Raw genomic sequence first — 204,252 nt, forward strand, 5'->3', positions numbered from 1 at the left:
ATTCACTAAACTACAGTTTTTTTATGAATTAGGAAATCCTAAATACTTTATTCAATAGTTTAAAAATCTAAAGTGTTGGTTGGTGTTGTGATCATTTCAGACTAGATCTTTTCCACAATTATTTTGAACTTTACGTTTTAGGTTCTTTTGATGTGGTAATTAACAGATTCTATTCTTTTCCATCAAAATAATATTTTAATTTAAATGCTATCTTTTTGTGTAGGTAGCTTTCTGTATTGACCACAACTAAAATTAGACTCAATACATATGGAAGTTTTTCTAGTTGATATTTTTAGCATGTGTTTGTAACTAAAAGTATATATTATTCATCTTTATGACCAAGTCCTTTGACTTGTTGTTTCAGATTGGGACGTTATTAGTTATCCAATAATAAAAATAGATATGTATTAATAAAGAATTTATATATAGGGTTTAAAGTGGACCATCATTTCCACTAAGATAAGTCTGGACATTGATGCAAACATGATAATACAACACTATTAAATCCATGTTGAATCGAAAATGAATTTGACACATTGTTCTTTGTTTGTAATTTTTACTTTTCCTAAATAGTTGTCAACAATGCAAATAGGTTATTTCATATCCAAAAATAAATTCATTAATATTAAAATACTTAAAATTACGTAACTCCATGCTATTGACTCGCCAGAAAAGTTAAGCTAGAAATGTTTTAATGAATTTAGACAGTTTCCAATTCTTCATATCCAAATCTCAGAAAATCTCTCCAGAAGTTTAACATTCCAACTTACATCCACTAAACAGTAATGTTGGTGACATACATAGAAGATTATTTATAATTTAATATTTAAGTGTCCTGTTAAGTAATTGAAATAACCTTTCGTCCATTAACTTAAAATTAATTTTAGACACATATTCTCCAAATATCTCATCATAAGGATAATTCACAAAATGTCTTAAATATCCAAAGATAGTAACTCATCCAACCAAATCTACAAAATTCGAGCAATAGTAGGATATTAAATTTGGTAAGAATGCATTACATATTTATTCTTTATAAACTAAATGATAATACATACCGATTGGATAAGTGTTGTCAACATATTTTGGAGAACTCGTTTGAATGGAAACCGATCAAACATTATATCTTCAGTAAGTGTTAAACCATAAAATAATTGACTGCGTTCGACTAAATTGATGTGAAAATTGTGGGGAGTATTCTTTCTCGATCCATCGCAAGGTCTAGCTTCAAATCGTCGGAATATTTTCCATTTATTTCATCAAAAAGCTGAAATAGTGCTTGTCCAGTTAATGATGAGGAAGTACTAATTCAATTCTACAACCTTAATTTAAAGGGAAAGTAAACAAAATTTCTTATACAATAACCAAAGAAAAAATTAAATAAATATTACATAGAACTTACATTTGGGTCAGCAAAAATAAGATGCTTCTCTTTTAGATTTAGCGGGCTTGTTGTTTGCCATACTCTTAATACCTTTTCTCAAACTTCGACATTAGTTGATTTTTCAGTAAGTTCAGAAATTAGGGTGTTAATGTTTGCCATGAAGTTAGACTTTCGATTTTCCTCTGACTTTTCTTGAACAAGTGAGAACTTTTTGGAGAATTATAAGATCTGATGTTTAAATTGTTTTTTGAAATGTTTTAACTTTTCATCGGATATTAAAGAGACATCAAAGGATGTTATAAGCGAGTATCAATCTTCAGATCATTAGGCTAACATACTTAAATGGTGATAATCAATAAATTTAATAATTTGTTAGGGTTGTCTTTCAATAAAAATATATTTATTTATTAATTATAGTGTTGAATATAAAAAATAAATGCATAGTATATGTAATGTTAAAAAAATGATTTTTACATAAAATGAAAACCAAATCTTACTTAACTGTATCAATTTTTTTTAAAAAAATAATAATTTGCCGATAACATATTCAGTTTTTTAATATCCTAAACGATAATATATATGATGTTTGGTTCAAAAAAATATTTTTTATATTAGCCTAAAACAATATTACATTTCCTAATATTTATATATGAAAATATATTAATTCATCTACCATCACTATTAAAATAATTTTATATTTTTACAATATTCAGCATCCAAAGTTTTCCATTACTTAATAATTATATTATTTACATAATAAAATATATGTCAAATTACTTTATTAACCTATTAATGTAATGTTCATGACTAATGCTCGTATGAATATGATGCTCTTAGTCAAATATAGTAAATGTGATCTATTATATATTATTATATAGTAAAAAAATATTTGATTTATGAATATCCAAGCTTTATAATTTTATTTAAACTATCTTAAAATATTTTATAAATTTACATAGTTATTAGTAAATCATATTTGAGACTCAAGTCCGGTTTTTTGGTATAAGATTATTAATAATTTTTAGTCAAATAGATGGTAAATGTTTTTATAAGCTCTTCCTAACTGCTTAATACCTTAAAATAAAATAAAAAGTAACAAAACGGGTTGATTTTCTTCTACCATATAACACTCGTATTTTACCTAACGAAACTAAAAATATTAAATATTAAATTATGTAATAATTTCTGCTAAACCAATATGCAAGAAATTAAAGGTTAAAATTAATTCATTGCCGAAGTAAAAGAAAATAGTGAAATATGTTGACAGAAAAAGGGTAATTTTTTTTCAGAATCTTGTTTAGGAAATTAAATTAAATTTCATTAGTAAGAAAATTTGATATAGACTAATATAACAAGAACAATGAAGAAATGGTGTTGACTAATGACCAACATCATTAATAATTAAGAAATGCTATTGACAAATGACTAAACTAATTAATAATAATTTATTGCATCTGTATATTTTCTTGACTGGAATTTATTGTTTTTTTGGTAATCAATTTATTTTTTTCATTTAAGAAAAAGAGCTTCATATTCCCTTTATTCTACTTCGAAATTTTCTTCAGTCAGATTTTTTGCGATACAGATTCATCCTTTGGTGTGAATGATCATGGCTGTCCCGGAAAATGCTGATCTGAAGGTGGACTCTTCTGATCAAAATCTAGACAACAACACTGCTTCATTAGCAGCTACGATGATGCCGCCATCTCCTGATGATCAGAACCCTGAATCCAACTCTTCTGTTGAGACACCAAACTCAACAAAGGGAAGTGAAGGGGCTCTCAAGAGTGAGATAAGTCATATAGATGTTAAGTTTTCTAAACTAAATCCGATGGCTAAGGAGTATGTTCCACAGCCCCTTGCTCCAACAATCCCTGTGTTTGTGGAGAATAGCTTATGGTTTACCAACAGTTTCGCAATGCAAGCTTTCTCTGCTGAGGACAATGACCTTTTCGATACAAGGGTATGTATTATGTATATCATTTTTTACATTATTCTCTGAGTTATGGTCTATATGTGCTGGATTTATTATGTTTCATGAAAATGTCTTGTCAATGTTTACATCTTGTGAATTATATAACATTTTTTTGTTTATCATTTCTTAGATTGATGAGAAATGTAATATGAAAATCATGATCTGTGTTTGCAATGCTGGATCTAGAATTAATTTAGAGGACCATAAATATTTAATTCAATGTTAATAAAAAAATTCTGATAATTTGGAGAACATGTGACCTATATATAATAGTTTTTAGAAAATAGGGGTCAAAGCGAATGTTTTATCCAGCTATACTTATAAGTTATAACCAACATGTGACCTATATATAATAGTTTTGTCCTTTTAATGCAGAGAATGAACTTTGGCCAATGGAAGCGAAGGATGAGCAAGAAAACAAGCCTGGCTCAGAAGGAAGAAGTAATCAGGAGAACTGTCCATGTCTTAGACATTGATCAACAGGTCTAAAATGAGAATTGTTATCTTCAAGAACCCAATTTCTCAGAAGGAAGTGTAATAAAACTAACAAAAGCCCTCTTTTGTCTTTTTGTAGGCTACTGAAGAGCAACTTGCTGGTCTCTTTCAATCATGTGGCCAGGTACTTGAGTAATGCGTCTTTTAGCCACTTTTTTTTGATATCATCTTCAAACCCAAGTCTCATACAGTTTCTTGTTCATTTTTGGGGTCTTAAGGTTGTTGATTGTCGTATATGCGGTGACAATAAATCTATTCTCCGTATTGCCTTCATTGAATTCACTGATGAAGGTACTTCTACTCTTAACTGTTTTATCACTTTAAAATGTTCTTCTTTTGTTTACTAATCAGTGAGGTAATGTCTCAGAGGGAGCTAGGTCTGCTGTAAGCCTATCAGGAACTCTGTTTGGTTCTTATCCTATAAAGGTTCGTCTTTCAAAAACAGCTATTGCACCTGTGGACCCGAGTCTTCTTCCAAAGGTTAGTTAAGTTATATAATCATATCTCAACCAGTCTTAGGTTTGACTCTTCCTCTTATTATTCCTGAGATTGCATAATCTTGCTTTCAGTCTCAGGATGAGCGTGAGAAATGTGCAAAGACTGTTTACTGTACTAATATCGACAAGAAGGTAATCTTGATTTTCATTTTCCTAATCACTTTCCTCAGATGGAACTGGAAAATGAACCTTTTCTATTCATCATAATTAGTTTTCATTTTTATATTACATGCAGGTCACTCAGATGGAACTGGAAGATTTCTTTAAAACAGCATGTGGGGAGGTACATATTTGGTTATGGCTAGGCAGATTAGATTGTTTATACTTCGTACTATGTTGTGTTTTTGGATTTTACGTCATATTTATTTTCTTGTAGATTCAGCATGTGAGGCTTATTGGATACTGTCATCACCAAACCTTTATTGCTTTTGTTGAATTTAAGCGGGTGATTTTCTCTTGCCTTTTTTCTCCGTACATTAATTTTCATTATCACGTTAGTAACTGCATGAACTTGATTCAAAAGTTAAATCATTTTATGATACTAAAATTTTCAAGTTGAACTTAATTAATTTGACAGACGTGTTAGTCTTTTGAATGCTGTACGGACTAGATATATATTATCGTCATAAATGTGATATACACACTGCAATAATGTGCATGGTCCACTATATATGTTGAATTTTGGTTTGGCCTGATGAGGCAATTTTTAACCCTAATCACCTTTATGTAAAAATAATAAAGTGGTAAATGATTAATTTTGAATGTTTCAGGTGGAAAGTGCAGTTTCTGCTCTTAATTGCAGCGGTATTGTCTTGGGCGGTCTCCCTTTACGGTACGCGTTACAACAGTTTCACTATTCTTTTTAATTATACTGTGGCCTCTTGATTTTTCTCGTGTTTAGTTTTTCATCAATCTATTATAACCATATGCGGTTAGCTCGTTTAGTTTTGGAAGCAGAATGTTGCATGCTAGTTGTAGATATAAATAGTTTGGTGGATTTTGTAACATTTTCTCTTGTTAAGACGCCTCAGTTCTTAAGTTATTTTCTTTTGATTCAAGTGTAAGAATGTTGGTGTTCTTTAAGGTTAGCAAGACATAATAAACTCATCACTGTGAGATTAATATTTTGCTTTTCTTCTATATGTGTGAAGGGTAAGCCAGTCAAAAACACCAGTGAGGCTAGACCAACCTGATTTAAACTAATGTTAACTGCAAACCGATTCAAAGAGCTCATCAATTCAAAGGAGAGAAAGAGCTACAAATGTCATTTTAAAGATACTCAGAAGCGTTTTATGTTCGTATAATTAACGATCCTTTTGTGACTTAACCTCCCAGACTTTCTTCTTCTTCCAAATTGCTGGGTTTATTTTTTTTATATATTGCATGGATCATTTTAAGACTCTTTTTGGGGAAATCTTTTATTTTGCTCTATCTTTTGTCTGAATCTCCATGCATAGTCATCTGGTAAGCTTAGTCAGTGTTTTATTTGTTTTAAACTCTTGTCAAATTGTTTCATTAATCTTTCTTATTGTTTCTGTTAGATTTTAGGAGAGTCTTTGCTTTGTGAAAGAATATTTATTTTCTATGTTATTTAGGTTTGATCTGCTTTTTTTTTAGTTTATAATCATATCATTGTCTGAAAGAATCTAGTTAGCTTGCCAAGATATAGGCGACCGTCATGGTCAAACAAAACCATCTACTAAAAAGGCCCTATATCTTGATATACTATATACACAAAGCCTACAATTTGTTTTATAAATTAGGAAATCCTAAATACTTTATTCAATAGTTTAAAAATCTAAAGTGTTGGTTGGTGTTGTGATCATTTCAGACACTCTTTTCCACAATTATTTTGAACTTTACTTGTTAGGTTCTTTTGATGTGGTAATTTACAGATTCTATTCTTTTTCATCACAATAATATTTAAATTTAAATGCTATCTTTTGTGTAGGTAGCTTTCTGTATAGACCACAACCTTAATTAGACTCATTACATATGGAATTTCTCTAGTTGATATTTTTAGCATGTGTTTGTAACTAAAAGTATATATTATCCATCTATATGACCAAAGTTCTGTGACTTGCTTGTTTCTGATTGGGACGTTATTAGTTATCCAATGTTAAAAATAGATATGTATTAGTAAAGAATTTATATATAGGGTTTAAAGTGGACCATCATTTCCACTAAGATAAGTCTGGACATTGATGCAAACATGATAATACAACACTATTAAATCCATGTTGAATCGAAAATGAATTTGACACATTGTTCTTCGTTTGTAATTTTTACTTTTCCTAAATAGTTGTCAACAATGCAAATAGGTTATTTCATATCCAAAAATAAATTCATTAATATTAAAATACTTAAAATTACGTAACTCCATGTTATTGACTCGCCAGAAAAGTTAAGCTAGAAATGTTTTAATGAATTTAGACAGTTTCCAATTCTTCATATCCAAATCTCGGAAAATCTCTCCAGAAATTTAACATTCCAACTTACATCCACTAAACAGTAATGTTGGTGACATACATAGAAGATTATTTATAATTTAATATTTAAGTGTCCTGTTAAGTAATTGAAATAACCTTTCGTCCATCAACTTCAAATTAATTTTAGACACATATTCTCCAAATATCTCATCATAAGGATAATTCACAAAATGTCTTAAATATCCAAAGATAGTAACTCATCCAACCAAATCTACAAAATTCGAGCAATAGTAGGATATTAAATTTGGTAAGAATGCATTACATATTTATTCTTTATAAACTAAATGATAATACATACCGATTGGAAAAGTGTTCTCAACATATTTTGGAGAACTCGTTTGAATGGAAACCGATCAAACATTGGATCTTCAGTAAGTGTTAAACCATAAAAATAATTGACTGCGTTCGACTAAATTGATGGGAAAATTGTGGGGAGTATTCTTTCTCGATCCATCGCAAGGTCTAGCTTCAAATCGTCGGAATATTTTCCATTAATCTTCATCAAAAAGCTGAAATAGTGCTTGTCCAGTTAATGATGAGGAAGTATTAATTCAATTCTACAACCTTAATTTAAAGGGAAAGTAAACAAAATTTCTTTACAATAAACCAAAAAAAATATTAAATAAATATTACATAGAACTTATATTTGGGTCAGCAAAAATAAGATGCTTCTCTTTTAGATTTAGCGGGATTGTTGTTTGCCATACTCTTAATACCTTTTCTCAAACACACACATTAGTTGATTTTTCAGTAAGCTCAGAAATTAGAGTGATAATGTTTGCCATGAAGTTAAGTTTGGCTTTCGATTTTCCTCTGATTTTTCTTAGACTAGTGAATTTTTTTTGGAGAATTATAAGATTTGATGTTTAGATTGTTCTTTTGAAATGTTTTAACTTTTCATCGGATATTAAAGAGACATCAAAGGATGTTATAAGTGAGTATCAATCTTCAGATCATTAGGCTAACATACTTAAATGGTGATAATCAATAAATTTAATAATTTGTTAGGGTTGTCTTTCAATAAAAATATATTTATTTATTAATTATAGTGTTGAATATAAAAAATAAATGCATAGTATATGTAATGTTAAAAAAATGATTTTTACATAAAATGAAAACCAAATTTACTTAACTGTATCAATTTTTTTTTAAAAAAAAATAATTTGCCTATAACATATTCAGTTTTTTAATATCCTAAACGATAATATATATGATGTTTGGTTCAAAAAAATATTTTTTATATTAGCCTAAAACAATATTACATTTCCTAATATTTATATATGAAAATATATTAATTCATCTACCATCACTATTAAAATAATTTTATATTTTTACAATATTCAGCATCCAAAGTTTTCCATTACTTAATAATTATATTATTTACATAATAAAATATATGTCAAATTACTTTATTAACCTATTAATGTAATGTTCATGACTAATGCTCGTATGAATATGATGCTCTTAGTCAAATATAGTAAATGTGATCTATTATATATTATTATATAGTAAAAAAATATTTGATTTATGAATATCCAAGTTTTATAATTTTATTTGAACTATCTTAAAATATTTTATAAATTTACGTAGTTATTAGTAAATCATATTTGAGACTCAAGTCCGGTTTTTTGGTATAAGATTATTAATAATTTTTAGTCAAATAGATGGTAAATTTTTTTATAAGCTCTTCCTAACTGCTTAATACCTTAAAATAAAATAAAAAGTTACAAAACGGGTTGATTTTCTTCTACCATATAACACTCGTATTTTACCTAACGAAACTAAAAATATTAAATATTAAATTATGTAATAATTTCTTCTAAACCAATATGCAAGAAATTAAAGGTTAAAATTAATTCATTGCCGAAGTAAAAGAAAATAGTGAAATATGTTGACAGAAAAAGGGTAATTTTTTTTCAGAATCTTGTTTAGGAAATTAAATTAAATTTCATTAGTAAGAAAATTTGATATAGACTAATATAACAAGAACAATGAAGAAATGGTGTTGACTAATGACCAACATCATTAATAATTAAGAAATGCTATTGACAAATGACTAAACTAATTAATAATAATTTATTGCATCTGTATATTTTCTTGACTGGAATTTATTGTTTTTTTTGGTAATCAATTTATTTTTTTCATTTAAGAAAAAGAGCTTCATATTCCCTTTATTCTACTTCGAAATTTTCTTCAGTCAGATTTTTTGCGATACAGATTCATCCTTTGGTGTGAATGATCATGGCTGTCCCGGAAAATGCTGATCTGAAGGTGGACTCTTCTGATCAAAATCTAGACAACAACACTGCTTCATTAGCAGCTACGATGATGCCGCCATCTCCTGATGATCAGAACCCTGAATCCAACTTTTCTGTTGAGACACCAAACTCAACAAAGGGAAGTGAAGGGGCTCTCAAGAGTGAGATAAGTCATATAGATGTTAAGTTTTCTAAACTAAATCCGATGGCTAAGGAGTATGTTCCACAGCCCCTTGCTCCAACAATCCCTGTGTTTGTGGAGAATAGCTTATGGTTTACCAACAGTTTCGCAATGCAAGCTTTCTCTGCTGAGGACAATGACCTTTTCGATACAAGGGTATGTATTATGTATATCATTTTTTACATTATTCTCTGAGTTATGGTCTATATGTGCTGGATTTATTATGTTTCATGAAAATGTCTTGTCAATGTTTACATCTTGTGAATTATATAACATTTTTTTGTTTATCATTTCTTAGATTGATGAGAAATGTAATATGAAAATCATGATCTGTGTTTGCAATGCTGGATCTAGAATTAATTTAGAGGACCATAAATATTTAATTCAATGTTAATAAAAAAATTCTGATAATTTGGAGAACATGTGACCTATATATAATAGTTTTTAGAAAATAGGGGTCAAAGCGAATGTTTTATCCAGCTATACTTATAAGTTATAACCAACATGTGACCTATATATAATAGTTTTGTCCTTTTAATGCAGAGAATGAACTTTGGCCAATGGAAGCGAAGGATGAGCAAGAAAACAAGCCTGGCTCAGAAGGAAGAAGTAATCAGGAGAACTGTCCATGTCTTAGACATTGATCAACAGGTCTAAAATGAGAATTGTTATCTTCAAGAACCCAATTTCTCAGAAGGAAGTGTAATAAAACTAACAAAAGCCCTCTTTTGTCTTTTTGTAGGCTACTGAAGAGCAACTTGCTGGTCTCTTTCAATCATGTGGCCAGGTACTTGAGTAATGCGTCTTTTAGCCACTTTTTTTTGATATCATCTTCAAACCCAAGTCTCATACAGTTTCTTGTTCATTTTTGGGGTCTTAAGGTTGTTGATTGTCGTATATGCGGTGACAATAAATCTATTCTCCGTATTGCCTTCATTGAATTCACTGATGAAGGTACTTCTACTCTTAACTGTTTTATCACTTTAAAATGTTCTTCTTTTGTTTACTAATCAGTGAGGTAATGTCTCAGAGGGAGCTAGGTCTGCTGTAAGCCTATCAGGAACTCTGTTTGGTTCTTATCCTATAAAGGTTCGTCTTTCAAAAACAGCTATTGCACCTGTGGACCCGAGTCTTCTTCCAAAGGTTAGTTAAGTTATATAATCATATCTCAACCAGTCTTAGGTTTGACTCTTCCTCTTATTATTCCTGAGATTGCATAATCTTGCTTTCAGTCTCAGGATGAGCGTGAGAAATGTGCAAAGACTGTTTACTGTACTAATATCGACAAGAAGGTAATCTTGATTTTCATTTTCCTAATCACTTTCCTCAGATGGAACTGGAAAATGAACCTTTTCTATTCATCATAATTAGTTTTCATTTTTATATTACATGCAGGTCACTCAGATGGAACTGGAAGATTTCTTTAAAACAGCATGTGGGGAGGTACATATTTGGTTATGGCTAGGCAGATTAGATTGTTTATACTTCGTACTATGTTGTGTTTTTGGATTTTACGTCATATTTATTTTCTTGTAGATTCAGCATGTGAGGCTTATTGGATACTGTCATCACCAAACCTTTATTGCTTTTGTTGAATTTAAGCGGGTGATTTTCTCTTGCCTTTTTTCTCCGTACATTAATTTTCATTATCACGTTAGTAACTGCATGAACTTGATTCAAAAGTTAAATCATTTTATGATACTAAAATTTTCAAGTTGAACTTAATTAATTTGACAGACGTGTTAGTCTTTTGAATGCTGTACGGACTAGATATATATTATCGTCATAAATGTGATATACACACTGCAATAATGTGCATGGTCCACTATATATGTTGAATTTTGGTTTGGCCTGATGAGGCAATTTTTAACCCTAATCACCTTTATGTAAAAATAATAAAGTGGTAAATGATTAATTTTGAATGTTTCAGGTGGAAAGTGCAGTTTCTGCTCTTAATTGCAGCGGTATTGTCTTGGGCGGTCTCCCTTTACGGTACGCGTTACAACAGTTTCACTATTCTTTTTAATTATACTGTGGCCTCTTGATTTTTCTCGTGTTTAGTTTTTCATCAATCTATTATAACCATATGCGGTTAGCTCGTTTAGTTTTGGAAGCAGAATGTTGCATGCTAGTTGTAGATATAAATAGTTTGGTGGATTTTGTAACATTTTCTCTTGTTAAGACGCCTCAGTTCTTAAGTTATTTTCTTTTGATTCAAGTGTAAGAATGTTGGTGTTCTTTAAGGTTAGCAAGACATAATAAACTCATCACTGTGAGATTAATATTTTGCTTTTCTTCTATATGTGTGAAGGGTAAGCCAGTCAAAAACACCAGTGAGGCTAGACCAACCTGATTTAAACTAATGTTAACTGCAAACCGATTCAAAGAGCTCATCAATTCAAAGGAGAGAAAGAGCTACAAATGTCATTTTAAAGATACTCAGAAGCGTTTTATGTTCGTATAATTAACGATCCTTTTGTGACTTAACCTCCCAGACTTTCTTCTTCTTCCAAATTGCTGGGTTTATTTTTTTTATATATTGCATGGATCATTTTAAGACTCTTTTTGGGGAAATCTTTTATTTTGCTCTATCTTTTGTCTGAATCTCCATGCATAGTCATCTGGTAAGCTTAGTCAGTGTTTTATTTGTTTTAAACTCTTGTCAAATTGTTTCATTAATCTTTCTTATTGTTTCTGTTAGATTTTAGGAGAGTCTTTGCTTTGTGAAAGAATATTTATTTTCTATGTTATTTAGGTTTGATCTGCTTTTTTTTTAGTTTATAATCATATCATTGTCTGAAAGAATCTAGTTAGCTTGCCAAGATATAGGCGACCGTCATGGTCAAACAAAACCATCTACTAAAAAGGCCCTATATCTTGATATACTATATACACAAAGCCTACAATTTGTTTTATAAATTAGGAAATCCTAAATACTTTATTCAATAGTTTAAAAATCTAAAGTGTTGGTTGGTGTTGTGATCATTTCAGACACTCTTTTCCACAATTATTTTGAACTTTACTTGTTAGGTTCTTTTGATGTGGTAATTTACAGATTCTATTCTTTTTCATCACAATAATATTTAAATTTAAATGCTATCTTTTGTGTAGGTAGCTTTCTGTATAGACCACAACCTTAATTAGACTCATTACATATGGAATTTCTCTAGTTGATATTTTTAGCATGTGTTTGTAACTAAAAGTATATATTATCCATCTATATGACCAAAGTTCTGTGACTTGCTTGTTTCTGATTGGGACGTTATTAGTTATCCAATGTTAAAAATAGATATGTATTAGTAAAGAATTTATATATAGGGTTTAAAGTGGACCATCATTTCCACTAAGATAAGTCTGGACATTGATGCAAACATGATAATACAACACTATTAAATCCATGTTGAATCGAAAATGAATTTGACACATTGTTCTTCGTTTGTAATTTTTACTTTTCCTAAATAGTTGTCAACAATGCAAATAGGTTATTTCATATCCAAAAATAAATTCATTAATATTAAAATACTTAAAATTACGTAACTCCATGTTATTGACTCGCCAGAAAAGTTAAGCTAGAAATGTTTTAATGAATTTAGACAGTTTCCAATTCTTCATATCCAAATCTCGGAAAATCTCTCCAGAAATTTAACATTCCAACTTACATCCACTAAACAGTAATGTTGGTGACATACATAGAAGATTATTTATAATTTAATATTTAAGTGTCCTGTTAAGTAATTGAAATAACCTTTCGTCCATCAACTTCAAATTAATTTTAGACACATATTCTCCAAATATCTCATCATAAGGATAATTCACAAAATGTCTTAAATATCCAAAGATAGTAACTCATCCAACCAAATCTACAAAATTCGAGCAATAGTAGGATATTAAATTTGGTAAGAATGCATTACATATTTATTCTTTATAAACTAAATGATAATACATACCGATTGGAAAAGTGTTCTCAACATATTTTGGAGAACTCGTTTGAATGGAAACCGATCAAACATTGGATCTTCAGTAAGTGTTAAACCATAAAAATAATTGACTGCGTTCGACTAAATTGATGGGAAAATTGTGGGGAGTATTCTTTCTCGATCCATCGCAAGGTCTAGCTTCAAATCGTCGGAATATTTTCCATTAATCTTCATCAAAAAGCTGAAATAGTGCTTGTCCAGTTAATGATGAGGAAGTATTAATTCAATTCTACAACCTTAATTTAAAGGGAAAGTAAACAAAATTTCTTTACAATAAACCAAAAAAAATATTAAATAAATATTACATAGAACTTATATTTGGGTCAGCAAAAATAAGATGCTTCTCTTTTAGATTTAGCGGGATTGTTGTTTGCCATACTCTTAATACCTTTTCTCAAACACACACATTAGTTGATTTTTCAGTAAGCTCAGAAATTAGAGTGATAATGTTTGCCATGAAGTTAAGTTTGGCTTTCGATTTTCCTCTGATTTTTCTTAGACTAGTGAATTTTTTTTGGAGAATTATAAGATTTGATGTTTAGATTGTTCTTTTGAAATGTTTTAACTTTTCATCGGATATTAAAGAGACATCAAAGGATGTTATAAGTGAGTATCAATCTTCAGATCATTAGGCTAACATACTTAAATGGTGATAATCAATAAATTTAATAATTTGTTAGGGTTGTCTTTCAATAAAAATATATTTATTTATTAATTATAGTGTTGAATATAAAAAATAAATGCATAGTATATGTAATGTTAAAAAAATGATTTTTACATAAAATGAAAACCAAATCTTACTTAACTGTATCAATTTTTTTAAAAAAAAAATAATTTGCCTATAACATATTCAGTTTTTTAATATCCTAAACGATAATATATATGATGTTTGGTTCAAAAAAATATTTTTTATATTGGCCTAAAACAATATTACATTTCCTAATATTTATATATGAAAATATATTAATTCATCTACCATCACTATTAAAATAATTTTATATTTTTACAATATTCAGCATCCAAAGTTTTCCATTACTTAATAATTATATTATTTACATAATAAAATATATGTCAAATTACTTTATTAACCTATTAATGTAATGTTCATGACTAATGCTCGTATGAATATGATGCTCTTAGTCAAATATAGTAAATGTGATCTATTATATATTATTATATAGTAAAAAAATATTTGATTTATGAATATCCAAGTTTTATAATTTTATTTGAACTATCTTAAAATATTTTATAAATTTACGTAGTTATTAGTAAATCATATTTGAGACTCAAGTCCGGTTTTTTGGTATAAGATTATTAATAATTTTTAGTCAAATAGATGGTAAATTTTTTTATAAGCTCTTCCTAACTGCTTAATACCTTAAAATAAAATAAAAAGTTACAAAACGGGTTGATTTTCTTCTACCATATAACACTCGTATTTTACCTAACGAAACTAAAAATATTAAATATTAAATTATGTAATAATTTCTTCTAAACCAATATGCAAGAAATTAAAGGTTAAAATTAATTCATTGCCGAAGTAAAAGAAAATAGTGAAATATGTTGACAGAAAAAGGGTAATTTTTTTTCAGAATCTTGTTTAGGAAATTAAATTAAATTTCATTAGTAAGAAAATTTGATATAGACTAATATAACAAGAACAATGAAGAAATGGTGTTGACTAATGACCAACATCATTAATAATTAAGAAATGCTATTGACAAATGACTAAACTAATTAATAATAATTTATTGCATCTGTATATTTTCTTGACTGGAATTTATTGTTTTTTTTGGTAATCAATTTATTTTTTTCATTTAAGAAAAAGAGCTTCATATTCCCTTTATTCTACTTCGAAATTTTCTTCAGTCAGATTTTTTGCGATACAGATTCATCCTTTGGTGTGAATGATCATGGCTGTCCCGGAAAATGCTGATCTGAAGGTGGACTCTTCTGATCAAAATCTAGACAACAACACTGCTTCATTAGCAGCTACGATGATGCCGCCATCTCCTGATGATCAGAACCCTGAATCCAACTTTTCTGTTGAGACACCAAACTCAACAAAGGGAAGTGAAGGGGCTCTCAAGAGTGAGATAAGTCATATAGATGTTAAGTTTTCTAAACTAAATCCGATGGCTAAGGAGTATGTTCCACAGCCCCTTGCTCCAACAATCCCTGTGTTTGTGGAGAATAGCTTATGGTTTACCAACAGTTTCGCAATGCAAGCTTTCTCTGCTGAGGACAATGACCTTTTCGATACAAGGGTATGTATTATGTATATCATTTTTTACATTATTCTCTGAGTTATGGTCTATATGTGCTGGATTTATTATGTTTCATGAAAATGTCTTGTCAATGTTTACATCTTGTGAATTATATAACATTTTTTTGTTTATCATTTCTTAGATTGATGAGAAATGTAATATGAAAATCATGATCTGTGTTTGCAATGCTGGATCTAGAATTAATTTAGAGGACCATAAATATTTAATTCAATGTTAATAAAAAAATTCTGATAATTTGGAGAACATGTGACCTATATATAATAGTTTTTAGAAAATAGGGGTCAAAGCGAATGTTTTATCCAGCTATACTTATAAGTTATAACCAACATGTGACCTATATATAATAGTTTTGTCCTTTTAATGCAGAGAATGAACTTTGGCCAATGGAAGCGAAGGATGAGCAAGAAAACAAGCCTGGCTCAGAAGGAAGAAGTAATCAGGAGAACTGTCCATGTCTTAGACATTGATCAACAGGTCTAAAATGAGAATTGTTATCTTCAAGAACCCAATTTCTCAGAAGGAAGTGTAATAAAACTAACAAAAGCCCTCTTTTGTCTTTTTGTAGGCTACTGAAGAGCAACTTGCTGGTCTCTTTCAATCATGTGGCCAGGTACTTGAGTAATGCGTCTTTTAGCCACTTTTTTTTGATATCATCTTCAAACCCAAGTCTCATACAGTTTCTTGTTCATTTTTGGGGTCTTAAGGTTGTTGATTGTCGTATATGCGGTGACAATAAATCTATTCTCCGTATTGCCTTCATTGAATTCACTGATGAAGGTACTTCTACTCTTAACTGTTTTATCACTTTAAAATGTTCTTCTTTTGTTTACTAATCAGTGAGGTAATGTCTCAGAGGGAGCTAGGTCTGCTGTAAGCCTATCAGGAACTCTGTTTGGTTCTTATCCTATAAAGGTTCGTCTTTCAAAAACAGCTATTGCACCTGTGGACCCGAGTCTTCTTCCAAAGGTTAGTTAAGTTATATAATCATATCTCAACCAGTCTTAGGTTTGACTCTTCCTCTTATTATTCCTGAGATTGCATAATCTTGCTTTCAGTCTCAGGATGAGCGTGAGAAATGTGCAAAGACTGTTTACTGTACTAATATCGACAAGAAGGTAATCTTGATTTTCATTTTCCTAATCACTTTCCTCAGATGGAACTGGAAAATGAACCTTTTCTATTCATCATAATTAGTTTTCATTTTTATATTACATGCAGGTCACTCAGATGGAACTGGAAGATTTCTTTAAAACAGCATGTGGGGAGGTACATATTTGGTTATGGCTAGGCAGATTAGATTGTTTATACTTCGTACTATGTTGTGTTTTTGGATTTTACGTCATATTTATTTTCTTGTAGATTCAGCATGTGAGGCTTATTGGATACTGTCATCACCAAACCTTTATTGCTTTTGTTGAATTTAAGCGGGTGATTTTCTCTTGCCTTTTTTCTCCGTACATTAATTTTCATTATCACGTTAGTAACTGCATGAACTTGATTCAAAAGTTAAATCATTTTATGATACTAAAATTTTCAAGTTGAACTTAATTAATTTGACAGACGTGTTAGTCTTTTGAATGCTGTACGGACTAGATATATATTATCGTCATAAATGTGATATACACACTGCAATAATGTGCATGGTCCACTATATATGTTGAATTTTGGTTTGGCCTGATGAGGCAATTTTTAACCCTAATCACCTTTATGTAAAAATAATAAAGTGGTAAATGATTAATTTTGAATGTTTCAGGTGGAAAGTGCAGTTTCTGCTCTTAATTGCAGCGGTATTGTCTTGGGCGGTCTCCCTTTACGGTACGCGTTACAACAGTTTCACTATTCTTTTTAATTATACTGTGGCCTCTTGATTTTTCTCGTGTTTAGTTTTTCATCAATCTATTATAACCATATGCGGTTAGCTCGTTTAGTTTTGGAAGCAGAATGTTGCATGCTAGTTGTAGATATAAATAGTTTGGTGGATTTTGTAACATTTTCTCTTGTTAAGACGCCTCAGTTCTTAAGTTATTTTCTTTTGATTCAAGTGTAAGAATGTTGGTGTTCTTTAAGGTTAGCAAGACATAATAAACTCATCACTGTGAGATTAATATTTTGCTTTTCTTCTATATGTGTGAAGGGTAAGCCAGTCAAAAACACCAGTGAGGCTAGACCAACCTGATTTAAACTAATGTTAACTGCAAACCGATTCAAAGAGCTCATCAATTCAAAGGAGAGAAAGAGCTACAAATGTCATTTTAAAGATACTCAGAAGCGTTTTATGTTCGTATAATTAACGATCCTTTTGTGACTTAACCTCCCAGACTTTCTTCTTCTTCCAAATTGCTGGGTTTATTTTTTTTATATATTGCATGGATCATTTTAAGACTCTTTTTGGGGAAATCTTTTATTTTGCTCTATCTTTTGTCTGAATCTCCATGCATAGTCATCTGGTAAGCTTAGTCAGTGTTTTATTTGTTTTAAACTCTTGTCAAATTGTTTCATTAATCTTTCTTATTGTTTCTGTTAGATTTTAGGAGAGTCTTTGCTTTGTGAAAGAATATTTATTTTCTATGTTATTTAGGTTTGATCTGCTTTTTTTTTAGTTTATAATCATATCATTGTCTGAAAGAATCTAGTTAGCTTGCCAAGATATAGGCGACCGTCATGGTCAAACAAAACCATCTACTAAAAAGGCCCTATATCTTGATATACTATATACACAAAGCCTACAATTTGTTTTATAAATTAGGAAATCCTAAATACTTTATTCAATAGTTTAAAAATCTAAAGTGTTGGTTGGTGTTGTGATCATTTCAGACACTCTTTTCCACAATTATTTTGAACTTTACTTGTTAGGTTCTTTTGATGTGGTAATTTACAGATTCTATTCTTTTTCATCACAATAATATTTAAATTTAAATGCTATCTTTTGTGTAGGTAGCTTTCTGTATAGACCACAACCTTAATTAGACTCATTACATATGGAATTTCTCTAGTTGATATTTTTAGCATGTGTTTGTAACTAAAAGTATATATTATCCATCTATATGACCAAAGTTCTGTGACTTGCTTGTTTCTGATTGGGACGTTATTAGTTATCCAATGTTAAAAATAGATATGTATTAGTAAAGAATTTATATATAGGGTTTAAAGTGGACCATCATTTCCACTAAGATAAGTCTGGACATTGATGCAAACATGATAATACAACACTATTAAATCCATGTTGAATCGAAAATGAATTTGACACATTGTTCTTCGTTTGTAATTTTTACTTTTCCTAAATAGTTGTCAACAATGCAAATAGGTTATTTCATATCCAAAAATAAATTCATTAATATTAAAATACTTAAAATTACGTAACTCCATGTTATTGACTCGCCAGAAAAGTTAAGCTAGAAATGTTTTAATGAATTTAGACAGTTTCCAATTCTTCATATCCAAATCTCGGAAAATCTCTCCAGAAATTTAACATTCCAACTTACATCCACTAAACAGTAATGTTGGTGACATACATAGAAGATTATTTATAATTTAATATTTAAGTGTCCTGTTAAGTAATTGAAATAACCTTTCGTCCATCAACTTCAAATTAATTTTAGACACATATTCTCCAAATATCTCATCATAAGGATAATTCACAAAATGTCTTAAATATCCAAAGATAGTAACTCATCCAACCAAATCTACAAAATTCGAGCAATAGTAGGATATTAAATTTGGTAAGAATGCATTACATATTTATTCTTTATAAACTAAATGATAATACATACCGATTGGAAAAGTGTTCTCAACATATTTTGGAGAACTCGTTTGAATGGAAACCGATCAAACATTGGATCTTCAGTAAGTGTTAAACCATAAAAATAATTGACTGCGTTCGACTAAATTGATGGGAAAATTGTGGGGAGTATTCTTTCTCGATCCATCGCAAGGTCTAGCTTCAAATCGTCGGAATATTTTCCATTAATCTTCATCAAAAAGCTGAAATAGTGCTTGTCCAGTTAATGATGAGGAAGTATTAATTCAATTCTACAACCTTAATTTAAAGGGAAAGTAAACAAAATTTCTTTACAATAAACCAAAAAAAATATTAAATAAATATTACATAGAACTTATATTTGGGTCAGCAAAAATAAGATGCTTCTCTTTTAGATTTAGCGGGATTGTTGTTTGCCATACTCTTAATACCTTTTCTCAAACACACACATTAGTTGATTTTTCAGTAAGCTCAGAAATTAGAGTGATAATGTTTGCCATGAAGTTAAGTTTGGCTTTCGATTTTCCTCTGATTTTTCTTAGACTAGTGAATTTTTTTTGGAGAATTATAAGATTTGATGTTTAGATTGTTCTTTTGAAATGTTTTAACTTTTCATCGGATATTAAAGAGACATCAAAGGATGTTATAAGTGAGTATCAATCTTCAGATCATTAGGCTAACATACTTAAATGGTGATAATCAATAAATTTAATAATTTGTTAGGGTTGTCTTTCAATAAAAATATATTTATTTATTAATTATAGTGTTGAATATAAAAAATAAATGCATAGTATATGTAATGTTAAAAAAATGATTTTTACATAAAATGAAAACCAAATTTTACTTAACTGTATCAATTTTTTAAAAAAAAAAAAATAATTTGCCTATAACATATTCAGTTTTTTAATATCCTAAACGATAATATATATGATGTTTGGTTCAAAAAAATATTTTTTATATTGGCCTAAAACAATATTACATTTCCTAATATTTATATATGAAAATATATTAATTCATCTACCATCACTATTAAAATAATTTTATATTTTTACAATATTCAGCATCCAAAGTTTTCCATTACTTAATAATTATATTATTTACATAATAAAATATATGTCAAATTACTTTATTAACCTATTAATGTAATGTTCATGACTAATGCTCGTATGAATATGATGCTCTTAGTCAAATATAGTAAATGTGATCTATTATATATTATTATATAGTAAAAAAATATTTGATTTATGAATATCCAAGTTTTATAATTTTATTTGAACTATCTTAAAATATTTTATAAATTTACGTAGTTATTAGTAAATCATATTTGAGACTCAAGTCCGGTTTTTTGGTATAAGATTATTAATAATTTTTAGTCAAATAGATGGTAAATTTTTTTATAAGCTCTTCCTAACTGCTTAATACCTTAAAATAAAATAAAAAGTTACAAAACGGGTTGATTTTCTTCTACCATATAACACTCGTATTTTACCTAACGAAACTAAAAATATTAAATATTAAATTATGTAATAATTTCTTCTAAACCAATATGCAAGAAATTAAAGGTTAAAATTAATTCATTGCCGAAGTAAAAGAAAATAGTGAAATATGTTGACAGAAAAAGGGTAATTTTTTTTCAGAATCTTGTTTAGGAAATTAAATTAAATTTCATTAGTAAGAAAATTTGATATAGACTAATATAACAAGAACAATGAAGAAATGGTGTTGACTAATGACCAACATCATTAATAATTAAGAAATGCTATTGACAAATGACTAAACTAATTAATAATAATTTATTGCATCTGTATATTTTCTTGACTGGAATTTATTGTTTTTTTTGGTAATCAATTTATTTTTTTCATTTAAGAAAAAGAGCTTCATATTCCCTTTATTCTACTTCGAAATTTTCTTCAGTCAGATTTTTTGCGATACAGATTCATCCTTTGGTGTGAATGATCATGGCTGTCCCGGAAAATGCTGATCTGAAGGTGGACTCTTCTGATCAAAATCTAGACAACAACACTGCTTCATTAGCAGCTACGATGATGCCGCCATCTCCTGATGATCAGAACCCTGAATCCAACTTTTCTGTTGAGACACCAAACTCAACAAAGGGAAGTGAAGGGGCTCTCAAGAGTGAGATAAGTCATATAGATGTTAAGTTTTCTAAACTAAATCCGATGGCTAAGGAGTATGTTCCACAGCCCCTTGCTCCAACAATCCCTGTGTTTGTGGAGAATAGCTTATGGTTTACCAACAGTTTCGCAATGCAAGCTTTCTCTGCTGAGGACAATGACCTTTTCGATACAAGGGTATGTATTATGTATATCATTTTTTACATTATTCTCTGAGTTATGGTCTATATGTGCTGGATTTATTATGTTTCATGAAAATGTCTTGTCAATGTTTACATCTTGTGAATTATATAACATTTTTTTGTTTATCATTTCTTAGATTGATGAGAAATGTAATATGAAAATCATGATCTGTGTTTGCAATGCTGGATCTAGAATTAATTTAGAGGACCATAAATATTTAATTCAATGTTAATAAAAAAATTCTGATAATTTGGAGAACATGTGACCTATATATAATAGTTTTTAGAAAATAGGGGTCAAAGCGAATGTTTTATCCAGCTATACTTATAAGTTATAACCAACATGTGACCTATATATAATAGTTTTGTCCTTTTAATGCAGAGAATGAACTTTGGCCAATGGAAGCGAAGGATGAGCAAGAAAACAAGCCTGGCTCAGAAGGAAGAAGTAATCAGGAGAACTGTCCATGTCTTAGACATTGATCAACAGGTCTAAAATGAGAATTGTTATCTTCAAGAACCCAATTTCTCAGAAGGAAGTGTAATAAAACTAACAAAAGCCCTCTTTTGTCTTTTTGTAGGCTACTGAAGAGCAACTTGCTGGTCTCTTTCAATCATGTGGCCAGGTACTTGAGTAATGCGTCTTTTAGCCACTTTTTTTTGATATCATCTTCAAACCCAAGTCTCATACAGTTTCTTGTTCATTTTTGGGGTCTTAAGGTTGTTGATTGTCGTATATGCGGTGACAATAAATCTATTCTCCGTATTGCCTTCATTGAATTCACTGATGAAGGTACTTCTACTCTTAACTGTTTTATCACTTTAAAATGTTCTTCTTTTGTTTACTAATCAGTGAGGTAATGTCTCAGAGGGAGCTAGGTCTGCTGTAAGCCTATCAGGAACTCTGTTTGGTTCTTATCCTATAAAGGTTCGTCTTTCAAAAACAGCTATTGCACCTGTGGACCCGAGTCTTCTTCCAAAGGTTAGTTAAGTTATATAATCATATCTCAACCAGTCTTAGGTTTGACTCTTCCTCTTATTATTCCTGAGATTGCATAATCTTGCTTTCAGTCTCAGGATGAGCGTGAGAAATGTGCAAAGACTGTTTACTGTACTAATATCGACAAGAAGGTAATCTTGATTTTCATTTTCCTAATCACTTTCCTCAGATGGAACTGGAAAATGAACCTTTTCTATTCATCATAATTAGTTTTCATTTTTATATTACATGCAGGTCACTCAGATGGAACTGGAAGATTTCTTTAAAACAGCATGTGGGGAGGTACATATTTGGTTATGGCTAGGCAGATTAGATTGTTTATACTTCGTACTATGTTGTGTTTTTGGATTTTACGTCATATTTATTTTCTTGTAGATTCAGCATGTGAGGCTTATTGGATACTGTCATCACCAAACCTTTATTGCTTTTGTTGAATTTAAGCGGGTGATTTTCTCTTGCCTTTTTTCTCCGTACATTAATTTTCATTATCACGTTAGTAACTGCATGAACTTGATTCAAAAGTTAAATCATTTTATGATACTAAAATTTTCAAGTTGAACTTAATTAATTTGACAGACGTGTTAGTCTTTTGAATGCTGTACGGACTAGATATATATTATCGTCATAAATGTGATATACACACTGCAATAATGTGCATGGTCCACTATATATGTTGAATTTTGGTTTGGCCTGATGAGGCAATTTTTAACCCTAATCACCTTTATGTAAAAATAATAAAGTGGTAAATGATTAATTTTGAATGTTTCAGGTGGAAAGTGCAGTTTCTGCTCTTAATTGCAGCGGTATTGTCTTGGGCGGTCTCCCTTTACGGTACGCGTTACAACAGTTTCACTATTCTTTTTAATTTCACTGTGGCCTCTTGATTTTTCTCGTTTTTAGTTTTTCATCAATCTATTATAACCATATGCGGTTAGCTCGTTTAGTTTTGGAAGCAGAATGTTGCATGCTAGTTGTAGATATAAATAGTTTGGTGGATTTTGTAACATTTTCTCTTGTTAAGACGCCTCAGTTCTTAAGTTATTTTCTTTTGATTCAAGTGTAAGAATGTTGGTGTTCTTTAAGGTTAGCAAGACATAATAAACTCATCACTGTGAGATTAATATTTTGCTTTTCTTCTATATGTGTGAAGGGTAAGCCAGTCAAAAACACCAGTGAGGCTAGACCAACCTGATTTAAACTAATGTTAACTGCAAACCGATTCAAAGAGCTCATCAATTCAAAGGAGAGAAAGAGCTACAAATGTCATTTTAAAGATACTCAGAAGCGTTTTATGTTCGTATAATTAACGATCCTTTTGTGACTTAACCTCCCAGACTTTCTTCTTCTTCCAAATTGCTGGGTTTATTTTTTTTATATATTGCATGGATCATTTTAAGACTCTTTTTGGGGAAATCTTTTATTTTGCTCTATCTTTTGTCTGAATCTCCATGCATAGTCATCTGGTAAGCTTAGTCAGTGTTTTATTTGTTTTAAACTCTTGTCAAATTGTTTCATTAATCTTTCTTATTGTTTCTGTTAGATTTTAGGAGAGTCTTTGCTTTGTGAAAGAATATTTATTTTCTATGTTATTTAGGTTTGATCTGCTTTTTTTTTAGTTTATAATCATATCATTGTCTGAAAGAATCTAGTTAGCTTGCCAAGATATAGGCGACCGTCATGGTCAAACAAAACCATCTACTAAAAAGGCCCTATATCTTGATATACTATATACACAAAGCCTACAATTTGTTTTATAAATTAGGAAATCCTAAATACTTTATTCAATAGTTTAAAAATCTAAAGTGTTGGTTGGTGTTGTGATCATTTCAGACACTCTTTTCCACAATTATTTTGAACTTTACTTGTTAGGTTCTTTTGATGTGGTAATTTACAGATTCTATTCTTTTTCATCACAATAATATTTAAATTTAAATGCTATCTTTTGTGTAGGTAGCTTTCTGTATAGACCACAACCTTAATTAGACTCATTACATATGGAATTTCTCTAGTTGATATTTTTAGCATGTGTTTGTAACTAAAAGTATATATTATCCATCTATATGACCAAAGTTCTGTGACTTGCTTGTTTCTGATTGGGACGTTATTAGTTATCCAATGTTAAAAATAGATATGTATTAGTAAAGAATTTATATATAGGGTTTAAAGTGGACCATCATTTCCACTAAGATAAGTCTGGACATTGATGCAAACATGATAATACAACACTATTAAATCCATGTTGAATCGAAAATGAATTTGACACATTGTTCTTCGTTTGTAATTTTTACTTTTCCTAAATAGTTGTCAACAATGCAAATAGGTTATTTCATATCCAAAAATAAATTCATTAATATTAAATACTTAAAATTACTTAACTCCATGTTATTGACTCGCCAGAAAAGTTAAGCTAGAAATGTTTTAATGAATTTAGACAGTTTCCAATTCTTCATATCCAAATCTCGGAAAATCTCTCCAGAAGTTTAACATTCCAACTTACATCCACTAAACAGTAATGTTGGTGACATACATAGAAGATTATTTATAATTTAATATTTAAGTGTCCTGTTAAGTAATTGAAATAACCTTTCGTCCATCATCTTAAAATTAATTTTAGACACATATTCTCCAAATATCTCATCATAAGGATAATTCACAAAATGTCTTAAATATCCAAAGATAGTAACTCATCCAACCAAATCTACAAAATTCGAGCAATAGTAGGATATTAAATTTGGTAAGAATGCATTACATATTTATTCTTTATAAACTAAATGATAATACATACCGATTGGAAAAGTGTTCTCAACATATTTTGGAGAACTCGTTTGAATGGAAACCGATCAAACATTGGATCTTCAGTAAGTGTTAAACCATAAAAATAATTGACTGCGTTCGACTAAATTGATGGGAAAATTGTGGGGAGTATTCTTTCTCGATCCATCGCAAGGTCTAGCTTCAAATCGTCGGAATATTTTCCATTAATCTTCATCAAAAAGCTGAAATAGTGCTTGTCCAGTTAATGATGAGGAAGTATTAATTCAATTCTACAACCTTAATTTAAAGGGAAAGTAAACAAAATTTCTTTACAATAAACCAAAAAAAATATTAAATAAATATTACATAGAACTTATATTTGGGTCAGCAAAAATAAGATGCTTCTCTTTTAGATTTAGCGGGATTGTTGTTTGCCATACTCTTAATACCTTTTCTCAAACACACACATTAGTTGATTTTTCAGTAAGCTCAGAAATTAGGGTGTTAATGTTTGCCATGAAGTTAAGTTTGGCTTTCGATTTTCCTCTGACTTTTCTTAGACTAGTGAATTTTTTTTGGAGAATTATAAGATTTAATGTTTAGATTGTTCTTTTGAAATGTTTTAACTTTTCATCGGATATTAAAGAGACATCAAAGGATATTATAAGCGAGTATCAATCTTCAGATCATTAGGCTAACATACTTAAATGGTGATAATCAATAAATTTAATATAATTTAATAATTTGTTAGGGTTGTCGTTCAATAAAAATATATTTATTAATTATAGTGTTGAATATAAAAAAATAAATGCATAATATATGTAATGTTAAAAAGATGATTTTTTACATATAATGAAATCAAAATCTTACTTAACTATATCAAATTTTTTAAAAAATTGCCTAGAATATATTCAGTTTTTGTTATATTCTAAACGATAATATAGTATATGATGTTTGGTTCAAATAAAATATATTTTATATTGGCCTTTAAAATTATTAAATTTTCTAATATATATATGCAAATATATTAATTCATCTACCATCACAATAGAAATAATTTTATATTTCTACAATATTCAGTATCCAAAGTTTTGCACTACTTAATAATTATATTATTTACATAATAAAATATATGTCAAATTACTTTATTAACCTATTAATGTAATGTACATGACTCATGCTCGTACGAATATGATGCTTTTAGTAAAATATAGTAATTGTGATCAATTATATATTATTATAAATTAAAAAATATTTGATTTATGAATATCCAAGCTGTATAATTTTATTTGAACTATGTTTAAATAGTTTATAAATTTTATCTCTATAAATTTACATAGTTATTAGTAAATCATATTTGAGACTTAAATCCGGTTTTTTGGTATAAGATTATTACTAATTTTTTAGTCAAATCGATGATAAATGTTTTTATAATTTCTTCCTAACTGCTTAATAGCTGAAAATATAATAAAAAGTAATAAAATGGGTTGATTTTCTTCTACAATATAACACTTGTATTTTAGCTAAACGAAACTAAAAATATTAAATATTAAATATTAAATTATGTAATAATTTCTTCTAAACCAATATGAAAAAAGGTTACAATTAATTTATTGCCGAAGTAAAAGGAAATAGTGAAATATGTTGGCAGAAAAAGGGTAAATATTTTTCAGAATCTTGTTTAGGAAATTAAATTAAATTTGATTAGTAATAAAATTTGATATAGACTATAACAAGAACAATGAAGAAATGGTGTTGACTAATGACCAACATAATTAATAATTAAGAAATGGTACTGACAAATGACCAAACTAATTAATAATAATTTATTACATCTGTATATTTTCTTGACTGGAATTTATTGTTTTTCTTTTTGGTAATCAAATTATTATTTTTTATTTAAGAAAAAAGCTTCATATTTCCTTTATTCTATTTCAAACTTTTCTTCAGTCAGATTTGTTGCGATACAGATTCATCCTTTGGTGTCTGGAAAATGCTGATCTGAAGGTGGACTCTTCTGATCAAAATCTAGACAACAACACTGCTTCATTAGCAGCTACGATGAGGCCGCCATCTCCTGATGATCAGAACCCTGAATCCAACTCTTCTGTTGAGACACCAAACTCAACAAAGGGCAGTGAAGGGGCTCTCAAGAGTGAGATAAGTCATACGGATGTTAAGTTAATTTTCTAAACTAAATCCGATGGCTAAGGAGTATGTTCCACAGCCACTTGCTCCAACCCTCCCTGTGTTTATGGAGAATAGCTTATGGTTTACCAACAGTTTCGCAATCACTACAAGAAAACATAATCTTAACGAGGGCGGTTTTCCTCGTGAGTTCGTCGTAAAAGAGGTTTTACGACGAATTAGCGAGGAACCACGTTTGCTCGTTACTCATCTGTCGTAACACATATTTCTTCGCTAATTCGTCGTAACGTAGCGAGGAATATATTTCGTCGTAAAGACGAAGTAGATCATTTCGTCGTAAAGACCACGTCAACATTCCACGTAAGGAGGTCGCTATATTTCCTCGTAAATACCTCGAAACAAGTTCCTCGTAAACTACAGGTAAATACCTTGAAAGTTTTTCCTCGTAAAATACTCGTTTATCTTTCCTCGTTATTTCCTCGTAAATGTTTTCTCGTAAAATACTCGTTTATTATTTCTCGTTATTTCCTCGTAAGGTTTCCACGTAAATAGGTCGTACCTTAGCTACGAATTTACTTCGTTTTTATTATTTTACAGAATTTAAAAATATAATTAAAAAATAACTAAAATTATTTAATTTATTAATAAAATTAAAATTTAAAATAAAAATAAATCATTATGAAAATATTTTATATATAAATAAGTTTTGAATTTATAATACAACAACCGGAAAAAAAAACTAAGGGTCGTTCATCGCCTGGTAGAATTCATCACTCCTCCTCGTAACATCCGCCTCATTATGTACGTCGGATGACTCGCCTCGAATGGGATGTTGTTGTCGCATGTTCCTCAACATGGACTCCCATTCTGGATTTGTGGCCGCTATAACGTCCAAGAAGCCCTCGACTCCATCCATACGAGATTTTGTTACGCAGCTGAGCGGACTCTCTACGCAGCTCAGTGACTTCATCATCCCGTCGCTGACCATAAAACGATGTCGCTCTCGGAACATCGTTGACGGAACCAATCCCCAACGTCCGTCCCTTTTTTTTAGGGACAACCTTAAAAACAAAAAATAAATATTGTTAGTAAAAATTTAAAGTTATATTAAATGAATAATAAAAAATTAAAATTTTTGAAAATTTACCTCCTCGTAAATCTTATTCACTTCAAGTGTGGATAAGGTGACGGGTAATCCGTCGGTAGACTGCTGGGTCAGCTGAGTCTGGCGGTCTTCAACCCGAGCAACCACGTCGTTGTAGATTTGCTCGGACTTGCCATTTACAAATACGCCCGCCTTGTTCTTGTGGGTCCTCTCGTAAAGTTCCATAAGAGACGGGAGATGTCTCGTCTCTTTGGCCTAAAAAACATTTAAGAAAGTTAGAATAAAAATATATATATTAAAAAATTTATTTAATAAAATATTTAATTACCATTTCCAAACGGACACCGGCGTGGGGTTTTTGGCCCGTAGTGTGAAGCATCGGCCCGTTTCCGTGCTCATCGACCGTGTTACGGGAGTTAGAGCAAGCCTGGGCGATTCTAATGGAATCAGGAAGGCGCCAATAACGGATGAGGCCATCCCACACATCCGTGGTGAGCTCAGCGGGTTTGCCACGCTCATACCCCTTCACGATCCAGTCACCCTTCCAGTTGGAGACCGTGTCCAACAAGCGAACTTTCGCCTTCGCGTTAAACTTCTTCCTCACCCTCTCAGTGATCCCAAAGGCCCAATTAAATTTTTAAAATTAACATCAACAGTATATTTCCCAACATTATCCACCTAATGAACACTAAATAACATAAAATCCGTAAACCTATCTAAATTCCCTATACTAACCACCTAATCTATCCTAAACTAACCAAATTAGAGAGGAATTAGAGAGACTTACCATTGCTACGAAATGGAGAGGAGGTGGAGAGGAAGTAAAGAGGAAAGAAAGAGTGAGCGCTCGGGGGTATATATAAGATTACATATCGTCGCAAATTCGTCGTAAAATTACGACGAAATAGCGAGCAGTTACAAAGGCCCGTGTTTTTCAATACGAGGAAATTACGAGGAATCGCAAAGGCCCGTGTTTTTATATACGAGGTATTAACGACGATTTTGCTTACGTGGAATTAACGAGCCTTGCTTTCCTATAAATATACCCACAACTCTCATTCTCAAACCACACACAAACTCCCAAATCACATCCTATCTGAAATCACATTCCTGAGTAAAATCCTATTCAAATTATAAATATTTGAAAAAAATAGGAAAAGGATAAGATATTAGAATTCATGTGGGCGAGACTTACGTATTATAATTGCTGGAAGTCTTGCCACATGTTAATCTGGTATTTTTATCCTTTTCCCTTTTTTTTCTAGTTTTTACACTACGAGGTATTTACGACGATTTCTGCTTACGTAGAATTAACGAGTGTTATGTTTAAATCCTTTTACAAGGTATTTACGACAATTTCATCCAACGTGGTCTTTACGACGATTTCTGCTTACGTGTTTAAATCCCTAAAATCCGAAACCTCCAAACCCCAAACCCCAAACCCCAAACCCCAAACCTCAAACCCCGAAACCTCCAAACCCCAAACCCCAAACCCCAAAACTGAAACCCCAAACCCCAAACCTCAAACCTCGAAACCTCTAAACCCCAAACCCAAAACCCAAAACCCCAAACCCCATATTCCAAACCCCAAACTCCATATTCCTTATTTTCATATATTTCAAACTCCATCTTTATTTTTAAATTTCGTCGTTATTTCCTCGTTGGCTTACGAGGTATTTACGACGATTTCTGCCTACGTGGAATTTACGACGATTTCTTATACGGGGTCTTTACGACGATTTCTGCCTACGTGGAATTTATGACGATTTCTTGTACGTGGTCTTTACGACGATTTGTGCTTACGTGGAATTAACGAGTATTATGTTTAAATCCCTAAAATCCGAAACCTCCAAACCCCAAACCCCAAACCCCAAACCTGAAACCCCAAACCCCAAACCTCAAACCCCGAAACCTCCAAACCCCAAACCACAAACCCCAAAACTGAAACCCCAAACCCCAAACCTCAAACCCCGAAACCTCTAAACCCCAAACCCGAAACCCGAAACCCCAAACCCCATATTCCAAACCCCAAACTCCATATTCCTTATTTTCATATATTCCAAACTCCATCTTTATTTTTAAATTTCGTCGTTATTTCCTCGTTGGCTTACGAGGTATTTACGACGATTTCTGCCTACGTGGAATTTACGATGATTTCTTATACGTGGTCTTTACGACGATTTCTGCCTACGTGGAATTTACGACGATTTCTTATACGTGGTCTTTACGACGATTTGTGCTTACGTGGAATTAACGAGCATGCGTTCTTTATTTTAATATTTCGTCATTATTTCCTCGTTGGCTTACGTGGAATTAACGAGTGTTATGTTTAAATCTCTAGAATCCGAAACCCCAAACCCCATATTCCTTATTTTCTACTTCATATATTCCAAACCCCATCTTTATTTCTATTCCAAACCACAATTCCCACATTTGCTTATTCATAAAACAAACTCCCACATTACCTTATTCATAAAACAAACCCCACATTATCTTATCCATAAAACAAACTCCCTCATCTTATTCATAAAACAAATACATCAATCGGATACATCGACATTCTCGTCATCACTAGAAACATCATCATTTTCATTAAACTCGTCTTCAACAGCTTCGTCTGTGGCATCATCGGTAAGATCTTCGTACTCGTGATTATGCGGATCAATGAGAAGGATGTCATCAATTTCTTGTTCAGGTTCCTCGACTTCATTTATCTGTTCTTCTTGCAATGGTGGTTCTTCTCCACTGATGATTCGTCCTCGAGGTGTAACTTTGATCACTGCTAACCAATTTATACCTGAATCTCTCATCCGAGGGTATGGAAGGAAGCTAACTTGGTGGATTCAAAATTTCCTCGCTAAATACACGTAAACTATTTCCTCGTAAATAACACGCAAAGTTTACGTCGTATTTACGAGGAAATTGTTTTTCCTCGTAAAATACTCGTTAAATTACATCCACTTTACGACGAAACACTTTTGTCGTTACGTTACGAGGAAATAACGATGACTTTAGTTTTCCACGTAAGTTCCTCGTAAAATCGACGTAAATTTACGAGGATTGTTTTTCCTCGTTAAATTTCCTCGCTAAGTATGTGTTTTCTTGTAGTGAATGCGAGCTTTCTCTGCTGAGGACAATGACCTTTTCGATACAAGGGTATGTATTATGTATATCATTTTTTACATTATTCTCTGAGTTAAGGTCTATATGTGCTGGATTTATTATGTTTCATGAAAATGTCTTGTCAATGTTTACATCTTGTGAATTATATAACATTTTTTTGTTTATCATTTCTTAGATTGATGAGAAATGTGATATGAAAATCATGATCTGTGTTTGCAATGCTGGATCTAGAATTAATTTAGATGAACATAAATATTTAATTCAATGTTAATAAAAAAATTCTGAAATTTGGAGAACATGTGACCTATATAATAGTTTTTAGAAGATAGGGGTCAAAGCGAATGTTTTATCCAGCTATACTTATATGTTATAACCAACATGTGACCTATATATAATAGTTTTGTCCTTTTAATGCAGAGAATGAACTTTGGCCAATGGAAGCGAAGGATGAGCAAGAAAACAAGCCTGGCTCAGAAGGAAGAAGTAATCAGGAGAACTGTCCATGTCTTAGACATTGATCAACAGGTCTAAAATGAGAATTGTTATCTTCAAGAACCCAATTTCTCAGAAGGAAGTGTAATAAAACTAACAAAAGCCCTCTTTTGTCTTTTTGTAGGCTACTGAAGAGCAACTTGCTGGTCTCTTTCAATCATGTGGCAAGGTACTTGAGTAATGCGTCTTTTAGCCACTTTGTTTTGATATTATCTTCAAACTCAAGTCTCATACAGTTTCTTGTTCATTTTTGAGGTCTAAAAAGGTTGTTGATTGTCGTATATGCGGTGGCAATAAATCTATTCTCCGTCTTGCCTTCATTGAATTCACTGATGCGGTGACTTCACTCTTAACTGTTTTATCACTTAAAAATGTTCTTCTTCTTTTTTACTAATCAGTGAAGTAATGTCTCAGAGGGAGCTAGGTCTGCTGTAAGCCTATCAGAAACTCTGTTTTGTTCTTATCCTATAAAGGTTCGTCTTTCAAAAACAGCTATTGCACCTGTGGACCCGAGTCTTCTTCCAAAGGTTAGTTAAGTTATATAATCATATCTAAACCAGTCTTAGGTTTGACTCTTCCTCTTATTATTCCTGAGATTGCATAATGTTGCTTCAGTCTCAGGATGAGCGTGAGAAATGTGCAAAGACTGTTTACTGTACTAATATCGACAAGAAGGTAATCTTGATTTTCATTTTTCTAATCACTTATTCCTCAGATGGAACTGGAAATTGAACCTTTTCTATTCATCTTAATTAGTTTTCGTTTTTGTATTACATGCAGCTCACTCAGATGGAACTGGAAGATTTCTTTAAAACAGCATGTGGGGAGGTACATATTTTTATGTTATGGCTAGGCAGATTGTTTATATTTTATACTATATATGTTGTGTTTTTCGATTTTAAATCATATTTATTTTCTTGTAGATTCAACATGTGAGGCTTGTTGGAGACTGTCATCACCAAACCTGCATTGCTTTTGTTGAATTTACGCTGGTGATTTTCTCTTGCCTGTTTTTTTTCCTTACATGAATTTTCATTATCACGTTGGTAACTGCATGAACTTGATTCAAAAGTTAAATCATTTTATGATACTTAAAAAAGTTTCAAGTTAAGCTTAATTGATTTTACATACGTGATAGTCTTTTGAAGTTGTACTCATTCTCGGACTAGATATATATTATCGTCATAAATGTGATGTACCACTGCAACAATGTGCATGGTCCACTATATATATTGAATTTTTGTTTGGCCTGATGAGGCAATGTTTGACCCTAATCACCTTTATGTAGAAATAATAATGTGCTATATGATAATTTTGAATGTTTCAGGTGGAAAGTGCAGTTTCTGCTCTTAATTGTAGCGGTATTGTCGTGGGCGGTCTCCCTTTAAGGTAGGGTTACAACGGTTTCAATATTCTTTTTTTTTTATATACTGTGGCCCTTGATTCTTCTCGTGTTTAGTTTTTCATCAATCGATTATAACCATTTGCGATTAGCTCGTTTAGTTTTGGATGCAGAATGTTGCATGCTAGTTGTAGATATAAATAGTTTGGTGGATTTTGTAATATTTTCTCTTGTTAAGACGCCTCAAATCTTTAGTTATTTTCGTTTGATTCAAGTGTAAGTATGTTGGTGTTCTTTAAGGTTAGCAAGACATAATAAAATCATCACTGTGTCTGTGAGATTAATATTTTGCTTTTCTTCTATATGTCTGAAGGGTGAGCCTGTCAAAGACACCAGTGAGGCTAGACCAACCTGATTTAAACTAATGGTAACTGCAAACCGATCAAAGAGCTCATCAATTCAAGGAGAGAAAGAGCGATCAAATGTCATTTTAAAGATACTCAGAAGCGTTTTATGTTCGTATAATTAACAATCCTTTTTGTTACTTAACCACCTCCCAGACTTTCTCCTTCTTCTACTTGCGTTATGAACCAAATTGTTCGTTTTTATATTCATGGATCATTTTAAGACTCTTTTTGGGGAATCTTATATTTTGCTCTATCTTATGTCTGAATCTCCATGCATAGACATCTGGTAAGAGTACTCAGTGTGTTTAAAATCTTGTCAAATTGTTTCATTGATCTTTCTTTTTGTTTTTGTTAGATTTTTGGAAAGTCTTTGCTTTGTGAAAGAATATTTACTTTCTATGTTATTTAGGTTTGATCTGCTTTTTCTTTTAGTTTATAATCATATCGTAGTCTGAACGAATCTAGTTAGCCTATCAAGATATAGACGACCATTCCCTTATGGTCAAACAAAATCATCTACTAAAAAGGCACAATATCTTGATACTATATGTTCTTTAAACCTCCAATTTGTTTGATAGATTAAAAATAGTACTAAATACCTTGAAATTGTTTAAAATTTGGTTGGTGTTGTGATCACTTCAGACACTCTTTTCCATAATTGTTTTGAACTATACTTGTTAGGTTATTTTGATGTGGCAATTTACAGATTATATTCTTTTCCATTAAAGTTAATGCTATATTTTTGTGTAGGTAGCTTTCTGATAAAATTGATTAAACTTTGAATTATAGATCAAACTTTTCAATTCAATTGTCTGAGTTGGTTTGATTTCTTTGAATTATAAATCCTTGGCAAAAACTACACGACCAAGTGTGAAACCACAACTAAAAGTAGACACAATACATATGGAAGTTTCTTTAGTTGATATTTTTAGCATGTGTTTGTAACTAAAAGTATAAATTATTCATCTATATGACCAAGTCCTGTGACTTGTTTGTTTCAGATTGGGACGTTATTAATCTAGTATAAGAAATAACATATTCAAACGTTGAAGAGTTTAGCGGAAAGATAAACGTCAACTTATCAGACCATTGTCAGCTTGCCGGTCAAGATAGTGGAGAATACGTATACGTCAACATAGTGGTATATTTCTTGCGGCGTAAGACAAGCTCCCTTCACAACCGGATCACTGCATCGACCATAGTCAAAAATCAAACCGGACCGTACGTCTAGTAGACGATTCATGAAGGCAACGAATTTAATTTTTTTCTGGTTAGTTATGATTTGAGTTAGCCACTTGAGCTCAACCAATTGAACCAATAGCCATAAACGTCGTCAGAACTTTTTTAAGTTAACCGGCAACCATTTGCTACCAATATACAGTATCAGGTCGGTTAGGTATTGAAATCTTACCAACTTGTATCAAGACGGTTTGAACCGGTTTATAATAAAGATGAAAAGTGTCTTTTTGTTGTCTTTTTCACTAGGCGGTGTAAAGAATAGTCAAGTTGGTAACCGTATTGTGTTAAAAAAAAAAAAGTTGGTAACCGTATTAACTCGTTCTCGCGTTTCCCTGACAAATGGCTGAGACTTTTTTTCTGTTTAATATGTTCGGTGACTGGCTGTGACAGATCAGAACCACCGTCTTCGTCTTTTCAATTTTTATTTGTTGTAAAACTAATTGGAAAACTCGGTAGTCTAAAAGTCTCTTAAGCTATGTTTAGGTAGAAGCGTTTATGTAAGAAAATTAGTCAAACTAGTGTCCAAAAGCTAGTTATTCACCGACACATGCCCATTTCAAATTATTGATAAGCATTGTTCAAATGCGTTATTAAATGTATATCTAACATGCTAAGAGTTTAAAAAAAAACTATAGTTAATCTGTAGTAAAAGGTTTACTAAGTATTTAAGTTGAGTTATTATTGTATTTCTCCATTTACACATGTTAAGAAACCGATATGAATGAACAATTATGATTAAAAATAATTTCTACTTTGAGACTGAAAACATGATCTGGAAATAGGTTATCAATCCCATACATAACATATGGTTTTATTGATTATTTAATAATCGAACAACTTCTTCTTTAATCATTGGGAATCAATAAATACAACATTGACTATTATCATTAGATAATCATTTTCTAAAAAGTATTTTTTGGAATCAAATTTATAAAATAAGATGGGTTGGATACACATCTTAAAACTATTAAATAAAGTCTGGTCTTATATTTAATCACCCAAAAAAAAAGTACTTAAACAAAAAAAAAATATTTGTAATGTTTTAATTATCAAAAATAAAATTTATCATTATAAAGCTGGTGTTTTGTGACCATTATCCCAATAGCCATTAGACGACACACTAAGAAGTGAAATTAACAGAGAAGTAAAAGTGATTTAATGACAAAACGCGTTCTTGGTTGTTGTAGTAGTAATAAAGTGGTCATGTGTTTACCTTCGCCTTCTCCCTTTATATAATTCAAAAACATTTTGTTTTGTTTTCTTTGATTTAAAAAAAAAACAATTTTTTTTATATCGACCTTACTGTTCAACTTCGGCTCCTCACCGTCCGATTCTTTGACTCTGACCGATCAGTCAATCCGACGGCCATGGGTCTCTGCTACAGCCGGAACATCTCCTCCGTCAAAGACGACGAGATCCCCGTCGAACAACCGTCGCAAACCCCCCGGCGCGCTTCGATCCCTCAGTCTCCCATCCCCTCCGAAGTCAACTCCTACGCCAACAGCCCGTTCCAGAGCCCCTTACCGGCGGGTGTAGCTCCGTCGCCGGCGAGAACTCCGGGAAGAAAGTTCAAATGGCCGTTTCCGCCGCCGTCCCCCGCGAAGCCGATCATGGCGGCTCTGAGACGGCGAAGAGGCGCGCCGCCGCGGCCCAGAGACGAGCCGATCCCGGAGGACAGCGAGGACGTTGACAGCGTCGGAGGGGAGAGGCTGGACAAGAACTTCGGGTTCGGGAAGAACGTGGAAGGGAAGTACGAGTTGGGGAAGGAGGTGGGGCGAGGGCATTTTGGTCATACTTGCTGGGCTAAGGCCAAGAAAGGGAAGATGAAGGGGCAGACGGTGGCTGTCAAGATCATCTCTAAAGCTAAGGTCTTTACTCTCTCTCTTGGTAGGTTTCAAATTGTAATGATGTGGTACCGACCAATGTAGGGACTCTTGTTCATTATGTCGGAATCTCGAAAGATCTGGTTTTTAGTACCAAGATTGCTCCTTTAGATAATATAAAGATGATGACTCTTTTCAGATGACATCGGCTTTGTCCATTGAAGATGTTCGTAGAGAAGTGAAGTTGCTGAAAGCTTTATCTGGGCATAAGCATATGGTTAAGTTCTATGATGTGTATGAGGACAATGATAACGTCTATGTAGTTATGGAGTAAGTGCTTCATTCATAATCTTATTTACTATAGACATGGAACTTTCATTCTTTTTTTGAGTGGCAGTTAAGATGATAGTTGAAACTAGTTTATTCAATGTTCTAAAACAATTAAACATTTTTCTATAAGGATTTATCGGTCTAGGCGGCACCTAATCCTTTATAAAGCGTCAGATTGCCGTTTTTTTGAACATTGAGTTTATTAAATGAGTTGAATTCAGATATTCAATCTTCTCTTCAAATTTGCTTTTAGGTTGTGTGAAGGAGGAGAGTTATTGGACAGAATCTTGGCGAGGTAGCTCCCTTAGTTTACCTTTCTTAGTATTGTTTTTGTGTTCTTCCTTTTGGTTATGAGATCAAAATCTTGTGTTTTTGCCTTTACTGCAGAGGTGGTAGATACCCTGAAGTCGACGCCAAACGTATTCTTGTACAGATTCTATCCGCAACAGCATTTTTTCATCTCCAAGGTGTTGTGCACCGTGACCTGAAGCCAGAGGTACACAGTCTACACTCTATAAGTTGCTTACATTTCAATCAATGCCATCTTGTCCCTCTTCTTTGCTATTTGTAAACACACACATTCAACCTCTATAAGTTGCTTAGATTCAATCAACTGTAATAAACAAATGGTGCATTTGTGTATCCAGAACTTTCTCTTCACCAGCAGAAACGAGGATGCAGTACTCAAGGTCATAGACTTTGGCTTGTCTGATTTCATTAGATACGGTAATTATTACTCCCTCCGTTCCATATTAATATGTATCATTGTAGATTAAAACTTTCGTAACAAAATAAGTGTATGATTTCAATGCAATTTATATCATTAATTTATCTCTTTTGCCCTTATATAAATTAAAATATAACTTTTTTTTCTTAATTAGCTTGAAAATTTTTAGAACAACATCTAATTTGAAACAAAGGGAGTACATGATTCTGCATATTGTATGCAAGTTTGACTTTGACATTAATGTGAGTTAATCTTTTGTATTTGTAGATCAACGGCTCAATGATGTGGTGGGAAGCGCATACTACGTTGCACCAGAAGTACTCCACAGGTCTTACAGCACTGAAGCAGATATGTGGAGCATTGGTGTCATAAGTTACATACTACTATGCGGAAGCAGACCTTTCTACGGAAGAACTGAATCTGCAATATTCCGTTGTGTGCTTAGAGCAAACCCTAATTTCGAGGATATGCCTTGGCCTTCTATATCTCCTACTGGTAAAGACTTTGTGAAAAGGCTTCTGAACAAGGACCATAGGAAACGAATGACTGCTGCTCAAGCTCTAGGTTAGTATCTTCTTGAAATGGAAACAAGAACATGGTTGTATTAAGTAGGTTTTGCTTTGCTTCATTATATGATCTGTGTTTTTGCAGCTCATCCGTGGTTACGTGATGAAAACCCTGGTTTGCTTCTTGATTTCTCGGTTTACAAGTTGGTCAGGTCTTATATTCGTGCCTCGCCTTTCAGAAGATCAGCACTTAAGGTAGTTTCTTGATACCCCCTCTTATTAGTATCAAGTGCATTTCCTCTTTTCTCATTTGAAAACATATGTTTCTGATGGCTGTCTGTTTCTTATCTTGATCTTCTTCCTTTTTTACTTAGGCTCTCGCCAAAGCTATACCTGATGAGGAGCTTGTGTTCCTTAAGGCGCAGTTCATGCTCTTAGACCCTAAAGATGGAGGGCTATCTCTTAACAACTTCACAACGGTCAGTGTGCCTTTCTTGATTTAGCTATAGCATATTGGTTCATACTTTGATTTTTGAATCTACATCTACTATGCTGATCCTTCGTTGAAAATCGATAAACCCTTCTCTAGCTTGGATGAGTCTTACAAGTTACAACTTACAAAAAAAACTTACAACTTACAAAAAAAAGTTACAACTTACAACCAAGCTGCATCTCTTTTTAATATACATTCAAACTAAAACCAAAGTCCTCTAAGAAAAGGAAATGAATAAATAGAATAAATAGTTTCCTAATTACAAACTAATTCATATCTTAGAGTGTAAACTGCAGGCTTTAACAAGATATGCTACTGATGCTATGATGGAATCAAAGCTTCCTGACATTTTAAACACAGTAAGACATCTCTGCTTATATATTTTTTATCTTTGCCTTTCAAGTTTATAGGTGTACCAATTATGAATCTAAGATAAGGTTTAATAGTGGTTGGTAGTCAGAAAATGTTTGTAGATATTGTGAGTAACATGAATAAACCGTTATCTTAAGATTAGTCTTTCTTTAGTATTTTTTTCATGACCATTATCATTGGTTTAGTATATTGCATACTCTTATGAATGTACCATTGTGCATTTGCTTTCTGCAATTTTCTTACCTTTTTTTTTCTTCTTTATGTGAAGATGCAACCACTGGCACAAAAGAAACTCGAGTTTGAAGAGTTCTGTGCGGCTGGGGTCAGCGTTTACCAACTGGAAGCTCTTGAAGAATGGGAACAGATTGCAACTTCTGCATTTGAGCACTTTGAACAAGAAGGAAACCGAGTCATATCCGTCCAAGAACTCGCTGGGGTATGGTCCTAAATCCTAATTCAACCTTCTTCTATTAGATTGGCTTAAAGCACCATCTTTTTGTTAAGATTAAAAGCATCTGTGTTTTTTTGTAGGAGATGAGCGTGGGACCAAATGCATATCCTCTGCTCAAGGATTGGATCCGGAGTTCAGATGGGAAGCTGAGTTTCTTGGGGTACGCTAAGTTCTTGCATGGTGTGACTGTACGAAGCTCGAGCTCAAGACCTAGGTGACACATTGTCATGACATGAGTCTTCTAACGTGTGAGTCAAGTCTTAAGACCTTTGGTTTAAAGATACAACATATAGTGGAAGGCAGGTGCTTCCTTTGTAAATTATTCTTTTGAGCATATTGATTTTAGAGGAACTAAACCCAAAAATGGGAAAAAAAATTATGTATTATAGAAGAAATTTAAGAGGTGTTGTTCTTGTATTTGTTTTCGGATTTTAGTTTGGTTTAGCATCATTGATTGTATATGCTATACTCGTTGGAGTTGTTAACAATTGTCTTTAGAAGCAATTCTAGCAGTCGTTGAAAGAGCTTTCTCAAGGCTTTGGGAGCTTCTCAAAGTTGTTTGGTGCATTCTGAAATGGTTAGGAAGCAAATCAGCTTTCTAAACTCCATCCTCTTATGCTCACACATTGAAGTGTGTTATAGACTTGTAGTAGTATTAGTAGAAAACCGGTTTCTTTCAGCTACAAAAACGTACAAAGCAACCGACTACGATTTATTAAAATGGTTAGCTATATCCATTACTTGATACATAACCAATTCTAGATATAGTCCGATGAAACATTCGTCTTAGTTTCCGAAACCGATTCTAGATATAGTTAATCATATACTCGGTTTATCAATATAAACCGACCGGTTCGGTCCAAGTTGGAGACCACACCTCTGAAACATAGATGTGTTTGGTCTGATTTTAGTCAAGGTTCCTCACTTTCCCTATAAAGAAGCAAAGCTCCCACCTTTTCATGGCTTCTTCTTGTTTCCTTCGTCAGATTCTCTTCTCCTCACTACCCACCAACCTCCCATCTCGATCAGATCCTCCCTCACCTCCCTTCCCTAAGAATCTATCTTGTTCAGCTCATTCCACTGCGTCGCTATCAATTTCATCGATCGGGAGATTAACTAATAGTCGGAGAAAGTTATCAGAGGTGAGGAGCATGGCTACAGAAAAAGGTAAAGAAGAGAAGAAGAGAGTGGAGATCTTTGACACGGAGGAGAACTTAGCGGTTGAGTTAGCCAAATACACAGCAGATCTCTCCGACAAGTACTGTAAGGAGAAAGGAGCTTTCACCGTCGTTGTCTCCGGCGGTTCCTTAATCAAATCTCTCCGGTAAGGGTTGTAAAGTCTCGATCTTTAAGGATGTTATGTCGAATCAAGAACATAGCTTTAATGTTAAATGCTGTCCGAATCTCAGGAAGCTAGTAGAGGTTGGTTCAATAGATTGGTCAAGGTGGCATTTTTTGCTGGGTGGACGAGAGAGTTGTCCCTAAGCATCATGAAGACAGCAACTACAAACTTGCTTACGATGCCTTCCTCTCCAAGGTTCCCATTCCTCCTGGAAACGTATACGCAATCAATGAATCTCCCTCGGCCGAGGCAGCAGCGGAGGATTACGAGACGTGTCTCAAGCATCTGGTCAAGACCGGTGTCCTCCGCGTGTCTGAATCAACCGGCTTTCCGAAGTTTGATCTCATGCTTCTTGGTATGGGACCTGATGGCCATGTGGCGTCACTGTTCCCAGGGCATGGTCTGTGTGATGAGGAGAAGAGATGGGTGGCTTCTGTTACTGACTCTCCAAAGCCGCCTTCTGAGAGAATCACCTTCACGTTTCCGGTTATTAACTCCTCTGCGTGTGTAGCTTTAGTGGTTTGCGGTTCTGGGAAGGCTGAAGCAGTGGAGGCTGCTTTGAAGAAGACTGGGGATGTGTACCTGCGGGTTGTGTTTCTGCTGAGGAGGAGCTTGTTTGGTTTCTTGATAAACCGGCTTGTTCCAAGCTGTAATGACCGGTGTTTTGAAACTTGTCAGTGTGGGTGGGCTAGTCCGGTTTGCTTTTTGGTTTGTTGGGTCTGGTTCTCTCCATTTGGTGTTCTGAGAGAGGCTGTGTTATAATAATAAAAAACAGAGAATAAGAGGGGGTTGAATGCAATGCAACCTAGTTAGTGGTTTCTGCAACAAAACAAAAGATATTTTTCTAAATTTAAACAATGTATCATCCAATATATAACTATTATTAAGTTTGGTACCAAAAAGAATAGTTGTTGGAACATTTGAGGGTACTACGATCACGAGAAAGTGACCTGTAACTCGTAAATCAAAAGAACAAAGTTAAATGAATCACTCACTCAGCTTCTATACTCCTCGACCAGGTGTAGTGTGGTAAAACCAGTCTGATTTTTACACGCGGTGAAGTTATGAGTTTTGTATGGGGCTGAGATTGGTGATACCACGTTAGCCCACTTTTGACCTGGTGGTTTGTAGCTAGGTCTCACGTGGTCGGACGTAGCCGGAGCTGAAGGTTTGGAATTACTTCAGAGGTAGGGGAACGAGAAAAAGATTGAGTAACTCAGATTTATCTCTTTTCGTCGTGAAATTATTAATATTATAATATATTATACTTGTCTTTTTGTAGTAATAATATATATAGGGAAATGTAACTGAGGCCTGTTTTCATGTAAATAACTAAATACCAATGGTTTTCTGTCCATTACAATATTTTTGGTACGTAATAGATTGGTATTAGAAAATATTGAATTAACATTTTCCAAACGTTTTTATATTTTTGTTCCAAACTGACTCGATTCTACTTCTTCTGACAATCTCCCAAGAAAAAGCAAAGCATATTTGGTTTGGTGAACATTGACAAATACCAAACTCTTATTAGATCTTTTATCCCTCTTCCTCCATTCTTGATTTTTGATTAATTAAAACTCTTAACCATGAATTACATGCGACGATCTTCCTCCTGTTCCTCGTTTATTTATCCTGCTAATATGATTACTATGGTTGCATTTCTTATCATCCTTTCGACAGGTATTTTTCAGTCAATCATCTTGTTTCTTTTTAATAATTATCGAATCGATAGTAACCAAAAGTATAAAAAGAAATAGCTTTCTTGAGAGATTTTTTTTTTTTTTTTTTGAGAGGGAACAATAAGATAGTATATATACTTATGTTCATATTTGAATAACGATTAGCAAACATTATTGGTCAGGATCAGGAGCTGACGCGAGCATTGGTGTAAACTTCGGTACACTCGCGAACAACCTCCCTCCGCCGCGTCAAGTGGCGGAGTTCCTCCTCCATTCCACCGTCATCAACCGCATCCGCCTCTTCGACGCCGATCCTCAAATTCTCCAAGCCTTCGCTCACACCGGTGTTGCCGTCACCGTCACCGTCTCCAACGACCAAATCCCACACCTCACAAACCTCTCCTTCGCCCAGCGATGGATCTCCGACCACATCCAACCTCACTTCCCCTCCACCAACATCATCCGCATCCTCGTCGGTAACGAAGTCATCTCCACCGGTAACCACCTCCTCATCAGAAACCTTGTCCCGGCGATGCAATCCCTCCACACCGCCCTCGTCTCCGCCTCTCTCCACCGTCGTATCCAAATCTCCACGCCGCACTCCCTAGGAATCCTCTCTCACACCACTCCTCCGTCTTCCGCTAGGTTCCGACAAGGCTACGACAAGCATGTCCTAAAGCCTCTCCTCAGCTTCCTCCGCACTATTGCCTCACCCTTCGTCGTGAATCCTTACCCGTTCTTCGGGTACTCACCCGAGACTCTCGACTTCGCTCTGTTTAGACCTAATCCAGGCTTGTTCGATCAAGACACGAAGCTTCATTACACAAACATGTTCGACGCTCAGCTTGATTCCGTCTACTCCGCCATGGAACGACTCGGATTTTCCGACGTCGCGATCGTGGTGGGAGAAATCGGATGGCCGTCTAAGGGAGACAGAGATCAGATCGGCGTAGACGTCGCCACCGCGGCGGAGTTTAACAGGAAAGTGATGGACCGTGTAAACTCCGGTACCGGAACGCCGCTGATGCCTAACCGGACTTTCGAGACGTACATTTTCGCGCTATTCAACGAAAATCTCAAACCGGGACCGATTAGCGAGCGTAACTTCGGTCTTTTCCGGTCCGATTTAACACCGGTTTACGACATCGGAATCCTCCGGCCGACGGTAATCGCCGCCGCGTTTCGCTGTGTTTCGAAAAACTGTATTTTGTTTACGAGTTTGGTTTTGGAAATTGACAGGCTAGAACATCGGATCCACCGGAGAACAACCGGCGATCACCGGTCGGAGGATCTTCGGGGAAGCGGTGGTGCGTTACAAAGTCTGGCGCGGAGACGGAGGCTTTACAGAGGAACATAGATTACGTATGTGGATTGGGCTTAGACTGTGAGCCCATTATCGAAGGTGGGCCTTGTTTTCTCCCCAACACAGTGGAAGCCCATTCAGCGTACGCTATGAACTTGTTCTACCAGACAATGGGGAGACACGAGTTCGACTGCGATTTCGATAAGACTGGAGAGATAACTTCAATTGATCCCAGTATGTTTTCTAAATTTTGATAGAATTAGTTAATTAGTTATATAATTTTTTAATGATTTTTTAATTTTTATACTTAATTTCTGCAGGCTATGGAGATTGTCAATATCAGGCTGAATTTGTATGAAAATACACAATGTAATTTGCAGAAATATTCGAGTTATGGTTCAAATCATAACAATACCAAGTACTATTAGAATAATCACACTTAACAAAATTCAGCTATCGTTTCTAGCTTCATACATTTGAGTCACATTTTTCAATTATTATTATAAACAATAATTTTTAAAAATTTGTTTCCCAAGTATCAATAAAAAAACTTCTTATAATGTATTAATAAAAGTTTAAAGTAGAGGAAAAAAAGGTAAATACTAAAATATCTTTTTGAAAAATAATGGATTGGATTTTGATATTTGCTGGTCAGAGTATCTAGTATTAAATTCTAGTTAGTTAGTGATAATCACTTTGACCATATAATAGGGCACTTGTCATCGATTAATTTTATAAATGTATTCATTGTTGAATCCGTTACCTTCGTAATTATGACTAGTATATCTGCATATATACAATATATGTATTCAAAGTCAAGGTGTTATAGAATCTGAACGCTGAAAAAAAGTTATAGAATCTGACTAAACGATGAAGCTAGTGATCCTAGTATCGTTCTTGCTCCTCCTCCCAATGTTTTCTTCAGGTACAAATCAACTAGCAGTGTTCTCAAACTAATGTATCATTTCACATTTCACATAGCTCACTCATGCATATAAGGTGTGCCTTACAAAACTATATATTATACGGTAGTTTTATAAACAAATATACATGCAATTCTCAGACAAATTTTGATGAAGATACGAATGCTAACATGCTTCATAATTTGGTAGGGCTCGTTGAGACTTCGCATCTGGATGACATCCACTACGAGGTATATCAAAAACCAAAAGATCATAGGAACTATATATATATATATCAATTACAAATATACATCAAAGCTAAAACTATATAATCTTTTATAAAGTTTGAATACATTTTTAAGTCGTTTCGTCTTTTTAATTTTTGTTACTTCTGGCTATACCAGCACAGTGTTAGATAATTCCAAGCTTATGGAAACTTAACATATTATTAGATGTTTAATATGTTAAGATAATTAAACACAATAAGGAAACCTAGAAATAGGAAAATGAAGTTTATATTTAGGTTAAGTTTGTGTTTTCCATATCCCACATGTTAAAGGGAATTGTCTTTCATATAAATATAGGTCTAATGGAGAGGTGTTCCATATGATCTGAGAGAAACATATTGAGAGCTTTAGTTTTTGAGTAGTTTCTAAAGCTAATAAGAAAAGTTGTTCTTATAACTCTTTGTATTTCTAAGAGATCTGAATTGGTATCAGAGCCAGGTTGGGCCGTTACCATCATTAAAGAGCCTCAAGTTGGAGACTCGAATCTAAGCTTAAGATGAAGCTTAGATCATGGCGACAGGAGGAGAGATCACGAAAGCAGATGGCCGACGTGACTACAGCTGCGCCTCGCATCAAAGACTTTGGATCTGCATCAGTCCATTGTTTGATGTTGTCATTGATAAACTTCCAGGTTTTGTCGATGAGGATGAAGGAGTTACTGCATGGAGATTTATGTGGGCGAATCGCACCACCAACGCCAGCAGATAATCATGAGGCATTCTATCGGTTCAAAAGATCTCACACCGATAGAGGAGGAGAGTTTGCCTCAGCTGTGTTCAACCTAGGTTGCACCGATAGAGGAGGAGAGGTTGTCTCAGCTATGTTCAATCTAGGATGCACCGATAGAGGAGGAGAGTTTGTCTCAGGCGAATTCAATATATTCTGTGAAGAGAATAGAGTTGAAGCTATGGCAGCCGAGGTGGATTCTATCACAAGAAACAAGACGTGTGAGCTTGTGGATAGATCGGCTGGTGTTAAACATACGTGGGTATGTGACACAAAGATAGAAGAGTGTAACACGACTCACGTAGGAGTGTGTGACACAAAGATGGAAGCGTGTAACACAACGAACATACCAATGGAGTCAAGGTTCTCAAAGGCTGAAGACGAACCAGAGATCAAATTGTTGGGTGTTGAGCAGAAGGCCGACATCCTTACCAGAGCTCACGTACGCAAGATGGCGGACGTGACCAGAGTTATCGTCGCAGTGAGCTTAAGCCACAAGACTCATCGCAACTTAAGTGAAGAGGTCAGGAGAAGGTTATACAAGAACCAGGCCGATTCTAAGAAGAAGCGGTACGGAAGCGAGGAGAGCATCCGGTCTAACCTTGAGAAAGATGTGAATCCAATGGGTGGATTCGCACACCAAGGTGTGGTGAAGGAGGATTACTTGATGATTATGTTCAAGCAAATGAGGAGCTTAATCGGAGTACAAGAAATTGATCACCCTAATTCAAGTTGGAATTAAGGGGGTGAATGTTGGATAATTCCAAGCTTGTGGAAACTTAACATATTATTAGATGTTTAATATGTTAAGATAAACACAATAAGGAAACCTAGAAATAGGAAAAGGAAGTTTCTATTTAGGTTAGGTTTGTGTTTTCCATATCCCACATGTTAAAGGGAATTGTCTTTCATATAAATATAGGTCTAATGGAGAGGTGTTCCATATGATATGAGAGAAACATATTGAGAGCTTTAGTTTTTGAGTAGTTTCTAAAGCTAATAAGAAAAGTTGTTCTTATAACTCTTTGTGTTTCTAAGAGATCTAACACAGCAGATATTATTTAACATTTTACCAAAAAGTTATAGAAGATATATAATAGTGTTTTTATTAACAATATTTGAACTAGATATGTATTTATTAACACTTCAATTTTGGGAGACAGACGAATGTTTCACTTGAATGTTTACTATTTTAGTCAAAAAAGAGTGTTCGTTCCTATGACTGCTCTTGCTCACAACTTTGTGTGTTATTCCAACATATATAAGTCCTGTTCGTTTGGTTGCCGCAGGTTTCGGCGTCGGCGGCAGCGGCAGCGTCAGCGGCGGCGGCAGCGTCAATGAAGATAGTTGTTGTTCGTTTCGCAGACGCTGACGCATACGCTGACGCTGCCGCATTCTATATCGCGACCGTAGATTTTATCGGCGTCAGCCGCAGGACGCGGCGTTCGGACGCGGCGTCAGACGCAGTTTCCTGCGTCAACGAAACGAACAAGAGTTGACGCAGAATGTTGACGCTGCCGCTGCCGCCGGTACCTGCGGCAACCAAACGAACAGCCCTATAGTTGAAAGAGATGGTAATCGCGCTTCTTCACGAATCTGAACTTGTTCTTTCCGAAGATTTGATCGAAGTGATGGTGGATAAGGTATTCTATCACTCCACAGCGTTGTCTAGTTGTTTTTTTTTAATATATATCAGTACTATATATCAACTTGATATTGAAAAATCTGATCTTAATAATAAAGAATTTGTAAGGAGATTATGTTATATTTGTAGGCGTTTATGGGAGCTGATCGTAAGAAGGACGGGAAAATTGAAATAGATGAATGGAAAGATTTTGTGTCCATGAATCCGTCGCTCATCAAGAACATGACTTTGCCGTATCTAAAGTGAGTTTGTATTTAATACTTACAACAACTTATTTATACTTAATAAGCTAGTTTATTAAACAATACACATTACCCATTAATCATATATGTACACAAACTTGAAGCAAAATAATAAACACGGTAAAATGACTAGTGTCAACCCAGCTTGAGATGAACTGACCGGTTTGATTGATGCATTGGACCAAATGAATTGATGATAATAATCTTGGTAAATGTAGGGACATAAAAGGGACGTTTCCAAGTTTTGTTTCATCTTGTGAAGACGAAGAATCGGAGTCGCAAAACCTCTATTTCTAAGTGAATTCCATGCAGATTGCAGATAAAGAAAGATAAAAGACCCAACTTCTAGACTTGTTCTTCTACTATAGTCAGTAAGATTTGGTACAAAATTGTAAAGAGGACTATAAGCTAGGTAGAGATGGCAATCATGGATCTGAACCGCGGGCCTGGCCCGTAAAGGACTGTCGCGGTACGGTATTGGGACGAGGTTTTCTAGGCCCGCAAGCGGGACGGGTCTTTGCGGGACTGGGTCTTTTGCGGGATGGACCGAAACGGGTCATGCGGGATTACATGGACCCGTAATTTTTTTTTTCATTTCTTATTTTACCTGAAAAAAACGAGAAAGAGAGTGAGAAAAAAGCGATTCTTGTGACTTTTCCCCCAAAAAACATAAGGAGTTCCGGCGATGATGCATGATTCGAGCTCCGGTGATGATGATTCGAGCTCCGTCGATGACGACTCCAGCTCCGGCGATGACGATTCGAGCTCTGGTGGTGTTTTGATTTAGTTTTCTCTTTTTATTACACACAACTATGAATTGATTTATTATAATGTGATATTTCTTGTTTAAGTTGATTGGTTTTGTTTTCAGTACTGTGAATTGTGTTTTTTTTAATTAAATTTGGTTACAATGGTGTTGTTTAGGAGAAAAGTTAGTTGTATATCACGTCACTTGTATAATTTGGTAAAGTGATTCACGAATTTTTTTGCAATCCAAATAATTAAAAAGAGAGATGGTTTGATGAAGACATACAACACTTGAGCTAAATTATTAGAAAGACAATAACTCAATCAAATTCAAACTCAACAAAAGCTTATGCTGATAACAAAAGAAGGTTTTTAACTCAAGAACACAAGCACAAACGGAGCTTTGTGGCATTGATTTTGATAAATCTTTAGTGAAGCTAAATGAGCTCTCTTCAACTCTTTTACACAACTCTTCTACTTAAACATTCATGTAAGAAACTGTAGTAGGCGGTTTGATAAGAAGGCGTCACGCGGGACAGCCCGCGAAGGCCTATATATTTTGCGGTACGGGTTTGGGCCGACATTTTGAAGACCGCAGCCCACGCGGGACAGGCCCGCTGTAACCCGCTCAACGACTAATCCGCTGCGGTATGGGATGGAACGTGATGGATAAACCTGTTTGACATCTCTAAAGCTAGGATTTGAAAGTTGCCCGTAATAAATCAATCTTGATAATGATGTATATTGTCTTGTGTATATATTTGCATACCTTGCTTGTTTAAATACTTTTATGTGGAACGATTGAATTTCCATTTTCATACAGAGGAACAATATTAAAATATAGTTTCTTATTATTTGCTTTAACGATGTACATACAATATATACAGGTTGTGGACAAAGCTAAGGCTCTAACTAACTGGTAACATTTTTTTTTTTCATTCATTCTGTGAATAAGAAGAATAAGAACAAAATGAATGAAATGAAAAAAAAATAAAAGGAAAATATAATTCCTTTCCTAATTTGGTCACTATTTAGAGCCTAAATGAAAAATTAGTCTCTAGTTCCTAAATTTTTTGGAAGAAAATTACATAGATATATTTTTTTGAGCAAACACACTTTCATTCCAACTTAAGGTCTACACTCCATTACATAGATATATGTAAGTCTTCAAATTTGTTAAAAAAAATTATTGAAATTTTTAGTAAATCGCATACATTTCAGCACCGGCCTGAATATATAATCTCAAGTTTAAGGAGGTAAAGTGTAATTTTATTTGAGTTAGTATGAAGCTTGGGTTTGAAGAAATGAACACTTTGCCTCGTGAACCAGAAGATTAAACTGATAAGGATTGTTAAATCCAGAAGTCTTAACAATAAGAAATCTAACCAATAGTGGAGAGTTGACGAAGCGACGAAGGTATGTGATGGGCCTGGCCCTGTGATCTAGGGTCCAAATATGATGCTAAGATTATGGTTAAACCGTCAAAATACACTAATCAACAAGAAGCGGTGATAATTTATCTATGAAGTTAATAATTGAAAAACACCTAAAACTAAACTAATTGACAAAAAAACAGAGGAAGCGTGTTGAATTCAGGTCATTACACGGAAGAGAGGAACCTGTCTCTCTCAAACTCCCAGATAGCAGTATCAGTTCCTATCTCCGGTTCGGTGTTTTATCCGTTCCTCATCCACTCTCTCTCTTTCTCTTACCAATCCTCTTCTCACCAACTTCAACTCTAATCTCATTCCGTATGGTTTCGATCTGTTGACCCTTTTTTTTTTATACATCAGTTATATATTTATTCTCTCTGTTCTTTCGCATGTTTATAGATTGGTTCCTGTTGGTTCTGATTTAACTAAGAGATTTATGTAAATTGTAGATGTATAAATAATCCTTTGAATCATTGATAGATTGTTGGCATTGAGGTCAAAGTCTCATTTTCTTGAGATCAAGAAAGCTTGATGTTCCTTAGATTCTAAGATGATGGTTTGTTTCTGCAGAGCTTGTTGTGAGAGTTGTTTTTTATGGCGGAAATGCTCGAAAAGGACGTTATTTTCAAGGTAGAAGATATTGTTCAGGCGCCTTTACCTGGCTACGTAGCTCCAACGGCAGTCAGCTTCAGCCCCGATGACTCTCTGATCACTTACCTGTTTAGCCCCGAAGAGAATCTCAACAGGAGAGTCTACGCATTTGATGTGAACAAAGGAGAATCTAGTCTTGTTTTTAGTCCTCCTGATGGTGGAGTCGACGAGAGCAACATCTCCCCTGAAGAGAAGCTGAGAAGGGAGAGGCTGCGGGAGCGTGGTTTAGGAGTGACTCGATACGAATGGGTCAAGACTAACTTGAAGATGAAATTCATTGTCGTGCCTTTACCTGCTGGGGTTGGTGTCATCGGTTCTTGAATGTATTTGTGACTTTTTTTTTTGTTTTGTTTGGGTAGAGTCTTTGAGATAATCTAACTCCACTTGTTGTGACCATGCTTAGGTGTATATGAAGGATCTTTGTTCATCACCAAATCCAGAGCTCATAGTTCCAAGCTCACCAACCTCTCCGATCATTGATCCTCGTCTATCTCCCAACGGCTTACTCCTTGCATACGTAAAAGACTCCGAGTTGCATGTCCTCAATCTGTTGAAAAACCAGACTCAACAGCTAACAAACGGTGCCAATGGAAGTACTCTGGTAAGTTAAAGCCAAATGTTCTTCTGGTCTCCTTAGTTTCATTTGTCCGTAAAACATGTACTTGGGCCCCTGGAACGAAACTAATATTACATGATGTGGTTTCGGGTCTGGGGGATTACGAGCTTCGGCCCGAACCTCTTGGTATTCAAAAAAAAACATGTACTTGGGAGAATAATTGTGATTTGTTTTTGTTGCTGCAGACTCATGGTCTAGCTGAGTACATAGCTCAGGAAGAGATGGACCGGAGGAACGGGTACTGGTGGTCATTAGACAGCAAGTTCATCGCCTACACAGAAGTTGACTCCTCGCAGATACCGTTGTTCAGAATAATGCATCAGGGGAAAAGCTCGGTAGGCGCAGATGCGCAAGAAGACCACGCTTACCCTTTCGCAGGAGCTCTCAACTCCACGGTCCGTCTCGGCGTAGTTTCTTCATCCGGTGGCGGCAAAACGACCTGGATGGATCTAGTCTGCGGAGGGAGAGCCAATAATGAAGACGAGTATCTCGGTAGAGTCAACTGGATGCCAGGGAGCGTCCTCACGGCTCAGGTTCTGAACAGGTCGCAGAGAAAACTCAAAATCATGAGCTTTGATGTAAAGACTGGTCAAGGAAAGATACTGTTGACTGAAGAGTCTGATACGTGGGTGACTTTACATGACTGTTTTACCCCTCTAGAGTCGGGAGGATTCATTTGGGCTAGCGAGAGGACTGGTTTTAGACATTTGTATCTTTATGACTCTGATGGGACTTGCCTTGGGGGCGTTACTAGCGGTGAATGGATGGTTGAGCAAATCGCAGGGGTAAATGAGTCCATGTCTTTGGTTTACTTCACTGCAACTCTCGATGGACCGCTTGAGACTAATCTTTACTGTGCAAAGCTGGAAGCTAAGGATGCGTCTCGGTCTCTGAGGCTTACTCATGGTAAAGGGAAACACATCGTTGTGCTAGATCACCAGATGAAGAACTTTGTCGACGTTCATGACTCGGTTGATTCGCCTCCGCGTGTCACTCTCTGCTCATTGGCCGATGGGACTGTGCTCAAGATACTATACGAGGAGACATCTCCGTTACCGATAGTGAAACGGCTTCAGCTTGAGGCTCCGGAGTTTGTTCAGATAGAAGCTAACGATGGGAAGACGACTCTGTATGGAGCTGTTTACAAACCAGACAGCTCCAAGTTCGGTTCTCCTCCTTATAAGACGATGATCAACGTCTACGGAGGTCCTAGTGTTCAGCTGGTTCAAGATTCTTGGATCAATACGGTCGACATGAGGACGCAGTACTTGAGAAGCAGAGGCGTCTTGGTTTGGAAGCTTGATAACAGAGGAACCGCGCGGCGCGGGCTCAAGTTCGAGTCTTGGATCAAACACAGCTGTGGAGACGTCGACGCGGAGGACCAAGTAACCGGAGCCAAGTGGCTTATCGAGCACGGTTTAGCTAAACCGGATCACATTGGAGTATACGGTTGGAGTTACGGCGGGTACCTCTCGGCTACGCTCTTGGCTAAGTACCCTGAGATTTTTAGATGCGCTGTTTCCGGTGCTCCTGTTACTTCTTGGGACGGGTACGACACGTTCTACACGGAGAAGTACATGGACCTTCCGGATGATGAAAGGTACGTGAAGAGCGCGGTGATGGAGCATGTGGGGAAGTTGAGGGATGAGCAGAAGCTGATGTTGGTGCACGGGATGATGGATGAGAATGTGCATTTTAGGCACACGGGTAGGCTTGTGAACGCGCTTGTGGAAGCCGGGAAGAGGTATGAGTTGTTGATATTTCCGGATGAGAGGCATATGCCGAGGAAGGTGAAGGACCGTGTTTATATGGAACAGAGGATTTGGGAGTTTATTGACAAGAGCTTGTGAAAGGTATAAGTTCCACAAACTACTTTTTTTGTTCTTCATGATGAAGCAATGATGTATATCATGCTTATTGGATCTGGTTATAAATTTCATTTTGTTATCATAATTCATACATTGTTTAATAATGGTTCAACGTTAATAATATTTCTTTTATGTCTTCTTTAAAGAAAAAATCTTTAAAACCTAATCCGATGGCCGGTTCTGAGCAAAAAAGAACTAATAAAATAGTCTATAATTTTTTTTTAATTAATATATATGTTTTGTAACTTTCAGACAACGAACTAATTTTTTTACTAAAACTTTATGGGTTCATAAATCTAAAGTCTGGTATCTAAATAAATGAATGATATATCTCATCTAAAGAAAAAGAAAGTTAGAAAACACCAAGGGCCTAAGCCTGAAGGCCCAATGGGTCTAATTTAATTGCTTGAACCGTAAGCAATTACGTCCGTTACGAAAACAGTAATCCTGCCGTGGAGAGGAGTTCACGACGTTTAGAGAAGGCATGAAACTTCCGTCAAAAAAAAAGTCAGCGAAGTCAAAGCCTATAAATAGACCCCCCACATTTCGCTGCTGTTCAAAGAATGACTCGTCGCTGTTTGTAATCTCTCTCCTCTTCTGGGAACGCGCTCGCTGAAATATTCTCGGGAAAATAATAAAGGTGGTTTCCAGATTCTCGGATAATCGGCGACGAGTAGATTTTAAACGATTTCGCTGACTCGGTTGATTCCTAGCTTTCACGGTTTTGATTCCGAGGTATGATCCATTTTTTAAAATTCCGATCCCTACGAAGAATCGATTTATTCGTTGTTATCTCCTCCGATCATGAATGATTAGTTGTATCTGTTCAATGATCACAGAAACTTAGATTCTCTGTGGCGGTTACATATTCTGGATGCTCGTTAAGATGATCGGAGATTTTTCATTAGTGATAAACTAGTATCAGTGTGAAGCCGTTGCTGTATGTTGATGATGGATTAAGATATCTAGAACTTGTCTATCAGATGTATAAGTGTGAGAATTAACCTTATAATTAAGTTTAAATTAGTCAGATAAAACTTTTATGACTTAGGCCAGGCTGTTTTGGCTTTCGATAAGAACGTTGACCTGAAACTTTATTTGTGGCCGTTGTTTAGTTATGCTTTTTGAGCTAATTTTAGCTAATGAAGATTTCTAATTATATAGGATTTAGACCAAAAGTTTTCAAAGGTTATATAGAGTCTGCTACGATAAAGGTTAAAGAGTCTTGTTCATCATCCATTACAATAGAGCAGAGGTTGTTGGCTTGAACCTTTCTTTCTTCTTTTTTTCCTTTCTGAAGGTTATTTGATAAAATTAGAGACTTGTTCATCATCCATACAAGAGAGGAGAAGTTAACATTAACGTTTTTTCTTTCTTTAAAGGTAAAATCTTTTGTGTTTGATCTGAACATTTTACATCTTGTTTAATCTGTGGTTAAATTGGAATAGTGATTCCTTTGGTCATTGTTCATTCAGGTTCTTTGCGGTAATGCGAATGAGAGGGTAACCTAAGGTGGTTCGCGATTGGTGTACGTTTAGTATGAATCCTTGAGAGATATTGCTTTGGCAAAGATGTGAATTTACAAAACCTTTGTTTAGAGTTCCTGAATCCGTGCAGGGAACTTGGTCTCTTTAAAGTATACACGGAACAAGATTATAAAGGTTGAGTTTCCAGCTCTTGAGGATTTAGAATAGAAGCTGTGTAGTTGGTATGTCATTTGCTAGTGTAGCTCTATGTCCAGCCCTGGAAGAAGTTGTCAACTTTCCAGGTTTTATCGGACGGTTCGGTTTGAGCTTAGACGACCCAATCCTGATATTCCTGAACATCGCCGAGTCTCTGAACCCGATGCGGGTCATGGAGTCGGATTCATTAGCGTCCGTGAAGCTAAGGTTTCAGAGTATCAAGGGATTTTTTGTGAAGAAGCAGAAGCTGCTCTATGATGGTCGAGAGCTAGCTCGAGATTATCTTCACCATGAACTCACATTAGATGGTGAAAACGGAGAGAATGTGATTCACTTGCTTATTAAAAAATCATCTAAAGTCATCGCAAAGCCTAAAGATTTCTCCGTGGAGCATGTTGTTGTTCACCATGAGATTGAACTGCCTTCACTGCTCAAGGAGCTTATAAGCTCCACTATAGAGGGCTTGGAGAAAGGAAACGCTCCCATCAAATCATCTGATGGATCAGGGGGAGCTTACTTCATGCAAGATCAATCCGGTCACAAATACGTATCCGTCTTCAAACCGATAGACGAGGAGCCAATGGCTGTGAACAATCCACACGGACTACCTCTCTCACTCGACGGGGAAGGTTTAAAGAAAGGAACACAAGTTGGTGAAGGAGCTTTCAGAGAAGTAGCAGCCTACTTATTAGACTATCCCATCACTGGACCACGAAGTTCTCCTCATGACCAACCAGGTTTCGCTGGAGTTCCACCAACAACAATGGTCAAATGCTTGCACAAAGACTTCAACCATCCCAATGGTTATAGTTTCTCTCAAGAGAACGCAAAGATTGGTTCGTTGCAGATGTTTGTGAGTAACGTTGGAACTTGTGAAGATATGGGATACGGAGTCTTCCCTGTTGACCAGGTTCACAAGCTCTCGGTTCTAGACATTAGGCTTGCTAATGCAGATCGTCACGGTGGTAACATTTTGGTTAGCCGAGATGGAAATGATGGTCAGATCGTGCTTACTCCTATCGACCACGGCTATTGCTTTCCAAATAAGGTAAGCGATTGATTACATTGGTTTCATTTATATATATATATATTGAGTATTTGGACTTAAACAAAATTTATTTGTCCAGTTTGAAGACTGCACATTCGAGTGGCTATACTGGCCTCAAGCAAAAGAGCCATACTCTTCAGAAACACTTGAATACATAAAACACTTGGACGCTGAGCAAGACATTGAACTTCTGAGGTTCCACGGTTGGGAGATTCCACCTTCATGCGCCCGTGTCTTCCGCATCTCCACCATGCTTCTCAAGAAAGGTGCTGAAAAGGGTCTCACGCCTTTTGCCATCGGAAGCATTATGTGCAGAGAAACACTCGAGAAAGAATCTGTGATCGAACAAATCATCTATGAGGCTGAAGCAATATGGTCCCCAGAGACAACAGAAGAGGAGTTTATCAGCACAGTCTCTGATATTATGGATCGCTACCTCGACCAGTATTCTCTGAACTGAAAATATCTTTATTGCATCCTCAGGATTTCGCTCATGACTCTTACGCAGATGTATATCCCTGTCCATAACAAGTAATAAGTGTATCAATGTCTTTGAACTAAACCTTGGCTTTTGGGAACAGTGGTTGGGTTTATAGAATGGTCATGCTTCTGTGTTTTGGGTTCAATAAGGTTCATGTGTTACTCATTTCAGCTATGGATGATGAACAAGCTCATTTACATATATACTAATATTATGGATGATGAACTTATATGTTATATTTATTTTGACTCGATTCTACTTTTGTTCCCTTCAAAAACTGAAAATTGAAAGACCAAATAAAATCAAATGATTTCATCCATTTGAAGCAACAAAGAGTGGAAGTCAATGATTAAACTGGTGTAAGAACATATTCACCATGGAACGTGTGATCCCACAATTGATAGATCCAATGAGCTCTCTTAAAATCAGGGGATTTGCTAGTGTTTATCGTCATATACGTTCCGATGAAGAATCCGAACACGAACTTCTGTGTTCTGTGCTTGAAATACCCAATGTATTCTGAAGGATTCACATACAAATAAGGTATCCGTGATGCTAATTTATAAACGAATTCTTAACCCTGTCAATAATTAAGATCTTTCATGATTCAAACAAGTAACCTCGAAGCCGAGCAACAATTTCTAATGTCAATAACATGCATGCATTCTTTGTATTCGGATTGTACAAGGCACTAAGGCAAGTCCGTAAGAAATCTTGGAAACTGGACTGAGACGCCAACACTTTAAACTAAGTCACAATTATTTTGGTCAACTAACACGGATATGGACCTATGTTTTAGGGTCCATTTGAATATCCGAAGAGAAGGTCTATCCGTGGGCTGAACCTCTCCTTGGAGATTAGTCTGGGCCTCTCTATGGACATGAGATACCTCAGGTTAATAAAAAAAAATGCATGCATTATAAAGGTATCATCTGGATTGTGACACACAAACAAAACAATGGTTGGTTCATTCAATTTTTCATCTGTACACCTAAAAAACAAGAGAGGAAGAGTAGAGAGAGAAAGGAGATCTAAGATTGGGTCCGGCGAGCTGTTGGCGCGTGAGCGTGCGTGCCGTCGCCGGAGCCCCTCGAACTACCGTAAAAGATGTTGGTCATTCGCTTCTCTTTCATCTCCTCTGACCTCCGCCTTGTCTGAGCTCTTGTTCAGGTCCCATCCGTGGCGGATCTGCTTCTGGAGTAAAAGTGCGGTCGTGTGGGGGTTTGGCGCGGTGAAACTAGTCGATGCTAGAGAGCGAATCATGAAGAACAATCTATAATACAATGAGGCTCTTGAACCGCCACGTCAGGGTAAGTGGATCACACTTTTAATAAATGCGAAAAAATGTCAAGACTAAGGCTCGAACCCGGGTTATTGAATTATAAACACCAACATTTATACCACTAAACTAAAGGTTACTTTGTAAATTGATGGCCGAAACTAATATATATTTATGAAGGTCGGAAACCTTTGCTTCTTCGGTTTTCTCTGTGGGACCCACACTTAATTTTTTTTATCTAATAATTTAATAAATACTTTATAATTCACGTTTTGAAATAGGTTTCGTTAAAAAAAAGGCTCAATAGACCTCTTTGGTCTGTAAGCGTTCTCTTCAATGGAAGTTTAAGGCTTTCAATTTTTAATCATCGGTTCATGACTCATCTAAGAAACACAGATTGGCTCTTTGAGTTCTATGAATCAGTTTATCTTCTTTAGTCTCTACATCTCTCTATCTTTAATAAATTCATAACAGTTCTTTTATTTTGCCTGATAAATCATGATTGTGTGGTTTTAATATTCTTTGGTCATCCTTAGCTTGCACCCTTTGATCTAACCAAGAAGAAGAAGAAGACATTTGTCGTTCAGGATGTCATCGAGGACTTAGCTGAGTCACACGGGAGACATACTATCCGTTGCCTGATTGTTCAAGAAGAGTTTATGTGCTGTGAAACATATTTGTTTCTTTTCATCAGTTGCTTTGTTTAATTTTTTTTCCTGCAAATAATGATGGCTTTGACAGTTCATTTACGGGAGCCAAGAAGAAGAAGTGTTTGACATTTTCTGTCTTCCTGATTTTTTTTTCCATTAATTAAATTTGGATTTTGAAGATTATGTGCCTCGCATTCTTTTTATTTTGATGGTTGTTAGGTTGAATGAAGATCATTGAATAAAAAAAATGTCGATGCTCCAAAAGATTTGGAGGGTACTTTATATTTCTTTCTCTGATAATTCTAGCGACATAAATTTGAACCTTACAGAGGGTATATTGCAGAGCATCCTAATGACGAGGAAGATGTGGAAGGAATTGATCTGCACCAGCAATGTTACCCGTGCGGTCCATCTTTGAGAGCCGTCAATTGTAAGTGTTTATCGTTTTGAAGTTGCACAGCACTAAAATGTAAAAAATTACTAATCACGATGACCTTACTAGCAGAGTTCTTTTGCACAGCTATTGTCAATGGAATATGGTGATATATTTCATGTTCCAATTGCTAACGCAAGCTCCAATGTTGATTCTCAGCTTTAACATGCCAAAATCACAATGCAGTGAGTGTTGTAAGGTAATTCAGTAGGCACAAATGTTCAGTTGAAAAAAAATTTAAACTGTATTTATGCATCAAATTTATCATCCGTAACAAATAATATGCTTTTTCTGTGCTAGGAACTGTTTGTAAATAAATGTCTCAGATGTATATGACTGCTGTGTTTGTTGCTTTTGACAGTGAAATCACTAAGCTTGCAATGTGTCAGGACATCAAAAGCATCTCAGCTGATGGTTAGCTTTACAATTTCGTTGGTTTCTTTTTCCTATTATGTTGGATGAATTATTTTAGCTAACAAATATCACAACAGAGCGCTGACAGTAACTCTAATAGATTTATATATACATTTAGAATTGGAAGTTTGGTTAGAACAGGAACATATACCTTTGTCACGCTATTGGACAGTTTTACGCCATTTCAAGAGAATTGATTTCTTATATTTCCCATAATCAGTAAGATTTTAACTGTATTGGCTACTTTGAATTCATACCTCATTCTCCATCTAACTTCTCGGTGCTACTATATAATGATCAAGTCATTTTCTGCACAAATAGGCAAGTGAGGATGTTAAGTTTGGTGCTTGGTTTATTGGGCTTGGCTATACAAAGTCTGTTGTAACTCTAAATTTTTTACCTCATTTAACATTGATTCTGGTTCTTGAGAGAATTGCAGATTGTGAATGAAAGGCACAAGCAGGGAACATATGTGTAGCTGCGTTCGACTCAACATGTAGCGGTATCTGCAGATCCGCTGATCCCATTGTGGAGGTTAACATGCAATGTGTTGACCTGGAAATCATTATTTGGAAGCTACATTTCGAGGACTTTCCTCAACATATAAATAGACCATAGACAGAGTTTGATATTTATAATACTCAGTGATCATGGAGTCTGCAGAAAACAGTCCTTTTGCATGTTCTATATGGAACCAAGAGATATATCCTTTGTATGATGATTGTATTATGATAGCTACTAACATAGGAGATTACTAGAGAAAGAGAAATGAGTATGAATCTCTTATATGTGTAGCTTTTGTAAACACATTTGGGTTTATTAACAGTTGTGACAAGCAATTATGTTTATAGTAAAGGAAACCTGTTGCAGCGTCAATAACAAATGCGTCTGTTTTTTGGTTGTTTGGGATTGAAATAGCTTATGGGTTTTCTAAATCAATATAATTGATTTGACTAAAGCTATCTTGGATGACAAAAAGAAGGATTGCAAGTTTAATTTCTACTTTAGATTTTAATTTCAACTAAATTATAATCAGCCTTTTATCCATATCATCTTAGTTATAAACGTAATGATTTGTTAGAATAAATAAACAGTTTCAACAATATTTAATATGTGATTTAATAAACAAAAGAACACGTAGAATTTTTAGGATTTAAAGAGATTGGAGACAATAGTTAATGAATATGAAAAGAATACGAAGCAGATGATGAAAAATGATTCGAGCAAATTAGTGGCAACACAGAGCTAAGCGAGATAAAAATATCAATCAATAAAGAATGAAAGAAGAATGAGCAAGGTTAAGTTATTACACAAGTTAAAACTAAGACAAATCAAACGACAGAACGTGAAAACAAATGTAAACAAGACAAGAGGAGAGGGTGAAGATAAAATGCATTGAAAAAATGAATGCTAGATTAGTAAGCAAGAGGCAAAAAGAGATTAAAATGCAAAAACTCTGCGTCTTGGCGCGGGTAACGATCCCTAGTAATAATAAGTGATATTCTAGTGTTCTAATCCGTCGTCTCTCCTAAAGTATTGGAGGCTCAATACAGTTTATTACACATAGGAGAAGTATATATACATACGTACAAAGTAGGGTAAAACGTATTCTACTGTATTTACATTATAGTCCTTATACTCTTTACTAACACGCCCCCTCAAGATGGCGGTAGTTGACGAACGCCAATGTTGATGCGCAAGTCTTGAAATCGCGTCCTAGGGAGAGGTTTCGTGAGACCATCTGCGAGCTGATCGTGAGTTGATAATCCAGAGCACCCTTGCTGTATCTGTCCTCGAACAAAGTGATAATTCAGAGCAAGATGTTTCATTCGGGAATGGAACACAGGATTGGCGCAGAGATAAGTGGCACCAATGTTATCACAGTATATCGTCGGTGTAGTCTTCGTGTGGATCCCTAGCTCGTGAAGAAGAGAGGTGATCCAGCGGAGTTCTGCTGCTGTATTAGCAACCGAACGATACTCTGCTTCTGTAGAAGATCGTGCAACTCCGTTTTGCTTCTTGGACGTCCATGAAATGGGTTGATTGCCAAGATTAATGATGTATGCATTTGTGGAGACATAATCATTGGAGTCGCCTGCCCAATCTGCGTCTAAGAAAGCATGGAGAACAGACTGGCGTTGTTTCTGGAGATAAATGCCGTGGCTTAGTGTTCCAGATAAATAGCGCAGAATGCGTTTGACCGCTTGCCAGTGATCAGTAGTAGGAATATGCATAAACTGAGAAAGTTTGTTGACAGCATAAGAGATATCCGGACGCGTAAGAGCGAGGTATTGAAGACTACCTACAATGCGCCGATATTCATGAGGATCAGCCAAAGGTGTCCAGACTTATTGGAGAGTTTTGGCGATGACGGGAGCGGCGTAGCAGCAGGCTTAGCATTAAGCATGTTAGCCTTGGTAAGAAGATCAGTAATATACTTCTGCTGCATAAGATGTAACCCTCGAGATGTTCTGATCGCTTCAATACCAAGAAAATAACCAAGATTACCCATGTCTTTGATGGAGAACTTCCGAGCAATAGCATCAATGATCTGTTGAACCAGAGTAGAGGAGCTTCCTGTAACAAGTATGTCGTCAACATACACCAATAAATAAACATAATCACCGTTATGCTTAAGAATAAAGAGAGAAGCATCTGTTAAAGAGTTTCTGAAGCCAATCATTGTTAGGAATGTCTTGAGCTTCGAGTACCAAGCTCTGGGAGCTTGTTTGAGGCCGTAGAGGGCTTTGCGAAGACGACACACATGTGATGGCTTGTTCGGATCATGGAGCCCAAGAGGTTGAGACATGAAGACTTCCTCATTCAGGTGACCTTGGAGAAAGGCCGTATTGACGTCAATTTGACGCACAGGCCAGTCGCAGTTCACTGCGAGTCCAAGAATGATACGAATAGTCGTAGACTTGATGACAGGACTGAATGTATCTGTGTAGTCAAGTCCAGGCTTTTGATGATACCCTTTAGCAACAATCCTTGCCTTGTACTTATCAATCGTACCATCAGGATGATACTTGATTGTAAATACCCAGTGGCAGCCAACAATATTATTGTTGCAGTTGCAGCTTCCAGATCCCAAGCATGGTTCTCATTGGTGGAGTTAAATTCGGAACTCATAGCTGCACGCCAATGCGCGTGTTTCATAGCTTGCTGCCAGGTTGTTGGGATCCAGTGAGGATCACAGTGGAGCTGAACGGAGTTGTTGTACTTGGTCGTTGGTTTGAGGATGTTTTTACGAGAGCGTGTGGTCATAGGATGACGCGGTGGAGCTGCAGCAGGCTGTGGCGGAGCAGAGACAGTGTCCGCGGGTGACGGGGAGGTCGGAGCAGTCGTTGCCTGTGGTGCAACTGTAACCGGTGCCGAAGGGACAGGTGCAGTCGGCGGAGATGGTGCAACATCATTTGCGGAGGACTGAGCTGATGTAGAAGTGGACGAGTGCGACTGCTGAGTTGTAGGTGGAGTTTCTGAGCGCGAAGGTACAGTGTTCGCAGCCGGCGGAGAAGAATGTATGAGTGGCGAAGTTGCAGGGATGAAGGTATGAGGTTGGAAGAGATTCGGCGGGTCGGTTGGAATAGGTTCAGGAGCTGGTTTTGGTTTAGTGAGAGAGTGATATGGGAACTGGGTTTCATTGAAAAGTACATGTCGAGTGGTATATACGGTTGGTTGTAGGATCTAAGCAATAATAGGCACTTTGGGTTAGAGAATAGCCGATAAAGACACATGGTAGGGATCGATTTTCTAGCTTGTTTTGGGCATATGGTCTCAGCCAGGGATAAGCCAGACAGCCAAAAGTGCGAAGCTTAGCATAGTTTGGGACTTGGTTGAAAAGCTTTTGGTAAGGGTATTGGTCGGCTAGGATTTTGGTAGGCATACAGTTAATAAGAAAAACCACAGTAGCAAATGCACAGGGCCAGAGAGTGAGAGGCATCTGCGCTTTGGATAAGAGAGAGAGGCCAGTCTCGACGATATGTCTGTGTTTCCTTTCAGAAAGACCGTTATGTTCAGGAGTATGGGGAGGTGTGGCTAGGTGAAAAATTCCTGAAGTGGCCAGGTAAGATCGGAGAGCGATATATTCGCCCCCATTGTCTGTGTAGAGAGTTTGAATTTTGGTTTGGAATCTGTTTTCAACAAGAGGCTTGAATAGGATGAATATATCTTTGACTTGGGATTTTGCAGTAAGAGGGTATAACCACGTATAACGTGTATAGTGGTCAACAAAGAGAAGATAATATTTGAAATTTTCTAAGGAAAGAACAGGGGATTGCCAAACATCTGAAAATATATATTGAAGAGGTTGAGAAGATTTGATTGAACTTGTTTGAAAGGGAAGCTTATGAATTATATTGAGAAGACAATCATTGCAAGGAGAAAAAGAAACAGAGTTTGAAAAACATGGTAAAGAAAGCTTAGAAACAATGGTATGAAGAATAGATGGTGAAGGGTGTCCGAGGCAAAGATGCCACTGAGCTAGGGTGGCATTTGTGTCTGGGTAAGTGGCGTGGGCAGTGGGTTTGGTTGACGCAGACATAGGCCACTCATACAATTCATTCTTCGTTCGGCCTTGAAGCAACTGGACCCCCGTGCTGAGATCCTTCACCTGAAAAGAAGCCGGAAAGAATTCCACAGAAACTTGATTAGCATTGCAAAGCCGGTAAACAGATATCAAGTTCTTATCAACAGCAGGTACACAAAGAATATATTTAAGTTTGAGAGATTTTGATGGAGTAGGGACAGAAGCTGAACCAATATGTGTGATCTGTAACCCCGAGCCATCTGCAATAGCGACTTCATCTCCGCCATGATATGGTTGATGCAGCGACAAGTTGTTCAAGTCAGATGTGAGGTGATGAGTAGCCCCACTGTCAAGCAACCAAGGAGCTGTGTTGTAGGGGAAAGAGCTGGCGAGGTTTGCTCTCGGCTGATAGTGCTGCAAGTTAGAGCTGCCTCCTTGTGATAACGCCAGCGCTTGTGTCTGCAGTTGTGAGCACCTCCGTGCGCTATGGCCAAAAACACCACATATCTGGCACTTTCCTTGGTAGCCCCGTGGAGTGTTTGTGTTGGAGGTGGGTTGAAAATGTTGCTGCTGCCAAGTTTGATGTCCACCACCACGGTATCCACCACGCTTGTAGTTCTGATGTCGAGAAGTGTTGTTGTTGTTGTTGCCAGTGCCCCTCGGGTTCGTGTAGTGAGCGGAGACAGGTGTAGGAAGCAGAGAAGCCTGCTTCGACTTGAGCTTAGTCTCGAAATTAATGAGTTTCTCGTGGAGCTCCGGGATGGAGGGTGCAGAATCACGACCTTCGACCTGATCAACCAAGGTCTTGTAATCATCAGGAAGACCCCCGAGAATTGCTTCAATCTGGTCTTCAAGATCCTCTGCTTTCGCCAAGAGAGCAAGTTGATCAAAGATGGCTGTTAGTCCTTGGACATACTCACTGATCGATTTGTCACCCTTCGTAGCAGCTTTGAGTTGTTGCTGGAGTTGTTTGTAATGACCTCGGCTAGGCTTAGCATATGTGTCCGATAGAGTACGCCAGATCTCAGCCGCCGTGTTCGTGGAGGAGGGGATCGGCTGCAGCGTTGTGGTTATAGCACCAAGGAGAGCACTATAAATCAAGCGATCTTGTCGCTTCCATAGGTTGTAGGCCGGATTCGTCGCAATGCCGGCATCTGTGGTGATTGTGGGGGAGGGGATGGCGATCGAACCATCAATATGACCAGAGAGATCATATCCATCGAGAAGAGTGTGGATCTGGCGACTCCACATCAGGAAATTCGAGGCTGTGAGCTTTGTTACATTGGACATGTTAACATTGACGATGGTGTTTGAGTTGTTGGTGATGGTGATGGTTTCAGATGAGTGTGATGTAGCCGACATGATGAAGTTTTGAGAAGAGGGAAGACGTAAAAAGGTTTAGGTCAGATCAAAGCTCTGATACCATAAAGTATTGGAGGCTCAATACAGTTTATTATACATAGGAGAAGTATATATACATACGTACAAAGTAATATCTCCTAGCTCAGATTCTACTCGGAAAATACTGCCAATCTGACCAGTTCCTAGACGTCAAAGCACCGAGCTCGGCATCTCATGGATGGCGAGGAGTATTGGCAGGACGGGAGGTTATTCGACAAGGCATAGGATGGACAATTGGGTCTGTATCAGAGATTAATATTTGGCAGGACCCTTGGCTCTCAACTACTGCACCATTGCGACCTACTGGCCCAGCGCCTTTTGAAAGTCGCAACATGAGAGTCTCTGATCTTCTGCTACCTCACTCCAAGGAGTGGAACTTACCCTTAATAAGGTCCCTACTACCTCAGCATGAGGATCAAATACTGGAAATTGTTCCTAGCTTCTTCCAGGACCAGGATAAGCTTGTGTGGCTATTTACAAAGTCGGGACAGTACTCTACAAAATCGGGATATGCTATGCTCGCTCAACCTCAACTCCCGATTCCTAATGAACTGAACTGGAACAGTTGTGCCTGGCAAGTTCGGACATCACCAAAAATGAAGTTTCTACTTTGGAAGATTGCGAACAAAGCTCTCTCGTCGGGGGTGAATCTTAAGGAGCATGGGATTGCAGTCAACGCAGCGTGTAAAAGATGGGGGGAACCGGAAACAGATATGCACATCTTTACAAGATGTTCCTTTGCGCAACGAGTCTGGGATTTAACTCCAATAAGCAATGCTCAGGCGCTGACACACTTAACCCTTGCAGCTCCTCTACTCACCAATGCTAAAACACTAGTTAACCTCCCCCCTACTGGCCTTCATTGCCCGTTGTACCCGTGGGTGCTCTGGTTTCTCTGGTCTGCTCGTAATAAGCTGGTATTTGAGGACATTGTCTTGAATGAGCAGGAAATCGTTTCACGGGCAACATGCGAAGCTCGGAAATGGCAGGAAGCTCAAGAACTTAAAAAGAAACCTCCACGACGCACTACCCCTGCTCGGCATCTAGCGACTCCTATCTCCCTTGAACGTGGAGTGAGCTGCTTTGTGGATGCTGCTTGGCAGGCTTCGTCTCAACAAGGTGGTTTCGGTTGGATCTTCAAGGATTCAACGGCACGTGTCATCAGTTCCAACTCATCAAACCGCTCTCCAGTCGCATCAGCTTTAATGGCTGAAGCCTTGGCGGTCAAAGCTGCTCTCTTAGATGCAGTCTCCTTGGGATTCAAATCGTTGAGTGTCCACTCTGATTCGAAGGTCCTTATGGAGCTTGATAGCTTAGCTAAATCTGCCGTAGGAGGCTAAACTCTGTTTTTATTTGAATTAGTAATGAATGGTTTGATCAAAAAAAAAAGTGATATTCTAGTGTAAAAGTTCTTTTAAATAATTTATGTGTAATAATAACTTTAAACATTTCTCAAATATCTCAAAGAGGTTGACCCACACATAAAATATTTCAAAGAGCTTTTACAACGTAACAAGCGTTTCAAACACACATGGAAACACAAAAACAAAATGAAAAGTTGAAGAAACCGAATAAGTAGTAGATAGATCATAGATGGTTCCCAAACATATACCAAGGAAAATCCTTAGAAAAGGGGTCAAGAGGAGGATATTGGATCCATGTCCAGACATAGTGTAGATGGTCTAATGCTGTGGGTTTCCCAATTTGCCCGAAGGGCTGGGTTTGGGTCCCACCATTGCGCAAGAGCATGAGCCTTCTTAAACTTATACCACCATTTCTTAAGCACATTATCTGTCTCAACAATAGGTTTATTCTTGTTTACCGTCATATCGGCTGACGAAAGAAGTTGAATAGGTTCTCCTATTTCTGCTCCGAAAACTAGACTCCTGATAGACATTCCAGCACCAAGAATCTCAAATTCACTTAATCCGAAATCAGCCATGACGTTTTTGTGTTTCAAAAGACCAATGTATTCTGCACAGACTATATCTGATGGGTTCACATATACGTAAGGTGTCCATGCTGCTATTCTTGGATCGTCTACTTGAGTCTGTAATAGTCAAATTAAGATAAAATATAAATAAAGGAAATTCTCAAGACAAGGTCACCAAAAAATATAATTTGGAGGTTTTATTTAATTAGTTTATGGTTTAACCAAGTTAATTCCCAATATTGTTTTGAGAAAGAAAAACCAGTAATCCTTAGTAGAGCAAAATTTTCAAGTTATTACATACTAAAAGTATTTCCAACCTTACTTTATTTTTATGTTAAAATGAAATTTGCTATATTCTTCTCCAATCTTTTTTATTTTATTTACAATACACTATTCAATTTTTATTATAGTAAGAAATATAGTTGAAATGAGATTCAATTCTACTATAGAATTACTTAATTTTGGAATAAAAAATAGAGTAACTGAAGGTGCTCTATGCTATTTACCGGGAGATCAAAGAGCACGGCTAAGGTCACTTTGAAGACACACTCGGCGAATCGAAACATGTCTTTAACCACATCAATACCAGGTAGTTTCTCTAGAGGAATAGACGAGATGGGCGGGCTGAATACGTAAGTGTCGAGAGGGAATCCACGTTTCGTCATGGTCTTCCCAGCCAACAACGCTATACCTGCTCCGAGAGAGTGTCCAGTGAGCCAGATAGATATTGTCTCGGTACTGTGTTTCTCGAGCACAGTTCCGATTGTTTGTATGGCATGTTTAAACCTAGTTCCGTTACTAAGGTTGTTGAACAAGCATCGAAGGTCTTCTTCCAAATCATTACGCCAAGTTTTGAATTTTAGCATCGTGCCGCGAAAGGCAATCACGTAACTCGGAGGCACTCCCGAATGAGGTATATTCTGGTCGTTTTTATACTTGAAAACGGCGCCGTATATGGAGTTATCACCTTCGTTGATCAAGCACTTGTCTAAAGAGAAACCAAAGGATTCCCACCAGGGGTTGGCTAGTGCTTTCCGTTTCTTTATCCTATCCTGTTGCATTGAGTAGACTCCCTGTACCAAACTTGATGTCACTGTGGTTCGATGGTTGGAGTTTAACCTATTAAAAACAAGGTAAGATTTAGATTCTAGTAAGCACAGGAAGTTGTTCCGGAAAAAAAAAAGTAAGCACATAAAGTTATTGTATTAGGTTTTAGTAAAAAACCATGGTCTATCGTAACGGTTTTCTTTAACCCATCTAAGTAATTTGGTAGGGGTGGGCACCGATCGAATATCTGGTTTTTAAAGATATTCATGATCCAATTTGTTTCGTCCGAATAATCAAGTATTCGAGTCGAGTCGATCTATACCCATCCGGATATTCGGTATCCCGAATATTCGAAAAATTTTAGATTTTTTTACCAGATATCCAATTTGATCCTAAAAAATAAAATCATAAATAATTAATCCAAAAATAAAATAATAATATTTTATTTCAAAAATAAAATGTTATTTACTTTATAAATTATAATAACTAATTTAATAATATAAGTAAATAAAAATACTGTAAAACATATATAAAATAAAATATTTGTATAACTTATATATATAATTCCTTAAATATATGTATACATATGCATATAACGGATCATATCGGATCTTCGTTCCTAAAAATATTAGTATTTGTGACTTGCTTCGTTTTTTACGGATACCGCATATTAGTATTTGCTTTGCTTCATAGAGTTACAGATATCTGAATCTTTCTGTTCGAATCAGAACCCTATAATTTCGTATTCTACGGTTAAAAAGAAAAAGCTAAGCAATATTCATTTTTGATGGATGTATACGATGAAGATGTAAGATGTCCGCCTTGAAATAGTCGCTGACGTAGTTGTTGAAGCAGACGTCATGTTGAGTGATGAAGACCATTTGGAGTCAAGGTGCTGAGCTGGAGTCGTGTAGACTTGGAGAGCAAGAGAGTATCTTGGAGATATGGAAAGATGAATAAACTTGAGGAGCAAGTTTATGACTTAAAGAAAGAGGAATAAGTGCATTCCAAGAAAAGGAAGTTGCACTTATTGTTATGGAAGATATCCATACATGTTGCCTTGGAGACTAGGGTGTCGGGAACATGGAGAATAACTATAAGATAGCTATGGGGTCGTCTGTATAGAGACAAAGACACAGAGGCTGATCTTATAAAGAGAGATACGCTCTTGGAAGTGTTCTTGGGTCGTACTGAAGTAGTGGCTGAAGTACTTGACGGGAGAGAAACATAAGTGGGTAGCTTAAGAATCCTTCAGTGTCGTGTGTTAGGGTGTTAACACTAGACGAGTAAAGCTGAATAAACAAGGTCTTGTAATAGATTGTTTAAAGGAGATTCTAATAAAGCTTGAGTGTTTGCTTGTATTGTTTTGTCTCTTGAGTTATCTTCTGCAGTACTATTGTAGTGTCATCTTGCACTTACAAGTGGTATCAGAGCGGCGCATCTAAGTTATCGGTGTTATCCTGAAGGTGAAGATGGACACGATTGTTTCTGTGCAGAAGGCGATCATATTGAATGCAGACCAGTATGGTCATTGGAAGGCTCGCATGAAGCAGATGATTCGAGGAATCAATGAAGATGTGTGGACAGCTGTGGAGATTGGTTGGGAGGAGCCTACCATAGTCACAGGAGATGGGAAGAAGCCTAAGCCAAAAGAGGATTGGTCAGAGGCAGAACGCAATGCATCTAAGTTTAATGCAAAGGCGTTGTCGGTGATTTTTGGAGCGGTTAAAGCAGAACAGTTCCAGCTGATTCAGGGGAGTACTTCGGCTAAAGAGGCGTGGGAGATCCTGCTGAATTCGTTTGTAGGAGATAAGAGTGTCAAGAGGACACGCCTAGATCATCTTGGGTCGCAGTTTGAGAATCTCAGGTGGTCTGATAATGATTCTGTGGCGAGTTTTAGTGCCAAACTCAGTGGTATGGCGAATGAAGCATTTGTACTTGGGAAGAAATACAAGGAGAAGAAGCTGGTAAAGAAGTTACTACGTTGTCTTCCTACGAAGTTTGAACCTCACAAGGCGGTCTTGAATATGACCACAAACACGGATGAGCTCAAGTTTGACAAGCTTGTGGGTATGCTGAAGGCAGAAGAGATGGAGACAAACAATAGTTCAGTCTCTACGACAGGCGGTGCATCAAGGAGTATAGCTCTTGTTGCTGATAAAGATGGAGATAGATCTCAGAATGTTGAAGATGCCATGGGGATGTTGGTAGGAATCTGGGTAAGATGATGAATTCCTCTGGTGGGAGGAATCAGTATGGTTGCCAAGGAAGTGATCGTGGCAATAGCAGAAGAAGAGAACGTCTTAGATGCTATGAGTGTGAAGGTGTTGGTCATATAAAGGCTGATTGTCCTGTAGCACAACGGGGAGAACTTAAAGTGTTTTGAGTGCAGAGGTGTTGTACACACACGTCGTGAATGTCCAAACTCAAAGAAGAAAAAATGTGTTGCATTGCAGTCGTCTGATTATTCAGAGTCTGAAGAAGATGGAAAGGTGATAAAGAACCTTGTTTCATTTGGTGCGCGCAAGGAGGAATCCAGTGAATCCTCGGATTCAGACGTTGATACATACTCTGAGGATTATCACGTGATGCTCAACAAGTGGTTGAATCTCAAGAATGAGAATTTGAGGTTGCAACACGATCTGGTGCAGAGCCGTGAGCAGTATGATGATCTTGCTGAAGAACTTGCTGCTGTACATGAGAAGAATGAGTCTTTGGAGAAAGAGGTTAGCAAGCTGAGAGAAGTTGCTACTGGTGAACAAGAGAGAGCAAGGATGCTAGAACGTGATTTGGTTGAGAATCGCAAACAGATCATGATGCTCAACAGTGGATCCAAGAACTTGGATAAGATACTCTCGATGGGACAACCAGCCAAGGTGAACTGGGGACTGAGATATCGAGGAGCTGCGAGTACTAAGGAAATACAACAGAAGGGGCTATCACATTTCGTGCATGGGAGCACATCAAAAAGTGGAGCCAGAGAAGCTTGTCAGGAAGTACGTTAGGACGTATGACGGGGAGTAAGGCAGGAAGTTCTACAGCGTGTAGCTGTGAGTAACAAGCCGAAAGTAGTACATAAGTGCAACAACATGAAGGTCAGACAAGAGGTTCTGAAGCATGGTTGTGCAGCTGGTACAAGGAAGGAGACTGACCGGTGCATCAACAACTATGTCAGGCCAAGCAAGAAGCAACATAGGATGTACTGTTGGTTATGTGGGAAGAGCAGGATCATGGCCAAGAAGGTGAACAAGACGTTCACTAAACCCAAGAGAGTTGAAGAGGTGTCCTTAGCCAAGAGTGGCTTACTTGATGAGATCAAGGATGAGACATCAGAAGATGTATGCAGCTCTGGTAGGAGTGATCTTGAGGTTGATTAAGACGAATCAAGTTTGGAGCAAGGACACGAGGTTGTTTGTGGCACAAAGGGGAAGGAGATTGAAGTGCGTCAGGAAGTGGTGCGAGATGATCTTCAGGGGTGTGATAGTGAAATCACTCCAAGACAATAGCAACGAGTGCAGAGGGCACTCGGTGTGGATGGGGAAGGGCTCATGGTCAAGAAGACGACACATGAAGGAAGCCATGTCCTCAACAGAAGCTGGTCGAAGGATAGTTCGACAGGTGCGGCAGGTCGTGATGCATTACTTGTTATTCCGCTCTAGCAGGGGCTGTTTCATGATTATACATGAAGAAACAGACGGGTGGGTCTGTAAGACTTGACATCTAAGCATCTGTTTTAACTTAGTATGCAATCAAGCAGGGGGAGAATGGTGATGTTCTGGTACAGAGAATGCATATCTCATGGGGGTGAAAAGCATGGTGTAGTGCACATCTCGTGGGGGAGAAAAGCACAATTGGTGTGGAAATTTCCAGGCGAGGAACGTGGTTGTAACGTGGTTGCTAAACCAGAAGATTGTTGTGCTTGATCGGCACACAAAGCTAAAAGGGGGAGATTGAAGATGTAAGATGTCCGCCCTGAGGTAGTCGCTGACGTAGTTGTTGAAGCAGACGTCGTGTTGAGTGATGAAGACCATGTGGAGTCAAGGTGCTGAGCTGGAGTCGTGTAGACTTGGAGAGTAAGAGAGTATCTTGGAGATATGGAAAGAGGAATAAACTTAAGGAGCAAGTTTATGACTTAAAGAAAGAGAAATAAGTGCATCCGAAGAAAAGGAAAGTTGCACTTATTGTTATGGAAGATGTCCATACATGTTGCCTTGGAGACTAGGGTTTCAGGAACATGGAGAATAACTATAAGATAGCTATGAGGTCTTCTGTATAGAGACAGAGATACAGAGGCTGATATTATAAAGAGAGATAAGCTCTTGGAAGTGTTCTTGGGTCGTACTGAAGTAGTGGCTGAAGTACTTGACGGGAGAGAAACATAAGTGGGTTGCTTAGGAATCCTTCAGTGTCGTGTGTTAGGGTGTTAACACTAGACGAGTAAAGCTGAATAAACAAGGTCTTGTAATAGATTGTTTAAAGGAGATTCTAATAAAGCTTGAGTGTTTGCTTGTATTGTTTTGTCTCTTGAGTTATCTTCTGCAGTACTATTGTAGTGACATCTTGCACTTACAAGTGGTATCAGAGCGGGGCACCTAAGTTATCAGTGTTATCCTTAAGGTGAAGATGGACACGATTGTTTCTGGGCAGAAGGCGATCATGTTGAATGCGGACCAGTATGGTCATTGGAAGGCTCGCATGAAGCATATGATTCGAGGAATCAATGAAGGTGTGTGGACAGCTGTGGAGATTGGTTAGGAGGAGCCTACCATAGTCACAAGAGATGGGAAGAAGCCTAAGCCAAAAGAGGATTGGTCAGAGGCAGAACGCAATGCATCTAAGTTTAATGCAAAGGCGTTGTCGGTGATTTTTGGAGAGCGGTTGAAGCAGAACAGTTCCAGCTGATTCAGGGGAGTACTTCGGCTAAAGAGGCGTGGGAGATCCTGCTGAATTCGTTTGTAGGAGATGAGAGTGTCAAGAGGACACGTCTAGATCATCTTGGGTCGCAGTTTGAGAATCTCAGGTGGTCTGATAATGATTCTGTGGCGAGCTTTAGTGCCAAACTCAGTGGTATGGCACATGAAGCATTTATACTTGGGAAGAAGTTCTAGGAGAAGAAGCTGGTAAAGAAGTTACTACGTTGTCTTCTTACGAAGTTTGGAGCTCACCAGGCGGTCTTGAATATGACCATAAACACGAATGAGCTCAAGTTTGACAAGCTTGTGGGTATGATGAAGGCAGAAGAGATGGAGACAAACAGTAGTTCAGTCTCTACGACTGGCGGTGCATCAAGGAGTATAGCTCTTGCTGCTGATAAAGATGGAGATAGATCTCCGAATGTCATATAAAGGTTGAGTGTCCCGCCAAAACCGGAAAAATGTATTCTCACCAAAACCGGAAAACACAATTTTCCCGCCAAAACCGGAAAAACGCCTTTTCCCGCCAAAACTAGAAAATGCATTTTCTCGCCAAAACCGGAAAAATGCATTTTCTCGCCAAAACCGGAAGACCCAATTTTCCCGCCAAAACCGGAAAAACGCATTTTCCCGCCAAAACAGAAAAACGCATTTTCTCGCCAAAACTGGAAAAACGCATTTTCCCGTCAAAATCAGAAAAACGCATTTTCCCGTCAATATCGGAAAAATGTATTTTCCTGCCAAAACCGGAAAAAACTATTTTCCCGCCAAAACCGGAAAAATGAATTTTCCCGCCAAAACCGCAAAAATGCTTTTCCCGCCAAAATCGCAAAAAAAACTTTTCTCGTCAAAAACACTTTCCCGCCAAAACCGCAAAACACACTTTTCCCGTCCAAACCGCAAAAATGTATTTTTCCGCCAAACCCATAAAAACGTATTTTTTCGCCAAAACCACAAAAATTCACTTTTCGCCAAAAACACATTTTTTCTCAAAAACCGCAAAAACGTATTTTCCGCCAAAACCGAAAATGCTATTTTTCCGCTGAAACGTAAAAATGTATATTTTAATCATTTTATTAACAAGTCCACCTGGATTCAAATGGAAGTAAAAAAAATGAAAAGTAAACGAACATAGTTGCATTCATATGATTCATCTGGATGCATGGACGAAATGAAAAACGAACAACAACCAGATAGAGTATCTGGATAAGACTTCTAGATGAACTATCTGGATGCATCTTCTAGATGTACAAACGAACATGGACTTAGTTACGTCGGGATTTCTTCAAGTCTATTCACTTGTTTAGCAGAATTAATAGCTTGGAACATATATCTATGTTATTTACGTTTGTTTGAGATTTTCTTTCTAGAAAATATCTTTTTAAATCATATGTTAGCTTTGATATTGATAATCATTGAAATATATAAATATGATATTTTTGTTTTGATATGGGTTGTTTGAGTTTATCTTTTCATTAGTTAATTTAAAATATATTCATATATATATATATATATATGTGTATCAAAGCCAAGAATCATACGTGAACAATAGAAAGTGGAGACGTGGGCAGCTTCTTTGGAAAAAAAAAGGTTAGAGTTTTATCTTTACTATTGTTTATGTTGCTTTTTCCACATAATCATGAATGGTTTTGTGATAAAACTTGCTTGAATTATACGGTTGCGTTGTTCTTCTTGGTTTTCTGTAATGTTTTATGTTTCTTTTAACAATTTGAGTAGATATCTCCTGCACTAAAATGGGAGATCAAGAAGGAAAAATTAAAAATCAATATATTTCTTGGTCGCCCGAAGAAACCAAAACATTGTTGCGCTTGTTGGTCGATGGCGTTAATCAGAATTGGACTGATGCGAGTGGTAAATTCAATAAACTTACCGTGGAACAAAGAATATTGCCGGAGCTAAACAAAATTTGTCGATCTAAGAAAACCTTTTCCCAATACAAAAACAAAACAAAGATTCTGAAGAAAAGACACAAGGGTTTTGTAGATCTTCTTCGTTTTAGTTCACGATTTGGTTGGGATAAGGACACGAAGAAATTTACTGCTCCAAATGAAGTATGGAATGAATACCTTCAGGTAGATAATTTGTTAAAAGTTATGATGCATGATTTGTTTATGCAAATATTTTTGTTTTGTATGATAACAACATTTTTATTCATAACAGGGACACAAGAAAGATACGTATTTACGTGATGATACGTTTGAAGATTTTGAAGACCAGAGAAGGTCTATGGACAAAATATTGCAAAAGGAAATAATATTGTGGGGTTAGGAGATACCACAGATTCTCGTACTTATATAGCAAGAGATAATGATGGTGTTGATGAGAATGATGAATTGATGATGATGCTGATGCTGATGGTGATGACGATGATGGTGAAGAACAAGCTTCATCTTTGAGACGTTCGAATGCGATCGAAAAGCTCCCAGTAAGAAAGAAAGCTAGAACAGACGTATATAATTAATGTGGAGAAAATTTCAGATGAAATAAGTGCTATCACTGGAACTACCAATCAGATTGTCAGTATGATTCAACAAAGGTGGCAAAAGGAAGCCGAAGAGAAAGAAGCTGAGGAAAAAGTTAATAAAGTATGGGGCGTAATTAAAGAAATTCCTGATTTAGAAGGAAATGAACGTTTTGATGCAATGAATTTAGTTCATCGGCTTGGTATGAAAGCTGGATTCATGAGTATGACTAGGGAGGAACGTTTTAGATGGATCAAACGTTCTGTACGTAAGCCATGAAATTTGTGGTTGAATAATTAGGTGCTTTTGATAGTTTTATTGGTGTTAGTTTAGTTTTCTTAATGGCTTTTATGCTTTTTCACGACGGTTTTAGTTTATTAATGGTGAAAATTATTATTAAAATATTTAAGAAAGATCTTACCAAATCCTATCAAATTCCCCTTTTAAATCTCCATCAAAATCTTCGAATTCAACAAAACTCTCTAAATTTCACTACATTTTAAAATCCTCAAAACCTTCCCAAACTCCAGCTCCAATAAGTCCCCCTAAATTTGTTTAGTGAAGTGCTCTAGCAATTTCCAAGTTGTAGGTTCAAGCCTTGAACATTACTATTTTGTTAATAGCTCTCCTGAAATAATTGCTATGGTATTTCTTTTTGAGAAATTAACTAGACTAACTAACATTCATCTAAAAATTACTAGAATAACTCATATTAAATTTTAATTACTAGAATAAAATGAGGTATAAGCAAAAGTACTAAAAGTCCATTACTAACTTGATTAACTACAAAACTGCCACATAAATAAATTAAAAAATTTGGAAAATATATGTTAAGTTTGAAAAAAAAAATCGACAAAAAAAGAAATAGAAACAAACCTTGGTTTTGACGGGTCTCTCTCTCACGACGACATCGACATACGACAGGAACTCCTCCGTCGACAACTCCTCTGTCACAGCCGCCGTCGACAACTCCTCTGTCACAGCCGCCGTCGACAACTTCTCCGTCACAGCCGCCGTCGACACCTCCTCCTCAAGTCGCCATCGTCTTTGATTTGTGTAGGAGATGAATCCCAATTTCAACTGTAAGTGCTAAATCAATTCAATTCCCAGTAGTTATTACACTTTTTTAACATATTATTTGATTGAGATGTTTAATTTCGAAAATCCTAAATCCCAATTTCAACATTCTTTCACTTTGAAATCTCAAGACTTTTTTTTTCTGTAATTAAAGTTTGGTTATGACAGACTGTTGATCGAAGATTGTTCCTAGAGAAGAAAGTAACTTGTTAAGGGCTTTATTTTTCAGGTATGGTTTCTTCTTCGGGTATGAGAAAGTATCGTCGTCGTTTGTATGAGGTTGGGAAAACCCCAGTTCAGAGTAGGAGCATGAACCATAGTTGTTATCTCTCCAACATTCAAACCGTGAGAGAAGAACTTGGGGAAGATGTTTGGTCTGAGTTGAGGGAATCAGCTATTGGAGTTATTGTGAAGCTGAAAGAGCTGCATTATATTTGGTCTGCGAAAGTTGTTCACCATTTCCTTGCCAATCAATTGGCAATCGAGAGCAGTCATGAGATTTGGTCTTTGATAGATGATTCTATGCCATTGCGTTTCTCTTTGTATGAGTTTGGAGAGATTACAGGTCTGAATTGTGATCCTTTCGACAAGCATGACGTTTGGGATGTGGATCATCAAGAGTTTTGGCTGGAGATGAACGTTCGGACATCAGATGGACCTACATTGCAAGAGTTGCAAGCCATATTCCCGATTTGCAGAAACTGGCCTCGAGAGAAGCGAGTGATGATTGGATTGTTGTGTCTGCTATCCATTGGCATATTTGGCATTTCAAGCAACAGCAGAACTCCTTTGCATTTTGCTAAATGGGTGATGGACACTGCAGCTTTCCAGCGATATCCATGGGGCCGTGTTGGATTTAGCAGCCTTGTCGAGTCCATTAAAGTACTCACATATGAAGCAAAGAAGAGTTACACGCTTCACGGCTGTGTTCATGCACTCTTAATATGGATTTATGAGTGTGTCCCTGGTTTAGGAGATATATATGGGAATAGGATTGAGGGAGCTGATGTTCCTCTTCTGTCATGGGGGGGATTTCGTACGCGTATAAACTTCTCAGATTTTTGTGCCCAAGAAAAAGAAAATATCCAAAGGTATAAACACAAGTAGTATTTTTTCCATTTAAATTTTGTGTCTTACTAATCTTGTATATTACTTTGCAGGTTCGTGTGAGGCATATGATTATGAAGCCAGTGGAGGATATATATCCGAAGTGGGACAATGATAAAATATATACTGATCTGGATAACATGATAAAAGACATCTTTAATGGTCAGCTAAATGAGAAGTTTTGGGATGCAATGCCCACTACCAAATGCCAGAAGAGAAAAAATGGTGTTGCCGCATCTGTTGTTCCAAACCAGAGGCCTTCTACTAAGCGAAGAAAAGACAAAGAACCTGCTGATGGAGGTGAAGCATCTGATATGGTATGTACAAAATGTTCTTGTAGTTAGTAATAGAAAAATGTTTTTTTTTATTTTGTTAATAACATGGTTTTGTTTTGTCTATGCATATGAAGGCTGCAGATCACAACGTCGCCATAAGTGGGTTAGCTGACTTGGTTAAAATCCTCACTGCCAAAATAGAAGGCATCGATGGTAGTGTAGCTGACAAGGTTACTAAAGCATTAGATGCTACTATTGACTCTAAGGTGGAAGCACGACTGCGAGTATATGAGTCTGACTTACGGAAGCAGATTGCAAAATTAGAGGCACAAATAAATGATAGTAAAAACAACGCTGATGTGAACATTGCTCCTGATGTCGCCACCTCCAAGGCGTATGAGGATGAGGATGAGGATGATGGTGCTTGTAGCAATGACTTGGTACGATTCTTTATCATTTGTTCTTGTTATTTTTATAAAAAAAATTTTTTTACTAATTATCACCGTCTATTACTCAGTCATGGATTGTTCAGAAGAAGATCAATTCACAAGATGGATTGCCAGTTGATTGTGTTTTGAAGAAGGAGAAAAAAGATAAGAAGACGATGGGTAGCACACAAAATCTTACGAACAAGGAGGTGATAAAGACTGAGAAGAAAGCTGGAATTCCACTAAGAAAGACTGACAATGGGTCATCTTTTTGCAGGAATTCTTCTGGTTCTTTGCTAGCTTCTTCAACCTCTTTTTTTCTTCAGTTTAAACTCTACACAGAGTCTAATGTTTTCGACTTTGTGAAGACACAAAAATCCATGAAATTACCTATCGTTTCTTACTTTCACAGGAGGGGTATCGAGGTTTTCCTTGACCAGGTTACGTTTTGGCAAAACGTATGTTAGCTCCAACTCGTGTTCTGCGAAATCAACTTCGTAATCCTCATATATGATTTTCACAAAATCTTCATATCTTGTTTCCTCGTTAGCTGCAAGTAATTTACTACCTTGATCATTATCCAGTTCAAATAACCATTTTTTTCTTTCAAATTTCCACTTTCCGCAGACAAGAATGATGTGATCCATGTTTCTCCAAGCAATAACGATTGCAACAAGTGTTTAAACTACCATAAAAAGAAACGACTTGAAATGGAAGAAAATAGGGATGAAAGAGATGACGACAACTACAAAATTTTCCCTAATTCTGAGTTTAATTAACCTAAAAACTAAACCGGATTCGGAATTATTAGTAAACCGGGTCGAAATTGAAATTGGTGTACATAAACCCAGATTTTCGTTAATAAATTTGCAGCAACATAAACAAAAAGTCTGCCATCACATAAACAAAAAGTCTGCCACTTCATAAACAAAAAGTCTGTCAACAATTTTGAATCGGCTATATAAATCTGCCTTAAGAAAATAAGTCGATCACAAAAAATAAATCTATCCAGATGAACATAAGTTGACCACATAAATCTACCATTTAAAAATAATCTGCTACCATATTCGATACACATATTCTTAAAATTCTGTTTTCTAATCAAATCTGACAATTAAATCTGCCGTGTGAACAAATCTGATATTTTTGAAAAAGTCTGCCATCACTTTAACGGTAGTTTTTTTTCTACACATATTTTATAAACAGACTTATTAGTCGATAGATTTATTTTTTTGAAAATAAATCTGCCGTCGATTAGATAATAAAGGCATTTTGGTAATGTTTTTTTTTTGTTAGAACTATGTGCAAGGGCAATTTCGACCAAAAAAATATTTTAATAATTTTCAAAAAATATGAGTCATTTTAGTAATAAAACAATTAATTTGTGTCATTTTAGTAAACTTCCCCTTCTTTTTCAACCAAAGTAAAAGCCTAAGTGCAACAGAAATACGTATACTACAAAACCATTTAGCAAATTTAGAGTGGACGATGAGAGAATTGAGAATGTGATGCAATATGACGACTTACGAGTTGTAGCACCGTTTTAAAAGTCATAAAAATGACAGATTGGTGTTGATCTTTAATAATTATTAGGAGACAACTGATGAGATCTATTTCGTAGTAGACAAGGAGATACAATGTATATACTGATATACATAATTTTCAAAAGATAATAAATTTGGAGAAGAATCTTCTAGATGAGTACTGCAGTTGTCGTCTTAATTATTGTGATAAAAGTTTTGTGGTGAGATGTATATTGACGTGTTCAGGGAGGGAAGCAGCCAAAAACGAACTTAAACTCCTCTTAGAAAATTGGGGCAAAACAAATTTGATGGACCACGGAAACGATGAGTGACATGGTAACATAATTCATTGGCCTTTACCTCTTATTTAAAGTCCTCGACCTTACGCAAGTAAAAACAGTTCCCACCTCAATCGTTTTTGTGGATGATGTGAGGTTCGTATTTTCTTTTAAGATGTTTGACACATGAGAGTTTTAAGATGAATACTCTATTTAAAGAAAATAATGTGTGGCTCTGTACAAGTTGGGACACAAATACGAAAATGACATGCATACCAATCAACAACTCTAGATTATGCCAAATAGACAAGTAATATCAATCTTGATTAATTATGATATTATCACATTCTAGTATGCAATATCACTCGACCCGAAATTAAATGATATCGGAGGTGAATGGGTTGACACTGAAGATCACCTTACTGGTAAACTTATGCACTTGCAAATCACTCACCCGACATCATCTTTACAGTTAATAAGCTTAGCAAATTACATTTGTATTTTACTCAAACAAATTTAAAATACAAATTCACGATTTTGCTATGTAGTTTGGAGTTTATGTCAAGAAGATTCTGCGTTTTTCTTGGCTCTTTGCTCATTTCTTGTAAGTAAAAAATCAAGTTATTGCCAAGAACTACACCAAATCTGAGTATCAAAATATTTCCTTTGTCTCTGATGAATTAGTATGACTTTCAATTTTCTGAATGCATTAGGTTTGCCTCTCACTAAGCATACGTACAGCTTTTTTGTTACAACATTGATGCAATACATTGTTTATTACTCAGTCTTTCATGAACGCTTTGAAAGTATTTATCATAGGTTCGAGAACACTATTAGTTGCAAGATTGTGTAAGTTGTTATTATGTGAAAACAAATCCGTAGTTGGTTTATGCTTTTGCTTAGTCTCTACATCATACACCGTTTCGAAGGGTAACAAGCAAGATGTATATTCAGTTATTCACCCTAAATCTTTTTTAACATCAAACGGTCATTGTATTACTCAATCTTGAGTGGTTTTGGGTAATCTTGAATAAAATATTCACTCTAAGGGTATTTCCAATTTCAATTATATTTTTAACTCTAAAATAGAGTTTGAAATAAAAATGATTCAATGGTATTATATTTTTCACTTTATAATAGAGTAAAAAATAAGTTTACTCTATATATAAAGTAATCTATTTATATTTTGTTCATTACTCTAAAATATAATAGCATTGAAGTAGATTACCACTCTATATACAGAGTTATTCTATTTTGAAAAAAATAAAGTGAACCATTGGAGATGGTCTAATTTAAAGAATAGCGTATAGTTTCATTTGTATAGTTTTTACCCTATGTTGAGTCCATTAGTAGTTGTACATTCGTATTTGTATAGTATAAACCAGTTTTAACCTTACTCGTCTGGTTTACGTTTTTGGTTTGCCTTGGTTAGGTCATTTATATAAACCAGCTTAACTGTACGTTTGGTTGATTATTAAAATGAAATTATTTACTCATAAGACCGTTACTCTGTTTATCGACGACGTTAATTATTGACACCAACTAATAACATCTTTGCTATTTAATTCATCATCAAACAGTTCCAGAAATATTAATAATTTTGAGTTGTGCATTGCCTACATTTAACACCATTATTTACTAGGGTGGCCAATATGTCTTATGTTTGTATCTGAACAAAAAATATCGTTTGTTCTTATCAACTTAAACAAGTCAGAAATCAGAGTTGACAATGAATCGTATGGACAACAGAAAATACCAATTTACTGCTTTTTAACTATTTTAAATTAACATGTGGTGCTGCCACTTCCGTCACGACTATAAAAACTGTTAATCCGCTCATCTCAGCTCTCTCATCTCATAAAACATATTGAGTAGTGAGGACTAATTAACAGATATGGATCTGGCTTTTACGCACGTTTGTTTGTGGACGCTACTCGCCTTTGTGGTGACTTGGACAGTGTTCTACGTCAACAACAGGAGGAAAAAGGTGGCGAAGTTAGCAGATGTGGCGACAGAGGTGAGAAGAGACGGTGGTGGTGCTGACGTCATCATCGTCGGAGCTGGTGTTGGAGGTTCAGCTCTCGCCTACGCTCTTGCAAAGGTATGTAAAATAGCGTCGCAGTTTTGTTTCCAAGAATTATATCAGCATCTCACTTTTTAGCCAAGTATATTCTTTTTACAATTTGTGCATGAATGATAATAACAATTTATACACTATATATCTAGCTAATTCAACTCCATATACTTAATATTTTCTCATGTAAATCAAAAATGGTTGAATAGAATTGTTTCTCGGAATAATTTTTCTATCGATTAAAACTTGGTTTAACTATATAGGCTAGTTAATTCAACTACAATATTTTGGGTTGGAATAAACATTCCTATATGTTGAACTTGTCTGAAGGATGGGCGTCGAGTACATGTGATAGAGAGGGACATGAGGGAACCAGTGAGAATGATGGGTGAATTTATGCAACCCGGTGGACGACTCCTGCTTTCTAAGCTTGGTCTTGAAGGTTTGTATCCGCTACAGTACTTTCATCTAAGACATATAGTGTTTTAGTTTCATTACTGAAAATTCGCGTGTTTCTATATCTAGATTGTTTGGAGGGAATAGATGAACAGATAGCCACAGGCTTAGCAGTTTATAAGGACGGACAAAAAGCACTCGTGTCTTTTCCAGAGGACAACGACTTTCCTTATGAACCTACTGGTCGAGCTTTTTTTAATGGCCGTTTTGTCCAGAGACTGCGCCAAAAGGCTTCTTCGCTCCCCAAGTATTTGTCTATACATTCACCACCTTTTTACTACCATGTTAAAAATATCATACTGAAAATGTAAATCAATTCAATCGAACGTGTAACGGTATGAGAATCATGAACCATTTAAGGGACTTATTTGTTTTGAGATGGGAAATATCATGATTTTGATACTATATGAGAATTAGCTAGGCTGACCAAAATAAGTATTTGTATGTAAGTGATAATCGAGTATATTAAAAAAAAACATGAATCCAAATAAGTTAGGTTATAATCCTTGACACAATGTATTTTTTGCTATAAAGTTAAAATTCGAGAAGCTTGGAGTCAATTATTAATTTGGAAATTTGTGATATATTAGGATATCGGTATTGAGAATCCTCTCTTAAGGGGGGCCTATTGGAAATACAATTTGTGTGGAGTTTGAAAATTCTAAGAATTAATAGATTTTTAAAAGTTAAGTAGATTTGATGAATTCTTACCCAAAGTATTGTATAAATTATCATTGATTATTATAGATTTTCATATATACTTTTCTTTCCAAACTTATCTTTCTATTATTTTTTAAAAAAAAAAAATTCTTTCATAAAATAGAACTATTTGAAAATTAAATAATAATTTTGGTTTTTTAATATTTTAATATTTTGATATTTTGATTTGTCTTGTTTGATTTTTTTTTTTAAAGTTTTTAAGATCAACCTATGAATTTTTTCATGATTTTATTTTAATATCAAATAGTTATATTTCATGAAAGATTTTTTTTAAATTGTTATTTTTAATAATTTCTTTTATCTTTAGTTTTCTTTTTACAATTATCTTTGACATGACAATAAAAATGTAAAAAAATCTTGTTGTCTTTGTGTTTTTGTGTTTTTGTTACATAGATTTTGAGAATACTATGACTATACGTGATATTTGTAAAGTTGAGTGTTATGAGTAAAACTAAAGAGAATTTATGTCCCAATAACAAAAGAGTTTGATAGAATTACAAAGTCAATAAAAACTAAACTTTTTGAATAACATAGGATTTCCACATAATTTAAAAGTCCACTAACCAATAACAAATGATTCTAATAAAATTTTAAAAATTCATAAATTAATAACAATGAAATCTCCAAATTTTAAAATTCATTCAAAATTTAACTCCCAATAACCTACCCCCCCCCCCCCCCCCTAAATCTTTCAAAATTAAAAATTTAAGAGATTCTTATAAAAAAACATTTCAAAGCCTATAACATGATTTTTTTTCTTTCAAAACACTCTTATTAAATAGCAATATAATTTGCTAGATATTAAAACTATTGATAATGATGGACTTACACTCTTATAACTATACCTATTGAATTCTTAATGATAAATTGATATTTTGAGGAATGGCTCGAACCAAACTTTAGAAGAAAAGTATTTGTTGGTCTAGAGTTGTTTGATCGCAGCAAAAATATAAATTAGCATTATTTTAAGCTTTTAGCAAATTTTCCTTCTAAATAATTGATTACTAGTCAGTTCCGCTAACTTGAAACTACTACTAAAGTTGACAATCGCAATGATTTTCCTTATACAACAATTACCAATCATTAATTGGCAGTGTACGACTTGAAGAAGGGACTGTAAAATCTTTGATAGAAGAAAAAGGAGTGATCAAAGGAGTGACATACAAGACTAGCGAAGGTGAGGAAACGACTGCATTTGCACCTCTCACTGTGGTATGCGACGGTTGCTATTCAAACCTTCGTCGGTCTGTTAACGACAACAATGTGAGCATACCTTGAATAGACGGAGAATTAATGCTATTCACTTTGATTTAAAACCGTTAGTTAATAAGCATCAATGTGCTATAATTTGATATAGGCGGAGGTTTTGTCGTACCAAGTTAGTTACGTCTCAAAGAATTGTCAGCTCGAAGATCCCGAAAAGTTAAAGTTGATCATGTCTAAACCCTCCTTCACCATGTTATATCAAATAAGCAGCACCGATGTTCGTTGTGCTATGGAGCTTTTTCCCGGCAATATTCCTTCTATTTCAAATGGTGAAATGGCTACTTTTTTGAAAGATACTATGGCTCCTCAGGTATGCATTGGGCGGGTTGAGCTTTGATCAATAAAAGTACTATATAATATATATATATAGTACGTAGACAAGTGATACATACTCACTTTAACATTCGCAAGCGGCCTATTGATTCATGCAGAATATGCATTTAACATTTGCTTACTATTATTTTTCAGGTACCTCCAGAATTCCGAAAGATATTTTTGAAAGGAATTGATGAGGGAGCACAAATAAAAGCGATGCCAACAAAGAGAATGGAAGCTACTTTGAGTGAGAAGCAAGGAGTGATTGTGTTGGGAGATGCATTCAACATGCGTCACCCAGCAGTTGCCTCTGGAATGATGGTTGTATTGTCTGACATTCTCATCCTACGCCGCCTTATCCAGCCATTGCGAAACCTCAGTGATGCAAACAAAATCTCAGAAGTTATTAAGTCATTTTATGTCATCCGAAAGGTGAGCATATGTCACATATTAATCTATGAGCATTCTAAAACCAAATACTATTTAAAGATAATTGTATAGTAACTATCATTTTTATTATTTTAAAGACTAGTTTCTCACCACTAATGAATAATGATGCTCTTGCAACCTCAAAATGTTTAAAAAGAATGCGTGATTTTTTTTTATGGTGAAGCCCATGTCAGCGACGGTAAACACACTAGGAAATGCATTTTCTCAAGTGCTAATTGCATCGACGGACGAAGCAAAAGAAGCGATGCGACAAGGCTGTTTTGATTACCTCTCTAGTGGCGGCTTTCGCACGTCAGGCATGATGGCTCTGCTCGGTGGCATGAACCCTCGCCCACTCTCTCTCATCTTTCATCTATGTGGTATTACTCTATCCTCCATTGGTCAACTGCTCTCTCCATTTCCATCTCCTCTTGGCATTTGGCATAGCCTCAGACTTTTTGGTGTAAGTCATTATCTCCCTCCCTGTGTTATTTATATTATTTTTTCTATGATATATTTTTGTATATAATTTACAATTGAATTTTGACATTTTCTTGTTGTTTATGTGTATCCCTAGTTGTCTATTAAAATGTTGGTTCCTCATCTTAAGGCTGAAGGAGTTAGCCAAATGCTGTCTCCAGCATACGCAGCCGCGTATCGCAAAAGCTATATGGCCGCAACCGCTCTCTAAGAGCACCTGCAACGCAGGATTTAAAATAATCCTTAACTGTTCAAAAATTAATAAAATAATTATGTGGGACCCGTGTTTTTAGGTTTTTGTGTCACCAAAGTTTCAAATAATCTTTGCTTAAGGATTCATTCTTATGCAATATCGTCACTGTTTGTGGGCTTCGAATGATCATCTCTTTTTTTCGGCTTAAAAAAAAAAAATAACAATAAAAAAATTCTAGTTACTATTTCTAAAAATTTATGCACAGGTTCACGGTTGCTGATGCACTTACATACTTGTACCAATATAATCGGTAATACTGAAAGAATACAACAAATAAGAAAATGGTACAATCTGTACCACCCTTTAAGGACACCAATCAGAGCACTGTAATGTGTAGCATGACTCGAACTGTAACCTAATTTCCAGAAACGATATGTTAAAAGAAAGTAAATACATCTCACATCTCACTATAGAACATTATACAAGTCAACTTTCGACTCATATCAATCATTTATCATACAATAATTATGTCCATGTTCTCCCTTAAGCATCGATGATAAGAACCGAGTATGATACTATGACATATTTGGAGCGCTAGTATTTTGTGGTTTTGCATCTGTTAAAATGTGTTGCTGTGTGTTTGTTTACTTCTACTAGTGTATCAACTGGAAAATACCCGTGGGTATATTCTAAATGTATTAAAAAAAAATTGTGATAAATAAAACGACTCTCCATGTGCGGCTTCCATTTGCTTACATGAAGTTTTGTCTTCATGTCCTGAAATAGAGTTAAGTTCCTAAGAGGAGAGAATCTACGAAAATACTAACGACTCAAAATTTGTCACACAATAGTGAATTTTATCTTTAGCGATAATTGTAATATTTTGATGAAATTTTGAAATAATCAATTCACATATATATTATTAATTAGAATCTTATTGTGAAACTGGCATTTATTTTACGTGTTTATCACAATATGTCATTGGATTTATTATTTTGCCTAGAGGCTTTCATTAATGGTATAATTTTCTTTCACAAATTGGTAATATACAATATTATAAGACATTTATTAAAACCATAGAATTAACACACCATCACACAACTTTTTATACCATTATATATATACCACTAACTAATCGTTAATTATAACTATATTAACATCATGATGTCAACCAACGCATTCTACCCTATGTGTGTTCATATGCCACCATCAAACAATTCACTGAAACCATATTCAGTTGGATCGTGTGTTGGACCAAGTTCAAGCAAATCTTAGAGATGAGATAGTGTAAAAAAGCAAAAATAATAATAAAACAATAATGGTCAGTTATTAATAATTAAGGGGAATCTATCTTAAATTAAATATGCCCAAGTTAAAAAATTTGTATACATATAATTTTTTTTTGTCGTCAATGAACATTTGATTTAGGATTGTGAGGCATTGTTACATGTTAGGACTGTGTGAAATTTCAACAAAAACGACTTAAGGGGTACAAAATTGATATTCACGAAACACTTGGACTTTTAGGTAGTGTTTAAGAATATAATATTTTAAATTGAGTTGAATTATAATTGATAAAATAATATAACCGGTTTTTGTAAGGCTACGTTGATGCTTGTCAAGCCACTACTTTAAATTGGGTCCCACTGTAGATGAGAAGACTATCCACGTGTATATTACCTGATCGATAACCACCAGCCTCGCCCTTGGGGAAATATCTTCTCCTCCACTATAAATACGCCACGTCATCTTCTCAACCTTTGTGGCCGTTGGATCTTCCTGAGATGCCAAACTTATACTTTATTTCCACTTTTTACTTTATTCTTCGAGTTTATTGCACATATAGCTTTTTATTGTCCCTTTTATCAACAAAAGAGACAATTTAAATTTGGATGATAATAGCACAAGTTGATGGTTTTGACTGGACGGTAAATATAGAGCAAGCATTTACTCTAAAATTTTTAAATCTAAATATTGCTTTTTAAGCGTCTATCTAGATTTTGTTGATTAAATAAAAAAATTCTAAAATTTACTTTTGAATTTGCAATAGAAATACAATTAACGATAATTTTTTTCATATTTCAATTTTTTTCACTTTTTCATTCACTTTGCATTATTCTAAAGTTTATTAATCATAACCAATATGAGATTTTAAGATCTAAATTTATATTTCTACTTATGCTTATTATAATCAAAACAAAACTGGAAGCTTTGTGAAACTAACATACTGAGATATTAAAAATAAACTAGAAAACCATTAGATAAATTATGCCAAAATAATTATTGACATATATGATAGAAATTCACTTGTATTTTGATTAGTAATAGACTATCACATACAAAAGAGTTCATATTACTTTTTGTATATTATCAAATAAATATTATATTTAGTGTTCAGAATAATTTAGTACAGGACCCTGATCCGCGCGCACCAGCGTGGATATGAATTTTCAGTTTTTAATTATTTATTTTATTAAATGATGTATTTGAAATATTCGTTCATATTATATTCATTAAGTAAATATTTTTTTTTGCATCTTAAACTATCTATTTTTTTACGAATGTGTGATATCATATAAAAAATATAAAAAAATGAGTATAGAGTTAATTAGATAATTTTAAAAATAGAAATTTTTCTTTCGTGTGCGATATCATATAAATAATGATCCGCCCAGTTAACAAAAAACATGATTATTTTATGTGAATTTTTTTTTATTTTGACCATTTCCTAAAAACTATATTAAATTTTACATATTTTAATTAGAATATTTTTAATATCTTTACCTTTTTAATTGAAATGCAACTCAATATATTTTTAACAATTATAACAAAATATTTAAAAAATATTTTAGAATTTGTTTGAAAAATATAAAAATTACATTTTAAATTAAAATTATCCTAAAATATGATAAGTTTTGATGTAAACGAAAACTCAAATTATGTCAAAAGTAACGATATTCAATGATAATAACAATTTTAATTGATTATTTTTTTAAAAAATACATTTACAAAAATATTGTTTGAAAGAAAATTCATTTATCTTTAAAATATAAAATGAAATATTATAATTAAATAATAAAAAATATAAATAAAAACCATAAATTTAGCAAATGACAACTGAGTTATATTATGCTAAAATTTTCTTTCTAACAATTTATCAAATGACAAATGAGTTATGAGCAAATAATACCATATAATTTTTAAAAAACAGCCATTCTTAAATATTTTTTGAATAAATAATTATTTTTAAATTTAATCAACTGAAAATAATATCCGTACAATTGTGTGAGTCAAATTCTAGTTTTATTGATGCATGTTATATATTAGTGCTGCATGTTTTAGGTAACATTTTAATGATGCACGTTTTAAAAAATCTCCATTATTAAAATTATACAAGTAAGGATAACTCATGAGTTTTTTTGGTTGATTAAATGACATTATGTCCAAATTTATTTAAGGATATTTCATTAAGGTAATTGAAAAAGACAAACAATAAAATAGGAAGTTTAAATTTATTTAAGCATATTTCATTAATGTAACTGAAAAAACAAGTAATAAATTATGCAGTTTTATTCATTTTAGGATATTTCATAAATGCAACTGAAAAAGACAAGAAAAAAAAAAGAATTTAATTAATGAAGTAATAATATTTTCAAATAGGTACTTTTCTTTTAATAATATAGATAGATGACACGAAACTAAAAAAAAGGTATAGATAGTATCCGCAGATTAGTTTGACAAGAGGGGGTTTATATTTGATTATATGAAAACTTTTGGGGTTAAAGAACAGATTCGAAAAACATACGGCGGCAAATTGTCAATAAACTGTGGACACAACGTAGAACTTTGAGAGACACATATTTTAATATTCGACTCCAAATTATAATTGTCTTTTCTATTTAAAAAAATCGATGAAGCAGAATCTCATAGGACGAAGGAAGAATCTCCGACACGGCGAAGGTACGCTTTCCGATAATCGAACATTAGTTTCTAAGTGAGCGAGATGCATTAGAAATGTTAAAACCTTTCCGTTCCCTTTCTCTGTGTAAAATTGCTGATCAGTGGCTTCCTCTCTTGTCTCTGTGTTGTTTGTGTTCGATTCTCACTCACTAAAGTTTCCAACTTTGCATGTGGGTTCTCTTAGATTCGAACTAATTCGAATTGGGTTTCTCTCCATATCTCTTATGATGTTGCTGTTTGATTTTGTGATGTCGAATTGCCTTCTCTGTGTACAGTTGTTGATCAGTGGCTTCCTCTCTTGTCTCTGTGTTGTTTGTGTTCGATGCCCACTAAAGTTTCCACCTTTGCATGTGGGTTCTCTCTGATTCGAACTAATTCGAATTGGGTTTATTGATTTAGATCAGTGATTATTATGGACTTTGTGACCTTTTAAATGAATATGAGGATGAGACAAGTTTATTTGCTGCAGCAAGAATTGACCACAAGTGAAGCTGCAAAGGATTTTAGATTGTGATGGGAGTTGTGTTTATTTCAAGCTCAGCTGCAAGATCTCCTCTCGGGTTAAGCACCGATCTTTTAACACACCGGTCCACACTCAAAAAGCTGCCATCCGTTGTTGCGTTCAAAGCAGATGAGTCCACCAACTCATCTTTGATCGTTCCTCCTGAACAAGAGAAGCAGAAGGAGAAGAGAGTTGTAACTAGGAGAAAGCCCCCTAAAGACCAAAACTCGGCTCCTTCGTGTTCCTTGGGAGTGGATTACAATGAAGCTGCTGCTAGACTAGAAAGCATTTACAAGCTTAGCCCTCCTGCAACATCCCTCGAGGAGGATGTTATCGATGCTTCTAAAGGGAAAGTTTCACGGAGGAGGAAGAGGAAAGAGAGTGACGGCGGCGAAGAGAAGAAAGTAGTTGTGAGGAGTAATGTGAAGAAGGAAAAGAGACTGAATCTTGATAAACGGATCGCGTTGAAGAGAAACATTCAAGAGAAACCAGTTATTGTCTCTGCGCAGAAGAAAGTAACAAAGAGGCAGCAAGAGGAGGAGAAGATCGAGAGGCTCGTGAGGGACTACTCAGCTTCTAATGATGTTGTCAGCTTGGACTGGAAGAAAATGAAGATGCCTCCTGTTCTTTCTTCCACAGAACATACTTGGTTGTTTAAGTTGATGCAACCTATGAAGGTACTCTTCTAACTTTGTTTAAATGTTCAAAAAGAATATATTGATATAACTTTTATATTCATACACTTATATTAGATATTTTAGTTTTTTTTTTGTGTCTAACTATAAAATTATTTTGATCTATAAAATTAGATATGGAAAAACAAATTAGACAAATTTATGGTTTTAGAATTTAAACTAATATTATTGTTTCTTTGTACCGAACAATTCTTCAGACGTTAAAAAAAAAAAACAAATTTAGATCAATTTGAACCGATTTAAAACGGTTTAAGCAGATTTAAATCGGATAAATCTTAACCGAGTTTTAGAACATTGTTAAATCTTAAGTATGGTTATTACAGATGCAATATAAGCTGACAATGTTTGGTTATAACATTGCAGGCTCTTCTTGAAGTGAAAGATGAACTGCAAAAGAGTCTGGGAAGAGAGCCTAGGGAAGCTGAAATAGCTGGAGAGATCAATATGAGCGTGGCTGAAGTGAAAATGAAAATCAAAGTTGGTAAAGCTGCAAGGAACAAACTTATTAAAGTGAGTCTCAAAAGATTTTAACTTTCTTACAAAAGCTAGTACTATATGGACATAACTCTTGTTCTCTTGCATTTGCAGCACAATCTCCGTCTTGTCCTGTTTGTCATGAACAAATACTTTCAAGATTTCACCAACGGACCAAAGTTCCAAGACCTCTGTCAAGCCGGTATGAGAGGGCTTATCACAGCTATTGACCGGTTTGAACCAAAAAGGAAGTTTCGTCTTTCCACTTATGGTTTGTTTTGGATTAGACACGCCATCATACGGTCTATGACAACCTCAAACTTCACTCGTGTCCCATTTGGACTTGAATCGGTACGTTACACACTCTTTTAGGTAGTACTAGATTGTTTTTGCAGGGACCTTACATGTTGATTCCATTCAGGTTAGAGTGGAGATCTATAAAGCAAAGATGGAGCTATTGTTCGAGCTGGGAAGACTACCTACAGACGAAGAGGTTGTTGAGAGACTCAAGATATCACCTGAGAGGTACCATGAAGTGTTGAGAGCCGCGAAACCGGTTTACTCGCTGAACACAAAACATTCGGTTACTCAAGAAGAGTTCATCAATGGAATCACAGATGTTGATGGTGTAGGAGCTGATAACAGGAGACAACCTGCTCTTCTCAGGCTAGCTCTTGACGATGTGGTAAGTTTCAACCCTTCATCTCCTTAGACAATCATCAGGAGTTAAATTAGTTTTGGCCTAATGTTTTTAAAACCGGTTCAAAAGTTAAACCGGATAATTATTTGGTTCACGGTTCAATATGGTTCGACCGGTTGAACCTGGTTCACAAATTTTATATATAAACTAATTTTAACATATAGATTTTAAAATAATCTTAGTCAATACGATATATAATTAGAATATGAATAAATATCAAATATAAAACATTATAAATATTAACTAGTGTCTTTGTTCTTTCTGTTCATGAATTTTTGATAATTCTGATGGTTTTTATCCGGTTCAGTAATTTTAAGACCCAACCCGGCTATGTGATTGGTTCATGGTTGAATTTTTTTTCTTTTCATGGTAGAACTTGGTCCGACCATTGGGTCAGTCCGATTCTAAAAACACTGGTTTTGGGTTAATAAGCATCATTGATCACGTTTTATTCTTCAGCTGGATTCATTGAAGCCTAAAGAGAGTCTTGTTATCCGACAAAGATACGGTCTTGATGGGAAAGGAGACAGGACACTAGGAGAGATAGCTGGAAATCTCAACATCTCCAGAGAAATGGTGAGGAAACATGAAGTCAAGGCCTTGATGAAGCTCAAGCATCAAGCTCGTGTTGATTACCTCCGTCAATACATCATCTGAAACCAAACCGAACTGAACCAGCCCACTCAACCATTTGAACGTGTACTTGGTATGGTTTCCTATTTCAAACCGTCTTATAACGTTGGTATAGTTTGTGTATATGTTAATCAGAGTTACTTATAGCTGCGTAAATTTGATCCGTGAATAGTAAATGTTGTATTATATCATTGTCCTAAACAGATACCAAAAAGTTATACATGTAAAGTCTGAGACTTGGTATACAATATTTACAAAACCGAACCGGTATTATCTGTTGTTTCCTTTTATTTGGAAGATATGTCGACCTAAGAGAGTGGAATCGACAGAACCGGTTTGTATAGTAATTTTATTCAAAAAAAATTGCAGGGAAAGCTGTGAAAGAAGCTCTAATTTTACCGGTTCTGAGATTGGTTAGATTGAAATTTGAATAGCTTAGAACCGGTTTTGAACATGCTGAAGATTCGTAGAAGAGTTTAGTCAACAGTAATTTGACACCGTTGATTTACAGAGCCTATACCACGCCAACGAACCGTAATACCTGTTGTTATACATGTAAAGTCTGAGACTTGGTATACACTATTTAAAAAAACCGAACCGGTATTACCTGTTGTTTCCCTTTATCTGGTAGATATTTTGACAGAACCGGTTTGTATAGTAGTTTTATTCAACAAAAATTTGCAGGAAAGCTGTGAAATAAGGTCTAATTTAATAAGTTCTGAGACCGGTACGATGAAATTTGAATAGCTTAGAACCGGGTTGAGCATGCTGAGAAGATTCGTAGAAGAGTTTAGTCGACAGTAATGTGACCGTTGATTTACAGAGTCTATAATACGGCAACGAACGAACGTTTTGGTCTTCGGCTCGTCAAATCGTAATAGTCATGCCGTATTCAAATTGATCATGAGTGGTTTTGAGGTCCATTTGATATAATATCCAAACACTATACATATAAAAAATGGAAGCTTGATATATATGTTTTTTTGTTCGAACGTGGAAGCTTGATATTATTCACAGTGTATTTTGTAATTACGAGTCACAGTAATTTCTTTTGTTATTTTTTATATATTAGATGAGAAATGTGCCTATAAATCAGTTTAATATATATACGTATTTGTTTCCTTAAGACTTTTTTTTCTACATAAAAGATTTATCAATGGATCACACTAGAATGGTCAAAAGCCAATATCATCACAAATTCTTAGTAGCAGTTTCATTGTTATTCTAATTATTCTCTGATGATGGTGATGTAGTTTAATGACCGTAATGTAAACGCGCCATGTATGTTTGTGTTTACGACTGCGCGGTAAGTAACGACTGTATTATTTGTTAGTTGAGTTAAAATTTGTATGTTCTGACGATGAGGTTTTACAAATAATAATTCATTAGTACTGGCAAGTTAGAAACAAGTTTTTCGGATCTTTCTTTCTAACTGATCTTGCAGAAGACGATGGTCCAATTAGAAAAGTCTTAAATGAATGTGATTGTGATTATAGGTTTGCTGATCGTGTTAACTGCGAATCTAGACGGTAAGAGCAGCTCCATCGGGGACTGTTTAGAGGGGTTCTATACCAAAAAAAAAAAAATGAAATGAAAAATGAAAGAAAGCGACAAAACCGGTTCTGTATTCGGTGGTTGTAGAAGCCGTAATAACCCCATACGTGGCAATATGATATTGGCTCGAGGAAAGGTTGTCTTTTCTCTTCACTCTCGCAATCGATCCGTCTCTCTCTTTTCTTCGATATTGTCGATGACTTCTCTCCATCGGGGATCGCCGATCTTGGCCGCTCGCAATCGAACCGTCTCTCTTGCAATCGATCCGTCTCTCTTGCAATCGATCCGTCTCTCGCAATCGATCCGTCTCTCTCGTTCTTGGCCGCTTCTCTTTGCCGCTCTCTCTTCGTCTCTCTCTTCGTCGATTTCTCTCTTCGTCGCTCTCTCTTCGTCTGTTTCTCTCTTCGTCGATTTCTCACTTCGTCGATTTCTCTCTTCGTCCGTTTCTGTCTTCGTCATCGATGCTGTCAAAGGGAGATGATGTTTGATCCGTTCCTCTCTTCGCCGTTCTTCTCCTCTGGAGCCGTCCATGCAATCATCGTGAAGGTTATGTCTCTTTAATTTTTTTGTTCCAGTGAATTGTAATCCTTCGATTAGAATCGAATATGTTGTTTCGATTATGAGTTTTGACTCAGTTCATCTCCTCTCTTTGTCTCTCTCATTACATGGAGAGAGGAAGAACATAGGTTTGTGCAACAGTCAAGAAGAGGGATGCGATTGTGCGTTAACAGTCAGGAAGAGAGATGTTGAGATAGAAAAGGTTTGTGTTTCTGCAAACACTGAAAAATGACTTTCATATATTCCATTCCTATGAAATTGTCTGGTTTTGTTTCTGTGGGATAATTGTCGCTTAAGATTAAATAATGTGCTTGCAGATGTAAAATCAGATGGCAGAGTTGAGAAAGAAGATGGATTTGTTCAGTCTCGGCTTAAAAAATTAATGAGATTCATTGAACACAAGGTATCTCTGCCTCTTCCCCACAACCTTCATTTTTACTTTACTTCTTATAGTGATGATCTATTTATTATACTCATTTGTACTCTACTTATTACACTTAATCCTTGCAGGAAGTAGATATACCAAAGGAGCAGCAAGAAACGTACCAAAGTCCATGAAAGAGGATCAAACATCATCAAAGCTTTTAATGCGTGTAAGTATACAATCCTTTAATGCTTGTTAGACATTGATTAGCTTGGAATTAAATTGTCTTTAGTATCATTGCACTTGTTAGTTTGCGTAGAAGGATTAAGCTTTAGGTAGAAACATTAACTTTCTTGATAAACAATAACTTTGTTGGTTGGTTTAGTTTTAGTTAGAACATTGATTGCCATTAAGACCGAGCAACTCTTCCTCTCTTATTTAATTTCGTGAAACCAAGCAAGGTTTCATATCTCCTTCTCCTAAGTTATTTCATTTAATTTCCTCCTCCTTCTCCTTTGTTATTTCATTTCATTTCTCCTCTTCCTTCTCCTTTCATATCTCCTACGCTATGGATCCATTTACTCCAGTTTGTAGCTTTCAAAACCTGTTGAATAGTCAACAACCAAACAACTCCTTCTCCTATGTCCCGCGTGAAGCTAGTGTAGACTTCTCTTCGTCTGATGCCTCTGTCTTCGGCACACAATGGGCCGAAGATGCAGACGAAGATGAACACACCGTAGAGCAAGACGTAAGTGGTCACCAACTGAAGACATTGTTCTCATCAGTGCCTGGTTGAACACATCCAAAGACCCTGTGGTGGGTAATGAGCAGAAAGCCATTGCTTTTTGGAAACGAATTGCGGTCTATGTTGCATCGAGTCCAAAGCTTGCGGGACTGCAAAAGAGGGAGCCTAGTAACTGTAAACAAAGGTGGAGGAAGATCAACGAGGGTGTGTGTAAGTTCGTAGGGTGTAATGAAGCTGCCACAAAACAAAAATCCAGTGGCCAGTCTGAGAATTATGTGTTAAAAATGGCTCATGAAATTTTTTTCAACGATAACAAGGTCAAGTTTACTCTCAAGCATGCCTGGTTGGAGCTTCGCCATGATCAAAAATGGTGTGGAGCTCCTTCTACTAAAGATAAGGTAAGTTCAAAAAGAAGAAAGTTGGATGACCATACTGCACAATCATCGGCCTCTGTGGCAGGAGAGGATGAACCAAGACCTGTTGGTGTCAAAGCCGCAAAGGCCAAAAGTAAAAGCAAGGCTATAGGGGTTGAAGAGGCAGGGGAGTTTCAGAGCTTATGGGATATAAGGCAAAAGGACTTTGTCCTGAAGGCTACGCTGAACAAGCATAAATTGCTTGATAGCCTCATTGCCAAGACAGAGGCTCTCACTGAACCAGAAATCGCACTGAAAAACAAACTAATAAATGAGATGTTGTCAAGTTAGAATGGCTCTATGCTTAATCTCGAGTCTGTAGCTTGTTGTTGTCTTGTTATGTATGATATTTCTCTTAATGGTTAATGCTTTCGGTTTCAGTCTTTGTTGTTGTTGTCTACATTGTTTCTGTCTTTAGGGTTAATGCATCTCGAGTCTGTATTATATGGGTATCGATGTATAATATTGGTTTCAGTTTATGATGTTACTCTACTCGCTTTTTATTATGTATAGCATCTCTGGTTTACCTTTCTCTGTATCTGTGATTAATGGTATGTTTGTGCTTAAGTTTTTGAAATAATTGCACTGAGACTTTTCGTGTGTTGCGTATACCTGGTATGTTTCAGTCACGTGTTGTGTTCTGTACTGAGACTTGTCTCGTGTTTTTGCAGGTGAAGCGAGAAGAGTTGTGTTTCCATGTGACAGAAGAAGCCAAGAAGAAACAGTTGTGTTTCCATGTGACGAAAAAGAAGACAAACGTGTGTTTCCATGTGACAGAAGAAGCCAAGCAGAAACAGTTGTGTTGCATGTGAAGTAGAAGAAGACAAACGTGTGGAATCGCAAGTTGTGTTTCATATTTTTTCTTTATAAATGTTGCCATTTCGCTTCCTGATTGCAAAAGAACAAGCAGTCTTTGTAAACCCTTTGCCATTTCTCTTCCAATACCAAACTGTCTTTATAAACAAACTGTCTTCCGATACCAAAATTTACAAACCCTTTGCCATTTGCTTTACCATTTTTTTTTTTTTTGTCTTATCATTGGTTTTACCTTACCGTTTTTTGTCTACATCATTTTCTCTAATGGCTTCTTCTTCTGATAATTTTGAAGCCATGATGGATGAAAGATTGGATCAAATTTTTGATCAACAATTCGAAAATCTTCTCATTCATAATGAAGATCGCCAAGAAGCACCAAGGTCCAAAAAGAAACGAGCCTACATAGAAAGACAACGAGAGCAAGGACACATGCAGCTATGGAACGATTATTTCAATGAAGATGCAACATATCCTTCTCACATGTTTCGACGCCGTTTTCGAATGAACAAGCTCTTGTTCATGCGTATTGTTGATCGTCTCTCCGCATAAATCCCATACTTTCAACAAAGAAGAGATGCTACTGGAAGGTTCGGTCACTCTCCTTTACAAAAAGCAACGGCAGCAATTCGTATCATGGCATATGGTTGCCCAGCTGATGCGGTCGACGAATATCTCTGACTTGGTGAGACCACCGCGCTTTTATGCTTGGAACATTTTGTTCAAGGAGTCATTAATTTATTTGGAGATGAGTATCTAAGAAGACCCACGCCAGAAGATCTTCAACGACTACTCGATATTGGAGAGATACGCGGATTTCCCGGCATGATAGGAAGCATTGATTGTATGCATTGGGAGTGGAAGAATTGTCCGACCGCATGGAAAGGTCAATATACACGTGGATCAGGAAAGCCAACAATTGTTTTAGAGGCTGTAGCTTCACAAGATCTCTGGATATGGCATGCGTTTTCGGACCTCCAGGTACATTAAATGATATCAATGTTCTTGATCGATCACCCGTTTTTGATGATATATTTCAAAGTCGAGCTCCAAAGGTGAATTACATTGTCAACGGACACGAGTACCATTTGGCTTACTATCTAACAGATGGTATTTATCCAAAATGAGCTACTTTTTTCCAATCTATTTCACTTCCACAAGGTCCGAAAGCATCTTTATTCGCTAAACAACAAGAATCGGTACGTAAAGATGTCGAGCGTGCTTTCGGGGTCTTGCAATCTCGATTTGCCATAGTAAAAAATCTTGCTCTTTTCTGGGATAAAATAAAGATTGGAAAGATAATGAGAGCATGTATCATTATGCATAATATGATAGTAGAAGACGAACGAGATGAGTACACTCAGTTTGATGGATCAGTTTTCCAACAACCGGAATCAAACCGAAGTTCACAAGTGGATTTCGACTTTTTAGCAGATATGCCTTCAAATCTTGGGAATATGATGAGCATTCGGAATCGAGTCCGTGATCCCAAAATACATTACCAATTGAAAGCTGATTTGGTTGAGAACATCTGGCAAAAATTTGGAACACCCGATTTTGACTAATCGGTTTTTTTCTTGTTTATGATTTGTATTTCTATTTTCAATATGTTTTTATGTCATTTTTATTAAAACCTTATATATACTTTTATTTTAAATCATTCTAATTGAAAAAAAATAAGAATCCTATGGGGTTCTCCCATTGAAGGAGAAAAAAAAAATTCCTCTGACCAAGGTTCTTAAGGAAACAAATCACATTTTTTACTCTTAAAAGAACCCATTAGGGTTCTCATGGATGGAGATGGTCTAAGTGCTTTATATTGTGTTGTAGTACTTTCATAATTTTTGCGATTTAGGAGTCCACTTCCAAGTCTCAGTCAATGGGAAAAGTTTAGGTAATCAAATATGGAATAGGTTCGACTTGTTTTTCTCTTTGTCATTTCTAGAGGTATTTCTATACATAGTGCTACATTACACTCTTACATAGTAACCATTTACAATATCTTGTATATTAATTGAGAAACATTACAACCTTTAAGTGTAGTCACGTGTTATCACCAGAATGAAATTCAGAATCTTTAGAAAATATGTTAGTCCAATTAAGTATATATTATAATTTTCATTAAATTAATCATAAAATTAATTAAAGTGTACAATTACTATTTTTTTTATTTCCTTAAATAAAAGCTACGAAATTACCAAATATGACTAATATATATATATATATATATATATATATGACAATTAATGATTCTAATAATAAAGATTTGATAACAATTTATACCCCATCCATTTTTTTGTTTAATTTTATATTATTAAAATAAATTAAACAATCAAATTAGCTATAAAATTAAAATATATATTTTTTCGTATATGTTATATTTTAAATTTTTAAAAACGACAAAATTACTAACACTATTAAAATTATTATGCTAAAAATTAATGATCAATGGTTTAACATCCCCTATATATTAATAGGGAAACATTTAAAAAGTTTAGAACCTGTAGTTTGTACTAATTAAGAAAGTATCATGCTGGGTTGTCACGTAACTGGAATGTTAATTTGTTTATGTGGCGGCTTGAAAATCAATTGATAATTTTGTTAGTCCAAAATTAAATTGCTAGAGAATGTTATATTATATAGTATGTCCATTATGGACCATTCATTTATCAAATTGAAATTTATTATATATTATTTCCTTAAATAAAACATACGTAAGTACCTAATGTGATTATGATATATATAGTAATTAATGATTTTAAATAATGAATATTTGCTAATATCTGTATATTTTCTATCATTTTTGTTTAATTTTTTATTATTAAAATAAATTACACAATTACATTAATCATATATTAAAAAATTTAGATTTTTTTTTGTATATGTTGTATTTTGAATTTTTCAAAACGAGTATAAATTAATAAAACTACTAAAAGTGGTACATAAACTTATGTGATCAATGTTTAATTTTTTTTATAATAAGATACAATGATAATAAAATCATATGAACAAATAATTTTATTTTAATAGGTGTTTATGTTAATATATATATATATATATAATTCATATCATTTAAATTTAATTATAAATCATATACTATAGATAAGATTGATTGTTTTGATTTATTTATTCTAAAATGATTGCGAATATACAAGAGCGGTCATTTGATTTATATATGCAAGCCAATTTATTAAATAATAGTAACTGATTTCTTAGTTATTAAATATATAATTATTATTTTATTATTTCATAATATGCACAAAAATATAAAATAAGTAATAAATATAAAATATTTATTCTGCACAAGGTGCAGATCTTAACCTAAATATGTATCTTTTTAATAATTTTGAATCTTAAATATTTTCTAAATCTCAGGCCAAAATAAAAGAAAAAAATGAGAATAAACTCAAAAATTAATATTTATATCGAGCAAATAACCAAAATGACACAAAAATGAGAAAAGTATCAAAGATAAATAGGATTGGCACGTGAACGTAAACTTCTCATAACCATAATTAACTTTTAAATTACTAAATCATGATATATAACCGAGCTGACATAGTTTCATTGTAACCAAATAGTAGACATGAGATTCTTCGGCCTAAACGTTAGGTTTTTATCTGATAAATAATTGTTTAACCTAAAATATTTTTAAAAATGAGAACAGTTCATTAGTAAACTAACAAATTTTTTTTTTAAAATATTGTTTAAGAGCCAAAAATATTAATTCGATCAATAATATAAATTTCATTTTCCATACGATATTTTTTAAATAATTTTCATATAAATTTACCTTGCGCAAGACACATGTATTATCCTAGTTTATTATTATATGAGTAACTAATTTAAATCAATTAATGAGTTTTGTGGAATAAGATACGATATATTAGATCTTCTTCTGGATTTCGAATGCAGGACTACCCTTGTAGTTAGTATTAGTAATGGACCTCATGGTCGTGTCACCATTTTTTTTCTGTCACCATTTAATTTCAAACATTACCTTAAATGGTAAAATTACGTAAGTTACTAAGCGGATGGGTTTCTATTACAGCAAAATTATTTTTAAAAAATAAATTATGTTCATGGTAATAATTAAGATTATGTGCCTAATATAAAACCAGATCGTAAGGCAAATCCAAAAACCAAAAAAGGATCGAGAAGCATAGAACTGGTCAGCAGGTTGGACTTTCCAAATTATTGACCAAAGACCAGTCACACCTCTCCATTACATTACTCCTACATCAGTTTTCCTCGTTCTTCAGTCAAAAAGTCAAACTCTATCTCTCTCACACAATCGTCTTTATATTCCCCTCTTTCAAATATATCTACAAGCCATGCACAATACACATATAACCTTTCATAATATTTTGTACCGCGTTTAATCCATATTTTTCACTTTTTTAACGTAATGGAGAGGAATAGTAATGGTAGAGAGTGGGAGAAGATGAAGAAAGAGCTCAACGAACTGATGACAGAAGGTAGAGACTATGCTCACCAGCTCAAGTCTCAGCTTGGCTCTACTTCATCTCAAGAATCACGTGAACATTTGGCCAAGAAGATTCTTGAATCTTACCACAAGTCTCTTACCATTATGAATTACTCCGGCGAACTCGACCAAGTCTCTCCCCATTCCCACGGTACAGGGAGCCCCAAGAGCGATGATTCTGATCATCAAGAACCACATATCATCCAAAGGTATATCCATATATATGTATAAACTATACATAATGTATGGTTTCATTTCTCAACATGTATTATGCGGATTTGAATTTGAAAAAGACATAACTAGGATACTATAGCTAGAGTAAACCGTTAATTACATGTCTTGTTCTAATGTGCTTTTTTATTTATATATTGTTTTTCATAAACTTACAATTGTTTGAAAATGTGAATTTTTAAATGACATCAAGTTCGAAGAAGTCAATGCTAAGGTGGACCCGAAAAGTCAGAATTGCCCCTGGAGTTGTGATTGACAGAGCGCTTGATGATGGGTTCAGTTGGAGAAAGTACGGCCAGAAGGATATCCTCGGAGCCAAGTTTCCCAGGTTAGTCTCGTAATTACCTCTGGAATTATTTTTTTTTTCCCGGCTTAGACTATCTTCAATCAATTTATATATATTTTTTAAAAAGAAATTATTATAAAAATGGTTTGACAGAAATATGATTCGTTATATATTTTTTAAGAAATATAAAAAATCAGTCATAAATGTAAAAAGACTTTCTATAAATAGAGTTTCCTCCATTTCTTTTAAAAAATATAGATATGGACTGGGGATGATCATTAGTCATTCGTTTAACATCCACGCGCAAATATCATGTCCAAAAATATGACAGAAACATTGTATAAAACAAGTACCAAACTTTCAATATCTTACGAGAAAAAGAAAATATATTTTTGGTACAGGGGATACCATAGATGCACGTATAGAAAAGCTCAAGGATGCGAAGCCACCAAACAAGTACAGAGATCCAACGAAGATCCGATGCTTTTTGAGATTATTTACCGAGGTATACATTCTTGCTCCCAAGCGTCAAATGTTGGTTCAATCATTCCGGTACAAGTTCTTGAACCAAACCAGACACAAGAACAAGAAAATCTTGAGATCGCGAAGGCAAGTCTAGACACTGGTCATCACAACTACAATCATCAAGCACATTTGCATCAAACTCTTAACTATCCTTTGCCCTCTACCCTAAATCTAGAGAGTAACAATGTGATGCTTCAAGAGAAGGATCACAACATTGGTTTCCTCGGATCTACGAGTTATAGTGATGCCAACTACAATTTTCTGGCTTCTCACGATGCTGGCTCTGCTTCTCACTCTACATCAAACTCTCCGTCCACCGTCGGTTTGGAGTCTCCGTTTGAAAACTTTGGTCCAAGTCATCCATTCGGAGGTTTTGGAGGGTTCTACTCTTAATTCATCACTAAAAGATGGAATGAAACTTTACATAATCTCTACATTAAAGATGAATAGTTATTCATAGTAGCTAATCAATATCCAATTCAGTAATCCTACTTAATTTCCCAATTAATCATCACGTGTTTTGTTTTTTTCGTTTTGTTTAAATAAGCTTTACAGTGGAACTGATAATTGTTTGAGTTTTAATCAGTTTTAATTATTAAATTTGATGTTATAAAGAATAACATTTTAAGTTTCTGAATATGGGAATGAAGAAAAAGTAAATCGATCGATGAAATATATTTCCAAAAGTTGAACGCACATCGACTTTATAGAAATGAACTTCAAAATTGTATACTCCAAAAATAAGAAAACCTCGTTAATTTCTCTACCACATATAAATCTTTTCTGGTCTCTATTTAATTATAATCAAAACGAGAAAATATAATTAAACTAAATAGAGACCAATATTAAAATGATAGAAGGATCAATGGATGAGATAAGTAAGGACCAATGCCACCAACATAAGGAGATATGCTATGCCTTGGTCTATTGTTGTTCCTGCAATATTGTGGTCCAAAATTAACCATCCGAGATAAATATAGTATTTGCAATATTTGTGGGAGAAACTGAAGAAAAGAGAGTTCTATAATTGTATATTTATTGTAGTTCATACGCGTTTTTTTCTACTTAAACCATTTTGAGAGCATAAATATTTTTGAGAACTTTAGTATATACATACTGTACAATTTTCAACTTACCATCGCTTGTCGGAGCTGGAGCAGGAGCTGCTGATTGAGCATGTGCCATTGACAACAAAATAGAGGAAACTACAGCTAGGATTGTAAGAACTCCGAAGAAAAGCCTTGAAACCGACATTTTGAAGTTTATGTTTCCTCCCTTTCCCTCTTCACCTTAATTACTTTGATATATAAGAAATTATATATTCAGCTATATAATATCTTTTTGCTGTTATCAAAGGTTCTCCCCTCTCTTAATTTCTAGAGAGGGAAGAACAAGGGAGAGATAAAAAGGAAGGAAAGGAAAAGTTAATGAGAACTCTAGGCAGAACGATGTAAAGAGGTAATGGGATTCATGGGAGCTTCTTTTGGCATTTTATTGAACAATTATTTTCTACTTTATGGACTACCCTCATCTCTCGGGAAAACTCATTTTTGCTCCACAATTATTGATGCTTAATTTTCATAATAAACCGTTTTTGGAATTGGAAACTCAAACTTGTGAATGTGAAAAAGCTTCTATTATTTGAATTACGTTGGAATACTAAAAATGTATCAACACTCACAAATTTTTGTTTGGTCCAGAAGAGAGGTGAGTCTGTTTTCCAGCTGATTGTGTCCTTACAATATTCACTAATTATTAGAATCCATTTGTTGTCGTTTTATATTTGTTTTCAGTAATGTCCTTGATTCGAGCTTATACTAATTTTCAAAGTTATAACTTCATGTCAGTGCGCAATGTAATAAAATATGACCGCCGGAAATATAAATCATATATAATCGAGTTTACACACTACCAATTATAGTTTTCGTTTTTATTGTACATGCAATGTATTACATACCTCCATAAAATTTTAGTCGTTTCAAGATTTAATTGAAGTCATATATCACGTTGTTTTCTTCAAAAAAAAAAAAAAATTCTCAATTCTTTCACAAGTTTTAGTATAATCGAAAATAGTTTAATTTAAAATTTGGTAATATTTTTAAAGGTAAAAAACTGGAACTGAAAATTAGGCTAAAATCCGTAAAAGTAAATTTCCACAATTTACTAATTATTATTCCCTCTCAATCTCTTCCAATATCTCAACCACCTTCGCTATCTCCGGTCTCTTCGCTGGAACCCTATTCGTACAAAGCTGCACTAAGTCTATCATCTGAAGCAACTTTGCTTCAATGTTGGGAGTCTTCACAAGCTCCAAATCAAACACTTCACCTGTCCATTGTTCTGCCAAAACCCTATTCATCCATACCACCAGTTCTATGTCCTCCTTTTTGTCATCCATACTCGACCTTCCACTAAGAGTTTCCAACATCAAGATTCCAAAACCATATATGTCTGATTCAGGCGTCGATCTCCTTGTGTCGTATGCTTCAGGGGCACGGTAACGTAGTTCCGTTCTGGCTGATGAATCTGCTCTGATGACCGGGTTGGTCAAGAGAGCTAAACCGGTTTCTGATATACATCCATATCTTTTGGAGTTCAAGAAGACATTAGAAGATTTGATGTTGCCATGTGCGAGCTTGTGTTGTGTGTGTAAGTGAGCTAATCCTTTTGCTAATCCGATCAGGAATCTCAACCGCGTTTCCCAGTCCAACGGAACGTGGTCCTCTTTGCCATTCTTGCCTGCCGAAAAAAAAAAAAAACACATTCTTTAGATGGAAGAAACCAACATGATCAATATCATCAAGTATTGGCACATTTACCCAAAACGAAGAACCGAACCAAAAAAAATGTTCGGCTCGGGTTTGAATACTATAAATTATCTAAACGGGTCTTATATTTTTCAAGTCAGAAAATTAAATAAGAACCGAGAACCAACACGTACCCGAATATTTTAAAATGGTTTATATATTTAAAAATATTAATTTAAATTAAGTAAATATCTTATATTTAAAATATAATTTATATATACACATGAAAATAGTTATACTATATAATTTTAAAATAATCAAATATCCTTAAAATACTATTATGATATTTATAAACACTAAACATACCATGAAGAAGAACAGAGAGACTTCCGGTAGGATAGTAATCATAGACCATAAGCTTCTCTTCCTTGGAACACACGTAAGCTCTCAAAGGAGCAACGTTCTCATGCCTAATGTTTCCAACGATCTCCATCTGATGTTTGAAATCCTTTCTCGATACCGACACATCCTTAAACCTCTTAACCGCGATGACCTTGGCATCTCCAAGAACAGCTTTGTAGGTCATCCCAAAAGTGCCTTTCCCTAGAAACTCAGCCGAAGATGTCAACAAGTCTTCCAAATTAAAAGCAAGATTGTTTCCTTCAAAGAATACTATTTTGTTAAATTCACTCTTCTCCTCCATATCTTCTATGTTCATCTCTTTTCTTGATTTAGAAACTTCCTTTTCACTTGGTAGGGTTTCTGGATTTGCCTTAGCCGGTGTAAGCGTCTCTGGTTTGGTTTCTTGTCTCTTCTTTCTCTTCACGTAGCAAATGATGATCAAAACCGCAATTACAAAGAATATCAAGAAGCAACCGGTTATTACTATCCCTAGTATAGCTGGCTCTGAGATGTAGATCCCGTGTTTGTCTTCTTCTTGTTCTTTCTCTTTCTGCGCCGGTGAACCAACCGGAGGAGAGGTGTCGTCGTAAGTTAAGTTGTTGCCGGAAAAAGATGAGTGTCCGAATCTTTTCAAAGACTTTGGTACTGATCCAGTGAGGTTGTTGTTGGATACGTTAAGTCTGCGTAGACCGGGGAGGTTAAGATCCGGAATCTCACCGGAGAATTCATTTTCAGCCAAGTTTAGCGACAAGAGTCCGGTCAGGTTTGCTAGACCCGAGGGGATGCTACCGTTAAATCGGTTACCAAAAAGGTCAAGAACGGTGAGGTTCATGCACGTGGTGTAGTCAGAGGGTAATGGACCGGAGAACTTGTTGTTGCTTAGGGTAATAGCTTTTAGTTTCTTGAGCTGCAAGAAATCAATTGGGAAAGGGCCACGTAAGCCGTTGGATCGGAGACTTAGAATCTCAAGCTCCGATAGACGGCTGATGGTTCCAGGAGGAAGAGTTCCGAGAAGACTCGCTCCTGGCAAGTGAAGGGCGGTGACACGTGTGTTGTCTCTGTTGCACGTGACGCCTGACCACGTGGCGCATATTGGGCTGCTTGCGTTCCACGCTAGAGACCGTGGGTGAGTGATGTTGTTGAGGAAGTCAAGAAGGGCTTGTCTGTCTCCGGCGAGGTCCCCGTTGACGGGAGAAAGCAGGGACGGTGATGCAAAGATGAGAAGTAACACAGAGTAGAAGATGGAAAGTCTTCTACTCATCTTATTATTTTACTTTTTAGTCAAAAATTTATGTGGTTACGTGATATAGACTTGGTTAAACCTGCATTAGTATTTTTACTTATGGAAGTTAGAGATGCAAAAAACGTTAATCAATTATATTATTTGATGAGGAATATAAATTCCAACCATTTTACAAAGACATTCCTACATTCCACAGTATCATTTTAACAACTATTTTTATCTGTCTAATCAGGTCCGTGAACTCAGCCTGACATGATTTCAAATAAAAAAACTACGCTTATTCATGGCTAAAATGACATTTTATTAAAAAAAAACTACGCTTATTCATGGCTAGCCAGATTAATACGCCAAGCAGATTCTTCAGACAAAACTGAAAATAAATAAACAACTTACAGTTTCAAAGACGGATCTTAACAAGTACTGCTGAAAAGACTTAGTTTGGAATTGAGAGGACAGAATGTAAAGATAGTTATGAGAGAGCAGAGACGAGAGAAAGAGAAAGAACACAGAGGTTTGGAATGCAAAACTGTTGGCAAGGGAAGCTACTTGAAGGAAGTCATAAAAGAAAACATGGTTTAGGAAAGTCAAACCGGTTATGAGTGAGTACACAATAATTGGTTAATTACATACCGGTAATACACAAACGCTAATAGACGTCTAATTTTGGCATATTCCCGGTTCAATGTGCTACAATCTTGCAGATAAAAGATTAGAAAGTTGATTTTTAAAAAATACAATTAGTTGGGGCGTGATGGTGACAGATTGGTGATGATGGGGCTGGAGGATTGTGATAACTTACCAATCAATAAAGGGAATATGTGCTGTTAATTAATTTATCTTTGTTATTTTGATTAACATAAACCCCCTCATATTTTCAGCTTTGCACCTTATTTCCCCCAATCTTTGTGAACCCAAACAATGCATATAATTTAAGTTATGTATTGAATTACATTATTCGCAATTCTTACAAGACAACAATTTCGACAAAAAATGTGTGTTTTAGTCATTTTTGGCGGATTTAAGAGAAAATTATTGATTTTCATATATATGCAAGTTTAACACATAAAGGTTTCTAAATATTGCCATGCTTTCCAATTAAAAATTAAGAGTAAAAAAAGAATTTTTTTTTAAGGTAAGGGACCTTTTCGTTATATAAGCCTATAGATATGCGTTTATTGGAAGTCTATATGCATGCACATGCACCTGCATGGATAACTTGTATTTCTAGTGATTAATAACCAATTAAATAATATTGTATGTGTATTTGGCAATGTAACTTCACATGATCTACGAGCATCTTATAATCATTGACGTAAAGTTCTGGCGTTGATTAATTATTGTTGATATATGTTACTATTATATGGTGTTTGGTGTGCATATATTATTTTCGTGACATGTGCAGCCAAGGAGCGATGACTACCTAGACAAACGGGGATTATCTTTGCGATATTAAATTTATTCTCTCCATTACGGTCCAAGTTTTTAGTTTTTTTTTAAAAATATATTTCCAATTGCTTAGTAATGACCATCTACTAGTCTTACTGTTTAAATAAGCTAAAACTTTATCTAGCTTATATACAACATTGAATAATCAAACCTCGAATGGAACGTGACAAGAGAGTGGTTGCTAGTATAGGTGATGTTCGAGATTTAAAAATCATTGTAAACTTCGCTACAACCTTCACCAACATTATTCATACAGTATGAATCATGATTACTGTATGAATAATGTTGGTGAAGGTTGTAGCGAAGTTTACAATGATTTTTAAATCTCGAACATCACCTATACTAGCAACCACTCTCTTGTTACTAAGTGCATTACTCCACGTAGATAGTTCACAACACCGTCTGTTTACAGCTTTTTGAATAATGCTTTGCACAATCCGAAAGTAAGCAGGTTGTCGATGTAAAAAAGTGATGAATTAACGACGAGGTTTTAATCAAAACCGTAATTTACAATGTATCTTTTTGTAACCTTTGACCGAATACCAGCTTTTTACTATTTGTTTTACACTTTTAGGGTTTCTAAAATCTCTATGGGATCGGAGTAGAACATAATAGAAAGTTAATTACAGCTATTTTATCGACCAGTTATTGGATTCAATTTAGTTACACCTTTGACCGAGTTAGATCATCTGGGGGCTGTCAGGTCACTAGTTAGAGCATCATTATCGTTAAACTCTTTAAAGGTTCTCTTATTTAATTTTTTTTATTGTTTTTAAAGTGTAAAAGTGAGTTAGGAGACTTATAAAGAGATTTGAACATTTATGTAGTTTATTGCAAGTCTCTTAATTATGGTTCTTAAAAAAAATTTATAAAACATTTTCAACACAAGTTTGTTTTTAGAGATCATAGTTGTTGTTACTCACCCATGTACACAAAATAATCTAGGAACACAGGTAAATGTATACATAAAAGTAGATGGAATCATCATTTGCTTATATATATATATTATAACTTTGTTTGTAGACATCATTACATATATTTAGCTTTTGAAGGTTATGTATATGTCACAACACGAGACAAACACACACAACATCTATCTATCTAGGGAAGCAAGAAATGGTACTTACAAGATGGGCAAGCACTTCACAATCACTCCCAGTATGGTACTTGTGAGACTTCAGACTTTCACTCTGCTATTGGGAACGCATCGATGCTCCTTAGAGCCTGTTTCACACCCATCCTAGCAGATTCCCTCAAATACCAATACTTGAAAAACTAAAATTCAAAGAACAACATCATTTGAATTACGGTGGTTACATAAATAAATAAAAAGGAGAGAAACCCATACGAGCAATCAAATAGATAGAAAACACATCAATGAAGTTAAAATTCAAATACTATTTTACATCATCTCTCTACTGAGTTTCATAGGAAATATGAAACATAAGATCATTCACTGGTATTCTTAGGACTAACCATAGCAGTTACAAGGATCTAGATTTAGTAGTACGGTACTGCTATCAAATCCGTGAAGAGCACCACATGACTTGACTCTTTCCTCACCAGCGGCGTCACGCAACTGCTCATGATTCTATCTTCCGAGAAGCTAACCTACACGTTTCCAAATTACAATGACTGATCATAAAGAGTTATTGATTCTATGTCAACGTGTAAGAAGAAGAAACATTCACTTTTACGGGAAGCCTCTCGATTCAGAGCAAATGTGTCTTTGATTCTCTCGACAGAAACGTCGGTGATCAATCCACACCGCATCGTTAAGCTTCTTGCTCCGTCCGTCGTCGTGGCAGAGCAAGAAACGCTGCTTTGTTTTAGCGGTTGGTAATCTCGAACAGCCTAGACGATTGATTGCTTACGGAACCATTCATCCTTCCTGTAAAAAACATTACAAAATTGATTACTTTACTGATCGATTCAATAATCAATTGGATGATTTTTGATTTCTCTACACCAATCTACACATATACTTTTGAGGATTTTTACTCCGAAGCAGTATATGAGATCATTGAGAGTGAGAAGACTACATCAATCTTTCTCTATCAAACTTCACAAGGGTGAGCCAATTCATATAAACAAAAAAAAGCACAAAACTTTCAGCATCAAATGATTGGACCAGAAACAGAGGATAACAGAGTAACCAATTACTATCTTCTTCGTTCTCATGAGCTAACTGAGAGAGAGAAATCAAATTGTAATGACTCAAACTCACCATCTCCACCTCTTTCCCCAACCCCACCATCTCCACCTTTTATTCCACCATCTCCACCTTCTTTCACACCATCTTCATCTTCTATAATTCACAAATTTAGAAAAAAAAAGAGAAAGAAAGAAAGAAAAAAAGAAAGAAGAAGAAGAGGAAGGGAGAAAGCTCGTCGCCGGAGCCACCACACGCCAGGACGTCGTCAAGCTCGTCACCACCATCATCCGCAACCAAAGATTTGGAACTTATTTGAGCAGTTGGAGTTCATAGATACCACTCCTCTTCCTTGCTAAGGTGAGTGTCTATTCCGAACTTCTCGTTCATAGCATAGGATCCCGAATAAATATAATTTATTTCTAATATGTTCTGTCTGCTTGAATCGAGTCTGTCATTGCTTGTTTAGTTATTAGGTTCTTTGCTTAAACCGGAACTAGGGTGGTAGATGGCTCAACATTGATTGATTCACTTGATATAATTCTTAGTTAGAGATATGTTTGAGGCGGCTACAGGAAGGTGTTCCTGTATGTCAGATTGTTTGAGAGGGTATGGCCAGATCCAGTCGACCGGCTGGACCGTATTCTGGAGAGGTCGATAAATCGTCCGAGGGCGGTGTTACCGAGCACTTAGGTCGGCGTGTTTCATTTGGCCTGTTAGTGGGCAGCGAGTACTTACCTCGCTAGGACCATTGTTTGTTGCTTGGGTACTTTAGGTACCGTGTTTGACATGTATTAGATTTAAATTATAATTATTCAAAATGTTATGTCCGTGTTCCCGGACTTCGGGATAGCATCCCATACCTCATTGGGCGATTCCCCTGTCGCTCACCCCTCACTCTTCCCCCCTTTTAGGTGAGATCGATGAACAGGAGTGATCTTATCGGACTTGGGCTTCTTGGTGCTATTTGGGCTTTTGGCTGTTTACCACTATCGGGCTTTGAACTTCTATCACTCTTATCGTTTTATCGCTTTTGGGCCTTTGGGCTTCTATCTATCGTTTATGTTTATTTCCCATTTCAGACTTTCGGTTTATGTCGTACTTTATATTTCGGATGTTATCGTTATCGGGCCTTTTGGCCTTATGCTATCGTATTGATTTTTATATTACGATGGAGATTATTATTATTATTTGAGTTGTATTATTATTTTATTTCCGTTTTTGTTTATTATTATATCTCGAAAGTGACGGGTGTCACATTTTGGTATCAGAGCGGGTTCCGTCCCGGCTCCGACCCGGGATGACGATTGTGGAGACCTTTGTTTATTCGGTTTTATTCGGTTTTATTCGGTTTACACGATTTTAGACGATTTCAAAGTATTTTCGGGGATTTGGGAATTTTGAAAATGAAAATAAATAGCACCATTCGGTTCAGTAACTTCTAATCAAATTGTCTTTTTATTGACGATGAGTTACTCATCGTCATCCGTTATCTAGCTAACAGGATTTCTGCCAGATGGATGATGATGTCACTGTTTAACGGATTTCTCAGGTGTGTATCAGTTTCGTCAGCAGTATTCAGAGATTGTCCGTATGTGGATGTGTGACGTTGTTGCCACCACCCAAACCTCAAACCATCGCTCCACGAGTTTTTGTTACTGGAGTTTATGTGGTATGAGATGTGAGCCATGAGTTGGCATGTGTTGTTCGTGTGTATGATATATTGACTGCCTTGGAGACATGGTTATTTTGTAAACTCGTGGGGTTCACTTTTGGATTTGGGGTGCGGCAGCTTGCGTTGTGTTGACATTGGAGTTACGCTTGGTAGGTTTGCCAGTTTTTGGCATTGTGGATCGTGTCAGAGATGTGTCAGTTCGGATAGCTGACATAGGACGTTGGGAGCTATTTATATTCATCGTGGTGACCTGTTGCCTCATTTATATTCGTCGTAGTGTATCAGTTATGCTTGGAAGGACGATTGGTTCAGAGACTCGTTAGAGATGGAGCTATGCTTTTTACGATGTCATCCTTGGGATGGATTGACTGTCATGACCTCGAGAAGTGTTGGATTTCCTGAGGGCAAGAGTTCCTATAACTGGAGCAAATGAAAGATTTTATTGCATACATGCTACATGCAGAGAAGTTATTGGATATGGGGAGTAATTGGATTTGGTGATCATCTCTATGGTCAGCATGAGCTGCAGGATCTTCCGGTTATTGCAGAGTATGAGGATATATTTGTGACCTTTGGAACGGCCACCACAAGACACATGAGACGCTCTTGCAATTTGTTTAGAGCAAACAACACCGGTTTCACAAGTTCTATTCCGATTAGCACCAGCAGAGATGACCAAGCTGAAAGAGCATGTTGAAGATTCATTAGACAAGGGTTGTATCAGACCGAGTACTTTACCGTGGGAAACATCATCATTGTTTGTAAGGAAGAAATATGAGAGTTTCAAGCTTTGTATCGACTACATAGACTTGAACATAGTAACCATCGTATTGATGAATTTTTGGATTAGCTGCATGCAGGATCATGGTTCTCGAAGGTTGTCTTGACATCAGGACATCATCAGATTGCTATAGTTGAGGAGTATGTACGGAATGTGGGTTTTCGTATACGCTCTGGATATTATGAGTTTTGGTGATATCATTTTGGATCGACGAATGCACCGATAGCATTTGAGAAGCTTATGAATGATGTCTTTCGTGAACACTTGGACAAGTGCGCGATTGTACTCATCAACGACCCCTTTGATTTATTTTTGTAATAGAGGGAGCATGTTGAGCGTTATTGGATTGTGTATTGATGCATAAGGATCAGTTCATTGCATATGCATCGCATCAGTTGAGACCTCACGGGACCCACTACCCTATACATGATTCGGAGTGGTTGCAGTGGTATTTACGTTATAGTTTTGGAAATCATAATTGTACGGGAAGGAAGTTCAGATTCTCTCGGATCATTAGAATATGAAATTCATCTTCGTTCATTAAAAACTTGTACTTGGACAGTGCAGTTGGATTGAGTTTGTAGCAGACTATAGTTGGGATATCGCCTACCATCTGGTAAGGACAACCAGGTGATAAATGCCTTGGGTAGGCGTGTGAACTGTATCTCAGGAACCAGGGAGGTTCATGAGTTTACTGGAAGATTTGCTAGTCTCAGATTGGGTGTCATTACTGTCAATGGAGAGACAAATGTCCTTGGGACTTTGGAGCAGACAGTTTTGCTATGGAGGATACGCAAGCACAAGTTAGCATTATGGATTTGGTTGAGCAGATCGAGATTGAGAGTATTGGATATCATACAGCTTTGAGCAGGATGTACTTGTACTGAAACTGAGTTTGTGTGTTGGACGATAAGCTGTTAAGAAAACGGATCTTACGGCAAACACATCACTCGTGTTTCTCTACCCATCGGGAACACCAAAGGGTACAAAGATATGAAGAGTTAACTATAATTGGTGTAATATGAAGAGAGTGTAACTACATTGCGTCGCGGTGTCAGACATGTCATATGACTATTACAGAGGATCAGTTATCTATCATGTTATTTTTGAGCTTTCTTTTGCCGGAGTGGAAATGAGGCATGGTGATTATGGACATTGTTATTGGATTTTAAATCACCATATGTGGAAAGGATGCCACATAGGTAGTCATGGATAGACCTACCAAGTCAGCCCATTTCCTATCAATTAAGAAGACAATCAGTGTTGAGCAGTTGGCGCAAACTTACATCAGCGTGATTATGAGGTTTCATGGAGTTCCTATCAGCATTGTATCGGATTGGGATAAGAGTTCGCGTATGCATTTCGGAGAGCCTTTGGGAAGGCGCTTGGGACAAAGGTCCATATGAATACGGCTTATACCCGTTGACAGATTCTCAGTCAGAGATGACTACTAAGAACTTAAAGGATATGTTCAGGAATTGCATCTTCCAGTGGGATAGAAGTTTGGAATGCATATACATCTAACAAAGTTGCCTACATCGACAGCAATCATTTGAGTAATGAGATATCGCTATAAGAGGTTCTTTATGGTAGGCCTTATCGTATACCACTTTGCCGGACCAAAGTGGGGGAGCGACATGAGTTAAAAGTATTAATGGTTCAAAAGACGGCTGAGCAAATGGAAATGCTCAATGACGGGATTTCGGAAGCCCATGACGTCAGAAGATTTATGCAGCTAAGCGCCGTAAATATTTGGAGCTACATATGGGCGACTTAATATACCTGAAAATAAGGACATTTCAGGAGGGACCTAAGACTCAGAAGATAAAGGAGCTTAAACCGAGGCACATGGGATTGTATCCTTCACTGGAATGGATTGGATTAGTTGCTTGCAGTTATTTTATCAGCAGTGTATCAACCTTTTATGACTTGGTTCATATGACAGCATTGCAAAAGTTGAGAAGGCGCTATAATTATTTTGCAGTAGACGTCAAGTGAGTTCATAAAGATTTTATGGACCTTATCATTTATTGAAGATTTTGGATCATCATGAGAAAACAGTTTGGGGAATGTCGACCGTGTTTGTCCGAGTTCGTTGGGAGGGAGATAAGACTCAGGAGGAGACCTAAAAGGCCGAGTGAGGATTAGTATTCGAGGTTCTGCTATGATGACATTGGGCACGTCAGCTTATGACATGAATTCAGGGACGAATTCCTTATAAGTGGGGGAGAATTGTAATGACCCAAACCCACCATCTCCACCTTCTTTCCCACCATCTTCATCTTCTATAATTCACAAATTTAGAAAAAAAAAAGAGAAAGAAAGAAAGAAAGAAAGAAAGAAAGAAAGAAAGAAAGAAGAAGAAGAGGAAGGGAGAAAGCTCACCTGAGCTCGTCGCCGGAGCCACCACACGCCAGGACGTCGTCAAGCTCGTCACCACCATCATCCGCAACCAAAGATTTGGAACCTATTTGAGCAGTTGGAGTTCATAGATACCACTCCTCTTCCTTGCTAAGGTGAGTGTCTATTCCGAACTTCTCGTTCACGGCATAGGATCCCGAATAAATATAATTTATTTCTAATATGTTATGTCTGCTTGAATCGAGTCTGTCATTGCTTGTTTAGTTATTAGGTTCTTTGCTTAAACCGGAACTAGGGTGGTAGATGGCTCAACATTGATTGATTCACTTGATATAATTCTTAGTTAGAGATATGTTTGAGGCGGCTACAGGAAGGTGTTCCTGTATGTCAGATTGTTTGAGAGGGTACGGCCAGATCCAGTCGACCGGCTGGACCGTATTCTGGAGAGGTCGATAAATCGTCTGAGGGCGGTGTTACCGAGCACTTAGGTCGGCGTGTTTCATTTGGCCTGTTAGTGGGCAGCGAGTACTTACATCGCTAGGACCATTGTTTGTTGCTTGGGTACTTTAGGTACCGTGTTTGACATGTATTAGATTTAAATTATAATTATTCAAAATGTTATGTCCGTGTTCCCGGACTTCGGGATAGCATCCCATACCTCATTGGGCGATTCTCCTGTCGCTCACCCCTCACTCTTCCCCCCTTTTAGGTGAGATCGATGAGCAGGAGTGATCTTATCGGACTTGGGCTTCTTGGTGCTATTTGGGCTTTTGGCTGTTTACCACTATCGGGCTTTGAACTTCTATCACTCTTATCGTTTTATCGCTTTTGGGCCTTTGGGCTTCTATCTATCGTTTATGTTTATTTCCCATTTCAGACTTTCGGTTTATGTCGTACTTTATATTTCGGATGTTATCGTTATCGGGCCTTTTGGTCTTATGCTATCGTATTGATTTTTATATTACGATGGAGATTATTATTATTATTTGAGTTGTATTATTATTTTATTTCTGTTTTTATTTATTATTATATCTCGAAAGTGACGGGTGTCACACAAAACCTCTTTGAGAAGAATGGATTCAGAAAACGGGCCGTGGCTTCGCCAGGTCTCGAGGAGAAAATGTGGCTGTCGTCTTTCTTGCTTTTCTTCTTCTTAGAGACGAAGACGCGTGGAGGAGTGACTCCATTTTGAAGGAAGCATGAGAGAAGTGAGATAGAAAAAAAAAGCTACAGGGGAAGGGAAGGAGAGGAGACCGTCTCTTGTGTACCCTAATTAAGAGACGGTTTTTATGATAATTGATATTTGTTTTTTTAATTAAGCTAAGAAACTCCTTAAGAGACTTTGATAAAAATGTTCTAAGTCATGTCTTATTGTACCTCGTATTTTATATTTGCGACAGTAGTTGGGCTCTGTTATTGAGGCCGAAGGGAGAAAATATTAAATGGCTGAGCTTTACCCGGTCCGGCCCCAATATGAACTGCATACTTTATCATTGGCTTTGAAACATATCAGTCAAATCAATGATTAGATTTTTGGTCAAAATAGTTGTTGGGAAGACTTTTTGAAAGTATACAAGGATTTTAATCTAAAGATTAGTAAATGCGTTTGTCTGGTCCACTGGCTGAGAACAGCATACTTTTCAAAGTTAAATTAGTAGATAATTATCGGTCTTAGACTCTTAGAGCATGATTATCGAAAAATTCTTAGGATGTAGTTCTTAGTAGAATATAAAAACCCGTCTCTTAACTTTTAACTAAAAAACTTAAGAACCGTCTCTTAAAACTTTTATTTAAGAACTGGTTCTTAGTTTTTTTAGTTAAAAATTAAAAAACGAATTCTTATATTCCGCTAAAAACTTCACCTTATTAATCCTCCAATAATCATGCTATTATGACTCTCATCTAGTCATCTCTCCTTCTACATTCTGTAGATATGTAAAGAAATAGTTACTGATTTTAGTGTGTTCCAAAAAAAAGGTTACTGATTTTAGTGGATTCGAATGAGAATCAAAGCTTGTAATATATAGGTAAAAATAAAGGTTAATGTCCTTTTATAGTAAAAATCAGATTATTTTTTTCTTAAAGAAGAAAAGGAGAAATACAAGAGAAAAAGTTATAATTCAATTCTAATGGTTTGAGTGCCAAAATTGTCTGACTCTATGGACAAATTGAAAGGTGCCACATGTCACTTAAAATTAGAGAACAAAGTCTACTCCACAAGATATAATGACGAGCACAACGTGAGCCAGAGTTATAGTGTTGTCGATTTATTCTCCATTAGAAATACCTTCTTTTTTTTTTTGTTCAACCTCCATTAGAAATACTATATTTTAGTTTTCTTTCCTTGTGTTATGGCCAATTCTTGTGCCAATAAAAGACAAACTTCTGAGTCATTTCTTTTTCGATTACATGAGTTACAAAATTTGTATAGTTGATTTGATAGCCGAGTTTTATAAATTTCATCTTTCTTTATTTCTTTATAAAATAACATATAGTGGTCAGAGATTCTAGATGGCTTCTTAATGTTTTGGGTTATATATGTATCTAGTTTGAGTCGTAAAGCGATATAATAGACAACCAATAAAAGTCAGTGTGTAAGAGAGACATTGTAAAATACAATAAAGGAAAATTAAAGGAAAGAAAAAACAAATACAAAAGTTTATATTCTTGAAAACTAGAGTCTTTTATAAAAGAAGTTAACCAATAACAAACAACACAAGCAAGAAGAAGACAAAACATCAAAAACAAGACCATGAGTAACATAAAATTTCCCAAACATGTTTTATACTTTGTCTTCTTGTTAATCTTCCTTCTTAGCAAATCCTCTGATGCATACGGAGGCATAGCCATCTACTGGGGCCAAAACGGCAACGAAGGTAATCTCTCGTCCACATGTGCCACCGGCAGGTATGCTTACGTCAACGTCGCCTTTCTTGTGAAATTCGGAAACGGCCAAACGCCTGAGCTCAACCTTGCCGGCCACTGCAACCCTGCTGCCAACACTTGCACCCATTTTGGCTCTCAGGTCAAAGATTGTCAGTCTCGTGGCATCAAGGTAATTGGTCCATGACATATATCGATTAGGTATATATATATATATATATATATCGATTTGGTCTAGATCCGACTTCTTGAAATGGAAAATGAATATAAATGATTCCTCCAAGTTTTACCTCAAATTTTGATCATATATTTTTTGTTACCTGACCAAGATTTATAGTCTAGAATAAAAAGATGTGTAGTCTAGTGTTTGTGTTACTATAATCACCTAGATTAAAAAAGTTTCAGAAATTTTTTTATTAATGTTGAAATCATATTTTTTATTAAATAAGGTTATGTTGTCTCTGGGTGGCGGAATCGGAAACTATTCGATTGGGTCGAGGGAGGACGCGAAAGTGGTTGCAAATTACCTGTGGAACAACTTTTTGGGAGGAAAGTCATCGTCACGTCCCTTGGGTGATGCTGTTCTTGATGGTATCGATTTCAATATCGAGCTTGGCTCCCCTCAATACTATGATGATCTCGCTCGGTAATAATAGGAAACGTTTCGAAACCATGTTTCATAATAAATTGAAAAACTTATGACGGAGATTATACTGAAAGGATGATTAATTAAGTTTTTCATATTTTCACTTTCTCCGAGAAAACCGTTTTCTTGCATATTTGTTGATTATTTTAGTTTGAAATATCAATTTAAACTTATTATTTTTATATTGGCCAGGTTTCTTTCTAAATATGGCGTCAGTGGAAGAAAAGTGTATCTAACAGGAGCTCCTCAGTGTCCATTTCCGGACAGATTAATGGGAAGTGCTCTTGATACCGAACTTTTCGACTACGTTTGGGTCCAATTCTACAACAATGCACCGTGTCAATACACTTCTGGTAACACCAAAAGCCTATTCGATTCGTGGAACACGTGGACCACTTCGGTCACTGCTCAAAAAATATTTCTAGGTCTCCCGGCGGCTCCTCAAGCGGCCGGAAGTGGGTATATTCCACCGGATATATTAATTTCTCAGATTCTTCCAACACTAAAGGAGTCTAAGAAGTATGGAGGTATAATGCTTTGGTCTAAATTTTGGGATGATCAAAATGGATATAGTTCATCCATATTGGCTAGTGTGTGAAATGAATCTAAATGGCCTTTGTATTTCTGCATTTTTCAGTTCCTAGTGTTTGGTTTATGAAAGAATTGTTGTGTGTGCGGTGCATGTTGGTATACTGATTTGCGGTATTTGTATCAACATTAATTACATGACTATTAACTCATCAAGCTCTAACAAAGTTGAGTTGACCTAAGGGTAAAGAGGTTAGGTCGTAACTACCGCCACTGGAATTCAATTCACGGTGGAAAAAACTATTTATAATGTTTAGGTTCACAACAAAAAAGTGAAATTAACTTTTTTTTTGCACCAAAAAAACTCATCAAGCTCTAACTCATGAAAGTAAGGACTGCATGTATTTTAGTACGCACGGATATTTACTACTCCTTCTGTTCCTTAGAATTATATATTCTAGATTTTTCACACATCTTAATAAAACACGTTAAATTTGCATAGCTTTTTGTGTTTATCTTTTTTCCATAATTTTAAGCCAATAAAAATTTAACTAGTGCAATTAAGTTTTTTGAAATTTGCAATTAGTTAATAAAATATGCATTGAAAATATAAAAGATGTATCTTTTTAAAACAAAATTTTTCTGTAAAATATGTAATTTTAAGGAACAGATGGAATAGTATTTTTCTTAGAAGAAACGGTTTCCACGCTATTAAATGTTTCGGCTCCACTTTGCCCGGTTCTAATTCTAGGCAATATCTAGGTAACAAGAGTTGGCACGTATAATATCCATTATCCGCTGCATACATTCTGCTCATCTGGTACTACATATTAATAGGTGGGGGTGGCATAGAGCGAATAGTACCATAAATTTTAGTTTTTGTGATTTACTTCGTAGTTTATGAATATTTTATTTTTCAATTTATTTTACTTCGGCAAAATACAGATATCCGGTTTTTCGAATATTAAAAAAATTAACAGATATTTATGAATATTTACAGTAAATATCTAGTCCACTTTATTTAATACAAACAAATCTAGAAAAATTATACAAGTCTGTTTTCCAAACACTACAAGAAAACATAATCTTAACGAGGGCGGTTTTCCTCGCTAATTCGTCGTAAAAGAGGCTTTACGACGAATTAGCGAGGAAACGCGTTTGCTCGTTACACGTCTGTCGTAACACATATTTCCTCGCTAATTCGTCGTAACTTAGCGAGGAATATATTTCGTCGTAAAGACGAAGTGGGACGATTCGTCGTAAAGACCACGTCAATATTCCACGTAAGGACGTCGCTATAATACCTCGTAAATACCTCGAAAATAGTTCCTCGTAATCTACACGTAAATACCTTGAAAGAGTTTCCTCGCAAAATACACGCAACAACCACGAAATGATTTCCTCGTAAAATGGTCGTAAACTTTTCCTCGTTATTTCCTCGTAAATGATTCATCGTAAAATACTCGTTAAATATTTCTCGTCATTTCCTCGTAAGGTTTCCACGTAAAGAGGTCGTACATTGGCTACGAATTTACTTCATTTTTATTATTTTACAGAATTTAAAAATATAATTAAAAATAATTAAAATTATTTAATTTAATAATAAATTAAAATTCAAAATAAAAATAAATCAATATGAAAATATTTTATATATAAATAAGTTTTGAATTTATATAATACAACAACCAAAAAAAAAAACTAAGGGTCGTTCATCGCCCGGTAGAAGATCACCCCTCCTCGTAACATCCGCCTCGTTATATACGCCGGATGACTCGCCTTGAATGGGATGTTGTTGTCGCATGTTCCTCAACATGGACTCCCATTCCGGATTTGTGGCCTCAATAACGTCCAAGAAGCCCTCGACTCCACCCATACGAGATTTTATCGCGGTCAACTCGTTACGCAGCTGAGCGGACTCTCTACGCAGCTCTGTGACTTCATCATCCCGTCGCTGACCATAAGACGATGTCGCTCTCGGAACATCGTTGACGGAACCAATACCCAACGTCCGTCCCTTTTTTAGGGACAACCTTAAAAACAAAAAATAAATATTGTAAGTAAAAATTTAAAGTTAAATTAAATGAATAATTAAAAATTAATTTTTTTGAAAATTTACCTTCTCGTAAATCTTATCCACTTCAAGTGTGGATAAGGTGACGGGTAATCCGTCGGTAGACTGCTGGGTCAGCTGAGTCTGGCGGTCATCAACCCGAGCAACTACGTCGCTGTAGATTTGCTCGGACTTGCCATCTACAAATACGCCCGCCTTGTTCTTGTGGGTCCTCTCGTAAAGTTCCATAAGAGACGGGAGATGTCCCGTCTCTTTGGCCTAAAAAACAATTAAGAAAGTTAGAATAAATTAATATATGTATTAAAAAAATTATTTAATAAAATATTTAATTACCATTTCCAAACGGACACCGGCGTGGGGTTTTTGGCCCGTAGTGTGAAGCATCGACCCGTTCCCGTGCTCATCGACCGTGTTACGGGAGTTAGAGCAAGCCTGGGCGATTCTAATGGAATCAGGAAGGCGCCAATAACGGATGAGGCCATCCCACACATCCGTGGTGAGCTCAGCGGGTTTGCCACGCGCATACCCCTTCACGATCCAGTCACCCTTCCAGTTGGAGACCGTGTCCAACAAGCGAACTTTCGCTTTCGCGTTAAACTTCTTCTTCACCCTCTCAGTGATCCCCAATGCCCAATTATATTTTTGCTGTTGGAAAAAATAAATTAACAATTAGTTTTTTAGAAAGTATATATATAAATCATGAAAAAATTAAAATATATATAATTAATTAATAGAAACTTACAGCGTAAATTTTGAACCACGTCTTTCTGACGTAGTGAGGCGTCTTACTCCAGTTTGGATGTGCCATGGAGAAGTAACCCTTGATCGTGTCGGTTACGTATGATGCAAGACATCCGTCAACCCCCCACCTGGAAAATACAAATTTAAAATATAAATTATTTTTTAATGTTATAAAAGAAATTAAACGAATTAAAAAAAAATTAATGCAACATACCACAACGTTCCGTCCGGTCGGTCTGGGTCGATGACTGGTAAACCTTCTCTGCCTGGCAGACTGAGAATGTCCTCTACAGTGTACTGCGAGTAAGGAGCATTTGGAGGCACCATCAGATCAGGATGAATATCGGCGACCATAGGAGGCACAGGAGGAGGCATCGGAGGAGGCACAGGAGGAGGCATCGGAGGAGGCACATGAGGAGCCGATGGTGCACTAGAAGAAGTAGACCCAGAGACTCTCTGAGTGTACTGAGTCTCGGGGACAGTCTCCTGGCCCGAAGAACTGGGAGCGGAAGAAGAGGCCGGGTCTAAACGACTACCCGGCTTACCGAAGATCTCTCTGTAATGGGCAATAAGTCTTCCTTTTCGAACCTGGGAAAAAAATGAAAATTTTAAAATTAACATCAACAATATATTTCCCAATATTATCCACTTAATCACCACTAAATAACATAAAATCCGCAAACCTATCTAAATTCCCTATACTAACCACCTAATCTATCCTAAACTAACCAAATTAGAGAGGAATCAGAGAGGCTTACCATTGCTACGAAATGGAGAGGAAGTAGAGAGGAAGTAGAGAGGAAAGAAAGAGTGAGCGCTCAGGTGTATATATAAGATTACATATCGTCGCAAATTCGTCGTAAGTTTACGACGAAATAGCGAGCAGTTACAAAGGCCCGTGTTGTTGTTTACGAGGAAATTGCGAGGAATCACAAAGGCCCGTGTTTTTGTTTACGAGGTATTAACGACGATTTTGCCTACGTGGAATTAACGTGTTTTATGTTTAAATCTTTTTACGTGGTCTTTACGACGATTTCTGGTTACGTGGTCTTTACGACGATTTATGCTTACGTGGTATTTACGACGATTTCATCCTACGTGGAATTCACGAGTGTTATGTTTAAATCCCTAGAATCCGAAACCCGAAACCCCATACCCGAAATCCCAAACCCCAATCCCCAATCCCGAAACCCGAAAGCCCAAACCCGAAACCCAAAACCCAAACCCCCATCTTTAATTTTCTACTTCATATATTCCAAGCCCCATATTTAATTTTAAGTTTCGTCGTTATTCCCAAACCCCAACCCCCAAACCCGAAACCCGAAAGCCCAAACCCGAAACCCGAAACCCAAACCCCCATCTTTAATTTTCTGCTTCATATATTCCAAACCCCATATTTAATTTTAAGTTTCGTCGTTAAATTATGGTTAAATCCCTAGAACCCCAAACCCGAAACACGAAACCCGAAACCCGAAATCAAAAACCCGAAACCCCAAACCCCGAACCCCTAAACCCGAAACCCCAAACTCGAAACCTCAAACCCGAAACCCGAAACCCGAAACCCGAAACCCGAAACCCCGAACCCCTAAACCCGAAACCCAAAACTCCGAACCCCTAAACCCCGAACCCCAAACCCCAAACCCCGAACCCCTAAACCCGAAACCCGAAACCAAAAACCCGAAACCCCAAATCCCAAACCCGAAACCCGAAACCCGAAACCCCAAACCCCAAACCCCAAACCCAATATTCCTTATTTTCTACTTCATATATTCCAAACCCCATCTTTATTTTTAGGTTTCGTCGTTATTTCCTCGTTGTCTTACGTTGTATTTACGACGATTTCATCCTACGTGGTTTTTACGACGAATTCATCGTACGTGGTATTTACGACGATTTTGTCCTACGTGGAATTAACGAGTCCCGCGTTCTGTATTTTTATATTTCCTCGTTATTTCCTCGTTGACCTACGAGTCCTTTACGACGATTTTTTGTTACGTGGAATTAACGAGTGTTATGTTTAAATCCCTTGAATCTGAAACCCCAAACCCCATATTCCTTATTTTCTACTTCATATACTCCAAACCCCATCTTTATTTCCATTCCAAACCACAATTCCCACATTTGCTTATTCATAAAACAAACTCCCGGCATTACCTTATTCATAAAACAAACCCCACATTATCTTATTCATAAAACAAACTCTCTCATCTTATTCATAAAACAAATACATCAATCGGATACATCGACATTCTCGTCATCACTAGAAACATCATCATTTTCATTAAACTCGTCTTCAACAGCTTCGTCTGTGGCATCATCGGTAAGATCTTCGTACTCGTGATTATGCGGATCAATGAGAAGGATGTCATCAATTTCTTGTTCAGGTTCCTCAACTTCATTTATTTGTTCTTCTTGCAATGGTGGTTCTTCTCCACTGATGATTCGTCCTCGAGGTGTAACTTTGATCACTGCTAACCAATTTATACCTGAATCTCTCATCTGAGGGTATGGAAGGAAGCTAACTTGATCTGCTTGTGAAGCTAAGATGAAAGGCTCGAATTTGTTGTACCTTCGTCCACCGTTGACATCAACTACACCGAATTTGTTAGACCGAACACCTCTGTTGACGACGGGGTCGAACCATTCACATTTGAAGAGGACGCATTTCAGCTTCAGTATCCCTGGAAATTCGACTTCAATAATCTCCGTCAAGATCCCGTAGAAATCTGTTTCCCCTTTCACACATATTCCATAGTTACTGGTCGCCCGCTGTCTACCATAGTCATATGTATGAAAAGTATAGCCTCGTGTGAAATACATATGTGATGTGGTGACCTTTACAAGTGGAGATTGAATTACTTCGTGTAACCACTTAGGATAATATGCATCGTCGTCGTCATAATCAACCTGCAAAAATAAAGAGAATGTTAATGAAATACAGATAATGTATGAAAAAAACGTTTTAGTTAATACCTGATTCCGCAACCACTTAATGAAGTGTTGATCTTTCCTTTTGTCTACGTCACTTGTGGATATACCAGGAAATGTTTCTTCGACTTGAGAAACAAATAGGCTGTAAAATCACATTTTATAGGAATGAATCTCTCGCAATTATACAATTAATTATACTTATATGTGTTTCGAAGTGTCAATATATGTTACCTTTCAAAATAACGCATCAATGGATCTTCGCAATTGAGTAGAATATAGGTGTGTGCACTATGAGCGTCTTCTTCACTCGACCACCAAACCTCTTTAGACTTCCCACTGAGTCGCCCAATCTAGCTAAACATGTCTGGAACAACAGCAACTGCATGTGTTGGCGCAACACCACCATCATCATATCTTCTTGGAGCTCTTCTCCGTGTACGTACTTTTGACGCAAAGTAGTACGATGTGAAGTGAGAAACTTCTTCCGTCAAACTTCCAGCAATTATAGAACCTTCAACTTTGGCGAGGTTCTTTGCTTTTCCCTTCAAATATTTCATGGCTCGCTCATACTGATACATCCATCCGTAATGTACAGGTCCACGAAGCAATGCCTCATATGGGAGGTGGACAGCTAGATGCTCCATGACGTCAATATTTCCTACAACCTCGATTTTATGTTGTCTTTTGTCTTCCCTGGGACATTCAATATTGTATTCATGATGTTCTCAAAGAAATTCTTCTCTATATGCATCACATCGAGGTTGTGGCGCAGAAGAAGATCCTTCCAATATGGCAACTCCCAAAATATACTCTTCTTGTGCCAGTTGTGATGAACACCGTAAGAATCTGGCATATTACGAGGGACATGCCAATTACCAACCCCAACGAACTGTTTCGTTAGCTCCGTAGTAGTCGATTTGCGCTTCAATTTGTTCTCCAGTTAGATATGGAGGAGGAGTGTCTCTCACAACCCTTTTGTGCCTAAACAAATTCTTGTTTCTTCGGTAAGGATGGCCAATGGGAAGAAATCGACGGTGACAATCAAACCAACTTGTCTTCCTACCATTCTTCAGTTGAAACGCATCTGTCGTTCCATTACAATATGGACAAGCTAATCTCCCATGTGTAGTCCATCCAGACAACATCTCATAGGCAGGGAAATCACTTATGGTCCACAAAAGCATCGCTCGCATCGTAAAATTTCTCTTCGTTGAACAGTCATACGTCATCACCCCTGTTGACCACAAATCCTTCAACTCTTTTATCAGTGGTTGTAGGAAAACATCCAGGGACCTTTTTGGATGGTTCGGACCAGGTATTAATATGGTCAAGAATAGTAACTCCCGTTGCATGCACATCTCCGGTGGCAGGTTGTATGGAGTAAGAAAGACTGGCCACAATGAATATTGTCTCCCTGACATTCCGAACGGACTAAATCCATCTGTGCATAATCCGAGATACACATTCCGGATATTGCTAGCGAAATCTGGATGTACTTTGTTGAAATGTTTCCAGGCTCTTGCATCTGATGGATGAGTCATCTCACCATCCGTCTGAGTATGCTCGGCATGCCATCTCATCTTTCCAGCAGTCTGCTCTGATTGATACAATCTTTTCAATCTGTCTCTAATTGGTAGGTACCACATCCTTTGGTACGGTACCCTATTACGTCCCCGCCCTTGCGGCTTGAATCGTGGCTTCTTGCAGAATCGACATTCTTCTAGCTTCTCATCATCTCCCCAATAGATCATGCAGTTGTCGATGCAAACATCTATCATCTCCGAAGGCAACCCAAGACTATAAACCAGTTTCTGAATCTCATAATAAGAATCAGCAGACACATTGTCTTCCGGCAAATACTCTTTAAACAAGTCCGCCCATTCGTTCATGCAACTTTCAGGTAGATTGTGATCAGTTTTAATATTCATCATTCTAGCAGCTAACGACAATTTAGAGAGACCTTCTCTACAACCACTGTAAAGTGGTTGATTCGCCGCGTTTAACATTTCGTAAAACTTTTTTGCATCTATATTAGGTTCTTCATCTTCATCATGAGCTACGAATGCATCAGCTACCATATCATGAACCCTATCATAATCTACCATCTCCTCATGATAGTAACTATGTTCATTATGCAAATGATGATCAACCGGTTCTTTTTCCTGAAAATTGCTATTACAACTACTAGCTTCATTCTGATCATAATTAAAACCTTCTCCATGTTGAAACCAGATATAGTAATTTGCCGTGAAACCTCTATTTATTAAATGCTTCCAAACATTTTCACGGTTTGCCAGTTTCGAATTGTTGCATTTCCGACAAGGACAGAACATCTTACCACTTTCTTGGGCGAGCGGTGTTGAATCTGCTTGATGCATAAATGTTTCCAGACCCGCAAGGTATTCTTTCGTCACTCTCCTGTTAGCATCTCTATGCATATACATCCACTTCCGCAACTCGTAAATAGTCCCGGAGCCAGCCATTTTTTTTCTTTCACGTTTTTTGTTGTTGGTGTGTTTATAGGAAAATTCGAATCTGGTAGTTGTAATTTTGCTATGAATTTACGACGAAAATTAATTAGGTGGGCAAAAAAAACGTGTAACACCTAAGAAGTTGGTGGATTCAAAAATTTCCTCGCTAAATACACGTAAACTATTCCCTCGTAAATACCACGCAAAGTTTACGTCGTATTTACGAGGATATAGTTTTTCCTCGTAAAATACTCGTAAAATTACATCCACTTTACGACGAAACAGTTTTGTCGTTACGTTACGAGGAAATAACGATGACTTTAGTTTTTCACGTAAATTCGTCGTAAACTCGACGCAAGTTTACGAGGATTGTTTTTCCTCGTTAATTTTCGTCGATAAGCATGTGTTTTCTTGTAGAGAAAAATATATTATACATAATTTAAAGCAAAAATAGTCAAAATATATGTTCTATAAATTTTAAAAATTAATTAATTATTTTTATAAAACATATTTTGTTTTTAAATTGTAGTTTTTATAGAGGTTTTATATCTATTTCTTAATTTAATATTTGTATATGTTATTTTATAAATGAAATTATTAAAATTTTATGTTAAAATAATTATTATATAAAATTATACACTTTCTATTTAGTTGTAGATATACTTCTATTTGTATAAAAAATAGAGCGGAGCAGTTATTCGACCTTGAAATTTTTAGTACTTGTGATTTGATTCGTTTTTAATGGATACTGATTTTTAATATTTGATTTGCTCCGAAGAGTTACGGATATCCGGATTTTCGAATCGAAACGAATAACTAATCGAATCAAATTTAACGGATAAAATGTTCAGCTTTACATATTAATGTGAATATTGGATAAAGAAAAATACTAGTCTCCTCTGTTTAGCTAGTTTAAAAATTGAACGGTTTAATCTGCAGTGCACTAGTTTGTTTAATCTGTTTCCAACATTAATCTTCCCTTCTGTAAAACATTTTCACATTATAAAATAAACATTTAACAGATAGTATAAAATCAAGCAGTAGTCCATTAATCGACTTAAACACTCGTTTAACATGTTCATAAATTTGCCTTTAGTCAAAAAAAAAATATGATCATAATTTTTTTTTCACATAAAATATTCAGAAAATGTGAAAATAGATATTACGAAAAGTAAAATAAATTGGCATGTTAGATAGTCTGTCATTAAGAAAATAGTACTGATTGTTTTTTTTTTTTTTTTTTACCTTTTTACCTTTTTTCTTGTGGAATCAAGTTTAAAAGTCTTATATTTTGTTAGTCACATTTTGAAAAACTTCAGTTTTCATTTTTTTTTTGAAATGATATTAACATTCTTATAAAAATCTTGTTCAGTTAAAAATTAGAAAATATATGTATTTTTAATATTGATTAAATCATCGTTTACATCAGCATATAATATTTATTTATATTACATATATGTATTAAAGGTCAAATGTATTGTATTCAAATACTGTCTAAAACCCTTTCCTACATCTCAGATTAGCACCTGACGCAAATCACGCACTACAAGAAAACATAATCTTAACGAGGGCGGTTTTACTCGTAAGTTCGTCGTAAAAGAGGCTTTACGACGAACTAGCGAGGAACCACGTTTGGTCGTTACTCATCTGTCGTAACACATATTTCCTCGCTAATTCGTCGTAAAGTAGCGAGGAATATATTTCGTCGTAAAGACGAAGTAGATCATTTCGTCGTAAAGATCACGTCAACATTCCACGTAAAGAGGTCGCTATATTTCCCCGTAAATACGTCGAAACAAGTTCCTCGTAAACTACACGTAAATACCTTGAAAGTGTTTCCTCGTAAAATACTCGTTTATCTTTCCTCGTTATTTCCTCGTAAATGTTTTCTCGTAAAATACTCGTTTATTATTTCTCGTCATATCCTCGTAAGGTTTCCACGTAAATAGGTCGTACTTTAGCTACGAATTTACTTCGTTTTTATTATTTTACAGAATTTAAAAATATAATTAAAAAATAATTAAAATTATTTAATTTATTAATAAAATTGAAATTTAAAATAAAAATAAATCAATATGAAAATATTTTAAATATAAATAAGTTTTGAATTTATAATACAACAACCGGAAAAAAAAACTAAGAGTCGTTCATCGCCTGGTAGAATTCATCACTCCTCCTCGTAACATCCGCCTCGTTATGTACGTCGTATGACTCGCCTCGAATGGGATGTTGTTGTCGCATGTTCCTCAACATGGACTCCCATTCCGGATTTGTGGCCGCTATAACGTCCAAGAAGCCTTCGACTCACCGAAGATCTCTCTGTAATGGGCAGTAAGTCTTCCTTTTCGAACCTGAGAAAAAAATTAAATTTTTAAAATTAACATCAACAGTATATTTCCCAACATTATCCACCTAATGAACACTAAATAACATAAAATCCGTAAACCTATCTAAATTCCCTATACTAACCACCTAATCTATCCTAAACTAACCAAATTAGAGAGGAATTAGAGAGACTTACCATTGCTACGAAATGGAGAGGAGGTGGAGAGGAAGTAGAGAGGAAAGAAAGAGTGAGCGCTCGGGGGTATATATAAGATTACATATCGTCGCAAATTCGTCGTAAGCTTACGACGAAATAGCGAGCAGTTACAAAGGTCCGTGTTTTTCAATACGAGGAAATTACGAGGAATCGCAAAGGCCCGTGTTTTTATATACGAGGTATTAACGACGATTTTGCTTACGTGGAATTAACGAGCCTTGCTTTCCTATAAATATACCCACAACTCTCATTCTCAAACCACACACAAACTCCCAAATCACACCCTATCTGAAATCACATTCCTCAGTAAAATCCTATTCAAATTATAAATATTTGAAAAAATAGGAAAATGATAAGATATTAGAATTCATGTGGGCGAGACTTACGTATTATAATTGCTGGAAGTCTTGCCACATGTTAATCTTGTATTTTTATCATTTTCCCTTTTTTCTAGTTTTTACACTACGAGGTATTTACGACGATTTCTACTTACGTGGAATTAACGAGTGTTATGTTTAAATCCTTTTACGTGGTATTTACGACGATTTCAACTTACGTGGAATTAAGGAGTGTTATGTTTAAATCCTTTTACGTGGTCTTTACGACGATTTGTGCTTACGTGGAATTAACGAGTATTATGTTTAAATCCCTAAAATCCGAAACCTCCAAACCCCAAACCCCAAACCCCAAACCCCAAACCCCAATCCCCAAACCCCAAACCCCAAACCTGAAACCCCAAACCCCAAACCTCAAACCACGAAACCTCCAAACCACAAACCCCAAACCCCAAACTCCAAACCCCAAACCCCAAACCCCAAACCTGAAACCCCAAACCCCAAACCTGAAACCCCAAACCCCAAACCTCAAACCCCGAAACCTCTAAACCTGAAACGCCAAACCCCAAACCCCATATTCCAAACCCTAAACTCCATATTCCTTATTTTCATATATTCCAAACTCCATCTTTATTTTTAAATTTTGTCGTTATTTCCTCGTTGGCTTACGAGGTATTTACGACGATTTCTGCCTACGTGGAATTTACGACGATTTTTTATACGTGGTCTTTACGACGATTTCTTATACGTGGTCTTTACGACGATTTGTGCTTACGTGGAATTAACGAGTATTATGTTTAAATCCCTAAAATCCGAAACCTCCAAACCCCAAACCCCAAACCTGAAACCCCAAACCCCAAACTTCAAACCCCGAAACCTCCAAACCCCAAACCCCAAACCCCAAACCCCAAACCCCAAACCCCAAACCCCAAACCTGAAACCCCAAACCCCAAACCTCAAACCCCGAAACCTCTAAACCCCAAACCCGAAACCCCAAACCCCAAACCCCAAACCCCAAACCCCATATTCCAAACCCAAAACTCCGTATTCCTTATTTTCATATATTCCAAACTCCATCTTTATTTTTAAATTTCGTCGTTATTTCGTCGTTATTTCCTCGTTGGCTTACGAGGTATTTACGACGATTTCTGCCTACGTGGGATTTACGACGATTTTTTATACGTGGTCTTTACGACGATTTCTACCTACGTGGAATTTACGACGATTTCTTATACGTGGTCTTTACGACGATTTGTGCTTACGTGGAATTAACGAGTCTGCGTTCTTTATTTTAATATTTCGTCGTTATTTCCTCGTTGGCTTACGTGGAATTAACGAGTGTTATGTTTAAGTCCCTAGAATCCGAAACCCCAAACCCCATATTCCTTATTTTCTACTTCATATATTCCAAACCCCATCTTTATTTCTATTCCAAACCACAATTCCCACATTTGCTTATTCATAAAACAAACTCCCACATTACCTTATTCATAAAACAAACCCCACATTATCTTATTCATAAAACAAACTCTCTCATCTTATTCATAAAACAAATACATCAATCGGATACATCGACATTTCTCGTCATCACTAGAATCATCATCATTTTCATTAAACTCGTCTTCAACAGCTTCGTCTGTGGCATCATCGGGAAGATCTTCGTACTCGTGATTATGCGGATCAATGAGAAGGATGTCATCAATTTCTTGTTCAGGTTCCTCGACTTCATTTATCTGTTCTTCTTGCAATTGTGGTTCTTCTCCACTGATGATTCGTCCTCGAGGTGTAACTTTGATCACTGCTAACAATTTATACCTGAATCTCTCATCCGAGGGTATGGAAATAAGCTAACTTGGTCTGCTTGTGAAGCTAAGATGAAAGGCTCGAATTTGTTGTACCTTCGTCCACCGTTGACATCAACTACACCGAATTTGTTAGGCCGAACACCTCTGTTGACGACGGGGTCGAACCATTCACATTTGAAGAGGACGCATTTCAACTTCAGTATCCCTGGAAATTTGACTTCAATAATCTCCGTCAAGATCCCGTAGAAATCTGTTTCCCCTTTCACACATATTCTATAGTTACTGGTCGCCCGCTGTCTACCATACTCATATGTATGAAAAGTATAACCTCGTGTGAAATACATCTGTGATGTGGTGACCTTTACAAGTGGAGATTGAATTACTTCGTGTAACCACTTAGGATAATCTGCATCTGTGATGTGGTGACCTTAAAAAAAAAAACGTGTAACACCTACAAAGTTGGTGGATTCAAAATTTCCTCGCTAAATACACGTAAACTATCTCCTCGTAAATAACACGCAAAGTTTACGTCGTATTTACGAGGAAATAGTTTTTCCTCGTAAAATACTCGTTAAATTACATCCACTTTACGACGAAACACTTTTGTCGTTACGTTACGAGGAAATAACGATGACTTTAGTTTTCCACGTAAGTTCCTCGTAAAATCGACGTAAATTTACGAGGATTGTTTTTCCTCGTTAAATTTCCTCGCTAAGCATGTGTTTTCTTGTAGTGACGGCTTAGACCATTCTTACATTGACTTTCTAATAAATGATAAGGAAATGGTATTTTGTGTTATAAAATAACTTATAATTTTAGAAATTTAAATAAGAGCGAATTTTTATACCCGCGGAAAGAAGATAACACTGATATATGATAAATATGCGAAAGAGAATACTTATTATAAAGACGGAGAAGAGAGATGAGGTGCGAGTTACAAATGATCAAAATCGATCGTTTATATAGAAAATAAATTCACTGTGCAAATAGTGCAGCGAGCCCGTATCTTTTATATTTTCAACACTTTCGGTTCTCTTTCATAATACTTTGTGAATTTTAAGTGGTTAAATAAATAGAAGTACCATGCTTAACGAAGGCAAAAGACACTCTAGCTTCTTATAAAAACCATCGGAACTTTCTCTAGTAGTATATACCACTGTCAAAATAGCCTTGAAACGGTCAAATCCTGTTCCATTTTTATACTGATTTCGATTAGAGAATACGCCTAGACATGATAAATTTAATTATATTATGTATTGTATATACAATATTTAAACAACATAATAAAGTATAAAAGAGATTATTAGTGTGATTAAGTAACTAATACGGCATGCGAAATAAAAAGACATCCAACTACAACATAATTGTTGGAGTAGAAAACAACGTTTAAATTTTAAAGCAAAGTTTGGAGCAAAATATAAGTTACTAATTGAGGTTTTAGTATCTTAAACCACGTTGATATGGAAAATACAAAAAGATAAAAATCGTTTTGGATTATAAAGTAACCATTTACACACATTCATGAAAAATGAAAAATCAAATTTTTGGCTTTGTTGACGCTTAAGAAAGGACAAGTTTTCAGCAATGCGCTGGCTGCCGACGCTGATCGGTCCGTACAGCTGGATTTTGGTATCAGCAGTGTTTTCGTATAATACCTATACGGAAGCTTATTTGTAAATACACAACAAAAGCAAGCCAAATGTTTCATTATGAATTATTCTTTGCCGGCCAGTTTGTCTCTCACAAGACGCTGATTACAATTTTCAAAACATACAGTGATAAATATACATAATTCAGTGGTTATAGGATCTAATTAGTGATAAATAGACATAATTCAGTGGTTATGTGATCTAATCAGTGATAAAATGCCTTTTTGTTGTATTTTTCATTAAATGGTAAGAGGTATTTTATTACATTTTTTTAGGTGTGAACTCAACATTTTTTGTCGAGCAATCACGAAGCAACCTTACATAATCTACAATACAAGCATTTACTACACGAAGGAACAAAGACTAATCATAGTATCGAACGTGAAAGAACATCGTTTTATGTGAATCCACGTTTGTCCTACACACGCTCCCTTGCAATGTACACCAAAACGATCAAAGTCAGAACGTAATAATATGTGTATATAACCATACATCCGGTTGACCACGTGGATGTGCCACCCTAGTCAAACCTTATATATATCCATCTTCATCGACTACTTTCCATATCAATTCATTACATTTATTTTTCCTCTATCCAACTATTTCTATTGTACACATAACAAGAATCTAGTCTTTTTTTTTCGTAAAACAAGAATCTAGTCTTAATCGAGAAAACAATGGTTTTTGTGGTGGAAGATTATTTTTCATTTTATAAATTTAAAATGAGGCAGTTTGTATTATTTTTCCCACTATTAGCCCTCGTAGTCGTAAGCTTAGCCGGTACTGCGACGGTAGAGGCTGCGACGGGATTGAACCCTCCAGTGAAACTGGTTTGGCATTATTACAAAGTTACTAACACTTGTGATGATGCAGAAACTTATATTAGATACCAAGTTGAAAAGTTTTATAGGAACGACAGTAGCATTGCTCCCAAGCTACTTCGTCTCCTCTATTCCGATTGTATGGTTAACGTAAGTAAGAACGTAGTCGTTTCGTTATTTCAATAAACTTCGTTAACATAGCTTTCATTTTTTAACCTTTGGCGTTGTTGTGTGTAGGGATGCGATGCTTCGGTTCTTTTACAAGGGCCAAACTCAGAGAGGAAGGCTCCGCAGAATCGAGGACTTGGAGGTTTTGTGATAATCGATAAGATAAAAAAGGTTCTTGAAACACGCTGTCCCGGTGTAGTTTCTTGCGCTGATATACTCAACCTTGCCACTAGAGATGCTGTTCACATGGTAAATATATACATGTAGTTGTTACTTATTATCAATCGATTATTGTGGATTTGTCATGAATTTTTACTGATTGGTGTTGTTTTGTTGGATTGGATGTACTGATTGATTAGGCCGGAGCACCGTCTTATCCTGTGCTTACAGGAAGAAGGGATGGTGGGGTTTTAAATGCAGACGCCGTGGATCTACCGTCACCGTCCATCTCAGTGGAGGAGTCATTGGCATATTTCAAGTCCAAAGGTCTTGACGTTTTGGACATGAGTACTCTTCTAGGTAACCATATCTGAACTTTATTCACATGTAAAACTAACACACATAAAACCGCGACTGAAACAATACAAATGTAAAAGAATATACACGAATAGTTATTAAATTTTTAAAATATCCAGGGTTTGTTTATGTTTGGTAAACATTCTTCAACTCTATAAACATGTCTAACTACTATAGAGTTTACGGATTACAACACTTAGACCATCATTATTAGGAGTCTATCAAAAAAACGTTTTTCACCACACTAATATTGTAATGGAAGGATCTCTCAAAATCTTGAAAAACTTGTGTGATTTTTTTTGAAGTGAAATATTTATTTTTCGCATGTTTCTTGAATTAATTTTTATTATAATATTAATATGTGGTTAAAGATTATATGTGAAAAATCGATGCTCGTATACATAAAGTTACTAGGTTTCACATTACAAGAACGTGGATCTCTTTAGATTCTCTTGGGTGAATGAACAACTTCTTATCGTGTTATTTATACTCTTAACAGGAGCACACTCGATGGGGAAGACACATTGCAGCCACATAGTGAACAGGCTATACAACTTCAAGAACACAGGAAAACCAGACCCGACCATGAACACAACATTGGTGTCAGAACTCCGAACCCGTTGTCCTCCAAGAACAAAAAAGGGCCAAACCGACCCACTCGTTTACCTAAACCCAGACTCAGGATCGAGCAACAGATTCAGCAACTCCTACTATTCTCGTGTCTTGTCTCACAACGCTGTCTTGGGCGTGGACCAACAGTTGATCTACAACGGTGACTCGATGGAGATCACGCAAGAGTTTGATGCAAATTTCGAAGATTTTAGAAAGTCTTTTGCTTTGGCAATGTCGAGGATGGGGTCCATCAATGTTTTGACTGGTAAAGCTGGAGAGATTCGCCGTGATTGCAGAGTTACCAACGCTAACTACGGGGCTTAAAATATACCTATATCGTAGTTTATGTGTGTATGTGATTATTATACTATAATCTAAATATTTTGATAAATTTATTATCGATAAGGATGGTGAACAAATAGCGGAGATCCAATTATTTAATTCATCTCTTGTAATAATTATATAACTAAAGTTCTATAAAAGAATGAACTATTATATTTTTCTTCTTATAAAAACGGTGTTTATAGAAATCGATCCTTGTTTTTGCCATGATTTTATACATCGATACTATTGTTTTAGAAATCCATGTAATGGAATTTGAACAAGACATTTGACCCAAAGAAAAGCAAAGGAATTAGAACCAGACCCAAAACGTTGCGTTTCAAAGACTTGCCTTTTCGGACGCGTGTTAGCATTCCAATCTTGGCTAACAGCCAATACACAGGACACGTCGTTACCAGTTACGAAAGTCCGAAGAAGAGAGATATGTACCAGTTACGAAAGTCCGAAGAAGAGAGATATAGCTTGAAAGTGCAAGACGGGTCTAATACAGAGAGTAAAATACATAAGTACAATATTTTTTTTATTTCACAAAGTATTTACAGTATGATAATAACTAAATTTTATCTTTACATACATAAAATATCTTACTATCTCTTTTCCGAATTGACTTACATATCATACTCCAGATAGAGACACCAGCCTAACACGTTCCTAGATCAAAGTAACCCAAGAATCTCTCTGACTTCTTATGACCCCTAGTCCTCTAGTCCTTATGTTTTGTGTCTACTCTTATTCAACACCAAAGCTTTTACGGCATTCTTTTTATGTGGTACCTAATCCTAGGTACGTTTTTCTCAATTTAATTTCTAGATTTTGTGGCTTGCCTTAGCCGACTTCCTAAAAAGAGATATTATCATATCTTCTTATATGAAATATTTTCAAATTTTTACGTAAGTACTTTGCGACTGGTACATGGACATTTTGAAAAGTTGTTTTTCTCGAGCTTCTAAAACTCAGTGGTCACTGCACTAAGATAGCTGTGGTTTTGACACATTTCACACTTAGTAATTTGTTTTTTTTTTCTGATTAAAAACATACAACTTTGTTACTTAATCACCAATCAAACAGTTTATGACAAACTCGTACTAGCTATAGTAGCAGAGCCGTGCACATCATGTATTCAAAAAAGCTTTTGCCTCAGGCCCCCGACAAATATAGCTATTTTAGGGCTCCAATTTGCAAAATATCTATTGCAGTCTAGTGGTTAAGAGGTTTGTGTTTCTGAGCAGGGGGGCCCCAGGTTCGATTCATCCCTTTCTAAATATTTTTTCTTTTAAGATTTGCCTTAGGCCTCATTTTACCTAAGCACGCCACTGTATAGTAGAGGTATGCAACAAGAACCAAAATGAATATCTCAGACCAAAAATCTTAGCGGAAAAGGGATGGTTCGAGATTTCAGAGCTAGACAAGGAGAGGATTCAAGTGGGAGATCTAGGTGGTCGCTTTCTTGGAGTACCATTACTCTTTGTCTTGCTTGCCTGATCAGATTCAGGGTTTCAGACCAAACTCAATAATCTTCGTGTTTATATTTGGTTATTATGGGAATCACCTGATGCAGCGTCATCCTACTTCTTCTTGGCTTTGGTGTTTACTCTATTTTCCTTTTCTTAAAGTTTACTTATTTGTTTCGAGCTTTATCTCCTTTTCTTGTCATAGAAGATAAGGAAAACTTATGATCCTTATTCTTTAGGGTTTTACTTATTATTTACTATATATATCGATGCCTTAGGTGTTGTAAGGGCACGACTTATTTGATTAATAAACAGAGCTTTTATAAACTCTAAACCTTGTTCTCGGATAGAGCTTGACTCTCAACGATCTCAAGAAGGCATGTTTCCTAGGTATTCTCAGAATCAATAGGCTACTTGCGTTATAAGTAACCTCAGGTTACACCAGTTGGTATCAGAGACCTACGGTTTTGATTTCTTAATCAAGACTTCTTACGATCTTTGCTATCCACCTATCTCCGGTTACTCTTTACCTCGTCATTATCATGCCCCCACGTAAGCAAACGCCCGAAGAATTACAAGAGGAGCTTCGCAATACTCTTGAAACCTTCACGGCTTCGCTTCACGATACTCTCATACAGGCCGTTGAAACTGCTCTGACAACAGTGCTTCAACGTCAACAAAACAACCCACAGGCCAACATTGCTCATCGTCATCCTCGTGCCGACGATTCAGATGAAGATTTGGCAGAAAATCTTTTTGCCGATGGCAACCAACAGGAACAACGTAACCACGATCGTATCGGCGCTCCAGCTGATCACCAAATCAACAGACGCGACGTTCAGCCTGAAGAAAGACAATGGGAAAGAGGGTTTCGGATTGAGATTCCAGAATTTAACGGCAATCTTAGCACAGAAGAATTTTTGGATTGGCTTAGTGCGATCGAGGAAATTCTAGAGTTCAAACGCATTCCAGAAGACCAGTGTGTTCCTTTAATCGCTTCCCGTTTCAAAAACAGAGCAATGGCATGGTGGCAACAGATTAAAGAATCGCGACGACGAGCGGGAAAACCTCGCATTGATACTTGGGAGCGTCTCAAAAAGCATATGCGAAGGGCTTTTCTCCCTTACAACTACGAGCGCACTCTCTACAACAAACTCCAAGCTCTGCGTCAGGGTGGTCGGACAGTGGACGAGTATGCAATAGACTTCTTCCACATGGTGTCCCGAACAGCACTTGTTGAAACAGAGGAACAACTCGTCTCACGTTTTATAGGGGGTCTTCGCTATCAAATTCAAATCGCCTTACAGCAGTTCAATCCTCTCACAGTCTCTGAAGCTCACCAACGTGCATTGGCGATGGAAATTCAATACCGTTCAACTTGGAACACAGGAAACTCGAGGAATCGATCGACGACTCAAGCCGTCGACTCCAACACAACGACTACTTCGGATGCATCTCCATCTCGGCCGGCAGTAGCTCGTACTAGTACTAATACACCAACAGACGGGATTGTTCAAACTCGTCCTGCACGAACAGGTGCTCTTCGTTGTTTTACGTGCGGTGAGACGGGACATAGGCAAACGGCGTGTCCAAATCAGCACAAACGAGGGTTGCTGAACCAAGACACCAACCTTGATGAAGAACCTAAGTATGATCAATATGACTCGGACACTCTGGCGGAGGACGCGATCGAGTATATTGCAGGGGACACAGGAGCACATGCCTTGATAGTACGACGAAACTGCTTGCTTCCGCACTCTACTCAAGAATCATGGTTGCGAACAACTTTGTTTCGCTCCACTTGCACTATTCACGGTAAAATATGCAAACTCATCATTGATTCAGGGAGTTGCACAAATGTAATCTCTACAGTTGCGGTCAAGAAGCTAGACCTCAAGACCATGGTTCACCCGTCACCGTATAAACTTGCATGGCTCAACAAGGGAACGGAAATAACTGTATCACGTCAAGTGATGATCTCCTTCTCCATTGGCGGTTATCTTGACTCTGTTTGTTGTGACGTTGTCCCGATGGACGCATGTCATCTTCTTCTTGGTCGACCTTGGCAATACGACAAGGACGCGACTCACCGTGGCAAAACTAATACCTATAGTTTTGAATTTAAGGGTCGCACAATTACGTTTCTTCCATCTCCGGAACCGTCGGCAGTGGACGAGTTACCGGCAACAAGTACTTCATCACCGACACCTGCAACACCAGCTCGCACTCTTCTCACTCTTCCCAAGGCGGAATTCGAAAAACACTTACGCGAGACTGACATGGTATGGGCACTGGTCGCTTCTCCTGTGATCTCGGACCCGAGTAGCGTGGTCCCTAAGGCATTTGACTCTTTGCTAGACAGCTTTGCCGATGTCTTTCCGACTGATCTTCCCACCGGTCTCCCTCCTTTGCGCGATATTCAACACCACATTGATCTCATGCCCAATGCTACGCTTCCAAATCGACCTCATTATCGGATGAGCCCTCAAGAACATGATGAGTTGCGTCGCCAGGTCGAGGAGCTTCTAGCTAAGGGTCACATACGCGAAAGTCTTAGTCCTGCAGCAGTTCCGGCACTCTTAATTCCCAAGAAAGACGGTTCATGGCGTATGTGCGTTGATAGTAGAGCAATTAACAAAATAACTGTACGCTACCGTTTCCCAATTCCGAGGCTTGACGACCTATTAGACCAAGTTGGTCGTGCTTCCATCTTCTCTAAACTAGATCTTAAGAGTGGTTACCATCAGATTCGCATTCGTCCAGGTGATGAGTGGAAAACTGCTTTTATAACTCGTGAAGGTTTGTTTGAGTGGTTAATCATGCCATTCGGTCTTTCGAACGCACCTACCACATTCATGCGAGTCATGAATCAAGCCCTCCGGCCTTTCATTGGCAAATGTGTTGTCGTGTACTTCGACGACATCCTCGTCTTTAGTGAGACGTTGGACATCCATCTTAACCACCTCCGTGATGTCCTTCAAGTGTTGCGACATCAAGAACTCTTTGCGGCAAGAAAGAAGTGTGTGTTCGGCACGTCGCAAGTCCTTTTCTTAGGATACATTATCTCAGCCGACGGTCTACAAGTTGATCCTAGCAAGATCGACGCTATCAAATCGTGGCCCATTCCACGAACTATAACAGAGGTGCGAAGTTTCCATGGTCTCGCGTCCTTTTACCGGCGTTTCGTGAGGAATTTCAGTGCATTAACAGCACCACTGACTGATTGCATGAAAGGATCAACATTCTTGTGGACTACAGCAGCCGAGATAGCTTTTCAAACTATCAAAGAACACTTGATGTCGGCTCCAATATTAGCTTTACCAGATTTCTCAACGGTATTTGAGTTGCATTGTGATGCTTGTAAAGCAGGCATTGGCGCAGTCCTTAGTCAACAAGGACGTCCAATTGCTTACTATAGTGAGAAGATTGCAGGCTCGCGTGCATGATACAGTACTTATGATGTGGAGTTTTATGCCATTGTCCAAGCAATCCGACATTGGCGTCACTATCTTTTTCATCAGGAGTTTATTCTTTTTACCGACCATGACGCCTTAAAACATTTAGATAGTCAGTCTAAGATATCATCTCGCCATGCTTCTTGGATCGCCTACCTCCAACAGTTTACTTTCGTCATACGTCATCAGTCGGGAAAAACAAATAAAGTAGCAGACGCCCTCAGCCGACGCCACACGTTACTTGCTTCGTTTCACACAACGGTCCCTGGTCTTGCTTCTATCGCGGAGCTATACGCAACAGACGCCTACTTTGGACGGATTTGGTGTGAAGTTCAGTCTCATAGTCGGACAGATTATGTCATCACCGATGGATTCTTGTTTCGCGGGGACAAATTATGCATCCCAGAGGGTAGTTGGCGTTTGCGTATCATTCAAGAGGTCCATAATGAAGGACATATGCGACGCGACCGGACTCTTAAGATGGTCCTCGACTCATATTATTGGCCTTCGGTGCGACGTGACGTGGTTCGCTTTGTGGAGCGATGTGTAGTTTGCCAGACATCTAAGGGTCATGCATCGAATGGAGGATTATATATGCCTTTGCCTATTCCTACACAGCCATGGACAGATATTAGTATGGACTTCGTTCTCGGCCTCCCTCGTACTCAACGCGGCTTCGATTCCATATTTGTTGTGGTGGATCGTTTCTCGAAAATGGCTCACTTCGTGCCTTGCAAAAAAACAACAGATGCGGTCATGGTAGCTCAACTTTTCTTCCGTGATATATACCGTCTTCATGGTCTACCATTATCTATTGTTTCGGATAGAGATTCGCGGTTCCTCAGTCATTTTTGGCGTTCTCTTTGGAAGCTTCTGCGTACGAGTCTTGATATGAGTTCTGCTTATCACCCCCAGTCGGATGGTCAGACAGAAGTAATCAATCGATCTTTAGGTGATATGCTTCGTTGTTTGGTCGGCAGTAATATTCGTACATGGGATTCTATTTTGTGTCAGGCTGAGTTCGCTTTCAATCATGCTGTAAATCGGAGCACTTCTTACAGTCCCTTTCGTGTGGTTTATGGTATCGTTCCTAGAGGCCCGATTGATCTTGGTTTGGTCCCTGACGCTACACGTGATCATGGTGAAGCTATTGACTTTGTGGCCAATGTTTCTCATATCCATCAGCTGGTCCATGACAATTTGAAGATCACGTCTGTAAAGTATAAGGAAGCTGCAGATCGTCATCGTCGTGACGTTCAATTCAACGTTGGCGATAAGGTTTGGGCTATCTTAACAAAAGAACGCTTTCCACCTCATGAATACAACAAGTTGAAGGCACGTAAGATTGGTCCATTGGAGATTTTGGAGAAGATAAATGCCAACGCATATCGTTTGATGTTACCAGCGAATATAAGGTGTTCTGATGTCTTTAATGTGAAACATTTGGTTCCCTATGTGCCGCAGGATGAGCCCGAAGATTCGAGGGCGAATCTTTTCTTACCCCGGAGGACCTGATGCAGCGTCATCCTACTTCTTCTTGGCTTTGGTGTTTACTCTATTTTCCTTTTCTTAAAGTTTACTTATTTGTTTCGAGCTTTATCTCCTTTTCTTGTCATAGAAGATAAGGAAAACTTATGATCCTTATTCTTTAGGGTTTTACTTATTATTTACTATATATATCGATGCTTTAGGTGTTGTAAGGGCACGACTTATTTGATTAATAAACAGAGCTTTTATAAACTCTAAACCTTGTTCTCGGATAGAGCTTGACTCTCAACGATCTCAAGAAGGCACGTTTCCTAGGTATTCTCAGAATCAATAGGCTACTTGCGTTATAAGTAACCTCAGGTTACACCATCACCGAATCAGCATCAATGTTTAAAGCTCTATATATTTTGGATATATATCCCTTAATATATTTGGCTTTTCCCATCTCCTCCCATGGATATTTTCCAAAGGATGATTCATCACACGACATATTTAAAAAAAAAAACAAGATGTTTGCATCATCACATTCATCACACAACATATTAAAAATCGAAATGTTTGTATAAACATTTCTGTAGATTAACTAGATTTCTCCTGATATGGCGTTGAATTAGGGATTGTGATATTATATCACGTCTCTATCGTCAACTTGGAACGGACATGAGACTCACTAGTCACTAGTAAAATCTTGAAGAATATAGATTTTGCGTATATATACATAAATCGTAACCTTATCAATTGTAGCGTTGAACTATAGCTATATTTATTAGCCCTTTTGTCCAAAAAAAAAACTATAGCTATATTTATTGCTATTTTATGAAATAATGTCTTTTTTAATAAAAATGAAATACTGTCACCAAACAAAATTGTGTATAATCATCGTATAGAACAAGCATGCACCAATCAAAGTTGAACTAACAAATCAATGAGCATATATATGTGGCAACGTATTATAAGATCAATTGTATGATATCATTCATTAAATCTTTTTCACGCATTCACAATATATATTAGCTTTTCATCTTCACTGAGTTAACAATAGGGGTGGACACTTTACCCCATATCCGAAGCCGCACCCAAACCCGATCCGAAAAACCCGAACCGAAATCTGAACCGAAGTAGCAAAATATCCGAACGGGTATTGAATTAGGAGATATTGGATATCCGAACCCGAACGGGTAATATCCGAACCCGAATGGATATCCGAAGATAACCGAACATATGTATAAATAACCTTATATTTCTAGTTTACATCTCTCATTTTATATAAAATATTTATATTGATACTACACATACTTTAAGTTCATATGATATACATACAATTACGGAAAAAATGATTTGCTATTCACTTAAAATGCATGTCAAACTTTTTATTTCAAGAATTAACAAAAAGTTACGTCCAAAATTTAAAAACAATAACCAAATTAATGTCTTTTTAGTTTGAAAATGTAATGTCCAAATCTATTAACCATTTAATCTATTAAAAATAAAAAATTAGTTAAGTGAAAATTATAAATTTAAATACAAGAAATTTGAGAAGTGAAAATTTTAATATTTTTTTTCAAAATCTAAATATCCGAACCCGATCCCAAATAACCGAATCCGAACTAAAAATACCCGATTCGAAGTACAGAAATACTCAAACGAGTTCTACACCTCTATACCGAAATACCCAAAAATCTAAAATACCATCCGAACCCGAACGTCCACCCCTAGTTAACAATATGCACAGCTTGAAACTTATCTTATACTTATATGACATTGACTCCTATTTTACTTAAAACTACGATAAAGATTAACTCCAAGGTGTGATATCTAGTAAAATGTCTGCTTCTTTATTTTTTTATTTTTTGAAACACTCTGCTTCTTCATTTAAAAACAAAAATTCCTGCGCTCTCTTCCACAGTTTCTGTTTTTCTGCTTTAAAAATATATTAACTTTAACAATTTCTATCAAAAAAATATATTATCAAGCACAGCCTTATTTTTTATCTTATTGAATTTAAGGATATGGTTTGGCAACTAGGAGATGCCAGCTTTACTTTCGATAAGGACTCCAAACTCTACCCAAAAGTAATTGACAATTAACAGCACTTATCAAGTCATATGGGTCGATAGCCTATTAAATTACAGCTACGTATTTTATGAAAATGTATTTATTTTACTTTTCCCCAACTTTTGTCGTTCACTCGTTTGCAAATTGGTTGGTAGGTAGAATAAATTTTCTGTCTCCCTTTGAATATCTTTCTTTAGTTTTGTCTTCTTCAATCATCCATCCTACAATAAATATTCTTTTCACATCGAAATACGACATTAAAAGGCATATTCGAAAATCGATTAATTCCTACAATAGAAAAACATTCAAAAATATGTTCTGTTAAAAACAGAAATAAACGATCGGCGTATATATTTTCAAATCACTAAAACTAAATAATAGAATTAAAAAACTAATTAGAACACTTTTTAGTGTTTTATTCATTAATTATTTAATTTAATATAGTTATATTGGTTGTGTTAAAAAAAAGTTACATTGGTTAACTTTTTATTTATCGATTTAAAAAGTTAGCCATCTATTACTAGTTTAGGGGGGATAACTTCAAATCATATTTTGTGTGTTATTCTTATTCAGATGATATTAAAAATTAAGGTACGTACAGATCACGTAGCTTGAACATTTTTAGATTAACTTCAGGGAACTTATAATTTTTGGATAACACTGTGAACCCATGACCAGGGATATATTGATCCCCGTATAACACTGACGAATTAAGTTATACAAAATGAAACCATTGTTAATTAGTTTTTGATTACCTTGGTTTTATAGTGTATCAACCATCGATAGTTACAAAGTCAATTCTTCTCATCATCTTATTTTTGTCCAAAAAAGTAATTATATCAATGACTATTTCAATTTAAATCGCATTATAGCTTTTTTTTTTTTATCAAAAAGCATTTTTTTGGTAAAGTTTATCAACATTTTCTCGTATTTTCTTTTCTAATTTTTCTGTGCACTCTAATAAACAAACATATGTGCGTTTTAACCGAAGTAACATACATATGTATTAGGAATAGACCTATTTCACATTCAAAAACAACTTCAAAATGGAGAATTATCACATCACATATATTACTCTCATTTATTTGCATTTCTCGATGTGGGATATTAATACATATCTATATGTATTCATATTTGTAATATTAGATCACCCAAATAATTATCAAGCTTCGATTTATGGTTCTATCAGTTTCATAAGCTACATCAACCTATTAAACCAACATGTAGATGATCAATTATTTTTATAGGAAAACCTGTAATTATCTTTATTCAAAACGTTTGCTGGTGACTGCTTTTTATAATTGTAACACGTTAGTCAAGTTTATCTTTGGCATTATCAATCTGCTATAAGGTCAAACCTAAGTTTTGTCCGCTCTAAAGACAAAACCCATGTACAGCGCATTTGATAGGAACCAGCCGAAGATATTATAAACATGAACTAGATATAACGGACAAATATAAGTATAACAAAAACAATTTGATGACATGTTTATTTACTAAAACATGAACTACATATAAGGGAACAAATATAAGTATAACAAAAACAGTTTGATGACAGCATAAATCCTACTTCAAATCAGTCAGTCAAATATGTACCTAACAACACAATCTTTGTGAGGGTATGTACAAACCAATTTGGTTTCTTCCTCTTTCCTACGTCTTTCTGCAATTTTGAAAAATAATTGTCGGGTTAGTCGTTTTAGCCATTTATTCGTATTATGTACTACAAGTCACCATATTGGCTACGAAATTATGTAGTATTATTTTAGACCTTACAATCACGGTACTTGATTATCATGAATTTCCAAAATATAAAATAATCATATGCATCTTGTAAATTTGGGAATTTGGGAATTTTATGAGATTTTAGATAGAAAAACTCCATCAAACAGCATCCCGCCGCCAGCATCGTTACCCGTCCCCCTCGAGTTTCACTTACAGCTAGGTGTTTTTCAGAACTTTGTACAGTAATAATTTCTTTTTTAATTTAAATTATATTTAAAAATAAATTTTATTAATATAATAAATTTTATTATTTTCTTACAAATGTTTAATGGAAATTTAATTTAACTGAACATAAAATCAATATAAAATATATATTTTTAATTTTAAATGATATTTAAGAATATATATATATATGTGTCTAAAATCAAGAATTTATTTTAAATTAAATTTAAGAATGTATATAGGTTTAAAATTATAATCTAAGATAGATTTTTTTATCTATTTTTGTTTTGGTTAAATATAAATAAACTTGTATAAAATTAATACAAATTGATATAAAATTGTATAATTATCAAAAATTAAAAATAAACAGTATTTATAAAATTTGTAGATATATAAAAGAAATTAATGATTTTATGATTAAATTTTTTAATTTTAAAAAAACTATAGAAAATTTTGAAAATTTTAGTAATAAAATTTTATAATTATAAAAATAGAATTAAATAATATTTTGAAATTCATAATGTCATATTTGAATATATTTATTTTAATGATAATGTATGAGTTATTATCATATTCTAAAAAGTGTATCAAAAATATAAATCGACATTAAATGTAATGTATGAGTTATATCTATATTCCAAAAAATACAAAAAATATAAATTAATATTAAATATAATTGTCCATGTCATATTTTGTCATAAACTATGTGATTAATTTTAGTATTCATATCACATTTTTATTATTAAAATTATTGTAGAGATTACATGTGGCAAATCATTTTTCAAATAATATCTAGGTATTTGACGAGAAACTACTAATTAAAAAAATTGTCGTCAAAATATTCAAAACTCATTCGCATAACATTTTATGCATTTTTACATAGCATATCAACTTCATTTGCATAAATTTATTTAAAAAGTTTCCAAGTTGCGTTGTTTTTTTGTCCGTTCTGTATAATTTGGTCCACCACCTAATGACCAAAGCTTTAAAACTGAATAAATACGTCTAAAATTATAAGAGATTGTCAATGACGTGAATGTTAATCAACAAGAGGACGGCCACGTTGAAAGCTTTGAATTACAGCTAAACATATACTATAGATTTCCGTATAACTGTACTTAAGTTTTTTTTTTGGCATAAAAACTGTGCTTACGTGAATACACACATCTCTATATATATAGCACAAAGACGTGTTTTGTTTTCGCCCAAACCAGCTCAGCTTTTCCTTTATTTTTCTCCTTCATCTTCGCTTCTTTTTCAACAAAAAAAAAACTCCATTTTTATCAAGAGGTTCCATATCCCAAGAACATTTTCTCGTACTTTTCCTTAGAGTTTCACACATTATTCAACAAGCTCGACGAGACTACGGCTGCAAATTTCAAATCGTCAGGTTAGTGTTTATTTCATCTCTCATTTGCTTTGTTTTTGGCTTGTTGTGACTTGTGAAAGAACATTTCATCAGAATAAATAAATTAATTATTTAGGATTTTACTTTAGTTTTGCACATCCTTTCTTACGGAAATGTATAGGCAATATTCGATTTTTGCTATAATCCCAACTTAGAGTTCTGTTTTCTTGTGTTTAAGCTCTTTTTTTTTTTCTCATTGTCGTTCTTCTTTCTAAAACCCAAAATGCTTTCAAAAACAGAAACTGAAACTAAACCCCAGATGCCAATAGATAACCCTAACTTTTAACGGACTAGCTGTACGCAATGCGATGAAACCGGGTTACTCGTATATGTCGGATGATGAAAGACATAAGACCGGTTTACTTGTATATGTCGGATGATGAAACCGCGTTTTCACAACGATAGATTACCTGTTAGTGTTACAATAGCCACGAGGCTTGTTATTGATTACCTGTTATAGTGTAACAATAACCACAAGCCTTGTTGGCCGGTCGGACCACAACTTTGAAGTGGACCCGATGAGTAGATCGGTATAGCTTAGCTCACCACACAATTGAATAGTAATCTTTCGTTACTTTTGTTTCATTTATTCTGTTGTTTACAGGAGTTTTGTTTCATTAAACTAAATTAGTGTTAAGTAAATAGTATCATTACAATAAATTCCCCTGATCATTTAATTCAAATCCTATTATTCTTAATCACAACCACTCATGTTATCCATTAACATCAATAACTCTTGTAGTATCATATAATCAATCTTGCATGTACATGACCGCTACTCAATTATATACAAAACTAGGTGATAACCCGCGCCTTGCGCGGGGTGAATTGACTCGGTGATTTAATGTTTGACATCCAAAATAGAGTATGTATTTGCAATATATGATTGATAAAGTAGGACTTTATAACAACGGAAGATTTAATGATATTGCAATAAACAGATTATCGTAGTTGATTCTCATATATTCTGGCATTAGAGAGGAAACAAATAATAGGTTTTACCGGCGAGATTTTAATATCGCAGCCATTATTCGATGAATCGACCGGTTGGGCTCAGTAAACCCAAATAACCGATTTTCAATATTACGTCCAGTTAAACTCTATATTAAAAAGAGTCCAGACATGTAGTTGTAATTATGCCTCTGTAATCCTGGCTTCGCAAACTAATGATACGTACAAATAGTTTGTATGCCATAAATCTAATATTACAGAAAGGGAGATCACGTCTTCATCTTCGTCTTGCGTAACAAATAACTAAGCTTATCTTCTTGTGACATCGTCATCTTCTCTTTTCATAGTTCATAAATTCTATAAACGTTCAAGAACCGTAATGCAGTGTGGAGCTGCGCAACTTAGCGAGCTTGGTCATGTCTCGGTTCTAAGATACAGAGTGTACTCTGTTTCAAAGTGTTCTCGTCGAGATGAATAGTCATGTTTCTCTTGTAAGACAAAAGTAAAAGACGTCTTCATCTTCTCGGTTCTGTCATACGAATTTAAACGTCTTCATCTTCTCCGTTTTATCGTCTTGAGTAACACAGAACTGCAGCTTACCTTCTTCAGACGTCGTCATCTTCTCTTTCGATCATACTTCTTCATATCACAAGCATGCGCATAGATTGTCACATTGAAGAACAAAGATATGTAATAACTCAGAAGTCACGGTCAAGAACAACGTTAGACATAATAAACTAACTTTTTATAGTTCATACAATCTATACACGTTCAAGAACCATTATGCAGTGTGGAGCAAAAATGCTTAGCGAGCTCGGTGATGTATCATTTCTAAGATTCAGAGTGTTCTCTTCTTGAAAGTGTTCATGATGAGTTCTTCGCCGATATGAATGTTCATGTCTCCCGTATAAGAGAAAAGTTAATTACGTCTTCATCTTCTCGATTCTGTGTTTCTAACTTACACGTGTTACTATCTAGTGCTTCGCGATGTGCACTGACAGAACACACCCGTATATGTTCTGGAAAGTGTTCAGGATGGGAAATAATCTTTACGATGGTACGGTGATGTCGTAGCTTAAGCTTTACGTGATAACTCATTCCACGAGTGGTTTTTTTAATTTTCTAGATCAATGAAACGTTTCCCAAAATTATGGAATAGCAAAACCAATTAAGGCAACTAATTTGTGAGAGTCTCTATCCAGTGGACACGTGTCATACATGGTGTGAAAGCATTAACTCCAATGCTCCTCTTTTGATATATAAGGGATATAGTTTTTTCCTTAAAAAAATACACCATTTAGTTAAGGTTTTGCTACCATACATTTGGCCAATTTTGATAGAAAATTGGTTATCTATCAAATATATCCCATAGTTCATGACGTGAAATATCTCAATGGATAAGTGAAAAAAAAACCCCACATAAAATCGGTACAGAGACTTATCATTACAGTAGTAAAATTATAAATATTTTCAAAAAATATTAGAAAGATTACCAAATAAAAATTTAATAATCAGGAATTTAGCACACAAAAAATTAAAAATCAGGAAAACAAAACTAACATTCAAACAATAGTTTTTCCACATTCAAACAATAGTTATTTCTTCCCTTTTTAAAATATATACTTTGTTTGCTTTTACGATGGTTGTTTAATTTGGGGAGAGTTTTAACTTTTAAGGGGTCCCCTACATTTTATGTTTATAGTTTTCAACTGCAATTGTTTATGATCAACAAAACGTAGTTGTACTTTTTATAGCACACGATATACAATAGACGGTTAGTGTCGTCGGAATCCATTCAGCTGAAAACTTAGCTTAGTGGCTGCCTGGCTGGACCACTAGCCTTTGCTAATGTTATTTAGGTATATGTTTATATGTGGAGAATTTAGGTAAGATAGATTTAGTCGGCCAGATAATGTTTTTGTTTATATCGTAAACACTGATTCTACTTTTATCATGAGTTCATGGTTTTGGAAAATTTAACCCCAAATCCATTTTTCTAGATTAGGAAGATATGCTATAGAGAATAACAAAGGAATAACAGAAAAAGAGGTGTCAATCTAATGGATCAAGAACTCGCCATAAGTCCTTCTCCATGGCCAATATTTTATTGAGAATATTCCCTAATATAGCCTTTTTCAAAACCATCCAAAATTTTATAAATGCAATTGAGTTGACATCAATCAAGGGTTATATGAATGAATCAATGATACATCATACATATCAAGTGAAAAAAATAATTATTTTGTAGAATTAAAAAAAACTAATTAAGTTGACGTTTTTGTTACAGGATAATTTTAATTAAATAATGGAGGAGAGATCAAGTTGTGTGCAAATACAAGTAGAAGAGGAGCTGCCAACTTTACTACGAAGAGCCACAACAGAAGAAATGCTTGGCTTTGACAATTACAAAGAGAGTAATCTTCCCCTTCCTCATTTCATCAGTCGTTTTCATCATTCTCATGCTTCCACAACTAATTTGGTATATATTATTTATTTTATTTATTGCCTTCCACATTCGCAAACATTAGGTTAAAAGTTATTATATAAATAAGTCTAACCAATTCATTTTACATATATATGTATAGAATGGTCAAGAAGCATCAAGAGAAGCAATGGAAGAGACTACACCATGGACGATGCCCAAACACCAAAGGAAACCATCACTTTCGATGCCAACTTCACCAAATGTTCTCATGATCTCCGATCCGACATCTTCTTCTTCTGACAACAACAACAACATTGGTCCGTCAACTGGCAAATCCGTCAAGTTCATCTCTCAGCCGATGACCAAAGTCTCATCTCTCTACATGGAAACTGGCAACGATGATGATGACCGTCGTCGTCATGATCATCATTATCATCAGAGCGGTCGTCTTCAAAATCAAAACCCGGCGATGGATAAGCTTAAGGATCACAGGTACAACTCGTTCAAGACATGGTCAGGGAAACTAGAGAGACAGTTTACAAGAAAACCAGCTTCTATTGAACCGGAGACACCAAACCGGGCTGAGGAGAATTTAAATACACATGAAGCCATGCCTGTGGACCGTTACTATGCTGCCTTGGAAGGTCCTGAACTAGAGACTCTCCGGGTACATATATGCCTACTCTTGTTTTTTTAAGTATACCTGATCTGTTTTTTTTTTCTCTTAGCAACTTATTTAGAGAATTATTAACGCGTAGACAACCTATAATTTATGATTAAACTATATATTCATGAGTGCATGTTTTCTAATTTTTTTTTTTGAACGTTGCAGCCTCAAGAAGAAATTGTTCTACCAAGTGAACAGACGTGGCCGTTTCTTCTACGTTACCCAATATCCACCTTTGGTATGTGCCTTGGAGTAAGCAGCCAAGCCATAATGTGGAAAACCCTAGCCACGGCCGAGCCAACCAAGTTCCTCCACATACCACTCTGGATCAACGAGGTTCTCTGGTTCATCTCAGTCGCTTTAATCCTCACCATTGCCACCATTTACCTCCTCAAAATCATCCTTTACTTCGAAGCCGTACGCCGAGAATACTACCATCCCATCAGGATCAACTTCTTTTTCGCCCCTTTCATTTCATTACTCTTCTTAGCACTCGGTGTCCCACCTTCCATAGCTACAGAGTTGCCACAGTTCCTTTGGTACCTCCTCATGTTTCCTTTCATCTGCCTCGAGCTCAAGATTTACGGTCAATGGATGTCCGGTGGTCAAAGGAGGCTGTCCCGAGTCGCTAACCCGACGAACCATCTCTCAATCGTTGGGAACTTTGTGGGGGCGTTGCTTGGTGCAAGCATGGGGCTTAGGGAAGGGCCGATATTTTTCTACGCAGTTGGGATGGCTCATTACTTGGTTTTGTTTGTGACACTCTACCAAAGACTGCCGACTAATGAGACTTTACCTAAAGATCTTCACCCTGTGTTCTTTCTCTTTGTCGCGGCTCCAAGTGTTGCTTCCATGGCTTGGGCTAAGATCACAGACTCCTTCGACTATGGCTCCAAAGTTTGTTACTTCATCGCCATCTTCCTCTACTTCTCCTTGGTACGTTTCACATCTACTCTTGGTTCTAACGAGTTCCGTCTTCAGACATGTATTTACTAATACAAATATTTGTTTTGTTTTGCATGAATCTTATAGGCTGTACGGATTAATTTCTTTCGTGGAATCAAGTAAGTTTAAGAAACTTTCATTTATATATATATATTCATTTATTTTTAGAAGTTAAGTTTTAATAATCTCTGACCTTTTTTTCCTTTTTTTTAAATAGATTTTCGTTGTCTTGGTGGGCGTATACGTTTCCAATGACCGGAGCTGCAATTGCGACCATCAGGTACGCAACAGTAGTAAGGAGCACTATGACTCAAGTCATGTGTGTGATCCTCTGTGCCATTGCTACATTAGTCGTTTTCGCACTGCTCGTGACCACCATCATCCATGCATTTGTCACCTGCGAACTTTTCCCCAATGACTACGCCATAGCCATCAGCAACCGCCCGAGACCCAAACAGACTAGCCACCACCGGTGGCTCGACCAACTGAGAAACGTGAGCTCAGAGAACATCGAGAATTACTTGAAATTCACGGACTCGGACAGCAGTCATAGTAATGATCTAGAAGCTGGCAATGGCAAAGCTCAAGAGAGTGATTCCGCATAATCAATACACCTACAATCCCTGGTATAATGGATTCGTAGTATCTAAATTTTGGTTTTGATGCATTGTCAGTGTCTCATGACACAAGTGAGGAACCAAGTAGCTAAAGTGTTGGTTGCTATGGTTCTAATGAGCATGTGTAAAACTAGTAGTAAGCAAATGGAAGGGGTATCTACAATGGTGCACCGATCCAAGGATATAGTAGTATGTAAACTCTTTTTGTTCCAATAAATAAAAAGTTTTGAGGGGGTTATCATTGTATCAACAGCATCAACCGTCAGTTCTTTTCACTGAAACAAAACTAGACAGACAATCAAGAAGCAGAGTAAGACTAGATGTCCAACAAAAGGAACTGTACCCTTGACAAATCAACAGAACCATCATTTATTATATAATTTCTGCAGTAAACATGTACACACTGTAGAAGAAATGAATCATGTTGGTTCTAGTCAAATCAGCTAACCAGCTAAGAGCTTCAGTTTCCCACTAGCATTTCATTTTCATGTACGTAATGGATACATGAATATCTTGATATAGGAACTACAACTACTTAAGATAATGAGCTAATGCATTAGCAGAGCGGGAAAATTTTCAGATTAGATAAGCTATTAATACATCTGGTGTCGCTAAACAAACCTTCACTTTTAGAAAAAGAAAAACCTTCATTCTGAGGCAATTAGTTTCAATTGGTGATCAATTCCATGTTTTAATATTTACTAGATAAATATTCGCGCTACGCTGCGGTAGAGCAGTTCTTTAAAAAAATTAATACCCAAAATGTTTATTTTTGTAATGTAACTAATGATTTCATGTTAATTTTCTTTACTGATACCTTAATTTTCTATTTTGTAAATATATTCTGTGATTTTCTTGTTAGATTTGCTACTTTTTCACTTGACATATAATTTCCTCTAAATATATATATACATAAAATGGATCAAGATATATATTCCGAAAACATTAGTTTTGTGATTTACTTCATTTTTACGAATTTATATATTAGTATGTGATGTTTCATAGAGTTACAAATATCCGTATACTTGGTTCTAATCAAATCAAGTATACTTGGTTCTAATCAAATCAAGTTTACGAATATTTTATCTAACCCTACTTCTTTTCTGCTTTCCTTTTTCGGGTATTCTCAGACTTTTATTTTCTTTCAACAGGACTAAAATCTTGTTATTGGGTTCTTCAGTGTAGATGATGATGATAACGAGTCTTTTGGTTTTATCACATGAGAACCATCATACTCTCCTACTGCATCACTTTGACTCTGTACATCTTAGCTTTGGAGATTTTAGGAGAATTTGGTATATGCAACATTTTCATAGATGTAAAATAACAACATAAATTAGAACAAATGTGATTGAAATATATATATATTTTTTTGTCACTTAAAAAAAAATAATAAATATATTTCAATCACATTTGTTCTAAATTAGAACAAATGTGATTGAAATATATAAAACTTGAAAAATATAGTTCCTCTTGGTTTGATTTATTTTCTCTTGCAAATTGTATTTGGGTTAACAAATTGTTTTACTTATAAATTATTAACTAATTATTATGTATTGCTTTTCATTTGGTCGTCATGTTTTGCTAATAATAGACAAATCATTGGAAATACGAAATGATTAGTAGTAGTACGAGTCACCACTTCTACTAACCGACCATTTTATAGATGTTATGTGGCTTGAAATCAGAAGTGAAACTACGGACATTGAACGATCTCCCGCAAATTTATTAGTAAACTATTTCACTCGCAATTTGTTATATTACAATATAAAAATCTAATATTTAATTCTTACAAACAAAATTTATAAGAAAAAAAAAAGAGAGAAAGTTTTCAATGTTTTAATTTCAACCTTTGATAGTCAAGTTACTCTTATAATCTTGTGCATGATCTTCATTTTTCTGTGTCTTGAAATCAATCATGGATATGCAAACACTGTTGACCAACTGGTTGTTTCTCGGACTCAAATTTGGGATGATAGAGCAAATTCGTAAATGCCTTTGCTTGTGGTTCACAAAGCAGGCCACAAACTAAATTTACGGATCTTCTTCAAATCGTCGTGTTTTTCAAATAGATAATTTTCCATCTCACACTTCCGATGGCAAATTAATCAGAATGGAAACAGTCAAAGAAATTATAACCCATGAATAAAAAGACATAAACCAAGCATTATATTTTTATTTTTACTAACATTAGTCGAGTATCTTTTGAGCCATTTTCCTATATATTTTTTATCACAATGGCTGCACGTGATTCTGAGGTCAAACCAAATGGTGAAAGTGTTAACGTAAGTGAAAATAGAAACAAAGCATTCAAAATTAATCAAACCTTAGGTGTAGATCATATATTCTTCATTAACAAAGTACTAGATAGTAATCCGCGCAAAGCGCGGGATAAGATGTCTATATTAATGTTGAAATTATATATTATGATTATGTATAACATAAGGTATACTTAGTTAGATAGAACTAAAAGTATGATTGTTATTAGAGGCGAAGCCAGAGACTTTTTATAATGGGTTCACTAATATTAAAATTTAATATATGGTGTTTGTAAGTTTGAGAAGAACCTTTGAAAAATAATTTTTTTATATTTCGCCTATCAAGTTGTAGTAGTTATGGACTTAGGGGTTTAACACATAAAATCAAAAAATGTGGATCAATAACATATTATAAGCAAAACAATAGCTGTGTGAAAGGAAAAAAAAGTATAGCTCTTTTAAATTCAGAAAACATAGTTGCATAATAAAATAAATTGAAAGTTATTTGATCCTCTAAATTGTAAAGGTTGTTCCCGATGCGACCAGCACGTGAGACTTCCTGGTGGTTTGTTTCTAGAAGTTTCTTCTCATATTCAAGGTCGTCTAATGCAGAGCTCTCACGGCGGTGAAGGTGGTGACACTCGCATGCTTATATTTCTTGCTCTAGAAGACTAATACACTAAACCGAGACGATTTACAGTGATTCAGTCTCCTCGAAACAGAGATTACCTCATCTAGCAGTAACAAAACCGATTACAACACATTTATCTAGAAATAGATTTTCAACGTTCTCTTTCATCAGTGAGAGACAGTTCTCAAGAATGTGAGTGCTCTGCTAAATGCATGAAAGTAGGTATGGAGAAAAGGGTTCTTTCATTAACACTTGGCATCGTACTAAAGTTTCATCGCTTTGTCGTCTCTACGGATCTGTCGACTTAAAGGCGATAGATCAGATGGGTTACCGTTTTTAACATAAACGTACAGAGGAATAATGAATCTTTATTGATGCTATAATTATATTGAGAGGATTGATAAATCAACTAATCAAACTTGAAGCTGAAGGTTTATCACATAAAAATGCTCGTCGAGAAAAGTATATATGGTATAAAGTTCTTTTTAAGGAATGTTAGTGTGAACGCATTAAATTCACAGTTTTGGTGAGAAACGTTCTCTGCGTGACACCTAAGCATTTTACTAAATAAAAGATTCTCGTGAAGCCACATCATCACGTCACATTCCTTGCCAATAAACTATTAAGGTAAGTTTTAAAAATGCTTCTCCTTTAATATATAGGAGATTTCGGTATATAGCTGCAATTATTAAATTATTCAATAAGTTAAACAAACTATACGTGTAGGTCATATTCTTCATGAACAAAGTAGTTCGGTATAGATAGCTGCAATTATTAAACTAATCAAAACTGACAAAATACAGATGATCAGAGATATTCAAGAGGCAAGAGTTGTGAGTAAACTCAAACATACCACGCAGGAAGTCTGATCTTCTGATACAAAGAACTATCATGCACACTTTTTCCAAAAATAAAGAGATTGATAAAGCAACCATCCTATCATGTCATCCCGGCTCTGTAAAAGGAAAAACTATACAAATAATATATAACTTATATCTTCAAGAATGTGTAAATGTATATAGGAGTATTAAACCACTACTCGACATGTAAACTATGCAAATAAAAGCGGTGATGCAACTCGGGCTTATAAAGCATTCAAATCCATTGAATCACCTCTCAATTTTTGTTGACTTTCTAAGCGCATTGGTTTTATCTTGATTTTATTTTCCAGTACTGCATTTAGGTATTCGCAATCGAAGTTGGAATGTTAGAGCATGATTATCCAAGGATTTTAAGAGGGTTTCTAAAGAAAATCACTGATTTAATTAAATCAAAAGTCATAATAATTTGAGTAACCGATCTTTAATGTGAGATTTTGGGGACTGTTTTAAAGAGGGGTTTTTAAAACACGTGTCAGCGTATCATGAATTTTTTTTTTTCTTTCTTATTTTTTCTTTTCTCTCTTTCTTTTCCTCTGTTTCTCTCGTGTTCTCTGCCTTCTTTGTCGGCGTTTCCTTCTCCTCTCTGATTCTCCAGTGGACGACGATGAGTTTATGTTAATCAGAAGCATCAAGCAAACCCTCTGGTTCGCGAGACCTCTATTCCGCCATTGAAAAGGCTCTTAAAGGTTCACCAATCGCCGGATTATTCCCTCCTCTTCCCCAATGGTTTCCACTTATAGTCGCTCTTGTAGCCTCAGGGTAATTCCCCTCCGAACATCCTTCGTCGGAAACTATGGTGCGTCTTCTGTAATCGCCTCACAACTTTCTTCTTTTGGTCGCTCTCTTCATTTGATTAGCTTCGGAATTGTTGTTTGATTGGTCGGAAGATAACTTGTCTTGCTAAAGATTGGTTGGTTAGAGAGTGGTCTGAATTTGTCTGTAACATGACTGGAAAGTTCATAGTTTCAAGTCATATTTGTTGATTGATTATGCTTTGTCCTGTTAAAGGTTGGTTGATTAGAGAGTTCCAGTAAAGATTGGTTGGGTATAGAGTGGTTGATTAATGAACAGATTGATTATGCTTTGTCCTGTTAAAGATTGAAGATAACTTGTCTTGCTGTTTTAGTTTAAGAGTTTTTGATCATCTATCTGATTTTGTCTTATAAGATCTCTCTCTTTAACTAAACATTCTACATAGAATCTTCAATCTGTTCATTAATTCCTAGAACGTGTTGTTATGGAATTAATGGAGACAATGTAGTTGTTGTTATGTAATGTAATGGAATTAATGCGGTTTGGCTTGATGTTGTTCTTGTTCTTTTAATGGTTTGGTGGTTTGCTGTTGTGATACAGTTATGAGAGGTTTGTTGCAAGTGTGAAGCAAGTGTCATTGTCATCACTCACCTCGTGAAGCAAGTGTGAAGCAAGTGTCATTGTACAAGTTTTGTATGCATGTGCGTAAGCAGTCACGGAGTTGTATTGTACAAAAGTCATGAATAGAGCGTTTGTATGCTAGTGTATTATCAGTGTACAAACTTTTGTATGCTAGTCAGTCAGTCATGAATAGATTGTTTGTATGCTAGTGTCTTCTATTATCAGTCAGTAAGTCACAAGCTTTTGTCCAATTCACGGACTGTTCTTTCCTTGTATTCAAGTCATGAAGACCATAAAAGGCTTCTATTATCACTCTTGTAAAGAAGCAAACTTCTCGACTTGTAAAGAATCAAGCACAACACCAAAATCATCTTCTTGTCACAACACTCTTGGTTTCTAAATTTTTTTTCCCACACCACCAAAGTCATTTTGTCTCTTTAATTACAACACCCTTGGTTTGAGAATTTATCGTTCACAACACCAAAGTCATCTTTTCTCTTTAATCACAACACTATTGCTTCGAACTATAATTCGTGATAGACAAATGCATCAACAACTAAAAGCTGATTTGGTTGAACATATATGGCGTAAATTTGGACGTGATGAAGACAACAACTGAGCTCATATGCTTCTTTTAAATTATTCTCTTTTATTTTCGTAATCTTTCTTTTTATATTTTTATTTTAAATCATATGTTGAAATGTTATCTTTTAATATGTTTTATTTAATAAATAAATTTTATCCTAAAAAAAATGTATAATTTTTTTTTAAGAACCCTTAATTAAGAAATTACAATTGGAGGCACAAAATCGAACAGTTTCTTAACTATAGTTTCTTAAGTCCATTAAGTACACTTATATACTTAAATAATCATTAAGAAACTCTAATGAGTTTCTATGGATAAAGATGCTCTTAGAGTTGTGAGACTATTTGTAGTTTTTGTGTGTATGGTATACGTGGAGATGATGTGTTATTACGAAATGTTTCCATTGGCTTTTAAGTTTTTTTCATTTATTGACATGTCACCTCTTGAGAGCTTTTAAAAGCTGAGGTGTCAACCCCTGGAGAGAGTTGTGATATTATTGTGTTGATTTTCCTTTTTCAACTTATTCAAATATCTAATAGTGAATCCAATTTTTCGCCCGTGCACATGTTCTACAACAGAGATCTAACAGAAAACTTTAGATATTAAAACATATAACTTAAACAGAATCAAAGTAGAGCGACACTAAGAAAACTTTAGAAGAAGACCCAAATATCAAAAGAGACCAAAACATATCACATTCGCTTACAAGCACATGCCTATGTTACTTATTATAAACTGAAACGTAAACTTTTCTTACCATATGTTTGATAAACATAATTATTACTTGGTGCGGATACTAGGACTTGGAGTAGCGTAAACGAGCAGCTCATCATCATGCTCAAACTCAGCCATGTCCGTTTCTGGTAATGTCACCCATGCCTCTACGCCTTCACCATCCCTCGCGTCCATTAACACAACCTGAGTCTTGTCAACCGAACCTGGGGCAACCCAAACCGGAAACCCCCAGCCAAAATCTACTTCGTAAAACGACATTCTACACCAACTAGATACAGCATATGTCTCTGCCTCAGGACTTACCTCACACAAAAAGCTCAGCATGGCGCTTGTGATTCTCTCTTTGGCCTCATCGCTATTTGAATCCTTTGTGATCAGCTCATTGAGTTCCTCCTTAGTCTTTCGCAGCTTAGACACTGTCTCTTGAATATTCATCTTACTCTCTGATGTCTCTTTCAGTAAAGGTAAAAAGAAAAAGTTTCCTATTGCCTTGCGTGGCAAGAAAGATAAAGGAACTCTAGGGCGCAAGTTCATTGTATGTGTTATAGCAAACTCCGTGACCGCCTCTGTCTTTGGCCGCCTCGCCTTTGTCATACATCTTAACAGCAGCGCCGTGATGGATTCGACGCGGGTTGCTTGTGGCGCAAGTAAGCCACACGAAGCCCTGATTTTGAGCTTTTCAATCATCAGAGGACCAAAGACAAAGCTCTTTGTCTTGGATTTTGTTTTGTGTTCGAGTAACGGAGGAAACTCAACAGAGATATCAGCAGGAGGGTAGCAAACCGACGCCGCGAATTCAGGATTCACGGTGTCAGCAAACCCTTTAGCAGCCTTAGTCCAGCTGCGAACAAACATTGACAATGAGGCCGCGTCGCATACCTTGTGGGAGGCACTAACAACAACCGCGAAGCCTCTGTCTCTAAAGAAAACGACCTTGACATGTAACAAGGGCCATGTTCCTGGATCAGCATGGTCAGGAGAGACAATGAGTTTGTGAACCAAATCAGCGTCTGATGGGTTTCTCAAAACATCCGAGAGAAGTACATCGGCTCGTTCCTTTGTAAACAAAGCTCCCTCGTCGTTGCAATCGACAACAACACCTTCTTTGATACGTCCAGCGAGTGGATAAAAGAGAGAAAGAGTCTGAGAGAGTGAATTCTTGAGCCTATGGACAAGAATCTCTTCTTGGTTTGGTTGATCATCGTAGAAGAAAATGGCTGAAACGTATGTTGAAGGAAGAAACTGGTCAAAGAGAGAAAGATGAAGAGTTTGGAGATGATTAGGTGAATCAGGTTTGATCACTTCTTTGCCTAAGATCTCTAGCTTCATTGCCATTTCGTCCTTTAGAATAAAAAGATTCAAAAGGTGTTTGAGAAGTGCTCAAATCGATACTCTGTATGTTAATATACATAGGCAATTAGATAATACTTTCAATATTTATATGGTTTATGGTTAGAGGTAACTATTCATTGTTTTGTACGAAGGCAATGACTTTTAAGAGATTAACTAGCTAGGGGGTGGTCGAAGTACTGTTTATTTATGTTGGGTAGCTGATTTGAAGGACAAGTTCGTCACCGTTATTTTTTCTTCTTTTTTTTTCAACCCCCACCCGATTTGTTTCAGAAGGGTACGTATCTTTTGTTGTATGTTGAAATTTAGGGCTATTTTACAAGATGATTGTCGGAATATAGCAATTGTGCATGCATGTACGTTAAATTTCTAAAAAGGTACAGTACATAAGAATTCATGTATAAGACATGAGAGTCTACGAAATACACGTTTTTACCACTTATGTATGCATAGTTTTCAAAATAATTATCACTTTTTTCTTTCTTTCAACGATACCATATATCCTAAATGTAAAATAACTCTTCTACCTTTTCATGGTCTCATGGAAATCAGATGTACCGAGTTTTGGCGAATTCAATCCCTTACAGACTACAGTTGTAGTGGAATTACCGAACAATTTGTAATAAGATAGCAAAGTTTTGTTATCAAATATTATGCAGATTTGTTACAGATTGCTATATGTGCTTGCCTTAAACATCTTATATATTAAAACAGAAGTCACAACCTTATGTGTGATTTTTTTTTTAAAATAGATCTATTACTAGAAAGTTATGCTACATTTAATCTCTAATCTTATCATTATTATAGGTCTAAATAACTCACTTTCTAGATTATAAGAACTAAATAATATGTCTATAACACAAATTGCTACATTATAAGAACTAAATAACTATCAATCATTTCTAAGCAAAAAAGTGTGATCTGGAAACTCTGTTATCAATTTTTACTTTCATATCATGTACCATCGTGTTTGAAAGAGACTGCAAGGAACATAAATATTTATTGAGACTTCTACACCTAATCAGATACATTTTTAAAACTAAACTGATTTCACATTGATTTGTATTTTGTATATAGTTCATTTACAAAATATAATTAATTTTTTAATAAATTCTTTATAAAATTTATGCACAAAGCTTTAAGTTTAGTTTTTGTTAATTTTCTTATTTTGTGAAATGTTTGATTGTCTTTGGAGATGATAATATTTTAATATTTTCCAATTTATTTCTATTTATTTATTCAATAATGAAATACTAATCCAACAAACAAAAAAATATATAAGAAGAAATAAACACATGTGAAAGTTTGAAACAATCTATTTGATGGAGAACAAGTATACTCTAATATTATTATGTTTGAACAACTTTAATATACTCGATAATATGAATCTATGAAGCTAAAAGTTTAATTTTTTAATAGCTTGTGAAAGTTTAAAACAACAAATTCAATAAAAGAATATGGTAAAATTATTATGTTTTAAAAAGTGATAGACACACTTTATATATATTATAATATATATTAATTAAGAATTGAAAACAAAATGTTTATATAAAAATAAATGAAAACAAATATCCGGTTGCGAAGATCGAGATCTAGTATTGATTAAGATATGAGTATAACGGATACTCATCAAGCTTACATATGGATGTATATTTATTATACGAAATTATTATAGAATAAAAAAAGAGTAGTTATTTTGCTTTGCGTGCTCACCGCATAGCTAGAATTGTCATCCGTGAATCTCGACAGATCATCCCATGCCGAATGAGCTTAACCATTCAAAGGCAACTGATAATAACTGGAAGACAAGATTGCATTCTCTTTTTTTTTTCCCAAATTGAAATTCATTCATAATCGAATTACCGGTTACACAAGCTGGCGGCAAAACGAAATAGCCCCAGAACCAAAAGTCCATAAAAAGCGGCAGCTAGAACCCACATTGGGGCGACTAAAACTCACATTGGAGTGACTTAAGAACAAACATAAACCATAAAAACTAAATCAACACTAGCACCAAAAGCACGTTAACATCCACGCAAAAGCCACGTCAGAACACTTAGTAGTTTTTAAAACAGAGTAAATGTCAATGGTCGGGAAATACCGCTGCTGCCTATAGCCCGCCACCCGGTACCCTCCACTTCTGCACCCAAACCATCCTTATCGCTGCTGCCTCGCCCGCCAAACGATAAGACCAAAACCCGGGGACTTCAAAACTCGACAAGGGGAACCGCTGCTCGGTCCACGCGCCTCGGATACATAAACGCTCTACGATCAAAGAAAGAAGCTCGCCCAACCACCAAGAAGATGAAGCCTTGCCAACTGAACCTCTCCAACACTCACGGGAGAAGAACCAAACGACAATCGACAAAATGACACATAACCCCTAGAACAAAGACTGCTAAGTCGCAACCATCAAGACGCTTACACCCATGGCCTATAACGATCAAGACTCACACACCTAATAGTACAAGAGCCCAATCAAGACGCAAATTACCATAGTTGGAGATGCAAAAGACGGGACTGAAACAACCGCCGCAAGGACATGACCCCTAACCGGAGTGGAACGAGCGGGATTTGGCTCCACTCCACCACAAAGACCCAGCTTTGAATAAGAAAAGATGACAAGAACACTGGACGAGTCCGCCATGAACCTCGCGCATCACCGAAACATGGAGAGCACCGCAAAAGTCTGAAGGAGAAAACCAGATCTGTCGGTGACACTACCCAAAAGTCGACTCCCTTGCTCTACCAAGCTCACACCAACTCGTCGGAACACCAGAAGGCTCAACCCACCGGCGAAGTGATATCTTGCATATTTCCATTATCTTATCCATTCATCCATGTGCATTTTGATCATATAAACTAGGATTTAGTCTTGTTTAGGTTACATTTTGCATACATGAGTCTCTATCAGGTGTTGGAGTGCCACATAGAGTTCTTGGGGCTATTTGGATGCATTTGGAGCTCAAATGAGGTGAAATATGTGATCATTGGACGAGCAGAGCAGGGGAGCGAGGTTCCGGAGCGAGGTTCCGCAGCGACGTCATGAGGTCGCTCCAAAGCACCTCTCATAGCGACCTAGCTGGAGCGACCCCGTGAAGTCGCTCGCCATATTCACCCAGTGAAGCGACTTGCCCAGAGCGACGCGCCGAGGTCGCTCGCATCTCATACCCCTCTCGGAGCGACCTCCCAAAGCAACACCCCGAGGTCGCTCGCGTCTCTATGGCGAGACGACACAAAGCGAAGCCCGGAGCGACCTCTCAGAGCGACCCACTGAGGTCGCTCCCGAAGGCCAGAGTGACCTCTCGGAGCGACATGCCGAGGTCGCTCCGCGTCTATTGTTGGGTCAATTTTCTATTTTACTTAAGGGCCTTTTGGTCATTTCATTATGCACGTTTTTATTTTCTAAACCTATGTTTTAATACTCTGTAAGCCACCAGGAGGAGACTATCTTTTGATCTATTGAGAAATACACAAAAACTCTCTTGAGAAGTTCATCTCTTGGATTTTGATTGTTATGTTCTTGTGTTATTGTTGATTTCTTATCTATTTCTTTACATGATTAATCTGAAATCCAATATGGGTTTAAGAGGAATCATGGAGATTAGTGAGTAATCACCTTTTGAATTCATGGGTTAGGGAGATTAAGGGTGATTAGGTTAGTTCTAGAATGTTTTAGTGTAGATCATTCTTGTTCCTTGCTAGTAGAGTATTCCTAATGCATCTTCTGAGTTGGCCACTCAAAAGTTGATCAATAGGCATTTCCCACCCGAAAGGTGTTTGATGAAATGCCTGAGACAACTCTCCTAGGCTTTTAGTATACTTTGCCAAAGACATTTGTTGTTAAAGGTGCTAAGATAGCTAATAGACTTGTTATTAATGATTGCTTTCATATTATTCAACCAAAGACATTTGATGTTTGAGATATGTTAGCAAATGAGCATTCATCTAGACATCGAGCTTGCTTAGAATTGTGTCTAGGCTTAAGGTTGATAGCTTGATTGATCATTTGCCATCCTTAGTTCGATACTTGATCACCCAAGGTCTAATCCCTATGCCTATGAGTTCTCTTTTCCCTTAGTCAAGAAAGCATCATTCTGTTATTGTTTTCTAGTATTAGTAGTAGTTTAAAACTCATTTAAATCATTGGTTGCACTTAGATTAAGTGAGTACTTGCATTCTCAGTGCTTTGATATCCCTCAGAACTGGTTCGACAATCACTATACTACAACATTTGTCTTAAGAGCTTGAAAACTCCTAACATCAAATTGGTGCCGTTGCCAAATTTTGAGTAGATTAGAACATTGAGATTTAGTCACTTGCTTGAGACTAAGTCATTTTAATTTTGTTTTGTTACTGATTCTTCTTCTTCACTACCTTTAACTTTCAGGTGTATGAACTTGAGGAGCAGGGGTCCATCAAACCTAGTTCCAATAGTAGCAGACATCAGAGCTTTAGAGAGGGAGTGTGCTACAGCTAGAAGAGAAGAAGAACAACAAGCCCACTTGCAGAGATTGGATATTGATATGGCAGATCCACCGCAAGGGGCAGAACACCAACCGCGGGCAGCTCGACCCATTGGCACTTACGACCGCCCCAACATACATGGTCATAGATTGGGAATCCGAGCACCAGCTGTAGCAGCCAACAACTTCGAGATCAAATCAGGACTCCTCAACGTGATTGAGAACAACAAGTATCATGGCTTGGCTCTAGAGGATCCATTTGATCACGTGGATACGTTTGACAGCTACTGCGGGTTGTCAAAAACCAATGGTGTGTCCGAAAATGCTTTAAAGCTCAAGCTATTCCCTTTCTCTTTGGGGGATAAGGCACGTCAGTGGGAGAAGTCTCTACCCAACGATTCTATCACCACTTGGGATGACTGCAAGAGAGCATTCTTGGAGAAATTCTTCTCATCCTCAAGAACTGCTAAGCTAAGAAATGAGATCTCCAGTTTCCAACAGAAGAACTTGGAAGGATTCAGTGAAGCCTGGGAGAGATTCAAGGGCTACCAAGCTCAATGCCCACACCATGGTTTCTCTAAGGAGAGCTTGCTGAGCACATTCTACCGTGGTGCTCTTCCTAAGTACAGGGCCAGACTGGATACAGCTAGCAATGAGTTCTTCTTGGGGAGAACTGAGGAAGATGCAGAGGAGCTGGTTGACAACATGGTAAAGAGTGATGCAGTCTACAGTGGAGACCACGACAGAAACAGTCGAACAGATGATAAGCAGGCGAGGAAGGAGTTGAAAGCTCTACAGGATAAGATAGACATCCTCCTTGCTGATAAAGCCACACAAGAGCAGCTGCACTTTGTTGGTAACCCAAGCCAAGATACACCACCTGTTGTCCATGAGGTTGAGGGTTTGGAAGGTCAGGAAGAGCTGTGTTTCATCAACAACAACGGTAGCTAGTACAAAAAAGAGCCCAACTTTCAGTACAACAACTACCAACAGAAATCTCAACAACCAACAGAGTGGTTATCCGCCTCGAAACAACCAGCAAGGCAGCTATCAACCTCAGCAAAACCCCTCATCTGGTTCCTCTGCTCCTCAAGAGAGCAGCACTGACACCCTGCTGAAACAAATCTTGGAGTCTCAGACAAGAAGTGAGAAGCATGTTGGTTATGAGTTGAAAAACCATCATTCCAAGATTGATGGGAGCTACAATGAGCTCAACAACAAGTTCTCACATCTTGCTTCTACAGTCAAGAATTTAGAGAATCAGTTTGCTTCCATGAACACTCACCAGACTCGCCAGCAAGGATCTCTACCTGGAAAATCTGACCAAAACCCCAAGGAGGCCAAAGCTATCACCCTTAGGAGTGGTAAGCAGTTACCTCCTACAACCCTCACCAGGGATGCTGAGAAACTAGGTGAGGAGGTGGCCATCAACTTAGATGATGAAGTGGTGATTGTTGATGAGAAAATCAATGATGAAATCTTGGAGAAGATTGTGGAAGCCAAGGGTAAAGGAAAGGTTGGGGAAGAGAAGAAAACAATGAAGGATGGTGAAGTTCTTGCTCCAGCAAGTGAGAATTCTTTTGTTCCTCCTCCCTATGAACCCAAACTACCATTCCCTGGTAGATTCAAGAGGCAGCTGCTAGAGAAGTACAAGGCTTTGTTTGACAAGCAAATGAGTGAAGCTCAGGTTGCAATGCCCATCATCGATGCTTTCATGTTGATTCCTCAATACAACAAGTTCCTGAAAGATGTTGTAGTTGCAAAGAAGAAGGAAATGGAAAGCATGATGATTCTTACCCATGAGTGCAGTGCCATCATCCAGAGGCTTGATGTTCCAGAGAAGTTAGAGGATCCAGGATGCTTCACACTACCTTGTGCTCTTGGACCTATGATATTTGAGAAATGTCTCTGCGGTTTGGGAGCTAGTGTCAGCGTGATGCCTTTGTCTGTTGCAAAGAAGCTTGGATTCACTCAGTACAAGAAGTGTAAACTCTCTCTGGTGTTAGCTGATCGTTCAGTGAAGTACCCTGTGGGCATCTTAGAGGACCTACCTGTGAAGATTGGAAAATATGAGATACCTACAGAATTTGTGGTGCTTGAGATGGGTGAGGAGGCTCAAGACCCATTGATTCTTGGAAGGTCATTCTTAGCTACAGCAGGAGCAATTGTTAAGGTGAAAGCGGGCACGATTGATCTCCATTTGGGTAAAGGGCATGTTCTCCACTTTGACATCAAGGAGAAAATGAAGAAACCAACTGTGTTCGGGCAAGCCTCCTACATTGAAGAGATGAGCACTTTTGCTGATGAGCACCTTGAAGAGTTATCACCTGAGGACGACGAGGAGGGAGCATCTCCCACTACTCATTCTCCATAGAAGGTAACCCACTACTTTCCCTTGTATATACCATTTCGTTTTTGCATATTAGTTTTCTCTTTTTGGGTATATCTCTCTCCTTGACAACACAGAGACTGTGTCATTTAAGTTTGGGGGAGGTACCAAGTATTTGATCACGTTTGCTTTGATGATTTGAGTCCCATGCATTGCATTATACATATATATTTGCATAAAAAAAAAATTCATTTAGTTTGCATCATTGGCATTTCTAGGAGAGTCTAGAGCATATAGGTTGCATTTACTTGCATTGGGAGCAATGATTTTAAATGCCTTGTAAAGAACACTACGTTGCACCTGAGTAGCTTTTGCACCTCTCAAAAAGACTTGTATGTTTCGAGCCTTGAAAACTCTTCCTGAAACTTGTTGATTGCTGAAACTCAGTCTTTGAAGCCAACTACAACCTTATTTGAACTAAACGAACTTAATGCTTCTTGCTCATGGTCCCTTGTGTACTGAGTCGTGGCTATACACACCTGAGTTGTCACATCCTTTATGCCAATCTTATTCTGACAAACTCTAGTGGTAGACCACTCCCAAAACCTTTCCCTCCTTTTAAGCTTTCATTGTTTGATGAGCGAGCCCTTCTTCGGAAAGTCTTACATGTGCATAATGTTGAGAGTATCGGGAACGACAATGCTTGATCTTCATTCTTGCTAGATTGAGCACTCTATTGTCTAGCTATAGGTGGGGGGTGAGAGTTGTGATTATGATTTGGGAGCAATGAAAAAGGAAAAGAAATAACTATTTGTGTTTAAGTGAATTGTCTTACTGGGATAAGAAGAAAAACCTCTAGCTCAAGTTATGAAAAGTCTTGGCCCCCATTTAAAAAAAAAAAAAAAAGAAATAAAATATGAAAAGAAAAGAAAAAGAAAGAAAAAGGGGGCTAGCAAGGTTGTTAGGAGCTAAGTAATGTTTTGAGGTTGTGAAAAATTCCTTGTAGATTTCAAAGAGAAGGAGTTAATGTTCTTAGGATCTTTTGGTGAGAGATGTGAGTTGGGTTTGACATTTGAGAATGATTGTGTAATTGTATGTTTGGGAAAAGGGTAGAACAATGGAGATTGAGCATTGTATGCATGAGTTGATCTCTTTCTTAGATATATTATGTGCAATGTCAAAGCTACTTGTTTCGAGAGTAAACCACCTTAAAGATTTTATGTTTCGAACCTCTTGAATCACTTGAATAAAAGTCTTCCCTCACCCAACCAAATGACTTGGACCAACTGACCATTTGCAAGAATTCGCCTGATGTTTTGTGCTTAATGAATGTGAGAGTTGGTTGATTTGAATGTGTGGATGCTTGATGATGAGTGTAAGGGCAAAAAAAAGTTGAGATAGGCCTAGAGAAGCTAGAGTGTAATAAGAGAGTGTGCTCATGCTGGATTAGATGTTGAATCGAGTACTAGTTGTGTTTCTTTTGGCTATGAGCTCCCACCTTCAAACCTCTCTCCCTATGAGTTCTAGAAAGTTCACTTGTGGACAAGTAAAAGAACAAGTTTGGGGGAGTTGATATCTTGCATATTTCCATTATCTTTTCCATTCATCCATATGCATTTTGATCATATAGACTAGGATTTAGCCATGTTTAGGTTACATTTTGCATACATGAGTCTCTATCAGGTGTTGGAGTGCCACATGGAGTTCTTGGGGCTATTTGGATGCATTTGGAGCTCAAAGGAGGTGAAATATGTGATCATTGGACGAGCAGAGCAGGGGACCGAGGTTCCGCAGCGACGTCATGGGGTCGCTCCAAAGTACCTCTCAGAGCGACCTAGCTGGAGCGACCCCGTGAAGTTGCTCGCCATATTCACCCAGTGAAGCGACTTGCCCAGAGCGACGCGCCGAGGTCGCTCGCATCTCACACCCCTCTCGGAGCGACCTCCCAAAGCAACACCCCGAGGTCGCTCGCGTCTCTATGGCGAGACGACACGAAGCGATGCTCGGAGCGACCTCTCAGAGCGACCCACTGAGGTCGCTCCCGAAGGCCAGAGCGACCTCTCGGAGCGACATGCCGAGGTCGCTCCGCGTCTATTGTTGAGTCGATTTTCTATTTTACTTAAGGGCGTTTTGGTCATTTCATTATGCACGTTTTTATTTTCTAAACCTATGTTTTAATACTCTGTAAGCCACCAGGAGGAGACTATCTTTTGATCTATTGAGAAATACACAAAAACTCTCTTGAGAAGTTCATCTCTTGGATTTTGATTGTTATGTTCTTGTGTTATTGTTGATTTCTTATCTATTTTTCTACATGATTAATCTGAAATCCAATATGGGTTTAAGAGGAATCATGGAGATTAGTGAGTAATCACCTTTTGAATTCATGGGTTAGGGAGGTTAAGGGTGATTAGGTTAGTTCTAGGATGTTTTAGTGTAGATCATTCTTGTTCCTTGCTAGTAGAGTATTCCTAATGCATCTTCTGAGTTGGCCACTCAAAAGTTGATCAATAGGCATTTCCCACCCGAAAAGTGTTTGATGAAATGCCTGAGACAACTCTCCTAGGCTTTTAGTATATTTTGCCAAAAACATTTGTTGTTAAAGATGCTAAGATAGCTAATAGACTTGTTAGTAATGATTGCTTTCATATTATTCAACCAAAGACACTTGATGTTTGAGATATGTTAGCAAATGAGCATTCATCTAGACATAGAGCTTGCTTAGAATTGTGTCTAGGCTTAAGGTTGATAGTTTGATTGATCATTTGCCATCCTTAGTTCAGATACTTGATCACCCAAGGTCTAATCCCTATGCCCATGAGTTCTCTTTTCTCTTAGTCAAGAAAGCATCATTCTGTTATTGTTTTCTAGTATTAGTAGTAGTTTAAAACTCATTTAAATCATTGGTTGCACTTAGATTAAGTGAGTACTTGCATTCTCAGTGCTTTGATATCCCTCAGAACTGGTTCGACAATCACTATACTACAACATTTGTCTTAGGAGCTTGAAAACTCCTAACATCACGAAGCTAGTTCTCTACGGAGCAGAACCCGACACTTACCAGCGTTGAAATACCCATAATCCCAGAACATATCGAAGATGGATCTTGTTAGAACCATGAAACAATGATAAAACTAGATCTAAGAGAAAAGGCAGCCTCCGACGCCGGAGAGACCAACGCTGGAGCAAAACAGGAAGAACACCTTCCGAAAATTTTGAGAGAAAAGAAAGAGAAGAGAGAGGCGTACTTGTCGAAAAAAGAGATTGCATTCTCTTTATACTCGTCATATGTAGAAATGTATTTTCTGTTATGTATCCATTCTCTGTTTTTTCCAACTGAATGTGGGGAGCAACATGTACTAGAGAATCATATAAGAGCAACTTCATTGCAAAGTTATCAAAGAGTATCTCAAAAACAATATATATGTTGTTGTGTATTTACAAATTGTTGAAATTAGTTTCTCATTTATATTTGAGAAATTATTGGACTCAAATTAAGTTTTGAAATATCTAACAAAAGTTATATTATATTTTTGAATTTGCTCCTTTTGAGATATTCACATGAGAACTTTAGGCTGTGCTGCTCTTAGTGCTAAAATAATAGCCAGTATCCAAACAATTAAAATTTATATTACATAGTTTTTTTTTTGTCAACTTATAATACATAGTTTATATATGCAAATGGTATTCCTTTTCATTACATCTTGTAAAGCACAAGCTCTTTCATTGTCTTTTTTCCCTTATTTTACAGACGGGATATATAACAGCTTTGACAAACTGATAGATGTCGACAATCAATGAGGACTTGTCGACATAATTATTAAATATGATTAAACAGCAGGATTAAAAATCTTCGTCGTCTTCTCCGGCATCATCATCCTCCACATCCTCCGCTGCTTCTTCAGCGATGTCGTCCTCCACAGCATCCAATCCCTCAGCTAACGCAACCCCACCAAGAACTCCGGCCACCGCCCCAACCGCCAGTCCCGTCCCCATCCCACCAAACTTGCTCCCTTTCTCTTTCTCCGCCGTATAACCTGACTGCCCGTACGAAGCGGTTCCGTACGGCTGCGGTGGCGCGTAAGGGTAATCGTAAACAGGTTGCGGCGGCGCGTGATAAGAACCCGGAGCCGGTTGATACCGAGGCTCTCTGACGGTGACGGTGACGTCGAGTTTGCCGTGGGGTCGGCCGGAGGGGCGTTTGAGTTTGAGGGTTTTCTCCACGGGGACGCCAAAGCCGGCGTCGTCGATGACATCACGGAGGCTGAGATTAGCGGAGCCGATGAGGGGCTTTGTGTTCTCTTCACCTCCCGCGTGCACCACGTCGATGTAGACTTTGTCATCTTCGTAGTCGTCGTCGTTGCCCGGAGGCAAAGGGATGACAAATGTCTGGTTCCACGAGGGACACGTGTCGTCCTCTTCGTCGACTCTGGTGGAGAATTTGTACTTGGGATCGATCCATACGACGGCGTATGGCTTGTTTGGGCCGTTGCGCCAGTTCACGTTCTTGATATCCTTTGCTGATGAGATGGTCACTTCCACTTCTCGGCCACGGGACGACATTTTCAAGATTTAATTAGAACCAGAGACAGACACTTAAGGTAAGTGTTGATATGTATTTATAGTATATCTCTGGGTGTATCATGAACATTCGATTGCTTTTGTTCAAGAGTCTAGATGGATTCTTATCTTTGTTGTTTTACGATTTTGTCCCATTATATATTGCACGACCATAATCATGCTTGTATATCATTTATATATATTATATAGTTTCAATGAACACTTCATAGTTTGTCAGGTAAAATGAAAAGTTCCTTAGGTATATGCTATGAGAGGAACAACCTTAGGTAGAACCACCTACAACGAATAATCAAACACAGGGAGGTATATGCTATGAAAGGACAACCTTAGGTAGAAACCTACACCGAATAATCAAAACACGGAGCCAACACGTCCATTTACTTGGTCCAGTTCCTTCATCTATAGTCTACGCGTTATGTCGCCCTCGCCCACCAATATTTTTTTCTAAAATAGACTAGATTTTCGAAAATGAATTTTCTTGGAAAGTTTGATACACATCTACTGATATAAGCCTATAGATAATCCAACAGTTTTGCAGAAATTAGATTCATGAGTTGTACACATATTAGGGGTGGGCGTTCAGGTTCGGTTCGGATCTAATCGGGTTTCGGATTTTCGGGTTTAAAGATTTCAGTTCCATTCGGGTATTTTTAATTTTTGGTTCGGGTTCGGTTCAGATCTTTACGGGTTCGGTTTGGGTTCGGATTATCCATTTAAATTATTTTTAAAATTTTAATATTCATTATATGGTTAAAATTTCTCAAAATCTATAAAACAAAATAATATTACATATAAATTTGTATAATATATGTCAAAATACCTAAAATTAACATATAATTTGGTTTGATTTGAATATTTGGATAGAAAATCAATAGATATTTAAAGCATTTTGGTGTTTTGAATATATTTTAACTATTTTAGACATTTACTTTTGACTATTTATGTACATTTTCAAGTATTTTAGATAACTTAAAAGGATTTTATATATTTTGGATGTTTTTAAATTAAATCTAAAAATAAGTAATATATTTAGGTATATAAATCTATTTCGGTTACATTCGGGTATCCGAGATACTTCGGTTCGGGTCGGGTTCGGTTTCGGTTCTTTAGATATCAAAATTTTGAACCCGTTCGGATATTTAATCAATTTCGGTTCGGGTTTGGTACTACTTTTTCGGATCGGGTTCGGTTCGGTTCTTTGGATCCGGGTTTTTTCCCAGCCCTAACACATATTATGGTGCAAATCTTTCTTTAGTTGAAATGGGCCACTTTGTTATCCAACTAAAACGTTAGAATGGGCTACATACACCATTAAGTTAGGACGGCCTGCCTATCTCTAACAATACGTACTCTTTGGTCCTTGATCAATATTTTCATGCTTGTGTAACACATCACACCACAATCAAGACTATAGCATACAATCTAATTTAACGGTACAACGGCCGTTTGATGTCAAGAAAAAAAAGTTCTAATGGTTTGTGCAATGTGCTTATGTTATCATTGTGCCACCATCCAAATTATGTTCTATGACTGAGTGAGAAAACAATAGAACTGAAAGTGGATTGTCTAGTTACAAACCTTTTCACATATTTTACATAATTAAAATAAATAAAAATAACAGAGAAGATAGGCATGTTTTCATTTGAGAGAAACTCACACTCCACATGCCATTTATCTAGTGATTAAATAATTATATAGATAGGACTAATCTTCTTAGTTCTTATATAATGAGAAAACTTGAGATTTAGTCTGAAGCCATTTCCAGTAAAGTTTACTCACTTTGGCGTTTAGCATATATCTCAAATTAGTCTTCTAATTTGTTTTATTAACCTGTTTTGGGATCTCAAGATCTTCCACAACACGAGAGGTTTCAAGCTGACCACTTGTCATTAATCTACAAATAACAATAAACTAATATCTCTCTTGCTTATCCTTTTTTACTCTTTTTTCGCATAGGTGAAAAAAAATAATTGTATGGCCCAGAAATAGATAAGAATATAGAGAAGGCCAACCACTCCCATATCTACACTATTTTCTTTCCTCACCAAACCAAACACAAAACCAGACCTCAACTTCAAACAGCTTCTGAACAACTCTTGAAACCAAAAACTTCTCTAATGCCGGAAGAAATACGAGAGCACGGTGGTCACACCGATCCTAAACCTTCTCCACCACCGCCAAAACGTGGCCTCATCAGCCGCAAGAGACAGCTCGTGTTTCTCTCCTTCATGATTCTACTAGCTGCTAAAGGACTCGTTGGTATCGGAGAAGTAGCGTTTGTAATACTGTCTTATATATACTTGTACGAGTTCATCTCCAGGTTTGCCTTCCCACGCAAGCAAAACGAGCAGAGGAGGAGACTCTCAAACCCTAAAAACAAACTCTTTCAAGCTTACTTCCTCGCCACTGCCATCATCGGTTCTCACTCTCTCTTTATCGCATCTTTGTTATTAACGTTTTCTTTTTATTTTTCTTATAAACGTTATCTCTCTCAGGCCTACTCTTCCCGATTTGCTACATCGGAGATGGACTATACCGGGGAGACATCCACGGTGTTAGAGCTGCAGCTCCACATCTTTTCCTCCTCTCCGGTCAAGCCTTCACCGAACCAATTGGTTTCTCCGACCGGTTTGCAACACCCATTGGTATTCTCGGACCGGTTTTCTACAACGCTCGTCGTATCTTCGCTCTGTTGGATTGGGTTAAAGCCGAGTTCGCAGATATTCAGCGTCCAGGTGGTCCAATAAGATTGTACGGAGGAAGAGCTATAGCGTCGGTTAACACCGTCATGTGGTTTTACAATCTGTTTGGTCTCTTGTTGCCTGTGTTTCTTCCTCGGTCTTGTGAGATTTACTTCTCAGCCGACGACAACAAAGTAGATTAAGTAACCTCCCGTCTACTTTCTACTTTAGAATCTCTTATGTTGTGTTTGTGTCAGTGCTTGGTAAAGATTATTGTTAATAAAAGCGACAGTTTATGACTGCATGATTGATATGTCGAATGATAGGTAATGTAGCTAACGATAAATAAATAAGAGATCTCTAATCATTCACATTGGACAGATTCAGGATACAATCCTTCAAACTCTTTGTAGAAAACATGCATCAATATACTTCAGCTGTGACCATATATAATATCTTCAGCTACTGAAAAATATCACCAATCTCCTTCCTTAGCAATCCCTTAATCTGTCAATGCACAATAACATTACACAATCTCTGAGCGATTAAGACAGACAGATAGATGGATAGACATGCAAGTAAGAGAGACAGTGAAGGAATCAATTATAATAAGCTGACCTGTTTTTCTGAGAGTCCGATATCTTTCAAGTCATCAAGCTGCAATGGAAGGTATAAGAATCTTATAAAACAGCTCAAATGAACGTTGCCATTCACGTTTATATTAGACTTACTTCCTTAAATGGTTCGGGAGATTCTTGGCGGAGCTCTACTATGTAAGTAGCTCTCTTCTCTCCAATACCCTGTATCACCATCAATGTAGTCCGTGTCAACGAGTTAGCTACCATACCATAAACAATCATATAAGGACTTGTTGATCAGGCTAGTCATCTAATCTAACCTTTAGCTTCTTTAGATCTTCCCTGTAAGAAAACACAAGAGAAGAGAAAAGTTTACTTCAGTTTACTTCTTTAAAACACAAACATAGATAGGGATTTCACATTGTGTTAAAAAAAAGCCGTAGATCCAATGATTTATAAGTAGAGAGAAACAAACTTACTTGTCTGCTGTGTTTAAAAACTTAAGATACTCTCCAACAGCAGAATTCTGCAACATTCCAAATATTTTTATAAAAAATTGTCTATTAGGCAGCTATCAGATATATAGAGATATTACATAATCACATTAATATTTGATATAAAAAGAACAATTTAAACTATGCTTGTTAGCTCTTCATACCTTCAGTTTAGAGCTGTGTGCACTGAATGTCTTCCAAGGAGTACAGGCAATCTTTGAAGGCATACTTCTCTCAGGTGTTTTTAGCTCAGCTTCAGCGGTAATCTCGCTATGTTGTGGTAGCTCTTCAACATAAGATTTAGTTAGGGCAGTTTGATACTTCTCAGGCGGGGATGGATGGTTTGAGGTATTGCATAGCGACTTTAAAGTCATGGAAAGTTCTCGAAGCTGCATGCTGAGCGGAGGTGATGCAGTTTCATTGGCTAGAAAATAGTTGTTCTCTTTCTCCAAGCTTTCTCCTACAATCAAGAGAGGTGCCAGAAATTAAAATAAGTTTTATGTATATTATAGCTTCTTACATTAATTATCATTAAACTCACAATCTACCTGCATTAACTAGAGTCGGATTTTCTTCAATGACTGAACGGTATTCACCTCTCTCTACTATTTTGGCTGCAATAGAAAGAACAAATATAATAAGAGCTAAATTCCCAGAAAATCAAACTTGTATATCAACTTTCAAGTTTTACCTTTGCATGCAATAGCATCATCACAATAAATGTCTTCTAAAACCTCTTCCTCATGTTTCAGGGGTGTCTCCTGAAGGTTAATGAAAGAGATGTCAGTACTATATGGATATTTAGATGTTGAAATAAAACATAAACCTATAAAAACTACCTTGTGTGTAGGGTCAGAAACTTTTGAGACGAAAGAAGCAGTGGTTGCATAGCTCTAGATATGAAAGAAGAAATATTAGAGATTTTGTTCAAGCAGAAACTAAACAAAGGAAACAATTGTTTGAGATGCAGAGAAATTGTAGATGTACCAGTTCCATGGCTATTTCTGAACTTGATAAAGCTGGGACAGAGTGATCCTGCTAGAGAATCACTGTTAGCATTGAACCACTGAATGTAAATATGTTTTGATGATGTTCATCTAGGTCATACGTTATTATGAAATATTACCTCTTCTACCGTTGAAGATTGAGAATCTGTAACCATTACTGAAGAACAGACTTCCTACATTAAATAATAAAATAGTTGGTAAGTAATGCCTTTGTAATAAATATCCTCCACACAGCTCCATATAGTTAAAGGTAGAAAGAATTTACTTCTTCAGATGAGGAGGCCTGAACTTTCAAGACAACTTTTGGAGTGGAGATTTCCTGCATTAAAAATAAACACAAGTGTTATTCGCAGTGAGAAAGGAATCTGAAGAGAATTATTCTAACCATTCAGAATAAGGAGCTCTACCTTTTTCACTGCCACTCTTGATTTGCCTTCCATCTACAACATCCAAAACAGTATAACTAAACTATTTCTGAACATTTATTAGAATAAGAACACGTGATAAATTACCTTCTTGGAGCTATTTTTACATTTCAACGAATCATTTGCTTCACCAAACAGTTTCCTTCAATCATATGAGAAAAAAATAAATATTATTGTTATGTGATGTTCTGAAACTGATAACATAGTGATTCTGAGGCTTAGAGATGATACTAAGTTCGTTATGAAAGTATAGAACTTTACCTTCCTTTAATTGCAGAAGCTGGAGTATTGAGCTTAGACTTTCTCTCTGTCACACTTTTTCTTATCCCTGTCTGTTGCCTAGAAGTAGCAGACACAGCCAAAGGTGTGTTTTTCTTTTGAGCGGCAGATGATGATGAAAGAGATCCAGCAGGACATTTGCTCTTCTTAGTAGCATTAGTCATGGATTGTTTACTGCCTAGACAGATCCGTGATGCTAAGTTTAGCATGTAAAATGAGTCTTGGCTAAATTCTCGCGGCTTAAACAAGAAACTAAATGGTTAGCAATTACAACTTTAACAGTCATTAAAGCATCAATCAACTCAACAGCCAGTAAAGTATATACCAGACAAGTGATCAGCAACGTTCTGTTGCATCCTTGTAAACAATCTTTCAGCATGTGAGTGAGTTTGCTCTCCCTGTATGGCACATGAGATTCATTTGCATTGATAGCATACATGACGTTCTGTAAAGCATATATCGATTTATTTATCCTGGTAATCTCTGGAGGAGCTAGATCACTGCATTGTTTTCTAGAGTCCTCATATCCTGCCAGAGGAAGACAAGAAAACACCCATCAGATGCTAACAGAAGATTACCACACAGAAAATATAACTAACAAAGTGATATAAAAAACAATCAACCTGCCATATCAAGAAAATTCATCCTCCCAAAGGATCCCGAATTAGCTTCCCCCTTGGTAACATGTATCATCACACCTCTATGGCTCCTAAGAGGAGGGTCGTTGACCAGCTTCTGGATTTTGTTGAGCCCGAAATACACCTCTTGAAATCCCGAGAGTGACTTCACAGGTACCTGAAAGCAGAAACTTTGATTCATCAATGATGTTATACCAAGACTTAATGCTCCATAACACTAAATGACTTGCCTTCGAAAGTCCTTTTAGCTGAATCTTCCCTGGTGGACCTTCCAATACAGAAACCACTCGCTTCTCTTTGTCTAAGACGTCATAAACAGTTTCTTGAGAGACTTCGTAAAACGAAACCGAAACTGAGTCTCCTCTTTCCTCAGCCATGGATAGCATCTCAGCCATTGAAAGGATGACCAAACCAGGTTCCCACTCAGATCCCTACAAACCAAATCACACGATAACTCCATTAGCATTTTTCATCTACCGTGACTGATGATTAGTTCATTTCAATACCTGAATAAGAAGCGTTTTCCCGCTACATCTTGCTCCATGAGCAATCACATTAGCATCTTTACCCTCAAAGACACTAGAGATGAGAGGTTTAATCTCCTTGGCGAGAATCGAACTCGCGGATTCGTTTTCTTCGTAGAAATAATCCAATTCACATGAGTCTTTCGAACTGCAACAACATATACACAAATAGAGAGAACGAGAAATCAAAATACGTATGTATGAGAATCGGAATCTCCAGATGTAACTCCTTTCAAAATCAGCGAGGTAAGATAGAGAATTACCCAGCGAATTGAGCTCCGAAGGAAATCGAAACCGTCTCCGATTGATCTCTCTTGTGAACAGATACAGATGACGCTGACGAAGCTTCTACAGCCGGATCCGACGACGACGGCTTCACCCTAGCTACCACGCGTACAGCCTTGCTCATCGATTTCGTCTCCATCAATCGGATTTGTGAGAGAGAGAGAGAGCCGTTACGGAAAATTTTCAAATTCGCTGACGCTCCTTCGATAGATGTCTGTTCACTTCACTGTTATTATCTGGTGTATATAGGAAGCTTACCACTTGTTTGGATTCCAAAACGTCACCGTTTTAAATAGTTTGTCGGGTCTAATTCGCGGAGAAATAAACATGAAAAGGAGATCGGCCCATATAAAGCCCAATAGTAATATCAGGGCTTTTTAATGAGTGACATCTAAAATCCGAGAAGAAGAAGCCCTAGACATTTCTGTCCAGCCGCTGGAGGAGGAAGAAGAAGAAGCTGTGAGTGACCCTATCTCTCTCTCTATCTATCATCGTCATTGTATGAACTCTGATTTGTTCTTACATTTATATGATCTCATATTGAATTTTGTTCTTTTATTATTTCAGCTAAGGTGAGAAGATGAAGCATAATAATGAGATCCCTGGATCACACTTCAGGAAGCACTGGCAGAACTCTGTTAAGACATGGTTTAACCAACCCGCCAGGAAAACCAGGAGAAGAGTTGGTTAGTTACATCAGTTTTAGGTTTAGTTATGTAATGTTTGTCTCTTGATAAGACTCTTATGTGTGATGAACTGATGATGGTTTGTCTTTCTTTTTATTCAGCGAGACAAGAGAAGGCAGTGAAGATCTTCCCTCGTCCCGCCTCTGGATCTCTCCGACCTGTTGTTCATGGACAGACTATTAAGTACAATATGAAAGTCAGAGCCGGGAAAGGATTCACTCTCGAAGAGCTTAAGGTCTCTGTTTTTTTTTTGTTAAGTTTCACTTTCTTTGAAAGATGTAATGATGAAAACTAATAATGTTTGGGTTTAAATCAGGCTGCTGGTATTGCTAAGAAGTTGGCTTCGACGATCGGTATCTCAGTTGATCACCGTCGTAAGAACCATTCCTTGGAGGGTCTTCAATCCAATGTACAAAGGTTGAAGACTTACAAGGCCAAGTTGGTTGTCTTCCCTCGCAGATCACGTGTTGTCAAGGTACTATACATTCTACACTAGATGTCTTTGAGTTTTTGTTATGTTATGACAATCTCTTGTTGTTTTGCAGGCTGGTGATTCTACTCCAGAGGAGCTTGCTAATGCAACTCAAGTCCAAGGAGATTACATGCCTATTGCTGGAGAGAAGGTTGCAATGGAGCTTGTGAAGGTGACTTCTGACATGAAGGCATTCAAGGCTTATGACAAGATCCGTCTAGAGCGCACTAACAAACGCCATGCTGGTGCCAGAGCCAAGAGAGCCGCCGATGCTGAGAAAGAAGAGAAGAAATAAGATTCTCTCCATACTTACTTTTAATACATTCTTGAATTCTTCCTTTTCCGTGATCTTTATTTTTTGCAAGACTTTTTTTAAGGGATTCATCGATCCTACTTTTTTCTGGTTTTATGGAAACAGATTATAATAGTCTAACCATCTCATAATGTCCAAAAGATTATTTATCAATGGTGCTTATAAACATGGTGGTATTATTTGCCATGAATACTTAGCTATCATGGAGTGTTTATTTGCCAATGAATGTACCATGCCGAGGCAGCTGTAACATGTCAACTAGAGTGTTTGTAAGCACATCACAAAGATGTCAAAATGTTGCAATTTTGAATTCTGATATACAGTATTGGCCATCGCATCACATTATTCTCTTTTATTTTAATTTTTTTTAAAAGCAAAACTACAAACAAAACAAAGTTTAAGAACTTATCTCAGGTCTTGAACCTCTGAGAGATCTTGCCAACTCCATCTCTACACTCCTCAGCCATTCTCTTCACCTTATCACCTACCTGAGCTGTTCCTTTCTCAACCTCCTTCACTGCTCCTTTTGCACTAACAATGGCTGCCTCTCTCATCTCTCCCACTCGTTTCCCTAAACTCTCTACGTATTCCTTCAAAACCATAATCCATAAACGTATTTTCTCCATCACAATGAAGATCACTTCCCGGGATTTTCCTCCCACAGTGTATGCCATCTCCTTCAGCTTACCGATAAGTGTTTGGGGCCTCTCCTCGGTTGAATAAACCGAGGATGGCTCTACCGTGTTAAGCAATACGCTTTGTTCTACATCCTCTTGAAGATCTTTGTCAACAATAACTCTTAGTCCATTCGTTTCCCATCGCTTTCTAGCCTCTTCTAACGCCCTGGCTTGTTCTCTAGCTCTCTTTCCTTCCTCCTCGGCCCATGATCTGAACAAATAACACATGAAGATTCAGACACTAGCAGATAGATTCTTTGACATTGTTGGGAATGTAGAAGAAGTACCTGGCCATGGACAGGGCTTTACGCTCAACTTCTAGTTCATACTGCAACTTAGTAATCCGCTGGCTCTCTTCTTCAACGTCTTTTCGAAGACTTGAAACCTTCTCCTTCTCAAAAGATATCTCCGCCTTGTTTCTCATCAAAGCCTCCAGCTTCTCTTCAGCTTCACGTCTTAACCATGAGAGCACCTCCATTTCTGACTCAACCGCAGCTCGTTCTTTCACCAACGCCAGATTCTCTTCCTCTCTCTTTTCCCTCAGCTGGTCCAACTCCACTTTAACCTGTTCCGCCATTCTCTCGATCACTTCTATTTTTTCTCGTTCTATGTAAAGCTCTTTCTCGAAGCTGGCGTTGATATCCTTTTCGACCTCTGCAACTAGGGCGTCGTGTGCAGACACGGCCTTTTCAGCCGCTGATTCTGCTTCGATGCGTACCAGTTCCTCACTGACTATGTCAGAAGCCTCACCGTTTGAAAGAGCAATGGCAGCTTGAGCTTTAGTGACGGGTTTGTGAGGCTGAAAAAATCTTGTAAAACCTATAAAAACAAGGGTGTGCATTATATAATAAGGTCACTATTGTGCTAGAAGACATATCTAGATGTGAAATCTGCGCATACCAAATGCAAGGGAAGCGATTCCTTGTTCCCCAGAAGATAAATCTGCGATGATGGCAGGCCATGCATCTAGGTTTATCTTATCGATGTCAATGAAACCCGAGAGTTTATACAGCATCTGCATGATGAAGTAAATGATGAATATCTGCAATATTATAAGACGAAGTGAATAAAAAACCAAGCTGATATGTGACCTTTTTGTCAGCTTCTGGAAGCTGTCGTTTCTCCAAGGCCATTTTCCAGCGTATTAGATCCTGGCGTGAAAGAAGGCTGCATCCGACAAGAAACAAGCTTAACTGGTAGTGATAATCTAAAAATGAATGCAAACGTATTGTGAAACTACAAAGTACAATAATATTCTAAAATGATTTTATGCCGTTTTGTTTCATTGGATCAGAAAATTTAAGGCTGCCTTACCAATAAAAGATTATCTATATATTACTGTCAATGCCGTATACAGAAAAGAAAATGGCAAGCTGGATGACTTTCCAGCCACGTATATACCTATCAGGGGAAAACAAGAAGGGGCCTTCAACATCCTTAAGCAGATCGCGGTTAGAAAGCTTGCTTGTGATAAGTCCTGCTTCTGCCAACCCTGAAAAGCGTTAACAAAAGTTAGCATCACAGGTCGGCCATCTTCTTTTTAGGTAGGCTTAAAGTTCAGAGTCCACTTTCACCTTGAATGGATGGAAAATCAGGGTCTCCAGGAGTAATATCATCGAAAGCAAGCTCAGTGACATTCTCTATATACATAGCAGGATACACTTTTGAAGTCGTGTTTCTGCAAAGAGTTGAAGAAAACACATAAAGGTGTGAATTTCACTTGTGATACCAAAGATGAATATTCTAACCCCACCAGATACACTAACAATATCATAAAAATATACCTGGATAATGCGCTGCTGGCAGAAACCAGCCACCTAGCATATTCTCTACGAGTACATAGATCGCTAGGTTGAGTGTCTGTCTCAATGACCTGAAAAATTATTCATACGCTGCAAGATTTACAAGTGCCAAACCGAAGAAAAGGTCTACACCATCAAAAAAAAAATTGCGAGGGCCTGCACAACATAAACAAATAATATTACCTTCAAAATTTGCAGAGCTGCAAATGCTTGACATTGGGCCTGATCCGCAGCTGCGGTGACAAGAACTTTTCCAGGGTTTACTTGAAAAGATATAGAAGGTGCAGGAATTCCTGCTGAAGAAAATGCGCTTCCACCATTGGGAGTCTCCCAAGGCGGTTTGCTGTCGCCAAACTCTTCTTGAATATTCATGTCTCTTTCATTTTTTGACCAGTATGTTGATTCTGGCCACGGAGTTTCTAGAGATTTCCTTTCTTTGGCTGTATCTATGTCCGAGACTGATGAAATACTTTCCGCAGCCAAGTATTCAGGTGTTCCGTTTACTTCAGAAAGATCCTCAGTCACAGTCGGGAATGCTGTCCCCATGTCATCTAGTGGCACAGTGTGAGGATCTGAAGTCGAATCTGATTGTGAAAAAACAGAAACGACAACAGCCACAGTGTCTATTTTCTGACCGTTGGCTTGAATTTCTAAATCAGACACACTGGTTGCTTCAGTGTTGGGAAGGCTATCCGGATCTTCAGAAGTTGGATTGTCCGCACCAGCAAGATTACTACTTTGTGAATCTATAACCTCAGAGGATGAGTCTACCAAAGACCTGGATTCATAAATTATTTTCTCACTTTCTGGTGTCTCAGGATCAGATTGGGAACTGATATTTTCAGTGGCATCTGTTCCATCAAATGACGAATCCTCAGTACCAAGTATCTTATCTTCACCGGACGCTTCATCACCTTGCTGGCCTATACCATCACTTTCTAGACTCTTATCCTCCTTAAGATTTGTTTCCTCGCTATTAGCTACCTTGCCTTCATCACTAGGCGTGTCATGTGATGACAGAAGCACACTTTCCTGTTTCACTCCAGCGCTCAAAATTGAATTGCCGTCTACATCAATTACAGAGAAATTCTTAACAAGACACTGGAGAAAGCTTGAGTAGGGATTTGAAAGTAAAAGTAACTAACAAAACAAGAGGATTACACTTACTGGGATTACTACGCTTGTTAAAAGACGCAACTGCATAGCTTAGCCCAGCAACCAAAACGATTCCAGCGACTCCAACCCCCACTACACCTGAAAGCAAACTACTTACAGATAGTTATCAGTCCACCAGGAAAACCAGAGTTATAACTAAGCTCCATCTAAGCATTATAATGTGACTACTGAAAATAGTGTTCAACTTCATCTATAGTGTATGAGTGTAAACCTCTATAAAGAATCATGACTCTTAACAATCACACTATTAGTGTTGAATCCTTAGCGTAATCTATACACATCGCTAAACAAGCATTTTTCCAATTTGTAATCAGATATTCATCATCTAAAGCATAAGAACACAACATTCGTGTGCAAACATTAGCGTAATCTATCGAACAAGCATTTTCAAAATTTGTAATCAGATATTCACCAAGCTGAATTGAACTTTCTCAATGAACACACATCTCATCAGCATAGCATATACCTTGGATGAAACTCTTCTTCTTAGCTCTGGAAGACTTGACGTCGTTCCCGGAATCGTCCCACCCAGCCAAACCATCGGCTGGCGGTTTTGACGAATCCGATCCGGTCCTCTGCGAAACGCAGACGATTACTAAACCGGGTTTGCTAGCGAACCGAGACGGGAGTAAGTAGACGGAGTGAGGTTTCCGACGAACGCGGGAGCTCAGAGCGAGACGGAGCTGGAGGGACGTAGGCGTACACGTGGCGGACGCGGAGGTCATGGTTGGATAAGAAAGAGCCGGAGCGATTTGTTGGAGTGCTCGACCTCTCTCGCAAAAACACACGCGCTAGAGATGTCAAATGGCGACGTCAATTGGGCATGTCCAAATGCTTCGAAAGGACATTATTTTTTTTAAGCCTAAATTGTACCAAGTCTAAATTGTCCATACCAAATTGGACCATTCCAAATGGGTCTTCCGCAGAGCCCAAATAGATTTTCTGCTTTAACATGCTAAGTCCATAAAAACATAAGGTTCACACGTTTTTACACATTAAGGTTCATATGTTTTACGCATCCAAAGCATTAACAAGTTCATACATTAAGGTTCATACACCAATACACAATCCAAAGCAAAATCCAAAGCATAAGTAAATACATAAGATATGAGAATAGCTTGTGAAGTTCTGATGGTCATCTTCTTCTTTATCTTCTCAGCCTCTCGGTCTCCTATCATAATGAAACACATAAGTTAATTAAGTTATCATCACACAAGCAGATACCACAAGCAGATACACATCACATCAGTTCAAGTAATCACAGACATGAAGTGATCTAAAGAAAAACATGATGCATAAATCCCAATTTAGTTCATGATAACTAACCAATAAGATTACCATAAAGCCCATAACATGAATACAAGAGATATGCTTCACAGGACACGAACAACAGTAACAACATTAATTATACCTTTAGGGTTTAGTTGAGTCGGGTCTTCTTCTTCCTTCCACTTCCTTCTGCTTCCTCATTGGCATCTTCCTTACCTTCCTCATCTAAATCGCATCCAGCTATCAAAAATAAGAAGTTCAATCAATAGTTTCACATATCAAAGCTCAATTATCAATTCAACAAACTCACCAATCACTTCAAAACCACAAAGCCAGTTTCTAGCGCAAATCAAAGCTTGGACATTTGAGGGAAGAAGGCGGCTCCTGTACTTGCTAAGAACCCGACTTCCCACACTGAAGGATGACTCATACGACACTGTTGTTATTGGGATGCATAGGACATCACATGCCATTCGAGATAGCTCCCTAAACCGGTTTGAATTGTTCTTCCAATACTTGATGACATCTAACTTTTGATTTGCAACCATATCAAGCACATGTTCACTCAGATACAAATCCAAAGCAGATTTCCTTGTTCATGCTTGTTGAGAGAAGAACTCATAGAAGCTCTGCAAAGAAAGAGATTATTAAACCATCTGTTTCTACTTCTTGTGATAACTTAAATACACATATAAAGTATTGGTTTTAAATAACTTACCCCATAACCAGCTGGTAAAGCATCTGCTTCTACTTCTTGTGAACTATGCGCACTAGTATTCTTCTTGTAATCTCCATACAGCTTCAACATCCTTTTGCGTATGTAATCCATTCGGGATTTACAAGTTGCTGGATCTGAACTGTGGTAGCAGTACTCCAAAACCTTGAACTTTAGCCTAGGATCTAACACTGCTGCAATGGCTAAAATGTCGCTGTACTCTTCCAGTACTTAACAAACTTCAACCTCATGGAAGCCACCATATCAGCAATCACCGTATCTTCATGGAACTCATTTGAACTCAACCAACTTTGAATTTTCCATACTTCCATGAAGTACAGATTCGCGGTAGGGTAAGAAGAGCCGGAAATGAGCCTTGTCATCTCATCAAACGGTTGTAACAAATCGCAAATCAGCCTAGCTCTTAACCACTCAGACTCTGTAGGTAAGCTCTTGTAACTTGCTTCGATTTCTGCAAGATTCTTAAACGCCTCTTTGTAGTGAAGAATCCTAGACAGCATCAGATAGGTTGAATTCCACCGCGTAGTGACATCCAAAACCAAACTGCCTTTCTTAATAATCCCAAGAGTCTCCACACAGCCTAGAAACAGAAACTCTCTAGACTCACTGACCTTGACATACTTAACGCTGTCTCTGATCTTCTCCAAGGCGTCACTTATCACCGATAATCTGTCTTGGACAATGAGATTCATAATGTGAACAGCACACTTGATATGAAAGAAGTCTCCACTGCAGACTAAATCCTTTCTAAGTTGCCTTTTGAGAACTCCTTGCACGTTGTCATTAGAGGACGCATTGTCTACGGTTACTGTGAAGACCTTCTTTTGCAAACCCCATTCTTTAATCAGCTCTATTAGCTTCATTAAATTATTATTATTTTCAACTAACCGGGTAATTAAATAAAATTAATTAGTCTTATTAATTCAGTTAGCCATTAAACTAACTTTTCATTTGTTAAGAACTTTTATGAAAGTCTTTTTTTCTTTTTAGTTACGGAGTTGTCTTTTGATTTTGGAGAAAAGATATATACCGTTTATTTTTTTCTTCTAAAAAGATGACAAAAGACAAAGACAATAATATGAATTCAGTGGACATAGATATTACACATTCAGTTGTCTAAAAAAGAGAGACGCATACACCATGGATGGGTGTAAATGGTGATCGATGAATGAGAATAATGAATTTCTAATTATTCTTTTCAATTTATACCATTCATGGAGAATGTTTTTGTTACACGTAATTTCTTGTTGTTTTTTCTAATTTTAAAGAATTATAAAATAAAAAATTTCCTTATGAAAATTAGAAAAGAACAATAGTACTAATAATTCTTTTTGTTCTTTTTATTTTGTTCTCAATCATTTTTTTCCTCTACATTCCTAATGTTTTTTTAATAGTTACTAGTTATAAGCCATATTTTAGAACAATGCTTACAAATGATCATACATACGGGAATAAAGAAAAATATATAAATCTTCAAAATTATATTACCTAACACATTTGACAATTAAATGATCATGTCACATTTTAACATAAATCAGATAATCTTTGTTAAAACACACCCGTAAGTAAATGCATACACACAAATAAAAACATTAAAACCAAAACAAACCTTGTATGTTTTTTTCAAACCTAGAATGTTTCATAGTAAGTTGTTTAATCACCGGAGTTTTGCTGCGACAAGTCCATAAATGGATCCAACAAGAGCCAAGACAGAGACCAGCAAGCAAACAAAGCTAAAAGCTCTAAGAAGAATCCATTGTCGCGTCCAAACTGGGATCTTCTTCTGCAATATACACATCTCCACAGGAAAATACACAGCCAAAGGCCAAAACCCAACTGCCCCTAAGACTCCAAGTACTTCATTGAAGTATGGGAATAATATTGACACTCCTGTAATTATCACCACATACGTCGTTCTCAGACACAACCTCATTGGACTCAGTGTCACCGTTACTCCTCGTGATGATGGCAGTTTGAAGCCGTAGAATTTGGAGATGAGCTTGTTTTGTGGGTATCTCTCTGTTAGCACTCTTTCCATAGCTGCAAAAATTGGTTGGCTATAGACCTGAAATCCCATTTTATGTTAAAAATATCTGGGGGGATTATATAAATTTTATTCTCTAACTCATCATTATATTTGTCGATATAATAGTATTAATTAGAGGTATTTTTACTCTACACCATTTCTATTCTTTAACACTAAAACAGAGATTACTATTTTCTTTTATAAATAAAATGACATTTATCTACTATATAATAAAGGAATATTATTTTATAAAAATACATTAGATTAAATTTCACATTTATTATAGAATTTTCTATTTTAAAAGACAAGTAACAAAATACGTTAGATATTATCTTGGGAGAATTGCCAAGTGTGACTCAAAACTTGGAGTCAAACCCAAAACAATACCTCAACTTGGGTCAAATGCAAAAGTAACCTAAAAGGCTATTGAAATTACAACTATCCCCTTGTGACCAAACAAGAAAACGGAATTTTTTTTACGTTTCTACCCTTCGCAAGTCGTCTGTTTAGACGACTTGAAAATAAGTCGTCCAGACGACTTAACTGAAAGTCGTCTGGACAGTTAGTCTTAAACATAATTTAAAAATTTTGTAAAAAATATTTTGATAAGTGAAAAATGGGAATTATGTAATTAACATATGTCTTAGGAGGTATAAATTAAGATATAACAAATTTCAATTGTTTTCAGCATAGATGAGTGAAAGTAATGAGTCATGATATTCTTAAGTTTATGTTTCATCAACATATGTTGTAGTATTGTATGTGTTCTTAGGGTTAGATTTTGGAAAGCATTAAAACCGTTTTTGAAAATTTTTAAAATTACTTATGCGTGTTCATTTCTGTGTATAGTAAACACTATTTAAATATAATTTGATTTTATAACGTGGTTAGTTAGTTAATCTAGTCATTTTAGTTTAGGGGTTCATTTTAGGGTTTAGGACGACTTAATATTTTGTCGTCTTAAAACAGACGACTAAATATTAAGTCGTCTGTTGTACATTATCAGCCAGAATAAGTCGTCTAAACCGGACCAAACCTTAAAGTTTACCAATGTACTTTTAAAGCTAACCGGATTATTTACCCAATATATAAGGTGATTTTTATTTTTTTTGTTTCATTTTTTGCGAAATTCAGAAACCCTAACAGTTCTCTCTCAAAGGCGATTTCGAATTCCCACGATTTCCGAACAAACCATCGTTCTCAACGTCGGCTATCTATCTCACCGTTGTCGCCGCAGCTTCTTCTAACCCTAGCGCCGCCGATTCCTCTAAACCCTAGCGCCGCCGATTCCTCTAAACCCTAGCGCCGCCGCTTCCACTATTTCCGAACAAACCGTCGCCCTCGCCACCGTGGTCACCAACGTTCTCACCGCCGCTTCCTCTAAACACTAGCGCCGCCGCTTCTTCTAAACCCTAGCGCCGCCGCTTCTTCTCTGTAAACCTTAGCGCCGTTTCTCTGTAAACCCTAACGCCGCTAAGTCATCAATCTCGAGGAAAAGATGAACATAAAACGTTGTCTCTATCAATTTACTCATTCTCACCGTTTCACGTTTATTTTTTCAGATCTATAACCGCAATGACGAGTACTCCAACTCCTTCTGCGACTGGAAGACTTGTAAGTAATTTAAGTCGTCTGGAAAGTCTTCCAACTGGACGACTTAGTAGATGACTTAAATATAAGTCGTCCATTTGGAAGACTTTCCAGACGACTTAATTATAAGTCGTCTACTAAGTCGTCTGGACTTATATTGTTGTCTTTGATTATTTTGCAGACAAAAAGGATGGATATTCCAGAACTCCCCCGTAGGTTATACACATCAGGGGAAGAGCCAGAAGCCCACAATAGCATTTCGTATCATACGGATAACAGCAAGTTGCATACTGCTCTTAGGAAAGCTCTTACTGATGACGAATTTGAAGAGCTCAAGGAGTCGAGTTTGGGAGTTTTCATCAAGTTCAAGGAGCAGGGATTTGGTTGGGCTTCAAGGCTGGTTCACTACATGCTCAGTTTCAAGCTGGACATTAAGAAGAAGTATGAGATGTGGTCTCTCGTTGGTCCAGAACCTTTGAGGTTTTCACTGTTAGAGTTTGAAAACCTCACTGGTCTAAACTGCGAGTACATCGAGGACCTTGAGACACCAAAATGTGATGTTACCCCAGAGATGGTTTCTTTCTGGGGGATGCTGGGAGTTCATCTGGAAGCTGGGCCAACTACTGATCAGATAATAGCAGCACTGAAGAGATGCGGGGATTGGTCCAGGGAAGATCGCAAGCGGCTCGCGTACCTCTCCATCTTCACTGGATTCATTGAAGGGAGAAAGTTTTCAACCGCTACACGATCTACTCTGGCAAGGCTAGTGATGGATTTAGAACGGTTTGAGAATTATCCATGGGGGAGAGTCGCGTTTAAGGTGCTGATGGACTCTTTGTGGAACAAAGAAATTGCTGGCTGTTACACCGTGGATGGGTTTATACAAGTTCTTCATGTCTGGACGTACACAGCTATGCCGGAATTGGGTGCTAGTATTGGTGGTCCCAGAGCAGACAGTCTGTCTCCACCGATACTGGCTTACGAGGGCAGCAGAGGCCGCAGATCAATGAAAGCTGCTATCTTGAGTCAGGTATTTACTTCAATCCAAAAGACTGCGCAGACGACTTATTATAAGTCGTCTGGAAGGTCGTCCAGCTGGACGACTTATCGGACGACTTATAATAAGTCGTCTGGAAAGTCTTCCCAGCTGGACGACTTATCGGACGACTTAATTAAGTCGTCTGGAAAGTCTTCCATCTGGACGACTTATTAGACGACTTATTATAAGTCGTCTGGAAGGTCGTCCAGCTGGACGACTTATCGGACGACTTATAATAAGTCGTCTGGAAAGTCTTCCCAGCTGGACGACTTATCGGACGACTTAATTAAGTCGTCTGGAAAGTCTTCCATCTGGACGACTTATTAGACGACTTATTATAAGTCGTCTGGAAGGTCTTCCAGCTGGACGACTTAGTAGACGACTTATAATTAAGTCGTCTATTTAGTATTTTTTTCAAATATCTAACTCGATTCTTCTATTTACTGCAGACCCGCGTGATCAACTTTGTTGAGAAGGACATTAGTGAAATGTGGCCAAAATGGGACTCTGAGGTTGAGGACCTGCCCGCGGAGAACATCATTAAAGTCATGTATGAGCGGAGACCGTGGAAGTGGACCATGGATTGCTGGGAAGTCACTGGTACTAAGGTCAATACAAAACCTAAGGTTGTGACTCCATCGAAGAAGGCCAAAGAGATGGTTGTGTTGGAGGAGGAGGAGGAGGAGGAGGAAGACAATCCAAGACCTCAGAAGAAAGCTCGTAAAGAGGCTCCTAAAGTGGCTAGTGAAGAGGCTAGAGAAGAGGCTAGAGAAGAGGCTAGAGGGGTGACCAGAGAGGAGTTGGAAATTATGTTCAAGGGCGTAGCTGACTGCATGAAAAAAGGGTTTAATAAGTGCATGAGGGAGTTTAGGAAGTTGTCCGATAGATTGGAAGCTGTGGAGAAGAAGGTTGGTGTCACCAATCAGGCTACCCCTCCACCTCTAACCAATCAGGCTACCCCTCAAGATAAACAGCCTACCCCTCTTGCCAAAGAAACCGGAGGTAGAAACAAACAGGCTACCCCTCATGCCAATGAAACCGTGGTTAGTAACCAGCCTCCTCCTCATCAAACCAAACAGCAGCCTCCTCCTCCTCAAAAGAAACAGCAGCAGCCTCCTCCTCCTCAAAAGAAACAGCCTCCTCCTCAAAAGAAACAGCCTCCTCAAATCAAAGAGGTTAGTATCAAATCCAGGGTTAACTAGTTGTCCAGACGACTGTAAAAGTTGTCTGGACGACTAGTTGACGCTGGAAGACTTAATTTTAAGTCGTGGATGGTGATAAGTTCGTGGGCATGTATGATTAGCATTTGAACATGATTTTTTAACAAGCGAAGTATTTGTATTTCAGCTTGTCTTTTTTTAACAAGCGAAGTATTTGTATTTCAGCTTGTCTTTTTTTAACAAGCGAAGTATTTGTATTTCAGCTTGTCTTTGTATAGATTTGTAAATATATAAGTTGTCTGGAAGAAATAAGTCGTCTGGAAGGTTTTCCAACTGGACGACTTACAAATAAGTCGTCTAGAAGGTTTGGACGACTTATTATAAGTCGTCTGGAAGGTTTTCCAACTGGACGACTTACAAATAAGTCGTCTAGAAGGTTTGGACGACTTATAAGTCGTCTGGAAGGTTTTCCAACTGGACGACTTACAAATAAGTCGTCTAGAAGGTTTGGACGACTTATTATAAGTCGTCTGGAAGGTTTTCCAACTGGACGACTTACAAATAAGTCGTCTAGAAGGTTTGGACGACTTATTATAAGTCGTCTGGAAGGTTTTCCAACTGGACGACTTACAAATAAGTCGTCTAGAAGGTTTGGACGACTTATTATAAGTCGTCTGGAAGGTTTTCCAACTGGACGACTTACAAATAAGTCGTCTAGAAGGTTTGGACGACTTGAAGGGATAGTAGAAGGTAGTCTAAAAATAAAATACACTTGAAGGGATAGTAGAAGGTCGTCTAAAAATAAAATACACTGGACGACTTAGTAGAAGGTCGTCTAAAAATAAAATACACTGGACGACTTAGTAGAAGGTCGTCTAAAAATAAAATACACTGGACGACTAAAAATTTAGTCGTCTGGACGGGTAATCAAGAATGGACGACTTAAATTTAGGTCGTCTGGACAACTAGTCAACTGGTTGTGTACATTGTGGTTTCGTATGGCCAGTTTCCTTGCAGTTTGAGCATCTCCGTGCCCTGTGTTTCTTCCTGGGTTTGTGTCCTCTCATCCTAGATAGCTCCAACCAAGATTTCCATCTTGATTTCTTCGGTCTCCCCCGACCACGCTTTAGTTCTGGAGGAAAGCATTCTCGTTCCTCAATATGTTGTGACACGATAGGATATATATTCTCTGAGTATCCTGCATACAGATAATTCTTTGAGTATAGTGGACATACAAGTGTGGAGATATGCAAACCAGCATGTATTCCAGCAGCTATAGCATGAGAGCAAGGTATTTTCTCCACTCCATATACACCACAATCACACTTTGCATGTTCCAAATCAACCACACAGTCCATTTTGCCACCTTTGACAAAGAAATGCCATCCATCAATTGGTTCGACCGTCATCGTACCCGCTATCTCTTCTCGAACAGCAAGCAAGTATTCAACACCCCCGCTATGTTCAGTTGTGAGACTCAAAGCATCTTGTCTCCTTTTCCAATACCATTTTCCTAACTTCTGCCTTATGAACTCCAGCAGGAACGTAATTGGAAATCCTCTTGCTCGCTTCAGTGCGGAATTAATAGATTCAGCAATGTTGCTTGTTTTTATGTTGAACCTGTTCCCCTTACAATAAACCCTTGACCATAGCCTGACGTCGGCTTTCTCCAAATACGTTGCAAGTTCCGGGTTTGCACTCCGTATCTCAGCCATGTACCGGTCAAAATCGTAAACCGTGTGAGCATAAGCAGCCCCTTTCACCAAGTACATGAGATGTTTCCCTTTAAACTTTTTGACAATGTATCTTGAAGGTGATAATAACATATTCCTCGGGTTGCCCAAGGAAACACCTTATCACACGCACTTTTAATGGCCTTGTGCCGGTCGGAGACTATCACCAGAGGCTTGTCATGAGATATACAACTAGCCAATTTTGTGAAAAACCATTCCCAAGAAGGTATATCTTCCTCATACACGATCCCAACAGCCAATGGGAATATCTGAAAATTGCCATCTTGTGCGGCTGCAACTAACATAGTTCCTCCATACTTTCCACTTAGGTGAGTTCCATCCACCACAATGACCCTTCTCTGATACTTAAAACCTTTGATAGAAGCTCCAAAAGAGAGAAATAGATACTTAATCTTTTCATAGAATCAAGTTCTATCGCCGTGATAGAATCAGGATTTGCAATGGAGATTTGCTCGAGATATGATGCCAGACGCGAATACCCTTCTTCTGCTGATCCTCTCACCAATCTTTGTGCATATAACAGTGCTCTGTATGAAGTGGTGTAATCAAGCGCCATGCCAAACATGTTCCTCATTGCATCAGTGATATGCTGCGGAGTTATCCCATCAATGATTCCAACACGATCAATGAAAAGACTACCTACATACTTCGGAGTACAGTGTCTCCGCTGAGCGATTCGGTCTCCCGCTGAGCATAAATGTTTTTCCACATACTTTGTTACCCAAAACGTGTTTGTCCCATGTTTGACACTCGCTCTGACCTTCCATCCACAATAGCTAACCGGACATGTTGCCACAACGAGAGTTTTCGTTGATTTGTATAATCTGAAAGAAAACTTACCCCTCACTGCTGCCAACCGCAGCTCTGAAAGCAGTGCACCCTTGCTAACAAAACTCTGGTTGACATAGATACTGGTAGCATTCGATTTTTCTCCTTCAATAGCATTTGTCTTAGCATATGTCTTTTGGATTTCTTCAAAACAAATATTATCATCATCTTCCTCGTCCTCATATGGAACCTTTCCATAAAGACTGTAATCCCCACCATTCTGATCCGTTTCACGAACAATAGAATTATCAGCATCCTCCTCCCCATTTTCCTCCTCCCCATCTTGATTTTCATCTTCAACAAACTCATTATCACCAACATCTTCAAAACATTCATCAGCTTCATCATCATCACCAACATCTTCTTCCCATTCACCAGCTTCATCATTATCACCAACATCTTTTTCCCATTCACCAGCTTCATCAATATCCCTTTTCTCTGAAACCGTTTCGACCTTGCTGCGGCTTGATACACAAAGACATACTCTATGGGTTTTGAGTATCTCCAGCAAGTTTCGAACTTGTCTATCACTTGTAACATTAATGGGAAGACTGCCTGGAGCCATCATCATTTCTGCTGGTAATGAGTAGCTAATCTCCACACTCACTGTTCTCATGTCCAGGTTATAATCTTCTTGAGCCATTGCAACAAGTTCAGCATGTGTTGAATCTTCATTCAATAAAAACAATCTTGCTCCTTTGAGATCATCAACCACAAAATCCCAACGGAAATCTCTCAACAACCATTCTCCATACATTGCATGTAACTGAAAAATCATCTGCAAATATTCAAAATAAAACACATTAGTAAACATAGAGAAAATGAAGAAGTTCAATAAACATTGCCGCAGACGACTTAGCATTAAGTCGTCCAGAAGACTTAAAGGTAAGTCGTCTAAAGAGGTCACTTTTGCAATTGAAAATTAAAAGGGACGACTTAATTCTAAGTCGTCCGGCTTTGTTTGTTAAAAAAAAAACTTCAGACGACTTATATATAAGTCGTCTACGAGAAACGGGCTAGTTTTGCATTTGACCGAATCGTGTCAGATCTTTGACTATTTCTGGACGACTTATAATTCAGTCGTCTCTAGGAAAGTTAAAATTTCAATATTTTATGAAAACTTGACGACTTACGTGTAAGTCGTCCTAGGTTAGTTTTGTAATTGAAAAATAAAACTTGAAATTTAACTTTCTCCAGACGACTTAGATGAAAGTCGTCCAGCTAAACGACTTAATTTAAGGTCGTCCGGGATAAGCAAGGTTTGACCAGAAAATTGGGAAAAATTCTGGACGACTTTGCTTTCCCCGGACGACTTTAAATTAAGTCTTCTGGAGGGACGACTTTATATTAAGTCGTCTGGTTAAAGTTAAATTATGAAGTTTTATTTTTCAATTACAAAACTAACCTAGGACGACTTACGCGTAAGTCGTCAAGTTTTCATAAAATATTGAAATTTTAACTTTCCCAGAGACGACTGAATTATAAGTCGTCCAGAAATAGTCAAAGATCTGACACGATTCGGTCAAATGCAAAACTAGCCCGTTTCTCGTAGACGACGTATATATAAGTCGTCTGGAGTGTTTTTTTTTAACAAACAAAGCTGGACGACTTAATTTAAGTCGTCCGTTTGACCAGAAGACTCATCAGTAAGTCTTCTACATACAGATGACTTACTAGTAAGTCTTCTACGCGAACAGATCTTGAAAAAAAATTCAAATTCGTACCTTAAACTAGGTGAGATGACTTCGTTTGCACACAGGGTCTTCTCCAACCACCCAGAACCTCAAACGAAAGCAACCGTAAGTCAAAACGAAAGAAATATGGCTCTGTCAACCATAGCCCATATTTTGAATCAAAAGCTTGAGTTTTTTGGATGAATATAGAGAGAAAGTGAAAGAAATGTTGTTTTTAGTTCATAACAATTGAAACAGAGAGAGTGTAAAGAGATTTACGTGCATTAAAGGGCATTAAAAGCTCCAAACAGTTCGTACAAGGTTGTTGCCACTATTCATTGCAGTGGCAATATTGTAAATACTTGAAGAAGATGAAGTTGAGACAGTAAAGAAGCCATTTTCGAAAAAAAAAAAAAAAAAATGTTAATGGCATTTTCGTAGATAAACTGCAGGTGTGGGGTTAAAATCTCAAAAAAAAAGAAGTCAAAAGAAAATGTTAGTTTTCTGTTTGACTCCAAGTTTTGAGTCACTTTTGCAAAAAGCCCTATTATCTTATACGTATACGTTGCATATGAACTGTTATATCAAAATTAACCTCAAGTTCTAGTATTTTAAACAATTTATTTGTTAATTATAAACGCCAACGGAAGATCTTTTGCATTTATTGACTATAGTTAACTAGTTTTCTAATAAAATTAAAATTATGGTTTAGTTTGTATGATACCTGATATCCACCAACTAAATGAAGAACAATGCAAGCGTTAGCGAAATCGACGAGCCAAAATGGCTCATAGAAACCGAAACCGGTCAAGAGATTGCCCGGTGTGGCATCTCCAAATGCTGCGTAACCAAAGCATCCGCAACAAAGGTAGAAGAATGTTGTGATGAATACGGCAGCGGCCGAGGCTTTCTTCATAGTTTGCTTCTCTGCTGGTGGCGATCTCAATGTATCCTGTTGTTAATTTTTCATTTAAACCGCATAAAATAGGTTTCTTGATCAGCAAGATATCAACCCATTCTCTTGTAAGATGTTTACCTGAATCTCTAGAAGTATGATTGAGAAAGGATAAGAAAAGGCAATGTTCCCAAGAGCTTGGAACAGTAACCATACTTTTGCACCTCTGTTTTCTGCTGGACTTCCCTTTACACTTCCTTCAATTTGCCGTTTTTCTTCATCTCAACACACAAAATGTATTAAATATATAGTCTTCAATCTTCCAAAATTAATTGACACTATTTACATTTGACTTATTACTTTTCACTGGTTGGTAACAGAAGCAACAAAGCAAAGTTAACCTAAATACGATAGATGATATATCTTTACCTATGATTTGGCCAAAAGCGAGGCCGAGACCAATGGAGGAATAAGCAAAAGACATAACCGCAGCGACAACAGAGAGCCAAAGCATGTCGTGGAAATTAGGTATTTGTGACATGAAAATCTGAAGCACACCGAACAAAAGCATGAAGTAGTTGTTCTTGTCTCCATAAGAACATGTTGCGTTGTGTCCTTTTCTATGATAACAATTCGATCTAAAAATTGCTCTGTAATGAAATGAAGAAATTCAACATGTCATTATTAAAAATTGTGAATTTTATAAGAAAATCATGAAATATATGTTTACACTTATTACCTTGAACATGTCAATGTAAAAAATTATGAATTTTATAAGAAAATTATGAAATATATGTTTACACTTATTACCTTATGCAAGTAGCTGTCACAATGGTATAAGCAACGCCAACACCAACAAGGCTAATGTATACAAAGACGCCACATACGATCTGGTTCGTCTTGCCTGCATATTATATTTAACCATCTGAACAAATTAATCTAAATTTAAAACAAAAAAAAAAATAGTAAACAAGTGTTCATGTCTTAGGGCTTAATATATACTACGAAATAATTTTGTTCTCTTCCCAGTATTCGAACTCATGACCTAGACATTTATTTTTTCTTACTTCCATGTTCAGCTAGTATACAAGTTCATCTTTTTCAACCACATAAAACAATTTTTTTTTTCGTGAATAAAATTGGAATTTGAGTTTTTGAAGTTTAACCTAAATACAATTTTACGGCTTGAGAGTAAGAGTTAAGGCGGAGGGGACCGTTTACGGCATCAGGAAAAAGATAGCAGTCGGAGAGAAGAAAAGCAGAGACAAGTGTGACTCCGGCGAAGCCTATAAGGGCGGCAGGACCACCAATCCAGCCAAGCTTCGCCGTGGCCCACGCCAACGACAAAACTCCTGCTCCGATCACTCCTGTAATTATATGTGCCACTGCCGTCCACAACGTTCCTTATTTAATCAAGAAAACACAACGTAATTATTAGCGACAAAATAACGTGATTAATTGCTGATAAATAATTATTACTCGTATAATTTAAAGGTTTACCTGTTCTTGCACAAACTGAATCATGAAGTTGAAGTTCGGTTGATCTCAAAACTGGAGACTCGTTGTTTTCTTTAATGTCCATGTATTTGGTTACGAAGATGACGATATGTAATATGTCTATGTATGTAATATAGTCATGCAGGAAGACGAAATGAAAACATTTTTATATCTTCTCGGGGGCAGAAACTCTTGTGTGGACTGTAAGACGCATATGTGTCTCTTAGTTGAATTTATTTGTAATTATGTGTCTTCATGTGTATGTTGTACGATTAGCCGATCACATCTACTATTATTCATTGACTGGTAGACTGTTGAGTGTTGATTGTAATGCTTGAACGGCTGTGTGGTCCATTTTTTCTTTTGTTAGAATGCGAAAATAACAATTAGCTTATCTCACTACTTCTAGATTCTTTATAACTAGTAGTTTATAATGACATTTTTCGAAAGGGTAATGCATGTCCTCTACAATTTTGTTAGTCGGAAAAATTTCCATCAAACAATAAGTAGCCATTTAGAAAACCAATTTCTTCATTAACAATTGGGAGACGTTAGGGCATCTCCATCTCCACTCCATTTTCAGAGTAAATTATAGAGTAGGGATAAAGATGGTCGGGTAGCAGAGACCGGAAGATTTAATTCACATTCGATTTTGACCTCCAACATCCATATGTTACGTGCTATTAGAGGAAATCGCACACACAATACAAAATAAATCATGTCACGTATGATCTATGAACACATCAACTATTGTATGTGTGATGTTAAAAAAGGTTATGTTGAAATGTGACAAAATGACGCCAAAGAAAAAAAAATCACTCATCACATGATAAACAAATAACATGCATTTAAAAATATTAACATATATACAGTATATGTTAAATTAACAAGCTATATCTTCTGATGTTCATTATGAGTATGCGTTTCATATGATGTTATGTAGAAAGGTTATATACATGCTGCGTAAGTAAATAATACATGAATATATGATGATGAATGCAAAACTGGACTTGTAACTTCTTGTTTTCCTAATTACTTGCAAACTCCTTCTCATCATCTAGTACAATTTTCCTGAAAATAATAAAAGACAAAACAAAGCAACTCGGTCCGAAAACAAATCAATCTGAAACAACTTTAGAAAAGTAGGCGTGGTAAGAATAATGTAGAGCTGTCTACAGTAAAACAAACGCCACATGTCTCGCCCTTTGCCAAAAGCCACCACAAGTTTTTGTCAGTACCCGATTCTCTCTTTTATTCCCCACAGATTTTATAGTTTCTTTTTAAAATAATACATCAAACTCTTTTTTTTTTTTTTTTTTGATTCCTTTCTCGATCTCATTCTCTTCCTTATTCTTCCAAGATTCCAGACGAAATGGCTCAGGTTTTTTCTCATTAATTTTTTTAAATGAGTATGATGTATGATTTATCTCTTTCGCTGTAATCGTTTTTTACTTTCACTTTTTTTATATATATTTCTTTAGAAGGTAGTGTTGAAGGTTTTAACCATGACGGATGATAAGACCAAGCAGAAAGCCATCGAAGCTGCAGCTGATATCTTCGGTGATTATTATAACTACTTCCTTACTTTGGTTACTTTCAACTCAAATTCAATTCTAGTTTGTGGGTATTCTTTGTTATTGCTCCGTGGTAACTTTAATCTATATTTGATCTTATTTGAATTATATTAAAAGGTTTGCTGCTAGGTTTTGTCAGTCTAAACAGCCATTTTTAGCTAGAATTTACATTATAAAATTTTGGCTCCATTGACTAATTGCGTCAGACTTTGAGAGCTTGGATATTGACATATTGTCAACGAGTTGATATTATTTTAACGGTGGAGAACACATAGTAGGGGGTCACGGGTCACCTACGTTTAAGAGGCCCATCATTTTATTGTCTTATATGAAAACGTATTATGGGGAACTTAGTATAATGGATGTGTGTATACGATCTGCCTTATGGGAAAATGTAGATTATGGGATAGTGAGATAACAAACCTATTTAAAGTGTTTGACCAAAGATGATACAATGTAGTTCTGCAAGGTGGATGGATGACTTGGTTATTGTGTTAAGCAGGAGTTGATTCGATAGCAGCAGATATGAAGGAGCAAAAACTGACCGTGATCGGTCTGATGGATGCAGTTGCGGTAGTAAAGAAATTGAAGAAAGTTGGCAAAGTCGATTTGATATCGGTTGGGCCGGCAAAAGAGGAGAAGAAAGAAGAGAAGAAGGAAGAAAAGAAAGAAAAAAAGAACAAGGAGAAGAAGGAAGAAAAGAAAGAAGAAGAACCTAAGAAATAAGTAAATCAATATTATAAATCCTAAGGGTACGAATGGTGATCAGGGAACGACGAGGAATAATGAATTCCCTAATGTTCCTAAAAAAAATTACCATTCACAAGGAATAATAATTTCCTCTCATTCCCTTTCATTTCTTTTTTTGTAGAGAATTAAAGAACAAAATTATTCCTTGTCAAATTTGATAAGGAACAACCATTCCTTTTCATTCCTGGTATTTTATTCCCGTACATTCATTTTTTATTCGTTCCTCTTGTTTCCCGGATGGTCACCAGTCGGACCCTAAGTGTCTTGAATAATTTAAGATGAAAAATTAATTGTTCAATACATATTGTAATAAAACTACGTGTAGAACAATTTATAGGAGCAACCAAAGTACACTCATCCTAACCAAACTGAACGAGAAGCCTTCACTTGAGGTTCAGTTATAGCTTTGATATCGATCAAAGCTAAACCAAACCAAATCCGAAGAAAATACTAATTTCTTGTTTCTATACACTAATTTATCTTTTTGAATCTTTTAATCATTAGCTTTCTAACAAACAACCATTATGCACTATGCGTAGAGTATATATGTATTAAGGCTATATTAGTCATTATGTAATACCTAGATTAGCATTGTAAATCACTATATATAGTGTTCTAATATCATCTAATAATAATCAAGCCTTCTATCATATATGGTATCAGAGCTCTAATCCTAGGGATCTGAAAATTTTTAAAGAGCCGCCAACCCTATTTTCAAACTTCATCTTCTTCAATCACCATGTCCACTTCACCGGCTTCTTCCAACGAAACTATCATAGTTTTCGAAACAACAAAACTTCTCAACATCAATATGACTAACTTCAAAAAGCTCACGGTACCAACTTCCTTATGTGGAGCTGTCAAGTTCTTGCCTTACTCGATGGTTACGACCTTGCAGGCTACGTCGATGGTACTTTCAATGTACCAAACCCGACCATCAACACCAATGGTGTTCTGACGCCAGATCCAACATACACAATTTGGGAAAGACAAGATAGGCTCATATACAGCGCCTTACTTGGCGCTATAACTGTATCGATTCAACTGGTACTCTCAACCACGACGACGTCAGCTCAGATCTGGGCTACTCTGTCTGCAACATACGCAAAGCCGAGCAGAGGCCACATCAAACAAATCCGAGAGCAAATCAAACAATGGAACAAAAGGACTAAGACAATCGATGATTATGTTCAAGGTTTCACCACCCGGTTTGATCAAGTGGTTTTATTGGGAAAACTATATGATCTTGAGGATCAGGTCGAGCATATCCTTGAAGGTTTACCCGAGGAGTACAAGTTTGTTGTTGATCAGATTGAGGGTCGCGACTCAACGCCCACCATTGCAGAGATCCATGAAAAGCTGTTGAACCATGAAGTGAAACTCCAGAGCAAGAACTCGACTCTCGTACCGATCACTGCCAATGCAGCAACGCACTCGTCAAGCAACAACAATAACAACCGCAGTAACTTTCAGGGAAACCGCAACAACAATGGTGGAAACCACCATCACTAGTCTTGGCAGAAGAACAACAATGGCTACTCTCGTTCCGATCAGCCTACTCGTGGGTATCAAGGACGATGTCAGCTCTGTGGAGTCCATGGCCACAGTGCACGACGCTGTTCAAAACTTCAGAGTGGAAACACGGCGTACAACTCCAACTCGAGCCACTACTCTCCTCCATCAAACTCCTGGCAGCCGCGAGCCAACTTTGTCACAGCTCAGACTTACAA

The 204,252-nt window shown here is 36.4% G+C and overlaps 27 protein-coding genes, 2 long non-coding RNA genes, 1 other non-coding gene and 2 pseudogenes across 42 annotated transcripts; 23 read left to right on the forward strand and 9 right to left on the reverse strand.

Annotated features, from left to right (window-relative positions):
- Window positions 1-2,623: 2,623 nt before the first annotated feature.
- Window positions 2,624-5,554, forward strand: LOC106362673 (polyadenylate-binding protein-interacting protein 13-like). Its single transcript, XM_048767098.1, has 10 exons — window positions 2,624-3,347; window positions 3,735-3,842; window positions 3,934-3,978; window positions 4,073-4,145; window positions 4,222-4,334; window positions 4,424-4,483; window positions 4,587-4,634; window positions 4,728-4,796; window positions 5,122-5,183; window positions 5,503-5,554. The coding sequence occupies exons 1-10, from the start codon at window positions 2,988-2,990 to the stop codon at window positions 5,552-5,554; spliced, it is 990 nt and encodes a 329-aa protein (XP_048623055.1). The 5' UTR covers window positions 2,624-2,987.
- A 2,478-nt stretch (window positions 5,555-8,032) lies between these two features.
- On the forward strand, window positions 8,033-11,642 carry LOC106428440 (polyadenylate-binding protein-interacting protein 13-like). The gene is made up of 10 exons (XM_048767099.1): window positions 8,033-9,435; window positions 9,823-9,930; window positions 10,022-10,066; window positions 10,161-10,233; window positions 10,310-10,422; window positions 10,512-10,571; window positions 10,675-10,722; window positions 10,816-10,884; window positions 11,210-11,271; window positions 11,591-11,642. Exons 1-10 carry the CDS (start codon window positions 9,076-9,078, stop codon window positions 11,640-11,642), a joined length of 990 nt encoding a protein of 329 aa, XP_048623056.1. The 5' UTR covers window positions 8,033-9,075.
- A 2,643-nt stretch (window positions 11,643-14,285) lies between these two features.
- LOC106362676 (polyadenylate-binding protein-interacting protein 13-like) lies at window positions 14,286-17,730 on the forward strand. The gene is made up of 10 exons (XM_048767100.1): window positions 14,286-15,523; window positions 15,911-16,018; window positions 16,110-16,154; window positions 16,249-16,321; window positions 16,398-16,510; window positions 16,600-16,659; window positions 16,763-16,810; window positions 16,904-16,972; window positions 17,298-17,359; window positions 17,679-17,730. The coding sequence occupies exons 1-10, from the start codon at window positions 15,164-15,166 to the stop codon at window positions 17,728-17,730; spliced, it is 990 nt and encodes a 329-aa protein (XP_048623057.1). The 5' UTR covers window positions 14,286-15,163.
- A 2,569-nt stretch (window positions 17,731-20,299) lies between these two features.
- On the forward strand, window positions 20,300-23,820 carry LOC106428439 (polyadenylate-binding protein-interacting protein 13-like). Its single transcript, XM_048767101.1, has 10 exons — window positions 20,300-21,613; window positions 22,001-22,108; window positions 22,200-22,244; window positions 22,339-22,411; window positions 22,488-22,600; window positions 22,690-22,749; window positions 22,853-22,900; window positions 22,994-23,062; window positions 23,388-23,449; window positions 23,769-23,820. The coding sequence occupies exons 1-10, from the start codon at window positions 21,254-21,256 to the stop codon at window positions 23,818-23,820; spliced, it is 990 nt and encodes a 329-aa protein (XP_048623058.1). The 5' UTR covers window positions 20,300-21,253.
- A 3,193-nt stretch (window positions 23,821-27,013) lies between these two features.
- On the forward strand, window positions 27,014-35,475 carry LOC111211300 (annotated as a pseudogene).
- A 901-nt stretch (window positions 35,476-36,376) lies between these two features.
- LOC106428466 (CDPK-related kinase 4) lies at window positions 36,377-40,434 on the forward strand. 2 transcript variants are annotated; one of them, XM_013869225.3, is made up of 11 exons: window positions 36,377-37,096; window positions 37,251-37,381; window positions 37,635-37,676; window positions 37,769-37,877; window positions 38,029-38,107; window positions 38,376-38,672; window positions 38,760-38,869; window positions 38,989-39,093; window positions 39,404-39,466; window positions 39,748-39,915; window positions 40,011-40,434. In XM_013869225.3, exons 1-11 carry the CDS (start codon window positions 36,596-36,598, stop codon window positions 40,146-40,148), a joined length of 1,743 nt encoding a protein of 580 aa, XP_013724679.2. In that variant the 5' UTR covers window positions 36,377-36,595; the 3' UTR covers window positions 40,149-40,434. The 2 variants fall into 2 exon arrangements, with proteins under 2 accessions (XP_013724679.2, XP_048625708.1); XM_048769751.1 differs by having other exon boundaries at window positions 36,858-37,115.
- A 393-nt stretch (window positions 40,435-40,827) lies between these two features.
- On the forward strand, window positions 40,828-42,121 carry LOC111211302 (annotated as a pseudogene).
- Window positions 42,122-42,703: 582 nt separating this feature from the next.
- On the forward strand, window positions 42,704-45,506 carry LOC106428434 (glucan endo-1,3-beta-glucosidase-like). 2 transcript variants are annotated; one of them, XM_048769752.1, is made up of 4 exons: window positions 42,704-42,955; window positions 43,137-44,119; window positions 44,194-44,491; window positions 45,370-45,506. In XM_048769752.1, exons 1-4 carry the CDS (start codon window positions 42,862-42,864, stop codon window positions 45,489-45,491), a joined length of 1,497 nt encoding a protein of 498 aa, XP_048625709.1. In that variant the 5' UTR covers window positions 42,704-42,861; the 3' UTR covers window positions 45,492-45,506. The 2 variants fall into 2 exon arrangements, with proteins under 2 accessions (XP_048625709.1, XP_013724643.2); XM_013869189.3 differs by lacking the exon at window positions 45,370-45,506 and adding an exon at window positions 44,578-44,728.
- Window positions 45,507-47,509: 2,003 nt separating this feature from the next.
- LOC106428442 (calcineurin B-like protein 4) lies at window positions 47,510-48,832 on the forward strand. The gene is made up of 4 exons (XM_048767102.1): window positions 47,510-47,638; window positions 47,735-47,815; window positions 47,947-48,059; window positions 48,278-48,832. Exons 1-4 carry the CDS (start codon window positions 47,510-47,512, stop codon window positions 48,354-48,356), a joined length of 402 nt encoding a protein of 133 aa, XP_048623059.1. The 3' UTR covers window positions 48,357-48,832.
- A 1,490-nt stretch (window positions 48,833-50,322) lies between these two features.
- Window positions 50,323-53,512, forward strand: LOC106428456 (dipeptidyl aminopeptidase 4). Of its 5 annotated transcripts, none has more exons than XM_013869207.3 (4): window positions 50,323-50,557; window positions 50,810-51,190; window positions 51,294-51,491; window positions 51,692-53,512. In XM_013869207.3, the coding sequence occupies exons 2-4, from the start codon at window positions 50,834-50,836 to the stop codon at window positions 53,354-53,356; spliced, it is 2,220 nt and encodes a 739-aa protein (XP_013724661.1). In that variant the 5' UTR covers window positions 50,323-50,557; window positions 50,810-50,833; the 3' UTR covers window positions 53,357-53,512. The 5 variants fall into 5 exon arrangements, with proteins under 5 accessions (XP_013724661.1, XP_013724662.1, XP_022566199.1 ...); XM_013869208.3 differs by having other exon boundaries at window positions 50,354-50,476; XM_022710478.2 differs by having other exon boundaries at window positions 50,379-50,471.
- Window positions 53,513-53,903: 391 nt separating this feature from the next.
- Window positions 53,904-56,838, forward strand: LOC106428463 (phosphatidylinositol 4-kinase gamma 3). 2 transcript variants are annotated; one of them, XM_013869219.3, is made up of 4 exons: window positions 53,904-54,109; window positions 54,675-54,756; window positions 54,850-56,104; window positions 56,184-56,838. In XM_013869219.3, exons 3-4 carry the CDS (start codon window positions 55,085-55,087, stop codon window positions 56,562-56,564), a joined length of 1,401 nt encoding a protein of 466 aa, XP_013724673.1. In that variant the 5' UTR covers window positions 53,904-54,109; window positions 54,675-54,756; window positions 54,850-55,084; the 3' UTR covers window positions 56,565-56,838. The 2 variants fall into 2 exon arrangements, with proteins under 2 accessions (XP_013724673.1, XP_048625712.1); XM_048769755.1 differs by lacking the exon at window positions 54,675-54,756 and having other exon boundaries at window positions 53,925-54,109.
- Window positions 56,839-66,747: 9,909 nt separating this feature from the next.
- LOC106428422 (GDSL esterase/lipase At4g10955-like) lies at window positions 66,748-68,707 on the reverse strand. The gene is made up of 2 exons (XM_013869179.3): window positions 67,730-68,707; window positions 66,748-67,340 (listed from the first exon to the last, which is right to left on the reverse strand). The coding sequence occupies exons 1-2, from the start codon at window positions 68,414-68,416 to the stop codon at window positions 66,927-66,929; spliced, it is 1,101 nt and encodes a 366-aa protein (XP_013724633.3). The 5' UTR covers window positions 68,417-68,707; the 3' UTR covers window positions 66,748-66,926.
- Window positions 68,708-76,974: 8,267 nt separating this feature from the next.
- On the forward strand, window positions 76,975-79,020 carry LOC106428420. The gene is made up of 4 exons (XM_013869178.2): window positions 76,975-77,751; window positions 77,904-78,167; window positions 78,260-78,565; window positions 78,643-79,020. The coding sequence occupies exons 1-4, from the start codon at window positions 76,975-76,977 to the stop codon at window positions 79,018-79,020; spliced, it is 1,725 nt and encodes a 574-aa protein (XP_013724632.2).
- A 2,991-nt stretch (window positions 79,021-82,011) lies between these two features.
- LOC106428446 (squalene monooxygenase 1,1-like) lies at window positions 82,012-88,330 on the forward strand. Of its 2 annotated transcripts, none has more exons than XM_013869198.3 (9): window positions 82,012-82,455; window positions 82,759-82,870; window positions 82,954-83,131; window positions 84,699-84,867; window positions 84,962-85,180; window positions 85,339-85,617; window positions 85,799-86,077; window positions 86,192-86,289; window positions 86,836-88,330. In XM_013869198.3, the coding sequence occupies exons 1-9, from the start codon at window positions 82,249-82,251 to the stop codon at window positions 86,858-86,860; spliced, it is 1,566 nt and encodes a 521-aa protein (XP_013724652.2). In that variant the 5' UTR covers window positions 82,012-82,248; the 3' UTR covers window positions 86,861-88,330. The 2 variants fall into 2 exon arrangements, with proteins under 2 accessions (XP_013724652.2, XP_048625713.1); XM_048769756.1 differs by having other exon boundaries at window positions 86,225-86,289.
- A 1,750-nt stretch (window positions 88,331-90,080) lies between these two features.
- Window positions 90,081-93,541, forward strand: LOC106428449 (RNA polymerase sigma factor sigE, chloroplastic/mitochondrial). 2 transcript variants are annotated; one of them, XM_048769757.1, is made up of 7 exons: window positions 90,206-90,247; window positions 90,523-90,597; window positions 90,717-91,426; window positions 91,808-91,954; window positions 92,033-92,269; window positions 92,340-92,603; window positions 93,078-93,541. In XM_048769757.1, the coding sequence occupies exons 3-7, from the start codon at window positions 90,761-90,763 to the stop codon at window positions 93,273-93,275; spliced, it is 1,512 nt and encodes a 503-aa protein (XP_048625714.1). In that variant the 5' UTR covers window positions 90,206-90,247; window positions 90,523-90,597; window positions 90,717-90,760; the 3' UTR covers window positions 93,276-93,541. The 2 variants fall into 2 exon arrangements, with proteins under 2 accessions (XP_013724655.1, XP_048625714.1); XM_013869201.3 differs by lacking the exon at window positions 90,523-90,597 and having other exon boundaries at window positions 90,081-90,247.
- A 1,410-nt stretch (window positions 93,542-94,951) lies between these two features.
- On the forward strand, window positions 94,952-97,851 carry LOC106428418. The gene is made up of 4 exons (XR_002661274.2): window positions 94,952-95,565; window positions 95,681-95,766; window positions 95,874-95,956; window positions 97,557-97,851. It is a non-coding gene; the product is annotated as an uncharacterized LOC106428418 (long non-coding RNA).
- Window positions 97,852-101,695: 3,844 nt separating this feature from the next.
- On the forward strand, window positions 101,696-103,863 carry LOC106428392 (probable WRKY transcription factor 30). Its single transcript, XM_013869145.3, has 3 exons — window positions 101,696-102,393; window positions 102,609-102,743; window positions 103,103-103,863. The coding sequence occupies exons 1-3, from the start codon at window positions 102,107-102,109 to the stop codon at window positions 103,617-103,619; spliced, it is 939 nt and encodes a 312-aa protein (XP_013724599.1). The 5' UTR covers window positions 101,696-102,106; the 3' UTR covers window positions 103,620-103,863.
- An 8-nt stretch (window positions 103,864-103,871) lies between these two features.
- LOC106428393 (arabinogalactan protein 41) lies at window positions 103,872-105,100 on the reverse strand. Its single transcript, XM_013869146.3, has 2 exons — window positions 104,363-105,100; window positions 103,872-104,162 (listed from the first exon to the last, which is right to left on the reverse strand). Exons 1-2 carry the CDS (start codon window positions 104,478-104,480, stop codon window positions 104,089-104,091), a joined length of 192 nt encoding a protein of 63 aa, XP_013724600.1. The 5' UTR covers window positions 104,481-105,100; the 3' UTR covers window positions 103,872-104,088.
- Window positions 105,101-105,278: 178 nt separating this feature from the next.
- Window positions 105,279-108,164, reverse strand: LOC106428437 (inactive leucine-rich repeat receptor-like serine/threonine-protein kinase At5g24100). The gene is made up of 3 exons (XM_013869191.3): window positions 108,012-108,164; window positions 106,340-107,697; window positions 105,279-105,965 (listed from the first exon to the last, which is right to left on the reverse strand). The coding sequence occupies exons 2-3, from the start codon at window positions 107,634-107,636 to the stop codon at window positions 105,397-105,399; spliced, it is 1,866 nt and encodes a 621-aa protein (XP_013724645.1). The 5' UTR covers window positions 107,637-107,697; window positions 108,012-108,164; the 3' UTR covers window positions 105,279-105,396.
- A 10,444-nt stretch (window positions 108,165-118,608) lies between these two features.
- On the forward strand, window positions 118,609-120,306 carry LOC106428431 (acidic endochitinase). The gene is made up of 3 exons (XM_013869186.3): window positions 118,609-119,088; window positions 119,366-119,562; window positions 119,755-120,306. Exons 1-3 carry the CDS (start codon window positions 118,786-118,788, stop codon window positions 120,158-120,160), a joined length of 906 nt encoding a protein of 301 aa, XP_013724640.2. The 5' UTR covers window positions 118,609-118,785; the 3' UTR covers window positions 120,161-120,306.
- Window positions 120,307-135,222: 14,916 nt separating this feature from the next.
- Window positions 135,223-137,705, forward strand: LOC106428441 (probable peroxidase 61). Its single transcript, XM_013869195.3, has 4 exons — window positions 135,223-135,606; window positions 135,694-135,873; window positions 135,984-136,143; window positions 136,640-137,705. Exons 1-4 carry the CDS (start codon window positions 135,313-135,315, stop codon window positions 137,074-137,076), a joined length of 1,071 nt encoding a protein of 356 aa, XP_013724649.2. The 5' UTR covers window positions 135,223-135,312; the 3' UTR covers window positions 137,077-137,705.
- A 10,930-nt stretch (window positions 137,706-148,635) lies between these two features.
- LOC106428459 (S-type anion channel SLAH3-like) lies at window positions 148,636-154,741 on the forward strand. Its single transcript, XM_013869212.3, has 6 exons — window positions 148,636-148,880; window positions 152,137-152,328; window positions 152,435-152,941; window positions 153,107-153,877; window positions 153,974-154,005; window positions 154,104-154,741. Exons 2-6 carry the CDS (start codon window positions 152,155-152,157, stop codon window positions 154,489-154,491), a joined length of 1,872 nt encoding a protein of 623 aa, XP_013724666.2. The 5' UTR covers window positions 148,636-148,880; window positions 152,137-152,154; the 3' UTR covers window positions 154,492-154,741.
- Window positions 154,742-157,625: 2,884 nt separating this feature from the next.
- On the forward strand, window positions 157,626-159,963 carry LOC125593309. The gene is made up of 2 exons (XR_007329226.1): window positions 157,626-159,069; window positions 159,627-159,963. It is a non-coding gene; the product is annotated as an uncharacterized LOC125593309 (long non-coding RNA).
- An 864-nt stretch (window positions 159,964-160,827) lies between these two features.
- LOC106428438 (BAHD acyltransferase BIA1) lies at window positions 160,828-162,598 on the reverse strand. Its single transcript, XM_013869192.3, has one exon. It carries the CDS (start codon window positions 162,301-162,303, stop codon window positions 161,014-161,016), a length of 1,290 nt encoding a protein of 429 aa, XP_013724646.1. The 5' UTR covers window positions 162,304-162,598; the 3' UTR covers window positions 160,828-161,013.
- A 4,654-nt stretch (window positions 162,599-167,252) lies between these two features.
- On the reverse strand, window positions 167,253-167,359 carry LOC125593559. The gene has a single exon (XR_007329462.1). It is a non-coding gene; the product is annotated as a small nucleolar RNA R71 (small nucleolar RNA).
- A 5,362-nt stretch (window positions 167,360-172,721) lies between these two features.
- On the reverse strand, window positions 172,722-173,937 carry LOC106366027. The gene has a single exon (XM_013805571.3). It carries the CDS (start codon window positions 173,674-173,676, stop codon window positions 172,957-172,959), a length of 720 nt encoding a protein of 239 aa, XP_013661025.2. The 5' UTR covers window positions 173,677-173,937; the 3' UTR covers window positions 172,722-172,956.
- A 1,706-nt stretch (window positions 173,938-175,643) lies between these two features.
- LOC106366023 lies at window positions 175,644-176,679 on the forward strand. The gene is made up of 2 exons (XM_013805567.2): window positions 175,644-176,112; window positions 176,190-176,679. Exons 1-2 carry the CDS (start codon window positions 175,812-175,814, stop codon window positions 176,576-176,578), a joined length of 690 nt encoding a protein of 229 aa, XP_013661021.2. The 5' UTR covers window positions 175,644-175,811; the 3' UTR covers window positions 176,579-176,679.
- LOC106366022 (kinesin-like protein KIN-10C) lies at window positions 176,516-180,840 on the reverse strand. Of its 2 annotated transcripts, none has more exons than XM_013805566.3 (20): window positions 180,584-180,840; window positions 180,303-180,468; window positions 180,027-180,227; window positions 179,782-179,953; window positions 179,484-179,686; window positions 179,141-179,397; window positions 178,967-179,021; window positions 178,862-178,894; window positions 178,720-178,773; window positions 178,574-178,627; window positions 178,435-178,482; window positions 178,287-178,340; window positions 178,139-178,208; window positions 177,996-178,061; window positions 177,612-177,907; window positions 177,433-177,479; window positions 177,274-177,295; window positions 177,107-177,175; window positions 176,994-177,032; window positions 176,516-176,882 (listed from the first exon to the last, which is right to left on the reverse strand). In XM_013805566.3, exons 1-20 carry the CDS (start codon window positions 180,742-180,744, stop codon window positions 176,838-176,840), a joined length of 2,112 nt encoding a protein of 703 aa, XP_013661020.1. In that variant the 5' UTR covers window positions 180,745-180,840; the 3' UTR covers window positions 176,516-176,837. The 2 variants fall into 2 exon arrangements, with proteins under 2 accessions (XP_013661020.1, XP_013661019.1); XM_013805565.3 differs by having other exon boundaries at window positions 178,435-178,485.
- A 145-nt stretch (window positions 180,841-180,985) lies between these two features.
- Window positions 180,986-182,190, forward strand: LOC106366026 (60S ribosomal protein L13-3-like). Its single transcript, XM_013805569.3, has 5 exons — window positions 180,986-181,064; window positions 181,173-181,291; window positions 181,393-181,526; window positions 181,608-181,766; window positions 181,837-182,190. Exons 2-5 carry the CDS (start codon window positions 181,186-181,188, stop codon window positions 182,056-182,058), a joined length of 621 nt encoding a protein of 206 aa, XP_013661023.2. The 5' UTR covers window positions 180,986-181,064; window positions 181,173-181,185; the 3' UTR covers window positions 182,059-182,190.
- Window positions 182,191-182,361: 171 nt separating this feature from the next.
- Window positions 182,362-186,564, reverse strand: LOC106428450. Of its 2 annotated transcripts, none has more exons than XM_048769758.1 (10): window positions 186,198-186,564; window positions 185,723-185,809; window positions 184,739-185,622; window positions 184,538-184,626; window positions 184,328-184,431; window positions 184,155-184,245; window positions 183,845-183,920; window positions 183,654-183,768; window positions 183,041-183,572; window positions 182,362-182,964 (listed from the first exon to the last, which is right to left on the reverse strand). In XM_048769758.1, the coding sequence occupies exons 1-10, from the start codon at window positions 186,454-186,456 to the stop codon at window positions 182,487-182,489; spliced, it is 2,715 nt and encodes a 904-aa protein (XP_048625715.1). In that variant the 5' UTR covers window positions 186,457-186,564; the 3' UTR covers window positions 182,362-182,486. The 2 variants fall into 2 exon arrangements, with proteins under 2 accessions (XP_048625715.1, XP_048625716.1); XM_048769759.1 differs by having other exon boundaries at window positions 185,723-185,820; window positions 186,198-186,505.
- A 2,616-nt stretch (window positions 186,565-189,180) lies between these two features.
- LOC106428395 (probable amino acid permease 7) lies at window positions 189,181-200,461 on the reverse strand. 2 transcript variants are annotated; one of them, XM_013869148.3, is made up of 7 exons: window positions 200,202-200,461; window positions 199,868-200,104; window positions 199,512-199,605; window positions 199,131-199,351; window positions 198,843-198,982; window positions 198,531-198,758; window positions 189,181-189,801 (listed from the first exon to the last, which is right to left on the reverse strand). In XM_013869148.3, exons 1-7 carry the CDS (start codon window positions 200,281-200,283, stop codon window positions 189,394-189,396), a joined length of 1,410 nt encoding a protein of 469 aa, XP_013724602.2. In that variant the 5' UTR covers window positions 200,284-200,461; the 3' UTR covers window positions 189,181-189,393.
- An 839-nt stretch (window positions 200,462-201,300) lies between these two features.
- On the forward strand, window positions 201,301-202,712 carry LOC106404717 (heavy metal-associated isoprenylated plant protein 39-like). Its single transcript, XM_013845403.3, has 3 exons — window positions 201,301-201,579; window positions 201,680-201,758; window positions 202,275-202,712. Exons 1-3 carry the CDS (start codon window positions 201,571-201,573, stop codon window positions 202,496-202,498), a joined length of 312 nt encoding a protein of 103 aa, XP_013700857.1. The 5' UTR covers window positions 201,301-201,570; the 3' UTR covers window positions 202,499-202,712.
- Window positions 202,713-204,252: the final 1,540 nt, after the last annotated feature.

Source organism: Brassica napus, chromosome C9, assembly GCF_020379485.1.
Source record: "Brassica napus cultivar Da-Ae chromosome C9, Da-Ae, whole genome shotgun sequence".
Classification (NCBI taxonomy): Eukaryota; Viridiplantae; Streptophyta; class Magnoliopsida; order Brassicales; family Brassicaceae; genus Brassica; species Brassica napus.

Coding starts and splice junctions, on each gene's coding strand:
- LOC106428434 (XM_048769752.1), top strand. CDS start 42,862: ATGAATTACATGCGACGATCTTCCTCCTGTTCCTCGTTTATTTATCCT. Junction 42,956..43,136: donor TCTTATCATCCTTTCGACAG/GTATTTTTCAGT, acceptor ATTATTGGTCAG/GATCAGGAGCTGACGCGAGC. Junction 44,120..44,193: donor TCGGAATCCTCCGGCCGACG/GTAATCGCCGCC, acceptor GGAAATTGACAG/GCTAGAACATCGGATCCACC.
- LOC106428446 (XM_013869198.3), top strand. CDS start 82,249: ATGGATCTGGCTTTTACGCACGTTTGTTTGTGGACGCTACTCGCCTTT. Junction 82,456..82,758: donor TCGCCTACGCTCTTGCAAAG/GTATGTAAAATA, acceptor ACTTGTCTGAAG/GATGGGCGTCGAGTACATGT. Junction 86,078..86,191: donor ATAGCCTCAGACTTTTTGGT/GTAAGTCATTAT, acceptor GTGTATCCCTAG/TTGTCTATTAAAATGTTGGT.
- LOC106428449 (XM_013869201.3), top strand. CDS start 90,761: ATGGGAGTTGTGTTTATTTCAAGCTCAGCTGCAAGATCTCCTCTCGGG. Junction 91,427..91,807: donor AGTTGATGCAACCTATGAAG/GTACTCTTCTAA, acceptor ATAACATTGCAG/GCTCTTCTTGAAGTGAAAGA. Junction 91,955..92,032: donor CAAGGAACAAACTTATTAAA/GTGAGTCTCAAA, acceptor TTGCATTTGCAG/CACAATCTCCGTCTTGTCCT.
- LOC106366026 (XM_013805569.3), top strand. CDS start 181,186: ATGAAGCATAATAATGAGATCCCTGGATCACACTTCAGGAAGCACTGG. Junction 181,292..181,392: donor GAAAACCAGGAGAAGAGTTG/GTTAGTTACATC, acceptor CTTTTTATTCAG/CGAGACAAGAGAAGGCAGTG. Junction 181,527..181,607: donor TCACTCTCGAAGAGCTTAAG/GTCTCTGTTTTT, acceptor GGTTTAAATCAG/GCTGCTGGTATTGCTAAGAA.
- LOC106428439 (XM_048767101.1), top strand. CDS start 21,254: ATGATCATGGCTGTCCCGGAAAATGCTGATCTGAAGGTGGACTCTTCT. Junction 22,901..22,993: donor TTAAAACAGCATGTGGGGAG/GTACATATTTGG, acceptor ATTTTCTTGTAG/ATTCAGCATGTGAGGCTTAT. Junction 23,450..23,768: donor TTGGGCGGTCTCCCTTTACG/GTACGCGTTACA, acceptor ATATGTGTGAAG/GGTAAGCCAGTCAAAAACAC.
- LOC106428466 (XM_013869225.3), top strand. CDS start 36,596: ATGGGTCTCTGCTACAGCCGGAACATCTCCTCCGTCAAAGACGACGAG. Junction 38,108..38,375: donor GTCTGATTTCATTAGATACG/GTAATTATTACT, acceptor TTGTATTTGTAG/ATCAACGGCTCAATGATGTG. Junction 39,094..39,403: donor CTCTTAACAACTTCACAACG/GTCAGTGTGCCT, acceptor TGTAAACTGCAG/GCTTTAACAAGATATGCTAC.
- LOC106362676 (XM_048767100.1), top strand. CDS start 15,164: ATGATCATGGCTGTCCCGGAAAATGCTGATCTGAAGGTGGACTCTTCT. Junction 16,811..16,903: donor TTAAAACAGCATGTGGGGAG/GTACATATTTGG, acceptor ATTTTCTTGTAG/ATTCAGCATGTGAGGCTTAT. Junction 16,973..17,297: donor CTTTTGTTGAATTTAAGCGG/GTGATTTTCTCT, acceptor TGAATGTTTCAG/GTGGAAAGTGCAGTTTCTGC.
- LOC106428393 (XM_013869146.3), bottom strand. CDS start 104,480: ATGTCGGTTTCAAGGCTTTTCTTCGGAGTTCTTACAATCCTAGCTGTA. Junction 104,163..104,362: donor TCCAGCTCCGACAAGCGATG/GTAAGTTGAAAA, acceptor ACAATATTGCAG/GAACAACAATAGACCAAGGC.
- LOC106428463 (XM_013869219.3), top strand. CDS start 55,085: ATGTCATTTGCTAGTGTAGCTCTATGTCCAGCCCTGGAAGAAGTTGTC. Junction 56,105..56,183: donor GCTATTGCTTTCCAAATAAG/GTAAGCGATTGA, acceptor TTATTTGTCCAG/TTTGAAGACTGCACATTCGA.
- LOC106428441 (XM_013869195.3), top strand. CDS start 135,313: ATGGTTTTTGTGGTGGAAGATTATTTTTCATTTTATAAATTTAAAATG. Junction 135,607..135,693: donor ATTCCGATTGTATGGTTAAC/GTAAGTAAGAAC, acceptor TGTTGTGTGTAG/GGATGCGATGCTTCGGTTCT. Junction 136,144..136,639: donor GGACATGAGTACTCTTCTAG/GTAACCATATCT, acceptor TACTCTTAACAG/GAGCACACTCGATGGGGAAG.
- LOC106428440 (XM_048767099.1), top strand. CDS start 9,076: ATGATCATGGCTGTCCCGGAAAATGCTGATCTGAAGGTGGACTCTTCT. Junction 10,423..10,511: donor ACCCGAGTCTTCTTCCAAAG/GTTAGTTAAGTT, acceptor TCTTGCTTTCAG/TCTCAGGATGAGCGTGAGAA. Junction 11,272..11,590: donor TTGGGCGGTCTCCCTTTACG/GTACGCGTTACA, acceptor ATATGTGTGAAG/GGTAAGCCAGTCAAAAACAC.
- LOC106428431 (XM_013869186.3), top strand. CDS start 118,786: ATGAGTAACATAAAATTTCCCAAACATGTTTTATACTTTGTCTTCTTG. Junction 119,089..119,365: donor GTCAGTCTCGTGGCATCAAG/GTAATTGGTCCA, acceptor TTATTAAATAAG/GTTATGTTGTCTCTGGGTGG. Junction 119,563..119,754: donor TACTATGATGATCTCGCTCG/GTAATAATAGGA, acceptor TATATTGGCCAG/GTTTCTTTCTAAATATGGCG.
- LOC106366027 (XM_013805571.3), bottom strand. CDS start 173,676: ATGTCGTCCCGTGGCCGAGAAGTGGAAGTGACCATCTCATCAGCAAAG.
- LOC106404717 (XM_013845403.3), top strand. Junction 201,759..202,274: donor AGCTGCAGCTGATATCTTCG/GTGATTATTATA, acceptor TGTGTTAAGCAG/GAGTTGATTCGATAGCAGCA.
- LOC106362673 (XM_048767098.1), top strand. CDS start 2,988: ATGATCATGGCTGTCCCGGAAAATGCTGATCTGAAGGTGGACTCTTCT. Junction 3,348..3,734: donor ATGACCTTTTCGATACAAGG/GTATGTATTATG, acceptor CTTTTAATGCAG/AGAATGAACTTTGGCCAATG. Junction 4,635..4,727: donor TTAAAACAGCATGTGGGGAG/GTACATATTTGG, acceptor ATTTTCTTGTAG/ATTCAGCATGTGAGGCTTAT.
- LOC106428437 (XM_013869191.3), bottom strand. CDS start 107,636: ATGAGTAGAAGACTTTCCATCTTCTACTCTGTGTTACTTCTCATCTTT. Junction 105,966..106,339: donor TCTCTCTGTTCTTCTTCATG/GTATGTTTAGTG, acceptor TTTTTTCGGCAG/GCAAGAATGGCAAAGAGGAC.
- LOC106428420 (XM_013869178.2), top strand. CDS start 76,975: ATGGTTTCTTCTTCGGGTATGAGAAAGTATCGTCGTCGTTTGTATGAG. Junction 78,168..78,259: donor GAGGTGAAGCATCTGATATG/GTATGTACAAAA, acceptor ATGCATATGAAG/GCTGCAGATCACAACGTCGC. Junction 78,566..78,642: donor GTGCTTGTAGCAATGACTTG/GTACGATTCTTT, acceptor TCTATTACTCAG/TCATGGATTGTTCAGAAGAA.
- LOC106366023 (XM_013805567.2), top strand. CDS start 175,812: ATGCCGGAAGAAATACGAGAGCACGGTGGTCACACCGATCCTAAACCT. Junction 176,113..176,189: donor CCTCGCCACTGCCATCATCG/GTTCTCACTCTC, acceptor TATCTCTCTCAG/GCCTACTCTTCCCGATTTGC.
- LOC106428395 (XM_013869148.3), bottom strand. CDS start 200,283: ATGGACATTAAAGAAAACAACGAGTCTCCAGTTTTGAGATCAACCGAA. Junction 199,352..199,511: donor GTGACAGCTACTTGCATAAG/GTAATAAGTGTA, acceptor ATTTCATTACAG/AGCAATTTTTAGATCGAATT. Junction 198,759..198,842: donor TCATACTTCTAGAGATTCAG/GTAAACATCTTA, acceptor AATTAACAACAG/GATACATTGAGATCGCCACC.
- LOC106428392 (XM_013869145.3), top strand. CDS start 102,107: ATGGAGAGGAATAGTAATGGTAGAGAGTGGGAGAAGATGAAGAAAGAG. Junction 102,394..102,608: donor GAACCACATATCATCCAAAG/GTATATCCATAT, acceptor AATGACATCAAG/TTCGAAGAAGTCAATGCTAA. Junction 102,744..103,102: donor CTCGGAGCCAAGTTTCCCAG/GTTAGTCTCGTA, acceptor TTTTTGGTACAG/GGGATACCATAGATGCACGT.
- LOC106428456 (XM_013869207.3), top strand. CDS start 50,834: ATGGCGGAAATGCTCGAAAAGGACGTTATTTTCAAGGTAGAAGATATT. Junction 51,191..51,293: donor TCGTGCCTTTACCTGCTGGG/GTTGGTGTCATC, acceptor GACCATGCTTAG/GTGTATATGAAGGATCTTTG. Junction 51,492..51,691: donor GTGCCAATGGAAGTACTCTG/GTAAGTTAAAGC, acceptor TTGTTGCTGCAG/ACTCATGGTCTAGCTGAGTA.
- LOC106428450 (XM_048769758.1), bottom strand. CDS start 186,456: ATGACCTCCGCGTCCGCCACGTGTACGCCTACGTCCCTCCAGCTCCGT. Junction 184,432..184,537: donor GCCAGCAGCGCATTATCCAG/GTATATTTTTAT, acceptor AACTCTTTGCAG/AAACACGACTTCAAAAGTGT. Junction 184,246..184,327: donor TGATTTTCCATCCATTCAAG/GTGAAAGTGGAC, acceptor AACGCTTTTCAG/GGTTGGCAGAAGCAGGACTT.
- LOC106428438 (XM_013869192.3), bottom strand. CDS start 162,303: ATGGCAATGAAGCTAGAGATCTTAGGCAAAGAAGTGATCAAACCTGAT.
- LOC106428442 (XM_048767102.1), top strand. CDS start 47,510: ATGAAGATAGTTGTTGTTCGTTTCGCAGACGCTGACGCATACGCTGAC. Junction 47,816..47,946: donor TCGAAGTGATGGTGGATAAG/GTATTCTATCAC, acceptor TTATATTTGTAG/GCGTTTATGGGAGCTGATCG. Junction 48,060..48,277: donor ATGACTTTGCCGTATCTAAA/GTGAGTTTGTAT, acceptor TGGTAAATGTAG/GGACATAAAAGGGACGTTTC.
- LOC106428422 (XM_013869179.3), bottom strand. CDS start 68,416: ATGTGCTTACTTTTTTTTTTCCGGAACAACTTCCTGTGCTTACTAGAA. Junction 67,341..67,729: donor CCGTGCTCTTTGATCTCCCG/GTAAATAGCATA, acceptor TGACTATTACAG/ACTCAAGTAGACGATCCAAG.
- LOC106366022 (XM_013805565.3), bottom strand. CDS start 180,744: ATGGAGACGAAATCGATGAGCAAGGCTGTACGCGTGGTAGCTAGGGTG. Junction 180,228..180,302: donor GGAAAACGCTTCTTATTCAG/GTATTGAAATGA, acceptor TTTGGTTTGTAG/GGATCTGAGTGGGAACCTGG. Junction 177,480..177,611: donor CACACAGCTCTAAACTGAAG/GTATGAAGAGCT, acceptor GGAATGTTGCAG/AATTCTGCTGTTGGAGAGTA.
- LOC106428459 (XM_013869212.3), top strand. CDS start 152,155: ATGGAGGAGAGATCAAGTTGTGTGCAAATACAAGTAGAAGAGGAGCTG. Junction 152,329..152,434: donor ATGCTTCCACAACTAATTTG/GTATATATTATT, acceptor ATATATGTATAG/AATGGTCAAGAAGCATCAAG. Junction 154,006..154,103: donor AATTTCTTTCGTGGAATCAA/GTAAGTTTAAGA, acceptor TTTTTTAAATAG/ATTTTCGTTGTCTTGGTGGG.